The 243,793-nt window shown below is 43.4% G+C and overlaps 2 protein-coding genes across 6 annotated transcripts; both read right to left on the bottom strand.

Moving 5' to 3' along the window:
- Positions 1–214: 214 nt before the first annotated feature.
- Lrrk1 (leucine rich repeat kinase 1) lies at positions 215–154,420 on the bottom strand. 5 transcript variants are annotated; one of them, XM_078051265.1, is made up of 35 exons: positions 153,993–154,420; positions 150,878–150,997; positions 148,964–149,179; positions 96,752–96,915; positions 86,362–86,533; positions 83,219–83,398; positions 82,623–82,771; positions 54,166–54,392; positions 53,069–53,196; positions 52,810–52,973; positions 51,810–51,947; positions 50,557–50,669; positions 49,183–49,259; positions 43,851–43,980; positions 43,140–43,252; positions 42,467–42,681; positions 40,258–40,422; positions 39,650–39,822; positions 38,436–38,556; positions 38,050–38,209; positions 36,603–36,879; positions 28,993–29,164; positions 26,119–26,282; positions 25,094–25,233; positions 23,006–23,255; positions 19,994–20,160; positions 17,284–17,481; positions 15,638–15,915; positions 13,695–13,889; positions 12,732–12,883; positions 8,655–8,772; positions 7,480–7,596; positions 4,081–4,931; positions 3,528–3,629; positions 215–1,580 (listed from the first exon to the last, which is right to left on the bottom strand). In XM_078051265.1, the coding sequence occupies exons 3-35, from the start codon at positions 149,058–149,060 to the stop codon at positions 1,403–1,405; spliced, it is 6,045 nt and encodes a 2,014-aa protein (XP_077907391.1). In that variant the 5' UTR covers positions 149,061–149,179; positions 150,878–150,997; positions 153,993–154,420; the 3' UTR covers positions 215–1,402. The 5 variants fall into 5 exon arrangements, with proteins under 5 accessions (XP_077907391.1, XP_077907392.1, XP_077907390.1 ...); XM_078051266.1 differs by lacking the exon at positions 150,878–150,997 and having other exon boundaries at positions 215–1,597; XM_078051264.1 differs by lacking the exon at positions 150,878–150,997.
- Positions 154,421–157,298: 2,878 nt separating this feature from the next.
- Positions 157,299–193,982, bottom strand: Aldh1a3 (aldehyde dehydrogenase 1 family member A3). Its single transcript, XM_005320083.5, has 13 exons — positions 193,740–193,982; positions 188,859–188,963; positions 186,243–186,383; positions 181,390–181,519; positions 181,002–181,063; positions 179,910–180,038; positions 178,216–178,329; positions 175,585–175,687; positions 172,973–173,157; positions 167,710–167,874; positions 166,134–166,291; positions 164,941–165,015; positions 157,299–159,357 (listed from the first exon to the last, which is right to left on the bottom strand). The coding sequence occupies exons 1-13, from the start codon at positions 193,836–193,838 to the stop codon at positions 159,285–159,287; spliced, it is 1,539 nt and encodes a 512-aa protein (XP_005320140.1). The 5' UTR covers positions 193,839–193,982; the 3' UTR covers positions 157,299–159,284.
- Positions 193,983–243,793: the final 49,811 nt, after the last annotated feature.

Here is a 243,793-nt window from a genome sequence, read left to right as displayed (position 1 = left end):
TGGCCCAGGCTTGTAAAGGGAAGTGGGGGATTTGTTTTCCCAGGCCTGTGACTGACCGTCTTTGTCTCTGCTCATGGACACCGGTATGAGGCAGCCGGCAAGCTGGTAGCAGAGGACTGAAAACGGGCTGTCCGTTCCCACCCTCGACAGTGAGTGAGCTGGAAGGACCCAGCTGTGTAGCTGTCCCAAGCACTCAACAGACAAGAGACCGCGGTTTCATTCTTGAAGGTCTGTTTATTTTCAGATAAAAGGACTCACATCTGCCTGCACACTCCACAAATCATAAGTTGGACTTTTCTAATTTAATTTTAGAGAAAGGTTCATCACCTTGAGCTGGAATGGGATCTCACATTCGGACGTCCACTCTGGTCAAGCAGTCTCACATGGCAAGTCTTGGCAAAGATGGGGATACGGGTGCGTACGATTTACAAAACTGCTCCCTGTCGTGCCCATACATCCCCGGTTAACAATTTCACTTTTCATAGTCTGCTGTCCACGTGTGCAGTAAATGTTGAGCAAATACATAATTTGGTAGAAGCCCCATACCATGTGATTTCACAACCAGAGGCCTGACCACCGAGATATTACTTAATTTGCTAAAGTGATAATAAACATGTGCAAACAAACAGGGCTTGTGCTCAGCTGTGTCCAAGTTTATCTTACTAAGCATAAACACAGGGCCCTTTGCAAATCCTGCTGACTAGGTTTCTCCTTCCTTTTGTTGGTGGGAGAAGAATGTAAAGGCCAGCGGGTGCCCTCGCATGGGGTTTTCCGGCCGTGCCACTTAAGGGAGCTCATTCATTCCCCAGTTTGGGCGACTCTCTGTGCCCAGGGTCCTTCTGGGGGTTTCTCACACAGAGACTTTGCCCAGATAAAGATACCTGATCTCAGCTCGCTCAAGCAGGGCCCCATGCTCTGGGGACTTGAGCTTGGGAAATGGGCCGAGTGACTGGGGTCTCTACGGGGGAAGGGCCAGGGGTCACAGCCCTCCTCCCATCCTGCCCCCGAACGGCTCCTCAACAGGGAGGCTCTAGTGTAACTCCATCTGAGACAGGGAGGGCCCATTATGCCAGGAAGGCCTGGCCCCCCTTTGTGGGACCCAGCCTAGAATGGGGTCCCCCCCACTCCTGGAAGCTGATGGAGGAGGCCCCTCCTGACCAGACCCCACTGTCTTCCCTTGGGCTCTGAAACCAGCAATAGGGGGACAGGGTAGTCAGTAACTGCCCCGCAGAACCTGAGAACTCCCAAACCACAGCCAGGCAGGTAGCTTCTCAGCACTTAGCAGCACAGGGTTCAGGGCAGAACTCCATCCGTCCTCTGGATCCTGGGAGGGCTGCAGACAGGGGGCTCAGGCGGCACCCCTGGGGCCAGCTGGCTCCACGCTTGGGTCCTTCCACGGGAATTACCTTCTCTTGCGTGTGCAAGCCTCTAGCCGGCCCAGCTCCTCGTAGGACTGGTAGAAAATGTCGAACTCCCTGGCGCCCCAGCCCCTCCAGACAGCCAGGCACCACTCTGTGTTCTCGTTTTCAAAGCCGCACACCACAGTGTCCTTTGCCACCACAGCTGCGTCCACCAGCACTCTGCAGAGAAAGAGGGTCTGAGAAAACCCATAGGGGTCCCCACTTAGTGGGGGACAATACAATCACCCTGCACACCTTGGAGTGGACAGAGCTGGCTAAGGGGGTTGTGTGTGTCCCCGTCTGGCTTTGGGATGTGCTTGGATGCTTCCACATGGTTGCAGCCTGGAGACTGAGCTTTATATGAAGAGTCCCGAGGGGCTGAGGGCAGCAGTTCATGCTAATGGAAATTATCTGTAAGGGACCAAGACCCTGGAAGGCCACTGATGCAACCAGAGAAAGCACCTTTCATGCCTTCTTCGACCTTGAAGTGTTCAGAAAATACCACTGACCCAAACTCCTGCTGGTGAACGGCCCACTATGGAGTCTGGGCTTGTCAATTCCCTTGCCAAAAGCTCAGTGGGATTCTTCCTTCTCTCACTGCACTTCCACGTACTTGGAGGACACAGGGTAATACATTAGGTAGAAAGCCTGCTGCCCCACAGTCATAACTGTATATAATTTTTTGGTTTTGTGCATGATCTGTGTGTGCACAAGTTTCCTTTTGGGCCACAGTGGGCAGCTCCCCCATGGACTTCCTCTGCTGGTGGTCTCTCTGTGGGCTGGTGGCCTACCTCCAGGCACGTACTATCTGTGTCTCCTCTTTCTGTGACCAGTACATGGGCCTTGCTGGGCACTGAGTCCATTCTGTAAATCAGGATGTCCAGAAGCCTTCCACTTCCTAGTGGCCTTGCCAGGTCCTGACTTTGAGCTGCTGACCAGGGTCTTTCTCCCTATAACCTGGCTTTTAAGAAAAACCTCGCTTTGGGGGATGAATATGAAAAAGAATACCAGGTAAAACTTAAGGGACACTAATGACAGGAATTCCAAGGTTCACTGAGCTGGGCTCTGCAGACCCACTTGATCCCAGAAGTCCAACCTGCAAGCTGGGAACTGGTTCAGCTCAAGGCTTCTGTCCAAATCTCAGCCAGGGCTGGGGATCAAACCCCAATATCACTTCTATAAGCACTCACTGACCAAGGGTCACTGGCTCTAGCACTCGCCGAGAAAGCTCAATGGTGGTGGGCAAGGGAGTAGAATTGCCATGGATGTCTCTTTGGTCATAGTCATGCTCTGGGGGAAACAGACTGAAAGGGATTTCTCTAGCCCCTTATGCTCCAGATGCAATAAAACCCTTGCCTGTGGATCTCTGCTCTCACTGCATCGAAACGGGACCAATGTGACGTGGAAGTGTTCCAGTGTGTGCATGTGTGTGTGTGTATGCACAAACACACCCACATGTGTCCACACAAATACGTTTGAACGGAGGGGCTTTTCACAAGGGAGATTTACCATGTGGGGCCTCAGAGTCAAAGTGAGGAAGCAGACATCACTAGAAACTGTAGTCCTGCGCCAGTCTTGCTGTGGAGACCATGTTCTGGACAGGCCTTCCCGCCCTGACAGCCTCATGGTGGACACAGACATGCCTGTTTAGAGTCTTGCCCCCAGGCTTGAGATGCAAAGAGCAGAGTGTGCCTGTGTCATCTGGCCCTGCCTGGTGCTGAATGGGTAGGAAGGTCACCTCTGGCAGGGCTCTCCTCCTTGGCAGGAAGGATACTTTGAATCGCCTGGAGAGATCCCTATTTCAATTGCAGTTGGACCCTGGCCCTGGAGATGCCCCCCACCCCAACAGCCAGGTGCCTGATCTACAGGTACACTGGGTACTCCAGAAGAAGATGGCCCTGGCCAGTGGCTAATGCTCCATGTACTGGTTTTGCTGAGCTCCTGGGAGCTGCCTGGAGGACCCCATCTTGTTCCTGTTTTACCTGTGGCTCTGTTGGTGGGTGGTGTTTACTTGTGGGGACAGAAGGGCAGGAGGGACATCAGGCTGTCCTACAGGACCTGGGGTGGGGCCTCAGGTTCCCTACACTGCTCCCCTGGATCCCACAGAAGCCCCTCCCTCAGCCTTACCCATGAGAAGTCAGCTCTCGGGCTTTTAAGACAGCCATGACACGTCCCCGCTGGGCACCTGAATCCTTCTCCAGGCCAATGACAATAACATCTCCGCCACGCCTAAGAAACCAAAACCAAGAGGGGCAAGTGTTTGTGCATGGCTGGCCGTGCTCTCTGGGGGGATGGCGCTGTGTTGTGCTGAAAGGCATGGCCGCCAAGTAACAAATGTGCAGTTTCTGCTAAGGTTTTAAGTTACGCAGAAGGTACAGCCTGTGAAGCAGATAAAGAACGATCCCAGCGGGAAACCCCATCACAGTTGACTGTGGCTCTCCTTTCAGGGCACCATAAACTCCAGTGGGCAGATGAGCTTTTTCTCTGTGGCCATTCTAAGATTTGCTAAGGAGATCACTCCAGATTCCAAAACCGAGGGAGCAAATCCTTGGAAGAATAGGCCCTGGTGGGTCTGGACATTATCTTTAAAGGAAGCCACAGGGTTCTGCTCGCCTCATCCCCAAAGCGAGAGCCGTGGCAGCACAGGATGGCGACCCTCCGCCCCCACCAGGAAACTTACCTGGGGACCCAGATGAGGTCTTTGACAGCGAGGACCTTCACAGCCTGCAGGTGCTGGCTGAACGTCTCCCCGTCCATGGGGGTCAGCTCGTGCTCAGACCTGTCGGAGGCAGCACTGGGCTCCTGCAGCCTGTCGGAGTCCTCGTAGTCAGTGGAGAAAGGCACACTGGAACAGCTGGCTGGGGAGCTGGGCAGGCTGGAGAGGGACCTGGTGGCCCTGTGGGGTGGGGAAGAGGAGTAGGAGGACATGGAGCAGTAGTCGGTCAGCGAGTCCTGGTGGGTCAGGATCTGCGTGCCCAGCTCCTCGCTGTACATTATGCTCACGTCTGCGATGCAGTCCCCATCGGGCCCCTTCAGGCTGGTTGTGTGGCTGCACGGGGGTTCCGGGCCTGAGGGTCGCACGGGAAACATGTCCCTGAGGGGGCTGGGGTCCCCGCAGAAGTATCGGGCACACAGCTGGTAGGTGGCCGAATGGTACATAACCAAGGAGTTGGCCTTGTCGTCCAGGCACCAGACGACCTCCTCCCCCCTGCAATCTGAGCTGCACACGACTGACATGACAACCGAGGGGGCCGCATAGGGCTCCAGCCGCCTGCTGATGTCCAGGGCTATGCAGTCGATGACAAGGAGGCCCGGCCCGTTGCTGTACCAGACCTCGGACCCACTGTTGACCACCTCCATGGCCTTCACTGGGTAGGGGTTCTGCCGTGTGTCTTCGTCAGGGATGCCAAACTTGGACCTGTTGGCTGTGTGGGAGCACAGGTAGCAACAGCTGTCGTTCGGGGTGCCCCGCACCACGGGAAATACAGCCACAAGGCCATCAGCCAGGCCAGCCAGCACCAGGAAGGAATTCTGTGGGGAGGAGACAGGGACGCATGAGGCCTTTTGGTCCCCCCATTCCAGGAAAGAGAATGCAAACCAGACTCATTTTATATTTGCCCCAGGAGGGGACATTATTTCCACTAATGCACCCAGAGAAGCAAAGCTCTTAGAAAGGCTGGGGTTGCTAGCAGAAGCTTTAGGCTAGGGTCCAGAGAAGGTGCAGCCTTAGCCCAGCAGAGCCACCCCCACACTCCTTCCTATGGCAAAGGATGTGCCGCAGAGGAGCAGGGCCTACATGACCAAGTGCGGGTGGATGTCAGCTGGACCATGTACCCACCCCTGCTGGGGCTAGCTTCCTGCAGCATGAGCAGCAGGGAGCTGACTCTTCTTTGAGGCCACCAAGACCTCCCTGAGAGGCAGAGCATGGTGCCCTCTTCCTAGGAACACTGCTTAATAACATGACAGAGCTGTAGGCATCCTGGGGGTCTACCTACGCTAGGCAGCATGCTCCATGAAAGCAGAGACGACATCCCTGTGCCCACCACTGTCCCCTGGGCACTGGCCTGGCACAGAGAAGAGCTGTCTCATCCGTCTCTGTGGCCCTGGGACTCCACAGAGTTTTCTCTTCAAGTGGATAATACATGTTTGCTGAACTCATTCTGGAAGAAATCCGTCCCAACTCAACTCTCTCCTAAAAGTATGTCCTGGCCTGATTTCCAGCTTGACTCCTCCTCTGAAATGCCCACGGGACTGCTGACATCGATGGGGTCTCTAGGGTTCCCCCAGGCCTGCCGTGGAGCATGACCTCTTCTGCAGTCACCCAGCAGAGGTCTCTGGGCAGAGGTCGATGTTGCAGGGATGGTGCTGAATGATGGGCCCACCCCAGGCTTCCCCAGGGCAGCAGGGGTGAGCAGAGCTCCACAGAACAAAGGCAGAGTCAGGACGCAGCAGGATCCAGGCCTCCTGCCAGGGAGGGTGAGTGGCAGAAAGCAGCTTTGTTGGGAGTCAGGGCAAGTCAGGGGGTTGGGCTGACCAAGGTAACCGAGTGACTGGCCTGGGACTCAACATCCAGGGAAAGAAGCTTGAAGAAAGTTTATCAAAATCCACCTTCGGGATTTTGGGAAGGATTTTAGAAAGCGGCCAAGGCAAACAGGCTTGCAGTTCTATCTGCAGTCCTGGTTCAGCCTGGTCCGTGTGGTGAATGCCATGTCCTGGCTGGGTGAGAACGTGCACGTGCAAGAATGCAGGGGTCTGCCCTGCGTGGCCGCGGGCAGGACGGCCTCCGAGAGGGCGGGCACCCCTCACAGGAGGCTCTGCACAGAGCCGGCTTTATTCCCCCTGGTCGTGTGGGAGGTGGTACCCTGGCTTGGGGCTCTGGCCAGCGATGGCCTTCAATAACGCTTTGTGTCCTGCTCTCCTGTGCTCTGGTACAGGCCAAGCTGCCCAGCCCTAGGCACGGGGCCACAGTCATAAATGATCCTGAGGTTCATTTCATACCTGTTTCTTCTTCTTCTTCATTTTTAAAAAAATGAAACGGGAGCAGGGTGGAAAGAACTCATATATTTTGCAACTGTCAGGGGGTCATAATAACACAATTTCCAAGTGCACCCGCCTAGAGCTCTGGGAACATTAAGCCCAGAGATCCATTTCACTATCTCTTAATATCCCCATTTTACAGATGAGGACACTGGAATGGAATGATGACAGTCAACACGTTTTAATAAGTGACACCAGGAAATGCATGCATTGGCAAGTGTGTCTGTGAATCAAACAGGTCCCTGGGGAGGAGTCAGAATTGCCTGAGCAGTGCCTGGATCCCAGGAGGGCCACAGAACCTGGGAAAGCCAGGCAGCTGCCTCTCACACAGCACAGCTTCTGTCGGAGGGTCATGGCCCCTGCGATCTTGAGAACTGAATAGGAGGGAGTATAGAAGAGGTGTGTGTGGAAGACTGTTCCTGGCAGAGGCTGGAGGGAGAGGTCCCAGCACAGTGTGCTGCAGTGTGGGCAGTGTCACGGAAGCCAGCGGGGTGGGGGGTCTCTAGATAGCTCAAGGTGTGGCATAGCTGGCTGAGCCTGGGTCGAAGAGAGCACCACTTGGTCAGGCCTGGGAGCTTGAGGAGATGAGTCTGCCAGGCCACCCTGGGCAAAAGAAGAACTGAGGTCTGGGGTGGACAGTGAGAGGCTGAGAGGAGGCAGACAGAGGGGAGCAGAACTGGCTGCCCTACAGGTGAGAAGCTGGACCTGCCGGGACATGGTCACTGGTACTGGCCAGTGCTGCTGGAGAAGAGACTCCTGATGTCACTGCCATCACAAGGGCCTATGTGCATCTGGGGTTTGCACCATTTGCTCCAAAAGCACTTCCCCTGAGTCAGGGTTTGTGGCATTTGCTTGGGGACAGTAGGCTTTCTATGCTAATGATAGCCAGCCACCAGTATCTCTAAGGTGGACTAAGCCCATGTGCCCGGGGCTAGGTGATCCAAGAGGGTGTGGCTCTACTACTCCCCAGTCCAGCACAGGTGGGAGGCAGACCTGAACAGGGAGGGGAAGTCAGAGGCTGGCACACCGCCCCCCAACTCACCTTTTTAATAATAGGTACGGCCAAGAAGCAGGTGACAATAGCTGGAGTGTCCAAGGCCCGCTGGGGTGTGTTCAAGGGGCACATGCCCTTGAGGCTGTAGATGTAGATTTTCTGGTCCTGCAGAGACAGACGAGCCCACTGTGAGACCCCGGGCAGAAGGGGCTGCCATTTCCTACCAGGGTTGCGCTTGGCCTCAGGGATCTCCTTTGTTCCTTAAAAACTAACTTGGGTTTCTGGTTGGTTGTTTATATATTTCTGCTCTTTGTAGAAACTTTGAAAAATACAGAATAGTCGAGAAGATAATAAAATTGCCCCAAACCCATTATTTAGAGGAAATTACTCTTGGGGTTGTAGGACACAGCACCTGTGTGGGTCTTCCGTGGATGTTTGTGTATGTATGTGGTACTGACAAAAGTGGCATCACAATACAATGACAATACGCCAAGGCAGAGCCCCCTTTCTCACTTCCTGTGTGAAGGATGATGTTGGAGCGCCTCTTGATGGCCTGTCACTCGGGTGTACTGTAATTTGGAAAATCTGTTGTCAGATAAACTCTTAAGTTTTCACTACTATGACTTATATGAGCATGAGTATTCTTATAGATTTCTCCGTGTGTGGGTGTGTCTTGTTTATTTTCTTAGGATAAATTCTTAAAGTTGAAATGAACAAGGCTTAAGTGACATGACTATTTTGGAAATCTCTGGTCTGTATTTGAAACATATTGTCAAACATCACATAGAAAGATGGTAGCAACCTATCCCTTACCATAACTTCAGAGCATTTGTTTTGGGGCATTTCTCCCCAGAGTTTTTTAGAAGACAGCTCCTTGGCCTTCCAGGGGTTCCCCTGACGTGAAGCAAAGGTCTTAGAGCTTAGAGGATGTGCCATGTAGAACCAGCACATGTCACCAACCTTCTGGGTTTCTCCTCCTGCTGAGTCTACACCTGACTCTCCACCTGAGCTTGGCTGCCAGCAGCAGGTGGGGCTGAGCTCCTTGCTCACTTGCTGCTGCCTTGGGGCTGATGGCGCTGCTCTGAGGACGGCATGCGGATGACCTGGGGTTCCCTGAAAGTCACCTTGATGTGGGCATCCTCTATTTTTATGTATCTAGTCCCCCTGAAGGCTGCACCCTGGTAGAACCTGCTCTGGGGGGGGGCCTGTAGGTAGGCGGTTACCTCCGTGGCGGTCCACAGAGAGCTCTGGACCTTGAGCTGGCAGCTCATCTTCATCCCGGCACAGGTCATCCTCTGCACTTCCAGAAGGCCTTTCTCAGTGTTTACCACCGTGTAGTTCCTGCGATCAGCAACAACATGTGATCAATTCCCCGTGGCCCACGGGCCGCCTCCCTCACCCATGCCTGGTATATTCTTCCAAGTAATATAACGACCTTGGAGGAGGACATCACCTTTGGGCCTCGTTTGCCTCTGGAAACTAGGGCACATCTGAGAAGTCAAGGTCCCCCCTTTATGCCATTGGGTGGGCCTGGGTTCTGCCTGCTCGGTAGCGATGCCTGAACATTGCAGGGAAAGGACATTCCCAAAGGAAGAAAGACTTTTTAAAAAATATATATATATGTATTTCTTAGTTGAGATGGACACAATACCTTTTATTTATTTATTTATATGTGGTGCTGAGGATTGAACCTGGTGCCTCACACATGCTAGGTGAGTGCTCTATTGCTGAGCCACAACCCTAGCCTGATTTTTTTTTTTATGACTTTTGAGTGTTAAGAAAGTTGTTCCCAGCATGAAGAAAAGGCACTTCCACCCAGACCACTCACTATCTAGCTATCTTTCAATGGCTAGACTGTGCCCACAAGGGTGGTCTCTTGAGCCGAGTAACAAGGCCAAAGCTAAAGACAAGATGGGTGAATTCCACAGTAGCCTGGTGCAGAGTCTCCAAACGTGTCCCCGTCATGAGTGCTCTGAGAGTAGTGAGCAGTCATTTATGAGAGCTGGACCTTGGCTGAAGAGGCCTGACAGTCCCAGCACCACTGCCTCCCTGACATCTTGGGTGGACGTCCCCTGTGTCCTCTGTACAGAAGAGGAGGTGAAGTCGGGGAGGCAGTTAGTTATGCGTCCCAGATCACACAGCTTTTCTCCCCAATCCGAGAGAGCAAGTTAAGCTAGTGGTCAGGAATCCACACTGTAAGATGTTTCCTGCTGCCATGTTTTGGGAACCTCGCCATCTTTGACCGATAACACCTGATTTGCAGATGATAAGAATGGGCGAACAAAACAGCAAACCAAACTTTCTTCAGGGTAATATTTGTCCACATTTTCTCCAGTCTTTTCCCTCACATTGTAAACAGCTTTTACTTAGGAAAAAAAAAATTGAAATATGGAAAACAATAAATGTTATACCCCTATTCCTTCTAGTCAGAGTTTTGTCACAGGTGGATTGTGTTTATCAGCTTGCCCTTTCTTTCCTCCGGCCTCCTTTCCTTCTGTAATTCAGGCATAAATCACAAGTTCTGCTCTACCCTGACTCTCCAGGCTCCCTGCCCTGTGCATCTGGCCAGAAGCCCTCCTCCCTTCCTGTGAGCTTGTCCTTCTTCAGGCTGGTGGGGAGCTTTCAATAACCTTCACAGGTCAACAAAGAGGCCTCTCTCTTCCCTCTGGGAATGAGCTTTCTGTGTCCTGAGCAGAGCTATCTCCAATACCCCATGGTGTGTACAAGATGAGAAGATAAAGAAAGCATCCCCAGGTGTGTGGAGCGGGGCCCATCCAGCACCAGCAGGACAGGTTGGCTCCGGAATCCCTTTGAATATCTCAGAAGTCTCTGAGGACATTTTGCTTCTCATGTGTCAAATGTCCCAGGTTCATGTCCCACTCCAGACCTGGAATTGGCCACTTCTCCTCTGAGGTCTGCTTCTCTTCATTACTTAGAGACCACCACCTGGTCCTCGGGGTTCATGGGTATTTGGTTGCTTATTGTTTCTAGGTCTCTTCAGTGGGCACCAAACCCAAAACATTTCCTAAGTCCATGCAATTTCAATTCAGAACTATAAGGTTTCTACTTACCTTAACATCCCATTCCCATTTTAGCTCATGTTGAAAATCACGGTTTCCAATGACAACAACATAATTACTCATTAACTTTACCCCACAACCACAACGATATGTTAGAATAACAATAACATCACCACCAAAAAATGTCATTACTGAAGACAGTGTAATGCATAGTCATCTCCTGTATCCACAGGGAATTGGTTCCGAGATCCACTGTCTCCATACACTCAGGTCTCTTATTAAAAAAATGGCAAAATATTTTCATACTATCTTCCCACAGAGTTTAATCCTCTAGATGACTTACAATACTACAGTGCCAATGCTATGTAAATAATGCTCATACTCTATTGTTTAGGGAATAATGACACAAAGAAGTTTATACATGTTCAGTGCAGATACAATTAAAAAAATATTTTCCCTCAGTAGTTGGTTGAATCAGTGGATAAGGAGGGCTGGAGGGCAGCTGTGCAAAACTGCTTTTTTTTTTTTTTTTAATTGTTTTGGTACCAGAGATCAAACCCAGGGGCACTTTACCACTAAGGCACATCCCTGGTCCTTTTTAAAATTAATTTTTAAAAAAAATTTTTTTTAAAGAGAGAGTGAGAGAGGAGAGAGAGAATTTTTTTTTAATATTTATTTTTTAGTTCTCGGTGGACACAACATCTTTGTTGGTATGTGGTGCTGAGGATCGAACCCGGGCCACACGCATGCCAGGCAAGCGCGCTACCAATTGAGCCACATCCCCAGCCCTTTTTTTTTAAATTTTGAGACAGAATTTCACTAAGTTGCTTAGGACCTTGCTAAGTTGCTGAGGCTGGCCTCAAACTTGTAATTCTCCTGCCTCAGCCTCCCAAGGTGCTGGAATTACAGACATGTATGTGCCACTATGCCTGGCTGAAAAATTGCTTTTTATTTTATCCTTAGAATGTATCTCAACAGGATGGTATAGTCACCATCCTTTTTAGAATGACTTCATTAAGGCACCATTTTTTAGTGTGTGTCTATGTCACAACCCTCTGTCCCAGAGACATAGAATCTGATGCACATGGCACCCAGACTGACCAGAGAGAATGGCAAAGTCCATTCCGTGGGTCTCATTACCACCCAGGCTTCACTTTGTCTGGCCTTCCCTGACTTTGGCACCTGAATATGTTTGCCACAGGGCTCGTCAGAAGGCTGCTGTCACTGTGAAGATGTCGCAACACACACTGGCTGAGACTGAAGGTTCTCGCACAAGATGGTGACTTCTCGGAGATTTGTCTTTGACACTTCCTTTCTCATGCCCTGGCCTCTGTGTCCTGGGACCTTCTGCTTGCTCTTCAGTGGTCTCTTCCCCCTCTATCCCAGCCACCCTTGCCCAAGGCTGCACTCCTGATCCTGCTGCTGCTACTGTGTCCCTCCTGCCCATGCCCTGCCAAGCACCTGCTGTCTGACCACCTCCTCCAGGCTTGTCGGCTCACACCATTACTCCCTGCAAGTCTCTCTTACTCTACCTCGCCCCTTGGCCTTCCCTGGTGTATGGCCTCACTTAGGTCCCAAGTCCTTCTCTGTAATATAATCACTTCCTTGAAGGCACCCTGCTCCTGTGCCTGACAAAACCCTGACTGCTGAAAGCCACCCCGTCGCCCCTTCTGCAATCTGAGAAGCGGAACAAGCTGGGGAAGGTCACATGACCAGGCTGGTGGGTCACATTTCAAACCCAGGACCTCCAGCCTGAAGTAGGCCTCAGCACCACCCTGCGGCACCCTGGACTTCCCCAGGCCCGTCGCATGCTCTCTCCTTCCTTCTGGAGTATCCACAACCTCCCCCCCTGCTTCTCTTCTTCCTGCCACTTCATTGAGTAAAGGAGCTGCAACTGGACTTCCTATTGCAAGGTGACCCTCCTGCCTGGCTCTGGGTCCCCTCCTCTCACTCTGCAGTGACTTCACTGTCCACTGCAGCATCACTTAATGTCCTGCATCACCGGGCTGCAAACGGCTTCCTCTCAAAGCAAACTCTCCCTGACTTGTGTTCCCAACACACCATCCTTTTTTTTTCCTTTTCTGCCTCTCTTAACCCTAAAACTGTACCGTGTGTCTGCACATATTCAGTTTTCTCCCTTCCTGCTCTCTTGAATGGACTCTCACCAAGTCTTGTTACCCACTGTCCATTAAATAACGCTCACTGTGGTCATCACTGATTTTCTGTTCTCCAATCACACCCCCAATACCAGTAGGACAGGACAGGCATCCGGGGGGTTACCTGGATTCTTCTTTTCCATCCCAAAACACCACGGTGTACTCCTGGGCCTGGGATGAGAAGAAGGCCGTCTGCTTCCCACAGGGCAGCATGTACATGAAGGTGGCGAAGGTCGGGTCCTTCATCTGGCTCACCACGGACAAGGCCAGCGGGCGCTGAGGGACAGAGGTCATGAGCATGTCCATGCCGGTTCTGCCCATGAGATCTGCTGTCTCAAGTCAGGTGGGCATGAGGGAATTTGTCGTTCAGGACCAGATCCTAACAAGAGGCTCAGAGGATTTCGGGCACCAGAAACATACCCAGTTAGGCTTCCGGGTCATCATTGGCCAAGCATCTTGAGCTCAGCTGGTGAGGTCAGCCTAACCCCAACTATTTCATGCCATTCCTGAGGATGTACACTCTTGTGAAGGGTTTTTCTCAGACCCTGTTTATTCTCAGTACATTAAACTAGCTCTGTCTGATTTGATAAATGCATTTAACCTTGAAACGTGGGGCATCTCCCTAAGAATAATAAAATGGCTTCACGGCTATCCTGTGAACCTTGCTTCTCACAAGCAAGGTTCCCCCCATTACTTTACAAAGAGACTTAGATTCCCTCTGCTCTTGCATTAGAGGTTATGTTACTATAAAGGAATTGATACACATGTTGAATGGTGCTCAAAAGTTATAGATTTCAGAGCATTTTGGGTTTGGAGATTAGGTATACTTAACCAATAAAGTCTATGCAAATATCCCCAAATCTGAGAAATTCAAAAGAAAGCTCATTTTTCCTGAGAATAATACACAAAATGATACTGGGTATGTTAGGGGCAGTAAATATCTCTCTATAGAAGAGGTGATCAGAGAAGTTTGCCTGTTGTTCTTAGTAAAGGGTGGTGGGCAGCCACTCACACATTTGCCATTGTCTCTGCCACAAGGACAGGAGGTCCCAGGCCCCAGGCACTGTGCCCACCTTCCCCTTTGTACCTTTTCTGGTTTTGTGTCCCAGCACTCCATCATGAGGGCCTGGAGTCGATGGAACTGCACTTCCTCTGGCTGCCCCAGAATGGGGCGGATGCCCTTGGACAGCTTCTTGGCAATCTGAAGCTGGTGGTGGCCCAGTGCAGGACGCTGTCCTGACAGCAACTCGTAGAGCACCATCCCATAGGAGAACATATCTACCTGGGCAGAGAGGGAAGCCAAGTCAGGTCTCCTGCCTGAGCCCAGTGGCTTTTAGCAAGCTGGCCCTGAGGTGGAGGAGCAGGGAGACAGACACAATTAAAAAAGGAAAACGTGGGTCCTGCTAAAGGGAGACCACCAGTGATCCCTCCACCATTCATCCATCTATCTCCATCTGTCCATCCAATCAACCATTGGCCTTTCTGTCCATTTATTTACACATTCTCCCATCTACCTATTCATGTATCTTTCCAACCACTTTTTCTTTTATTTATCTACCCATTTTCTATCCATCCATCTACCCATCCACACATCTATCTGACTACCTGTCCTCCTGTGAATTTATCCATTCATCTTCCCATATTTTGTTCTTTCCATTCACCTATCTATCTGACTTCCTGTCCTACTGCCCATTAATTCATCATCCCACCCATCCACCCACCCACCCACCCACCCATCCATCCATCCATCCATCCATCCATCCATTCATCCTTCTAACCAATAAACTCACAGTGAGAGTTTGCTAACCTCTAGGTATTGATTAAGGGCCATTATGATGGCAAGACCCTTGGCTTAACAGGTTTTGCAGAGGGGCTATGTATGTAACTTGCAGACTGGGAGTAACTCCTAGATTACAACCTGTGTCTCTCATTTTAATTTTCATAAAAAGGCCCACCAAGGAAAGAATTATACAGGCACCTGCATAACTTATAAGGGTCAAGAAATAACTTTCAGGAGAACGGCTGAGAAAAGACTGGAAAAGTTTTAATGTGACTGTTTCTAATTAAAATCCAAGTTTTAGGGTGAACGCTTTATCTGTGTTATGTGCTATGAAGAAGCTCTGATTTCTGTTGCTCTGATTTGACTTTTCTATCTTGAGCAACTAACACAGGTGCCAAGTTGATACGCTTAGGTCATTCTCAAAGCAACTAGTCAATGGTCCATCTAAGAATCACCCAATAATCAGAAATTGCATATGAGGGGAATTTCTATGCTGGGTGATTAATTAACAAGGCCAGTACTAGATGCAGCACAGTGTGGCGGAGATGATTTTAAGTTGTCTGAGTATTTGCATATACCAGTTATCAGGGAAGAAGATAAACATTAGCTATTGTCTGAATTAAGACTGGCTATTCTGGGGCTGGAGTTGTGGCTCAGTGGTAGAGCGCTTGCCTAGCCCATGCAAGGCCCTGGGTTCGATCCTCAGCACCACATAAAAAAATAAATAAATAAATAAAACAAAGATATTGTGTCTATCTACAACTAAAAAATATTTTTTTTTTTTTAAAAAAAGACTGGCTATGCAATTGCCTGGGGAAGCCATAATTGTCCTGCTAGAATTTTCTGTCCTCTGGTTTGGCATTTGATTTGGCCAGCACCTTGTAGCCAGCCCCTATGGGCTAGTAGCCTTTATCACATTTACTCCATCTGCTTCTCAAGAGCACCCTGCAAGGCTGGTCCTCTGCCCTCATTTTGTACATCAAATATCATAGTTGAGTCCCCAATCCAGAGCCAGTTCTGTCTCAGACTCTTTACAGCCTGTACAATGTTCATGGATTGAGGTTTGACAATTCTGAGCCTAAGGAAAAGTCAACCTTGTCACTTAAGTCAGATCGGAGCAAGGTCAGAGAGAGAGAAAAGTGCTGAGGGGCTGCTGAGCTGGGAAGCTCCAGAGGCCGTCAGGGCTGTTTGGCTGGCCTCAGAAGGGACTGTGGGGCGGAGCCAGGGACAGCAGAGGGTTGGGCAGGTACCTTCTCATCATACACGATGCGAGGCCTGATCTCTGGGGCCTGGTAGCCAGGGGTGCCCTCCACACCCAGGGCTCCCTCATGAAAGGACTGCCGTGAGATCCCGTAGTCAGACAGCTTGATGTTGATGTGCTCCTTGACATCCAGGGACCACACCAGGATGTTGTCCGACTTCAAGTCGCAGAAGATGATGTTCTTTTTGTGCAGGTAGGCCAGGCCTGAGGCAATCTGGTAGGCTATTTTTTGGGTGAGCATGTGTCCCAGGGGCATAAAGGAAGAATCTTGCAAGAAGAAAAAATATGACAACTTTGATATCCATCAAAATTTCAATTTTTTTTGGAATAAAATGAACATTGTGGTAATTGTCTCCCCTTCTTCCATTCTCTCTCCTGCTATCATTTGTTCCCAAAGGCCCATGTGTTAAAGTCTTGATTCCTAGCCTGTGGCACTACTGGGAGGTGGTGGCACCTTCGAGAGGTGGGACCTAGTGGAAGGAAGTTAGGTCACTGGGAGCATGACCTTGAAGGGCCTAAGGGGACCCTGGTCCCTCCCCTCTCCCTTTCTGCTCCCTGGCCGCCAGGAGGTGGGCTGCCTTCTCTCCCACCATGATGTACTGCCACCACCGGCCCAAGGCAACAGGGCCAAGCAACCAGGGATTGGAACTATGAGCCAAAATAAATCTAGCCTTCTTTTAAGTGGCTTTTGTCAGCTATTTTGTCTCAGTGGTGGAAAGTTGGCTAATCCATCTCCCAATACTCTAAGTCCCACTGGTGCGGGCTCACTATTTTTCAAGATGGACAGAGAATGTTCTTTTTAAATGAAATGGTATTTCGGATAGAAATGCTCCTGTGAGAGCTCCTTTCATGCCATCTCATGCTTGGAATTGCTGGTGTTTTCACTACCAGGGCCAGGATTCAAAATCCCATTAGTTCATGTCAGGTCAGGGTGGTCTCGCTCTCGAGAACAGAGCTGCAGATACAAGAAGTTCATTTAAAATCTTCCCTTTTCACGGAGGGAGAAGAAACTGATTTTAATACCATTTCTTCTTGAGTCCAAAGTTACCAACTTTCATTCTTTTGGCAGCTCTTGGGAGTTTGGAAAGCATTTCTCAAGGTAAATTCCTTTTAAATTTCTTAAAAGATTTAGATATAATACCAGAGAACCCGGGGTCTCAGACTTGACAATGGTGGGCAGCACAGTGTCTTCGTCAGAGAAGGGATTTAGTTTCGTAGCTGGTGGGCTTGGGGTGCCAGCTGCTATAATTTGGGCCCACCCAGGGCTGCCTCATTTAAGCTTGAGGCCCTCTCTGGGGGGCTATTATTATCTCTCTTATAGGAAAGTAAAATAAGCAAGTTATGGCAACCAGGATTTGGAACCTGGTTCTGTGACTCTCGAGTGGGAGGTCCTCAGGCCCTACCAACGTCATCATCAAGGGTTTAGGCCTGGTGAGGAGCCTTGCCATGGGACTGGGTCATTGAGACCATCTGTGGCTCTCTACTTTTGTACCCAGACAACTGGGTCAGGCTGGGGGGGAGGCCTGGGGCCCACGGCCTCCCTGAGGCCTGCCCCGCCAGCCCGACTGCCCTGGTGGCCTCCTGGAGGCAGGGCCCAGGCAACCCCCTGGAGGCTGACCTCTGAGTGGCCCGTACCTTTGGCGTTCTCAGACAGCACCGTGTTGAGGCTGCTGAGCGGGGCGAGCTCCAGGGCAAAGCAGAGCGGGTGGATGCTGATGCCGATGAGCGACACGATGCAGGGGTGCTGCAGGGCGTGCAGCATGCTGGCCTCCTGCCGGAACTCCGAGAAGTTCTTCATGGCATCTGTGGCCCGCAGGTGCCTCAGCATGGTGTCTGTTGGGGGACAGCACGGCCTTCAGCCACCCAGGGAGGACAAAGGGCTTGGGCATGGGTGAGGCAGCCTCCCAAGGGCCACATGACATGGGGGGGCCTCGCAGGATGGGAGGGGTCAGGTGGGGCAGGGATTTACATCTTAAGGCACACAATAAGGGATTGCAATGTCATGGCCCAGAATTTGGCACCAAGGGGTGGTACCGTGGGCTGATGCTAAGCCCCCTCCTTTTCAAGCACTAAATGTGGCCCTGTAACTTCTGGCAGTCGCCGAGTACCCACGAAGGCCCACCTGGCCCTCTTGATGGAGGACTGCCACATGTGCCCACCCTTGTCACCCAGAGAGGGCTCCCACCCCAGACCCATGGTGAGAGCTACCTAGGAGTCCCAATTATGTCTTCTTTCTTTTGCATCCGTGCCATCTCACTCAGCAGCTGAGTCAGGTAATGTCTACAAGTCCCCTTAACAAGGCCCCTTCCTCTGTCCCCTTAAGGATGCTGAGGCTTAGGTCGATGCTAGTAGCCAGGATCCCTGAAGGTGGAAACCATCAGTGCCCAGGGCCACTGGCCTGTGACAGTCATCTCAGGCCAGAGGAGACAGGTCTGGGAGGTGGTGGGTGATTTCCAACCCTACACTGTAAACTTCTTCCATTACCCTTAAAATTCATGACAGCCTGTATGAGACCCTGGAGGGGTCAGGATACTGCCCACCGGGTGTGACCTGCATACAAAGAATCAGCTGGGCCCGAGGCCACCAGGCAGGGTGCATGCAGGCCCTGTTTGTCCTCTTGTGTTCTGTCTGTCTTGTCCTCTTGATTCTGTCTCTCCTCTATGTTTATAAGTTATAGTAGGTGACTGTTGGGGGTGAGAGTTCAAACAGCATGAAAATCTTTGGTGATCGAAGGCACTGGCTGTGCCAGATCTATGTGTGTGCAGCCACTTGGTTCTTAAGTATAAAGGTTTTGTTTTCCACATTGGGTCCTTAACCCATTAGAAATTTATGGTGTGCAATAAGATTCAAATCTGCACTCCATTTGGTGTGTCCTTCTCCCCTGACCTGCTACATCATCTCTGCAGTCCGCCAGCTCCCTGCCTGTGCAGGCCTAGGCCTGCCCCAGAAGGAAATGGCCTTAATGTCTGCAGATTCATGTCATGACATTTTCAGAGCAGTCCTCTGCGCTTTGTCTTCTGTTGTCAATGTTCTCAGTTCTAGGATTTTCTCATTACACGTGCATTTTACAGTTAATCAAATTACATGTAGATACGCCCTGTTGGGATTCAGATGAGAACTAAATGGAATGATACGCTGGTTATTCCTTGATACCACATGGTTTTTATTTTATGGTTTTTATCATGGAGCATGTTGCTAATGGGTCCTTGTTGTATATAGGGACACTGCTGAATTTGGATGCTCTTCTCATGTCTAGCAATTTCAGGAAGCCCTGATTGGCTCTGATATTTGTCAACCAAGTCTGTTAGATCTTCTATGCAGAAAGTCACAGTCTCTTCAGACAATTATAAGTTTGACTCTTCCTTTCTATGATCTGTATATTTGTCTGTGATTCTAATTTTTGCTACCAGGAGTATAAATTAGCTTTATGACCACACAGTTGACCTATTCTGAGCCAGGGGCAGTGGAAAAATGTGATTTTCAACAGGCTGGATGGAGGACTGGCTGGGCATTACATGGTACCGTGGTTAGAATGTGTCCCCTGAAGTTCACATGTTGAGAGCTTCATTCCCAATGCAACAGTGTGGGAGCTGGAGCCTCATAAGAGGTGACAAAGTCAAGAGGGCTCTGTCTTCACAAGTGGATTCCTGTGGCTGTCTCAGGAGTGGATTATTATCACAGAAATAGGCTCATTATAAAATAAAGTTCGGCTCCCTTTTTGCTGTCTGGCTCTCAGACTTTCTTAACCTTCAAAGGCCCTCACCTGATGCCAGAGCCACCCTCTTGGGCCTCCCAACCTCTAGGACCACAAGCTGAGTACGTTTCTATTGCTTAGTAATCCCCAGCATGTGGTTTCGTTACAGCAGCAGAACAGGACTAAGACAAATGGTGATGGGTTCTTCATCATCCCATCCATGATGCTTGGGGCTGAGTATGCTGCCTCTAAGGTGGGCAAGAGGAAGCTCCTTTCTTTGTGGTTGGGCAGTAGGGGAGAAGCATTCCAATCCATCCACTGGGAGTGCCCACCTTCCTATGCTCTGTGCCTGTGCCCGGATCAGAGTACACAGATAGGAAGGTGGTCTCTGTTCTAGGGGGCTCTTGGCTAGACAGGAGGCTCATCTCTAAGAGTGACCCCTAGGCCTCACCCCTTGGCCTTCCAGCCAGTCCCTCAAACTGTCAAGCATGAAACAGAGCTGCCTTGGGACTCACACTGGCCTTGCCCACCCTCCTTGCCTCCTATACCATATGTGTGTCACCTCAGGTCCCCCTTGAGGTGGCATGGAGTTTGACCAGAGAAAGCAAATATCTGGGGGAAAAGAAAGTGTTAAGGTAGGGCCCCTGTTACCTGCTGGAACATTAGCAAAATTCTTAAATTTCTTGATGTGGAATCGCTTCACAGCCACAGGCTGGCCCTGGTACCGGGCTCGGTAGATGACAGTGCCACTGCCACCTTGGCCCAGGATGCTGCTCTCGTCCTCATTGTGCTCCAGCTTGCTGTTCTCCAGGAAGAGCCTGCAGCATACACAGCTCAGGGTCAACCCAATGACCACACCCTGGGTCCTGGGCCAGGTCATTTGTTCCCCACGTGAGAGTCACAGTTCAAGCTATCTGTGAGGATGGACCAATCTGGGTTAACCCTGGACCTGCCACATGCCAGTGGGCAAACCATACCTTGCCAAACCTCAGTACCTTCCTCTGTGAAGTGGGCTCATAATAGGAGATGACCAGGACATTTCAATGACACCAGGCTGAGGGTACCAAAAATGGTGGGTACGGAACAAGGATCCCTTTGGATGTTTTACTCCGAAAGATTTTGCGCTTGACCAGTTAGCATCCCTCAGACTTACTCACACTGAGGTTGTCTCTCTACTTTTTGTTATGCCAAGACTGTATATGCTGCCATGCGCTGCCTGGCCAGGGTCCCCACTGTCCCGATTTCACTCAAGGGCAGGGAGCGTCAGCTACCTCACTGGTCTCTGTGTTCTCATCCTAGTGAAGAAAGATTTCTACCAGGCTTTGGACAATACTATCAGTTGCTCCTGGACTTGGCCTTCTCTGCAGATTCCTGGGGATTCTGGAGGGTCTTGACTTAGAAGGCCAGGGCTGCATGGACCAGTGGCCTAGAGCCTTCCCGGCAGCCCAGATGGAGGCCAGGACAGAAGGGGCAGGATGTCAGGTCCTCTGTGGACTTTGATGCTCAGAGGCTCTAGGGCTGGCATGCAAGGCCTGGGCCTTCATGGGTGCCCTTTGTTACCCCAGGTCTGAGCCATGGCCAGGATTCTCAGAGGCTGCTTCTCATTCCGTGGGACTCCTCTTTATCTTCAGAAACATTACAGCGAAAAGGCAAAGCAGGGAGCCAAGAAGGGAGGAGAAGACAGCCAACCTGCTGAAGTTCACCTGAGTTCCCCAGCACCCTGGCAGGTGCCCCGTCCAGGTGCCCCATCCAGGCAGAGGTGAAGCCCGCACCTGAGCCTTCCTGGCCCCACTGGCCTGGCCTGCAGATGGGGTTGTTTTCCCTGACTTTAGGAACAGGTTTGTGGTTGTTCAGACTGCACAGCTCAATCACATCACCATCTACACCCACTGCAGCCCTTAGGGGCGTCACAAAAGATGGGCTGGAGTTGTTCTCCAAGCACCCAACAAAACCACCTCTCACCTAGGATGGGCATGGGGAGCTGTGGGAACACTGGGGATCCCTCGGGGGCTTTCTGTTAGGACTTGCACAGACTCAGGGACTACATGCTTTTGTAGGAGCCACAGGGCAGAGTTCTCTGCCTGCCAAACTCCAAATTTGGGGTGTGTGATGGTTTGGGGCTGTAGTTGGGCCCCAGATGAAGTCTGGAGCACCCCTGTTGAACTGTGAATCCTATTCAGATTGTCAAGGTTTTCAACTTCCTGTCAAATAACTTCATTTCAGAATTCTGCTACAGCCTGATTTGATTCAAACCAACAGGAACAGTACAGTCTGGCTTTTCAAATTCCACACAGTGAATTCCACATTCAGTTGGGGTCTCTAAGCTAAGATGTAAACATAGCAAAGTACAACAAATGAAAATTCTAAAATTTGAGGGGGTCTCTAATTGGGCACCTCCCTAAAAATATCAACCTGATATTTTTATCAGATTGTATTATGCATATACATACATATATATACATACATGTATACACACACACAATGTATATGTATATATTGCATGTATATACTAAACTTCCCATGATCTCTGAGAACGGAGAATCCTCCTCATGTTAAAGATCTAGGAATGAAGGGAAGTCATTTTGCAAGAGTGGCATCTGTCACATACATTCATTTGTGAGATTATTGGGGATAATGAAAAGAACTGCAGGAATCATCTAACGTAGGATGCATTTCCTTTGTTTATTTACTATTATACTTTTGGTGCTGGGATGGAACCTGGGCCTCATGCAGGCTAAGCACGTGCTCTATCACTGAACTCTACCCCCACTCCTCCTTAATTTAAGTCATCCAGATGCATGCTTTGGAACCCAATTCTGCAAATTCACAGAGTATTCCACATCTGCCTGAAGTGATGTAGAAAATATGAGAATACAAATATTCTTGTGGGAAAAAAAGGGGGAGAGTTTAATGTTCTTTAAAAAAAACCAGATACAGCATGCATGCCTTTCAGTGAGAAATCAATAGGACTTTAGAACTCCAAAAATGCTGGGAGCCGCTTGATATCTAATCATCTCCAGGGAGACCAAATCACAGATTTGGTTTTCTATCCACCAAAGAAGATGCCATGTTTTACTGAGGACCTGGATTTTGTTGCCATTACCAATTGGGTGGGACAATAGAATACTTCCTCCAGCATCTTCTCCCAGTTATCAGTCATGAGCATGGGTAGAATCAACTGTAGAGCAGTTAGGGGACCAAATGCTCAGCCTTGAGGCTGCAGTTGGGAATAAGCATTTGCCCAAAGACTAAAATGAGTCTAGGTTTGGGAGCATTTTCCTTCCTAAGGGGCTGGAGCACATCTCTTTACCTTCCATTCTTCTAGCTCGCAGAGAGATAGGAACTAGAAGAAATGAGGACTAGTTCAGCAGAAAGGAACTCTAGCTCATGAGAGGGGAAGAAAGGGCAGTGGTCCCAGATAGCTTCACCTGCGAGGTGCCCAGCTGGGCATGTTTAGGCTAGTTCCCTTTTAGGTTCCCTCCTGGTTCCCTTTTAACATGGAGACCTGAGATCTGATGGGAAGCAATGGCTGCCACCTCAAGTTGGCCACCATGGAGTGACCCAGTGGAAGAGGTCTGCCCTGGGATTGATGGGCACCTGCATGGCTAGAAGCATAGCCCTGTGACCTGCACCTGTGTCCTGGGAGGGGCCCTGGAAGCATACCTGGCTGGGAAGTCTGTCATGAACAACTCGGGCACCAGTTCCTGGAGTGGCACAGGGAGGTCTGGGTGTCTAGGGCAGGTGATGAAGTCCCGCTCGATGGCCGTCAGCACACAGTCTTCCATGTCGAAGTACTGCACGCCTTCTGATTTTTCACTGGGATCCTTGTGCTGGGCCCAGGAGGTCTCACAGACAGGGCAGGGCACATATTGCTCCATGAGAGGCGTCCCATCACTTTCTGTGGCTGTCAGGGCTAAATGGGGACAGAGAAGGAGAGCTCACACAAGATAAGGTGGCTGAAGGTGAGTCTCCTGAGCAAAAAGCACCTTGCAAACCTGGGCCAGGTGGACCTTCACAGCAGGGGTCTGGCCACCCTTGCCTGGATCCCAGGGAGAGTCCCAAACTGAGTGCCGTTGTTCATTGTGAACATCCATGTTCATCATGAGTCCAAAACTCAGTGCCTTTTTAGACAGTGCTATTGTTCATCTTGGAAGATGTTCCCTAGGAGTAGGTGAGGATGCACCTAAGAGCTGCCTGGTGGTCTTGATCCTGAGCAGGGGCCTTGAAACCATGCACCCATGGAGAGGATGGTGGAGCAGGGTGAGAAGGAGAGCGGGAATCCCACCTTCATGGCTGGGGCTGGATCTGAGCTCTACTCCAGCCATTCAAACACAGCTGGCATAAGGAACCATTCTTAATATTAGACACAGAAGACTTGAAACTACTATGATGCTTTCTAGAAGAGCAATACAGGGAGGGAGAATCATGAGTACAAAGGATAGTAGACAAATCTAGTCATCTGACATGGGTTTCCCTGAGCAGAGGACATAACTTTTCTGTGTGCCTCTGATGGGTGCAAAGAAACATTGGCACCCTTGGGGCTGGCCAATGACCTGCTCTGTGCAGGGTTAGAGGGAAATGCCTACAATTTCCTGTGTACATTTGACTTCCACAGGCATCCTGCTAGGAGTGGCTCTTGGCCACTGGCTGGTGGCACTGGGTCAAATTTCCCAGCATCTGAAGGTGGGGGGCACTATTGGATGGGGAGCTTCAAAGTGCCAGAGGGCTGATGTGGGCCAAGGGGCCCCCCTTGGATGGCCAAGAGCCCCCAAATTCTCACAGATCACACACTGGACAGGCTTCTTTGAAAGCCCCTCTCTAAGCCATTGCTCCTTGTAGGTCACCCTCCTGCCAGTACCCAAGGGGCCCCAGCCGCAAAGGAAACCAGAGCCTAGTGGCTGGAATGTGTATTCAGCAACCCCCTGCCACTTCTGTAAGCACTTTTCCTGATGCTGTCTTTTGGATGCAGGGATCTTAGGCAGGTGAGGAGGTGGCTCAGAGAGGCCGAGGGACTTGTTTGAGCAGGTAGTTGGTTCAATGGGATCCCAACCTACTTTGCACTGGCTTGGCCTCCAGTTTTCAGAGCCTGAGGGAGAGCTCAGCGGTCTCTCCTCTCCTCCCCATCACCCCTGACAACCTCTTCCCTGCGGGCCCCTCTGGGTGTTTGTCTCCACTCCAGTAACAAAACAAACAGAGGACCTCAACAGCACTTCAAAAAGTATTTTCTTTGGTTGAACTGTCCATGACAAAGCTGATCCAGCGGGTCTGAGAAGGGCCATGTGGGAGGTTGCTTACCTCTGACGAGTCGGGGAGGCAGGGAAGGACAGGTGCCCTCAGCTCTGCTGCTCCCTTCCCTCCCTGCCAGGGGTAGACCTCCATCTGCCGGCTCCCTCAAATGTCAGCCCCTCTGTCTTCACTGTGTGGAGTAGCCACACTTGACTCACCCAGAGCATGTCCTTGGGCCACGCGTGGGATCCAGAGTCACCTCTCTTCCCAGGGGCCCGAGTGCTGGCACATTCTCCGAGGGGCCCAGTCCACACCTTCTCACAGCATTCCCTGCCCAAGCCCAGAGCTGGAGTCCCCTGGGGTTAGGTCTCTTACCAAAGGGCCACCTCCCACCTCCCCTAACACACACTGGTTTTCTTGGTCTGAATCCTAGTGGAATTTCAATTTCCCCAAAGGCACAGCCCCATCTGGTTTATAAAGAAATAAAAGGATGGTCAAAGGCTTGGTTCAAGAAAGTTCTCTTACCAGGAAACCACTGATCGATCAGGGAATTGACATGATCCGTGATAAAAGCCATTGCTGAGAAGTCCCTCATTTCCGACTGGCAAATGATTTTAATCCCTCCACTTTTCTTCTTTTTCCAGTTCACATCGGAGGATTCCACGCTGCAGCCCAGAGAGGAAAAGGAGACCACTGTGAGTCTGCTGAGGTGACTTGGGTGATCTCCAAGGTGGATCCCGCCCTAGGGACCCGGAGGGGCCCCGTGCCCTGCAGGACTGCTAGGAGACCCCTCTGCTGGGCACTTGTGTTTGTGGGTCTGTCTTGTCCTTGTCTCCTTCCCCATGCCATCCCCACCACAGTGAAGTGGCCATAAGGAGGAGGACTTTGCTGTCAGGATGCTCAGGGTGGGCTCTGACTCTCAGATGTGACCCTGACGGAGTCCCTTCTCTCTCTCTGAGCCACCGTGGTCTCATCCGCAGTGGTCATGGTGAGCTTTAAAGCAAGAACATCTTCACGGGATCTTCTCACACAGCTAAGGATTCTTTTGAAAAATTCATTGTAAATATTAAATAATCATGTGCGTTGATCATTCATTAAGTCTGTTGAGCTAACTTCATGTGTGTGTCTCTAAATAAATTAATGAATAAATAAGAAAGAAGAGAAAGGGCATCTTGTCATCTTGTTAGGCCCCAGTGTGGGATTGAAGCTGAGGATCCCTCGCACCCACTGGTCTGGTTTCTCTCAGAACAAGGGGGTGGGCTGGTGGTCCCACCACAGTGACTGTGGGAGGTACCCACTGTTCTTATTGCTAGCTCAGTGGCTGCCACATCTGCTCTGACCATTCCAGTCCTGCAAAAGGAGCGTGGAAAGGGTGAGAAGATGGGGACCTTGGGGACATTCACAGAGAGGCTCTTGCATTTGTAGCAAGCTGCCGTGAGGAACCCCTCTCGGGGGAGCACTCTGGTGAGGCATTGCCCAGGGGGCTGTTATGGGGATCCTTGTCCCAGCACCTTGCTGAGCTGGGCTGGTGGGCTTCCAGATGTTCCTACCTGAGGTAGCCCCCATCAAAAGTGACCAGAAGCCCCTCCTGCCAATAGATGGTCTGATTTCTTTTCACTCTGAATGTGCTACAGCGATTTCTCTGGTTTCCCGTGAAACTGTAAATGGTGACTTTTCTGTTCCTGCTTTTAGTATTCTTCTTGTTTTCAAAAAGCTGAAAGATAGACAGAAAAGACCCTGCTTAAGCATTCTGTGCTCGCCGCTGGCCCTGTGCAGAGCTCTAACGAGGCCTGGGCGGCCTCATCTTGATAAATCACCACCGGCTTCCCACCCTCTCCTCCCACGCCGGCCGCTCATCCCTGCTGCCAAATTAAACGCTGCATGATCTGTAGGGGTCTCCTGGGTACCCTGGGAACAGATTTTCCAAACGATTGAAAGTAGACTTTTCTTTTTAAAAAAGTCTTTTCCCTCTCTGGCTTCACAAGTAAAAATTTATGTTAGAAATGTGGGCAAGGCAGAAAAACACGAGAGACAATAAAACAACAATTTGACACCCAGAAGACAAGTCATTAATATTTAGTTACCTAGGATCCCAGGATTTTTAAAAATTTACATAGACAGTTAAAAAACAGCCTACGTTGTATTTCTTTTCTTTTTTAAGATTACCTTTATTTTATTTATTTTTATATGTTGCTGAGGATCAAAGTAAAATTTATTTATTTTTATATGTGCCTCATGCATGCGAGGCAAGTACTCGACTACTGAGCTACAACCCCAGCCCTGTGTTTCTAATTCTAGTATAATTTTGGGCTGAGGATGTGGCTCAGAGGTAGAGTGCTTGTCTGTCTGTCCACCGCGTGTGAGGTCCTGGGTTCAATTTCCAGTACTGAAAAAAAAAAAAAAGTCTACTTTTAAAAAACATCACTTTTCCCATGTCATTAAAAACTCACTCGGGACTAGGGTTGTGGCTCAGTGGTAGAGCGCTTGCCTGGCATGTGTGAGGCCCTGGGTTCAATCCTTAGCACCACATATAAATAAAGAAAAAGTAAAAAATTCCACTGGCAACTAAAAAATATTAAAAAAAACTTAACATTCATTTTGCTAAAGCTGTGAAGTATAGTAATTTCTCAAATCATTCCCTTCTTTTGGACATTTCGATCAATGCCAATCTTTTGCTTCCTCAAATATGGTATGCTGACATGAAAAAAGCACAAAGATTTATCTGGTTCACAATGATTTCCTCAATTCAGGTATTTAGCTGTGGGGTTATTGATTGAAGGGGCTGAAGGTTTTAAGGCTCTGGTTGCTACAGAGGAACTGGCTTTGGAACCTTGAGACCATCATACACACTAATTTCCAGTGTTCTGCCTCTGGGTATTGAGGTTCACTCTTTGCTAATTTGATAGGTGAAAAGTGGCATCCTCTGCTGCATGAATTTGCATGCCTTTGATTAGAGATGCAACTGAACTCTTTTTTCCCCTGTCACTCATCTGAATTTCAATAGGACTTCTTTCCAAAGTTTGGGTGGGGGATGCTGTTGGGAAGGATGCTTGCCTCTGCACCCAGCTGTGCCCTGCTTGTGAGCTCAACCTCCCAGGATGATGGTGCTGGTGACCTCCCACTTAGATGCAGCAGGATGTAGAGTTCAAAGGGAGGGCAGAGGGAAGGATGAAACCTTGGAGAGACAGTGCCTGCACCCCACTGCACCTTCCAGGCGTTATAAACAAATCTCCTTTCTGCTAACACAGGCTGCCACAGTTCCTATTGATTTTCGGGTGCCTGCATTTATTTTTCCTCCACTTTAATAAAAAGGGAAGATCAAAGAACAGCTTTATGGAGCCAAGAATTTATAATTCAGTAAGCGTGTTCTAATTAGAACGTAGCAAAAGAAAGCTCACACAGAGATCAATGTCAAAAGGATTTGAAAGGCCAGATTTATGCCAGGGGTTCACAAACTGTAGAGTGCATCAGAATTCTTTGTCCAAATCAGATAGCTGGGCTCCATCCTGGAGTTTCTGAGGCAGTGGGTTTAGGTTGGTGTGCAAGAATTAGCATTCCTTGTATGTTACTATGCAAAGCTAATTCTGCTGATTTGGAACCCCAATTTGAGAACCACTGCTGGGGCAAATATTATCTCCATAGTATTTATGTTGAATGACAGCAGGCCACTGCTCCATACCCCTAGCTGAACGCACAGGACAAAATTCCTTAGGTTAGGTCTTTTTTGGTAACTAGACCAAGTGTTCAAGGTCGGCTGCAGAGTGGAATCACCAGAAGATCTTAAAAGATACCAATACCTGGGTGCCCACCACCAAAAATGCTGATTTTTTTTTTGTACTAGGAATTTTATTTATTTATTTATTTATTTATTTATTTTTGAGATAGGGTCTTGCTACGTTGTTGAGGCTGGCCTTGAACTTACGATCCTCGATCCTCTTATCTCGGCCTTTCGAGTTGCTGCGATTACAGGTGTGTGCCACCACACCTGTTCCCATAGATTCTGATTTGGATGGTCTGGGGAATGGTCTGTGTTTGTTAGAGCCCCTCTGGGGGAGTCTAGTGTACAGCCAGGATGGCAAGACCATGCGTCTGAAGTCATGGACCAGTGGCATCACTTGGGGAATAATGAGAAATGCCAATTTTTGGTCCTGGGCCACATCACTGGGGATGGGGCCCAGAAACTTGTATTTTCATTAAAACAAGCTTTCTGGATGATTTGGAGGTGGGCTGACATGAGGAACCCCTGATCTAAAGTCTGGTGGACACTGATGGTATTCACAGGATGGTTCAAATGGTTTGTGCCTCCTGGTTCTAGCTCAGTGGCATCTCTGAAGGAGAAGTCTTCAATCTGGTCCCACTGGGAAATGGGACATCTTCCCTCCCTCCAGGGTGCACTGCAGGTGACCCCCAGAACCCACAGCTACCTGCAGGTCCATCTCGGCCAAGCTGATCAGCATCCGTGCTATAAATCTTTGCCAGAAGCCAACAGGAACGAAGCTCATCTTAAACACCCGCTGGATTGTGTTGGCTGTGGGGTGCCGCATGCCATGGGTGTCCAGGCCAGGTTTGGATGGAAGAAGATGTGGCAGGAGGTAGCTGAAATACATCAAGGGGACCGGTGACCAGCATGGACCAAGCTTTGCTGCAGGCCCCTGACCCCCCTGGCAGAGAGCCTGGCCTGGGAGTCTGCTTCTCCAAGTGACTCAGGCTGTCCAAGTGCCTTCCACACATGGCCTTTGGAATTCTATTTTTAGAAAGACAGGGTGGTTTACATGCTGAGAAGAACTGCTCCAGAGGCAAATGAAGATGGCCATAGTGAAGGTATTTACCAAAGATTCTAAGAGAGAGACTAGAATGATGTTGAGGGGAGATGTGAAAACATCTGTGGTCATAAAAATGTCAGACACAGCAAACTGAGGTCGATTCTCGGCAAACTGGGTTGCGGTCGGGAAATTACTTGACATTGACTTTGGTTGGTGGAGGAAAAACAAATACAGCTGCACAGTTCTAAGGACAATGCAGATATCGGGGTCAGGGTAACGTCTTTTTGGTCTTCGAAGCTATTTATTGTTCTTGGCCAATGGAAACAACACAATTGCCTTAAAAGTTCGAAGGTGGTTGTTTTGCGCAAAAGAGGGATGTTTTATGAGAACACTTATGGCCATCGTAAAAATGCTGCATCACTGTGTGACTGAGGCGCTCATGTCTGTTGTCATTTTAAAACAGCTGAAACCTGGGAGGTCCTCCCAAAAGCGTGCCTGAAAACTAGCATCCTCTGTGTGCTGTGGGGGTGGAAGCAGGACAGGCACAGGGTGACCGCAGGCAGGGGCGTCGCGGGCCACCCTCTGGGTGTGCAGAAGCTACAATCTTCTCAACAAACCTATGCCTTCGGTTTCAATCTCCTAAAAATAAATCCACTGCATTCCAACAAACGTCTTTAGAACAGTTGGGAAAAGGCTCTCTCCTAAAATTTTATGCAGCTGTCCCTTCGTGGTTATAGGTTCCATATTTATAGATTCAACCAACTCAGATTGAAAATGGTAATAAAAAAGTCTACACATGTACAGACTTTTCTTGTCATTATTCCCTAAACAATATAGTATAGCAACCATTTACATAGCTTTTACATGATATTAGGTATTATAAGTCATCTAGAGATGATTTATATTCTATGGGAGAATGTGCATAAGTTCTATGCAAAAACCAGGCTATTCTCTATGATGGCTCTTGAGTATCCATGGATTTTGGTATCCTCAGGAGGTCCTGGTACCCCATGGGTACTGAGGGATGACCATTTTAAGAAAAATTCTGTGACAGCCTGGTGGCCCAAGCACACCGGTGCAAATTCCCACCCTGACTTGTCTGCTCTGTGTTATGAGCCCCATGGGAAGGACAGGGTTCCCACCTGGCAGGCTGGTGAGGATTGACAGGGCTGTGAAGGTGACCCAGTGGACACAGATGATGAGGTATTAGGTCCTTTTCAGTCACCACAGGTCTTAGGTGAAAGGACATTCTCAACCACTGGGCTTGTGCCTCTGTCCCCACTTTGGCCTACTCTATCTTAGCATCCTGTCTTATTTCCTCAAGTTTTGGAAATTTCATATTTTTTTATATGCTCATAATTCTTCCCCTACACAGGAGGACCTCACCAGAACCTACTGCTGCCTTTTTTTTCTGTTTCATCTACCCATATCATGCTCAGCCTGTGTCTCACGTGACTGCTTACAAGGGCTGGCTGTGCTCTGGGAAAGGGCTTCCTGCTTTCCTCTCTCTTTGTGGCTATGTGCCTGGAGAAGGGAAGGAGCATCAGGTATCCCAGGGGTTCCAGTACACAGCTCAGTGCACAAACAGAATCGGTGCTTTGTGAAGGCAGGGATCGATATTTCTGAAGGCAGGTATGACTTAGAAGTCAGTCAGGCCAAAGTCTCCAGACTCTGATCACAGAAGCCAGATCTCAAGGGGAGCAGAGTCCCTGGAGAGAATAGTATACCTGGTTGAAGAGCAATTAGGAGCCGGGAAGGCTGTCCCAGGGGGTGAGCAGACAGTGAGCAAGATGGAACTAAAGAGGCGAACTATCTATGTATTTGATGAACACAAACAAGTGAAACCGGGGCAAGAAGTGGCGCCTGCAATGAAAAACTGGGCTGGCTAGCAGTATACCACTGAGATGGCCAGATGGTGGGGTTAGGGCCCTTGCCAGTGTCTGCTGAGAGCTCAGGAGTTTCCACCTGCAAGAAGTACATATGTTCCAAGAGGTTCATGAATCCCCAGAAGGTTTTCCAAGGGACTAGAGGGGTTCACGGGCTGCAGGTGGAAGACCTGCCAATACATCTGTTTGCATTGATCCAGAAACTGTAGCAAAGTCACTGACCTTACAAAAGCTTATGATGCAAGGAGCTGGAACTCGCCTAGGACACAAGGGAACCATTATGGCTGTGCTAAGATGGAAAATGTTCTGCTATTCACGGCACTGTGCAGAACCAGACACCCCAGCTGTGAGTACTTAACACAAAGAACTAGCAACAACAGTACTGCTAATACCTGATGTCTTGAGAGTTCTTAGGTGTAAGAGTCACTGTTCTAAGTATTTTACATGTATTATCTAATTTAATGATCATGACAGCTATGAGTAGGTAACAGTGATTATCCCCATTTTACAGAAAAATAGTTGAGATTCTTGGACAGGCTGGTTTTATGTTCTCACTCCCTGTACAGTAAGCTTCCCTGGAGACCCTGGTGATGATCTGACTGATTTTTTAAAAAATATTTATTTTTTTAGGTGTAGATGGACACAACACAATGCCTTCATTTTTATGTGGTGTTGAGAATCGAACCCGGGTCCTACTAGGCGAGCGCTCTACCCCTGAGCCACAATCCCAGCCCCCATCTGATTGATTTTTGTGTGTGTATGTTGTGCTGGGAATAAAACATAAGACCTCACGTATGCTAGGCAAGTACTCTACCACTAAGTTACATTGCCAATTGATTTTACTGTTCAACCAAATAGAAAGATCTATATCTATACATATACCTAGATTGATATATCTGCTCTATATACTGTACACAAATAACTGGCTCATATTTATTAAGCACTAATATTTCTTCAGTCCTCTAACCCATTGATAAAATAAGTAGAAAGTTATGTAAACTCATTGAGTACTTAACCTTGAGTTTTTTGTGTACCAACCTTAACCTTGGTATTTTTTGTGTACCCTGAATTGTTCTTGAATTTAAGGACAACTTGAATTCCTCTTTGGGATTTCTCTTTTTAGGTCTTTGAACATGACCTCCATGAAACTGAAGCAGCAAGAATTTGAGTCTCCCTCCCACAATAAGGCCAAGTTGAAAAAGCTGGGTGGGGCCTCAGGACAAAGGGGCCCAGTTTGGCCCCCAGGAACCTGCGTCTATGCCAACAGAATTTCTGATCTGGCCTCATAACAGCTGGGCCAGCTTCCCAGGGGCTTCTAGTGGGCATCCCATTGGGCTCTAGAGTTGGGGGAGCAGGGGGTGATATATTCTATGGCAGGTGTCTAACAAAGGTCTGTGGATTAGGGATACCAGCTGCTGCCTTGTGACCAACACCAGAATCAAACCCTGGAAGTGGATGAATCAGACTAGAACAAGAGCCCTTGAGCACCAAGTTGGTTTAGGTCCAAGCATCACCTGTAGACTGGGAAGCCACCGGAGGTCTGATCCCCATGTGGTCCCTCCAGGCCTGGACTGCTTGGGGTTCCACCTCAGGATAGGGGGCTTTGTAGTTAGCTGTTCAGAAAGATGCATCCTGACATGAAGTAGCCCAGGTGATACATGATCCCCAGCATAACCACTAAACACAATACCAAGAAGAGTAGCTAAATAGCCATCAGAGGGAATGAAAATACTAAAAACAATTTTATTATCTAAAAAAAGGTAGAAGAAAGTGAACAAAATAACAAAAACAGATGGAATAAATAAAAATAAATGGAAAGATAGTAGACTTAAACACAACCATATAATTAATTACATTAAATGTAAATGAACTAAATATTCCTATTAAAAGTCAGAGACTATCTGATAATGTGCTGTTAGCAAGAGACTCATTTTTAATATAAATAACCAGAAAAGCAGCTAATAAAGGGATGAAGGAAAAAAATCCATTTAAAATAAAAAGAAAGAAAAAACTGGCCATTTTAGATTCGGAAAAAAATAGACTTCAAGAAAAGGATGTTACCAGAGATAGAGAAGCTTTATAATGATAAAGGGTTAATTCATTACAAAGACATGACAATTACAAATATGCCTGGAAGAAGGGGCCTTGAGCAAAAGAATGCAGCTTTAGAAGCTGGAAAAGACAAGGAAATGGACTTTCTCCTAGAGCCTGCAGAGGGAGCACTGGCCTTGGGACACCTTGTTTTGGACCAGTGGAACTGATAATGGACTTCTGACCTCCAGAACTGTAAGAGAATACATGTATGATTATTTTATGTCACCAAGTTCACGTTACTTGTTATAGAAATATGTAACAGAAAGTTAACACAGAGGGTGTACATTACCTGATTTCAAGGCTTACCCTGAAGCCACCATAATCAGTGTAGTTTGTTACCAGTACAAGGATAGGAACATGAATTAGTAGAACAAAATAGAGTCTGGAACTAAACCTGCAAGGCCGAGTTTTGATAAATGAACCAAGGTAATTCAATGAGGGGAAAATGGAAATCTTTTCAATAAACGATTCCAGAACAATTAGATAAACATATAGAAAAAAGTGAATCTTGGTCCTTGCTTCACACCATAAACAAAAATCCATTTGATATGGATTATAGGTCCTAAAGTAAAAGCTAAGCTACAAAGCTTCTAGAAGAAAAATATAATAAGATTGTCAAGATCTTGTTATAAGCAAGTATAAAAACAAGTCACAGATAGGGAGAAAGAATTTGCAGATCATGTATTAGGGAAAGAACTTGTATCTGGGATATATAAAGAACTACAAGTAAGCAAGAAAAAGGCTAACATTCTAATTATAAAATAGACAAAACTTGAATAGACACCTCACACAAAAATATACTATATGAAGGGCCAACAAATTTGTAAAAGGTGTTAAATTTCATTAGTTATGAAGAAAATCCAAAGTGAAACTACAGGGAAATACAATTTCATATCCATCAGGTAAAATTAGAAAGACTGATAGCAAATGTTAGAGAGATAATAAAGTGACTAAAAAATACAACCTCTTGAGGGAATTATTGGGCAGTTTCTTATAAAATTAAGCTTAACTCATTCACTTTATGACCCAATAATTCCACTCCTCCTATTTACCTAAGAGAAATGAAAATACATGTCTCCAAAAAGACTTAGGGCTACACACAGCAGCTCTATTTATAGTAGCCCAAACCTGGTACAAGCCCAACATCCACCAACATGTGAACGCAATAAATACACTGTAGTAAAGCTGCAACGGAATACTACTCAGCAACAAAGAACAAAACTTTTGATATACACAACAGCCTGGACGCATCTCAGCACATGATGTTTAGCAGGAGGTACCACTTGGAGAACATATTGCATGATTTCTTTCAGTTATGAAGTTCAAGAAAAAGGAAGGTGTTGGTGAGGGAATTAGAGCAATGGTGATAGCTAATAAGGAGAGGAGAGTATGTGGGGGAAATTTCTGTGGTGATGGAATTGTCTATATCTTAATTTGGGAGTTGGTTACCTACTGTATGCATTTGTAAAAACTGGTTGTTTCAGATGTTGGTGATCTGTGCATTTCACTGTAAGCACAGTTGTCCCCCCTCTTTTCTGCAGGGGATAAGACCTGCAGTGAAGCCTGGAACTGATACTAGTACCAAATTCTATATATGCTATATTTTTTCCTATATATATACATACCTACCATAAAATGTAATCAAAAAAATTGGTAGAGCAAGAGACTGACATTAGCAATTAATGATAAAACAGACACATAAAAATGTCACAAAAATGGTCATATGGTTGCTGGCATCACTACTTAAATGCATTGGGGCCATTTTTAAATAAAATAAGGGTTACGTGAACACAAGCAAGGTTCCATCACCATAGTCAATCTGATAACTGAGATGGCTATTAAGAGATTAGCAGGGGGGTAGCTTATATAGAATGGATACAGTAGACATAAGTGATTAGCAGGGGGATAGCTTATACAGAATGGATACAGTAGACAAAGGAATGATTCATGTTCCTGGTGAATTGGAACAGGATGGCACAAAGTTTCATCATATCACTGAAATGGTGTGCAATTTAAAACTAAGGAATTGCTTATTTCTGAAATTTTCCATTTCATATTTTCAGACTGCAGTGGAAAGTAAAACCTTGGATAAGAGGAGACTACTGTAAGTTTTACCTCAAATTAAAAAGAGAAATAGATGAGTGGCACAATGAGGAAAAGTCCAGTCAACAGACTTGCTTCCTTGATGGGTGGCAGGGCCATGTAATAGAAGGGTAGAGTAAGGAGTGGGTGTCAGGGATACAGAGAGAAATCTTGAGCGTATAAGTTCCACTTTCCAAGAAGTGCAGTGTGGAGGATGTTTTCAGTGGGACCAGACAGCAGAGGAGAGAAAGCTGAGCTGAGTGCCATGTAACCTTCCAGGTGGCAGCATTTGGAAGCTCAGGCATTAGGCTCTGGAGGGAGGTCCTTGCAGGAAATCTGGGATTCTTTTTGCAAAGTGCAAGAAGAGCAGGGCAGCTGACTTGATGGCTCAGGCTAAGTGCAGAGGAGGATCCTACTCAGGAAGAGGTTGGTGGCAGTAGAGGAAATTGTCTGGGTCACTGAGTCAAGAAGGCTGACCAGAGGTCAAGGTTCTGATTACTTTTAGTGGAAGACAGGGAGGGGCAGCTAAGGCACCCACTGGCTTTCTTGGCAACCAGCACCAAGTCAGGAGGTTAATGGGTGGTCCTTGAGGAAGAGCAGGATGCTCCTGAGAAGGAGGAAAAGGAAAAGGAGGAGGAGACTTGGTTTTGTTTTGCTTGTGGTTTAGGACTGGGAGACCTATTCATGTCACAGACCTCGGAAGAGTCCACAAAAAGAGGCATTTCACAGAATATCTCTACTTGGCAAAGGGATGCCCTGTGATGATGGAACCCTCAGAGTAGGTGACAATGTTGCTCCCATAAGTTCATCAAACTAGATTGCATTTTGAAGCCAGGCTGTTTAATTAGGAAATACATCCTCATTGGTTATTTTTACTCACCATATAACCAAGCCACCAAACCCCCTGCCAAACTAAGCCCTCTTCCAAGTCATTTTTAATGCCATTCTTGTATGCTTTCCTAAATCTTTTCAATGAATCGATTTCTTTCAACTTCCCTACACAGGAGGGAAGCACCAGCTGGGGGGCTAGCTGTACCTACTGCCTCAATACCCTACATAAGGCAGCAGGTCATCACCAGGTGCTGGCCTGTCCCTGGGAGTGATGGTAGTGGCACCAATCCATGGAGGTCTTGTTCAGGCCCTCAGTGGCTCCAGACCCCAACTCCTTCCTCCAGGAAGCGACCTGCACAGGGTGGTCTGTGGCCTCACCTGTCATTGGCGACGGGCAAGGCGATCTCAAACTTGGCCAGAAACTGGAAGTACTGCTCCTCGGTTTGCTGCGTGAAGCCTGTCCCCACCAGCAGCATCCTGAGGTCCTCTGCACGGATCACCCCGTTCTTGGCCACCGACCTGGAGCCCTTAATGTTGAAGATCCTCTGCAGACACTCAGATAACCAAATGGGATCCAGGAAGTAGAGGTTCCTCAGGCCGTGGCTGGTGTCCGGGAAGTGCAGCAGCGTGCCGGTTTCTATGAGGAAGCTGATGGCTGCGGGAGGAGAGCAGGAAGCAGTGTGAGTGATGGGGTGAAAGGGAAGCTAGGCACTAAGTTTTCCTGGGAAGAATCCAACACTCCTGACATGCTGAGCCCCTCAGGTGGGACAGGAAACCTGAGCTCCATTCCCTGGTGGCACCTTGTAACTCTCGCCAGTATCCTGAGCTGACGGCCAACTGGGCTTCTACAGCAAGTTGTTATTTTCAGATCCAGCCTTTGTAAATTGCCCTACTTGCTAAAATTTGTATCCCCAAAATACAATACTTGAGGTACTTTTTCAGACATGGATAGACATGGGCTGAGCTGGGGGAAGTTTGAGTCGCCCGCCCAGGTGAGCATGTTCCCAGCTGAGGTTGAACAAATGATGTTCTGCCTTGTGGCCGCAGCTCTGGTAATGTAAAGGAGTGTCTATCTAGTGGGCTATTTAGTGCCATGCTTTCTGAATTTTGAACTTTCTGCTAGTGATTTTGTTGCTTACAAAGGCCCCCAATTCCAGTGTTGAAATGCTGTGTAGTGTTCCTGGGCACCAGAAAGCTGCAATGTACTTTACGTAGAAAATACATAGTTAGATGAGCTTTGCTCAGGCATGAATTTTAGTGCCGTGGACCATGAGTTCCACGTGAATGATTCAACAGTATATATCAAATAAGACATCTTAAACAGGAGCACACATAAAGCAAGCTTATGCATTGATAGGTTGATGATAATGTGGCCAGAGACTCAAGGGAACCTAATTCTATCTTTCCACAGGAGCGATGGTTCAGGATTCACTAATTCAGTGGTTGAGGTGAATTTATAGACCATAACTACCGTGAATGATGAGAACTGGTTGTAACTATTTAACCTCTGCCTCCCTACTAAACTTCAGCCCCGGGGGCTATGACCAGAGCTATGTTCTCAATGGCCAACAAAATGCTGTTATAGAGCAGTCATGTGCGTTCTCTCTGTCCAAGGAAAGAAGGTGGGAAGGGGGGATGATGGGAAGGAGAACACCAGGCAGAGTATTGGAATCTCTCATTCAAAATTGGTTTCCCTGCTGTGCTGAGGTTCAAGCTAGAACTATCAAGTACAGGTGGTTGTGTTTCTCACACACTCCATGGAGACCCTGGCCCTCTGCCCAGCCTCCCAGCGTCTCCCATGCTGGTGCCCACCCCCTAGGCCCACCAGACTGCAGGTCCTCATAGTCTTTGATGTCGTTGCCAGGTGTCTGCTCCACCAGCTGCTCCAGCTGCCTGTCCGTCAGGTATTGCACGTCGTCGCCAAGGCTGCGGCGCTGCTGCTCTGCCAGCACGGCCTCCTGCAGGCTGAGGTAGCTCCTAGGGACCTGGAGGACAAGTGGACGAGGCTGGTCCCAGGGTGTGCCACAGCTTCTCCCTCTCAGTCCTAAGGATTCAGGACCCTCCGTCCCTCCACCTCCCACCTCCCCTGTCCCACTTGGAACCATGGATCCTTAAACTCAAATACATGTTTTACAACACAGAGAGAGGAGTGTCCCTATCCCCAACAGCAGGAAGCAACCCTGTGGTTTAACTGAGTGAGGGGGTACCCACCAGCCTCCCTGCTAGTCGCTGGCAGCCGATGGTGCTGCCCACGTCCTTCATGTTGCACGTGACATGGAAAATCAGCTGCCGCAGCCCTTCCTGGCCTTCCAGACTCTTACAGGAAATCTCACTGTGTGTGCAAAAATAATCCCAGCTTAATCACCATGCTACCCTTCTCTGCAAAGCACTTAGCATCTTTGTTTTCCCAAAAGATTTATTCTGAACACTGGCAAGGGTGGAAAACTCATTAACGGTGACACAGGAAGTTTAAGGAGGCTTTACTCTGTGTGAAGCACCATGCTGGGTATCCCTCAATACATCACTTTGGTTTGTCTTCCCAGCATGCCCTCCTTTACAGAGGAGGAAAGTGGGGTACAGAGATATGATGTGAGCCCCTGGACACAGCTGGGAAGGAGCAGACTCAGGCTGGACCCAGGGCTTTTACCCAGAGCCAGCGCTCCTATTATTGCAGACCCTCCAGGGCTATCTCAAGGCCATCCCAGAAGTCCCCAAAAGCCTGATCCTGAGAGCCAGGCTCTCAGGTCTGCAGACTGACTGACTCACATACCAGCATCCATGGTACTTCACCCAGAGGGAACCCAAGAACCACCAGCGCAGTTACACCAATGCATGTTTTATTCTTATCAGGGGGCCCCCAATTCATTCATTAAGCCTCAGTTACATGTCTTCAAAGTTACAGGACCCAACAGCCCCTGTAACCTGCAGGCTGCATTGAGAGTCCAACGACAGGATGTTAGTGAAAAGCCCAGAGCAATGGATCCAACCTATACGGCCCACCCCTCCTCACACTCAGCAGCTCCTTCCTTCTCCCACCCCCAAATGTGCAGCTGTCAGAACCACTAAGACTCAACAGGAGAACTGGGACCTCGCTCTCCCAGGGTCTGTCTTTGATTAATGATCTGCAAATGGGAGGGGTGGTATCCAAGTTCACTTCTCTTAGTGACATGGGAACCATGCACTCTCGATACTGGCCATAGTGGGGAGGTGGGGACACAGAAAGGAAGTACAGAGAGGCATCTCCAGGACCTTCCCTCTAGATATCTAGAGGATGCCCAGGGCTGGTCTGCTGAGCTGCCACCCGCTACCCGAGGAGCCCATCCAAGCATCAGGAGCCTTCTGCAGGCAGGTCCCAAGGAAGATGGACACATCGGCCACCAGAGCACACAGAAGCAGGAGCAAGCACGAGGATGAGGGACACTCACTGTAAGTGTTTGAAAGTGATGTCTGGGAAGCCCGTGGCTCTGGACCCGGAGGGCGAGCGGCACAGCGCCAGCACGTAGGCACGCAGCGTTGCGATTCTCTCCACTCGGAACTTGGCTTCAATTAAGTCCAGGTGTGTTCCAACCACCAGCACCACAGCATTTGGGGCCTTGGCCTGTGACAGAGGACCCCACGGTTGAGAGCCATCTCCATTCATGAACAAGGATGGGAAACAGCTCCCCAGGTGTGTAGAGGGTGCTGAGTTAGTTCAGCCTGTGGGGAGGATTTCTGATCCTCCAGATATTCCCCGACTACCTAAGGCTATGAACTGGCATCAGGCCTGCCTCACCTTTAGGGCTGGGGAGAAGCTCAACTCCTCTTTCACACACTGGGATGGGGGCTCTTGAATTAAAGGTTAACAAGAAAATTACAATAGCACCCCACCCCTCAGGAGCATGATGCTGGGGCCTTCTGTGAAAGCAAGGTGGTTTTCCTAACACCATCCCCCCCCTTTTTATTTCTCAATACAGGGGATGCTTCAGAGGAGTGGCAGGACCCCAGTAATGCTCTGAGAACTGGGAATCAGAGAGAAGACCTGGCATCTCCTCACCTCGATGTTAAGCAGCCAGAACTGGAGATTGGCCACGGCTTCCTCTCCCAGCGCCAGATTCCAGACCACCACATATAGGGCCTTGTCCGTGAAGAAGCACTGGTTGACGGTAGCCATGCTAGCGGGGCCCCCGATGTCCCAGACGTTGAATTCCACGGACTCAACCTACTTGAGCAACAAGCCACCGCAGGGAGGCATTTTAGAGACCATGGTCTTAGGAAACCACATGGAGAAAACTGAACTTTGAATTCTGTGTTTGGGGTCATGTCTGAAGAAGACATAACCATGGGAAAGTTCTAGACCTCCTATCATGTCTCTTTGAATCAGTAATCCAGGCGAGGGAAAGAGGCACAGTTGCGACAGGGTGGGCTCTTGGGGGTTTCTGCCTCTTGCTAACAGAGCAGGGCCAGACAGGCCCCCATGGCTGGGGTGTCTGGGAAACACTACAGGGCATTACGTGGGCTCTGTCACAGCTGCAGACTTAGGAGACATTTGGTGGGAGGATGCCCCCGCTCTGACCTCCTGGTCCTCACCAAGGTTTAAGCTTCCTCTGTTTACCAAACTGTGTAGGTCAGAGGGTGGCGCCCACCTAGGAGCATGGGAAACTCCCCTGATGTGGGAACCCAACACCAGAGGGGCTGTTGGCTGCTGGGAAAGGCTGTGTAAGCGTGGTTTCTCTATTGTCGAATGAGGTCACAGCTGGCTTGAGAAGCTAAGGCAGCAGCAGGCTGTAGCAAGGAGTCTCTGCGAGGCAGTGCTTTGGCCTCGAAGACAGACAGCACGCTGACCTGATTTTGCATAACAATGAAAACGGACAGCTGTTCTCCACCAGCTGAAGGTCAGCCACACACAGAGTGACTGAGCTCAGCACTCACAGAGCCAGAGGCTGTCCTTCAGTTAAAGGAGGGGGAGTCTCATGATGGCAGGAAGGATGTGCACAGGAAAAATAATATAAATTCACCCCTTAGGCCTTGGACGGCCATTTGCTAAAGAACAGCTGGATGGAAATGAGACTGAGTCATGGTTAAAAAGTCAAAGCCAAAGAATGTGGAAGATCCTGGTTATTTTGGAGACCCTTTGGATGGGTATTAACTAGATTCCTTGCTGGGGTGTACTGGGTGGGCCTAATATTAATTATCTGATTGTTCTGATCATAACAGATAGGACTCTAGTCTTTGTTTTTCCAAGCTGGGGGCTGAACTCAGGGTCTCACACACCTTACACACACTCTCTACCACTGAACGACGGCCCAGCCCATTCTCAAGTGGGCTGGTTTCTGAGTCTGTGTTTGAAGGTACATTCACCTTAAATGCCTCATTTCTTGAACTGGGTTTCCTTTATCAGGAAAGATGTTTACAGTGAGACCCATCTTCAGCTGGCTCTGTGCTTGGGGACTCTGGATGAAATCATGCCACATCTGGTCATGGCCCTTCAGTTTTTCATAGGGAAAACTCCTTGCACCTTGGATTCCTGGTCACCACGGGATAGCAGAAAAACGCAGGCAGCAGCTGAGGCTGACACTGTTCCTAACCTGAGCACAGAGAAGAGCCAACTGCCTGGTGCTATGTCCCGGGAGGGAGAGCCCCCCATCCACCCACCCCCACCATATCCAACAAGTTCTTTTTTCTCTTTCAAGAGCAAGAAAATGTTCATTTCCATTTGCCTGGTACTAAATGGAAAAAAGGGATGATGAATAGGTTCAGTGAGGGCTTTATTTTAAATAGAACTTTTCAGATCTTGGGGTGAAAGGCAGAGATCATGAGGGATAGAGCATGCATTTTAGGTGTGCTTTATCAGCTTCCCCGTTAGAGAAAAGACAAATGCTGGGGTGTTTCACTGCCTGCAGGGGTACTTTGTTCTCAGCCCTGGGAGAACCCCAACCAGATAATCTAATCTCTGGGGCCAGGAAGTAGCAAAGCTTGAGTACTGGTGTCTTTACACGTCCCCCAAGGGAATCTAATGGACAGCCAAGGTTAAGACTCACTGGCCCAGAGCCTCAGCTTAATTAGAGGAGAGAAACTACAAGTTCCCATCAAGAAGTGACTTGCTGCTGCCTTTGACAGAGCTGGTTTGGAACATCACATAATGGCCCCTGCAAACATCCTGGGCCTTGGACAGCTGAGAAACCCTGGGCTCTTTGGGAAGAAAGAAGGGCCTTCATGAATGTTCCTCCCACCCACACGGATACTGCACGCCGACCATCCTTGACCTTGGCTTTGGAGCCTGCTGGCCTCTGGAGCTCCCACTTGGTGGTCCGGATGGTGGCCTCACTGTACGCCACCTGGGGGGCCCTGCCCGTCTGTAAGATCTCCAGGAGGGTGGACTTGCCCTGGCGCGGTGGACCCACGATGATCATCTTCATCAGCTTGCATTTCTCTGCTTTCCGCAGCTGAGCACGCAGGAAAGACAGCATTGCTTTGGGACCTGTGCAACATCATGAAAGGAGAGTGGACATCACTGCTAACATATTAAGGGAACATGCTCACATCTCTTAGGAAGAAACTAAGTCCTTTGGGAGGGGACGTTTCTCATGTGTTCTAGGGGGATGGTTAAAGAAGATGATTGGATCTGGTGGAAACAGGGTGCCATTCCATTCACCCCACTGATGATGAGTCAATGTTAAGAATCTAGGGACAATGTCCTTGCTGCCTAAAAGGTCACAGCTTTACTGCCTGGCCACTCTCGATATAATGACCCATGCTAACTATTGCTCTAGGGACAGTTCCATAGCATCTTCTAAATCCTGAAGCTGGAGCTGGACCCTGTGAGTCATCCACTGTTTCCACCTCTAGAACCTGAGTTCTAGGTGGACCTGAGTTATTTTTTTTTCCCCAAGGGCGACAAGGAAGTGATGCTCTGGGGACAGGACATGGAAGTCCTACCTTCCTTTCTGATCTCTGCAGGCACATTGCTGATGCTCAGGTCTTCTGTGTCCAGTTGCCATAGGTTGCCCAGCTGTCCCAGTTCAGGAGGGAGCTCTCGGAGGCCAGGGTTGCTGAGGAAAGAATACTACATATGTGTGCACACACGCATACACGCATGCACATGCAGCTCCCATCAGCCTCTGTAGCCTGAGGAGACAACCACTGGCCTCCACTCAAGCCCTGTAAATCAGGCCTTGATTTCAGGTAACCCATTTGAGTACCAAGTCCAAAGCCTTTCTTCCCGGATGCTCAGTGGTAGAAAGGGCAGTGCTGTCTTCTGAAAATCCAAGTCCCTGTGGCTTAGAGCTGGGTGCCCTCCTCCAATTCCCCTCTCTTGTCTTCCAATTACATTGCCATCAAGAGAATTACTGCCTCCTCTAGGAAAGCCAACACACCTTCAATATTAATATAGTATTTAATATTTTCATCAAATTTTACACACTGCCTAAAAGCTCTAGCAGTGTCCAGCACACAGTGGGTGCTGCGGAAGAACAAGGATGCAGGATGGAGTGGTCCTCGTGATAGCCCAAGTAAAGCAGCAGAAGCACATATCCTTGTCACTCTCTGCCCCACCTCTGGCCCATGCTCACTTCTGAAAACCCCACTACTGCCTCTACTGACAGCTTCCCTAGAGGCAGAGCCAGCAGACTTCTCTCACCACGCACTTACTTTCCCAAGTAGAGCTCTGACAAGCTCTTCAGCAGGCAAACAGATGGAGGGACTGCGTCAAGGTGGTTGTCATTCAGACAAAGGACTTCCAAAGACTCACTCAGGAAGGCCGGGAATTCCAGCACACACGCTGTGAAGACAAGACAAAGCAGACCTTTGGGTATTTTTAAAACAACTCTGGACCATGACAGCATGGAGGCCAGGTGGGTATGTAAACCAATACAAGCTGCAGAGGGGGCTTTGTGGCAAACCCTTCAGAGTACAATGCTCGTCTCTCCAGTAGGCAATTCTCATTCCACAGACATCCTTGCATGCATATGTGGCGAAGATGTGGCAACAACAATGCTTGGTGGCATGCTGCTTGCAACAACAGAGAGAGGACAACCTATGTGCCCTTTATTGCAACTCCATGTCCACAGGGAGTTAGTTTAGTGAATAATGGAATAATATGCAACTATTACAAAGCACGGGGCAGGTCACGTGTGTAGGTATGAAGTGATACTCAAGAGCCAGTAATGAATTGAAAAAGCAAGATGCAGAACCAGGTTTCTAGAAGGCTTATTAGTGTGTCAGAAAACATCTGCAGACATGCACACACACATACACTCACAGTGTGTGTTATATGTATGTACATATACCACACATGCACAAATGCATATGCATGAATGTTACAGATGAAAACACAGTTGTTAGCAACAAAAAAATTCCACAATTGTCTCTGGAGGAAGGGTCTTTTAGAGGATTGACTGTTCAACCCATGCCCTTTGGTGTTGTTTGAAAATTCTGTTTTCAAATATACATGTATTATTTCTTCAATTAAAAAAAAACCTAGTTAACTAAAAAATAATACTGTGGGCTAAGTCTTTATGTTGCCTAAGATGGCACTGAAAAGCGGGCCAACCCTTTAGTATTCAAGAGACTTCATTAATTAGGCTAATTATGAGATTACCATTAAAATCACGTTTCCAAGGTACCGGAGTGTTTGCATTGAGCAAAAACGTGCGGTGGGGGAAGGGAGAGAGCTTGGAAAAGGACACTAATGGGAATCAGAGGTTTAGATTTCTGCAAAATCTCTGAAGTGTCTTCATCCTCTTTGGGAGCTTAGGGAATTCAAGATAAAAGGAGTGCCTCAAAGTCCCCTCCCTGGGTTCCCAGCCAGATGCAGAAGATGAAGAAGCTAGAATTCTTTTGTTGGGCTGAAGCCATGTTTGGTTGCCTTTGATTCCCCCCACCCCCAACCCCAAGCTCTGGCTTTTCTCCACTTGTGGAGCTCTAGTATCAATAGTAATGGGGCAACCTGACCGTAGAGAACATTATGGAAGAGAGGACTGTGGCATACCAAGCTCGAGGTCTGGGAAATGTACCCAGCTGGCTATAATGCCAATGAGACTCACTGCAGGGGCCCTATGGAAACACAATTGCAACAGACATTTAAAGATGACTTTGTAATAGACCTCGTTCCATAGGAAGATGTTCAAAAAGGTTGCTGCTTCTTTTTTTTTTTTTTTCTCTTCCAGGAAACGGGATGATCAATGTCAGCCTGCATTAATTCACATTTTTCATGAAAGAACATCCATCAAGAGAAAGATTTGCTTTCTTCCCAGAGAAAGGGAACATTCTGAACACCTGGCCCTTGGGCTTTCCAATTCTGAAGGTTCCCCTGGTGTTTATGAAGCCTTTTTAAGGAATGGATGGGTGGAGTGAGGAGCTGCTGCCCCAGATGGAGCAGCACCTGCCACACACCTCCTGGCCCAGCGTGGAGAACTATGGAAACTGGGCTTGCAAGAGCATAGCTCGAGGTATTTATGAACTGTAATTATTTATTCATAAGTTATTTATGACTCTGCTGGTCTGAATTTTACCGTAAAAACGGCCATCCAAATTATTTTTGGACAAGGCTACTGCAAAAATATGACCACTTGAATGTACGTAAATCTCTCTGGAATTTCACTATCCATCTGCAAACAAGTTGTCTTTTATAGATAATTCTTTACCCCAGGGTCAACATCCCTGAGACAATAGCCCTACTGAGAAAAAGGGTTCACAAGCCACCACCACCACCGCCCCCCCCTTCTTTTCACTCAAGTTCAATCTTTTAGAAGAAATTGAAAAAATCAAGAGGCCTTTGTCATTTGCCAAAGCCATGACCTACCTCGGCCAGGGAACATCCTGGGGGTGTGGCCTCTTCGCCCCGGGCCTCAGACAAGCTCTTATGGGTCACTGGCAAAGCCAATTTCATCAGAATGGGTGCATGTTCCTATAGAACTTGCCATGTGTACTGGGAACTTCCTGTCTGGCATTTTCCCAAGGGAGTAGATGGTTCCACTGAGTCAAAGTCCCCTAGAAGGGATGCTGCACTTTCTAACACACAGGGCTCAACCCACATGTGGCTTGCGGGATCAAGATCCACCCCAGATCCTCTTTTCATGCCCATCACCCCACTTGGCATCAACGAGAAGACGATGTTTGTTTTCTTTTCTTCCCCGCCTGCACTCAATTTCTGACGTCCTAAGGCCCTTCATTTAAAAGGGACCAGTTATGAAATTCATAATTGCAATCCTCTATTAGTGTGGTGAAGGATCTTTTCATCTGTCTCCTGGCAGTTGTGCAAACTGCTTCTATCTGTTGCTTCATTTTTTTTCCTCCATTTTTTTTCTTTTTCTTATTGGGATTTTTTTTTTAATCAATTGGTAAGCATTCTTTCTGTATTAGGGACATATGCCAATTTGTGTTGCAATAATTTCTGTTGTAAATGTTTCTTTTCATCCTGTTTGAAAGATGACTTTGTTTATAATACCTTTTACTTTTCAATTTTTACAAAGTCAAATATTTAAAAAAAAAATTTCTGACTTCCCAGCTAGCTTTTGAAGGTCTTCTGATATCACCCCTGTATCATACATATGTTCTCTTTAATGTCATTTTGTTTTTTTCTTTTTCACTTAGATCTGCTATCCACATGCACATGATTTTGGTTAATGTAAGGTAGGGAATCTAGTGTGGATTTTCTTCTTCCAATTAGGCAGTTATACCAACACTACTTATTAAAACAACAAATATTCTTTTCCATTAAATTGAAATACTACCTTTATCATATATTACTATCCTTTACAGTTGTCCCTCAGTATCTGTAGGGTATTGATTCAGGACTTGTCTTCTGATGCCAACATCTGCAGATGTTCAAGTCTCTTCTATAAATGGTGTTGGTGTGGCATCTGCATAGGGCCCACATACATCCTCCTGTTGACTTTGTCACCTTTAGACTACTGGTAATTTCTAATGCAATGCAAATGTGAGGTAAATAATTTTTATATCGCATTGTTTATGGGATAATGACAAGGAAAAGATCTGTATGTTTTCAGGACAGATGTGATTTTTTTTTCCTAATATTTTCAACCCATGACTGGCTTGAACCTGTAGATGTGGAACCTACAGACACAATCAGCTGACTGGATTTAAGTAATTTAAGTAAATCTATTTTGGACTCTTATCTTTTCCGATGAGAACATGTTTCTTTTTTGATCATACATAAACACACATACTTATGTGTGACTGACCTGTTTTCATACCATGTGTACATACACACACACCAGCCCACCAAAAAGTGCAACAGAGCAACAGACCATTTAGTTCACCTCCTGCAAATGTGTCCTGGTCTTTCTGGCCAATTCCACCTCACACCATTTGTACTTGTGAATACCAATCTATGAAACTGAAGGAGAAATTTACATTTCATTTTAAAATTACCTAAAAATTGGTTCTTGTTTTAGGAGATAGCACCCTGAGGGATATTTCTGAATGTAACTGGCTTTAGAAGGCTTAGCTTTGATTAAAAAAAAAAACAGTTGATCTTATTGAAGTAGAGAATAGAAAAGTGATTACCAGAGTCTGGGAAGGGTGTGGAGAAGGAAGGATTGACATAGGATGGTTAGTAGTTATGGGGTACACACAGGAGGAATGACATATAATGTTCTACAGCACAGTAGGATAGCTATAGTTGACAACAATTAATCGTACAGTTTGAATTGCTAGTAGAGAGGATTCTGAATGTTTCCATCACAGAGAAATGATAAATGTTGGTGGTATGGATATACCAATTACCCTGATCCAATCATTACCCATTATAAACAAGTACTGAAATGGCATACTGAGCCTTGTATGTATTCAGTTATTATGTTGATTCAAAAGAAAAATATAATTAAAAAGAGTAAGTGTAGAAAACATAAAAAGTCTTGGCTTTGAGGTTAAAAAGGAAGGACGACTGTTTACCCCAAGTCCACACCTTCCCCCTGCACCGTATGGAAGAGAACAGACAAGAAATTTCCCTACAAATAATTTGTGCTAACCTGGCCTTGTTGGGTGACCAGCACAAAAACTCCAGGCAAAGTTCTGTTTCCGATGTGTTGGGGAAGACCACATGCTCTTCCACAATCTCAGACTAGCCTCTGCCTGAGGGGCCAAAGGTGGCTGTGGGCCCCAGTGGACATTGCAAGATACTACAGTATGGAAGGAAGGACTTAATAGCACTGGTCTCCCAGCTCCAGGACTGGACTTTCACCATCCTGGGCTGAAATCTCTCTCTGCCACTTGAGCTGGGAAATCAGTCAACACTTGTGCTACAGACTGGAGCATGTCCTCCAAAGGCATATGTGGAAGCTCCGACCCACAATGGGATGGAATTTGGAGATGGAATTGGGGAAGCAATTAGGTTTAGATAAGGTCATAAGGATCCTATGATGGAATTAAAATTTTTTATAAAAGTAGGAAGACAGTCCAGAGTCTCTGTCTTTCTCCCCTCACCCTCTTCACCATATGAGTACACAGTGGGGAGGTGGCTGTTTACAAGTCAAGAAGAGAGACCTAATTCACCAGAACCTGCCACACTGGAACCCCAACCTCAGATGTCCAGCCTCCAGAATGGTGAGAAAATAAATGTGTGTGGTGTAAGTGATCCAGGCTATGGTATTTTGTTATGGTAGCCTGAGCTACTAAGACACCCTGAGAGGCTTGGTTTCCTCATGCACAGAAAGGAGAACTGCAGCCCATATCTTATCTTTGTAACCTATCTAGGGCACGCTCAGTGTGCAGTAGATAGCTACCAGCATCCCTGGATTTTAAACAGGAAACCAGGGCGTCAGGACACTAGCATGGCACACACATGAAATGAGAAACAGGCACTGTTCACCTGCGGATTTTTCAGTCATGGTCATCTCTGGCATTCCAACAGGGCACTGAAGGGTAAGGCCCATGATGAGGCGATTCCTCCACTTGGTGGAGCAGGGACCCCGCCTACCCCTCTGGTCTCAGTACACCATCTCTCTCTGCCAGCACCCACCTGCCTCAGTTCCTGAACGCTGGCGGCCTCTGGTGGTGAAAAAGGAAATACGCTTTGTTTTAAGTCCATCTTCATTTCTGTGGGAGGAGGGTACAAGAAGAATCAAAATTTAAGGATGGCGAAACAAACCCATTATTATCTTGGTTGAAACTATACACTGGTCCATGGAGAAGGCAGGAAATTCCGGCAGCAGGTGTCTAGGCTCCTTGCAGCTAATGTACAGCCGTGAAGCTCAAGGGCTTTTGGGAAAGGTGTTTAGAAAGGATGATCTAACCCCAGCATGACTAGCGGTTTCCATTCTCGGGCTTTTCCACGGAGGCAGGTGTGAGTGTTTGTGTGCTGAGCCTGGCATATTCCAGGGGCTGTACATTACGTGCCCCACTCCCTGCCCGGGGTCTATGTTCTGTTGAGAAGCTGAAGAAGTGATCTTCAGCAAGTGACCCAGAAGGCTGCTCTCCAGGGCCCAAAGGGCAAGCCAAGTTCACCTCCCACTTTTTACTTTTTACTGGAAAGTGTTGGGGTGGTTCCATTTCTTCACCCAGTAAACACAGTGGTCAGCAAAGGCCTTTGTCTTCTGGATTACAATTGAGGTTGAAGTGAGAGACATGCTTGTCTAGGAAATGGAGTCGCTGTTACGAGCTGAATTGTGTCCCCTGAAATTCATATGTTGAAGTCCTAACCCTAAAAACCTTACAACGTGACTGGATTTGGAGATGAAGGTTGAACATCCCTTATCCCAAAGTCTGAAATCCAAATTGCTCCAAAATTCTAACTCGGTGAGCGCTAACATGCTGTCCCAAGTGGAAAATTCCATACCTGACTTCATATGATGGGTTGAAGTCAAAACAGGCATGCTAAAGACTTTGGAAAGATTGCCCTCAGAGGATGTGTATAAGAAACATAAATGAATTTTGTAATTCAACTTGGGTTACCCCTCAGGCATCTCATTATGTAAATGCAAATATTCCAAGTCTGAAAAACATCCAGAATCTGAAAGACCCAATGATTTTGAATAAAGGATATTCAAAATGTAGGATCTTTAAAGAGGCAAGAATGCTAAAACGAGTTTATTAGGGTGGTGCCCTATGATCCAAAATGGTTCATAGATTTGGATACTGACACACAGAAGGAAGACCATCTGCAGACCCAGGGACAAGATGGCATCTATAAGCCAAGGAGAGAAACACAGGGAGAAACAAACCCTGGCACCTTGAGCTTGGACTTCCATGCTCCAGCACCGGAAGCAACTCACTGTGTGGTTTAAGGCCCAGGCCTGTGGTATGGCAGCCCTAGCGGATGGACACAGGCGCCATCCCTGGGTTTGCTTAATGGTAGCCACATACACCTTTAGGGGTGTAGAGAGCCCCTGCTTACTTGCCAAGTTGGTTTCTGGAGAGGTCTAGAGTTTTGAGTTGTCTGCAAGTCCACTTCTCTTGAGGTGGCAGTGCTACCAGCTGGTTTCCCTGCAACCTCAGGAACATGAGGGTCTGAGAGAGAATGGGGGAGAGATAAGCAAAGATGGGGGTCAAATACAAAAAGGGAGGATAGACCAAGGAGAAAAGCCAGTCATTCCCCCCCACAAAACGCAGCCAAATGGCTGTAGCCACTTTTACAAGGATCCCAACTATACAGGGCTGGAGAGTCTCTGAAAACTCATGAGATTATATCAAACAGAGAAGATGCATGGAAGAGCTTCCCTGGAAATCAGTGGGATCAACTGTCACAGAATGAAAGGAGTCCAAGCACCTCCCAGGGTTAAGGATTTCTAAGAGTCACCATAAGTGGTGGACCTCTCCTTGGAGGTGTGCCCAGCCTGGAGCACATAGGATCACCTCTGGGGGAAGCAGCATGGTGCTGTAGGTTGGATCTGGAATGACTCCCACAGGTTTACGTGTTAAAGGATCAGACTCAAGTCCATGTGCCACTGGGAGGCAGTGGAGCTCTTACAGGGAAGGACCTGGGCTGGGATTGCAGCTCAGTGGTAAAGCACTTGCCTAGCACATGTGAGGCATGGGGTTCGATCCTCAGCACCACATAAAAATAAATAAAATAATGGCACTGTGTCCATCTATAACTAAAAATATTAAAAAAAAACAGAGGTAGGGCCTACATGGAGGTCTTCTGGTCACTGAGGGTGTGTCCTTGGAGAGGAGAGTGGGACCCTATCTCCTTCTTCTTTTTCTTCCTTTTGAGTATCAACCACGAGGAGAGTGGCTTTGCCCCACCACAAGCTCCCTCATGCAATGTGCCACGTCACTACAGGCTCCAAAGCACAAGGGCCAACCAATTATGCACTGAAACCTCCAAAAACTGTGAGTCCAAAGAAACCTTTTTTCATTATAAGTCGGTTATCTCCAATATTTGTTCCAGTAACGGAAAGCTAACACAGGGAAACAGCCCCATCCTCCTGCACCCTAGCACAGCTAGCTGTACCCATGGACACGTTCTCCCCACCTTCCCATCTTTGCTCCTGACCATGTGTATTTCTGATAGCTAAACTTTTCCTTCACTCCCTTCCCTCCCCACCTCCCACCCGATTTGTCTCAGGAAAATCACATAGATTTCACTGTAAGCTGGCGTGATTTTTCTCACCAAAGCTGAAAACGAGAAAGTGCTATTAGACTTACATCAAGCTGAAAAAGTCCCAGGGGAACTTCTTTCAGTGCATTTTCTGAAAAATCCACATCCTTGAGGTGATTTTTCCAAAAGATAGCCATTTTGTCTGGCAGGGATTCCAGGGCATTTTTGGATGCTTTACAACATTTCTAGGAGTTTGATGAGAAAGAAAACGAATATTAATTAGCTTTCTCAATGCAATGGGGCCTATAAGACGGCTTCCAAATTTGATGTTTAAAAACAAGACCATTATAATAGGGCTCTGTAATAAATGCGGAGCAGTGCGGGGAAGGAGGCTATGAACTCTCCTTGCCCTCACTGTCCTGCCCTTGCTCCAAGGAAGGGATGGGAACGGCAGCGTTTCCTGGGGAGACGAAGGTGGCTCACAGTCCTTCTCCTTCATTTCAGAACATCCGGCCCATTGTCCGCGGAAATAATGGAACAATTCAGAACCGTGCTCTCGAGAGAAGCTGGTTTCCCACACACATATGGTCAGACTAGAAATGTTAATGCGAGTGATGGAGAATTTCCTGGTTTAAAACCAATAGTACCAAAGCACAAATATTCTTTATGCCACTCCACGTTCCATTTGTTTTAACAAGAAAAATTCCCCAGAAACAAAAACACCATTCAGTTGGCAGTGTGGTGAATGCAGATTGTTTCTCGGTCTTATTTTATAGTGGTTGCAAGAGAACTGAACCTCCCTTTGTGGGCGGAACTATCCTCCTGTGCCAGGGTGCAAGCTGCTGCTCTGGAAAGCTCTGGGGGTGTCACAGTGCAGCTTTGACACCCAGAGCCAAGCGGGCTGGCTTGCAGGTGAGCTGCTGGCCTCAGACACTTTGGCTTGCTGCAATGCTGAGTGACAGCATCACTCAGCTATAACATGCTAGCGATAGTCCTCATACCCACGGTGGCCACCAAGAAGATGAAGTGAGAGAACGAACTCTCTGTGAGGCTCCCAGGACAGGCAGAGTTGACTGTGGCTTTCACGATTTTCTCTGGGATACTAACCAAAGGGCAGGCCCAGGGCTCTGGAAATGCCTTCAGGTTGTTTCTGGAGACATTCAGACAACTGAGTGACTTGAAAGAGTGCAGGAAAAGGGCGGGGAGTTCTGTCAATTTATTGTCAGACAGATCGAGGTCCTGTAGCTTCCGAAGACCGATCCAGTTAGTGGCTAGAGGGGAAGAAAAAGCATGAATTGGTTAAAAATATCCCTGTCAGGAAAAAAAAATGACTTCATTATATCAGGTCACTGATGATAAAACATACCACTTTCTTCTTCAAACAATTTCTCTAAGTAATTTTTGGAAGCTGTCAGTTTTTGAAGTCTCGAGAGGTGCAAGAACCCCGGTGGGAGGTGGGACAACTTGTTGCTGGAAATGTCAATTTCAAGCAGCCTGTGGTTGGGGAAGAAAAAGTCAAGGCAGAAGAAGAAAGAACAAAACACCACTTTACCTATTTCTCCAGAAACAAGGTGTACTGTTTTCTTTTTCTCCTTGCACATGGTTAGAGAGCATGCTGGAAAGGTAGTGCAGATGATTAACTGTTACCAGCCTTGGCATAAAGGGAAATCAAGTCTTTCCTTTATGAACCTTGGTCCTACTGACTAACAGGGATTCAAACCTTTCTCAGGCATTGACAGCAAAGTGAGCTGGTGTCCTGACAGCTGAAGACCACGGAGCAGGGCTTTTAATCTTTTGGACCCTTGCAGAGCCATCCATCTGCCCATCTTAAGGACTTTGCTGCATGGCCCTGGCTCTTTAAGTGTGAGATGTTCAGAGCTCACTTGTGAGGTCCATATGTTGACCCCAAGCTCTTTCCAACATCCTTTTCTCCTACTTTAGAGACTCAGCTTTCGCAACCAGCTCAAATCTGAGGCCTTGCAGGTAGGGATCCTAAAGGAATTAATGAAGTGTGAATCTTCCCCTTTCCATGCCACCTCAGGAGAAAGGCTCAGCCTTCTCCAAGGCCTCCAGACAGTGACCCACACTGTCCACTTGATGCTAGTGTTTTGACTTTTTCTCTGAGGTCCTTTCCACTTTCTCTGGGAGGAGTGAAATCATCCACTAGTTCAGGAAGCTTCTGCCCATCATCCTCTGATTCCTGTGCAGGATCGAGATGCCTGTCTCGGTCAAGCAGTTCTGTGCGGCCGGGAGTGAGCTGTGTACCTAGGGCCAGATCACCTCTCTAGACCTTTCTGTGTTCACCTGCACAGGGGCCAGGAACTTGTTCCCTTGTGCCCTACAGCTTGTATAACCATAGCTACAACTTCCTGCTCCCATTTTAGACAGAGTTTCTGTTTTCAAAACTACAAAATACAACCAGGAGGCCCCTGCAGGAGGACAGTGGTGACAGCCAGCGCGCACCTGGAGCAGATGATTTCATCTGAGGACTGCACGCCCGGCAGCTCCCCCAGGTGGTTGTCGGAGAGATTCAGCTTCCGGAGGTTGATGAGTCCCCAGGGAATGACTGAGGGGAGGGAAACCAGGCAGTTGGCAGAAAGATCGAGCTCCGTGATCTGGCAAGAGATGTCTATGAGCCAGTCGAGGTCCACCCAGGGCAACCTAAGATGGGACCACTTCACACGAAGGGCCTGGTATTGGAGAAAAAGGAAGAGCACAGTCAAGTGGTGAGTCCAGGACCAATGCAGGTGTGGAATACAGCAGGATTCCTTCAAGGGCGAGTCTGTGTGCCCGCCCCAGACACAGTCCTGAGATGCTGGGACTATGTCCGTCTTGTCTCCCAGTACCTGCCACGGTGGCCAGCACCAGAGGCATATCTGTTCTGATCCGCACCTGCAACCTACAGGTAGTTGCATGGTTACATCAACTCACTCTCCAGCCTCCAGGGGGCGCCAGTGGACTCAGAGCCAACCCTTAAGGGGCTGGTCCCAGTCGGGGCAGAAGCACGGCAGGAATGGTGTGCAAGGGAGGCCACCGAGGCATCGAGGAGCCTCTCCCAGACTGGAGATGCAGGTTAAGGATCCCAACCTGGCTTTCTGAGTCCTTTCAGTGCTCTCTTTCCCATGATTAGGGCAGCTGTCTTCTGCAGCCACCCTCACTGTGCCAGACCACATTGCATGCTTTGTGGACTGGCTGCTTCCAAAGTGAGAGACTGAATATACAAATGATCCGTGGTGACACCATATATGAAAACAGAACTCTGACCCAAATCCACAGGAACCTGCCCAGGAAACCAACCTCTGTAGCTATAATAAAGAGCCCAGAAAGCTAGCCGGCTGCAAGACAGATATGCAGATATGCCAGTCCAGTGAACTAAACAATAATTTCTATGATAATTAGTCCAGAATGGCTAAGACTTTATCAATAAATGATAACTTCCCTAAATTTTTTTTTATCCTGCTTTGGACTTAGGACCAATCAGAAAAACTAAAATATGCTCTCTAACCCATACTACAGTGTGTCCTGCTTCTTGTGAGCAGCCTCAGCCTTCCCAGGAACAGCTCCCACCCCCACCCGCCAGCCACATGGGAGAGACCTGCTCTTTGTTGCTTTCCTATTCCTCTCCTACTTTAAGACTGCCAAATGCAAGGGACAGAGACAGATACCCTGAATGTGGTCAGCCCAGAGTGAAGGCTTTCCTCATTTGGTTGGTCTTCGTTTATTTCCATAAGAGGAAGTCAGGAAGTCCAGTGGTTTGCTGGTGTGGGGTGGCAAAAGGGATCTGGTTAAACACAGATGAGCAGACTTTTCCTTTTTGATTATCAAAGAATTTGGGGCTCAATTAGTCTCTGAGGAGAGGAAATCTGCTTTTTGGCTTGTTTCTCCAAAGCAACTGGAAATCCGTAACGGAAAATTAAAGGAGCAGAAATATAAACAAAAATTAGTGCTTCGCAAATGGGAAATTTAAGAACCCGCAGGGACTGTGGGAAAAGTACCAATGATGTGGGATAAATTGGCTTTCAAAATTTGGCAGCAGCAGAGGTGTTCTTAGATGGCCACTAGATGGCAGTGTGTACTTGTCTTTATCGTAGCCAAATCCGGAAAGGCTGGATCCATACATACTCCTTCAAGCTCTGGTCTGAACCAAAGGAATGATCAGGCTCCAGTCCCAGCCCCCCAACCCCGTCCCCCGGTATTTCTTCCCTTTTATCTTAAGTTTGAAAAAAAAATTTAAAAACCATATTCACGAATTGTTAATATATTGTCACATTTGCTGTTTCTCTTCTCTACAAACACATCCACACCCACACACCCACCTTACTGCTTGCTGAATCATTTGTAAGAAAACAATATACCATAACACTTCACCCCTAAATCTTCAGCCCGTATTTATGAACAATGATATTTTAGTATATTAGCATATAATTTTCAAGAAACATCACACCAATATTATCAAGTCCATAGTTTATGTTCAATTAATCTCAGTTATCCAAGAAATGTTTTCTATAACTACTTGTGTCCTGATCCTGGGTCCCATCAAGAACCACACACTGTATTTAGTTGTCATGTCCCATTACTTTTCTTCAATCTGGAAGAGTTCTCATGCCTTTTTGACATTGGTATTGCCATTTTCCAAGCCATTCCAGTTGTCTTTATAGAATAATGGCCTAATCTGAATTTACTCATTGTTTTCTTAAAGTTTAGATGAAGCACTTTGGAGACAGTGTCGAGTCCTTCTCACTGACTCCCACCAGGGGGCAGTAGATGTCATGTGATCTTACTATTGCTGCCAAGTTGGATTTCCTGGTTAAGATGGCATCTGTTCATTCTTTCATTTTACCTTTTGTGATTAACATACAATCTGTGATTCTCTGACACTATGTGAATACTCTTGCTCCTACATCATTGCACCCAGTGGATTTAATATTGTCACTCTTGCTCTGAATCAATTAATACAACGGTGGTTGCAAAGCTGTGATTTTTTTCCCCTAAATGATGTCTGTTTCTACCTTTATTGCTTGGCATTCTTCTGTGCCCAGGAATACTTCCCCATCACATTTAAATGTCATTCTGGACTCATAGATCCCTTTAAAAAAATTCAAAGCATCATGATCATTATTTCTTTTGATGTCTAAGTTGTCCCCAATTTTCCAGAGGGAGTCCCATCTAGGTGGCTTTTGTGTTCCTTTAACATAGCCCTATCAGTTTCTGGGTGCTTCCTTACTCCTGAGCAAAATGACTTGTTCTAGTTTCTTATGCTGTCCAAGTCCAATCCCTGGAACCAGTCCTGATTCCCTTTAGTGGAAAATGGAATTGAGAAACCAAGATCGGGGTGTTAGGTGTGCTTGTCACTGCTGGAGTGACACTGCTTCTCAGCCCATTGATCTGACACAGCTCTACATTTACCATGAGTGCGTTCTGATGCCCCTAATTCAAACTCAGCACATTGTGTTCTTCTTAACCTTTCATTAATCCCTAACTGCACCACCCTTTACTCTGGTATTGTTGGTTTTAATCTATTAAATAAGTGGTTTGGGTCAGTTGATGTCCAAGTCACTTTTGGACCCAGGGTATTCTCTGGCTGCTGGTCTGCAAAGCACTGTGGGCTCCCCTCACTAGGGAGTCTTGGGGTAACCCTGCGATCAACTCAGCAACAGGCTGAGAGGAAGGTCACCAGGCAGTCTTTGCAAAGCCAAGTCAAAGACAGCCTTCTGCGGGGCCTCGCTGTCTCCATCCTGAGCTCACAGAGACATACCTAGGTCCTGGGAGTTGGGGCCGGACAGCTGGACGCCAAGCCAACGTGTCCAGATTGCATTCCAGCTTCTTCCACTCCCTCTGTATGGCCATGGTGGTTGTTACACATCAAACGATTTGGACACAAACTTAAAACAGCAACCAAATGCAAGATGAAAAGGAGGTTTCAAAACCAACCAGGAGACTGGTTTTTGTTTTAAACTTTGACAACAGATTTTAGGTGTCTGTGGAAAGTCTTACAAATAAAAATTTGCAAGACTATGAGAATAAACAAAACAACAGGAAAGAATTTGATTGTTACTGTGACATGAACTAAATATGACACAGATGAACTAGACATCCTTGGGAGACAAGTACCAAGGTTGCTCTGTGTACCATGATACAGTGGTAGCCTCCTTATATCTCCATGTCTCCTAGCCAATCAGAACCTGGATGAACACACCTCTCATGCCCTGGACTTCCTTTATGGCTCCATGTGACGTACACCATGCAGCAGACACTAAAATGTTTGGGTACAGAGAGAGCACACAGCCCCCAAGACCTGCAGGCCCTCCTTTCTATATAGCTCTAATAAGATCAATCATCTTAAAATATCATCTATATCATCTTAAGATGTCTGCTAAAATTCCTCCAACCACTCTCCCACCCCAGCTTTGCCAGAAGATCTTCACGCCTCCAGGATCTTCCCCTAACCCATGTTTCCAACTTCCATTCTCACCCTCTTACTCTACAACCTCTCTCTGCCTGCCAAGAGCAGTAGTTGTCCTACATTCCTGCTGTTTGCGGGACTAATTTGTTCTAGGTGAAAGAAGTTGAGCGGGGGAATCAAGGCTGAAGAGATAAGACAATCAAAGTGCAGACACTGGTTGCCTGTAAATGAACCACAGGGCTCAGAAAGTGGGTCCAACCCTGGCATTCACAGGATGGGGGTGAGGGGTAAGAGGACGTGCACTCACTATGGGTAACTGTCCCAGGGTGTCCAAGGGCTGCCAGGTCCTCTGGGGCTCCAGGTGTTCCCCCTGGGATAGCGTTGTCATGGTGACAGAAAGTGTGGAGATGAGAAGACTGCATGGGAAATAAGGTTGGCTGGGCCTGGAGCCAAGAAAAACCTTGAAAACACTCCTAAGAGCTTGCCTCCTTTAGATGGTGGGTGTCCTAAACTCAGCAAGGGCTCCAAGATTCCATGGGCAGGGTTGATCTATTAACTGTTAAGTGTTAACTGTCCTGCTAGGCAGTGGGGTGGGATAAAGCTGCAGCACTGCAGACAGAACCAAACCCAGAGAGGTTAGGGTCCAGAGGGAAAGAGGTATGAGCATGCACACCTGTGCATGGTGTGCCTCTCGGGCTGCCCTACTCAAGGGTTCCTTGATCTTCATGGACTCATATGAGTACACAGTAGGTGGTCGACCGTCTCGCTAAAGAAGAACTCTTCATGGAAACCTTCCATGCTTCTTTTGGGGTGACCATCCTATCAAAAGAAAATCACCAAGAAGAATGAATGGCCATGTGTACTACTGACTTCCTTAGACACTGGGGAGAGGAGGAAGCAGAGGCTGCTGCCAGGTTCTAGAGTTCCTTTTAGGTCCTACACCAGCTGGGTTTCTTCATGACCGACATCTGATAAACTCAAGTGCAGAGAGAGGTGGGAAAAGGCAGAACAGATTTGAAAACATGACAGCACTCTTGGGAGAGTCACGTGGCAAAATGGTATCTGGGTTAGACAGAGGTGGACAGACACGTAAGGCTTCCACCGGGTCTTGGGTTGGTTTGGGAACTCTGGATTACACAATGCATTGTCTATCTGGTGCACAGGCATTCCAGGGTGCTTAAGTGTTCACAAATTGCCACAAAGAAAGGAGAGAGAATGTCCAATTAAAATGATGTCCACGCACTTGACACAGAAACAGGCCAAGCAAGCCCTGAAGTGCTCATTGCTTATTTGTGTTTAGTCCAGGCATAACAACAATAAACAAGGGTCTGGGGAAGCACGGCCAGCCATTGCATAATCCAGTCCATGAAGGCTGAACTGCAAAATCAAAGACAGCTGGCTGCAGACTCCCACCAACTCAATGGTCAGCCACACCCACCCCTGCGTACACAGATGGAAAATGTGTTCTTGTTTGTCTTCCAGCTTGAGCCCTTTAAATGGCAGGCTAAGTAAGAGGAAGTACCACTCTCTCCAGAAGGCCCAGAATCATGACTTAGAAAGCTTGTCTTCTTAGGCCTTGGTAGTGATTGGGATGGTTTCAAGAGGATTAGATGTGTTTAAGGGCCATGAGTTCCCTACCCAGAGTGATGCACAAGGATGGTCTCCATGGAGCCTGCTGTCCAGGGAAGCAATTATCTCTCCTGACACAATACTTCTGGAAGTCACTGGACACACATGGTACTGGCCACCATGACATCTTTTAAGTTTCGATGCCAGTTAAACCCTACTGGTGAAAGAAAAAAAGGGCTAATCAAGAGGCTGGAGTCCACAATGCTTTTTAGCCTGGTTTTTGAAGCTCTGGAGATTCAGGCTGACACAGGAAAAAGATTCTTGGCTCCTGGCACAGGCAGGTGTGCCTCTGCCTGATTTTGTGTTGACGTTCACGCCTTAGCAGGTCTCTGCCGACCCCATAAGCGAGAACTCATAGCTCTTCTTGCTCTGTTCCCAGCTCATTGTTCCTGTTGGCTGGTCTGTGCTAGACATCTGTAGGTAATTGGGTCAGGTCGTCCCCACTGGAGACTGAAAGTCCCTCGGAAAAGATGTCCATTCAATTAGGACACACATGTTAAAATGGCAGGAATACACGGAATGTTCTATGATTTATTTTTCAATCCTTGGTCCACACAAACTCAAGTTTTGGAGGTAAGCAAAGATTCCTGCCATGATGGTGGAAGACACTTTCTCCTTGTTGAGCCAGCCCAGGAAGACAAGAGCCATTTTTATAGAACTAGCGAGCAGCTGGAAAAGGTGCTCAATCTACTGGTCTAATTTAAAAGGAATCAACTCTCTCAAAGGCCTGAGGAACAAATCAAAGATAATATCCCCAAAATAAAGAAGCTCAGAGCAGCAGACCCAGTGACTCTGGGTCCCAGAAACTCACACAGATGGTGACATGTGAAGACTTATGCCAAGTCAACTGAGCAAGGTCAATGACAGAAGAGAAGAAATGATGGCTAAAGAAGGGGGTCGGTTGGGGTAAATTTCAAGCCTGAAAGCAGGGAACCCAGACCATCAGGAGTGGCTCTGAGTGAGAGGGATCCAGCTGGACAGAGAATGAGCCATGCTGGGACAGCAGCTCTGTCCCCACCTCCTTGTGTATGCCAAGGCTCCAACAGAACCAAAATAGGCTGTGCCTTGACCTTGACCACAGACAAAATCCTCAGTGAAGTCTTCTAAATACCTACTTCTCAAGTCTCTGTGTCTGGTGGAAACAGGCTGTTAAGGTGAGGCAGGACACTGACAAAGATGGAAAGGACATGGAAACTTCACTGCTGATGACCTAGCACATGTGGCTCCCCTTGGAGGGTGAATCCAGGCTACATGCAATGGTTGCAAGGTTAGGGCAATGGGTTGAACGTGTCCCTCCAAAAAGATATGCTGAAGTCCTCCCACGCCTCATACCTCAGAGAGTTATTAATTAGAATTAGGGTCTTTACAGAGGCAATCAAGTTAAAATGAGGTTTTAGGGTGAGCCCTCCTTCAGTACGACTGGTGTCCTTATGAGAAGATGACGTGAAGACACACAGAATGTGGCCATGTGACAGGAACGATGCACCTACTAGCCAAGGAACTCGAGCATTGCTGGCCAACGCCAGAAGATGGGAAGTGCGGCAGGACTCCCCCCTTAGAGTCCTGGAAGGAGCCAACCCTGCCCAGACCTTGATTTTGAATTCCAGCCTTCAGAACTGCGAGAGAAACAATTTCTGCTGCTTCCAGCCACACAGGTTTTGGCCTTTGGTTATGGCAGCTCTGGGAAACTCACACAGATGGTGACACATGAAAGGAGGTGGGGAGGAGGATTCAAGACCTGAGGGCCCAGGACATTCCACCAACAGAGCCCGCGGATAGAGACGGGAAAAGAAAGTACCAGATTCTTGAAAATCTGCAGGGCTGCCTGCTGGGAGAGTAGGTTAGAAACATACCACTGAAAGGCAGAGAAAATGACAGTAAAATCAGCCACCCAATTAGAGGGAACCTGTGAGGACCCTGTGGTGTAAAAGCAGAAGTGCAGAAAGGTCCTGAGAAGAAGAACCACAGAGAAGAGGGAAGGGAGAGATGAGGAAAGGGAGCAGAGATCCTTCTAATCTCAGAAGGGTTTCAGTTAATTAAATGACCGTAGGAGAGACAAAAATGAAACCAGTCCTGGCCCAAGAGCATGTTTGCTAAAAATGTTGTGAATATCAGAATTAGCACTGGTTAGCTGCCAACATACCGTAAGACAAACAAACAAAGGAAACATTGCCACAGAACCTCAATAAATGAGAAATGTTAAATTCAAAAACAACTTACAAGACTAACTTCTGATTATAGATTAAGTAATAAACACAGCAATCTATGCCTATAAGCATTCTGTGATGGATAATTTTAGGTGTTAAGAAATATTTTAAAAAATCCATATAGCTGGAAAAGCATTATTACTGGTGTTCCACCTCCTGTCCCTCACCCTGTGGCTCTGGGGACTAAACTCAGGGCCTCACACATGCTAGTCAAGTGTTCTACCACTGAGTTACATCCCAACTCTTTCTAAATTTTATTTTGAGGCAGGGTCTTGCTTTTGATCCTCCTGCTTCAGCCTCCTCCATAGTTGGAATTGCAAGTGTGTACCACTTACTATGTGCAGCTGCATTCTTTCTTGATGGGTCTGTAAGTTGGTGGACTAACTGGTGGAAGATCCCATCTCAGCGCGGGAAGGTACAATCCCATCAGCAAGGGGCCCAGATAGAACATGAAAGTAGGGAAAAGTGACTTTCTTCCTCTCTCCTGGAGCTGGGATGCTCTTCTCCTACCCTTGGATACCAGAACTCTATCTTCTCTAGCCATCGGACTCTAGAACTTATAGCAATAGTCCCTGGTTTCTTAGGCCATCAGATTTGACCTGAGCCAATTTATCAGCATCCCATGGTCTCCAGCTTGCAGATGGCCTGTAGTGGGAATTCTCATCATCCACAATTGCATGACTCAGTTCCTCTAACAAGTCCCCTCTCATGCATCCATCCTACTGGTTCTCTCTCTCTCTCTCTGAAGAACCCTGTTTAAACCAGGTACATTTGAGACCAGACTCTGTGGGTGAGCAGTTTGGAAGCTGAGCTAGGATCAGATGGTAACACCCTCTTGGTAACTCCTTTAGGTGTGTGCAAAGCACATTTTCACCCTAACTCTAAGCTTGACAGTAACCCTTTAAAGTTGGTGTACTTTTTCACAAAAAACCTCAGAGAGGTGACCTGTTCAAAGGCCATAGGATCAGGATGGCAATTTGGATGCCTGGTGCTTGATCTATTTCCCTTCTACTGTGCCTCTATGTTCACCAATCATGGGAAAGCTGACGAAGCAATTCAAAGGCACTAGGAGAGAAAAACCAAGGCAGGGCAATCATGATAAAAGACAAAGGACTGCGACGCCCGGATGCCATGATGATGAATCTTTATGTTATGACACAGGACAAAACGGGTAAAAGAAACATGGAAATGCAAGAAAGGCATTAGCAGAATGTAAGAGACGAAATACACACAAAAATAGAGAAATTATGGAATATATATTAAGATAGCAATGGGAGATCCACAAAGGATTGGGGCAAGAGAAAGAATTCTGTTTTTACATACACAAGAAGCTTTCTTATCGATTAATTAGATTCTGAAATATAAAGGAAAAGCAAATTTAAAAGGCAGGCTTCCTAGGCACCTTATTCCTTGTCATATGTATCTTTTGCCCAGAAGACAAGGTAAAGGAAGAAACCAATGAAGAAAGGAAAACAAACATGCCCGATTGTTTGGACATTAAATATACTCTTTTAAAAAATGCTGGAGCGGATGAGTAAAAACCAGCACCCAAGAGAGACACTATCAGAATAATGAAAGCTTCACAATTAATGGAGAAGAGAAGGTACAACTCAGATCACAGTAAAAAAAAAAAACAAAAACAAAAACAAAAAACTTATAAAAGTGAAACAGAGAACTTGCCTCACTCCACTTTGAACAGAAAGTTAAAAGACAGCAGGAAAATGAAAATAATTAGACTAAGAAAAGAAAGACCAAAATTAAGTTAAAACAATGAGGTCAACACATAAAATCAATTCTAGGGTGTTTGAAAAAATAATGAAACTGTCAAAACTCACTTCATAATAAATAAAGTATCATTAATTGTATGCTGTCTCTCTCTCGATACACACACACACACACACACACACATGTATATATTATATGAAAGTGATACACACAGTTTTAAGGACTATAACATGTAGAATTGATGGAAAAAATAATAAAATAAGTGAAAATGACACTAAAACAAGTGGTGTAAAAAATCAGTGTTTACGTTAAGGGAGATTTTGTCCACCCCCCCCCCCAGAGATAACAAACTAGCTGGCTACACTGATATGCAAATTTTACTCACAAACATAAAGATCCTTTAGAAGAAAAAATACTGTCTGAGATAAACAAGGAAAATAACTAAGGAATCACCCCCAAAGGCTGTTCATCCAATATAAATTGTTTTCAATCAAATCTTTCAAAGAACAAATAGTCCCCATGTTACATAAATGGTTCCTTAATGCAGGACTCACTTCGTTTTATGGGTCAACCCTAGTAATTTTGCAAGGGCCATTAAAATTCCAGCACAGTTACATGTATGTACATGGATGCAAAAAATGTAATAAAAGCTTTTAAAATAGAAAACAACTAGACCAAACTCAAATATTTCAGTGTGGAGGACAAATAGGGTCTCAACAAGACAGCATGGTGGCCACTTAGGGAAACCCAAAGCACCCTCCAGCACAGGAAGGGAAACACAGTATTCCTCCTTTAATCATTGGAATGTCAAAAGTTATTTAGGAAAATTTGTTACTTTGTCTTCACTAAAATTCTTAAAAGCAGGTAAAGAGGGGGGGTTTTATCCCTAAAATCAACATTGTACTTGTTTTTCCTGTAGCATTTCAGTTATTCCTTTTAAAAAATAGGAAACTTTACAAGAAATTGCTTGTCATCTGTTCCAACTTAGGAATTTTGCCAAGAGCTATTTGAGAGAGAAAAGCAAGAAATAAAAATTACTGGGTGCAGTTAACTAAGCCATAGAATTTACTAGAAATTACTCAGTTTGCTCAACTTTTAAATAAGGACAACAATTTTACCTCGAAGGAACGAATAAGAGATTAAGATAGATTATTTGGCAAAGTGCTACTGAAGCTGTGATGGTCCATGTAGATAGAAAGGAGGCCAATGCACATATAAAATTTCAGTCATCCATCCATCCTGCTATCCACCCACCCATCCATCCATCCATCCATCCATCCATCCATCCATCCATCCATCCATCCCCCTATTCATTCATGCAATTACCCATCTACCTACTCACATGCAACCATCCATCAATGCAATACCCAACTCCCATCCATTCATGCCACCATCTATTAATCTTGTCTCAAGCCCTACACTGTGGGGACACATGGTGAGCAAGAGTAGCCAAGGTCCCTGTTTTCAAGAAGCAGTCCAGTCCAGTTGAAGAATTGACATTTAACAAGAATGCCACCCAAACACACAACCCCAAACTTTGGTAAGTGCTATGAAAAACCAAAACCAAAACTAAAACCAAAACCAACCAACCAACCAACTAACCAAAAAAACGGATGGGAAACTCTGAGAGACGTAAGAGTGTGTGACCAGGTTGTGGGTTAAGGAAGATTTTCCTGAGGGTGTTGTGCGAGGCTAAGGCTAGGATTCATAGGGTGTCCCTGGGTTAAAGAACAATGTAGAGTGCTGAAGAGGCAGGCACACTTATTTCCTGGTTGGGAAGGGTCCACCTGCTGGTATAGCATTGGACAGTATTGTCTCTCCAGTGCTATTGGATATTTTGGGTAGCCCCCAATTCTTATAAATGCAGGCTTTCATCGTGTTTGTGATGATGTCCTAGAGATAACTTTCAGAAAAGAAATATCAAACTCAGAGCAGCTCACTGGGGGAGAAAAAATTTGTATAGGTTTTATCATGTGATGCCAATTACTTTTACACACATGGAATCAATTTATAGTGGCAGGATCGTGATACTGGTGTGCCTATTGCTCCACGGGCCCTGCCAAATGTCTTACTCAGTGTTTCTATTTATTTTTGCTAGTTTAATAGGAGTGACAGTATTTTTAAGTTGTTTTAATCTGAATTTCTGTAATTGCCAGTAAGGTTGTATATGCCATGACATGGTTTGCTGTCTGTGTCTTCTGATGTGTAAATTAACTGCTATGTTGCTTAACTTCTTAGCCAAAGGAATCTGTGAGCAATGCAACTGCCAAGGTGTAGATACGGCCTGGCTGCTTCTGAGTTCTAGGCATTTGGTGATAGTATTATGATATTCATCTAGTGTTAGGACAAGATGAATGTCTACTTGAAAGATGCCTACTTAAAAGATCCATTATTTGGAAACTAGAGAAAACAGACACAATACAGTTGTCTCTCCTTATCCATGGCAGATGTGTTTCAAGACCCCCAGTGGATGTCTAAAAACTATTAAGAGTCTCAAACCCTGTATATAAATGTGTTTTTTTCCTACAACTTTTGATACAATTTTAATTTATAACTTAGACATAGTCAGAGATTATCAATACAAACTCATAATAAAATGGAAGAATTATATCAAAATACTATGATAAACATTGTGTGAATGCTCTCGCTCTCTCTCAAAATATCTGAATTGCCAGCATCACTACTCTTGTGCTTTAGAATCACTATGAAGTAAAATAAGCTTTACTTGAACACAAGCACTATGATACCCTGATAATTAATCTAATTACTGAGCCAGTTACTAAGTAATTAATAGTCAGGTATCATATATAGCACGGATACACTGGTCAAGGGGTTGATTCACATCTCAAGTGGGATGGAGTGGGACAGTGTGAGACTTTATCACAATGCTCAGAATAATATACAATTTAAAGTGTATAAATTTATTTCTGGAATTTTCCTTTTAATGTTTTTGAACCAAAGTTGACTACTGGCAACTAAAACTGTGGAAAGAGAAAAGCACAGATAACAAGGGACTACTGTAATGGGCTGAATTTCTCACAAGGCAAAAGAGAATTGATGGAAAGATGCCTGGAACAGTCCTGAATTTGCTTTCATGACTTTCAGAGGGCAGCTGAGGGCTTTCTCTTCCTCATAAAAGTTGATGGTGAAAAGACCAAGACATGGGGATTCAGAATCTGCTTCCCGGCATTGCCTCTTACCCCTGGGAATCTTGCTGGTTCACAGATTTAAATCTGGGGGTGCCAATTCCCATCTCTTCCACATGAAACAGTACCACTAGCTGTGAGTGGGATATAAGAAACCAAGATGGTGGCACTGGGTGTGGAAATACTCTTGAAAGCACAAAACTCGTGAATAATACCCTTTGTACCAAATATGAGGCCTTACTTAAGACGAGAGTGCCCCCCAGAGGCCTTAAGTGTCTCAGGAAAGGCTGGCAGCCCATGGCCATCAGACACATTCATGAGCGTGCGCTCAGCTGACACTATTAGCAGCTTCCACAGGCTCCAGCAAAGGCAGAGAGGCCTCCTTTGCTGCTTCCCACCCCTTTATGAGCATCCTGCAAATACAAATTCCAGATCTACTGGATCACTCAGATGAAGGGCCTTCTTCAGCATAGAAAGTGTGGCTGTGCTCGGGCACTGACACAGGGACACGAGTGGTGGCTTATCCAGAACTTTTCAGCTACATAAGCCAGAGCAAATCCAAAAACGTAATAATAACAATGACTGTTATTATAAATTCCCCTTTAACTTCAAGTTATTTGCCAGATTTGAAAGAGGAAATTAACAATTTCCCCACTGGGTTGTTTCAAAATTAATTTTGGCTCTCATTTATTTCCAACACTTAAGACCGCCCCAGCAAACCCTGCAGCGTGGACCTCTAACTGCTGAATGGGGATGGACACTGTGGTTATTCTAGGACCTGGTTAAGCCTTTCCTAGCATTTCTGCGCTTTCCTGCTCCTCTCTGGGTGTAAAGCAATAAGCTATTTTTCATGGCAACAGAGAGAAACACTGACAGAATGTTCTCCACGAACCCAGGCCGTCTTATTAGACATGCAGGCAAGAGTTGGCAGCTCTAAGAGGACCACTAGGCAGCCAGGGAAATGGCTTTGCCAGATCCAGCTTGGCTTTACTTTTGTTCTTTCAAAAGTATGTTGGAGCAGACCGTGCAGTCTGGCTCCTGGAACCTGGTTACCCAAACACCAACAAAACCCAAGGAGCCAGACACTGGCCATGGGAAACCCTCTGTTGCCAACGGAGGCGGATTCTGGAAGCTTGAGAACCAGGCAGTGCCGGGCCTAAACCAGGCAGTGGAGGGTCACTGTCACCAGACTAGCTGTGGCTTCCATAAAGGCAGCAACGATATTAAAAAATCCCCACTAGCCAGTGGGGGAGGCAGAGCACAAACACACAAAAAACAAAATGGCACAGAAGACGATCACCCTAAAATGTCACTGCATGGCACCCAATGACCTACTCACCAGCCGTGGAGGTAACCCACGTCACGAGCGCCCTGGTGGGATTATTACTTCAACAAGGTCACTGCCGTGGATGCCGGTAAAGTCAAGGGAACTTTCAGGCCACGGATCATGTCAACAGAGCACTCTTCTTCTGCCTACCATTAGTAATTAAATATTCCAAACCCCAATTGTCAGTTCAATCCCAGGGGATATCTGGAAAGGCAGGAGAGCTTACCTCTGGCTCCTGAGTCATTGTTCCCTTCCAGGCCTCTCCGGGCAACCAGCTCCCTCCTCTCCCCGGCCAGCAGCCCAGAGGGAATGTGCTATATTGCAGGGTAGAGGTTGAGAGGCAGCCAGACACATCCACTCTAAGGCACTGGCCTTTGAAATTCACTCGAATCATAAAAATAACACCTGCTTTAGGGAAGCCCAAGGAATCCTTATGACTCAGGCTGTGCTGAAATTTCATTTCCTCTTCTGACTCGACCCAGAAAAGCCAAGGAGAAGAAAAGCAACATTGTCTTTTCTTTGTCTCTTCACTGGCAAATGCAAGCATCACTTCCGTGCTCTTTGCCACCCTTGACACACACGGTGGGAGTCACCCTGCAGGACAGATCACAGGCTGAGATGCCGACTGTTTCTGCTTTTAACCTCGGGCCAAGAAAACCAAAACCACTGCTCTCAACCCTGGTGCATGTGGGAATCACCTGGGGAATTTTTTTAAACTTCTGATGCTGGGTCCCATCTTCAATATATGGATTTAATCAGTGAAGGGTGTGGCCTGACCATTGAGCATTTAAAAACTCCTAGGTATTCTGATGTGCAGAAAAGTAAGAGTCACTGGTCTCCATGAAATCTGGGAAGTACATTTCAGAAATTGGAAAAGGGGGAACAGCTCTGGCTTCAGGAGATACAGGCTTTGGTCTAGGCATCAACCTTGTCTAGTATTTGTTATCCGTGAACAAGTCATGTAAATCTTAATACTTCAATATTTTCATATGCAAAATACACTATATTCCCTGTGATTCTTACTGAGGTACAGAGAGGACCAAATATGATGATAAAGCGTTGTGAAAAATATCTGTTATAAAATAAAGGCAAAGATTAGATGATCATTATTTCTTTTTGCATCATGAGGCTAATAATAATAGTAACCAGTGAACACTGATTAATATCGAGCATTTACTGTGTGCCAGGCCCTGTGCTCAATGCAGAGCTGCCCTCCACAGTGGGTAGAATTCTCTCTGCTTTATAGCTTGAGAAAACCAACCAAGACACAAAGGGATAACAAGGTGCAGAAAGTAGAATGCCAGTATTTTTAGAAACAAGGAAATTAGCAGGAATAAAGGAAGGGTGAAAAAGAAATAATAATAAATATATACAAAAAAGATGAGTGCTAGGTTATAGATCAATGGTAGAATGCTTGCCTAGTATGTGTAAGGTCCTGGGTTCCATTCTTGGCACCATTTTTTAAAAAAAGGTGGGAAGAATAAACCAACATGGCAGATCCTATACAAATGTGAAGCGAGTAGGGCCTTCTTTCAAAAGACACACAATCAGGGTAAAAACTGAACACAAAGAAAAAAAAAGAATATAAAAGTCAGAGAAAGCTTCTTCGTTGACACAAAGAGAAAGAGGACAATATGGCCACGGGAAGAGTAGATTAACTTAGTTTGTAGGACAGAGGCACCAAGAGGACTAAAGTGTTATTTGATAAAATGAAAATAAATATCTGTAGGTAAAAAGTCACAAACCAGGCATGTGAAACAGGCCTTATAGAAACACAGAAGAATGAGAAAAAATTTAGTAGAAGTGATGGAAAATATACATATAAGTAGATGTATATGTATGTTTGTATACATATACATATACAATTATGCATCTCAATATAAGTGTAGATCACTATAACTGTATTTTAGATTCCAATAAAGCACAAATAAGGGCTTGAATAATAATATGACCTATGAGTTACATTTAGAGAAAAAAATAGAAACAAAGAAATATTCAACTCAAGAAATCTGAAAAAGGAACTATAGCCAGGTTCCATATCCATGGTTTCTACATGTAGATTTAACTAACCATGGATCAAAATCATTTTAAAAAGACTGCCTCTGTGCCAAACATGTACAGACTTTTCTTCTTGTTATTATTCCTTAAATAATTAGAAATAACAGCTAGTTGTATAGCATTTGCATTGTGTTATTATTCATACAGAGATGATTTAATGCATTCAGGAAGATGTGCATAGGCTGTGCAGAAATACTATGCCACTTCATAAAAGGGACTTGATCATATGTGGATCTGGGTATTGTGGGGGCTCCTGGAACTCAACTGTACAACAGTAATAGGTGACGTCTGTCTATTAGGTAGGTCCTTGCCGTGTGCTAGACATTGCTATTAGAATGCAACAAATAGTACCACATTGAATTGTCAAGAATCCTCTGAGACAGGTGCTTTTTCCCTTTTCCAGATGAAGAAAGCAAGACACACAGAGGGAGGAAGTACCAGACACAGCCAGAGTAGCAAAGCCTGGAGCCCATAATAGAAGCGGGAAGTCTGGTGCCGGGGTTTTGCTGTGACTTCACCATCAACAACCAAATACCCAAAGAGGACATATGAAGGGAGTTAGTCCAAAATACCAACAAAATACCAGATAAAACAAATCACGAACATCAGTAAAAATTTTCAAGTTCCTCAATAGGGCCACTAAAATACATAATCATTGGCTGTTTAGATTAAGTTTTGTAGAAAAAAAGTAAAGCAAAACAAAACAAAACAAAAACAAAAACCAAACTTTAGCATCATAAATGAAAAGAGAAATGGAATCGCAAATCCAGAAAAAGATACAGGGAAAATAAAAGCAGCGCCACGAGGGCAAATAAAAAATCTAAAGGAAATAAACGATTTTCTACCAAAATTCCATCTCCTTAACTACATGTAAGGGAACTGACCAATGACTTTAAAAGAAGTCAGCAAACAAAGACTTGCTTTATCTAATTAACTTTAACATCAATATTTCCTACAAAACATTTCCAGATCGTAACAAAATAGAAAGTTCCCCAAATCATGTGAAATAAGCATAATCTTATATCAAATCGCATTAAACAATAACAAAAAAAAAACTATTGATCAAGTCATCTTCAAATATGGATATAAAAACTGTCAATAAAATGTCAGTAGCTGAAATCCAGCAGTTAAAAACAAAACAACTAGTGTTTATTACAGGAAATCAAGGTTAGGTAAAAACTATCATATCATTTTATTAAATCAATAAAATAGAAAAACTATATGAATATATCAATAGTGATGAAAAGGGCATTTGACAAAACTCAACAACCTTTCTGCTACGGTTTGAATTTTAAAGGTCTCACAGGCTCATGCGTTATAGGCTTGGTGCCTGAGCCTTCTCGGAGCAGCCTAGTAGGAGGAAGTGAGGTCCCTGGGGGCTTGCCCTTCCTTGAATGGGTATTGGGTCCCTTGCCCCTTTCTCTAGGTTTCCTGGCCACCATGACATAAGCAGCTTTGCTCCACTAGGTACTCCCAGCCACAATGCTTTGCCTCATTATAGGCCAAAATGACAGGACTAGGTGAGTATGGACTAAAATCTCTGAAACCAGGAGCCAAAATAAACTTTTTCCTTCTTTTAAGTTATTTATCTCAGGTATTTTGACACAATGACAGAAATCTGAGTAATACACTTTCCTAATAAAAACTCTAATCAAAAATGAAAGCACAGGAACTATCTAAACACGAGAATACACTTACCAAAAGCCTATGGAAGTTGTTTGTAAATTGCTGACACCAAGACCTTTAAGATTAGAAACAAGATAGATGCACCTGCTATCATCATGATTATCCAACTTTCTAAATTTCTAGTGATACACAGTAAGACAGAGAATACAATAAGTTACACAGCTATTTAAAAAGAACAGACAAACTTGTTTTCAATTTGCAGATGACTTAATCATATACCTAAAAAATCTCAAGAAACTCTACTAAAAACCACCTGAATTAATGAGAAGATGGTGACTGTCTAAAACATAAACAAACAACAACAACAAAAAAAACCCTTTCTCCATCTGAACACCAGTAATATCAGGATGGAAAAGGAAATGGGAAATATATATCTCCCACTGAAATTGTGGAAAAAAAACAATAAAAAAAGAGAGTTCCAAGATCTTTAGGAAGACAAAATAAAATCTCATTAAATGATGTAAAATCTGCATAAGCAGAGTGACCATGGGAATTGTACAAAATTGAACAAGTGTCTAGTCTAATAAGAAACTTAGAAAAAAAAGTGGAAAACTTGCATGAACAGATTGTAAGACTTAAATAAAAATGTCTATAATCAAAGTAGTGTGGTATTCGCCAGAAAGAGAGGAAGCAGCCAGTGTACCACTACTTGGAAACCCAGAATGTATACAAATATATGTAGCAATGCTGATGATGACATTTCAGTTCAAAGGGAAAGGAAAACCTGAGTTAAAAATATGCTAGACTTCTTAACAGCAAAAGAAATAATCAAGAATGTGGAGAGAGAGCCTACAGAATGGGAGAAAATCTTTGCCACCTGTACCTCAGATACAAGATTCATCTCCAGGATATATAAAGAACTCAAAAAACTCAACATAAAAAAACAAATAACCTACTCAATAAATGGGCTAAGGATCTGAATAGGTACTTCACAGAAGAAGAAGAAATACAAATGGTCAATAAATATATGAAAAAAAGTTTAACATTACTGATAAATAGAGAAATGCAATTAAAACTACTCTAAGATTTCATCTCACTCCAGTCAGAAGGCAATTATCAAGAATACAAGCAACAATAAATGTTGGCAAAGATGTGGGGGGAAAGGTACACTCATATGTTGCTGGTGAGACTGCAAATTGGTGTAACCACTCTGCAAAGCAATATAGAGATTCCTCAGAAAACTTGGAATGGAACAACCATTTGACCCAGTTATCCTACTTCTTGGCATATACCGAGTGACAGTGATGCAGCCGCATCAATGTTCATAGCAGCTCAATCCATAATAGCCAAGCTATGGAACCAACGTAGGTGCCCCTCAACAGATGAATGGATAAAGAAAATGTAGTTCATATATACAGCCATAAAGAAGAACAAAATTTGCAGGTAAATGGATGGAATTGAACTGGAAATTATCAAGCTAAGTGAAGTAAGCCAATCCCAAAAAACCAAAGGCCAAAAGTTCTCTCTGATATGCAGATGCTGACTCACAATAGGCAGTGAAGGGGAGTAAGGAGTGGAGGTTCACTGGATTGGACAGGGGAAGAGAGGGGAGATGGGAATGGAAAAGTAGAATAAATCAGACATAACTCTTCCTGTGTTCATATATAAATACATGACCAATGTAACTCCACATCATGTACAACCATAAAAATGGGAAGTTATCCTCCATGTATGCATAATCTGACAAAATACATTCTACTGTCATGTATAACTAAAAAGAATAAAAAAAATATGACGGAGGGCAACACTTATAGAGTCCCCTCTCGCCTTGTGGGAGTTCTGTGTCTTTTCCTCTCATTTGAAAAAATCCTACTCTTTTATGTTCAAAATTAAATAATTAAATTAATTAAAAAATTAAAACTATGTTGGAATAACTGGCCATTCATCTCAAGAGAAAGACAAATGTGACAGCCCCTTCCCTCATACAACACACAATGATAAGAAACAGAAAAATAAAGTTTAAAATATAAAAAAAACTGGGGGGATCCAAGACGGTGGGCCAGAGGGAGGTAGCATTCTGAGTGCTCCTTGACCTGGGACTTAAAAAGTGAGAATACTGCTTTTCTGTGAATGATATTCCTGCTCCCACGCAGGAATCCCAGCCACCATACAGTGCAGGGCTCCAGGCCTCAGCATCAGACTGGGTCTTCCAACCACTCCTAAACGCGGGACTAAGGTCCTGAGGAGGACCATCGGCATTGCACCCATGCAACTTTCGGCCACCCCTGAGCAGAAATCCAGGATGCTGCTCAAATGCAGGACCCCAGGCAACTACCCACACACAGGATCTCCCGCGGCCACTTCCATGTGGATCCCCATGGACAATTGAAGGGCTCCCTGTCGCCTCCATCTTGGGATTCTGCAGCAGCGGAGATAATCCCCTACATGTGGTAACCTGCATGCACCTGGGAACATCACACAGGCTCTGAAGAAAGCCGACAGCCACGCATTGTACGCTTCAGAGCTAGTCTCTGAACTCAGAGTCCACATCCAACACCATCACCCCACTCCCCCAACCCAATACAACACCCCATCACTGAAAACAACTGTCTCCATCTCAGGTCACCTTCATCAGCATAGTTAGTGGGGGCAGCTCCCAGTTTGGAACTCGGGCTGGCCAGGTACACAGTGTCTAGTTCCTGCCTCTCCCCAGCAGCACTAACCCGGCACAGTGACTGCCTAATACCAAGCAGCTCTCAGCGGGCAGGTGCACAGTGCGCCCAAAGTGCCACATACAAGAGCCCTGGAGAGAAAGGCCCCTTATTAGGAAGCCGTAAGGGAGAGAGTGAGTGTGATACAGTTTAGAGACTCACACAGAGACCAGGAGCTGGGAGGTCTTCAGGTGAGATAAGGAGATAAGATGAGGCACTCACATCACGTGAGTGGGCACAAAAAGAGATCCTTGAGGTGCAGTCTCCCTCAGGAACCAGCAAGTGCGTCGCCCCACTTCCAGGTGCCCCCCACCCAGGACTAACCCTCCACCCTGGTTACTATCACTATCCTGAGGGCAGAGATAACTATAGTGGCACCCCTTTTCTCCACAGAAAATTTTAACTGGGCTTCTCCAGAAATCTTCACCATGGCTGATTTTGAGGCTATCAGCCTCCAAAAACTCTTTTGTGGAGACTCCACAAAAGAATTAATGTAGATACGCTTCCTATTTTTATGTTACCCTATTTTACTTGACTGCTAGCCTGGAAGAAATCAGCACTCCAGGTGCTGGACACCCGCTTACTAGTTTTTCACAAACATTGATTCAGTATAGTAGTTTGTAGAAATGTGCAAATAAGGCCTCTGGCCTTGAGCTGGGGCTTCACAGAGATGTCTAGGTTTTTAAGATAAGTTACCAATTGGGCTCCATGGTAACAGCTGGCAGGGGGAGGAAAGAAAGGGAGAAGAAGCTCTCCCCTTCTCAGGTGTTGTCCTTGAAGGGTTAACTTGCCCAAAACAGTGAAAGAAAAAGATGCTTTTATGTGAACTTCTGAAGACTGGGAACTTCTGAGCCCCTCCCCTTACATGCTGGGTATAAAATTCTGAAACTCCCTGAACTCGGGGTTCAGGGGATTGATTACAGCAAAAGCTGTGCCCTCTGAACCTGGCTGCAGCCAAATAAAACTGTTTCCTGCTATCTTTGGTGCCCTGTTTGTCTGTCCCTATGACAATACCAACTAACAACAGATGACCCCATCTATTGGATAAGAGGAGAAGCAGGAAAGAGACTGATCTCCACCTAAAACAATTCTTGTCTCTTCCTTTGAGATTTTTTTCTTCTATTCCCTCTCTATTTTCCCGCCCTCATATCCCCAACATATGGGAAACCAAGTACTTTGCATGAATTAGGATATTGACGACTGGGATGACTGAATAGTATATTACAGTTGTGTTATATATTATTTTTTAATATTCATTTTTTTTGTTGTAGTTGGACACAATACCTTTATTTATTTATTTTTATGTGGTGCTGAGGATCGAACACAGGGCCTCGTGTATGCTAAGGAGCATTCTACCACTGAGCCATATATATTAAAATATATATATGTATATATATATTTTAATATATAAAAATATATATTATTTTCTTTTTCTTTTTTTCTTCAATTTTTACTATTGGAACATTTTTCATTTTTTAAATATATATGTGTGTGTTTTTTTAATGTACTCTACTGTCTTCCCACTTACATGTCTACCCAAAATTACTTCCTCTCTATTCTCCTGCTACTAACCTTTTTCTTTAGATTTCTCTTTCACAATTCCTAAGGTATAATAACTCTACATCCACACCTCCTACCTCCTCAGAATATCTTCCTACATTTCACCTCAAGTTCTTTGTCCACCATCAGAAACTATAAGTCCTTTTACAAATCTACTGATTATATTGTAGATAATAATTGAATTCACCATTGGTCACCATTGTAAACGTAAACTGTAAACGTCTTAATAGCAACAATTTGTTTTTAGGTGATATTTTGTTTATATTGGGATCTGATAACATTGTCCTTCCCCTCAAAGGAGAGGTATTGGCACTATAAGGCACTATAAGCCTATAGGGTAAAAACCTCAGATCCACAGAGCTAGAAAGGCAGACACACGATCAACATGAAAAGACAAGGGAAGAAAGTGCCCCAAACATATCAAGATACCACATTATTGTAATCCATGGCAAGCACAGCAGAAGAAATTACAGAGAAGGAGTTCAGGATGTACATAATTAAAATATTCTATGAATTAAAGGATGATATATGAGAGCAAATATAGACAGCAAAAGATCATTACAACAAAGAGCTACATAAACAAATAAGGAAGCAAAAGATTATTTCAGTAGGGAGATAGAGGTTCTAGAGAAAAACCAAACAGAATTCCTTGAAATGAGACAAACAATAAATCAAATTAAAAGTTCAATTGAAAGCATCACCAACAGAGTAGACCAATTGGAAGACAGGACCTCAGACAATGAAGACAAAATATATAATCTTGAAAAGAATGCAGACCACACAGTGAAAATGTGAGCAGAACATTCAAAAAATATGGGATAGCATAAAAAGACCAAATTTAAGAGTTACTGGGATAGAGGAAACATGGAGTTCCAAACCAAAGGAATGAGAAATCTATTTAATGAAATAATATCAGAAAAATTTCCAAACATGAAGAATGAATTGGAAAACCAAATTCAAGAGGCTTACAGGACACCAAATGTACAAAATCACAACAGATCCACACCAAGGTGCATTATAATGAAAATGCCTAACATACAGAATAATGAGAGAATATCAAAAGCCACAAAAGAAAGGAATCAGATTACATATAAAGGAAACCAATTAGGTTATGTGCAGATTTTTCAACCCAGACCCTAGAAAGCTAGAAGATCCTAAAACAACATATATTGAGTGCTGAAAGAAAATGCATGCCGACCATGAATCTTGTATGCAGCAAAATTAAGCTTTAGAGTTGATGATGAAATAAAAACCCTCCATGATAAACAAAAGTTAAAAGAATTTATAGCTAGAAAACCTGCACCACAGAACATCCTTGGCAAAACATTCCATAAAGAGGAAATGACAAACAACAATGAAAATCAGCAGAGGGAGGTATTATCCTAAAGGAAAAAACTAATCAAAGGAAAAAACCAAGTCAAGTTAAATAGCAAAAATAAACAAAAATGGCTGGGAATACAAATCATGTCTCAATAATAACTCTGAATGTTAATGGCCTAAACTCACCATTCAAAAGACATAGGCTAGCTGATTGAATAATAAAAAAAAAAAGACCCAACAATATGCTGTCTTCAAGAGACTCATCTCATAGGAAATGATATACGCAGAATGAAGGGGAAAGATTGGGAAAAATAATACCACTCATATAGACTGTGGAAGCAAGCAGGAGTTTCCATCTTCATAGCAAATAAAGTAGACTTTAAGCTAAAGTTAATCAAAAGAGCTAAAGAAGGACATTTAATACTGCACAAGGGAACCATACACCAATAAGACATAAAAATTATCAATATATATGCCCCAAACAATGGAGCATCTATGTTCATCAAATAAACTCTTCTCAAGTTCAAGAGTCAAATTGACAACAAGACAATAATTCTGGGTGACTTTAACCTACTTCTTTAACCACTAGATAGATCTTCCAAACAAAAGCTGAACAAAGAAACTATAGAACTCAATAATACAATCAATAACTTAGGCGTAACTGACATGTATAGAATATTTCATCCTTTAATGAGCAAATACACATTCTTTTCAGCAGCACGTGGATCCTTCTCTAAAAGAGATCATATATTATGCCACAGGCAACTCTTAACAATTTAAAAATGTAGAGATACTACCCTGCATTCTATCAGATCATAATTGAATGAAATTAGAAATCAATGATAAAATTTAAAAAACTACTCCAACACCTAGAGATTAAATAATATGCTTCTGGATAAACAATGGGCTGCAAAAGACATCAAGGAGGAAATTAAAAAATTCTTAGAAGTAAATGAGAACACTGATACTATATATCAAAATCTCTGGGACACTATGAAGGCAGTACTAAGAAGAAAGTTCATTGCATGGAGTTCATTCCTTAAAAAAAGAAAAAGTCAACAAATAAATGACCTAACACTACATCTCAAAGCTCTAGAAAAAGAAGAACAAACCACCTACAAAAGCGGTAGAAGACAGAAAATAATTAAAATCAGAGCTGAAATAAACAAAATTGAAACAAAAGAAACAATTGAAAAAACTGACAAAGCAAAAAGTTGGTTCTTCGAAAAAATAAATAAAATTGACAAACCCATGCTAACAAAGGGAAGGAGAGAGAAAACTCAATTTCTAGAGTCACATGATTTGCCCAAATTGAATCAGGGTGATATACACAATTTAAACATATCAATTTCAAGTGATAAAATAGAAGATGCCATCAGAAGCCTACCAACCAAGAAAAGCCCAGGACCAGGTGAACACACAGCCGAGTGCTACAAGATCTTTAAAGAAGAACTAATACCAATACTCTTAAATTTATTTCAGAAAATAGAAAAAGAGGGAGCACTTCCAAACTCTTTCTATAAGGCCAATATCACCATGATTCTAAAACCAGGCAAAGACATATCAAAAAAAAAAAAAAAAAGAGAGAGAGAGAAAACTTCAGACCAATATCCTTAATGAACATAGATGTAAAAATTCTCAATAAAATACAAAAAACATATCAAAAAGATAGTGCATCATGATCAAATGGGGTTCATCCCAGGGATTCAAGGGTGGTTCAAAATAGAGAAAGCAATAAATATAATTCATCACATCAATAGACTTAAAGATAAGAATCATTTGATCATCTCAATAGATGCAGAAAAATCATTTGACAAAATACAGCACCCATACATGTTCAAAAACTAGAAAAACTATAGATAACAGGAACATATCTCAACATTGTAAAAGCTATCTATGCTAAGCCCCAGGCCAACATCATTCTAAATATAAAGAAATTGAAAGAATTCCCTCTAAATACCAGAACAAGACAGGGATGCCCTCTTTCACCACTTCTATTTAAATTAGTTCTTGAAACACTGGCCAGAGCAATTAGATAGATGAAAGAAATTAAAAGATATATATAGGAAAACAAGAACTCAAATTGGCACTATTTGCCGATGATATGATTCTATACTTAGAATACCCTAAAAGTTCCACCAGAAAACTTCTAGAACTAGTAAATGAATTCAGCAAAGTAGCAGGATATATCAACACCCATGTATCAAAGGGATTTCCGTATATCAGTGATAAATACTCAGAAATGGAAATCAGGAAAACTACCCCATTTACAATAGTTTCAAAAAAAAAATAAAATACTTGGGAAACAACCTAAAAAAAGAGATGAAGGACCTCTACAATGAAAACTATAGAATGCAAAAGAAAGAAATTTAAAAAGACCTTAGAAGATGGAAAGATCTCCTTTGTTCTTAGATAGGTAGAATTAATATTGTAAAAATAACCATACTACCAAAAGCACTATTCAGATTTAATGCAATTCCAATCAAAAGACATTCCTCATAGAAATAGAAAAATCAGTCATGAAATCCATCTGTAGAAATAAGAAAATCAGAATAGCTAAAGCAATCCTTAGCAAGAAGAGTGAAGCAGGTAGCATCACTATACCAGACCTTAAACTATACTACAGAGCAATAGTAACAAAATGGCATGATATTGGCACCAAAACAGACTGGTACAGAATAGAGGACACAGAGACTAACCCACGTAATTACAATTATTTTATATTAGACAAAGGCACCAAACACATATAGTGGAGAAAAAATAGCCTCTTCAACAAAGGAAACTGGGAAAATTGGAAATCCATATGTAACAAAATGAAAATAAAGCCCTATCTCTCATCCTGCACAAAACTCAACTTGAAGTGGATCAAGGACCTGGGAATTAAACCAGAGACCCTCTGTCTAATAGAAGAAAAAATAGTCCAAATTTCCATCACGTTGGATTAGGCCCCGACTTCCTTAATAAGACTCCTGTAGCCCAAGAATTAAAATCAAGAGTCAATAAATGGGATGGATTCAAACTAAAAAGCTTCTTTTCAGCAAAAGAAACAATTAGTGGGGTGAATAGAGAGCCTACAGCTTGGGAGCAAATTTTTACCACTCGCACTTCAGATAGAGCACTAATCTCTAGGGTATATAAAGAACTCAAAAACCTAAACACCAAAAACCAAATAATCCAATCAATAAATGGGCCAAGGAACTGAACAGACACTTCTCAGAAGATGATATACAATCAATAAATAAATATATGAAAAAATGTTCAACATCTCTAGCAATTAGAGAAATGCAAATCAAAATTACTCAGATTTCATCTCACTCCAGTCAGAATGGCAGCTATTATGAATACAAACAACAATAAGTGTTGGCAAGGATGTGGGGAAAAAGGCACATTCATACATTGCTGGTGAGGCTGCAAATTGGTGCAGTCAATATGAAAAGCAGTATGGAGATTCCTTGGAAAACTGGGAATGGAACCACGATTTGATCCAGCTGTCCCTCTCTTCAGTCTATACACAAAGGACTTAAAAACATCATAATACAGGAACACAGCAACATCAATGTTTATAGCAGTACAATAAATTCACAATAGCTAAACTGTGGAGCCAACCTAGATGCCCTTAAGTAGATGAATGGATAAAGAAAATGTGGTATATATATACAATGGAATATTACTCATCAATAAAAGAGGACAAGATCATGACATTTGCAGGTAAATGGATGGAATTGGAGAATATAATGCTAAGTGAAGTTAGCCAATCCCCCCAAAAACCAAATGATGAATGTTTTCTCTGATATAAGGAGGCTGATTCATAGTGGGATAGGGAGGGGGAGCATGGGAGGAATAGACAAACTCTAGATAGGGCAGAGGGGTGGGAGGGGAGTGGAGGAGGCATGGGGGTAAAAAAAAATTGTGGAATGAGATGGACAACATTACCCTAAGTACATGTATGAAGACACAAATTGGTGTGAATATACTTTGTACACAACCAGAGATATGAAAAATTGTGCTCTATATGTGTAATATGAATCGTAATGCATTCTGCTGTCATATACAACAAATTAGAATAAAAAATTTAAAAATGTAAAAAACATCAGTGAATAAAAGTATCATAAATTCTTTAGGAAATTATTTATATAAAAGTGGCAGGGATAAACCCTTTCTATCCAATCTGGATGCTATAAAGAACAGAAATATATTTCATCATATATTCTTAAATCTTTGTTATCAAAAAAGATAACAGACAAAAGAAAAATAATAGTAGGGGAAAAATATTGGCAACAAATAGGATCTACAAGGGCTTAGAATCCCTAATATGTGAAAGACTTTCCAAAGTGGAATGAAAGAGATAAAGATATTTGGAAAAATAATCCACAAACTTTAATGGGCAGCCCACAAAATTAGAAAGGACTATGGATATTTAAAAAAATATTAAACAAGTATTAATAATTGAAACACTTAATAGTTATCATTTTACCTATCAGGTTGATAGGAACGAAAAGGCTCTGGGATATCAAATGCTGGCCAAGGAATGGAGATAGAGAGTCCCAGATGTTGCTGGTCAAAGTGTGACTGACCACCATGTGTTTGAGGCTGTGGTTCCAAAGCAGTCCATTTTTAGAACTCTGATCATATGCAAATATACCCTAGTAAATCAGGCTACATACTACAAGGCCCAAACCAGGAATACTCCAAATGTAAACCCACAGATGAAGGGCTGAGGCCACTAAGCTACACTGACTCTACAAATCTAAGGCACGTGTTTAAAAGAACAGGTTTGCAGCCACCTTGACTGATCCGGAATGAGTCTGTGAAAGAAGTAGTAAATTTTAAGGAGTCAAGTTGAAGATACATAATGCAATGTCATTTTTAGTTTTAACACAGAAAACTAACGACGCCCTAGAGAGGTTTATAAATGCTTTTATGACTTTGCAAAGGGAAAGACGTGACGAGATCCTTACCAGGTTGCTAAATTATTTACTTCACAGAGGGAAGGATTGTAATTTTTATGACTTCTCTCCTCCGTTTTCACTTGTTACAACACGTGTAACTTAATTTAATTCAAAAATTTAATAAAGGAAATTTAAAAACCAGTAAAAAAAAATTATGGCCCATGTAACCAATTTTGGGAAAATGCCCAAAGAAGGCCTTGAGAAAACAGTACATGAAACCCCGATTTGGGATCCCCCTGCACAGGCAGTGAGTACTCACAGGTTTTCCTGGACGACCGCTGGGCAAGTCACTGGCTTCGATGAAATACTTCCTGAGGAGATGTTTGCTGGGGTCAGGGCTGTCCAGTAGGATGTAGGAACAGAAGAAAGCCCCGTGTCTAAGCAGGAATATGGCAATGTCTTCATTCCCTAAGGGGACAAAGCAGAAGGCAAAGGGCATTCCCACGTGGACTGCATCACTGTTGTCCAAGATGGCCAATCCCACCAGGCGGGGTGGGAGCCCAGCAGCTCTCATCCTGGGTGAGCTTCTCTATGACGTCCCCGGATGCACTGAGAGGATTCCTGGCACTGAGAGGATTTCTGTGAGACTCTGCCCTCTGGAGAGTCGTACAAGTCATACAATGTCACCCTCATACAAGGGTGACATCTGGCACAGTTGGTCCCCATCACTGAAATCCCCTGACCAGGGAGAGTGAAGGTAGGAGGAGGGAGGGAGGGAGGGAGGGAGGGTTCAGACAGTTTGGAAAAGAAACAGAACAGGGAGTTGTCTCCACAGAGGTGCTGGCAGAGTCAGGGATGGGGGTGAAGCCATAGTCCCACATCTGGAAAAGGGACAGTTTTCAGGGCGGGACCCACCTGACTTGATGGCTGCGTAGAGGGGCAAGCGGACGATGACAGGGAACTCGTTCTTCCTCACCGCGTAGCTCTCTGGGTCGGCCCCGTGGGTCAGCACCAGGAGCTTCACCACCCCCAGGTGCCCCCGCTGGCAAGCCAGGGCCAGCATCCAGTTCAGTAGCCGCTGGTGGCTGCAGGGACCTGGTGAGAGGTGACAGGACAGAGGGAAAGTGGCACTGGAGGGTACTGGTTGCTCACACTTGACTGCTAATATAATTGAGCTGTTCTGTTTCTAGTTGAAAATTGCTTCTGTTGGGTGGACAGTGTTTTCTAGAATTGTCCATCTGAGTGTATATGATGTTTCCCCACATCATTCATTATAAATCCACCTGCTGGTCAAATAATGCCAAATGAAGAAAAGCAGGATTCACAATGACACTTATAGTGTGGGATCTGAACTGCATTAAAAAAAAGTACTTTTGGAAATTAAGAATAGAATAAACTTCTCCAGCATGGTGGTATTCTCTCTGGGTAGCAGGATTCTGAACTTTACCTGGAACCTTGACTTCATCCCCATCTTGACTTTGCTCCTACAGTAGCATAACAAACAGGAATCAAGCTCTGGAGACAGGCAGTTTAGGGTTAAACTATTTTAGGCATGTCATTTTGAACAAATTCCTTAACCTCTCTGCCTCAGTTCACCCAGAAGTAAAATGGGTATAATAACACTCATTGTCGAAAGCTTAATATGAGAATTATATAGCATATCGTACACAGAGTGCCTGAATCAGTAAATCTAATTCACTATGTTACGTTATCACATTATTAGAGTACTAACAATGCTCTGCTCTTTCAAATTTTCTGCAGTGAGTAATAATTTTCTTAAAAAAGCTTTGACAAAAGAAGTTAGATCTAATTCTGCAGGCTAAATGATTTAGAGTTACTCCCTGAAAGAACCGCCTACTTAATTCCAGGATGAAATAACTGTAGCACATTGAAGAACAGGGGTAGTGTGGGATGAAGAATGACAACATCTTCATGTTCAAAATAGCACAGTATCTTCTGGACCAAGTTGCCATGGAGAAATGACCTCATCTTCTGAAACTCCCCAGCAGCATCATGACATTTTCTCTTTTAGAGGTGTAAGGTTCTTAAAGATCAAAGTGTCCCCAGGCATGGAGAGGGCAACCTTCCCCTCCATGATAGGACATTGAACAGCCAATGGAGAGGAGGATGGCAAGAATTGGAATTCACCCTATAAGGCATCTGGCATAGTGCTTGGGCTGTTGCTGGTGCTAACTGAATGTCCCTTCTTCTGTTGCTAACGAGGATAAATGATTCAAGGCATATTATCAGAAAACAAGTGCTCCTTAATCCATTTACTGCAGGGATATCTAAGTAAGACAAATATAGCAAGTGTGATGCTAACGTCTTTTGAGATGTAGGTGTGTCAATCTCAGGTGGCAGGTGCTATATTTCAAAACTACCATTTTAAGATGAGGAAACCAAAGCTCAGAGAGGTTGGGAATTTGTTGAAGGTCTGGAGTTGGTAAAAGGGCAGAGTCGAGACTTCAATTCTGCTTTGTTAAAAAAAAAAAAAAGAGTGTTCTATTAACGGCACAAACCCCCTACCTGTATTCTCTGAGTCCTAAATTCCACACTCAGGGAGCACCCCATTTTGGTCTCCACCCTTCCTCCTCCCTGATGGCCAGCAACCAGAAACTACATTATGATATGCTTCAAAGGACACTCTCATCACCCCTCCCCTCCAACTCCTTTGCCTCTAGCTACCTCTTATCTTGGGTCCTACTTAACTCCTGACCATGACTGCCTTCCTCCTTCCTCCCACAAAGACACAGAGCCTACTTCCTTTCTATCTCAATATCCTCTGCTTGGCCAGGAGCTTTTAAAAGACTACAATAACTTAAAAAAAAAAAATCTCCATGGCTCTGAAGTTCAAAGGGTGCTCAGTACTTGGCAAATATTCAATAAATATGAGCTGTATGATTAAGTGGTAGAGTCAGTTGGTATAGATTCTTTGGGGCTAGAACAAGGCCCATCCTGGGAATTCCTTAAGAGAGAGCCATCTTTTGGCTCCTACAGGGTGCCAAGGCTCCTGTTTCAACCTATAGCCATAGTGATGCCAGCCCGAACTTGTCCATAATTAGTAAGCCAATGTCACCATAAGAAATTATAGGAGATCAGGACACCCTGAGTTTACCAGAGGGAGAATCACAAATGCAAAACAGCATGGTACATCCATATAATGGAATATTATTCAGTCACTGAAGGAACTATGAGGTTATGAAAAGACACAGAGGAAAACTTAGGTGCCTATCACTAGGTCAAAGAAACCCATCTGAAAAGGCTGTCTACTGATGATTCCAATCACATGACTCTCTAGAAAAGGCAAAACTATGGGGACAGTAAAAAGATGAGTGGTAGATGCCCATAATCCCAGTAGTTTGGGAGGCTGAGGCAGGAGGACTGCAAGTTCAAAGCCAGCCTCAATAACTTAGTGAGGTCCTAAGCAACTTAATGAGACTCTGTCTCAATAAAATATAAAAGAAGGGCTGGGGATGTGGCTCAGTGGTTAAATGCCCCTGGGTTCAATCCCTGGTACCAAAAAATAAAAATAAAAAATAAAATAAAATAAAATAAACCAGTGGTTTTCAAGGGGGAGAAAGGAACAAATGAAGAACAGGATATTTGGGGCTGTGAAACTATTCTATATGATAAAGTAATGGTGGAGAGATGTCATTATTACATGTTTGTAAAAACTCATATAGTCTATGAATAAACCCTAGTGTTAGCTATGGACTTTAATAATATTTTTTTTCATTTTTTTAAAATTTTAATTTGTTATATATGATAGCAAAATGCATTATAACTCATATTACACATATAGATTACAATTTTTCATATCTGGTTGTACACAAAGTAGAGTCACACCATTCGTGTTTTTATTATTTCCCCATGAGTCAATGGGAGTGAGACACGGGATTGGTGCTGTGGTTACCAGGCAGTTTCACTTAGATTGTAAGTCGGATGCACCAGATTTACTCATCTCCTTATTGGTGAAAGCATGAAGAGATGAGAATTTCTGGTTGAAATGAAAGAGGGTCCCCTGAGAGGTGGTAAGAAGCTCACGTGCTGTGATTTACCTGCTAAGGACTCAAGCAATTCATGTACAACTTCAGTGTGCCCAAAATGTGCCGCCACCACAGCTGGGTTGTCATCGGTGGGTTCCGTTGGCAGCTCCACCTGTTTCTCGGAGAGTAGATACCGGACCATCTCCAGATCCCCATGGGCTGCTGAGATGCTCAGAAGTTGACCCTGGTCAAAACAGAGTAGTGCTTCAGTGAGACCAGCTGTGTTTGGGATTGCCAAGTGAATCAGCTTGAAGTGTTTTACCAAGCCTGTGGGCAAGAGTGGGGCCTCTTTGCCCAGGATGACAATGCCTGCCATGAGCAGCCGTGCAGACTGGAAATATGGCTGTTGGAAGTGAGAGGAGGACAGTGGAAGTTCACCTGGGACTTCAAAAACCTAGTGCAAAAGGGTAAACCAGCTCATTAATAATTTTATGTTGATTACATATTGAAATAATGATTATTTTTTTTAGTTATAGATGGACACACTATCTTTATTTGTTTATTTATTTTTATGTGGTGCTGAGGATTGAACCCAGGGCCTTGCACCTGCAAGGCAAGCACTCTACCACTGAGCTACAGCCCCAACCCTGAAAGAATGATTTTTAATCTATGTATAGATGTTCATTGACTTATGATGAGCTTATGTTCCCAATAAACTTATTGTAAACTGAAAATGCACTGAACCCACTTGACTTACCAAGCACCCTAGCTTAGCAATGCAACACACTGTCCAGTACCAGCTGTTTCCCCCTGCCTGACCCTGCAGCTAACTGAGAGCTGTAGCTCACCACTGCTGCCCAAATCATGAGAGAGGATGGAACCGCATATCACTAGCCTGAGAAAAGAGAAAAATTCAAAATTCAAGTACAACTTTCACAGAATACAAATGATCTTCACACTATTGCAAACTCCAAAACTCACTGTCAGTCTTTGAAAATTAGAGACTGCCTCTATTCAGGTTAAATGAAATAATGTTATTACCATTTCTTCTGTTTCCCTTTACTTCCTCATTGTGCCTTAGGAAATTTGTTAATGCATATGTGGTTCACATTCTATTTCTACTGGACAGCACTGCTCTCAACCATCTGCTTCATAAACTCAGGTATAAGAGTGTCCCCTCTCAGCACAGACCTAGGGCTCAACTGCCAACTGATTCAGGTTGATTGTACCTTACAAAAAGACAAGCTCTGTGAAGGACCATTTTGCAAGGTATTCGTAAAAGAAATGTGACAGGTGAGGGCAAGCCACAGATCTGATCCAAAGGACAAAGATCATTTGGGAATACACAGTGGGATTCTTTTTTAAAAAAATATTTATTTTTTAGGTGTAGTTGGACACAATGCCTTTATTTTATTTATTTATTTTTATGTGGTGCTGAGGATCGAACCCAGGGCCTCGCACAGGCTAGGCGAGCGCTCTACCGCTGAGCTACAACCCCAGCCCCCCACACAGTGGGATTCTTGGTTGGTAGTCCAGAGGGAAAGGGGATAGGGTGGAAACTGGACACGAGCCTAAGTTCCCACTTCATCCCAGCCATTGTGAAAGGTAAAAATGTATTGAGGCAGGAAGAAGGTTAATACATGGACAGGGAATAGAGGTCCCCAGAGGTTTCATACCTCGCTCAAGTTCACAGAGCCCAGAAGTGGCTGTCATGGACTAATGTAAACATGGCCCTGACTTTTCACAGGCTCCCTGGGTGGGCAGAAAGGCTGCTCAGGTGCGGGCTGGAAACGTATGTGAAGTGTGTGACTGCATTACTGAACCTTTACATCCTACTGGAATGTGGCTGCTTCTGGACTTGACCATTAGCATCGTCAAGGAGGCATGTAGGGAACCCAAGGTGGGATGAGACAACCAGAGGCATCAGAACAATTATGGAGGACCTACTGTGGGTAAGAGGCACTTCTGAGCAGAGAGGATGGCAGGGGTGACTTCTGGCTTCCAAGAATTTAAAGTTAAGTTCAAGGCAGGAATGTGCATAAAAGAACCACCAACGAGCACATGTTATTTGCTGAACAGTTTAGAAAGTAAGTGTCTTGGGGTAGGGGATGTAGCTCAGTGGTAGAGCACATGCCTTGCAGGCGGGAGACTCAGTTTGATCTCCAGCACTGCGGAAAAAAAAAGAAAAAAAGAAAAAAGAAAACCAGGGGTCTAGAGTTCACGTTAGGGTGAAATGGGCAGAAATGGGAAAATGGAAGCCAGGGAAGGGAATTGATATTTGTCAAGCTCTGACCACATTCCAGATGCAGCACAGAGTACTTCATATGATCACTCTGATCTACATACCAGTCACGCAACGTTGTTACCTGTATTTTCATCTTGTAGATGAAATGAAAACTTGTCCATGGTCAGGTTTTATGATCAGATCCCCCCACCCCTACCTCAAGTTGACTTGCTGTCTGTGCAGCTCCAAAACCCATGCTCCCTTCATTCCATCCAAGAAAAAGAGGGATTTGGAGGACAGTTCAGTTTCAGTTAATGGAATGAATGGGTTGCAATGAGTGATGACAAGTGGGACAAGGGACATTTTCAGGGATGGAATGATTTGGAGGACAGTAGAGAGTTGTGTATTTAATATGACCAGAAAAGAAAAACCTACTGCCTGCTGCTCTGCCCAGGGTGGGGCCCATTAGCCCTGCCATTCCAGGAAAGCACTTGCATTATGGAGAAAAACCACGGTGATTGATTAAACGACTAATACAACTAACAGCCGTCTAGACTCCAGTCGGTTATAGGCTTAAAAGCTCCATTCTCAAGAGTTGGTAGGAGATCTCACTAAGCCAGCCTAAGGTCAAGAGGGATCCAGAAGGCGGGAGGAGCTGGAGCTGATTCTCTGGCTGAAGACAGCCCAGAGGCTCTGGAGTATGTATTTAATTTAATTTAGTAAAAAAAAAAAAAATAGATGACTTTCTATAGCTCCATCAACTAACGCGCCTCTGCAAAGGAAAGCTCTCTCACAAGCCTCCCAGGACACGTTTATCCATACACACTCACAGGTAGTCTGCGCAAAACCAAATGTTCTTTTTACCTAACTCATTATAACTTTTTATCAGTTTATTACATAACCTAGAAGAGTGAAAAAAGTTAGAAGTGCTCAGTTTCATGAACTCCCACTTGATTGCACCTGTGTGACTGGTCCCAGACCAAAGAGCAGAATAGTGCCCTGAGCCCAGAAGGACAACTGTGTCTGTTTCCTGTCACTGCCCTAACAGGAGGAACCACCATCCTGACTTCCCACACCAAGCATTCGTTTTTGTGAGTTTTTAAACTCTATGAAAGTGGAATTATATTTCACTTGTTTTTTTACTTTTTCTTTTTACTGTTAAATAACTAGAAATTCATGGGATGTTGCAAAAAATAGTACATGAAGGTCTGATTAGCCTTCATTTGGTTTTCCCCAATGGTAACATCTTACCATCACCAAAACTGGTAAGACCATTTTAGTAAGACCTGTGTATATAACTCTGACACTATGTCGTCACATGTGTCACCACCACAATCCAGACACGGAACTTTCCTTTACCACGGGAATCTCCCTCCCGCTACTCCTTTTGAGTCTCAACCACAGTCCTCTCCATACCCTGATCTCCCAGGCAACCACCAATCTCTCTTCCATCTCTGTCATTTTGTGGAATTAAAAGTGGAATCGTATAGAACATGACCTTGGGAGGCTGGCTTACCTTCCACTCTGCATAATGTCTGGAGACCAACTGAGTTGCTGTACATTTCCATAAGTATCTTTATATTGCTTAGTAGGACTCTGGTATGTTTAACCCCTTGTCAACTGAGAGTTTTTGATTACATCTAGTTTGTGACTATTACAAATAAAGCTGGGACAAACAACTGTGCACTCATTTTTGTGGGTACTGAAGTTTCACTTCTCCAGAATAAATGTTCAGTTCAATTGCTGGCTCATAATGTAAGTATGCTTCTAGTTTTTTTAATGTACTACTAAACCACTACCGGAGTGTCTTCATCACTTGACATTCTCATCAGCAATGTATGAGAGACAGTTTCTTTGTATTCCCACCAGATTTTTTTTTCACTATTTAGTTATTACAATGGGTTCACAGTGATTTCTCATCATGGTCTTAATTTGCATTTCCCTAATGATTAAGGATACTGAACAGCTTTTCATGTGCTTATTTGCTCCCTATATATCCTGTTAAGACAAACATTTCTTCACGAATTCATTCATTTCCGAACTGGATTTTTTTTTTTTTTTTTGCTTTTCAATGTTAAAGTTTTAAAAATTCTTTATATTTTCTAGATATGAGAACTTTGTCAGGTGTATAGTTAGCAAATATTTTCTCCCCATCTACAGTTTGTCTTTTTATCCTCATAACAGAGAATTTCTCACAGCAAAAGTTTCTAATTTTGAATCATCTGATTTACCAACTTTTTCTTCTATGGATTGCTTCATTCACACATTTTCTATATAGGTCATCCTCTGCAAACAGAGGACAGTTTTAGTTTTTTCCCTGTCAGATATATTTCATTTCCTTGCCTTATTGTACTGGCTAGGACTTCCAGTAGTACACTGAATAGTATCTTATTGAATATAATTATAACTATTCTTGAATGGAACTTGGGGTACTGTATTGAGAGTGGACATCCTTGCCTTGTTCCTGATCTTAGGGGGAAAGAGGTCCTTCACCATTGCTATGGTTCAAATATGGTTTATCCCCTCCAAAACTCCTATAGAATCTTGCTTACCATTGTGGTGGTGTTGGGAGGTTGTGCCTTTAAGAGGTGATTAGGTCACTGAGAGAGATTGATGCCTTTATCAAGGGAGTGTGTATCTGAGAAGACCAAGTTGTTATTGGGTGAACTTGCCTCTTGTGTTTCAATCTCCTCCACATGCATCTGCCTGTTCTTTGCTTTTCTTTCATGTTATGATGCAGCAAGAGAATCTTGCGAGACTCCAGAACCATGAGATCAAAACCTCTCTTCCTTATAAATTACCCAATGGTGGGTATTTTGTTAATAGTAATAGCACACAGACTACCACCATCAGGTATGGTATTAGTTGTAGGTATTTTGTAGATTTTAGATGAAGGAAGTTCCCCTTTATTTCTAATTTTCTGAGAATTCTTAAGTCATGAATGGGAATTGAATTTTTCAAATGGCTTTTCTGCATAAATTGATGTAGTAAAGCAAATATTCGTCTTTGGTCTATTAATATGGAGGATTATGCTGATTATTAAATATAGAATCAGTCTTATATCCCTGGAATAAGCCTCTTTGATCATGGTGTGTGTAATTCTTTTCATTTACTGCTGAGTTTTTGCGTCTGTATTCATGATGGAGACTAGAGATTGCTATTTTTCTTTCTTTTTTTTTTTTTTTTGGAGGGGGGTTACTTTTATGCTGTCTTTGTCTAGTTTGGGGATTCTGGAAATATTGGCTTTATAGAAATGTTGGAATGTATTCCCTCCTATTTTCTGGAAGAGACTATGGAGGATTCTTACAGTGAAATCTTCTGAGCTATAGATTTATGTTTTTAGAAGGTTTAAAATTACAAATTGAATTTCCTTAATGGTTAAAGAATTCTTAATTCAAATTATGTGTTTCATATTAATTAAGTTGTGGTAGTGTCTACTTTTGAAAGATTTGTCCATTTTATCTAAGTTGCTAAATTTATGTGCATAGAGTTGTTCACAGTGTTCCTCTAGTATCCTTCCGACGCCTCCAGGATCTGTAGTCATATTTCCTGTTTCCTTCTTTATTATTGGTGATTGTCTCTTTTCTCTTGTATTTTCATTTTCATTCAGCTATTTTGTTTTAAGTTTCCTTTGAAACTTTCTCTTCGACCCATAGATTCTTTTAAAGTATGGGGTTAGTTTCCAGTCCTTGGAGATCATCCCATTGTCTTTTTGTTATTGATTTCTATTTTGATTCCACTGAAGTTGGAGAACACATTCTGTATGATTTCAATTATTTAAAATTTGTTGAGGTTTGTTTCATAGCCAAGGTTATTGGTTTATCTTGATATATGATATGTGGACATTTGAAAAGAATGTATCTACTGCTATTGAATGGAATGTTTTATAAATGTCAGATTCTGTTGGTTGATAGTGTTGTTCTGTATTCTGGATGATTTCCCATTTAATTGTTCTATCAATTGTTCAGAGAGAGAGCGTCAAAACTTCTAGCCCCTAACTACAATTGTGAACTTATTTAGTTCTCCTTTCAGTTATATCAGCTTTTGTTTCATAATTTTGGTAGCTCTGTCATTTGGTACATATGCATTTAAGACTGCTATGTTTTCTTGGTGGATAAGTCCTTTATCATTATAACCCTATGTGTCCATGGTAATTTTTCTTGCTCTAATACCTACTTTTCTGGTATCACTATAGCCAGAAAATCAATGTTTTCATAGTATATCTTTTACCATCCATTTTCTCTCAACCTACATATATCATTGTATTTTAAATGAGGTTTTTTTTTTCTTTACAGATAGTATACAATTGCATATGCTTTTTAAAATCCACTCTGGTAAACTCTGTCTTTAAGTTCATGTATTTTGACCATTTGTGTTTAATATAATATTTAGATGTTAAGGTTTAAGTGTACCATGTTATTTTGCTTGATTGTTTGTTTTCTGTTTGCTCTCTGCTTCATTTTTCTGTTTTCATTTCCTGTCTTCCTCGGAGTCCCTTAAAAATTTTTGAATTTCATTTAATATATAGTATTTTGAGCATTATCTCCCTGCATAGTTTTTTTTAGTATTTGTACACATTACATGTTATATTATACATATAATACATAGATACACATTATATCATAGATACATAACTTATCAAAATCTCCTGTTTTCAACATTTTACCATTTTGAATGGAGCATAAAAGCCTTACCTCTTTGTATCACTTGACCCTTCTTCATTTATAAAATAATTCTCATCTTAAACATTTTCTTTCTATATATTAAGAACTATGATAGGCAATGTTATGGTTTCTGCTTCAATTTTCAAATTGAAAATTTATTTCATTTACCTATATTTTTGCTGTTTCCATATTCCTCCTTCTCTCTGGGTGTTCTAAGCTTCCTCTTTTTGTCATTGTCTCTGGGTCTAGAAAATTTCCTTTAGACATTCATTTAGGGTAGAGCGTCTGGAAATTAATCCTCTTAGTTTTCCATTATTCCAGAATGTCTGTATTTTCCCTTCATTCCTGAAGGCTGTGTTCTCCAATATATGCCATTCCGAGTTGACTTTTTTTTTTTTTCCTTTCAGCACTTGAAAAAATGTGCCACTTTCTTCTTGTCTTTTGGTCTCTGATCAAGAATTCACTGTCATCTGAAATGTTTTTTTCCTGCGGTCAATATATCTCTCTGGCTGCTTCTTGATTTTTGCTTGCTTTGTTTTCTTTTGTTTTCATAAGTTTGACTATGCTATGTTAGGAATGGATTTCATTAGATTTATTCTGTTGGGATTCATTCAGCCTCTTATATCTGTTTTTAAAATTTACCTTCTTTTGGCCATTTTTCGGAAGTTTTCAGTAGTCTTTTAGTCCTGCCTTCTTTATACTCTCCTTCTTGGACTTTAATGACATGAATATTAGCTATCGGATCTACTCATTTATTTACAGCCTATTTTTCTCTTTCCCTTTCTGTTTTTTTTTTCTATTTGGGTAATTTCCATTGTTCTACCTTCAAAGTTTACTATTTCTTTCCTTTATCTTCTCTGTTCTAGAATTGAGACCATCCATTTTTTTTTAAACTTCAGCCATAATATTTTTAAGTTCTAAAATTTCCATTTCGTTCTTCTGGTATCTTCATTTTTTTTTGCCAAAATGTCCCTTTTCTGTGATTTTCTGTTTTTTCATTTATGTGTGCTCATAATTTGGAAGACCTTTTTATGATGTTTGCTTTAGAATCCTTGTCAGATATTTCTAACTTCTGAGTCATCTTGCTGTTAGGGTATATTTGTGTCTTTTTTCATTGAGTTTGAAATTGTTATGGTTCCTCATATGAATTTTTCTGTCTTTTTTTTTTATTAGAACCAGAGAATTTGGGGAGATATATTTTAAGACTCTGAATCTTATTTAAGACTTGAATATAGACTCTACTAACTGCTCTGGTGTGTCAACAAGGGTGCCACCTCTTTACTATACTAGAATTGGTTAACACCCAGGGGGAGGGACTCCATATTATTGCTGGGCACAGGTTGGACTTTGGGTTCATCATGAGGCTTGCTGTAATTCCTCGCTGGCTTGGAGGAGGAGGAGTGTCTCCTTACTGCCAGATAAGTCAGGAGAAGATGGAAGTTCAGGTTTCCCACATGGTCTCTTTGTTACCACCTTGAAGGGATCAATATCCCAGTTCCTTCCCAGATACCCTGGAGGTAAGGAAGATTGGGAAAGGTTGTTGCATACTGGCAAAGATGAAAGTCTAGGCTGTCCACCTGGCCTTGGCAGGTGAGAGGTGGGGCTGGGGTTGAAAGTATTCCTGTGGTATGTAGGTTGGCTATTGCCTGTAAATTTTCTGCTTGCCCCTTGCCTGTTTTTTTGGCTCAAGACAGTAGTAGGTTTTCCTTGGGCATTGCCTGTATGATTTTGTGTTTCTGGGTTCCAGCTTCTGTATGTGTAAGGTAAAAAGAAAAACCTCAACATTCTTATTTCGTTTGTTGGAGTGCCACATGGTTTTCTATGGCCGGGGCACAGACATGTTTATGTAGCCATCTCCTCCTGTGGATGAAGCAGTTAGGCCATGGGCCCATACAGAATGGGGGCCCTTCCCAAACACACTGTGAATTCACAGTCAGAGGGATTACAAATGCACTCCCCTTAATTCTCAAGCATGTTGTACCCTGAGACTTTAAATCATGTAAGAAATGCTTCTCCCATGGGAAAGCCCTGTGCCTCTGTACTCATTAATAGTTACCTAGCGTAGCATACTTGGCAACAAAAAACAGCAATTCTTATACAATGTAAAATTGTTATCTTTGGTTTCCATTTTTCTTCGTTAATGTACCTTGTCAGAGATTGATTGTCTAGCTCTTTGTAACCATTCTCTAACTTGTACTGAACTAGGGTTATTTTGACCCATTTCCCTCCTACTTATGCCAATCTGGAAAGTCCTGTGGGAAATACCAATGTACCCATTGCATAGTCTCATTACCTGTCCAATTCAGCTTCTGTACCTGTTTGCTTGCAGCAATGTCAACCTGGATGTGGCTTTTGTCTTTAAATATCCTAAAATGCTCAGGCTCAGGGCTGTTCCTAGCAGACAGTTATGGGTCCTGCAAGGGGCAGTCACAGTCTGGCCGGCTAAATAAAGACTCTTCAATTTGGACAAAACTGGGACTTGGTGTGTTTTCTGAGTGACCTGCCCCACAACAATACATTCTCAATTCCTACAAATCTACGCTAAGAAAATAACTTTACAATAAGAAAAGAATTATGCAAAAACATTCAACACAGTATTGTTTTGTAGTAGTAAAAAATTAGAAATAATCCAAATATCTAAACAAGAGAAGCAGCTGGGTAAATTATGGTCCCTCTACCAGATGGAATATCACACAGCCATCAAAGGTGACATAAGGAATTTATAGTCACGCAGAAAAATTTTGACATATTATCTAAGAATAAGAAGTACATGCAAAACCATATTTATAATATAACTATATTAGAAATAACAACATATGCTCAGATCAGCAAGCTGGAAGAAAAATACACAAAAACTGTTAAGTGGGATTGTTTGTACTAAGAAGCATGGTTACATTTTTATTCTTTTCCCCTTATTTTTACAGCTTTTCTAAATTTTCTTCTTTAAGCTTGTGCTATTTTTATAATGAAAAAAAGTGTAAAAGAATATAGTTGGTTAAATTCACAGATGGTATTTTATTCTTTACATGTAAGTTACCCCACCCGTGTCTCTTATAGGTCTGACACTGAAAGAACATCAGTATCCAAAGTGCATGTGTGAAGCCATGAATTGGTGTGAATACACTTTGTATACAACCCGAGGTATGAAAAAAATGTGCTCTATATATGTAATATGAATTGTAATGCATTCCACTGTCTTATATTAAAAAAAAAAACATTTACAACCAAAAAAGAAAGGTGGCAAGGGGTCTGCTTCTGTGATGACAGTCCCTGAAGAAGTTGACTTAGAAGGAATGGTACCCACAAGCAAAATGAAGTATTTTCAGGACACAATAAAAAAAAAAATTCCCATTTCGATCCTGCCAATTATGGGCTGGGGATGTAGCTCAGTTGGTAGAGCACTAGCCTAGCATGCCCAAAGCCCTAGGTTCAATTCACAGCACCACACACACACACACACACACACACACACACACACACACACACAGATGTCAATGAGGAATCAATCTTAGCAGTAACCCTCATCCAACCCAGGACTGCGGTGGTGGCCCTGGGGGGTGCAAATCCCTCCTACCTTTTCCAGCTGGGATGTGCTCTCCTCATAAGCCTCCTTGAGCAGGTGGCGGGCCCTGCTGAGGTCTCCCTTCTTGTATGCGGTGTGAATGTCTTCTGTCCTGGGGGACCGTGCTGTGGAGTCCCCGCCTGTTGCAGACAGCTTGCTGCCCATATCCTCGGCACCTGCATGGGAGGAAGCACACACACTGTGTCACTGTCACTGCCAGTACGCTCAAGAGTGACTGGAGATGACAGCAGAGGGATGTGCTGTCCGTGTGACATAATTCTGGGGGCTGCAGGAAGAGAAAGGATTGCCCTGAAGTGCTGTCGTCACCAAACTTCGTCACACTAGGGACCTGCCGCCCTTCAGGAAGAGGCTTTCTGGAGCTGGTGCCGAAGCCAGGCTGTCTGCTCACCAGGCAGTTGAGCACAGCTCTGGGGATTCTGAGTCTGCCACCTGGAGCCACTCCAGAGCCCGGGGGAAGCTGCCTGGTGTGGGGCTGCTGGCTGACTTCACAGATAGCAGGGGACCAGCAGGGGCTTTGGGGGGAGAGCAGGTGGCCCAGACAAACTGCCCCACTGCTGTGTCATTCTGAGGGTGTGGAAATCTATAGGCTTTCCCCAGCCCCTCCTCCCTGGCTAGAAAACCTCACAGAGGCACAGGACTTAGGATCTGCAGCACTCACTTCACTCCTGCCCCTGAACAAATAGGGCACGCTATGATCTCGGAAACTCAGAGCCTCCGAATGTGATCAGACCATGGGTATGACTGGCCCAGGATGTCCCCAAGATGCCACCTGGTTCTGTCACTCTGAACTGAACTGTGGCTCTTCAGTGAAGCATTCCTGTTTTCTAACAGTGGACCCCGAGAGAGGAAGGTACTGGGCTGTTCCAGGCCAACTGAGCACCTGCTGCTGCTTGGGAGGAGAGACCAGTCTCCAAGAAAGCTTCAGTGCCGTAGGGACATTTGGTGAACGTGGACACTAACTGAGCAGCCGGGACACTGTTAAAACCCTGCTGGGTACTGAAGACAGAGAAAGTACGGCCCCTCCCCTGATCAATGTCCCACTCTAGGAAAGAGGTTCATAATTAGGTGTCTATGGGACCACAAAGGATGACAATTAAGCTTCAGAAATTCCCCAGATATCTTACAATGTACACAAAATTCTTCCCCCCCCCCCGTGTGTGTGTGTGTATGTGTGTGCAGTTTCCTCTCATGAAAAAATTCAAGGCTTTTACCAGATTTCTCAACAGGTCAGTGAACCAGGTCAGGGAACCAGAGTTAAAGCTTTCTCTCTATAGATGTTACAGGAAAAACTCTACAGAATGAGGACTCAAATTCTGATTGTGTTGAGTGGGAGCAGAAATAGGAAGAGAGTTGTATTCTATTAATTTTTGGCCAAGTTTGCAAAGCCAGGAAGAGACAAACTGGGCTGGGGGTAATCAGTTCCATCGTAGTGCTGTCTCGCTGAGGAGATGAATAAAACAGGCTTTATCTTGTCTTTTTCTTTCTAATGTAAATACTGAGTTAAGTTGATTTCCAAACACATGCATCACAAAAGTAAATCACATAGTAGCAGCTAGCATTTGGAAAATTAGAAAAAAATTAATTTATTTAGAGAAGAATATGCTAAACTAGGATTTTAAATGTCTCCCAAAGCCCTTTGTTAAAGGCTTGGTTCAGATACTGGTGTCACGTGGAGTGGTGGAGCCTTTAGCAGGGGGGACCTAGTGGGAGCTCTTAGGTAATCAGAAACATGCTCTTTTAGGGGATTTGGGGAAACATCTCTTCCTTGCTCTCTCTTGGCTTTTTGGCTATAAGGTAAGGTTTTGCTTCACCATGTGCTCCCTCCATGATATGCTGCCTTGCTATAGGCCCCAAACAATAGGCCATTCAATTATGGACTGACAACTCCAAAACTTTGAAACAAAATAATGCTTTTCTCTTTATGAATTTTTTGTCTTGGGTATTTTATTATAGTGATGGAAAACTGCTTAATGCACCAGAAAAATGACAAGCTTAGAAATAAATTTAGCAAAAGTCAGGAAATATCTATACACTGTAAAGTATTGCTGAGAAGAATTAAGCAAGACTTATATAAACGGGAAGACTTCCAATGTTAGTGGATTAGAAGAATGTTAAGATGTCAATTCTCCATGATTTCATCTATAGCCTTAATTTATACCTAACATTAATCCCATTAGGCTTTTTTTTTGGTGCAAAATTGACAACCTGATTCTCAAATTCATATGGAAATTTGAATAACCCAGAATATTCAAAGCAGTCTTGAAAAAGAAGAAAGATTGGAGAATTTACAGTACCTGGTTTCAAGGCTTACTGTAAAGCTATGGTAATCAAGACAGTGTGGTACTAGTATAAACTAATAGCTTCATGGATAGAAAAGAGAGTTAAGAAATAGACCCATCCTTGAACATACAATTGATTTTCAACTGGGGTACCAAAACAGTACAATGGGAAGAGCACCATCTTTTCAACAGATGGTGCTGGTATAACTGGACATCCTCATTGAACAAAAAGATCACCATACATAAAAATTAGTTTGAGATGGATAGTGGCTACATCTAATGGCTAAAGTTACAAAGCTCCTAGAAAAGCACATAGGAGAACATGATTTGAGAGGAAATAGTTTCTTGGGTACGTGCTTTGGTTTGGGTGTGGTTTGGGTGTCCCCCAAGGATCCACTTCGATTAAAGGTTTGTTCCCCAGGATGTCACCATTGCAAGGTGGTGGAGGCTTTAAAGGTTTGGGACACTTGGGAGCTCCTCAGGTCATTGAGGATGTGAAGAGGGTCATTCATATGCGACCCCTGGTAGTTCTCATAGTCCAAGATGTGATTGCTTGTCTGATTCTGTATGCACTCCACCATCTGCCATTCACCAGGAGTCCTTAACATACCTGACCTGATGCAGGGACTTACAACTCTAAAACTGTGAGCAAAACCTTTTTTCATCAATTGCCTGTGTCAGTTACTTTACTATAGTGAAGAAAAGATGACTAACACAACGGATCACAGAAAACCAACACCATGAAAGGAAAATTGCTGAATTATTCTTCATCAAAATTAAAACATCAGCTGATCTAAAGGTACCACTTAAAGAAGAATAGGTGAATTACAGACTGGAATAAAATACCTATAAAATGTATGTCTGAAAAGGAATGGTATCTACCGTATAAAAACTCCTACAACTCAATAATGAGAAAAACAAGCCAATTAAAAATGGGCAAAGATATGAATGGTGGAAGATATTCAAAGAGCTCAATATTGTTAGTCATCAGGGAAACACAAATTAAAACCATAATGTGATACCATGATACTCCCACCAGAATGGTTAAATTTTTAAAAAGACTGACAGTATTGATAAGGATATGGAACAACCAGAATGCTCATGTTTTATTGATTAGAATGTAAAACGTTACCACCACTTTGGAAACAGGTTTGTTGGTAAACTAAATATATACTGACCCACTGAGCCATCAATGCCATCCTTAGATATTTATAAATATACACAAAAAGTTATACAAGAATGTTCACAGCAAGTTCAGCCATTATATTTCCAAATTGTAAAGAGCCCACGTGTCCATGTATAGGAGAATGGACTCAACAAAGGTGGTACAGTAACTATTCCACAATAAGGAGGAAATGACCGACAGGATCTCGAAACCATACTGCTGAGTGAAAAACCATGCATGAAAGTGATGCCATTTAGATTCTGTTCTAATCGAGTTTGGGGGAAAAAAACCCAGAAGAGTGGTTCTTGTGGGCAGGGTAGGCAGTGACATTTATTAGGGAGAAGGGATAAGTACATCTTCTGGGTCGATGGCTCCAAGTCTTGGTGGAGTTTGCATCTCACGCACAGGTGCTTTTCTTGTCAAAACTTGTCAAAAAGTCCATTTAAGTTTGGTGCATTTCACTTCACATACGTCTTACCCCAAAACAACTACAAAAGCATCAAACATTAGTCAATAATATGCCTACTCAAGTATATAAGGTTGAATTACACAGACACTTGAACCTGCTTTGAAATGCACTAAAAATGAGATGGCAAACATGTGGGACAGCAGCTGTAGAACATGCTTATGGTGCGCCAGGTGGGGCAGATATGTGTACTCTGGAATTCCATTCTTTTTTTTTTTCTTTTTCAGTTTTCAACTTTATTCTTTTAATATGTTTTGGTCTCCAGAATGTCCTAATTTTAATTAAGTTCAATTTTTTACTTTTCCTATATCATGAGTCTCTTTTATGTCTTATTGAAGAAATATTTACCTACTCTGATGCTATAAATATCCCTCTGATTTTTCACTTAAAAGCATTATTATTAACAATTTACATTTAGGAAATGTAAGTACTTGGGAATGAATTTGGTGGAGTGATCGAGGTTAGTTTTTTCATTATGTAGATATTCAGTAAACCAACCACCATTTTTTAAAAAGAACTCCCCCGTTGATCCACTGTAATGCAGTGGCAGCTAAATTAATGTACAAATGACGATGTTCCTGTGGCTGTTTCTTGATTCTTTATTCAGTTCTAATTTGTCCAGTCTTTGGTCAAGGACCATATTAACTCTTTAGCTTACCTCATTGTTTCCCTTCTTTCTGTATTTTTGGTTCCTCAAATTCTTATTCCTGTGATCCCTCTGATGTCTTCATGAACTTGCCTCCCTCCCCATTCTCGAGTTTTTATGTATTGTTCTTAGCAGGAAGGTTGGTCTCTCGATTTTCTCCATCAAAACTTACAGTGGAATCCTAGAGCCATTGTTTTAAAACACATCAGATTGTATCAGTCCTCCAGTTAAAATCCTGGGAAGTCGGTCATTACCCATAGAGTAATATCCAAACTCATACCAAGTCCCCAAAGAAGTCCCCTGCCTACCTTCCTTCCATCTGGTCCCATTCTGTGTCTTGTTCACTATTTTGCTCAGTTGGTGTTACCTCTCTCTGGGGGTACTTTCCTCAGGAACTTTTGGTTATTCAGATCTCAGCTCAAGTGTTATTTCTTCCCAGAGATTTTCTCTGATCTATCATCGTAGTATAATCCTTCCTTGCCCACACCTTTAGTGTCACATCACCTGACTTTCTTTTCTTTTTTTAATTATTTATATATAACAGTGGAATGCTACACCTCTTATTACATATGTAACTGGTTCCATTCTTTACTATGTTTTTGAAATTTTTCACAATACCATATTTGGAGGAAAGGTGAGTCACAATATCATATCCTAAATAAGGCCTGCCATATGACATACAGAATGAGCTCCACTATGGACCCAGAAATCCTGCTCTGGAGGAAGGCAGAGCCATGCTGCTTAGAGAGGGAAAAGTCCTTCTTGCCAGGATCTTAACAATTCCCAAAGCCGTGGTTTGCACAAGTTCCCAGGGAATTGTTCTGAAAATCCATGAAAATGGATGGTCACCAGACAACTGGTGTTACTCCTCAAATGCCAGTGGAGGGTTACAGGGTCTGTGTGCAGATTACCAGTTTCTTTGGCTGGGTATTTTTGGAAAGAGGAACCAGGAGAAGGCTTAGTGTGAAGCGGTAATACATGTGCATGAAGCAGTTTTGCTTTCCAACATGCTTGGACAATCCCCATAAATTATTTATGGTCAGAGACCCTGAGACATCTGAGAGCAGACCAGAGGGAGAGAGGCCATTAGCAGAGGCGAGAAGGAGGTAGAATCACTACAGCATCCTCCATCAGAAGCGGGTACTTAATTATGTCATGACTCATCTTTCGGAATTAAACAAATATTCTCCTTATTTAGTAAAAAGCAAGTGTATGTGCGTGTGTGTGCACGTACATGGGAGAGTAGGTACAAACTAATCTCTTCTGTTTGTGTTAAGAAAATAAATACAACTGAAGCTCAAGTGAAGGGACATTGTGAAGGTGAGACTCAGGTCACATGCAGGTCACACGGTGCATGTGAAGTTACAAGAGTGATTTAAAAATATTGCCCGTGTATGTGGAGTAAATGACATAATAAGAATCTGCAACTTGCTCAATTCTCTTTACGTTGTTCAATTTTGTGGTTTTTTTTTTTTGTTTCAAATCTGTCTTTCTTAAATTGTTTGGACACCACAAGGCCACCCTCACTGATCCTGTGAGCTGGGGCTCTAGTCTAATCAAAATGTTGGAAGGACACAATAGGGCTGGGAAAATACCAGTTGATGTGCATGCATTTAATCTGTGCGGCCAACCTCATTTAATTTTAAGAAATTGTAAAGAGAATGGTTAGCAAACCAAACCAAACCAAACAAAACCCCCCAAAATTCTAACAATAAGCATTAAGGATGGCTGTGGGGAATTAGGAATAGGATTAGGAAAGACTTTTCGTCTTAATTTTCCAAATTATTTACAATGGAATCATAGTACTGCTCTATTGAAAACTAATAAATCACACAGGTAAAAACAAATACATCCTCATTGATAAAGCTAAATAATGAATAAATATATCACAAAAAAAGCAGAAACTGCTCCTTACCAATGTTATATGTCTTCTTTCCTTGGAGGAAAATAATTTCTTAGAATTTTTCCCCAAAATACTAGTTTTGCATCTGAGAATTGGTTATCTTTGATTTAAACTTTAAACCCTGGGGAATGGATTTATACTACTTGAGATTATTCAGGTTTTTACACTTATTTAAATTTAGTTATTTGTACTTATTCATCAGTTTGTCCAAATAAATTCTTTTATGCCATAGCACATCACAGTTCTAAATATATTTCTCATGCAGATTTAAAATTCATATTAAAGCATATAAACCTCCCAGACTGATTCTATTTCAATGAGACATTAATGTTCCAAATAAGTAGCAAAAACCACAAGGAATAAACATTAGAATAGTTTTGTTTCAAATTTTTTAGAAATTACCTTTTTTGTTTTATTATAATTCGTGTCATTGTTTTCCTATGTAGCACTTAAATTTTCACACGTACACACAGAGAGCTACAAATGGGATTGCCACTTGCTTTTAATGCAAATTGATATATTTAACCAAGTACTTACTTAAGAAAGAGAAGGATGAACCAAGAGCATGGTTCATTTTTTAGTGGTGCTCCTTGTTTGATTTTAGTAGAGTCAGAAGTATGAACCAGTGAGAGAAAAATCTATATGTAGATTTTAATGTAGCAAATGGCTAGAGTTATGGACATAGTACACAGAGTTATTCGAGAATACAAGAAACATTTACAATACACTCTGGGTGAATAAGTGCACTATTCTTGGTTGATAATAAAGGCTTGCCTTGGCTATATCCTGATACTTCAATGTGCTGGATGTGAAGTAAATTAAAGTTCATTATGTGAAGAAGTATTTTAAAACCTGTACAACCAGATTATCATTTTGTCCTTGATAATCACTTTCAATTTAGCATCCCATTTATAAATAAATACTTTCCATATTTATGTTCCATTTAGTCAGCCATTTCAAATAGAGATGAGTGTAGTTGCCAATAACTCAGTCTCTAAATACCATTTCCTTAATTCTTGTTTTAGGAGAACAAATTATTCTGACTATAGAATCACTCTTTAATCTTTCATGATTTTGAGGGCAATAAGGAAACAGAATTCTCCAAATATAATAGAATAACTCTTTACTACAGGAACCATGTCTCTTATTGCAATAGCTCAGTGTGCTATTCAAGCAGACCTTGAAAGACACCTCCTTTGTCTGTCAGTCTCTGAGAATGTTCTGTCCTGATGTCATCCTCACCTTTTCTTCCAGAACAGAATTTACTAAATTATCTCTCCTAATACAATGATTGGAATAAACTTCTCTATCAACTATTTTACTCTACAAATGCACACCAATGGAGAGGTGATAGGAAAGTGGCTTTAATTCTGTTAAGTCCCGACTTAGGCGGTGTGTGTGTGTGTGTGTGTGTGTGCGCGCGCGCGCGTGTGTTTTCTCTCTTCCCCATCAAAAAAAGTATGTACAATGGAAGACAAATGCTGTTTATCAGTTCAAAACGGGTGGCATTCTCACATTTGAGAGGAGCATTTGTGTCTCTTTGAAAGGACACTGCCATTTCATTTGCACATCTGTGACATTTTAAAAAATTGCATTCCCCTCCATCAATAGAGTAACAAGAAGTAAAATTGCTCCATTGATCCAGAGCTCACTGCAGAACACACACAAGTAAGCTTTAGGATGCTACCAACCTGATCATACTTGTTTAATGATCTTCCTGTGCCATCCTCCACCGAATCCCCAGTGACCACAGTGCCGGGGACAGCAGGATGGCCTGCCTTGGAACTGATGCCCTCCCAGCCTCTGTGGCCCTGGGTTTACAGTCCTACGGCGGGCAGCGTGCTTCTCTCTTCCCCCGATATCGCCCGAAGGTTTCAGCCTCAGCAGCAGTTTTCATCTCTGGGTCGCGTTACTGTGAAATCCAACCCTCTATTTCTTCGGGGAAGATGCAGAGGTTGCAGGGTGTGTGTGTAGGGGGAGGATGACACAGCCCCCAGGGTGACCCTCCGCGGTAATTCCTCCCTGGCTCCAGATGGCTGATCCTCAGCACCATCCTACCAGTCACTCCACCAGATCAGAAAAGAAAGCAAAGAGCAAGGGCCGGCTGGGAGCTGACACCGACCAGCTGTAGCTCGGAGGCAAGCATATCTCAGTCCAGCAAAGCTTCCCTGCACAAACTTAACAACTTCTCTGTGCCTATTTCCCCAAACCAATGGAAATTTTTTTGTTAATAAAAAGGAGACTGGTGGTTACATATACAGAGAGCCCATGGGAGAGAGAGAAGTGGTGTCAAAATCCTATTTTTCTTTAGCAACAAAAAATACAATTATTCCTAAAATAATTGTTATATTCACTTGACAGTGAAATTTTTACAACATGCACCACCAGCTCGAGGGTGGTGCAACTGGCCCATTGTATGGTATGACAGCCGTTGTGGGAGACTTTGTAAATGACATGACTATTTCAGAACGCAAGAAGAAAATTCTCTATGAGAATCCCCGAAAAAGGTTGTGCTGGTTCACTCAGTGGTTTTATCTCCTCAGTATTAACCTGAAGAATCATGTAGCACTCAACTCTGAAACTGCTCTCTTTAGCTAACTGTTGAGGGAAGAACCAGCCAATCAGGAAACTGGTCAATGCCAGGGAAGCAGGGAGTGGCTTAAAGTGATGCCCAGGGCTTGCAGGAATGGGACTGATTTACGTGATTTAATTGAATGTTCATGGCAAAACTATGAAGCAAGTGTCCGGGCAACCATTTCACAAATGATACAGGCCAAGATGAGACATTGGCCTACAAAGTTATAGAACTAGAGAGAGGCTGGGGCAAGAGTAGAAGCAGCACTTTCTGACTCCAGAGCCCATGCAGTTTCTATTCATCTGCTTTCCAGTGTAGGATCTCCTATAATTTCAAACGAGGGACTATTATGCAGCCATTGAAACTGATAATAATGAAGATCAAGGAGTAGTATAAAGGTACTTAGCATATTAAGTTTAGGCATAGGATACGGGACATGCACTAGAAAACATCATAGAAAAATACTTAACAAAGAACACCGATTGACACTCTTAAAAAATCTACAGAATGAAAGCATTAATTTCAGGTTTGCAGACTATGTGTGATTAAAAGATTTTTGGGAAAAAAGCAAGTTCCTTATGAGAATAGACAATATATACAGTCTTTTTGTTTGTACCAATGGAGTCTCTCTCTCTAGAACACCTGAAAGGTACACATAAAATGATAGTGATGTTTACCTTTAGTAAAGGAAATGGCTAGAGTCTTTTTCTCTTTGTGTTTTCCTGTGTTTTCAACCTTTTTCTCTTTTTTGCACCAAGCTTATACTGCTTTTTAAATTAAGGGAAAAATATATTAAGAGACAATATATCCAGCAAAAAATGAACTACTTTCAACCTGGCTTAATGAACTAGTTCTGTGATGGAATTATCTACACAGAAGCATCTTGTTTGCACTTAGATACACCCGTATGTTGTGCTTGAAAAAAAAGAAAGAGCAAGAAAATCTCAGGGAATAGTAATTGATGCAGATGACCCAGATTCTAAAAGATAAAATAAAATGGTCTATAATAATACTTCATGTTTCAGCAATGCTGCTATTTATTGAGCCCTGCCAGATGCTCTGGGAAACACCCTGCTTACATCTGTCTTCCTCTCAACACCCGTGCAAGGCTGGGCTTCTCAGCACCACTTAACATGAAGTGACCACTGCTCTAGGTGGTTAGGGAAGCTGCCCACTCAGTTCCCAACAGCAGAACTTAGACTTGGACCCTTGCCATCAAAGCCCACACTTCTGCATTCTAGGCTGCACATTCCCAAGCAAACATGAGATCCTTATTCTGCATATAATGTACGAATTAATCCTGCATGGTAAGGACATGGTAAATAAAAGGTGAGATGAGCCTATCTCTTTGGATGGAAAAACCAGAGAGGAAATAGGAAACAATTCCTCCATGATTTTTTCATGGTAAAAGAGAAACACAGCAATCCAGAGCTACAAAGACTAATTCTTTCCTAAATTTCGATCCTCTTCCAAAAATTCAGTTACTTAGTGCTTATTCATTCTACAGATATTTAATATCTCCTATGTGCTGAGCTAGACCCTGGGGACACATCTTGCTGAGACAGGCAGGAACAGTTCAACTGCAAGCTGTATTTTCCCCAGAGTTTGCTTTTAAACATCTACAGCAGAATCCATGCCCTTTACCCAGCTAGGATGCTTGAAGGGACTTGGGGTGGTCAACAGATTAAAAACTAAGCTGGTAAAGAAGGAAAAATCATTTGAGAAATGAAAATCACAAAAACAGGACAGTTCCTTTACATCATACCCCATGACTACAATATAAAATGGTATAATCTGAAGACATGAAAAATTAAAAAAACCATTCGTAGTCTAATATTCAAGGAAATGATTGTGGTTATAAATACTGGATACTCTCTGACACACCAATCCTGCTTCCAGAGAACTGACTCCAAGGGAATAATTCTACACATTTAAAATGCAGTCTGAAAAAAACTAAACAAAAGCTATATGCATAAATACCATTAATCAAAAAATGGAGGCTATAACAATTATGAAATGCATTAAAGTAGAGAGATACAAGTCAGGTGTAATGGTGCAGTTACTTGGGAGCTACTTGGGAGGCTGAGGCAGGAGGATCTCAAGTCCGAGGCCAGACTAGGCAACATAGCAAACCTTGTCTCAAAATAAAAAATTGTAAAGGCTGGGAATGCACCTTAGTGTCAGAGCACCCCTGGGTTCAATCCCTAGCACAGAAAAAAATAAATAAATGAAAGTAGACATATAGCAACTACACACAAGGAAAACCAAACCAATAAAGAAAATCCCCAAATCACTGTATTTTTTTCTTATGCAGTGAAATTTGAGGTTATTTTTTGAAAATGTTTTTCACTATTTTTTTTCTGATCATTTTTCTGTTACTACTATAATGATAAAATTTTTTAAAATATGCTTTTCAGGTTAACGAAAAAAAAATTTCCTAATTGAACCCAACTTCCTTTTGGCAAAGATAGGCACAAAAGAAGAAAGAAAATATCTCAAAGGAAACCTTTAAGATGAGGCACCAAGCCAGGAGTAGTGGTGTATGCCTGTAACCCCAGCAACAACACGGGAGGCCAAGCCAGGCGGATTGCAAGTTCGAGGCCAGCCTGGGCAACTTATCGAGATCCTGTCTCAAAATAAAAATTACAATGGGCTGGGGATGTGGTTCAGTGGCAAAGCACCCCCGGGTTCAATTCCCAGTACCGCAAAAACAAAACCAAACCAATGAGATGAGGCACCAAGATTTTCCCAGTAGTGTCTCCTACTGAGAACTGTGCTAAATAAAACATGTGGCGGACAGAAAGAACTGTCTTCAAATAGTGAAAGTTGGGTTTAAGCCCCAGCTTGACTCTTGAACAGCTTCCTGGTCTTTGGCAAGCATTTAAAATATCTGGATATCACCATTTCTTGTAAAAGGAGAATGGCACATATAAAAGATTGCACAACGTATGCCAAATAAATAAATAAAAGAACAGCCAGCACAAGAATGGGCCCTGCCCCTTGATCCCCACTCCAGGTGCCTATGAATCGACTAATTGTTCTCTCATTTCCTCCATGGCCCTCAGGTTTCTCCTCCCTTTTCTGGAAAGAGCTCCTGCTCCTTCCCCACTTATTAAAATACTCCTGGTCCCTCGGGACCTCACACAGATAATGCTCCCCAGGGAGGACTTGGGGAATTTCCCATTGGGCTTCCTTCTTGTCCTTCCATCTGTATGTGGTCAGACTTGGATTGTGGACCGCCTGTCTTGTGAGGGTGCCTGTCAGCCTCCTGCTCTGCCCATGCGCTGGGGCCCCATTGCTCATTTCCATGGGTGCCTTGTTCATTCGAATTGACATGACTGATCTCAAAGGCTTGAGGAGTGAGAACACCAGACATCATAGTTTTTAGACCATGGGCCAAATATCTAACAATTTCAAATAATGGTAATAGTAGGGAGCATGTATCTAGAGAGCACTAGGGGTAGGGCTGAGTTCTGATCACTTGCCATACTCTCATTCAGGTGATCCGGACCACAAGCCCTCTGAGCTGGGTGCTGTCATCGTCTCTAGCTGGCCATGTGCCCTGCGCACAGCAGGTACTCACTGCAAATATTCTGACTTCAAATTATTAGATTCCCCCCTCCCAGAGCTCTCTGCATGTCACTATGGGTTCAGCTGTAATCCTGCCCTCTGAGTATTGCATATTATGGCCCCCGAAGCACAGAATTATCCTGGTAAAAGAGATACTTGCTGAATTTTTCTTGCCAGGAAAGGCTTCACTGTGGCCTGTGCCCCTGGCTTGCCCGAGAGTCAGGCTGTTTCTATACAACACGTGTTGGGCTCATATTAGGTCAACAGTTCACACTGTTTCATGATAATATTCTGGGACTTTCCAATTCATAAAAGGATCTGAGACCTTAGATACACAAACTGCACAGGACTATATGGTTGTAAAGTATTCACAGAGAAAGAGGCCCCAAAGCACAGAGAACTCCAGAGAGGGATAAGGACGGAACATGTCACAACTAATCTCACCCCCTACTGTTTGCACCCAGTTCTGGGGCCCTCCATTGCCTCCTTTTCCCTCCTTCCCTCTACCATCAAACAGGAGATGACAAGAGCACCTAGCTAAGAGGGTGTGTGGTCAGGATCAAACGAAAGCGAGTACGGCAAGTGATCAGAACTCGGCCGAACCCTTAGTGGACTCTAGGTAGGTGTCTCTTACTATTACCTTTATTTGAAATTAAGCCAGACATTTGGCCAGTGTCTACAAACTATGAAGTCTGGGGTTCTCATCTTACTCCTTAGGCATCTGGGATCAATCATGTCAATTCAAATGGACAAGTTGGTGGTTTTCAGAATCTTATTTACTTAGCTCTGGGTCAAATATGAGTGAGGCCAAAAAGTGGAAGACAAAAGGCTTCAGTGCTAGGGAGCAGAGGTCTGAATGCACCCAAAGTGCCCAAGCCTCAATTCCAGACAGGACAGCATTTGTCAGTGGGCAAGTGAGAATCCTACCTGCTGCCCTGCATATGGCTGAGCCTCAATGAACATTCAGTACGAACATGATATGTTGAATGTTGAAATATTGAACCCTAATTGTTTACTTTGGCAGCACTCTTATCTAAAAATGCTGCTTCATACCACTACCAAAAAACCAACAAACACAAGGGAAGACAGCATAAGAGGAGGAAAGGAAGAACAGAACTACAGAACAGTCAAAAAATAAAAAAACCCAAGAAAATAGCAAGAGTAATTCTTTACATAACAATAAGTATTTTAAATGTAAATGGATTAAAAGTTCTAATCAGATAGGCTGAATAGATTAAAAATAACACAGGAATCAACAATATGCTTGCCTACAAAACACTCACTTTACCTTTAGGGACACACACACTCTAAAAGTGAGGGAAAGAAAAAAATATTCTATACAAATGGTAACTAAAAAAGTTCAGGGGCCAGGCATGGTGGTGCATGCCCATAATCCCAGTGGCTCTGGAGGCTGAGGAGGAGGATCATGAGTTCAAAGCCAGCTTCAGCAAAAATGAGGCACTAAGCAACTCAGTGAGACTCTGTCTCTAAATAAAATATAAAATAGGACTGGGGATGTGGCTCACTGGTTGAGTGGCCCTAAGTACACCCCAAAAAAGTTCAGAGATGGTTACCCTACATCAGACAAAATAGATGTTCAGTCAAAATCTGTCACAAGAGATAAAGAAGGCCACTATATAATGATAAAGGAGTCAATTCATCAAGAAGGTCTAACAATTTTAAGTATATACACACCCAACATTGCAGCACCTAAATATATAATGCAAATATTAACAGAACTGAAGGAAGAATAGATGGCAATATAATAATAGTAGGGGCTTTTAATACTCTACTTTCAAGAATCAATGGATCATCCAGACAGAAAATCAATAAGGAAGCAATGAACTTGAATAATGCTGTAGACCAAATGGATCTACTAGAGTTATACTGAACATTCCATCCAACAAGAGAATACATATTCTTCTCAAGTGAACATAGAACATTACTCAGAAAAATCATATATTAGGAGGTTGGGATGCAAAAGAAGTTTTAACAAAGTTAAAAAGACTGAAATTATATCAAATATTATTTCTAACCACGTGGTATAACTAGAAATGTGATCATAGGAGGAAAACTAGAAAATCCACAAATATGTAAAAATTAAACAATATGCTCTTGAGAAATCAATGGACCAAGGAAGAAGTCAAAAAAGAAATGAATACGTACCTTTAGAAAAATGAAAATGGACACATAAAATACCAAAACTTAAGGGATTAAAAAAAAAAGGAGTCCTAAAAGGGCAGGTAACAGCATTAAGTATCCTCACTGTAAAAAGATCTCAAACAATAAATTTACACCTCAAGGAAATACACAAAGAGCAAACAAAGCTCAAAGTTAGCAGAAGGAAGGAAAGAAAAAAATTGGGCAAAAATAAATGAAATAGACTAGAAAGACAATAGAAAAAGATCAGTCAAACTAAGAGTTGTTTTTTTGCAAAGAAAAGCAAAATTGACAAACTTTTGGCTAGACCAACCGAGAAAAAAAAAGAGAAATCATTAAAATAATTATAAGTGAAAGCGGAAACATTACAACTGATAATATAGAAATACAAAGGATTATAGGAGACTATTATGAACAATTATAGATAAAAAATTGGTTACCTAAAAGAAATGGGAAAATTTCTAGATATATGCATCCCACCAGGAATGAATAATGTAGAAATAGATAATGTGTCTCCATCAATAATGAGTAAGAAGACTGAAACAGTAAAAATTCCTCCAATAAAGAAAAGCCCAGGGCCAGATGCCTTCAAGGGTGAATTCTACCAACATTTAAAGAAGAATGCCAATCCTTTCTAAACTGTTCCCCAAACCGAAGAGAGTGGAACACTTCCAAACTCACTTTATGGGACCAGCATCATCCTCTGACTGACACCAGATAAAAACACTACGAGAAAAAAGAATTATAGGTTAATATTTCTGATGAGCACAGGTGGAAAAATCCTCAACAAAGTACTGGTAAACTGAATTCAATAACCACATGAACACCATGATCAAGTGAGGTTTGTCCCTGGAATGTTGGAATGATTATTCATAGGAGATCAATAAAGGTGATACACCACATCAACAGAATGAAGTATGAAAACCATATGGTCATCTCAATGGATGCAGAAAAGGAACTAGGTAATATTCAATATCCTTTCACAGTAAAAATTCTCAACAAGTCAGGTACAGAAGTAATGCACCTCAATGTAATAAAGGTCATATTTAATAGATCCAAACTATCATCATACTCAAAAGTGAAAACCTGGAAGCTCTTTCTCTAAGATTAGGAACAAGAAAAGGTTGCCGACTCTCGTTACTTCTATTCAAAATAGGCTGAGTCCGAGCAAGTAGGCAAGAAAAGGAAATAACAGGCATAAAAATCAGAAATGAGGCATTCAAATAATCTCTGCAGATATATGAAGACTCCACCAAAACACCTGCTAGAACAGTAAAGTTCCAGGACACAAAATCAACATAAAAAATAAGCTTCATTTTTAGACACCAACAACAAACTATCAGAAAAAGAATTTTAAAAAAAATCTCATTTATAGTAGCTAAAAAATACTTAAAAGTATATTTAACCAAGGAAGTGAAAATTCTGCAGGCTAAAAACTATGACACTGATGAAAGAAATTGAAGAAGACACAAATAAAAATACCCCGTTTTTATGGATTGGAAGAATCGATATTGTTAAAATCTCCATATTTCCTAAGTTGATCTTCAGATTTCATGCAATTCCAATCAAAGACCAATGGCATTTTCAACACAAAATAGGGGAAAAAAAATCCTAAAACCTGGATGGAATCACAAACAAAACAACCCCACAAGTGGTCAAATCAATCTTGATAAAGAAGGAAAAACCTGAAGACACCACACTTCCTGATTTCAAACTGTATTACAAAGATGGAGTGAGCAAAACAGTGGGTTTCTTGCAAAGCAACAGACAGATGGGCCAATGGAATAGAATAGCAATCTCAGAAATAAATTCACTTGTAATAATCAATTAATTTTTGAGAAGGGGACCTGGAATATACAATAAGAAAAGATTATCTCTTCAATAAACAGTATTGGGAAAATTAAGTCTTCAAGTAGAAAAGAATAAACGTGGACCCTTATCTTATATCATGACAAAAATTGAACTTGAAATGGATTAAAGACTTAGATCGAAGACCTGAAACTCCTATAAGTAAACACAGTGCAAGAGCTCCTTGACATTTTTCTTGGCAGTGATTTTTGGGATATGACACCAAAAAGCATGAATAAACAGGCAGGAGTACGTCAAAACTAAACAGCTTTTGCCCATCAAGGAGTCAATCACACAATGAAAAGGCAATCTACAAAACGGGAGAAAATATTTGCAAGCATGTATCTGATGAGGGGTGAGCGTTCAAACTACATACGAAACTCATATGATTCAGTAGCAATAATGATACCACTGCTACTACTACTACTACTATGAATAATAATAATAATAAATTTTTTAAATGGGCAAAGGATCTGACTAGACATTTTTCCAAAGAAGATACAAAAGCACAAACATACATGAAAATGTACTCAACAACACTAATTTGGGAACATATAAATCAACACTATGAGGTGTCTTATGGCTTAGATCTGAATGTCCCCCTAAAGGGACATGTATCAAAGTCTTGGTTCCCCTCCAGCAATGTTCAGAGGTGTGGCCTTTGGGAAGTGACTGGATATGGGGCTGCTAACTTCTCACTGGATTAATACATCAGTGGGTTCATAGCTGAAGAGACCATCGGGAGATGGTAGAAACTGTAGGAGGTGGGACCTACTTGAAGGGAGTGGTCCTTGGGGTACCTTCACCTCTGACCCTTCCTCTTTGTTTCCTGGCTGCCATAAGGTGAGCATCTTTGCTCTACCGTGATGTTCTCAGACCTCACCACAGGCCCCGAAACAATGGAACCCTGGACTGAAAGCTCTGAAACTATGAGCCAAAATAAATCTTCCCTCCTCTAAGTTGATTTTCTTAGGTATTTTGTGTCAGCAAATGAAAATCTAACACAAGATGGCACCTCACCTGTTAGGAATGGCTATTATCCAGAGACACAAAGTGTGACAATGGTGTGGGAAAAGGTGGACCCTGTCCACTGTTGCTAAGAACGTAACTTAGATATGTAACTAAGTTACATACCCAAAGGAGAAAAAATAAGTAGAGACATCTGCTTCCCACATTCTGTTCACCACAGAGTTCTTCACAATAACCAAGATACAGAAACACAATAACCAAGATACAGTAAGTATCTGTTGATGAATAAATGAACAAAGAAAATGTGTGAAACAACAACACACTGAAGTAGTATTCATCCTTTAAAAAAGAAGGAAATTTATTGTTATCTGTGATGACATGGATGAATCTGGAGGACATTATGTTAAGTGAAATAGAGCAGGTACAGGAAGACAAATATCCCATAATATTGCTTGTATGTGGAATCTTAGAGCCCAACTCAGAACCAGAGTAGAAGGGTGGCTTCCAGGGGCTGAAGGGCAGGGGAATGGAGAGGAGTTGCCCAAAGGGTGCAAACTTTCAGTTGAGAAGTTCTGGGGATCTAATGTATCGTATGGTGACTATAGTCAATAATCCTGAATTGTATACTTGGAATTGCCTAGAGTGTAGATCTTAGGTATTCTCACCCCCACATATATGTGAACATGCACACAACACACACACACACACACACACACACACACAGATAACTAGTGATGTGATACATGTGTTAATTAACTTGATTGTGGCAATTATTTGACAATGTAGACATACATCAAATTATCATGTTGTATACTATAAATATATATTTTTTATTTGTCGATTATACCTCAATAAATGAGAAAAATAAATAAAAATGCTGTTTTGAGAGATCAGCTAAGGTTCAAATGAGTGACCTTAGAATTCATGAATTTTGCCAGGTGTGGTGACACATATCTATAATCCCAGCAGCTCAGGAAGCTGAGGCAGGAAGATTGCAAGTTTCAAAGCCAGCCTCAGCAAAAGTGAGGCACTAAGTAACTCAGTGACATACTGTCTCTAAATAAAACACAAAATTGGGCTGCAGATATGGCTCAGTGGTTAAGTGTCCCTGAGTTCAATACCTGGTACCATCACCCCCCCCAAAAAAAGGAAAATTCACAAATTTTTGTTCAAAGATCTTGCTTTAAGCTCAATACACAATAGCCAAACTACAGAAATGATCTAAATGCCCTTTAACAGATGAATGGATAAAGAAAATGTGGTAAATATACACAATGAAATATTACTCTGCCTTAAAGAAGAATGAAATTATGGCATTTTCAGGTAAATGGATGGAAATAGAGAATACCATGCTCAGTGAAATAAGCCAATTGCAAAAAAAAAAAAGCCAAATTTTTCTCTGATAAGTGGATGCTGATCCATAGTGGGGCAGGGGGATAGGAAAGAATGAAAGAACTTTGATTTGTGTACGGGGGAGTGTGGGGAGGGGTGGGGCTGTGGGGATGGGAAAGACGGTAGAAAGAGACAGACACTATTACCCTGTATACATATATGATTATACTACTGGAGTGACTCTGTACCATGTACAGCCAGAGGAATGAGAAGTTTGCTCATTTTGTGAGCATCTGTGTACAATATGTCAAAATGCATTCTACTATAAAATAAATAAATTAATTATAAAAAGATCTTGCTTTAAAATATGGGAAATTTCCAATAACATTCCCAGGTAAGAGGTAAGCGTTATAGTTAACATCATTGTAAATCTTAGAGGCAATGTCCATAGTTAATTTTTTGGTTACTCACTATAAAAATCCTTGATGAAGGGATTTTGTGATAAAAACTGGATGTTGCCAAAAGCCAGACGATGATCTGATAGCATCTCCAGGGAGAAGTGCTAGTGTGGAAAGCTGATCCTCTCTTCTGAAGGAGAGTGGCCCGGGGCTGCTGTCAAGTCTGGAGAGCCACGTCTTCAAGTGAAGAGTGGGCTAACTCATGGTGTTTATATGAGTGCATGGACATGTGGAAAGAGACAGTATCAGATCCACTCCTCACATGATACACTAGTACAATTCCAAACGGATCAGAGATAGGATGTAAAAAATGAAACTTTGTTAAGTATTAAAAGAAAACACAATGGGCTGGGGTTTGACTCGGTGGCAGAGCACTCGCCTAGGACGTGCGAGGCCCTGGGTTGGATCCTTAGCACCACATAAAAATAAAATAAAGGTATTGTGTCCCACTACAACTCAAAAGTAAAATATTTTTTAAAAAAGAAGACATGATTGAATTCCCTTTTAACCTGGGAGTGTATAAACCTCTTAACTTACTTAAAATCCATTCACTTTTTCTATTTCTATGAAACATGTCATTGGGATTTTCATAGGTGTAGTGGCACCCCCTTTCTCCACAGAAGTGTCTTAACTGGGCTTCTCCAGAAATCTTCACCATGGCTGATTTTGGGAATGTCAACAAAGAGTCTCTACAAAAGAGTTCAGTGTAGATAAACTTCCTATTTTTTGTGTTGCCTTATTTTACTTGACTGCTAGCCTGGAAGAAATCAGCACTCCAGGTGCTGGACACCCGCTTACTAGTTTTTCACAAATGTATCCAGTATAGTAGTTTGTAGAAATGTGCAAACAAGGCCTCTGGCCTTGAGCTGGGCTTCACAGAGATGTCTACATTTTTAAGATAAGTTACCAATTGGGCTCCATGGTAACAGCTGGCAGGGGGAGGAAAGAGAGGGGAGAAGAAGCTCTCCCCTTCTCAGGTGTTGTCCTTGAAGGGTTAACTTGCCCAAAACAGTGAAAGGAAAAGCTGCTTTTATGTGAACTTCTGCAGACTGGGAACTTCTGAGCCCCTCCCCTTACACGCTGGGTATAAAACTCTGAAACTCCCTGAACTCGGGGTTCAGGGGATTGATTGATTACAGCAAAAGCTGTGTCCTCTGAACCTGGCTGCAGCCAAATAAGACTGTTTCTTGCTATCTTGGTGCCCTGCCTCGTCTGTCCCTACAACATAGGAATTGTATTAAATCTGTATAGCACTTTTGGTAGTATGGCCATTTTGACAATATTAATTCTGCCTTTCTAAGAGCATAGGAAAGATTTTCACCTTCTAAGGTCTTCTTCAATTTCTTTCTTTAGTGTTCTGTAGTTTTCATTGTAGAGGTCTTTATTTCAGTTGATTCATCACTGATGTATAGGAGTGCATTTGATTTATGGGTGTTGATTTTATATTCTGCTTCTTTGCTGAATTAATTTGTGAGTTCTATAAATATCCTGGTGAAATTTTTTGGGTCTTCTAAATATAGAATCATGTTGTTGGTAAAGAGTGATAGTTTTGAGTTGTTCTTTTTCCTATTCACATCCCTTTAATTTCTTTCTTCTGTCTAACTGCTCTGGCTAGAGTTTCCAGGACTATGTTGAATAGAAGTGGCAAAAGAGGGCATCCCTGTCTTATTTCAGTTTGTAGAGGAAATGCTTTCATTTTTTTCTCCATTTAGAATGATGTTGGCCTTGTGGTTAAGTGCCCCTGAGTTAAGTGCCTTGAGTTTAGCACATATAACTTTTATAATGTTGAGGTATGTTCCTCCCATCCCTAGTTTTTCTATTGTTTTAAATATGAAGAGATGCTTTATTTTGTCAAATGCTTTTTCTGCATCTATTGAGATGATCATATAATTCTTATCTTTAATTCCATTGATGTGATGAATTATGTTTATTGATTTCTATATGAATCCCACTTGATTGTGGCGGACTATCTTTTTAATATGTTTTTGTATGTGATTTGCCAGAATTTTATTGAGAATTTTTGCAACTGTGTTTTTCAATAGGAATATTGGTCCGAAGTTTTCTTTCCTTGATGTGTCTTTGTCTGGTTTTGCTATCAGGGTGATACTACTCTCATAGAATGAGTTTGGAAGGGTTCCAACCTTTTCTATTTCATGGAATAATTTGAGGAATATTGGTGTTAGTTCTAAAATCCCAATGACATTCTTCATAGAAATAGAAAAATCAATCATGAAATTCATTTGAAAAAATAGGACACCCAGAATAGCCAATGCAATCCTTAGCAGGAAGAGTGAAGCAGGTGGATCACTATACCAGACCTTAAACTATACTTCAGAGCAATAGTAACAAAACAGTATGGTATTGACACCAAAACAGACATGTAGACCAATGGTACAGAAGAGAGGACACAGAGACTAACCCACATAAATACAGTTATCTCATACTAGACAAAGGCGTCAAAAGTATTCATTGGAGAAAAGACAGTCTCTTCAACAAATGGTGCTGGGAAAACTGGAAATCCATATATAACAAAATGAAATTAAACCCCTATCTTTCACCCTGCACAAAACTCAACTGAAAGTAGATCAAAAAGTTAGGAACTAGAACAGAGACCCTGAGCCTAGTAGAAGAAAAAGTAGGTCCAAATATTTACCATGTTGACTTATGACCTGACTTATTTAACAAGATTCCTAAAGAGCAAGAAGTAAAGTCAAGAATCAATAAAGGGGATGTATTCAAACTAAAAACCTTCTTCTCAGCAAAGTAAACAATCAACAATGTGAAGAGAGAGCCTACAGAATGGGAGGAAATCTTTACCAAATGCACCTCAGATAAAGCATTAATCTACAGGATAAGATAAAGAACTCAAAAGACTCAACACACACACACACACACACACAAAAAAAAAAAATCAAATAGCCCAATCAATAAATGGGCAAAGGAATTGAACAGACACTTCACAGAAGAAGAAATATAGTCGATCAATAAATAGATGAAAAAATGTTCAACATCTCTAGCAATCAGAGAAATACAAATCAAAACTACTCTAAGATTTCATTTCACTCCAGTCAGAAAGGCAATTACCAAGAATATAAGCAACAATAAATGTTGGTGAGTATGTGGGGAAAAAGGTACATTGATACATTGTTATATGGAACTGCATATTAGTGCAACCATTATGGAAAGCAGTATGGAGATTCCTTAGAAAACTTGGAATGGAACCATAATTTGACCCAGCTATCCCACTCCTCAGTTTATACACAAAGGACTTAAAACCAGCATACTGGGGGATGGGGTTTGGCTCAGTGGTAGAGCACTTGCTTCGCATGTGTGAGGCACTGGGTTCAAACCTCAGCACCACATTAAAAAAATAAAACAAAGGTATTGGTGTTATCTACAACTAAAAAATATCTTTTTTAAAATCAGCATACTACAGTGAGACAACCACATTAATATTTATAGCACCTCAATTCACAATAGCCAAACTAAGGAACCAACCTAGATGCCCTTCAACAGATGAATGGAAAAAGAAAATGTGGTATATATACACAATGGAATATTACTCAGATTTAAAGAAGAATGAAATTATGGCATTTGGAAGTAAATGGATGGAACTGGAGAATATCACGCTAAGCGAAATAAGTCAATCCCCCAAAACCAAAAGCCAAATGTTTTCTCTGATATTCAGATGCTGATTCACAATAAGGTGGGGGGAGGGAAGAATAGAGTTTCTCCGGATTATACAGAAGGGACTGAAGGAAGGGTGGGGGACGGGAGTAGGAAGGATGGTAAAATGAATTGGACATTATTGCCCTATGTGCATATACGACTACACAACTGGCATGAGTGTACATCACGTACAACCAGAAGAATAAGTTATACTCCATTTATATATGATGTGTCAAAGTGCATTCTACTATCATGTATAACCAATTAGAGCACATTAAAAATCATGTAAAAAAATAAAAAACCCATTTGCAAGAAGAGATTGGTCAATTTTTAATGTGGTCAGATTAAAAGCATATACTTAAAAAACACTTTAAATTAAAGTGTACGATTTGGTAAGTTCTAATGTATTTACAGAGTTCTGTGATAATCACACTCTGATATTAAAACACCCTGCAAAGATACCCTAGACCCATTTGCAATTACTCCCCACTTGCCTGGCCCCGGCCCGACATTCACTCACCTACTTTCTGTCTCTATGGATTGGCCTATTCCACAGAGTTCATGTGAACAGAATCGTATAGTATATAGTATGTGGCTTTTATGACTGGTTTCTTTCACTTGCATGTTGACCCAGGTTTCGGTATTTCATTCCTTGTTTTATTGATTGATTGCTGGGGATGGAACCCAGGGCCTTGCCCATGCTATCATTGAACTACACTCCCAGCCCCATTCCTTATTATTGCTGCATACTATTCCATTGTATGGGTATACTAGACTTGTTTATCCATCAATCAGTTGATGGATGCTTGTTTTTCTCCCACCTTTTGACCATTATGAATAATGCTTCTAAGATAATTTGTGTATGAGTTTTTCTGTGAGCATGAGTTCAGTTCTCTAGGGTATATACCTAGAAGTGGAATTGCTGGGTCATATGGTAACTCTATGTTTAAATTTTTGAGGAACTAACTGCCAAACCATTTGCTAAACCAGCCTCGCCATATTACACTTCCATCTGCTGCCATGACCTGCAAGGATGTTAATTCAGAAACCAGGGAGGGGCAATGGAAGAAGAAAAAAAACCACACAAACATTGAGAGAGAAAAGTGGTGGGAAACTGGACTGTGATTCAGAACAGTGACCCAGAGCCGGCTCCCCATGTTTATTATATAGGTTTTATCATTGAAAGTTTCTTTGTGTTAAAGTTTCAGGAAAGCAGGCAGGCTTGAAGGTCACAGTGCAATGAGACATTATGGGTACCTTGCTATGTTCAGAATCCTCTCTCCCTAGGAGTCAGTGTCTGTGATTCAAGGTTAAAACGGATCTCTCTGGATGTTTTCCCAGAAAGACCAAGGGCTGACGTCACCATAGCAACTGGGAAATGTTAACCCTGTACTTTTTCACAGAGGAATATTAACCCTATACCTTTGTACGGGGAAATCTCAGCACAAGCACACCACAACCATGAGGTAATCAGACACCTTGATTCACATCTCTGTGCTCCACAATCTGTGATGTACAAGGGTTCCAATTTCACCACGTTGTCACCACCACTTGTTACCATTTTTTTTAATGTCATCCATTCTAGTGGGTGTGAAGTAAATGGTTTTGATTTGCATATCTCTGATGACTTATGATGTTGAGCATCTTTTTGTGTACTTATTGGACATTTAAATTTCTTATTTAGACAAATTTAGGTCCTCGGTTTATTTTTAAGTTGGGTTGGTTTTTTTACAACAATGTGAATACGAGACCTTTGTAAGATATATTTGCAAATTCTTTTTTCCTATTGTATTAGCTGTCATTTCACTTTGCTGATGATATCTTTTCAAACATAAAAAAGTTTTAATTGATGACGTCCAATTTACCTATTTTTCTTTTTATCATTTGTGTTTTGGGAATCATGTCTAAGAAACTATTGCCTAATTCAAGGTCATGAGATTTAGTTTTGTTTTCTTCTAAGAGTTTTATAGTTTTCTCCTTTACATTTAGTTCTATGGTCCATTTTGAGTTAATCTTTGTACATTGTACTGGTGGGATACTACGGTTTGGCTGACTTGTGTCACTGCAGGCTTGGTCCAGAGGGTGGTGATCCTGGGAGATAGTGGAATCTTGGGAGGTGGGAGGTCCCTCGGTCATTAGAAGTGTGTTCTTAGAAGGCTGTTCTCTGTGCAACCCCTTGGTAGTTCTTGAAGAGAATTGCTGTCACAATCTGACTGGCCCCACCCAGCTCTCTCAGCTCCTGGCTCCACAATTCATTGCTGGTTCCCTCATGTGCTTTGACTAATGCCATCCCTCATGATAGGATGCAGCCAAGAATGAGCTGACGCCAGCTAAATAAACCTCTTCTACATAAGTAGCCTGTGTCAGGTATCTCAAATAGTGACTCAAAGCTGACTGATACCTGGGAGTCTAACTTCATTCTTTGGCATGTGGCTCTTCCATTGTCTCAGTACCATAGGTTGAAAAGATGAATACGTCCTCATCAAACTGCCTCGACATCCTTGTTAGAAATCATTAGACCAAAGATATGTGGGTTCCTTTCTGAACTTTTAATTTAATTCTATTGATCTATATGTCTATCTTTATGCTGCTTCCTGGTTCCACCTAGTCTTGATTACATCGCAGGGTAGTACATTTTGAAATCCAGCAGTGTGAATCCCAACTTTGTTCTTTTTCAAGATTCTTTTGGCTACTCTGGGTCTCTGGCATTTCCTATGATTTTTAGGATCAGCTTGACAATTTCTGTAGAGATTTCCACTAGGATTTTGATAGGAAGGAACTACATTGGATCTATAGGTCAAATTGTTATCATAACATTAACTAAGTCTTCCGATCCATGAAAATGGATTATTTTTCCATTTATTTATGTCTTCTTTATCTTCTTCCAATAATGTTAGTTTTCAGTGTATGAACCTTATACTTTGTTATATTTCCAATTGTTTTATTCTTTTTGATGTTATTATAATTATTTTCCAATTTCATTCACAGATGATTCTTTGATAGCGCATATAACTCAAACTGATTTTTACATTTTGATCTTGTTTGCTGCGAACTTGCTGAACGAATTTATTAGTTCTAGTTGAAGTGTGTGTGCATGTGTATGTGTGTGTGCATTGTTTAGGGTATCCTATATACAATATCATGCATCTGCAAATAGAGACAATTTTACTTCTTTCATTCCAATCTAGATGTACTTTCTTTCTTTTACTTGACTATTGCTCTGGCTAGAATATCCAGTGTAATGTTGAATAGGAGTAGTGAGGATGGACATCCCCATTCTAGCTCCTGATATTAGGTAGAAAGAATTAAATCTTTCACCATTAAGTTTGATGTTCATTGGTCATTTTTAATAGATGCAGTTTGCCAGGTTGAGGAAATTCCAGTCCATCATTAGTTACTCATTGTTTTTTTTATCATTGAAGGGTGTTAAATATTATCAAGTGCTTTTCCTAACTCTGCTGAGATAATAGCATCAAAAAGAATAAAACAATTGGAAATATAACAAAGTATAAGTTTTATACTTTCTAAGTCTGCTGAGATGTTCTGAGTTAATATCACAGAACAGACATGCTCTCACATAGTATTGCGTTGTTTTTCTCCTTTATTAATATGATGTATTATGTTGATTGATGTTAAACTAAGCTTGTAATCCTGGGACAAATCCTATTTGATTATGGTGCATAATCCTTTTTTATGTTATTAGATTTGGTTTGTTAGTATTTTGTTGAGATTTCTGCATCTATAATTGTAAGAGATATGGTTCTACCATTTTCTTGTGAGGTCTTTCTCTGGCTTTGGTTTCAGGGCACTGTTAGCCTCATAGACTGAGTTAGGAAGTATTCCCTCCTATGTTGAGGAGTATTGGTGAAGTTGATATTAATTCTTTTTTTAAGCATATGATAGAATTCACAAGTCAAGGCTTTTGGACCTAGCCTTTCTTTGTGGGGAGGGTTTTGATTACTGATTCAATCTCTACTTGTTAAAGTCTATTTCAGTCCTTTCTCAAGTCAGCCTGCTAGCTCATGTCTTGCTAGGAATTTATCCATTTCTTCTAGGCTACTGAATTTGTTGGTATACAGTTGTCCATGATAGTCTCCTATCATCTTTTTTGAAATTCCTGTAATGTTCATAGTAATGTTCCTCTTACATTCCAGCTCTTGTTATTTAAACCTTCCACTTTATTTTTCTAACTGAAGATTTGTTAGTATTGCTGATTTTTTTCAAAGGACCAGCTTGTGGTTTCACCAATTGTTTCTGTTGTTTTTCTATTCTATATTTTATTCCTTCTACTTGCTTGGAGGTAGTGTGTTATTTTTAGAGTTTCTTAAGGTGGATGATCAGGTTATTGATTTGAGCTTCCTTTTTTTTTTTTTTTAAACACAGGCAGTTATAGCTATTATGCCTTAGCTGCATAATCCAATTTTGGGCATATTATGTTTTTTGTTTTAACTAACCTCAAAATATACTCTAATTTGTGATTTGTTAACCCACTGGTTATTTAATAGTAAGTTATCAATTTCTGCATATTTGTGAATTTCTCAATTTTCCTTCTGTTATTGGTTTCTAATTTCATTCCATTGTGGTTACAGAACGTGTTTTTGTATTATTTCAATCCTCTTAAAATTATTAAGGTTTGTTTTGTGGTCAAACATAAAATATGAACATGAGGGGAAAAAACCCCAAAACATTACACCTCAAAACATACAAAGAAGGTAAAAAAGGACAAATGACAGATGGGAAAAAATTGCAACTTGTATTACAAAGAGTTAATATCACAGAACAGATATGCTCTCGCATTGCTGGAGGAAATGCAAAACGGTGAGACCTGTACAGAGGGGAATTTACCAACACCTAGCAAAATTGTGTCTGCCTTTTCACCTCTTTGCCAACACTCTTCAAGAAATTTATACAAACAGACACAAAAGCAAAATGCAAAATGATCTCTACACAAGGCTATTGACTGCAGAGTTATGCAGGGAAAACAATCAGGATGTCCATCTGTAGAGAAGTGGCTAAACATACTCTAGGATGTCCTTAGGGCAGGTACTGTGCAGCGGTAAGAAGGAATGGAAAGAGTTCCAGCCTCTAGGGAGTCCCGTCCAGGATGTGATTCTCAGTGCAGATCCCATCACCTCCACTGCAGGGCACACATCCCAGCCCTGCCTGGCCCTGGGGGTGGAACCTGCGCACACAGCCTGAGGTTGGGAAGACTGAGGCTCAGCAGAAACTAAATGTGGAACCTGAACCCACCTCTCAAGTTGCAGCTGGGCACAGTGCTGGGGTGCAGTCCCATCACAGTTCTTTGTGCTTTACTTGGTTCTGACCGTGAGGGGACACTTGTTGGTCCTATAGAAAGGCAAGAGCCATCCCAGAGAGAGGCCTACTCCCTCCTCCCTACCATACATGCCCAGGGAACATGCTGCCAACAACTTCCAGAAGCCCTTTGAAATCTCAGTACATCTATAAGTCATGTTTGAAAGGTGGGATCAAGCCCCACAGGGGGATGTTCCCTGACTCTACCTCCCAGGCCAGGACAAGCAGGGTGGGGTGCTGGGGCTCAGAGGTCTGCACTGGAAAGGGAAGAAGCAGGGGCAGACAGACAGATGGACACACACACACACACAGAGACAGCATAGGCTGGATTTAGAGACAGCACTTAGGTCCTTTCTTGAGAGAATGAGATTCAAAATTGGGGACAGACAGTATTTTGTGAACTTCTAGGGGAGAAAAAGCTAGGCAACAGAGTTTAGGACCTTGACTGAGTGCTTTAAAGAGAACTCCCTGTGGACACCTTTTATAAAGGGTTAGTTGCTTGATTTTAAGATTCCAGGCCGGAATTCCCTTTGCATGCATCACCGTGCTCATGATGTCATAGGGCAGCTCATGTTTTCCTGGATCTCACATAAATATTCATTTCTCCTCCTCTCCTTTTTAAAGAAGTGGATTATAATGTGATTTCTGCAACTTGTTTTTTTTTTTTTTTTAAATTGGCACTCGGGGCTCTAGTAGGTTCCTTTCTATGGTAGCTACAGACCTCACTAATGGACCCTCCAGACATTTCCAGATCTCTGTCATTCCCTGCTATGCTGCCTCAGCAGCCCTGTGAACTGCATTTGTATTTCTGCTCACCAGTGGAAGAAGCAGAGGAGGTATTTTTTTTTTAAATATTGTCAATTTTCTTTCAAAATGATGCACCAGTTAGAGCTTTACTTCTTAACTCTATTAGTTAAAAAAAAAAGATTTATGAAAAATGATACATTAGATAATATCAAACTTTCTTGTTTTTTTCCTCCCCCCAACCTGTATAGCAAAATAACATCTCACGGTGGGTATTTTTGGTACTAGGAATTGAACTCAAGGACCCTAACCACACAGTTACATTCCCAGCCCTTTTTAAAAATATTTTCTTTTAAGACAAGGTCTCGCTAAGTTGCTTAGGGCCTCACTAAGTTGCTGAGGTTGGCTTTGAACTCGCAATCCTCCTGCCTCAGCCTCCCAAGCTGCTAGAATTATAGGTGTGCATCTTGGCCTCCAGCTTCAACAAGGTTTTGATTAGCCTTTCTTCCACAAAAATGGCATGAATCATATTTTCACGTTTATTGATCATTTCTATTTTTTTTCTAGGAACTACTTCTGGTTTTCCTTTTATTTAAAAATTAGAATGCTTTTTTTTTTCTCAATGATTTGTCAGTGCTCTCTGCAGATGGAGGGAGTCAGCTCTTCATGGTGTATGTAGAAAATAGCTTTTGCCTGGTTTCTGCTTGGCACTGAGAGGGGCTTTGCTTCAAAAACAAACAAAAAAAGACTTCTAGTTGGTATGTTGTCACATTCATTAATCTTCTCCTTTATGATATTTTATACTCAGGGGAGAAAAAAGACCTTCCTTATTCCAAAATTGTCTTAATTTAATCACTTTCCTAAATTTTTATTAGTGGTAATTTTGATTTTTAAATATTTGGTTAGTCTGAAATTTATTTTGGCGTGGAAGTGGAAAAAAAAACATGCTATTCTAGGTTATTATCAAAGTTACTAAGAAAAATTGATGTGAATTTTGACCTATTTTTCAGTTACTCTTCTATTCTTTTATTTTCTCTGTGCTTTCCTGTCTAGTCTCCAACTCTATTCATTACTGTAGTGTTGCAGTAAATTTCATCCCTCCTCTCAGCTCAACCTCTCCCACTTGAATTTTCCAGGCTATTACCAGGGGTTTATTTTTCTTGGTAAAATAAATGTTTTTCATGTTCCCGCAAGAAATCCTGTTTGCATTTTAATTGCTACTACCTTGCATTTTAGAACTAATTTGTGCAGAACTGACAATACTCAGCATTGACAATATTAAGAGCATCTCTGATTATAAGTCTTCTTATGCAAGAAGGCATATCATTGTGTTTACTTAAAGGTTCTTCACATCCAGAGCTTAGCGTTTCTTCAAGTAGATCTTAATATGTTTACCTAGATAAATTTACCTAGATAAATTTTATTGGGCATATTCATTTAGTAAATAAGGGGGGAAAACAGACCATTTTCTCTTATAGCCCCTTGAACATTGAAAGTTTTCATTTCAGTTGTCTTTGTTCTTAAGTGTATCTTGGTCAGGCATTTGATCACGTATTAGCAAGGTACAGTGCCAGTGCTGATCCCCAGAAATTGATAAGAAAGGATGTGAAGAATGGTTTTATTAAAAGGTAACTGTACTGAGTTCCTACACAGCTAAAGCAAGCTCGAGCCTCACTCACCGGCACAGCAAAGCACATGGAAACTACACTGAAGGCTGATGGGCAGCTCAGTGGCTGAGCACCTGCTAAGCACGCCCATGGCCCCCAGCTGATTCCTAGCACCAAAGGAAACAAACAAAACAAAAAGCAACCCCCCCCAAAAAAAGTAAAAGAACCCCCCCCAAATTGGTAACCAATGCTATTGTCAGGCCTATAGAGAAACAGGCCAAGCATACACATTGTCCGGCTAAAGTTAAACAAGAAAAACCCTCACAGAGGGCAATTTGATAATATCTGTCATATTTTTAGAAGCATATACCCTTTGACCCACTCATTGCTTTGGGAATTTATTGTGCAGATATGCTTACAAACATGTGAAAATATAGCTAGGATTTTCATAGCAAATATTAGGAGTAGTCCAATTCTCATTAAGAGAAGAGTGTGGGGCTGGGGTTGTGGCTCAATGGTAGAGTGCTTACTTGGCATGTGTGAGGCACTGGGTTTGAAGAAAAAAAAACACCTTCAGCCCCACATAAAAATAAATAAATAAAATACAGGTATTGTGTCCATCTGCAACTCAGAGAGAGAGAGAGAGAGAGAGAGAGAGAGAGAGAGAGAGAGAGAGAGAGAGGAGAGAGTGTCTATACTAAATGCAGCCATCTACCATAGAATATTATGTACTTGTCAAAAAGAACACTGAAAATACCTGTTTGGTACAAATGTGTGAAAGAAATAGGAGGTCCAGAATAGTGCTCATGATCGGCTACCTTTTGTGTAAAGATGGGAAAAACAAGAATCTATGTTTGTTTTGCTTGTGTACATATGCAGAAATTCTGGAAGGAAAAAAATGATCTAAGAATTGTAGATTGATACTCATGGTTTTTGAATCATGTAACTGTATTGCACAGTCAAACAACTAAGGTTTTAAAATGTAGCCAGGAGCCGCAGAAGGATGTTTCAGTCTACAATGGTGGCCCTGTGAGATTATAATGGAGCTGAAACATTGCTACCACCTAGTGACACTGTAGCCACTACAAGCATCCTAGTGCAAGGTTTTGCTCCTGCCTGTGGTGACGCTGGTGTAAGCCCTCTGCTGCACTGCCAGCCAGGTAAGAGTACAGCTCTCACCATTAGATACAGCAATACTTGATAGTAATAAAGAAAGATCATGTTACTGGTTTATGGGTTTATTACATTACACTTTCATCATTATTTTAGAGTATACTCCTATTTCTAAAAAAAAGTTGACTATAGAACAGTGTGCCGTGTTATGCTGGGAACAATTCATACATCTCATGTTTACTGCATCTTTTGATTGTACTGTTTCCTCTTGTGGTTGTTTTAATCTTGTGTTATTTTGCTTATTGTGGTCCTAGGAGCCATAGGGGACACACACACACACCACACACACACACACACACACACACACACACACACACACATCCCATATACCTAGGTGTGTAGCAGGCTCTGCCATGTAGGTTTGTGTAAGTGTACTCTATGATGTTTGCACAACAGCGAAGTCACCTAACACGCATTTCTCAGAACACGTCCTAATTGTGCCTGAGTTGGCGAGGAACACATGAGGCCATTCACCCTTCCTTCTCCTCGGCCTGTCTTTAGGGAGAGATACACACCCTTACGTTCAAACAACAAAGACTGACTCCAGCTGATTTATTTCAATGCTGGGACTGTCATTTACCTTCTGAAGCCAAAAGCAAATGTGCTACATAGATGAAAGTCAAGATCAGGGGTCTCCTGTACCTGTCCGAATTCCAGGTTGATGAATTTCATGTTCAGATTTGAGATGAACGCAATGGGTGATTACAATGTGGCCTCTGAAAGGTTCGATCCAACGCCAAAAGCCATTCTCGTAAAAGATAGTGCTTAGTAGACATGACCGCCTGCCTCACAAAGCCCAAGGAGATCTGCAGTCTGTAGCGGTCAACACTGCTGCTTGGGGGCCCGGGTTTTACTGTGTGGCCAGCTGAACTGAACCAACACTGCCCTGTGGTGGTCACATCGCAGCGATTTTTCCTGCATGGGAAAGCCCACTGGTATAGTGCAAATTTGCAGGCTAGACAATAGGCCTCTCTCTTTTTTACATGACTGATATTCTGGTTATTAAAGCTAAGCACTCCAAGATTCCTCCCTAACCACAAAAATCCCAAGAATGCTTGGGTTCCACTACCAAGACCCTGCACTGCCAAATCCTGACTCATCGCCTCCCTTCATGATTTTTCTATGACTTGTGTTCAAGGCACTATGAATGGCTTGAGGCTGAATATTTAAAAGATACCAGCCCTTCCAAACAAAATGATCAAAAAAGGCCACGACTGAGGGAGGAACTGAGCTTATTTTTAGTTAGAATTGAAAAAAAAAAAAAAAAGGAACAAGAGAAAAGGGACATTGTCTAAGGATGAATTTAGAAAAAGAAATTTCTGATAGCTTATTTTGGCAACTTCCTAACGCTACCGCTTGTTTATTTAAATTTGTAGAAATCTTTATGCCATTAACAACAAAGAAAGAACTTTTTTGTTTTGTAGAAATTTTAGGGAGAGAAAATGGAAATATTACTTTGTAAAGGTGGTTAGCAAATGTTCAAAGGAAACTGATTACTTAATCCTTTCGATACTAGTATTGTCCCCATTTATGGGTAGAGAAATGAGGTCCCCAGAGATTAAGTGGCTTGACCAATGGTAAGATTTGCACGCCTTTGGCTTGACTGCAGAATTCTTGGCTCCAAAGCACTAAACTTTACTGCCTCCCTAAATTGGTTTTTATAAACAAGGATGGAAAACAATCACTTAGCAAGCTATTGCAACCAACTGAAGTAAAACAAACAAATTACCCATGCACTTAAAGAAACAGTGACCATCTTGTCCTTATCTTAACCGACGTGATTCTGCAATCTGCATTTGGGGTCAAATTGGGAGTTCATAACCCACTTCAATCTAATGTATGAAATATGATATGTCAAGAGCTTTGTAATGTTGTGAACAACCAATAAAAAAAATAAAAAATTAAAAAAATAAAAAAAAAAGAAGGGTGAATTAATTTATTTTGCAGTGACAATTTAGGACCAGAAATCTCTCTCTATAAAGTCCCAATTTAGAACATACTAGGGAAGTGTGTGCATATTTTCATTGTCATTTCTGAGTTATTTTGTGAACACCCCAGGAAGAAATACTTTCCTGACTTTCTCAAAAAGGATTGACTGCACAAACTGATTGATGGATGGAGACTCTAAGGAGCTGAGCTCTAGAAGGAACAGAGGGGCTTCTCTGGCCAGTGCTCCTTCTTGACCTGCTCGCTGAAAGCAGAGGGCCCTACCACCCTCCAAGATTGCTGCCAATAACCAGAGGGGCTCCCTGCATACCATCAGCCTTGTTTACTCCACGAACTTTAGAACCTCACGCTGTATCAGGTGTCTTAAACTTCCATAAGACATACAAGTTTTAAAGTTTGCAGGGGAAACATTCTAAAAATAAGCAAGGAAAGTTTTACTGTATTGAAAACACTTTGATTTAATGTTAGCAAAACAACTTTAATTAAAACAGTTGATTTTGATGATTCCATTTGAGGGATGTCAACTTTCAGCTGTATACATATTTGGAAAAATGAGGACTGACCATGTTTTAAATTCTATGCCAATGACGACTTAGAGCCAAAATCAAAGACATTTTTTTGAAGATCTCCCCCTTTTATCATTGTAATACTACTATCATTTTTGTTAATAGAAATAAAGTCCAGGTGAGGCTACAAAACCCGTCCACCAGAGAAAAAGAAAAAAAAAATACGTCAATCATTGAGGGTCCACAAGCACACACTGTGGTATTGGCACTTAGCATCCCAACTATAAGAGATTCCAACTATATGTGTTATAGATAAGGACAAGATTGTAGAAGAATCAGGATTAGAACCCAGCTCCTCTGATTGCAAAGCCCACGTTCTGAACATCATTACTCAATGTTTCCTGTAATCTTCTTACTTCAAAGGTGCCTGAGACACTGGATGACGGAATCAAAACAACAAACTGAGCCTGGGATGCTGTAGCCATTGCTTCTGCCCAAATATTAGAAACTATTAAAAATGTCCAAAAATACCAATACTATTAGTAGAGGAAAAGACAGAGACCTACAAGAACCAGAAACCAAAATGCATGAGGTGGAGGAGGCTGGGGGACTTCTGAGGTTGCCTGCAATACACACAGGAAGCAGGAGGCTCCCACAGCCCCGCAGGGATGCCCGCAGAAGGGCTTCAGCGAGGGACCACCCTAGTGTGCAGGCTCCTGTGTTTATCCCCTCTCCAGCCTGTGCCAGGCAGCAGAAGGCCAGTGGGTCCACCATGTGGGCTAAAGAGGAGGTGTGTGGGCAAGTCCCAGAAGGTACCTGTCCACTCCCCACCTGCATCTCTGCCCAGGAAATATGCTCTCGGTGCACCTCCAAGAAGCCTGCCACAGTCTTCTTGCCTCCTTCCTGCAGGCTACGGTGACAGAGTGACCGTTGCTGGATTCACAGAAAGCTCTGGGGAATCCCGAACAGGAAGATCAACATCCAACCAGGCACCCACAAACATTTGAGGAAGGGCAACCCCATAAAGGAGAAGAATCAAACTTGACCAATAAAGCCAGAACTCAGAGCAGGCTACAGAAGGGCAGGAAGAGACCCTCCCCACCCTCACACAGGGTAAAGACAAATTAAGTTCCCTGTTTATGTGGCCAAAGCCACAGGCGCATCAGAAACCAGGCAGAAGATGTACCTATCACAGCTGCAGCTCTCAGGCTGAGTTCCCATGGGAAAATGAGCAGCTGATGGTGACAGTGTCTATACAAGGCAGGGTCTTGTGAGATCTAAAAGCCTGAGTTACTTGCTGTGCCCTTACTTTATGATGGGGGAACCTACAGATATGCTAGTCACTGAGATGGGGAAGACTTGGGCTCTCTTGTTTCACAATGAAATTTGCAAGTGTCCTCCTTTACCTGGAGGAAAAGACTGAGCCAGCCCCCAAACTTCCTTAAGCAGCATTTTGGACTCCAGCTTTCTACCATCTCTACCCACAGCCAGTGTTAGTAGAGCAAGAACAACCTCAGAATAAGCACCACTGGCAACCTGCAGAGACACAGGAGAAAGTGGAATCCATAAGCAAGAATCAACTAAAAATCTTGGAAATCAAAACTAGAAGAGTTGAGCTATAAAATGCATCAGATGGGCTGCCAAGCACAAAGAACAGGGCCGAAGGACAAGTCAGTAATTTGGAAGACCAAGCAAAGGATGCAGCAACCAAAAATAGAGGTTAGAAGTAGAAATTTAAAAAAAAGAGAGAGAATGGAAGATACAGTTGTTCCTAAGAATCGCAGGGGTGCTGGAACCCCTGTAAGATACCCAAATCTGCAGGTGATCAGGTGCCTTATGTAAAATGGAATAATATTTGCACATAATGTAATGCACATCCATCCTTATACTTAAATTATCTCTAGAGGGGCTGGGGCTATAGCTCAGTGGCAGAGTTCTTGCCTAGCATGTGCGAGGCACTGGGTTTAATTCTCAGCATTGCATATACATAAATGAATAAAATAAAGGCCCATCAACATCTAAAAGGAAAAAAAAGAGTATTTTAAAAATTATCTCTATATTACTAAAAATATCTAATACAATGTAAGTGCTATGCAAATAGTTGTTCTACTGCATTGTTTAGGGAATAATGATATATATAAAAAAAGTCTGCATATGTTCAGTACAGACACCATGTTTTTTCCCATATAATTTGATTGGCAGTTGGTAGAATCCATCCACACGGAGCCCATGGATATGGAACTCACAGATATCAAGGGCTGACAGTACCTACTGAAGTTTTTCAAAACACATCTGAAAAGAATTCTGGAAGCATATACTCTAATAAATAAGCACAATTGTCAAGTTTAAAAAAGATGAGTTCTCAGAAGTGACAGGATACTACTAGTCATGAAGTTGCAAAGGGGGAGGAGTCAATGTAGACAAAAAAGATGATAGTAGACATTAAAGATAAACCAAGGAAATTAAAAAAAAAACACAGAACAAAATCTAAAGCTGGTTTTCTCAAAGAACTAATGAAATCAGCAATTTTATGGAAAGACTGACCAACAGAAAAATAAGAGAGACATGGAGACGGGGTACAAGAGTAGGCTCAAGGGGGTGCACACGAGATTTCACAAGAAATATCTGGAACAAGAGAGGAGACCGAAATGTACATTAGAGAACTGAAAATCATGAGGCCACCAGAGGAAACAGGGGTCCTTGGAGAAATGGCACATTGTCCGTCTAGGACAGAAAACGGGCCACCTTGGCCTGTAGCTCTTCATGTCAGAAATCAAGGAAGTCATCAAAGATGCCTGGGGTCATGCCAAAAGACAGAGGAACCAACCTGAAGGACCTATTCACCAAAGAGCAACAACAAATAAGCTAAAATCCATGAGTTCATAATGATAGCCCTTACTGGTCACCTCCGAGAGGTGCAAGTGAATAGACTCATTTTCAGAAGAATGAAAGGGAAGGAACCGAGTCTTAACCCTGATGTTCTCATACAAACTATAACTCAAGGACTGTAGTTGACAGGACAGTGCTCTTCTTTAGAGATAGCTTTCTGCTAATAAGTGAAGAAGGAAAGACGGACTTAAAGTCTCACTCCTCTACCACCCCAAGTAAAAAAAGTTTATCTGAGCCACAATGGGTGACCCATAAAACTATTCAGTGAAAAGCCAAAAATCCATTAGGAGTTTTAATGATCAAGCTGACAACTAAAATCATTGGCAAAAATCTAAACATCAAAGAGAAACCTTGGACATTCCTTAACTCCTGAGGTGAGGCAATAGGAAGCACACACACACACACACACACACACCATGATTGAGTGTTCTTGCCAAAACATCTTCCTGAATCTAATCAAGCCTCTGGATCTAAGAAAACCACAGGGAAGAGACAATTTGCTAGGCCACACACAAGGATGCCATTGTTAAAACCCAGACTGTGGGAAACTGCAAAGGATAATGTGGCTTTACCAACAATGAAATCTCACAGAAAAAGAGAGTGAGTGAGAAAGACAGAAATTAGGAGACTTCCTTATACTGACCCAATAAAATAAAAGGATGTTGATCCAACAAGTCTGTTGGGGGAAAACAAAAACAGTCATAAAAATGAAGTAAGAGAGAATCACGGATATTTGAAAATTGACTAGATAGTATTAATGAAACTTTTTAAAGTATGTTAAGTGTATTATAATTTTTAAAAAAAGACTTCTGAGGCTATAAACTCTGTAATTGGGCTCCAAATCATCTGGAGAGAGGGAGAAGGGAAATATATGTAGATCAAGATTGACCATGTGTGAAAATAGCTTAAGTTAGATGATGACTACAAAGAGGTCCATGAAATTATTCTCTTTAATTTGTAATGTGCTCAGACTTTTCCATAACATAAAATGTTTAAAAACTAAGATAAAACATAATATTTCAAACTTCTGCAGAGGCTCAAGACTTATAGGAATTTTAAAAAATGCTGTTATGAGTCTAGGCCTAAGAAACTGTGGTTTCTGAGGTTAAAAAAAAGCACAGGGGTTGGGGGTTGGGGGGGTGGATCCGTATTTGTCAATTCTTTGGAAGAGAGGGCAACTGGAAGACAGGACAGGGTTGGAGAGAATATTTTGTACTTTTGAATTTTATATCACGTTTATGATTCACATATTAAAATCAATAACATAATTAAAATATATCTTTTAAAATACTGATGTCACTATGAACTTCATGCTAAAAACATTGGAAAGTCCAAATGAAATAGATGACTATCCAGAAAATTGTATAGTCGAAATTAACTCAAGATTAATTTTAATTAATTAATTAATTAACCTTGAAAGAAAGAGAATCAATGGTCAAATTAACTACCCAGAAAAAAGGACAATGCCTAAATGGTTTTATAGGCAAATGTTGAATCCAACTTCTTGGAAAATACAGTACATACATTCATCCCTTGGTATTTGCAGGTAATTTGTTCTTCACCTACTTGGGGAAAAAAAAAATCTATAGATACTTAAGTCACTTGTATAAATGATATAGTACTTGGCGTAGAACCTACATACATCCTTCCATGTAATTTAAATGATCTCTAGATGGCTTATAATATCCAATACAATGTAAATGATATATCAATTATTGTTATACTGTATCTTTAGGGATAATGACAAAATGCCTGTACATGTTTAGGGTGAACACAATTTAAAAAGAAATTGCAGGGGCGGGTGTACTGGTGATTGACAACTGAGCCACTTCCATAGCCCTATTTTGTATTTTATTAGAGACAGGGTCTCACTGAATTGCTTAGCGCCTCGCTAAATTGCTGAGGCTGGCTTTAAACTTGCAATCCTCCTCCCTCTGCCTCCCGAGCTGCTGGGATTACAGGTGTGTACCACGGTTTCCGGCCTAAAAAAATTATTTTTGATCCTCAGTTGATTGAGTTGGATACAGAACCCAGGGAAATGCTGGTCCAACTTATTTATATTCTATAAACTTCATCTTGACTGAAAAAGCAAGCTGCAAAAAGACTGGCATGGTATGAAAATATTTACTCAAAAATTTTAAATATGGAAATTGTTCTGAATGCAGCTGTCATTACCAAACCATGACATTAGCTTCTGCCCTCTTCACCCTTGGCCAATGAGCCAGCTTAGGGGTGTCCCCATCTCCCAGGTGAAGGGAGAGCACCCAAGCTCAGTTTCCCAGAGGTCTAGGGCCTCCCACCCTCCATCATGGAGAACTTCACATCCCAAAGTCTCAAGTCGTCACTTATAAGCAGCAGCCACCGCAGCTTGCATGTCACTGATGCCTTCTGAGAGGGGAGAGCCAGGCTGGGCTCTTTGCTGAACTGAACCCACCTCTGTCTAGAAGACATGCTGGCACACCTCCCTGTGTGAAGGGGACTACATGCAACTTTATCTCACAGACCCAGGCCTTGTAGTTTGTTTCCTCCGTGAAGCCTGTTTCCTAACCCATGGGTGGTATTGTGGGATTCAACGCTCAATCTTGCCCAACAGGTGGCACCCAGAGAGGACCCACTTAGGAAGAAACAGTCTCATGTATCTATGGACATACACATACTTGGCATGGTATACAATATGGTAACGATGTCACACTAACTTCCCAACAGTGGCCACCTCTGGAGTTGGAGAAAGCAGGGAGAGACCCAAAGGGCTCTAGCTGTACATGTAAGACATTGAGATTTCTTGCCATAATTTTTTGAAAGAAAAATGACAGAACATTGGTTAAATCCAAGTGGTAACTACATGATCCCTCTTTCACTCACTTCACATAGCCAGTCCACCAGCAAGTCCATGGTGTATTAAAAAAAAGGGCCACTAACGGTGTGCTGTTCTTCCCATTAGAAGGTGGGACCTATTTCCTTCCCTGGGCTTTATCTGAACTGGACTTCGGATTAGTGTTGACCCCCAGGATGTGGCAGAAGTGGTACTGTGCCAGCTCTGGGTCTAAGCATTTTGAAGGCCTAGATATTTGTGTTGCTGGACTCTGAAAATTCCACTGCAGGCTGTAAAGAAGCCCAGGCCAAACACTGGATGGTGAGAAAGCATGTGGAAGAGAGAGCAGTCAAGTGGAGGAGGACTGAGGAGCCAGACAGGTGGGGGAGGCATGCACCGCCCAGCTGACCCTGCCAGGTCTTGACCCAGAGGAACCTGGGAAATAAGAGTGCCATGTCAGGCTGGTAGGTTCTGGGGTGGTTTGTTACACAACATAAACACTTGGAGCTTTCTTTGGAAACATAGTCCAGGTCCGTATTCTTCTCCCCTTTCTACTCCCTGTCTTGGACTCTGCCTGGTGCCTTGTCCCCAGGGCTCAGGAAACAGCCTCTGGACTCCCTTATTAAGAACACACTGCTGCTCTGATGCTTCGATAGCTATTGGAACAAAACCTGAGCCCATACCATGAAGGCTCGCCTCTCTAGTCCCACTCAGTGTTCTTCTCACTCTGTCCAATCACATGGGTTCAGTCTGCTATTTCTCAAACATGCCAAGATCATTCCCACTTCTCAGCATTTACGTTTTCTGGTGTCTTGCCAGAAATGCCATTTCCTTTGATTTTTATGAGACTGTCTTTCTCATTCTAATCGCTTGGTTCTAATTAAATGACTTCTCTCTATAGACTCCTTCCCAGTGCTCTGCTAGGTCTGGATGTGGTTCGTCCCCTAAGAGTTCATGTGTTGGAAACCTGGTTCTAGCATGGTGATGTTTTGGAGGTGGTGGGACTGTTAAGAGGTAGAAACTAGTAGGAGTTGATAAAGTATTTGGGGGTGCAAACCCAGAAGGGATTATTGTGGTTCTTTTGACTACAGTTAATTCTTGAAAGAGAGGGTTGTTATAGATGTGCAAGATTGGCTTCTTCATGCTCTCTGGCTTCCTGTCTTGCAATGTGATCTTCCCTTTTTTCATCCACTCATGCCACTGTGAAGCCACTCACTGTGAGGCCTCATCAGAGCCAAACAGAAGCTGATGTCATGCTCTTGAGTCTTTAAAATTGTGAGCTAATTAAATCTCTTTTCTTCATAAAGTATATAGCCTTGGTTATTTTGTTACAGTAATAGAAAACTGTCTAACACATGCCCTAAGCATGTGTCCCTCCATTCTTGCACCCTGGTTAATTTTCTTTATATCCCTTTCTGCTCATAGAGGTGGAGCAAGTTTCTAAGAGCCACAGCCAAGTAATATGATGCATGGCATTTTTGGTTGAATGGTGATGCCAGCTAGCCATTGAGATGATATGATTATGTTAAGATTTGCATTCATATGGATATTGGACTCCTGCTGTTCACCTCGGCCTGCTACAGGGACTCCTGGAGAGTTCCCATTGGTTGGGGAAGTGCAGTAGGAGGGAATTCCGGGGGAGGAACTTCCTCTGGGGTTCTGGGAGAACGCTGCGGGGAGTGGATCGGCAATCTTCCCCGGGCATTGGCGGCAGTTTCAAAAAATAAAGTGTGTTCCTGCTTGAGTGGCTCGTGATTTTGTGCCCAGCCAGACTGTGGCAGCAAGTTTATTTATTGTTTTTTCCCTGGAATACAAGCATTATGAAAATATTTTCCTGGTTTCTTAAGTTCTCCAGAGAAAGCTTGGACATAGTGTTAAGTAAATGAATGTGTACCTGAAGGCTGGGCATATCCTTCTTTGTTGTTTTCAGTATATTTAAAAATCATTCTTCCCACCCTCCCATGATGCCTTCCTTTTGGTTAATCCAGCAGATGTGATCACTTGCCCAGGAATCTCAGATTCAATGTCAACATTTCATCCAATGCTACAGTTTTAATGTGGTTTACCACCACCAAAACTCATGTTGAAGCAAGGTGATGAGACCTAGAAGGAGAGGAGACAGGGTTGCCCTTGTGAAGGGATGAATTCTGGTCTTGAGGACTGGGTTGGGACTCACAGGAGCAGATTAGTTCCTGAGAGAGTGGGCTGTTATAACAGAGCCCAAGATCTCTTCCACATGCAGGCACTCCTACTACATGAGGCCATCCAGCACAAGGCCCTCATTTGAGCCAAGCAGACACCATGATATTTGAACTTTACAGCCACCAGAATGATAAAACAAACAAACCTCTTTTCTTTATTAATGACCCAGTGCCAAGTATTCTGTCATAGCAACACAAAACAGACTAAAACAGCCAATAACAATGAAAAATGGCCTCATGGGCTTTTTTTAGCATGATCCTGCTCAATGCTACCCACATCAAGCAGCACTCTCTGGTTTTCCTCCTGTTCTTAGCTGTCTCTCTTTTTTTTTTTCTGCTATAATTAGAAGCACATGAAAGCAGAGGCCACATTCCTATGGTGTTCTCAGCATCTAGAGCACTGTCTACTGCAAATCGATATGTAATCATTGAAATAATAGTGCTGACTTAATAAAGAGAAACAAAAATCCAGGCCTCGGATGATGCAAATCATTTACAAAAGCCAAAAACAAAACAAACAACAACAAACTTAAAAAACAAGTACCAATGAAGAAATACCCTTTGCCAGCATTGCATGACTTAGCAAGGCAGGAACCTGCTCTCCATGTAATTTACACTCTTTTCCTACAAAATAAACTGTTTGCAAATTTCCCTCCTAATGTTTTGAATCATGTAATTATTAGTTTGTCTGGAATTCATTGTAAAAATGTTGACTCTAACAAACATGTTTAACATTCGAAAAATGAACAGAAATAAAAATTAGCTAAGATGATAGGATTCACCTTAATATAAAATAAAACCCAATTAGGATTCCCTGGGAAACTCGAGAACATTCTGTACACATAACACAGGAGCAGAATGCTATGAAAAGAAACAACTAAGTGCAGGAGAAAGCCTTTAGAAAATAAAAACAAATACCAAAATGAATGTTCCATAGAGATGCTGGAAGATAAAGTCAAGGAAATCCTTCCAACTTTAAGAAAGAGAACAAGAGTTGGAAAATCTGAAAGAAAAGATAATATATATCTTAACTAGTAGGAATCCCATAAAAGCAAGAAAAAAACAAAAAAAAAAAAAAAGAGAGAGAAAAAGCAGAGGGGAAAATTTATCAAAAAAAAAAAAAATACAAAGGGATCTCCGGGCCTGGAAGGAATATATGTGTGATCTACCCAGAGCCAAGCAGCATGGGTGAAAAAGACTCTTGCTCAGGTTGTTGGTTATGAAATCCCAGAAGACCAAGCCTGATGGGAAGATCCTAAAAGCTCCCGGAGAGGAAAAGACAGGTTGCCCACAGAACCATGACCTTCAGACCACCCTGGAGGACAAGAGAGCGGGCTTCTTCAAGTTCTGAGGACTGGAGTTGTCCAACCAAGAGAGCCCGGTGGAGGGCAAGATGAAGATGACCTCGGGGGGCAGTCTCTCGCCTGTGCCTCCCACGAGCCCTTTTCTAGGAGTTCTCTCACTGAGACTTTCCAGTTAAACAAGGTCGGGAAGCAAGAGCTCCTGGTGGGAGGGGGAAGGTGGATAGAGGTCCAAGGGATGAAGGGAAAGGTGCTCACTCTGGAGAATGGTACTGAGTCTCTCCAGGCAGAGGCATGAAGATGGGAACACATCATTTGGTTATGAAGACTCATCTCATAGAGATAGGTCAACACCAATATAACAAGCCGTGCAGGGAGCTTGGAGTAGGAACATGAAGGAAATATTCATCCAACATGGCAGGAGGGCAGCAGACCCTGCTCCAGTGGGTCAGCCAGAGAGTGTAGGCACGTTCTCTACATGGAGAAGCGAGAGTTACCTAAAGAACTAAATCTAGCAACAGCATATAAAGACACTGACGCGGGGACAGGGCCCTGCTAGTCTTCTTATGTTATGATTTTTGTTTTGTACTGACTTGTTGAACCAGGGGTGAGTAGCATTTTGAAAAATGTTAACATGCTTACTCTGTTACATCTGCTGGGGCTTATGCAGTAGTATGCAACCCTTACAATAATAGGCAACATTGAGAAAGACTCTCAAGTGACTTTACTAGGGGATGGGTAAAAATCGACCTAGTTGTTTTCACACTCAACTAACGTGGTGCACACAGAGAGAGCTCCAACGTACCAATCATGAAAAAGTTGCACAACGACCACGTAGGACTGAATTTAACCCACGGAAAATCAAGAACACATACCAAAAGAATGATCCTGTCTGTGTGTGTGTGTGTGTGTGTGTGTGAGATAGCGCATGTGCAGGAGCACCCGGATCTCACTGGTATCATTTCAATCTACAAGAGAATGTGTGGAATTTCATACAAATAACTTTTTCCCTTAACCTTCAGGGAGGAGTCAGGACTAGGGAGAATGCTCCTGCCCTATGCTAAGCAAAGGCTCTTTGTTCACCTTTTATTTTTGAGCCCAGAGGTGCTGGGGTGTCGGCACAGAGACAAGCCACTGCCCACAGAGCTGTTTAGGCCTGGCGGCTGGAACAGGGGCAGGAAAGCCTCTGGCCTCTGCCCTGGCCTCCTCCCACCCAGCACCACCAACCTCTGAGTCCTCCATCTCTTAACCTCCACAGGTGTGGGCCACCTGTGACCACCCACTTGTCTCTGAGTGCTCTTACCCCTGTCTCAAGTCCAAAATGAGCTACTAACAGAAACTTCAGTGTCATTATTGCCACTTTGTATTTAAATTCCAGCCTGAAATTCACATGATCACATGGTTCTGTTTTTAAAATAATAGACTATTTTTGAATGCCTTTAAATATCTCTAAGTCTGTAAAAAGTTCACAGTGCCACAGAAATTAAGCTATTTTTTTCTCCTTGATTCTTGTGAGACAGACACCCCGGCAGGTGATTTTAAGACAACACTTGGCAACAAGCCCTTGGGTGCTGGATGACAGGTGGGGCTGGAAAGAAAAGTTGCTGGGCACAACCTGAGCCAGGATCAGTAAACTCAATTGCAATCCTGAAAAATTCCTTACAGCTGAAAATAACAATTCTGACTCATGTGTGTGGTTCCTTCTAGCACAACAAGGTTATGAGCTCAGGAAGATTTTTCTTGCATGTTTCTGGGTGTTCTCTTTGGTTTTGTTTTTTTTTCTTCTCTGGACAAATGTCATGAAGAAACAGCAAGATGGCTAAGTGGAATCAGGACAAACTGAAGACAAGGGTGGCCTGCATGGTGAAGAGACCAAGAATTGGGACTTCCAAGAAACACACGTATAACCTTCGGGGTTACATCCTGATAATCCCCTTGTAAATTGAAAATGCCCTAAGTTAAAAACGCATTTAACACACCCCACCTCCCAGACATCACAGCTCAACAAGGAGCTCACTATCAAGCATCCCTTGCTCCCCTTGGGCCAGCATGGCTGACCGGGAGCCACAATTCACTGCTGCTGCCCAGCATCGCATGACAGCACAGGGCTACAAACCTTTGCTTGGGAAAAAAAGATTGTAATTCTGAAATATGGGTTGAAGTGGATGCATACCATTTTCACACCACCATAAAGTAGAAAAATCACAAGTCAAAGACCATTGTGAGGGGGAACAGTCTGTCTTGGTAGCTCCCTATAGTCATTCATCAGGAGTCCCTACACTAGAGTTTAGATTTAAATGTTATGGGTGGGGGGTGTCCATTCCCAGAGAACTGAAGAATTCATAACACTTCCTAATTATGGCTTCTTTGAGGTCTGACTCATGTGGACTAGGAATCCAGACTGATGGGTAACAATCCTCTCCCTGTACACAGGGACCTGGTCCTTGTAGGCATCTCCTTGCTCACAGGCCATTGACTTCTTCATTGGAACCCAGAAAGAGAACTGGAAAGAAAATCTTTCCTGGATGCCGAAGGCATACTGCGTAGGCCTGGGCCATCAGGCAGGGCTGCCTGGGCCAACTCACGTAAAAGGAGGCAGGCAGGGGTGGGGGCTGAGCCTTGAGGCTTCTGGCCCCTGGGAGAGGGATGAGAGGGTGAGGGTGCACCCTGGAGCCCACCCACAGCACAGTGGAGGAAGGGGAGATGGAAGGCAGCTCTTCCCCTGGTCCCAGGCAGCCATGGCCTAAAGATTCGTTGGAGTGATAGCCAAGTGGAAGGTGTTAAGTTGGAAGAGCTGTTAGCTATGAAAGGCAGGGAGATCAATTGGCCTAAAACTGAACCCTCAGCAAGAGCAAGGCATCTGCTTTTAGTTATGCCAAGAAAGGGGTAAAGAGGTTCTGATCAACCTCATCAAGTGGCACTGAGACAAGTGAGAGCAGGGCACAGACCTACAGCATCAACTTCCCAGTAGAAAGGCTGGCATCGTTTGACAGGCAGCCAGCTGCCCATTGCTAAAAGTAAGTAAATGACGAAGCCGAGATCTAAGCCTCAAATTCAAGTTCATATTAAAAGCCTCATCAAGCCCAGAGCTGGTGTAGCTGGGCTCTGCTTTGTGGCATGAAGCGCAGCTGTGCTAACTGCCACCTGCATGGATGGATGCTCACAACCATGGCTCCTACCAGCTGGGCCACCACTCAGTCCTCTTTTCTTCCTCTCATTCAGTAAGGGCTTTGTTACTGGATGCTGGCCGCCCTCCCTGGAGAGGCCCAGGGTGCTCCTGCCACCAGGTTGGAGAAGGGTGCCCCATTGACCATGGTCAAAGCCCCTTCCAACCACTCTTCCATGGCCCAGCAGGTATAAGCAGGACACCAACAAGAGGGACATTTAAACATGTGGGCTGGCTCGTCAGTGTAGATCTGTCCTTGGCCCATAAAGAAGGCAAGCTACGACCCTATGGGCACTTCCTACTTCAGTATATTTCTTGCTATTTCTAGAAGGCAAGAAAAGGCTCCACCTAAGCAAACCACTTGGCACTTAGATTAAAAGGTTAGAATTTTAATACTGATCTGAAGAATGCCAAAGCGGGTGGGGGGAAGGATATTGCAAGTAGCAATGTAACAACCTGGGATTTGAAGACCCTCTGGAATGTTCCTCCTCCTCCTCTGGTCCATGCTGGGTCCGGCAGCGCGCAGTGCTCTGAGAGGCAGGCAGCTGTGTCAGGGCTTTCAGAGAAGAAGCTAGGACCACTGGCAGAGAGGTGGGGTGTGGGCTGCCTCCAGGATGGGGTCCGCCCAAGCACCCCCACCTTCCACCATCCAGGAGAGTCTCGGCTGAAATTATCTGGAAGTTTCCTCACTTCTCTACTTTCCCGGGTGCCCCACCTCGGCTGGCAGAACAGGTTTTTCCACTCTGGCTGGTGTCAGATAGAGAAGGGACATGCTCAAGAATGTCTAATGACATGTTTGTCAAAGCAGTTGGTCAGCAGCCCTGTCCAGTAAGGAACTTGCTGACCTCTCTTCTGCGGCCTGGCCCCCTGGGAACCCATCAGAGCTTTCGAACATTCCTCTTGCACTAAGTGGGAGCTCACTGCTGATGGTGCTCATGAGTTTAAGGTTGTGGCCTGCTTTGCTGAGACACAGTCGTGCTGTGTAGACATGGTAGGCCACACAGTGGACACACTCACACACCTATGGGCTTTTTTTTCCTCACTGTGTTGCTGAGGCTGGCCTTGAAGCCCTGGGCTCAAGCGATCCTCCTGCCTTTACTTACCCTATGGGGAAGCTGGACAACCACGTGCCACCACACCCAGCTTCATTCATGGGCTTTGAAAGAGTGAACCACTCCACAAACACAGGAGGTGAGGTTATCCAAGTCAGAACAGGTGCGTGTGAAATACAAAATGCCATTACTAACAAGCTCAAGAGTAAAGCAGGTTTTTAATTAAAAGTTTGGTCTTTTTCTAAATTATTCTTGCAAATGTAAGAACTTTTGTCATTTTCAGACATATCATCTTCTAAGGATTTTTAAAAGCGGAGAGATCTGCCCCTACATAATTTGAGAATCAGTTGTCTCCCTGTTGGCAGCCATGTTTTCTTCACCAGGATTGGGAATTAGGTCTGGAACAGTCTTCCCTGAGGAGAGATGGGTGGATCTCGGAAGGCAAAGTGGGTCTGAGAAGCAGAGGTCCTCCTGATCCAGGAGATCCACAGAGAGGGTTAGAAGGAACCATCCACCTCTGGGGACACACTGAGAAAGTGGATCCTGCAGAGGACTCAACTGTAGGTGTATCGAGTCAAACACTCCCCCATTTATTCAAAAAAGACATTAAGGGGAAAGAGGCCCATGAAACAATTTGACCTTGGATGTGAACCCACAAGGCATGCTGGTTAGGTTCTAATGACAAAGCTATTGACACTTACAAAAAATAGCAATTGAAAAATAACCTGCAATATCAGTCTTCTGATTACAAAAGTAATGTAACAACAACAGATGATGCATGTTCACTTTAGAAAACAGAAAGACTACAGATAAACAAAGCACACTGACCCCACCCTTTGAGCATCATTTGCACCTGTGCTGTGTGTGGCCTTGGTGTTCATATAGATGGTTTCTGACTAATATGGTTCCACTTACGATTTTTTTTAAACTTTACCATGGTATGAAAGTGTACCCACACAACCATTCTGTTTTATAATTTCAGTATAATATTCAACAGATTACATGAGATAGTCAATACTTTATTATAAATAGGCTTTGTGTTACACGATCTTGCCCAACTGTAGGTTATCATTAGTGTTCCAAGCACGTTCAAGGTAGGCTAGGCTAAGCTATGGTGTTGGGTGGGTGAAGAGCATTAAATGCATCTTCGACTTACCATGGCTTTATCGAGACATAACCCTATCATGATTTTTTATTTATATATGACAGAAGAATGCATGACAATTCTTATTACACATATAGAGCACAATTTTTCATATCTCTGGTTGGATACATAGTATATTCACACCAATTCGTGTCTTCATACCTGTACTTTGGATAATAGTGATCATCACATTCAACCATCATTAATTAGTCCATGGCCCCTTCCTTCCCCTCCCACCCCTCTGCCCTGTCTAGAGTTCATCTATTCCTCCCATGCTTCCCCTCCTTATCCCACTATGAATCAGCCTCCTTATACTCCATCATAATTTAAGGAGCATTTGGTATTTATACTCTGTAAAAATGAAATCCAACATGTGAAGTATTAAAATTGGACTCTACAATGGAGGTGACATAGGGTTCAGTCTCTGAAATTAATAAATTTCTGCTAGTTAGTTAGCTCCAGGGCTAGGGCTCCCAGGCTCAGTCTTTAAAATCTGAGGATGGAGTATGAGCATAAATCTTTATAAGCTTCCTTAAGGGGATTCAGTTACTATCATAATTCTTTAATATACAATTTCCTTAATGCTGAGCCACTGGAACGAATTTTCTGATGTATTGCAGGCCACTTTCTTCTCTTTTTCTTTGATTTTATGGTTTGTGTGTTAGGTCCCTGATAAACACCTCCCTCACCCACAAGGGTTTCAGGGGTGTCCCTTCTCTGCCCTGTTTCCAACCCCAAGCAGCTAGCACAGTACCCAGTCCCATCATGCCCCCTGTGTGTGCTCTTAGATTTATTCCCCACAGGGATGATGAGGAGACCTGAGATTCCATGGTAGAAAATGGCATGTGAGGGCAGAAAAGTCTTCAGAAGCTGCTATGGGATCACAGCTGTCAGGGAGAGGGGATGAACCAAGGAACAGTAGAAAATTCAGACACAGATCTTTAAAGGAAATAAATGAAGGACTGGGGATAATCAGTGCTTTCACCTCTAGGTTCACATTAAACATTTTCTGGTTATCTGTTCTACCCCAAGTCTGGAAGGTGGGTTTGGTTCCAGTTTTGTCCAGGGCCCATCATACCCAGGTCCCTGGGACATGTAAGAACCAAAGGAAGATCCCTGGGGACTTAGAGGGCATCATCTTAGTCTTGCCACTCATGAGCCTGAGTGAGAGGAGCCAGTTAGAAAGGTAGATCTCCATGCCCAGACTTACTCAATGAGACTTCACATTTTACAAGATCCCCAGGGGACATATGTGTACTTTAATATCCCAGAATTCTTGCTCTATGGGACTCAAACCATTTAGACTAGTTGATCTCAACTTTGGCTGCATTAAAATTATAGAGGAACTTTTTTAAAATGCCCAGACCACCAAGATACTGTTCCAGTGGGTCTGGATGGGGTCTGGGAATCGGCAGTCACAACACAGTGACTCTGTGGGCCAGGGTTGCCTTTAGATCACCAGATCTTGACCAGGAAGGGGATGGGGCAGAGGCCTCTGCAGATGATACAATCACCTACCCTACAAACCCCAAATGGTCCCAGCATCCCTGCCCCGACTCTCATCTCTCAGGACGGCTAAGAGAAGCAGCAGGTGGGAAAGTAAAGCGGCAAATGCTCTGGAAAGACAGAGGTTCTGCTCCAAAGTCAGGGATAGCATTCTATTGTCCACATCGCCTTATCTCATGCTAAGAAAGCAAGATACAAATCAACACTCTGGCAACATTTGTGCTGGGAAATGTCAAAGAGAAAATACTTCTCCCATTTCATAATTTGACTTATGTGCATAGAAACCTCACCCTTATTAGCTTCTAAACATTTGAGATGGAGAAAAATTACTTACACTGAACAAAACATTTGCTGGACCAGTGCCCATTTGTTAATACAGTTACAAACACACAGGACCTTTTGAACCCAATGTGTTTAAACCCAACATGTGGGCCTCTCAAATCCAGCTTGTGGGCCTCTCAAATCCAGCATGATGGCCTCTCACACCCAACATGGGGGCCTCTCAAACCCAACATGGGGGCCTCTCAAATCCAACATGTGGTCCCTACCAAACCTCAAAGGACAGACTATTAGAATGAAAGTTCTAGAAGTCAGGCTGGGTTCAGATGTCAGTTTTTTGATTTATGAGTTGTTGACCATGAACAAATTTCTAGACCTCTCTCACCCTCAAGTTAATCAGCTATAAAACAGGGATAAAAGTACCATATTCACAGGTTGCTCTGAGGATTAAATGAGATTATTTGGTAAAACATTGAACCCAGAACCTGGTATGTACTAAGATATTAACACATATTTATTGTTAACAATGTCAATGATATTGTGTTAGTGTTAAAAATGGCACAACTTGGGGAAGGGAGGGGGCATGAGGGTAGGAAAGATGGTGGAATGAGATGGACATCATTACCCTAAGCACATGTATGAAGATACAAATGGTGTGACTCTACTTTATGTACAACCAGAGATATGAAAAATTGTGCTCTATATGTGTACGATGAATCATAATGCATTCTGCTGTCATACATAATGAATTAGAATTAAGAAAATGGCAAAACTTTAGTGGAAAAATCTTTAAAATGTTCAAGCCCAATAATCTGACTTTCGTAAATCTATTTTATGGAAATAACCTGAAACTCATGTATAAAAAAGATAGAATGGAATGCTTTTGCAAAGTGTGAACAATTAGAAGCAACTCCAGTGTCTAATAGAAGAATAAGGATTAGGTCAATAATTTTATGTAGAAGTCTCATATAAAATGATATTTCATTTAATCACATGAGCTAGGTGGTACCTTGGGTAAATGTAAAAATAATAAAAAGATTAGGAGGAGAAAGTAGCATACATTATATCCACTTTATAAATACCATAAAGTTAAAACAAAGTCTCTTAATGACAGAGAAGCAGATGAGAAGAGAATATGCCTATATGTTAACTATTTTTGAATGTGGAACAGTAGGACTCTAGGTAATTTTTTCTTTGCTTTTTTCAATTTTGCTTTAATGAAAACACATTATTTTATAATGCAAAAACAAAACCCCCATTTTAAAAAGTCCTTTAACCAACATAAAATAATACCCTAATATTTAAGCCCACAATATTGAGCCCACAATAAATTTTATTCATGGCCCTTCAATTTTTAGAATTTAAGTGAAAATCCCAAGATATATTTTGTGATAAAAAAGCACCAACTAATTGTCATTTTCTTTCCTTTGGTTGAAAACCCCTTGTCCTTATACAGCCTGAACTCCCTACAGGACAAGCATGGCAGCTCACACCCAGGCCAGCATGGCTAGCTCCACCCTTACCATTATGGGTCTCCATGGCGCGTTCTGGACACACGGTTGATCCCTCCGGCCCCACACACCAGTACATGCTGGGTGGTCCCCGCGACATGCCAGCCATCAACCCTCAAGGCAGCCAATCTCCAAAGGCAGGTCCTGCTGTTGTCACCGCCACCGCAGCTGCCCAGGTGGGTTAAGGCACGGACACACAGTCATGGTTGAGTGGAGTTTTCTCCCCTTCTAGTGGAGAAAAACATCATAAAATAAGAGATTTTGTAACTCAAGTCATTTCTGGCACCCCCTACAAATAATTACTTTATATTGGTCCACTGGTATTTCTTTTCCTTTGCAATATTCTTCTTCACAGTCTATCTATCTGGCCAAATTCATCAGGTTAGAACTGCGAAAGGACAGAGCTCCCTACATTCCACTTCAGCACTGGGTTTAAATCTTGTCTCCCTGAGAAGAAACCCTAAGCAATCTCAGAGCATTTGCTGGTAAAGGGCTCAGTCATCATTCAATGAACACATATCTTATGTCTCTTGTCAGATAGCCAGGCCCTGTGCAGGGCCCAGTGACATCAATACGGCTCAATGAAGCTTCTGCCCTCAGGGTCTCCTGCTCCAGTTGGTATGGGGCAGATACATGTACAGATGGACACAATACAAGTCCCTGCCCTTGCCCAGGATAGATTCTTCTGGAAGTCAAGAGGTGGGCATGTAATCCCAAAAGGGCAGTCGGGCAACAATCCCAGAAAGAAGGGGTCTGGAAGGAATTGTTGCTGGTTATGAAGTCAAGTTGGGTTGAGTTTTGGAGGCTAACAGAAATGATCCCCAGAAATGTGCTTCTCTACCTCTGGACATGTGGCAATGCCTGGAGACATTTTTTTGATGGTCACAACAGGAGGAGAGGGGTGCTGACAGGCATGCAGTGGGTAGAGGTCCAGGATACTACTAACCCTCCTATAAGGTACAGGACAGCCTCCTGTAACAGAGAATTATCTGGACCCAAATGGTTCCATGGTGGAAAACCTCAGTTAGATGAAGACCAAACTCTTAAAACAAACTGTGACAAACTCCTGAGGCCACGTGCTGCTCTTCCATGCTAGGATCCCACCAAGTTTGGAAGTCCCCTGAACATGAATGCCCATTTTGCTCTGCTGGTTAAGGGACCAGAAATGTCTGAGGGCACAACTCAGGCCTGGTACAGGGATAACTGCATGACAGGACCGTATTACTATATCAAGTAGGTGTTCCAATCCATGGTCCTATATTGTATACATAAAGTACAAAGTCATTGACACTGAGACAGACAAGTTCAAAATGGGGAGCGATGGCGCAACCAAAAAAATTGGTAAAAAATTAGAGTCATGTAAATAAAGCCTAATACTCTATGTAAAAGCACAGTATGACTGTCCAAGGTGTGGACTCCCTCTGTCTCATGTTATCAGTGTGATCTCCAGCTGAAATTTACACTTCTCAGTTTTCTTATCTGTTAAAAATAAACATGCATGGGTGGGAATGTGGCTCAAGCGGTAGCACGCTCGCCTGCCATGCGTGCGGCCTGGGTTCGATCCTCAGCACCACATACAAAACAAAGATGGTGTGTCTGTCGAAAACTAAAAAATAAATATTAAAAAAAATTCTCTCTCTCTCTCTCTCTCTTAAAAAAAATAGACACGCATCCTGATTCCCCCACTACCTCTCAGTTTGCTGAAAATTTACTAGGGCAAAGTATCTACATTCACATTCTACAACAGGGCTGGTGTGGTCTTTATCTGCAAAGTCAGCATGAGGGCTTGGGTACCAGCAGGGCTGAATAAGCTCAGGGTGTCAACACTAGAGGGCAGAGGCTCTGTCTCCCCAGAAAGCAGGTTTTGGAAGATACTCTGTACCATGTGGGCACCAAGCAAGCTACAGAGGAGGGCTGTAAGAGCACCTGGAATTTCTGTCTAAGAGCCTGGGAGTCAGGCACCTGGCCCAGATGGGCTGAACTCTTCAAGGCAGAAGGTAGGACCAGGAGACTCTGACCAGGTAGTCTTGCTTCTTTTGAACCTTGCTGAAGCAAAAAAAGGAATGGTTTAGAGAAACACATGTTCTTGAACTTGGGGAGCCTGAAAAAAATCCAAGGAGAAAAAGACAAATGACAGATTTGGATAAAATTCAGGACATGATTACTCTTATAAATTGTGAAACCCATTTTGGAAAATCAACTTGAGAACAGGAATAGGGAAAACCAGCAAGACAGAATCTGTTATAAAATAAAGGCTCCAAGTCACATGTTGATTTTCAAAATCAGAGAAGCACTGTTGCCATCTGCTTCCAAACACCTCTCTGAAACAGCTACCAAACATACGTAACAACATCTCAAAGATCCCCAAAGTAGATGCTCCTTCTCAAAACAGAAGTCTTATCATGTAGTGTTTACTCCCCTAAAAAAAATCTTAAAAATATTCTACTCTAACCTTCACCCAGAACATTTGGTTCCCCTTTCAGTTTCTTTTTTCAAATCACTGCACTAGTGGAGAACTTTGTCACTGGAGCAGTTTTTATAATTATAATTAGTATTTTGGCTTAGACCCTAAGGTAGAAACTTTAAGATGAAGTAACTCAAGTTTTGCTCAACCTTTGCCCTCAAACAGATCTTTGCTTCCCCCTGCTTCTTTTGGATTCAGACCAACACAACAAGTCATGGTCATAAATTATATCTTTTCTTTCATTCAATGTCCTAAAGGAGGCTTCAAGAAGTTTCCTGTAGTAATGATTATTTTAATATTTTTTAAACATATCCTCAGTTTTCTTTTGCCAACCCTTTATATCTGCTCAAGAGCAAAGAAAACAAGGAAGCTTGTATTGAGCCCTTTTGGTGAGGAGTGAACTTCATGGAACTGGAAGGGAGGCCAGACAGTAAAGCAAGTAACTGCTTTAAAGTCTTTTTTTTTTTCAGGAAGTTTAGGAAAAACTGTGGGTACAAATGTGTTAGAAGGCCTTTGCAAGTGAGGCATGTTAGAAATGCTCATATTCTCTAGCTTTTGGAATCAAAAGCCTGGTCAAGATCAATGGCTCATGTTCTAGACATCTCTTCAGTGCTTTGGGCATCCCCTAATATTAGCTTGTCTACAGAATGTGTGTAATGAGTTTATGGACGTCAAAATATCATGGAGCTGCAGGCTAGAGAAATATATTGTTCTCAATCCCAGATGAGCACAGAAAGGTTCGGGAACAAAAGTGCTCCATGAGTTTGAAAGTATAAGTGAGTTAAGCCTCTCCATTCGCCAGCTAGTCTCCATGTGCATCACCATGCCTGGGGCTGCTCAGTTTTGAGCATAAGGATGTGGCAGTGAGCAGAACAGATATCATTTTTGATCCCAGGAGCTCTGGTGAAGACTGTGAGGTAATTAAAGAGAAATTAAGCAAATTAAGGAATACATGAATTGTGGAGAATGCTCAAATGATGCAGAACAAGGGATGTGTTGGAGACAGTGGGTTTAGAGAGCGTGGCTAGGAAAGACCTTCAAAGGCCATGTGAAGAGACCTAGAGCAGCAATGCAGAGGGCCAGAGCTGGAGAGTGAGCTTGGCCACAGTGACTGGGTGGCAATGGCTTGGTGATCTGAGATGGCAGATGTCAGACCATCTGGGGGTTGGGAGGGGAAGGAATTTCCTTGGATTTCATGCCAATTGCAAGGGAAAGGTATTAAAGGGTTCCATGAAGATGACTGATATGATCCCATTTACCCATGGGGGATACACACACAGACAGCATCATCTGGCTGCAAGACAGAGAAAAGAGAGGGAGACTAATCATACAAGAAAGAGATGGTGGTAGGTTGGACAGGGTGGATGGCATGAGAAAGAAGATAGACCCGGACATATTTTGGGAGACCCAACAAGATTTGGCAACACACTGGATTTAGGGAAGAGGGAATAGGATGAGGATAACTTCTAAGTTTTGATTTAAGAAATGGTGTTGGCGGTGGGGACATTCCCAGAAATGTGAAAGCTCAGGGAAAAGAAGTCAGGCTGACTCTAAAACTAGGTGTTGGTATGTAATCAACTTATTTTTTTTCCTTTTAAAACCTTAGTAAAGATAATAAAAAACCAAACCCTAAAAGGCATTGTGTAGGTTTTCCAAAATCCCTTTAGTGCCCAGATACTTTGCTACCATGTAAGTGACAAACTTAAAAATAGTGGATTTGGTGATAGGATTGCTAAGAATATAACTATATGTCCCTGTTTCTCTACTTTTTCAACTGTTTCAGGGAGATGTGTTTGTAAGATAAAAATTTTGTGGTCTCAAACTATAAACGGCCATATTGAGATGCCCACAGGGGTTCCCAAATTCTCCATCACAGTTTTTCCACTGACCTCCAGCCTTCCTCTGTGTCCCTACCAAGGAAGATCACCTGCTGAGGCAAGAGCCATGGCAGTTTTTATTTGGACCAAAGGTGTTACTCCTTGGCAAGGAGCTCTCCGCAGACCTGAGCAGGGGAAAGACGCCCTCAGCCAAACACCAGACTACTGGCCAAAAGAGAGACACACATTCATCTGCACTCTTCCCCATGCTCCATGCTCGCTCCGAGGTCTCCCCAAGTTAAAGAACGGTTTTCTCCAAAGGCCGAAGAAAACCTGCTGACGCCCTGATGTTTCCTACTTTTGTCTCTTGCATTGCCTCCCTCCCACCCGCGCCCTATTCCGCGCGGAGTTGCGGGGTTCCCTGCCTGGGCCCCGCACACTCCCTAACCTGCCCGCTGGTTGGAGTCTGGGCGCGGCCGGAGGCTGCGGGGCTGTGAGGCAGGGGTCGCCCCGCGCTCTCCAGGCCCCGCGAGCTGTGGTCCTTGCCCCCTGGGTAAAGGCTACCCATGCCCAAGCATGCGGCCGCCTGGAGCGCGGGCCTGGGTCACAGGGCACGCGGACGGGTGGGCAGGCGGAGGCCAGGGCTGCACGCGGATCCAGGGGCGCGGGCCGGGTCAGTGGGGGCGCAGGGTTCCCGGGCCCGCTGCAGGAGGCGGCCAGGCCCCCACCGCGGCAGGGTGCGGGTCGGAGGAGCACTTACCTGCGGCGGCGGGGCAGGGGCACGGACGCTATGGGACTGCGAGGCCGGACCGCGCGATCGGACACCAGCGGGCGGGCGGGGGCCTGGCGGTCCCACCGCCCTCTGCCCACCGCGACTCGGGCCGAGCGCGCCAGGGCCGGGCCGGGCCCAGATGCACTTCCTCAATCCTGCGGCCGGCGGGCGGGCGGGGAGGGCGGGAAGCGGGCGGCGCAAAGAGCGCGCAGGGCAAGGCCGCGGCACTCGAGGGTCGAGGGTCGGCAGCTGATGACTTTCTCCAGAATGGGCAAGAGGAGTCCCCTCAGTGGCCCGCCGCACTTTTCCTAGCTCTAAGGAGTAGGTGATTTAGTTCACTGCTTGCCCCTGGAAGACGCCAGGACCGCAGGGCTCTTGCAGGGCCAGGTCCTCTTCGGGTTTGGTTTCCCAGCTCTCTCCCCTAGGGTCAGGCACAGTTATAAGATTTGCCGTTTTTTTTTTTTTTTTTTTTTTTTGCTCAGCACAACTTTCACACTGCACTCTAGGAGCAGTAAAATTGGCAGGTTAATTCAAACTTGTATGTTGGTCATCTATTCTGATTGTAAATATTAAAAAAAGGCAGTGAATATTCATTTCTGTGGATCCGTAAGAGAACAATATAGAAGTATTTTTAAAACGTTAATATTTTGTAAAGTGCTCTGGTTTTGCTAATTTAATTTCAGGTGTATGCAAAGATGTAGCTGTTTGGTGAATCTTTTAATTTTTAAATTTAGTTTTATTTATTTATTTATTTTTTTGAGTGAGAGTTCTCACTGTTGGCCAGACTGGTCTTGAATTTGTGTGCTCAAGCCATACTCCTGCTTCCACCTCTCAAGTAGCTGGGAGTAAAAGCGTGAGCCACCACACCTGATTGGCAAATCATTTTTTTTAATTTATTTTTTTTATTGGTTGTTCAAAACATTACAAAGCTCTTGACATATCATATTTCATACATTAGAATCAAGTTGGTTATGAATTCCCAATTTTACCCCAAATACAGATTGCAGAATGACATCGGTTACACATCCACATTTTTACATAATGCCCTATTAGTAACTGTTGTATTCTGCTACCTTTCCTATCCTCTACTATCCCCCCTCCCCTCCCCTCCCATCTTCTCTCTCTACCCCACTTACTGTAATTCATTTCTCTCCTTGTTTATTTTCCCATTCTCCTCACAACCTCTTATATGTAATTTTGTATAACAATGAGGGTCTCCCTCCATTACCATGCAATTTCCCTTTTCTCTCCCTTTCCCTCCCACCTCATGTATCTGTTTAATGTTAATCTTTTCTTCCTGCTCTTCCTCCCTGCTCTGGCGAATCATTTTAATGATCTGCTTGGGGCGGTGGCGGAGGCAAATAAAACATGGTGGAATAATGGCAGTTCATCAGAATTGGACCTGTCATAAGGGTCTTCATCAAACCGTTGAGGCAAATAACCAAAAGCAAAGCTAAACACTGAAGCCCATGTTGCAGGTAGAATTCAGATTCGACTTCACCTGTCCATCCAGAAAAGAATTCTGCTCAGAAAAAGCAGAAGGTTCTACAACCTGGCAGGACCAGTACCTTAGACTATTATGTAATGGCTCTCCTCAAATATTCCCAGGACTTTGCACAAAGCACAGAGACAAATTGCAAAAAGCCCTCACTACCATTTCACAGAATCCGGGTCCCAGTACGACCTCAAGGACACCCCAGGCTGCGGTTACTTGGTGTCACTCCTAGATTTGGAGTCTAGTTGGCAAGGGGACCACCTGACAGCTCTGCTCTGCTCCCAAGAAGCTTCCTCTCAGGCTGTCCAGTAACAAAACGCCTTTCCAAAAGGGTGGGCACAATTTTGCAATCCCGTTCTCACCACTGAGGTCCTCTTACCAGTTTGCAAGAGAAGCAGTATGATTGCTACCAAAAAGTCCCTAGTAATTTGCCGGGCGGGGCAGCCACAGTGTTGCGTGAGCCCCCACGACCGCCTAGTGGCGCCTCCAGGGCGCACCGCATCGCCATCTACCGCCACCGGGAGGAAGTGCACGTCCAGGGCCAGGGCTGACACAAGGGGATGTGTGGCCAATGCAGATAGGGACAATTTAACTTCCCTTTTAAAAGAGTTTGGGACTAGGCTAGTAACTGTGACTAGTGTAGAAAAACATCTGGTATATTCGACAGGAGGATGACATGTTTGGAGTAAAATGACCAGCATTTAACTCTATCCATTAGGCATGCAATGTAACTAGTTTGTATAGGAAATTTGGTACCAGGCAGTTAATTTCTTTCCACTTTTTGACATTTGCTGATCCATGGACTTTCCTTTTGCTCAAATTCCACCCAGAGTTTCAGCATCTTCTAGTTGGAATGACCCCTTTTACATCACCTGGAAGCCACCTACTTCCCTGAACTAACATTCTGCCTTTTGAAGGTACAGTAACTACCTGTTCTTTCTGTGTCTTCTAACTATTTTTCTTCAATTGGATGCTCAGCTTCCTCAGACATTCCTCATTGAACAATTTTAAAACACCTCTCATTATCTTGAGGCACTCCACATGGCTTGGGGCAAGGGAAAAAGACTCTAGAAAGTCTCCATCCACTAACAGGAGAACCTATGGCACTCCAAAGTGTTCACTGTAAGAGAATATACCCACGCCCACTGGCATACAAGCACACATGTATAATACATGTGTGGTACGCATGCTCATCCACACACACTCTACGTTCTTCCTTATCTTCAGGAAGATAGATACCGGTAAACCAAATGAAGGGAAATGTCATTTTTTATAATTTTCTGCTTACACTTGGATTGAAAAATGACTTGTTGCTAAATACATAGATAAATGCACACTGAGAGAGATTTGATCCAACCTCCTTTAAGGTGTTTCTCAAAGGAGTGGTGCTTTGCAACTATGTGCTCAGTGACCTGGGCTCTATACATTAAATGTATGGGTTGAGCTTGGTGGTCCTACCCAAGTACAATGATCCAATCTCAGTGTTAGCTCACAATTTGGTAATTGAGGCTTCTTGGTTAGAAGTCTTAGGAACTTTGCTAAATTAATCCCAATCACCTAGGTCATTACAGAGAAAAGTGACAAAACAGACACACGTGTTCATGTTGGGAATGCAATGTTTTCCACCAATCCCCATTTTCTACACTCACACCACCATCACTTTGTGAGACTCAGGCAAGTTAGATGATGCCTTAAACTTAGTCAACCAAGACATAGGACCTCTGAGGCTTAGTTCCCTGTCTGGTCAATCCCAAGAGCCACAGAAAGGGGTTTTACACTCAGGTAAACATTGGACCTGATCAATTGAGTAATGTAATTTTATTCATGTCATTGATCCTGTTTTACTATAAGCCACATGGTACAGGAGTTCTCAGGCTTACCACAGAATTAAAGTGGGTTTGGTCCATCAATTAAAAAAAGCTAACATTTCTCAAATATACGATTTTATTTTATCATTGTTAAACACAATCTGAAGTTAGGATCAGAATTCCCAGTCTGATAGACTTATAAGCCATACCATAGGGGTAAACATTAAAAGAAGTGAATTCTAATATTATATAGATTTCCATTTCTAAATACAGTATATTACAGAAGGTTAAATACACCACCTCTGTGCACTTACAGCTATAAAAAGATACATTAACTATATCAATTATAAATAAGGTAGCATTTCATATTAAAGGCATTATTATACAATGAAAGGATAGGAACCCTCTAATGTACTACTAAGAAGGTTAGTGTCTATAGTTACTGGAGATACTGCAAATTCAGTGTACGAAGTCAAATCCTGATTTAACAAGTTATTGGTAGTACAAGTGATGAGTGTTAACTGCTGGAGAAGAGAAGGTGAATTGCATATTGCATTTCTCTGACAAGGATGAAGAAACCCTAATTCAGACATGATTGTCTTTATACACACTGGTTCTGACAGAGTTTCATTTTACAATTGCCCACTCCAACTTAATCCTCAAACATAAGCACCATTTTTTTTTCCAATGAGAGAAGTACTAGTTAGTAACAAGAAAAGTACCCAAATAACACAACTTAGGTTTGGTTTGGTTTTTAAAGCTATGTGGGAATGCTTTCAGTTTTCCAAGTTAAAACATAGAATTGCACATCATTTGGATACACAAAGGAAGAAATTGAAAGTTTTGTAACCTGTTAGTGAACTACTCAGGTCACTTGGATGAAGACCCAGTTCTTCTATGGAATTCAAGTGTTGTTTGTTAATTAATCAGAAATTTATACCAAAATAGGACTTTAGAAAAACAGGGCTGGATTATAACAGCAGTCTTTGCAGTTGTGTACATTTTTACTAACTTAAAATGGGTAATGGAACTAGAGAAAAGGAAAAGTGTATACACTTATCAGAAACCATTACTGAATGTGGTGTCAATGCATAATTTGTAAAAGGGAGTCATTGCTCTGATTTGTCAAACTTGGGATGTAATTGTCTTAGGATTTGTTATGTTGTTGTGGTGATAGAAATTGGAATCTTCAGCAGCAAAGGTGACACTAATACTGTTTTTAGCCAAGAAAGTTGCCTTGGTTAAAGTAGCCTATCACATAGTTTTAGAGTAAGCTCCTTGGGAGGTTGATATGGTCATATTCCTAAAGCAGTATTGATTTCAAGGTGAATCCCATGGTCAATGTCAATATGCAGTCCTCCAAGACCCATACCTGTGCATGCCCAAGGCCTCTGGCACCCTTCCGTGGTATGTGCTTCCTAAAAGCTCCCCACATCAGATCCTCAAAATTTTCCTTTTTAACTTAGTGCTAATCCTTCCCTTCTGTATGATCTCTCCCCTTCCTCAGAATGGGCGGTGGGTATTGTCCTGTGCACAGGAAACCCTGAGAAGACCACAGGTGTGGGACCCTGCTTGCAGAACATGCAGGGAGCTCTTTCCCAATTCCTACTGGAGTCAGATTCAGCAAAGCATTTTGAAGCAACTGCTGGATACTTCGAGTCCTGTTTCTTGTTAGCAGAGCCCTGAGTGTCTTCACTATCTCTCACATCTGGTCTAAAGGCAAAATTAGAAATGGCCAACAGCTCCCTCCCTAGACAGGACTGAATTTCACACACGACATCTGGGCATCCACATTGTTAGGTCAATAAAATGTGAGTGTGAGAGGAGAAGAAAAAGCATTCATTCAATCTCCCGTAGATTGAAAGCGTCCAGAAGAAAGTGTCCCGGGAAGGTCAAGCATTGTACTTTTTTTCCTTTGGCGAGTTTGAAGTGCCACATTCAGCTGTCCAGAGTTTGAGGAAGGAGCCCTTCTTTCCTTCAAGGGTTCTTGTCGTCAAGTTTGATGGTGACAGTTTTCACTTCTGTATATTCAGCCAGGGCATATTCACCTCTGTGATGACCGAAGAGAAGAAAAGTCAAACTGAGAATGTCCATTCACAGTTCTGTGGAAACTGTTCTAATGCCGGATTACTCTACTGAGCAGTTTGGGGTTTGGGGTTCTACAAAAGTTTGAGATTGGGAGGAAAACTCTGAAACCTGAAGAAAGTAATAGCTAGGATGATGATGAGTTTAAGTAACTGGAAATATAAGTTTAAATATAAAGGTTTTTGTATGCGATATTTTTGAAATAGAAGAATTAAAGGTTCACCTTCAAAAAAATGAAGGGAATTTAAAAAAAAAAAACCCAACACTAGGGGAATTCTCTTGTTCAGGGAATTAAGAATCAAAGGACAGGGCTTGGGTAGGTGAACAAAGAGAAGTCAGGGATCAGAAAGGACAAGGGATTGCTCATGCCTATAATCCCAGCAGCTCAGGAAGGAGGCTGAGGTAGGAGGGTGTGAGTCCAAAGTCATCCTCAGCAACTTAGCAAGATCTTGTCTCTAAAGTACATAAGAAAGGGCTGGGAATGTGGCTCAGTGGTTAAGCATTCCTGGGTTCAATACCTGGAAGGAAGGAAGGAAGGAAGGAAGGAAGGAAGGAAGGAAGGAAGGAAGGAAGGAAGGAAGAAAGAAAGAAAGAAAGAAAAGAAAAGAAAGAAAGGACAATGGATTTATAAGTTTTAGGTGGTGATTTGGAGCTGCATGAAGAGACAGAAGAGAATGAGGTCCAAGGCTACTGGTAGATGATGTGGCCAGGGAATCACAGGGACGGAACACCGAGAGCCTAGACTGGCCTGGGAGGGCACAGCTGGGGACCAGCGTAAGAGGAATGATGCCACCTGGTGGGGTGAGGGGCAGATGCGAGCACAGGCTGGACACACAGCCTTTGAGTTGGCGCCCTTGGTGCAGTTCCTTTCTTTAAGTCATACAGGAGTCAGGCGCCCCTTCCCAGCACATGCGCCAGACTAGTGGCAACTCCACTTCCCAGAAACAAGCAGCAGCTTTGGCTGGGTTTAAATTCCTCTATAGCACCTGCTCTGCTGTTAAGTAAAGAAAAGTTGTGTGCTTATTTAGGAAAAGAGGTGGAAGTCGAAGTGGCCCCTGGAGGCTCTGTACTAGAAAGACCTGAGACAGTCTCATCCCATCTTTGAGACCAGAAGTCCTCAGAGTGTGGTCCCCAGGCCAGTGCCGTCAGCTGCATCTTGGAACTTGCTAGAAATGCCTATGCTTAGGCCTTATGGAGTCCTGCTGTGGCCAGTAGAAGGAAGGCCCTCCCCAAAGGGCCCATGTCTCACTGCCCTAAACCTGAGAAGACTTAGGTTACATGGCCAAGGGGAATTAATATTGTTGATGGAATTCAAGTGACTAATCAGTTGATTTTAAAATAGGGAGTCATCTGGGTGGGTCATATGATCCTTAAAAGTGGAAGAAGAAGGCAGATAAAGAGAGAGTAAAATGAGACACAGGTGCAGAGAGATGCCACCGTGCTGGCTTTGAAGGTGAAGGAAGGGCCATCATCCAAGGAGGAAGGACAGCCTCTAGGAGCTGGACGGGGCATGGATACACACTCCCCCAATGGCCTCTAGAGGGAAATGCAGTCTACTGACACTTTTATCTCAGCTCAGAGAGACCTGTGTCAGATTTTTATCCTACAGAACTGTAAGACAATACATTTGTGTTGTTTAAACTAAACTAATTTTATGGTAAATTGTTATAGCAATAATAGAAAATGAATATACCTACTGAATTAGAAATTCCAAGGACGTGGCCAAGAAGTCTGTTTTAACCAGGGCATTAAATCCCCCAGTGGATTCTGATGCAGGCTCAAGTTTGAGAACCACTAGCTTAGAACTATGAAGGTCAGTCAAGTGCTTTGTCCCTCTTGAGCCTCAGATTCATCATCTGAGAAATGGGAATACTATAACCTCTTTGCAGTTATAACAATTAGGAATAATTCATGTGCTAGATAAAATGTGAATGGTGAAAAGTAATATTGTTATTTTATTAATAATGTGTCACTGAGATTTTTACTTAGTTTCTTTAAATGTTCTTTCATCATCAAGAACCCATGATAATGAGTGAATTATTTCATAATATTTTTTAAACATACAAACAGAATGCTAAATTCAACTTCTTTACCACTGATACTCTACTTAAAAAGTCCCTAAAAGTAGATGGAAAACTAATATGAATATATGATGTGTATAAATTATATAATATTCATTATATAATTTACAAACCTGTGTGAGAACAGGTCCTGTTTTCCTTAATATATAAAAAGTTCTTACAAACCAATTGGGAAAACAAAAATGACCAAACAGAAAAATCCAAAAGGACATAGTTTGCAAATCAGAAATGCAAATTCTGAAAAGTGTGAAAAGGATACTCAACCTCTCACAATTAAAGAAATACACACCAAAACAGTGGTGAGCCTATTTGTCACGTGGCAGAGCAGTCAATTTTTAGAAACTTATTCTGAAAACAATCTTCTATAAGTGCAAAAAGATTCACACATGAGGAAACATAGGCATGGTTTATAATAACAAAAGACCTTGGAAATAACACAAAAGTCCACTGAAGGAGACCATTACCAAGAAGAATGGAAAGATAACCAATACCCATTCTTAAGAGGAAAGGGTAGTTTGCTCTCATTTCATCTAAAACCAGAAGAGACTTGATTGCTTTCATAGAAAACCTACAATACACTTTAAAAACAAGCACAAAAATGTTGCATTGTAAAAATTCAAGGTTGTTAATGACTTGTCAGATTTCTAAATAAAAGTAAAGAAAGTGATGAAATCCTATTGTATTAGTATATAACTAATGAAATCCTATTGTATTAGTATATAACTAATAAATACAGAATTAAAATGAAAGTATATAACTAATGAAATCCTATTGTATTAGTATATAACTAATAAATACAGAATTAAAATCATTCTTGTAGGAATAAGTACATTGATACCCCCATTTTTTTTTTCTGTTTATGCAGTTGTTCTGGTTCAAGTTCTCGCTGCTCTTATTCAACCCATTGTGGCTCATCCACCTGGGCAATCAATGTCACTCATGAGCCCAGACTTTCTCCCAATAAACCTCACCAGAGCACCAGGGGGAAGGGACTGGTGACTGTGTTGTTCACTGCCACATGCTCAGAACTTAATGTCATACCTGAGCATCAGAAATGCTCAATAAACACTTGCAAAGTGAATTAATAAGTGAACAAAATGAACGAATGACCAGCAGTTACCTCGAACAAATGAGGTTGAGGATCAGGGGAAGAAGAATTTGATCTTCCCCATGTCTTACTATGTGAAGTTTTTATTACTGTCTCAACTGTATTACAAAGCAAAACATAGAAATTAGAGGGGGGAAAAAAGAAAACAGTGACAAAGAAGGAAAAAAATGCAACAGGCTCCATCCCAAGACTGGACTAGAAACAGATCCCAGAGGGGCTCATGGGTGGGCAGCCAGTAACCAGCCCAGCTCAGGAGGCCAGGTTTGGGGAAAACCGTGGAATCTACCGCATGGTGCTCCAGCATGAAAATAAAGGGGGAACTTCTTGCAACATGAAGACATTAATTAGAGATGATTAAAAATAGAAATAAGTTTTGAAGGCAGTTTCCAGGCTCCTTGTAAATATTTTTTAAATATTTTATCAAAAATCTTGGGAAAATATATGTCAAGGATCCAAAAAACTGTGGCTAACCAGAGGGACAGGGCACGGGGGTGCTAGGGGACAAGGACACCATCCGAGTGGTGGGAAGGGAGATGAGGAAACCGTGCAGGGAATCAGTTTGGGCCATACAAACTCGGCATCAGGTGACTCCATGTGCCTTTCTGTAGCTTCTACAAATAAGGACAGTTGCTTTGGGGACTGGAGTTCTTGCTGCCACATCTGGCCTCCCAGGGGAGCACTGTGTGGGATCTGAGTTCCCTAGCCCTCATGACCTGACTGGGTGAAGACAAAAGATCAGAGGAGGCAAATGAACACATGAGCCCTGCTGGCTTCATTCCAGGTGGCTTCCAGAGGTGACCCTTGCCCAGCCAGGATCTCTACTGTGGGGGGTCCAGGGACCAAGCTGCCAGCATTGATTCCCTGCTCTGCTACTCACTAGCTCTCTGGGCCATTTGCTCATCTGAAAGCAGTTGTACCCTGTCACAGATTGTCATAGGACATGAACTAACATGCAGGGCTTTCACAGAGCCTCCTAAAGTCTGCTCAGCAAATGCCGGTTGCCATCAGCACTATGGAGGATCCTGGAGGGAACCCAGTGACCTCAGTCTGGGCCTCCTGTCTCAGGTGGGCAGGCAGTTTTAAGAGTTAATGAAATAGAGGCTCAGAGAATGCAAAGAGACACCAGCCGGCCACCAGGGGGAGGAAAGAGGCTGCTGCAAAGGGACTTCATGATCAAGAATTGACTAATGTTCCTTGAAGGGGAAACCAGTTATAGAAATAAAGAGGATGCTCTCCACTCAGACATGCAGATGACTCTGGGGCATGTGCCATCAGTTAGATTAGAAAGAAGGACTGATGTGATACGAGGTCCCTGATTCCATGCAGACTGGTCAAGAGCAATTGCTTGACCAGGGGTGGAAGCCAGCTCTGTTCCTTTATAACAGGATCTTTAAAACAGTTCCTTTATAACACTATCTTCAAGTATCTACAAGTAGAGCCCTTAAAGGCCCCACCAAGACCCAAGGCAAGGGGAAGTGTTTGAGTGTGTTCCCACTGGAAGATGTGCAAACAAGTATAAGGTAATGCATTTGTATATAAATGACCCAAACTGTTTAAATAAAAGGAAGAACTCAAGCTCTTAGAAATGTCCCAGGAACAGCCCTGGGGTGTTGTCACAGATGGTTCCCTAGGAACATTGAGCCTACAAGATGTTTGTCCACAAGGCTAATAAAACCCTGAGCAGCACCAAGAAGGAGATGGGGAAAGCAGCCAGAGCCAGCTAGAAACCACAGCGTCTCCACTCCTGGGGATACTCCATCCAGCTCTGGACCTGGGCCAGATGCAAGAAGGCCTGTCCATGAATCTCAACCTACAGAGCTCATTTTCCCAGCAGGCCAGAAAGAAAGGAGAGGTTGGAGGGGTAGGTGGTGGGTTGGAACACACTGATGGGATCTGGAGGCCCAGCAGGACTCCCAAAGAAGTATCAAGAAGGAACCAGATTGACCCATGGTGTGTCTCCTGGGGCCTCTGCTGGGCTCCAAGATTCCAAGCCTGACTTGGGTTTGAGTCTATCTTCCTTGCAGAAAGTGGAGATTGTGCATAATGACAGCCTATGCTTGGCAAAAAGTGCACTTTTCCAGAGCTCTGTGGCCTCCTCTGGCAAGCCTAGATCAAGGATTTAGGGAACATTCCCTGTAGGATGAGGGCTGGCAGGAAAGCTGAGGCTGGAGGTTGGTCTTGTGGCCTGGAGGAAGTCAGGTTAAGGATGAGGGTGGGGAATGGACCGCCAGCCTTTGTGACAGGGCTGCCCCAGACAGAGCAGGTTAGGGGATCAGGTGAGAGCTCAAGTTGCTGCACTGCAATTCTAGTGTATCTTTCATTCCCAGGTGGGCAGGTTTAGGATGCCAGAAACACTTACAGTTCTCTGCCATTCCCCGACATTTTGAAGCCACCAAATGGAGCCTGTGCATAGAGTGCATTGTAGCAGTTGATCCTAGAGAAAGGATGAAAAGATACTGAGAGTTACCTGGAGAAGCACCCCACCTGCACCTTGGGTGCTCCAGTAATCAGACACTTAATTGCCTAACACATGGCCTTTGGCAAAATTCCAATATTAAAACACAGTGAGTTCTTAACTTCTGCTTTCTTCTTACCACCAGAAGCTAAAATTTGAATATAATTCAGCCCAGAGCTTTTCATTGGAATAGGAATCAAATGAAAAGACAAGCACAAAGAAGAAAAATATTATGGCCTAAGGGAATAAGAATTAGCTTTGAAATAACACAGACCTGATTCCAAGTTCTGCTTCCTGAACTACGAGACTCTAAGTTTGTTTCTCAAACTTGCTAAGCCTCAATTCATTCATCTTTAAAATGGGAATCACAATACATAATCTTTAGAATTACTGGCAAGGCAGGAACTAGTATCCAGACTTTGCAGATGAGCATGCACTGATTTTAAAATCAGAACCAGAGTCAGATAGTCAGCAGAGTTGTTCTAAGGCATAGGCCCCGAAGCTTGCTCTGCCTGGTACAGCTGTTCCCTTTCATATATAGATTCTGCAGCTTCAGATTCAACCAACCTTAATTGAAAATTTTGAAAATAAGATTGCATCTGTACTGAACATATACAGATTTATCCCTTTGTCATTATTCCTAAGAAATACAATATAACAACTATTTACATAGCATTGATAAAAGTATTAGGTATTATAAATCATCCAGAATTCAGTTAAAGTATACTACTGGATGATGTGCCTAGGTTATTTGCCCAAACTGCCATTTTATATAAGGGACTTGAGTACCTTATACATTCAAGTATATAAAGGTCCAGGAACCAATCTCCTAAAGTTACTGAGAGATGACTTTACAGTATGTGACCCTGGAAAAGTCACTCAACCTCTCTGTGTCTTGATTTCCTTATCTGTAAAATGTGGTACCTAACACCATAAGGGAACCCATTTCAGAAGGTGGTCATGAGGATCTAGCAAAGTGCCCACACAGTGGGTACCACATAATATACAATTAGATGCTCTCTGCTAAAAGAGAAATAGCCAAGGACCCAGCCAGCAACTGAGGGGAGCCGACACACACACACAAGCACTCAACTCACCAAACTGTTCCAGACTCCAATGCAGAAGCCAATTTCAGGGCTTTGTCCAGGTTTTTGGTGAATATGGCTGCTGTGAGTCCATAGTCAGTGCTGTTTGCTCTTTTTATCACTTCTTCAATATTTTTGAACTTCAGTATTGGCTGCACTGGTCCAAAAATCTATGATTAAATGCAAGAAGAGCAGTGAGAGGCATGTTTGGGTGGATATGTATGCTCCGAGCAGGTGTTTCCCTGGTTGTATGCCTTTTTCACAAGCTCATGGTTAGGCAACATTCTACATTAAGTGTCTAATAACTGGGGCACCTAAGATGCAGGTGGGGTCTTCTTCATGGAGAAGAAGGAACACTAGTCATCTTTCTAGCTGCATGATGGTTGAGCTCTGAAGGAAAGGATTAAAATGAAATAAAAATAAAAAAATAACAACCCCCCATATGTTGTATTTGCGATCTGTCTTTATGATCAGGGTTTCTGAGAACCCCCTGCCTTGTGGGCAGGTGGGGGTGCACAGAAGACAAACTTCCAGGTGCCTTTTTGGAAAGTTATCTCTAAGGGTGTCCCTAAGCAGGGCTGTAGGACTGTGTGGCCCAGCCTCCTGGTGCTGCTTTTCTACCCAATGAGGACACCCTAACATGTTTCCATGATAACTCCGAGGGGAGGAAATGGGACAGTGCTCACCCAGTCTACAACCCAGCAAAGAAAAGGCAGGGAAGAACTGAGAGCTTGCACATTTAAGGGGTGTTCTGAAGGGAGCCTGCAGTGGATTTAATGTTAGGCATGAGTCTATCTCCGCAGGACGGTGCCCAGTCTCTGGAAACACATTCCCAGGTTCCCCAGGACCTCTCATCATGGGGACGTTTAAGGAGCTAAGCTTCGTGTCATTGTGGCAGTGTTAGTAACCCCTCAAAATCTCAAGAAGAAACACCTGTCCAGGAAGCCCTGCAGCAGTGCTCATTCTTTCACGGGCCCCAAAAGATCACTGGGGATCAGGTCTTGTGCTACAAGCCCTGTGCAGGAACACGCTTCCATCTGCCTACCAGCAGGACTGGAGGACAAAGGTAGGTTTACACTCTTATGGGGTCTCCTTAATTTCCATTATTCCCAGGAATGGCCCTGATGGAAAATTTCAATGAGAATTCTTGCTGGGTCACATTCCTCGAATGAGCACTTGTAATTTACGCTTTATCTGGAGGAACTCAAGACAACTTTGAGCCCTGAATTTACAGCTGGATTCCTGGCAAGACCCACAGGTGGAGGCTGCTTTCCACACGTGGGCTTCGTGATGAACTTAGGGACGTGCTAGAAGACAGGGGAGGGTTGCTACTTCTCAGAGACCCAGAGCAATGAGTGGAGACTGAGGCTAGCACCAGGTCTGTGGCTGGCATCCTATCCTCAGGGTGTGCCAGAGACCCGGGAACAGGGGACAGGAAGTATCTCCTTAGAGGCCCTAAGGAAGAGAGGAAAGGCCACACGGAAAAGACAAATGTTCACCCCACAAAGACTTCTGATATTTCCAGGCCTTAGAGGAGAATGGTTTGAAGGACCCCTGGGGCTACAGCTTTGGCTGCAGCCACACATACCTCCTCTTTGGCAATCCGCATGTTGTCGGTCACTTCTGAGAAGACCGTGGGTTTGATGAAGAGCCCCCTGTCTTCCATGGCCGAGCCCCCACATTCCAGTTTGGCCCCTTCATTCTTCCCACTCTCAATTAGCTCCAGGATTTTGTCAAACTGTTTTTGATCAATCTGCAAAACCCAGAAGGGAATTAAGGCTCCTCCCCGTGGGGCAGTAGCACCATCTTACACTGTCAATGGCCTTTGATGCTGGCCTCCCCCACGTGCCTTAACCAAGCCCTAAGTCATCTAACAACCATGCCTTGCAGGCAAATATGCCTCCAATGCACAAACCTGCACCCTTTGGACCAGGGGAGACCTGGCAATAGGCTGCTCTCACCCTCCCCAGGTTTGGGGTTCATTCACCTGATTCCCTTCTCCATGCTGTGAGGTCAGCCAGGAGGTGAAATTGGTTTGAAGTTCTCATGTTCTTTGCTTTCTCAACACTTTGCACCCTGTTAAAGTGGCTGAACTTTAATAAATAAAAAAATATAAATCAGCTAAATTTGAATCTCAGAAAAACAACATATGATTTTTTTTTAGTATAAGTATGTCCCAAACAATATTTGCTTGAGACATTTATTAAAAATATAAAAACATTTATATAAATATCGTTTGGGACATACTTGTGCTAAAAAGGCCTTTGTTGTTTAGATGGAATTCACATCTCATGGGTATCATGTATTTAACCAGGCAATCCTGCTCCCTGCTCACTAAACACCATGGATCAGGGGAACTGTTCTGAAATTCTCCTTTCATGGTGAGGAGATGTGGGCAGGAAAGCCGATGGCCCTACCCGGCAACTCTGGAAGCAGAGTAGAGTGAACTTCAAGGTGGAGCGGAGGGGCTGCTCCTTGGTGGGTGTGGAACCAGCTCATCAGAAAGGCTTCACCTTTTTCTACACATACATTTTTTAATTTAAATATCTTTTCTTTTTTTATTGGTTCTTTTCAGTTAAACATAACATTAGATTCATTTTTATATAATTATAAAAGCGAATATAATTTGTTCTAATTCAGTCCCTGGTATATCCCCTTTTCCTCCCCACCTCCCTCCCCTGGTTCCATTCCCTCTCCTTTACTGACCTTTCTGCTGTTTACTTTTAGTTTTTTTTTGTTGTTGTTGTTAGTGTCTTGTGGATGTACACAATGGTGAGATTCACTGTGGTATGTTCATTTCTGTACATAGTAAAGTTAGGTCAGATTCATTCCTTTCCTATGTACAAATATGAATTTGCCACCTTTTGCTATCTTGTCTAGAGGTCTCCTTGGCTGGAATGCGCCCTGTACTATAACCTAATACCCGATTTGTGAACATGTTACTAACTGTCTGTGAAAATGGTCCCTCTGTTCTATGGGGAACAGCTCAACTGTAAAAGTGCTCTTCATATTCCCCTCCACTGGCTTTCTTCCTGAAATCCATGGGATCCCTATTCTCCATCATGACTCTGTTTACAGTGCCCTTCCTTGTGGACCAGAGGAGACAGAGCTTTAATAGGTTTACGGTAGCTGAGATTTTTAGATAGGAGAGCTGGTTTCAGTCTAACGATGTTAAATAGAGAAATAAGAAATAAACCTAATGGTACATCTCGGTGACTATCTCCGAGGAACAGGCTGGCTTTCTTAGAAGGGGAGGGTGTAAAATGTGCATGTCATTTGACTGACAGACTCATGAAATATGGATCCAGTTTTAAAATATTGAATCTGATCCATACCTTGTACCTTATACACCAGGAAAATTCCAAATAGATCAAAGATGGAACCACAACCAATGAAAACATAAAAGTTTTTCAGTTCTCTCCCATGGGAGACTGTCCTTGAAAACTCCAAGTGTTGATGACCAACGACTTGAGATATAGAAGCCAAAAGAGAAAAGATTCATAAATTTGAATATGAAAGAATGAAGGAAAGGAGAAGAGGAAGCAAAATCATAAGCAAAGTAAAAGGCTTTGAAAAAACATTGACAAGTCCTAAAGAAAACGAATCTCTCTAGTGTATCTATAAGGAGGTCTTAGAAGTGATAAGAAAAATGACCAACATACGGGAGAAAAATATGTAAAGCATTTTCATATTTGATAGAAAATAAAACACAAACGGCTTTTAAGCATATGATAAAATATTTTCCCTTACTATTTGAGAGTAGAATGTACATTAAAACTAAATAAGGGCTGGGGTTGTGGGTCAGTGGTAGAGAGTTTGCCTAGTACCTGGGAGGCACTGGTTTAATCCTCAGCACCACGTAAAAGTAAATAAATAAGTAAAATAAGGCATTATGTCCATCTACAACTAAAACTTAAAAAAAAAAAACTAAATAATAATCCATTTTTAACTCTCAGGTGGGCAAGAATCCATATTCTGTTGGTAATGTTGGGGAAAAAAGCTTATACAAATGTGGGTAGGCACATAAATTGGTTTAATGTGCTGTGGAATGTAATTCAGCAATTACAAATGTGTTCTCACTTAGCAACACTACTTTGGGGAATCTGTCCCATGGATTTCCTTGTGCTTGTATGAAATCACACTGAGGCATTGTGTGTGACTGCACACAGCCACATGTCCATGGGAATGTTATTTAAATTTCAGTGGCTTCATACAGCAGAATTTTATGTGCACGTATAAAAGAACAAAGCAGGTGCCCGTTGACAGATATAGAAAGATCTTCAAAGATACAACACAGTGCCAAATGGTAGAGCTATCATGGTATATTTTGCATAAAAATGAGGGAGGAAATCAGAATACATGTTCATATTTGCTTGTATGCACATAAAGAAATTCTACAGGTATACACCAAAAATTAAGAACATGGGATACTCATAGTGAGGAAGAGCAAGAACCAGGGGTGTTAAATAGGGAGGATAGGAAACAGCACTTTCACTACAGACCTTTTCACAAATCTAGGGTTTAGACCACATGCATGTATTCCCACTTGAGAAAATGATGAGAACAACTACAATGGATCCAGTAATAGCTCAACTTCTCTCTGTGTGAACCAAATCTTGGCTTAAAAGTTCCAGGTGCTGCTGTCTCCCTCCTCCTCCCCGGGGACCAACAGGACTCACTTAAGGGGCTTCATCAGACCACAGATTCTCACTGGCTGTTGACCATGTTCCGCCCGGAAGACCCCGTCTGTCTTGCAGGCAGCACTGAATCCCAGTGAAAACCCTACACATCTGAACACTCTCCCTGGTGAGTCCATATGGACACATTGTTTAAATCTAATAATCATCCCATGAAACATCAGCTGGTGCCTTACAGTACAGGAAGAAGGACCTGCCAGGAAGTGAGATGACGGGGCAGGGCACATCACCAGAAACATGGAAATACAGCTCTCAGAGGACTGGCCCAAGGCTTGGCTCTACTCTCTCTCTGCCTGGGAGGATGCCTCTGGATCCTGCCCTGGCCAGGTGGCCTGCGTAAGGTTTATGCGCCTGGTTGCTCAGTTGCCAAATAAACCTGAATGAGTTTGGAGTGCTCCAGCAAGTGGCTCTCCAACAGTGGACACTGATCTAGGTCAGCTAGCTCTTTTACAGGCATGAGGCAGACGGGACTATTTAGACAGCTGTAAGTCCTCTCAGAATAAAATCTTATTACGGTGGATGAAAAAGCACTTGGGGAGGAAAAAAAAAAAAAACAAACCCAACAACATCCTAAAATAATAAGCTGAGGTTAGATGGCTTAAGTGAGCTTTCAAAAGGACTTTGAACAGCAGCATGAAAGCACAGATGAAATCAACACCCACCGCCCTTGCATCCACACTCTGGGAAGAGCTTGGTATATTTGGCTTCACGAGTCAGGACCGGAGCCCTTGGGAAAAAACTAACAAACAATGACAGGGTAAAAAAGGGTCCTTAGTCTGGGTGGGGGTCAGCTCACATATTTCCCACTGATTCTGGATTACCTCAAAAAATCACAGTGGATTTGATAATGACTTTGTGGTAATGTTTGCATTGAGAGCTGAAATCCAACCAAGGCCATTGACTGCCCCATATTGCTGACTGCTGGGGACAAGGGATGTTGGCCATGAGTGGAGCTGCTTCTCCACCACAGCATGAGGTACAGAGCAGCAAACTCATGAGCTGGAGCCAGGGGAGGGTAGGCACTAAGGCCATAAAAGCACCCCTTGTTCCTATTTCCCCAGTTAGACTCTCTCCATAGGATAGATAATAAGATTGAAGTCACACATAGACCTTCATGCCACCTAGATTGGAGGACTGTCATTTCATATTTCTTCCTTTTAAATATATATGGAAAAACACCCTATCTCTCACTGAATAGCTCCTAGGTGCCATGAAATTCTTATGATATTCATCTGTTACTCTCATTTCCCAGATAAGGAAACTGAGGGGTGGAAGGATCTTATGACTTTCACAAGGCCACAGAGACAAATTTGAGCTCAGATCCACAACTTCCTGTGTAAACACGGGGTGCTGATGCAGTGGGTAAGCAGTGAGCTTGCAGGATAGATGCCAGGGGTAAGTCACAGACACTGGATTTGAAACGTCAGGGCTAGAGCAAGGATTTGGCTAAAAGCAGTGGGTTGCTGCCGAGCTCCATTTCAATAATACATGGGATGGTCAGGCTGTCCTCTTTTAAATATTTATCCATCTGCTTCACTTCATAATTAGTAAGAAAGCGATACAGGATGTGCCCTTTTAAAGAGGTTATTAAATCTCATGGTTACCGTCATTTTCATCCTGTCCTTGGCTTTCCAAACCAAGCCTCCAGAGACTTGTTCCTACTGCTCGGAATGCATCCCCATCCCCAGAGCCCTCTCTATCCGGGATTCTTTGGTTTCTGATGGTCATCTTGTGCTACAGCACATGTGAGCTCAAGGGCCCCCAGCCAAGACTGCTGGCTCCGCTGCTGCCCTGGCTGCACTGTGCTGCAGGGATCCAGCCTTCCTCTGCAGGGAGACCACGCTTGGCCTGACGCTCTGGTCTGGCAGAGGAGAAGGACAGTACACTGACAGGACTGGTTGCTGCAGGCAGATGGCCTTTTGTCTTGGGAACTTCTCCTTCCTCCGGAGGCCCTGTGCCTCTGTGTGTCCACCCCCATGTCATAGCCCTGCTGAAACCTGATGGGATCATATTGTTGATGGGTTTCTACACAAAAGCCTGTAGTGGCAGCTGGAGTCAGCATTCCTTCCTTTGGAAGGGTCTGTGTGGGGCCACATGTCTGTGCTGTTCGGTCCCCAGAGGAGCACCACGTACGCAGACACCTCAGCGGGTTACCTGGGGCCCCTGCTCAGTTTTGGCATCGAAAGGGTCTCCCACGGGCCGTTTCTTGGCGTACTCCACGCTCCGCCGGACAAACTCCGAGTAGACCTGCTCCTCCACGAAAACCCTGGAGGCGGCTGTGCAGCACTGGCCTTGGTTGAAGAACACTCCCTGATGGGCACACTCCACTGCCAAGTCCACTGGAGGGGGCGGGCGGGCAAGGCAAGAGGAAGCGATTAAGTTGTTAAAGAGGCCTGGCGACAGCTGCAACTCTAATTGCCCACACAAGAAAACAGGCCCCAGGATGGCTGCAATTCAGAAATTAATTTTGTTCTCAGCATTTCCCAGAGAGGATGGGAAACAAGGATTTTCAGGTCTGGGGTTAAGTAAGTCCCCTGCCTGCAGGACCTCTCAGGACCTCAAATATGCTAATGGGCACAGAGAGGTGTAGCACCTTCCATGCCCCTTGCCCATGGAACTTTCTTCAGCCCTTTTTCTGAAAGACTAACTAATGTTCCATGGAAAAAAACTCGGGCAAGTTTTGATGTGGGCCAATTGTAGGAATTTTTAAAGGACTCAAACTTTTCCACCTTGAGTGAAAGAAGGGTCTTGTAAGTAACCTGATGCCATCTATGACTCAGAAGTTTTAAAAAAGCAGGGCTTTAACCTCAGGCCTGGATCTGAATCGTAGAGCCAGTGCTGAATCACTTGCTAAAGCCTAGCTAGAAGGCTATACAGACAGATTTTTTTTGGGGGGGACATGCTTGCTGGGTAAAGATGACAGTCAGATGTCATTTGCATTTACAAATTTACAGAAGGGCTTTTAGTGCTCAATGGTTGGCTGTTTTTCCAGCATCCCATACTATTGCTTGTTTAAGAAATGAAGCTTCCCTTTACACTGGGCAAAGGCACAGGGCACCAGGAGGCATTGGAAGGTGATTCATTCCAAGTCCATCCGAACAGCTCTGAGGGATTCTGCCCTTGGACTTGAGTAGGAGGCCATTGCCATTGGCGGGTTTGTCTGTAAGCTGTGGTAGCAGGACAGAGCGTCATAAAGCTGTTGACCCTCCCTACCACCACCACCCCCGCAGCTGGGCTGGGTGCCAGTTTACGCAACCCCTCCCCCAAGACAACTAATTCATTCCTGCACCGTGACAGGAGCTGGGGGTGAGGGCTGAAGTGTCAGGGAAGGGTGGCCTGTTACCCCTGATATTATGTCAGGATTTAATTTCATGGACTGGCACTGCCCAGATTAGGAATAGGACATGGCTCCACGGTGTGGGTTTTCTTTCTTTCTTTTTTGAGCCTTATGAAACCAACTCCCAAACAGAATGTGTCCTGTGACTTTTTGGTTATGGTTGTGACTTTTGTGCCACAAAAGAACAAGAAGGTGAGCTGGAGTGCAGATGAGGCTCCCAGACACAGTGGCCCAAGAATGCACAACAGGAGTCCTGGCTCTTTTGGATGAGAGTTTAGGACTCCAATTGAGCTGCAATGGGGCAGCACCCAACGGCTCCATGTGACTCTAGAGACCATGAGCAACACTAATGATGCCTCCACAAGGGAGCACCAACCCAGGCAAGAAATAGGCAGTCCATCGGGAGCTTGTTTCCTTACCCTGCTTCTCTCCCATTGAAAACCAGCTTCAGGAAAAGGAACTGATGTCAGTCATTCACACCATAGCAAGAAATTGTGCCAGGACCATTTTTCCCCCCTCAGGGATATTTGCCATTCCGGCCTTATTTGTGTGAGGAATGGAAAGGTTTTGTTCTTTACGACGGGAATTTCTGGCAGTAGTGAACACACAGGGGAGGCCGTTCTTTAAGGCAAAGGTCCTCAAGGTATTGGGAAGTCATACTTTTTGATAGTTGACCCTGTAGGTAAATGTAGGCCCAGTATAGTCCCTTCTATCCTCTTCTAGACATGGCAGCCAAGAATAGCATATATTTTAATATTATGTCATGCAGCTCGAGCAAGACTCCAGCTACTCCCTAACTGCTGTGCAGGTGGCTTTCCCAGGGAAGAGACAGTACCCAGACAGACCACGGGCTTTTTTTTTTTTTTTTTTTTTTTTTTTAAGAGTCAGTTGCCACCATCTTTCTCGGATTTATCAATCAGGCAGGAGACAAAGAAGGAAGATACAACTCTTCAGAGAGCCTGGGAACACTGCAGGAGATTCTGACTCAAGGGTAGAATAACAGCTGCTGAAGAGTGGAGAGCACCTGTCTCCCCACTTTCCCTCATTCTCTTGCCCCTTTTTTACCCTACAGGGGGTCTGGGGGGAAAACTAGGCCTGTCTGCTCCTCAGGGCCCCCACTGCAGCCTGGCAGAGTCAGGAACATGAACTTAATCGTGAGGGGCAGCTTCAGGCAGCTCCTCCAGCTTCTGCCCTGGCCATGTCCTTCTCCAGTGTAGCTTTCTATTAGCAATAGAGCAGACGGTGTGATCTCCATCTGCCTGGTCGTGGCTGGCAGACGGCAGGCAGGCTGGCCCAAGGAGGGAAATACCCCCACTGACTGTGATCATGTCTCTCTCAGCTGGTCTTGAATGCAGGCCAGGAAGTGGGGCAGGATTTACAGATGTTTGAAGTTCCAGGAAAAAAAAACCCAGAAGGGACAGAGACTCACAGTCAGCATCGGCACACACGATACAGGGGTTCTTGCCCCCAAGCTCCAATGTCACCCTCTTCAGATTGCTCCGGGAGGCGGCTTCTTTAACCAGCTTTCCAACCTTCAGGACAAAAAACAAGCCAGATTAAACCTTGGACATAACTTAGTGTAGCTGAAATGTACATGCTAGCTAGAGTCATGGACCAGCCTGCCAGGCAGCACTGCAGGGCCCGGGCACTTGCCTCTCAGTGGGGCCCTAGGCCTTGATGGAGCTCCCCTGGCCTTGGCCAGCATCTCCCCTTAGACTGATCTGACATCCTGGAGCCACTCCACTCACAGGTGTGGATGGGAATCTCTGGATGGCCCTGAGATTTGCCCACGGGCATAGCCATCTACTTGCCTTCCCAGAACCTGCCCCTCTGGGCCCAGCAGTCTGACCCAGTGCATCTGAAAAGGGCTCAAGATACTGAGATATTGAGGGGTGACTCCTCCACCTCTCCACCTCTCAGTAGTAGTGGTAGTAATAGCTGAAATTCCGACAGCCCAGGAGGGAAGGTGTGGCTCTTTGGCATAATTTGAAGGATGTTTTGAGAATTAGGACTGAAGCTAGTGTGGGCAGGTGGGCACAGAATTGAGGCATGATGAAGAAACAGGAGAACAATCCATCAGACGGCAAACAGTAACACTCAGCCTCCCTCCCATGTCCAGTGGGGTCTCTCCCATGGCCCAATGCGTGCCTGCCCTGGAGTGGAGGGTTATCCAGCATGCCTCCATGACTTAATTTGAGAAAGAAGTAAAGCCAGCCACTAAGGATGGTAGAGCCGGGAAGACGCTTAGAGACCAATGCTGATGCTGAGGCCCAAGAGCTGGACAGCTAGCAAAGGCAGGGCTGAGGCTTTTCTCCCAACGCTGGGGGAGGAACACATTTTAAAAACCAGCAAGCTCAGACTGGGCATGTAGCTCATGGCAGAGGGCTTGTGGAGTATGCATAAGGCTTTGGGCTTCATTCCCAGCCCTATGAAAATAAGATAAAATAGACTAAAATAAAATCTTCGAGCTCATGGGTGATGGCCTGGATGAGATCTGGAATCCATAATGATAATACTTGTCTCCAAGGGAAGTACAAAAGCAAAACCAGCCTGTCCCAGGATGGCAATTTATGGCGAGGTGGGGTGGGGTGTTGAGGGCAGCGGGGCTGGTGGAGCAGTTTAAAAGCACCTGGTTTTGGAGGTGTCCTCTGGCTGAGCAATCCCTGGGACCACAGAGGCCGTTTGCTTGGCATTGGCTTTTGAGTGAAGCAGGCATCTCCTAGCTGGACTTACGGTGACCCAGAGAGGACACAGGACATCTGCACAGAGGCGTGGGAGGGGCGGGGACAACTTTGCTGCTGGGTGAGAAGGCAGGGGAGCCCCTGGAGGGCAGGAGCCACGGCTCTGCCCTGATGACTGGACCAGCTATTCAGTTCAGTGTCCTGAGCACCCACTGCCCATCGTGGCTGTAGGTTAGAGCCCAATTTAATTCTGACTACATTCCTACATGATGCCCACCATGGCTGTCAAAGCAGAGGACACCAGCACCCTCCTTCAGGGTTCTAGAAGGGGAGGCAGGTTCCTTATTGGATTAAATTAGAATGGAGGTAGGAGTGTTTGTGACATGGGAAGCACTTATTCGTTTCTTTTTTAAGTACAGAAGATTATTCTCATTAAAAAAAATTCCAAATACAGATGCATATAAATTAAAGGGGACATCTGTGTCTTTTCTCATCTCACGTTCCAGGATCTGCCCCAGAGATGGCCATTGTCATTTCTTGGGAATCCTCCCAGATGGTTTCCATTTCCATACACACATAGGTTTACTAATGGGACCATGTTGTAGTTAATTTCCTACAGTTCAGTTTTTCGTACCTCCTAATGGGTCATAGACAGTTGCTCTGGTTATAATGACCGTATGACATTTTAAGAGCAGATGTATTGGGGAAATATGTCCTTGAAGGTTATGAGCATATCTCTCTAAAGCACAGTGATTCCCTTAGCGTGGAATCTCTGAATCAAAAGTTTTCACTTTGAAATTTTTTCATCAATACTGCTAAATCTCACCTTCCACCTTAGGGATAGTATTGACGAGTGTCTGTTTTCCTATATTCTCAACAACATCATTTCAGTTTTTACCAAATGGACAGACAAAAGAAGAGTGTGAATTTCATTTGAACAAGCATTTCTCTGATCACCAGTTAACTAGGTTAAATTATTAGGCACTCAGTATTTCTCTGTGTTGCCCATTTTCCCATCATTCTTTTTTTTTCCTTTTCATTGATTTATAGGAATACTTCACATATGAAGATACAAATTCTTGGGAATTGCATACATTCCAACGGGCTTTCTCCCAGTTTGTTAGTTATCCCTTAATTATTATGTTATTGTGTGCGACATGGATGTCTTACATTTTTAATTTATCTTCTCTTTCAATCTTTTATTCTAAGACTTCTGAGTTCTATTAAATATTTATTCAGATTGGAAACTGATTGTTATGAACTAAAACATTATCAAATTTAGAAGTAAAAAAATATTATATTTGAATTTTTAAAGGAAATAGTTGCAGGTCTCAAGTAATATAGCTGCTGCCACTTGTGCCAGCAGTGAGGACGGGTACCTCTGTGGAGCCGGTGAAGGCTATCTTGTTGATCTGAGGGTGAGAAGAAATTGCTGCTCCCACTGTGGGCCCAAATCCTGGCACGATGTTCACCACACCTGGAGGGAACCCGACCTGGAAGAAATCGAGATGGCATCAGAGGAAGAGAGCAGACCAGTGTCAGTCACAGATGATGCATGGGGGGAAAGCTGTGGCTGTGTGATGTTCCCACGCAGAGCAGCATCCCCATAGCAAGCCTGGTCCTGGGTCATACACACACCAGGACCTGGACAGGTTCAGCTCCTGGGAACTGACCTGGATTTCTCAACTCCTGCTGCCAGCCCAGGGAGCAGGCTGGGCTCCTCCAAGGGCTTCCCACCTGAGAGGGCTCATGATCAAATAAATGCACAATGATGCCACAAGGTGGCACTGGCCCCCTTGTAGAAAAGTACCATTCAGCGTGTATGTGTGCATGCAATAGTGTGTGTGTGTGCGCGCGCCAGCGCGTGCATGTGTGAGTACACATGTGCATGTGTATGTCAGTGTGTAGGAGTGTGAACGTGTGTATATGTGTGTGCACGTGCATTGAGGGGACGAGAGGCACTTTGTCACAAACTCCCAGGCTCAGAGGCACCTGCAAAACATCCTTCCCAAGCAACGCTGTTCACATTTAAATTAATGTTGCAAATAGAACAAGAGATCACTCCTTCCATGTCCTTTGCTTATTCAGCCTGGCTCACACAGGAGCTGGCAGGGGCTGTCACTGCTTTCACACTCACACCCTGTTTTTGCACATTTAAGGGCTCCTCATTAACTAAGAACACTCTACGATGAACAAGACGGAGGGTGCTACCCCTGACTTGTCCCATGTCTTACTGAAAACATGTTATTTTAAAAAGTGAAGAGTTTGGGACACAGTGCTCAAATCTCTACTTTCCCATTTTTTTTCAGTCGTTATTTTAGAATCCATAAGTGCGGTCAATGTCATGCTCATGACCTACATCACTGGTCAAAAGAAAGGGAAAGACGGATTTATTATCCAAGTTCCAACCTTGATCACAGGAATGCAGGACATGCATCCCAGTCCCATGGATCCAGCAGAGAAGTGAAAGGAAAGGACCTTTTCTCCCACCCCTCTTTTCTTCCTGTTTTCTTTTTCTAAGTCTTTGCTATATACAAGTTGATGATGGAATGAATAAAATAGGTTGCCAGGTGTGTCTGGGAGACAGCGTCCCTGTGGGGAAGATGGTTGCGGGCAGAGCAGAGGGCACTGTTGGAGAGGCCCCTGGGAAAGCCTGCACTGGCTGTGCTACTTCAGCTAGCATGGGTGGGGTCACTCCCCCAAGAGAGAAGAGGACCATTTTAACACCCCACAACTCCACAGCCCAAAGAACCCCCTGGATATTTGACTCCCTCTCGGGTGACCCTCCTGCAAATCCTCTAGACAAAAACATTGAGTTTTAAACCATAGGGTTTGAGCCTGTAATAAAAGTGGCACGCTCTCACTGGGACCCCTGGGAGGGATGGCATTTCTTCCAGCTCAGTGACCACAAGCAGGAGAAAGAAAGCACAGTTGCCAAGCCAAACACAGGGAACTGTTCCTTTCCCACTCCATCGTGAGCTAGCTGCCACTGTCACGTCCTGTGACAGGGAGCGGTTCCTAGGAGTGGGAATGCGATCAAGAACACATACTATTTTCTTTTTGGATGTCTTACCTCTTTGATTAGAGAGCCGAGATAGAGGGCGGTGAGGGGGGTCTGCTCGGCCGGCTTCAGGACCACAGTGTTCCCACAGCAGAGAGCGGGCGCCAGTTTCCACACCAGCATCAGCAGAGGGAAGTTCCACTGGGACAGAGCACAGGGAAGGCCTTGGGGGCCCAGGTTCGTCCTGCCCCCACCCAGATGCCCAACGATACCTCTGGGGAGGACACTACTTTTTGCTTTTCACCGTCTAGGTTTCAGGTTGAAGGGGTGACACAGGAGGTGCCATGGTCAGAGCTACATGGTTACCCCCAGTGCTTCCTAAACTGTACCTGTGATCCTGATGGCTAGGTAGCCCAGGAGGAGTGAATTCAGCTAGATCTACATGGCATTCCCCTCCAAAATGTTTGCTGCGGGGGCGACATCCTCCCTGCCTCCTGAGCACTTTTTCAGTCCTCAATTCAGTCCGCTGTTTGCTGCGGGGGCGACATCCTCCCTGCTTCCTGAGCACTTTTTCAATCCTCAATTCAGTCCGCTGACTGCCTCCCTATCCCCGAGCCTGACTGCCACCTTGGGCACCTCGGCTTCCCAAACAGATGGGCAGCATCACTGCATGCCTGGGGCACCTACCAGCATTGGCACGGCCCAGTGGAAGGCCCAGCCCCTCAGAAGCCAAGGCTACCAGAGCGGGCCTCTGCCACCTGACACAAGTACTCATCTCCACCTGACCTCTGGCTCCCACCTGCTCTTTCCTTCCAAGCAGCCCCACTTTGTCCAGGTCAATCCTGTTTGGAACCCCTTTTTCCTGTTGAACTTGTCTTTTTTTAAGGCCCAGCTAAAAACCACCTCCTAGGGATACTGGTCATTCCTAACCACTGGCTGGAATCTACCATGCCTTCTGCCAACACCTAGAGCTGGCCTCTTGAGAGAGAAATGGGGTCTAACCTATCTCAAGAGCCCTAGCCTCGGAGTACCAGGCCACCAAACACAGGCTCAGTCAGTACTGGCACAACGCACAAAACACACACCCGAAATTGGCTCCAGAGGACACAGACAAGCAGGGCGGGGTCTATATAAGGGTCTATCAGGAAAAGCTGTCAGACTTACTGGCGTGATGGCCCCACACACACCGATGGGCTCGTGCCTGGTGAAGCACACAACATTGTCATCTGGAAGAAAGGTGACCCAGTGGGCAAGAGTACTCTCACTTCATCAAGGTTAAGCATTTCAAACAGTGAAGACAGGAAGGAAACCCAGAAGCCCACGAGGGTGCCAGCTCCAAGCCTTGTCTGTTATACAAGGAGGGATTGGAACTTAACTTCAAAAATGAAGTAGGTTCCTTACGAGAGGAATCAGCACAGTATCATTTTGCAGGGGTGGGGGGTGGATGGGAAAATGACTTGGAGGGGCTCTGAAAGGGCCGCCTGGAGGAAGGAGAAGACAGAGCCCCAAAGAGACTCCCCCATGAGGCCAGAGTCTGTCCTGCTTGACTCACCTGTGGGGATGGTCCTGCCCTGGATTTTGTCTGCCCACCCTGCAAAATATCTGAAGGTCTTAATACAGCCCTCCAGGTCAATGAAAAAGGCGTGGAGGAATGGCTTCCCCGTGTCCATCGTCTCCAGGGTCTGCAATAACAAGATGACATCCATTGTAGAGGCAGCTTCCTTTTATCTGTCAGGTTGGTAAAGATGGAGGAGAAGACACAGTTCCAGGACATTGATCTCTGGACCTCAGTCCCCCCTGTCACTTCAGAAAGCTTGACAATAAATCGAAATTGACCTAAGACCAGCCAGGGCTGCTTTTATTGCCAAATGCCTAAGGCTGGGGGCTCAGCTAGGGCTCTGGGCACATGCTGCCCTTGAAGGTTCACCGGAAGCCTCATTAAAGGTCCTCCGCGCCATTTGGTCTTCATCTAGACCGCAGGGGCCTTGGCTCTCTGATCTGGACACGTGAGCTTGGATACGACAAGTGCTTTCTGAGGAAGCTCTGGGACATTTGGTTAGTGAGAAAGTGGCTTCTCTAACAAAAGAGAAGGGGAAGGCATGAGTTCTCCCCTCTCAGCAGGGCTGGCCAGTGTGGCCCTGGAAAGGGTGATGGGGCCCAGAAGGCTGCTATGCGTCCTAACTTCGCTGATGCAGCCGGAAACAGAGCCGGGAGGGAGCAGCTAGCTCGTGGACTGGGAGGTGGTTACGCAGGGCGAGCGAGTGTGCAGCAGCTCAATGCAGGGATTCTTTTCTATTTCCAGCCTGGGGTAAAGAGAACCCCTTTGTTTCTTAGACAAGCAACCCCAGTGGAGTCCAACACTGAAACTGCCAGTCATCCATCTCTGCAGGAAGTGGCCACCCTGACACATAGCCCAGGGCTGGATTCCTGCGGAAGCATCAATGGAGTGAGATGATGATGTAAAAAGGAAGGCAGGCAGGCAGGCAGGAAGGAAGGCCTCTGCTCCTATGCAGGGCTTTGACCCTAATGCACGGGCATGGATCCCATCCCAAGTGCGGCATCTCCATTCCCACTTAAAGGTGCGGATGGTGAAGCTGACAGAGACCAATGACTCAGCCATGGGCACCCACACAGCCAGCACTGAACGTGGGGTGTCCACCAGCACAATGACTACCATTTGGGTGGCTGCCCGGGGGGCATTTGCATCTTGGAAGGCTTCAGAAGCTTGGGTCTCCTCTATAATACCTTTGCTTTAGGGATGAGCCAACTCCCCTCTAAATTGGGGGTTACCCTGATTAATGCTAGCTGAGAGGCCTTGGGTAAGACCTGAATCTCTCCCTGCCTCAGTTTCTTCACCTGTAAATTGAGAATAACAACAGTGTCTCCTTTCTAGGTTGGTGTGAGAGTGAGGAGACAGGTACCTAGACCACTGCGTGTGCCTTGCAAGTAGTCCAAAGGAGACCCATGACTTTGATTTCCCTTTAGATACTATGCAGGTGCTTGGTGACCCTCCCCTGGGGGCTGGAGAAGACAGGGTATGTGTCCCATCCCTAGCAGCCGCCTCTTAGGGACCAAATCAGGCCAGTGTGACATCTAGTAAACTGTTCCTTTGGCTCCTATTGATTCACATTCCAAGGTGGAACTTTTAATTTTCCAGGAAAAAAACTTAGCAATTGCAAATAATACCAAAAAGGTCTCTAGGACACAGCTACTCCAGACAGAATCTGCCTGTTGATGGAACCAGGAGTTTATTCTTGACTCTTTTCTGGAATAAGACAAGGGAGAAGACTTTGACTTTGTGGGTAAATTTGCAGCGTAACTGTTAACTGCCTCTGATCCTGGCTTTCCACCTTTTGCTGGGTGACCTTGGACAAGTTACTTACCCTCTTTGGTCCTCAGTTTTCTCATCTCTTAAATGGGATAATAAATATTGAGGTCAAGGACTTACAAGCCAGCTACATGGAGAGCATTCAGTAAGCATTGGGTGTGTTTGTATGTGTGTTTTTTTTTTTTAAATCATTAGCTTCACCATGAACTTCCTGGAGTGATAATATGAATTTTCCAGGTTAGTTTTATGGAATCCAGGTCACAATAGGTTCAGACAGAAAATTCTTAAAAAACAAAAAAAAAAAATTCCCAGGTGAAGGAGTGGACAGGAACCTGAGAAACCAAGTGCTAGCTACTGAATGGAACAGTTGCCTCTTAAGCTACTTAACAAAAGAGAAGGGGAAGGCATCGGCTCCTCCCTCTCAGCAGGGCTGGCCAGTGTGGCCCTGGAAAGAGCATCAGAGCCCAGAAGGCTGCACCACCAGTACAAGGAGGCTATGCTTCTTTATGGTGGTGTCTCAACCAAAGGAAACCACAGCTACTCCTAAGTCAATTCACATTTCTGGAAAAAGAAAATGCCTTCTGAATAATTAAGACATAGCAACCATGAGATACTGAAGAAGGACAGAAAGGTGTGGCAGGTGGGAACTGCCCTGAATGGCCTGTATGTCCAGGCTTTTAAGCGACAGAACCCAGAAATGGCACACAGGTTGACAGGGAAAAGCTGCAGGAGAGCCCCTGTTTGGATGCTGCCAAAAGGAGCACCCAAAGAGCCAGAGCCTGCGCCTGGGGTGCTTCTGCAAGAGAGAAAAAGTCAGGGGCCACTGGATTCCCCCACATCTGTTTCCAAACACTGACCACAATAAACACCCAGCTCTGTCAAGCCACTAAGCCGGCCAGAGAATAAGAAGGAGAGAAGCACTTTCTACTTGGGAACGCAGGAAACCATATCAAGGTGGAGAGTGAGGAGCCCGCCTGTGATGTGGCTGGAGTTTCAAAAACCATATTTGCCTGTAATTCCCTTGTCCCTTTCATGTCGTGGCAAAGAGCTGGATCTTATTTCTTGTGGACAGCGAGGTTCTGATGGCAGGGGAGATTTGCTGGGCGGCGCCCGGAGTTCCTCCAACGCTCCTCCGCTGCTATCAAAACACAGCCACGCTGGGACAATGGGGCGGATGAAGAGGAAGGTGGCCTTGCAGCCGCTGCTGCTCCCAGGATGATGCTGACACTGAGGACAGGGTGGGGAGGGGTGCCCAGGGCACATCCTCTCCAGCCTGCTATTAGTCCACACGACATTGCAGACCGATGAGCTCATGCAGGGTGAAAACAGAAATGTTTTTGAAAAAGCCAGTTTGGCAACTTGAGAGTCGAGGCTGGCTTTCAGTGCAGGAAGAAACCAGAGGCTCTGTGGAGAGAAGAGCTCGCTCGCTCAGGAGGAAGCTATCCTCACCCGGATTCAGATTCAGCCAACAAACCACTAGCCACTGGGAGGAAAGGAGGGAGGGAAGGAAGGAAGGAAGGAAGGAAGGAAGGAAGGAAGGAAGGAAGGAAGGAAGGAAGGAAGGAAGGAAGGAAGGAAGGAAGGAGGAAGGAAGGAAGGAAGGAAGGAAGGAAGGAAGGAAGGAAGGAAGGAAGGAAGGAAGGAAGGAAGGAAGGAAGGAAGGGGGAAGGAAAGGGACTCTGGTTTCTCTGCAGAGGTGCCCTCAGGGACATGCACCCAAGAGTTCCTCTGCCTCCAACAAACATATTCAGAGACAAAAGCAACTCTATGTCCTGGCTAACACCAGCCTTTAAACAGGTGCTTCTTGTTCTCAACATCAGAAAAGCTGTTTTTTTTTTTTTCCCCAAATCAAAGGCCCCAAAGAAAATTCCTCTCCTACAAACTGAGCCTCAAGGTTTAGAACAAGTTTTAAAAACAGGAGTCTGAGCATACAAAGGATGGATGTGTAGGTTGCAAGCCAGTGGCCCTGAAGTGTCCTCTTGTCACCCACCTCAACACAAAGAAAGTTCTGAGGATCCTGTTAAAGAACACATTTACAACATATGAAGGCCTTCCCAGCCCCGTCTCATGGGACATTCCAACCTCATGGGCTGGGCAGCAGATGTCCCCATTTTACAGCTGAGGAACTAAGGTATCTAAAAATTAGTGGCCAGTGGGCATGTACCTGGGTCTTCACATAGCACTATTACAACCACTAATATTATAACTATTATAACCACAGAACGATCATGTAGTTAGTGCTTGCTAAATGCCATGAACTCTGTTGAGGATTTTAAATGGGAACATTCTTACAATGCTTAGACATCATTATTAGTGAAATTTCACATGAAGAAATAAATCTCAGAGATGTTAAGAAACTTGTCCAAGGTCACATAGCTAGTAAGTGGCAGCGCTAAGATTTAAGCCCAGATCTTTCATTCTCTGAGGTTTCCTATAACCAGGCTATCCTGCCTTGACCACCACTCCACACAGGCTCACCCCTGCTCAATTCAGGAGTAATACAGAAATGATTTTAGTTTATTTTTTTTCTATAAGTGATTCAATAAGTATAAGAGCTCCCTCCCACAACCAGCATATTAAATCTGTAGTTACATGCATATTATTACAGCAACCACCTCCCGTATCCATGGAGGACATATTTTAAGTCCCTTCGATACCTGAAACTGCAGAGAGTAACTAACCCCATAATACTATGTTTTTCGTATACACACATATGCCTATGATACAGATGTAGTTTATAAGTCAGACACAATGAGAGATTAACAATAATAACTAAAAGTAAAATAGAACAATTATAACAATACACTATAGTAAGTTATTTAAATCTTATAAATTGCTTCTTTTTTTCTGGAATTTTCCACTTAATATTTTTGAGCCAGGATTGACCCTGGGTGAGTGAAGTCATGTAATGGGAAAGGTTAGAGAAAGGGGGACTACTGTATTCAGGATGAGGTTAGATTGAAGTTTAAAGGAAGTCAATGTGAAAAAGAAAAAATATTGAGTACATAAACATGTAGGTGGGACCAGGATATCACCCAGTCACGGTCCCCATGTGAAAATGCCCCAAGTCTACTCACGGCTAGGATGGCGCGGTCCCTCTCCATCAGGTCAGCCAGCTGGTGCAGCAGCCGGCCACGACTCAGGGCATCCAGGCGGCGCCACGGGGAGCCCCTCTGGAAGGCGGCTTGTGCGGCCTCCACGGCCTTGTCCACATCAGGCTGAGTGGCCAAAATGACAGAGTGTCATTTTTGATGCATCTACAGTTTGGGACCACTCTGCTGTCAGCGACAGAGAGCAGCAGCGTAGAGCCACTGTAGCACCGAGGGGGAGGGGGGTCCAGCCCAGAAGCTAAACTTAAGTCACCCGAATATAGGAATGGGGGTGGGGATGAGGGTGGGATTGCACCAAGGATCTGTCTCCAAAGTTTGCATGGATGTGAGGGAGTGGGGGGGATGTTCTTCTCTTTTTCCTTTGCATCTTAAGTCTTTTTCAAAATTTCTACCATGGCCAAGTATTAACCTCCTTTCTGATTCAAAGAGCATTTTAATAAAGTCACCAACCTTGACTCATTTTTCTTGGTGACTCAACTATGAAAAGATTTTCCACTGTGGCCCAAGAGGGCTGATGGTGGGGGGTGGATTTATGCTTCTGTAGATTGAAGAGCTGATCACATTTTAAGAGTCCGCGGTCATCTGAAGTCAGGCAGCGGCTGTGACAGCCATGAAGGCCTTCTGATTTCAGCCTCATTGTACCCCATGGGTACAGAATTGTTGCATCATTTTAGAGACAAGGAGCTCTCTTTTGTACACTGAGAATAATTACAAAGGAACTATTCTTTGTTGCGGTGGTGGTGGTGGGAGGGGCTGGGGATTGAACCTGGAGCCTTTTGAGCACTAGGCAAGGGCTCTGCCGTGGAGCCACACCTCCAGCCCTGAATCGCCTTCTTAAAACAAAAAAAAAGCCAGAGTTATCTAGAAGAGCATCACCTAGCCTCATTTTCAGGAAAATGGGCCTCAAGCTTCTGGTTGCTGATGGCTAATGATCCACCCTGAAGGTCGCTCTGAATCCCTACCCCTGGAGAGGTGCATCAGGCAGTGAACACAGGACATCAGTCAGATGGGGACTGCACCAAGGATTGGGACTGTCTCCAAAGTTTGCATGGGGGTGAGCAAAAGCTTTGGCATGGGAGATACTGGGTCACTCTATTCCTTGTTTTGGGCTCTGGGGTGGAGGCCAGGACCTCTCCAGCTGCAGGGGATGTGGGGGGGGCAAGAGTCTCAGTTTCTTCCCTGATGCCCATGTGGGACACTTGGGAATCATCAAGTGGGAATCCCATTTAATATCATGCCCTCCCTGCAGGGATCCTGTGCTACTTTCTTAGAAAACAGAGCTTAGGATAAGAAGTCACATGGAGGGGTATCTATGTGGGTGACCCACTGTGCATTGCATATGTATCACAAGACTTTCCCTGGTGGGAGAAAATTCAAGCCTACCTCACCTACACAACCAATACCCAACCATTTCAACATCACTAATACACTGATTAAGAATATCTATTCAGCCAGGTGCAGTGGTTTAGGAAGCTGAGGCAGGAGGTTCTTGAGTTCAAAGCCAGCCTCAGTTTGGCAACTTAGTGAGACCCTGCCCCTAAATAAAATAAAATATAGGGCTGGGAATGTGGCTCAGTGGTTAAGTACCCATTGGTTCAATCTCTAGTACCCCCCCAAAAAAAATGTATCCAAGCTGGGCATGATGGTGCCTACCTCTAATGCCAGTGCCAGCTACTCCAGAGGCTAGGTCGGGAGGATCATAAGTTCCAGGCTAGCCTTAGTAATTTAGCAACGCTGTGTCTCACAATAAAAAACAAAAAAGGGAAGGGGATATAGCTCAGTGATACATGGCCTTGGGTTCAATACCCAAGGGTGGGAGGAGAAGAAGAAGAATATAGACAAAAGGATTGGTTGAACCCAAGAATGCAGGACCAGCCTGGATGATATAGTGAGACCCCCATCTCAAAAAAAAGAGTGTCTGTTCAGTATTCTAGTGGTTGAAGAAAGGGTCATGTTTCCCCTTTTTCTGTACAAGACCTTTAATCTTTCAGTTCAAAATACACTTTATGGCCTTGAAATATTCGTTAGCTTCTATAGGATAATATAGACCCTGCCTAGCCAACAAGGTTACATAGACTTCAGCTTTACACAATCATGGAAGTTTCTAGTACAAAAGAAATCTGATGGTTACATGATATTATTACTACCTCCACATCACTTGGATTGCAACTCTTTTTTCCTGCAAGTGTATTTGTTTTTTTTTTAAGTGTCTCCTGCCAGAATGCTGCGTTTGGTGAAACACCCCAGCCGGAAATGCTTTCTGGAAAGAGTCTTTAATGACTCCAGGTTCAAATAATTGATAAAAACCTTTCCTTTAGCCACGTGATGAGGATAGCTGAGGTCATCCTCATAGATGGGGAAACATCTATCAAAGGAGAGTGACTCTTTGCAAAGACCGTCTGTAATTGATCCCATTCAAGAACATGTGTCTGAGTTGCACATACCAATGGGCCAGTGCGATTACCCAGGCCCTACCCCCAGGGTGGGCCCAATCTGTTTTACAGCTAAACCACACCGCTTCCTTATCCTTCATTTATCTATAATTGAATTACTGAGGAGTGGGGGTGGGGGTGGGGGACCTACCTTATCTCCTTCTTCTACTTCACATATTTTCTCTAGAGTTGAAGGGTTATATGTGGCAAATTTTTTTCCACTCTTGGATTCGTGCCAGTCATTGTTGATAAATATCTAACCAGGAAAGGAAGTGTAACGAATTAGGTTTAAATCAAAATCATATAATTTCAACATGCTAAGGACCTTAGGTAACGTCTTATCCACCCTCTCTCCCACCTCCCCCTGGATGTGTTACAGATGAGACCCGGAGAAGACGGAACACCCCGTCACATGACCAAGTCACCAACTTGGAGCAAACTCAGAATTAGAACCCAAGTTGTCACAGTAGAACTAAAATTGATTGGAGTTTTTCTAAATTATTGTTTTTATAACAATAACCTGGATTCACAAAGGAAAAAGCTGGGTTAAATTGTTAAATAGAGAGTGTAGACTGAATCCTACACCCTCATAGACTTTGGGGGAAGATGAAGCAGGTTTGGGTATAGAAAGTGGCGAGCAATCTGCCTGCCCCCGAAGAGTGTATAAGCAGTGAGTGTCCCTGTCCTTCTTCCTTCTGCAACCCCAGCAGGACTGACAGAACCTTGACTTATAGGAGGATTGTGCCATAATCCTCTAGTCTTCATAAACGCACATCAGCACATCCTTCCCTTGCATACCCCTTTTAAAGATCTATTTTCCTGTTCAGCTTGGTAAAAACCAGTGTTGGAATACAAAGTTAAAAATATGGGATAGAAAATTTTCAGGTTATATTAAGTCATGTAGCAAAACACTGTTGATATCCAAAACCCAAGAAATAATGCACAAAAATCACTTCACTGGAAGCCTCGATTATCCAAAATTACAGCTAAAAAATAAGAATGCAAAAAAAAAAAAAAACAAAACCCGACATCATGAGCAAACTAAAAAGAATTTGCAAAGCCTATGCATGCACTGAGATGTATGTACTATTTACTCTTAGTTTCCTCTAAGTTTTAACCACATTAAAAGAAAGGGCTTTTGGGAAAGAATTAGGAACAGAGATGATGGATAACGTACTAAGCACCTTCTGACAGCACTGAGGTCCTGGCTGCCCTGAGAGAGGACAGATAAGGTCCTGCTGCATCTCTGGGAGGGCCTTGTCAGCACAGCCTGTCACGGGGAAAGACCCCAGTCGCAGAAATCACACACAATGCCTTCCGTCATTCCTAAGGACAGAACTAGCACATTGGGATTTCATTCTCGTATCTAGATGATATCATACACATATACTTGTATTCTGCTTCTCTTTGAGTTGTTTAAAAGAAGAGTTGTATCACTATGGGGCCGATTTCAATGACTGTGAATTTGATTCATTGGGAACACTTGACTCTCCAATGACGACAGACGAGAGAAGGGAGCCATCTCCTCCAGTGTGCGGCTTGGTTACTTCTCTGGAGTAGGCCCTGTCGTATCAACTCCGCTGCTCATCGGGAAGGGAACCCAGGCTGCCTCTGGTGGGGACCATGAGCAGAAGAGAGGCTCTGCCTGGGCAGGTGGGGAGAGACCACCTGCCCTCTCTTTTGGAAGAGAGCTGAGAGCATCTGGTTCCAGAGGAACTCGCCCATTCGACTTCTAGAAGCTCAGCGCCTTCCCTGTGAGGCCAGGCCCCCAGGGAAGCATGTGAGGAAAAGGCCAGGCTTCAATTACAGGTTTATTCTTCCAGCTGAAACCAAATCCAAGAGTCCACTTTTGCCATGCAGCAAGTAATCAGTCGGTAACAGTGAGAAATTAATAAGCGGAGAAGAGGAGTTAGGTTAGTGTGGGGAGGAGAGTGTGGCTGGGAAGAGAGGCCCATTTATAGCAAGATGAAATTTCGTGGGTTAGATAATAGAGACGGTCAGCGAAAATTGCTGATTCCAGGCCTTCCTGGTATCAATTCCAAGGGGGAGGGAAAGTGAGAAGGTGGCAAGAAAGAATATAAATAGGGGGGATGGAAACAGATTGCAACGATCAGATGTCTGCTATACCTCATCTCCAAGCATGCGCCTCCAAAAAAAAAAAAAAAAATTTTTAACTTGGTTGCTTGTGACATTGATCCATAGTCTTTGCTAACTGACAACTTAAAAAAAAAATTCAAACCGCTTGACTCTAACCATATCTCCTCATCACAATGTTTTTAATTTAGCAAAGTTATTTTCTTTATCCTACCCTACGAAGCAATCCTGTAAGTGGTTTCTACTGTTGGTTTTTCTCTCCACTAAAACAAAACAAAAACGCAAATAAGGAAAGGGCCCATGAATGTAGTCTACTGACAACGCTGGCCGTATTGTTTTGAACCCCAAATCAGGATAAAGGGTCTGGAAGGGGATTGTTTTTCTTGATTTGTGAACTGGTATGAAATAAACTTTATCGGGTATAAAATTAAGCAACGTTGAATTGTAGACAGAATTCACATTTTACAGAAGGATCAGCACAAAGCTGGAAGGTGCCCTGAACAGAGGTCGAGATGGTGGTCACATAAGTGAATCCTACTGGCATCATTTTCAGTAATTTCCACTGGGTGTCAGGACACTCAGATAAGCTCAAAAGGAATATGTTTTTCAGGAGATTTGGGGGAATTTTATTTTCCATAAAAGAGATAATATAAACTGGCATTTGAACGAAGCACAAAACTTAAAAGAGAATCTCTGATGTTGGAGGAAACTTTATAAAGCAAGAGTCTCGTAAAATGAAAGGGGCTGGTATCCTCTGAGGTCTGTGGGGGTTTCTAGAGGGACCTTACCTTCCCCTCACCAAAATCACATTGCATGACCCTACTCTCAATGTTAAAATCTGAGAACAAGTGAAAGGCTTTGACAAAGGCCTCCTTCTGGAAGCTGGTTCACCTTGGAAATCACACCATCAAGGCCAGGGCTCAAACTGATCCTCCAAGAGCCAGACGCACCAGTTTTGAAAAATAGCAGACCATTGCGGGCTCACATGTTCCACCCAGCCAACTGTTTGCCCTGGGCCTCCATGCTGGACTTCAGCCTCTCTTCCTCCTCCCCTCTACTTATTCCCTGGGCAGGCAGTCCCACTGTCTCTCAGCCTGAGTCTTCCTGACCAAGGAAGGAGTGCTCACCCACAGCCACTCAGGCTGCTAAGGAGAAGCCTCTATGGACAAGAGCAGAAAAAAATTAAGCTAGTGGCAGAGACAGAGCAGACAGCAACATTGTCCCCCATGAGTGTGAAAGGCACACATGGCGTCAGGCAGTTGAAGCCCTCTAAGACTCCCAGCTCAATTCCTGCATCTCACTACCTTTCCTTCGTATATGGTAAATCATACATCTTCTTTTTAATGGGCAAAGGGGACACCCACTAGGACAACAGTCACTCATTGCTCTGTGAAACTCCTAAATTCCTCCTCCAAAAGGGCTACAATTTACACACCGAAATGGTCCTAAGGAATCACAGAGAAAAGGGGAAACTTTTCATATGTGGCTAGATTACTCGGACAAGACTAGTAAGGTACAAAGCTAAAGGACGGTCATACCTTCACTTTCTGTTTCTATAGTTTTACAAAACTCTTTAAAAAGCAAAACGCCACCACCCAAAAATGACAGCAGACAAACACAGCAGAGTTAGGATCTGAAAAAATGAAGGCACTATTCTAACCGTTCCCAGAATTTGGGTTGGAATTTTCCCTTCGAGGCTGATACTATTAAGGAAACTACATTAAAAACAATTTTCAGTCTTTGCTGTAGATTACAGAGACGTCTGAAAACAGTCAATCTAAATGTCAAGTAATTTAAATGTCTACACAGCCCACTTTGGGAATTAAGTGCCAAGAGACCAAAACCTGAAGGCCACACATAATGGCCTGCCACTTTCTTTGCTTGATTAAAATTATTTGAGATAATTGCTACTTTTGAAAGTAAAATCGATGAGGGAATTTTCTAAGCATTGTGTTAGCTGAAATTGGTAACTACGGACAAGAGGAGACAAAATTGGGAGAAGTAAAGCCATAGGTGCCTTGGGCCTGAGCCCCTAAAGTGCCCCCTCCCAGTCAGATCAGAGGAAAGAATCCCAGACAGCCCTGGGGTTGTCCTCTCTCAGGACACGCTGCTGTCTGCTGCTCCCTAGTTCTCCTTGGCCCCTGCTCCCAGCATCGCCATGTTCCTCTGCCCCAGGCAGGTGATCTCACTGCTTTGCCAGAGTTCCAGAGTCCTAGGAAACAGCGTAAAGAAGCAGAGAGCCCAGCACGGCAGGGTTGTGACAGAGCCTGAGAGCTTCGACCTTGCCACACACAGCATCCCCAGACCCAGATCTGGAACTCTGGGGAACATGTTCTTGGTCTGTAAATACCAGGACAGTTTCATCAGTGAACTCCTTTCTTCTTTCCCAAGTTCGGCTGGTAAGCGGGATACAGCTAAGCATAGAAGTTGCCATTGCGCTCTCATTTCTCCTGAGGTTCTGCTGCCCAGTTTAGGCTTCCCATGTGGTCCTTCCTCTCAGACTCCTGGGAATTCCCAGGCACCTCAGACCCTCCCAAAGCCCAACTCTTTCAACCCAGGAAGCCATCCTCAGGGTTTGCAAAGAAACTACAGTGCAGCGAGTCATCTCAGGGCTCACCTCCACTCGCTTTCAAAGAGGGCCCTTCAAGGGCACGTCGGGGCTGCCCTGGGTTACAACCCTGCACTGTCTTCTCACCCTGCTTTGAGGCTTAGAGCCCCGAGCCCCGAGCCCCGCCGCCTTCGAGCCTGCTTGGGGCGCGGGTTTCCACCCGGGATGCCCCCTGAAGGGTGCGGTTTCGGGAGGCGCTGGCCCAGGCAAAGGAACTTGGGTCTAGGAAGAGTCCAGAGAACCTCCCGCCTGCTGACTCCTCGCCCCGCATCCCCGGCCCAGCTCAGCCCCGAGTCGACAGCCGTCGGGTGGGAGGCGCCTCCACCTCACCTTGGTGAACTTGACCTCCAAGTTGTGGATGGGGCGCGGCAGGGCAGGCGGCTTTCTGTCCAGCTGCCCGTTCTCCAAGGCCCCGTTGGTGGTGGCCATGGCTCCTCCGCGCTCGGCGGCCCGAGGCGCCTGAGTCTGCGGCGTGCCGGCTCAGCTTGGGCGGTGCGCAGCTTGCTCGTGGGGTGACAGCTCCGCGCTGCTTTATGGAGCGCCCCACGCCTCCCGCCCGAGGGGGCCGTCTAATTGGCTGCAGGACCGTAGGACCGGAGGGCGGGCGGGCGGGCGGGCGTGCGGAAGGGAGGGGAGGGGGCCGGCCCGCCTCACCCCACCCCGCCCGCCGCCCCAGAGGGAGCCCGGCCATCCCCCGCCCGGCCCGGTGTCGGCTCCGCGGCCGCGTGCGGAGCGCTCAGGCCGCTGCGCCTCGCGTTCTCGCCGGGTTGTTGCCCTTGGACAATCTTTGCGAAGCGCCGCCGGGCTCCGGAAGTCCCAGAGCTGGGACACCGAGCCGGGGCCGGCAGCTGGGTGCAGGGACCACAGCAGCTCTCAGCTATCTCCCCGCAGCCGGGCGGGTTTGCACCTGCCGCGCCCCCTGCCCCCTGCGGATCCGCACTTTCCCAACTTTGGCCCTCGTGCTCAGCGGAGGTCGGTAGCTGTGGGTTCTGGTAGCGCCAGAGAGAATGGGCGTCTGGCGGGGCACCCCCAGCGTCGCTGCCTAGGAGCCTACGCTTTGGGTCCAGCTGCCAGGCCAGCGCTGGCAAGACTGATGCCTGCTGCACTCCAGCCCTCCAGAGCCAGGACGCCGGTGTCCACCCTGGGCCGGCTGGCCCGGAATTTCCCAGCGGCCTTGAGGCATCACAAACCAAGCAAAGAAGGAGAAAGAGAAGTGTGAGGCCCTTTCTGCATATGCGCTGAGCTTTGGTGCCTGTTGGGCCTCTTACCTTCGCAGGCGCATACCACCATCCAGTCCAGTCCCTGGGATGAAATCATTTTGATTTTTAAAATGCATAAATTTTACCTCGATTAAAATGATTTAAATTCAAAAATGATTAAAATAAAAAGCACATTAGATCTTTGCAGCTAATTGTTTTCAGAGTTGAAGCTTTTGCTAATAACTGCCAGGGAGAGCGAGCCACATCCAACTTTTTATTTTGCCATTTTGGAAATGCACCATCAAACCTAAGGACTTGCCCCAGGTCCCATGTGAGACATGGAAATGGTTTCTCATGCCTGCCATTCCTCAGGTGGCTGGAACAATGATTCAAGGTATGAATTCCCCATAAAATCAGTGATTTTATAGGCTCAGCCCCTTCAGTCCATCTCCTTGTGTTAGTAATCTCAAGCGATTGACAGTTGCGTGGTGGGGCTCTCCTATTTTCCTGAGGCTTCTTCTGTTTTTCAGTGTCCATCTGTCCCCTTTCTGGCCGCAGTATCATTGGGTGTCTTCTGGATAGCGGGATAAGTTTTTAAGCTTTTGGAAAGTCACCATCTGACCACCGGCCACCTGATGGTAGAAAGGGCTTGAGCAATTATAGGTTGAAATACGCAGGTGAGGCTGGCAAAGGGGGATAATGGGACTGCCGAGTGGGCCACGGCAGACCAACATCTGTGAATCTGTCTTTGATGTTAGGCACATGAACACTAGTGAATCCTAGAGGGAAGCCACCTCTTTTCACAGGTATTCTTGCCAATTCTTGAGCTCCCTGACCTCCTGACTGGCCCTGTGGCTCCCACTTAGGTCTCCTGAAAATTCTGGGCAGATGTCTTGCACCAGCACATCTGACTGGATGCTAAACTACAGTATCTGAGGACCTGTAGGAGCTATTGATAGACCCTCCCTGCACAATGGTCAGGGACTCTAGGCGGCTGGGTGAACTAAGCTTCAGGGGGTGGCACCTAGAGAAATTTTGAAACTGAATTCCCATTCCAGGAATGTATCTGGGATCTTTGATGTATTGCACTTGTCCAGGGCTTAACAATAACAAGAACAACAAATCAGAAAATTTATAGAGGAATTGTGCTCATTAATTGCTGGATAAATGGTGGGGGGAGGGCAGATGGGATTGCGACTTTGAACTCTGCTCCTTTAGTGTTAAGAGCTTGTTTGCTCAAAGCTGCCACTTTACCAGCTGTGATGTCAAGAATAGAAACCGCCTCAGCTCACACCCAGAGCCACCCTCGTGACCTGAGGCATCTAGCCTTGGGAGCCAATTGCAATGGCATCCATTGGCTCACCTGCAGCTCCCCATGTGATACTAGGAGCTTGAGATCAGAGCAAACACTTAGCAGACAGCCCTGAGAGGGCAGGTCAGTGGGGGTGGGCCTGTCTCTAGGCTTGTCTAGACCAGTAGGCTTTACCTCTGCTCCCCTCAGCTTGCCTCTCAGTAGCAGGCATGAAGGTAAATGCTCTTCTTCCCATTTTACAGATGAGTAAACCGAGGCATGTGGATACTTGCTCCAGACAATATTGTCATGGAAGAGCCAAGGGTAGACTGTGTGTGTGGGGGGGGCAGGATGTGAAGGAAGGGTTTCTCTTACTTTCCTCTGTCCCATTCATTCATCCTTTGGCCTCAGGTGCCTCCATGTCACTGAGGCCACATAAGACATAGTGAAGGTACAAAGTTGCTTTACAGGTGCAAAAGCAGTGGCAGCATCCCTCCTGGTTGTGTCTGTCCTAGAAATCAAATCCTATGGTCTTGGCCTCAAAAGTGGTGACCACATAAGGTTGGAGGAGGAGGGAGGACTTGCTTCTTCTTGCAGAGGAGTTGCCTGAGGCTTGTGGTGGTGGATGAAGCCCCTTCTGACCACATCCCTGTCCTGATTCTAGCTGTGTGCCTCTGGTTTGGACATGGGGTTTCTCTGAAGTTTGGATTCCTTTTCTGTGATCTCCTTCCCACTTCACAGCATTTGGGGAGGTTCAAGCAAGATAACATGGTGAAAGAGGGCTTTATAAACTCTAAAGTGCTATGTGTTTGCCAAGTCTCAGTTTTCCTATTCTTGGGGACTGGTTCCTCCCAGCAAGCTTTTATTCTTAGAAATCAGCCAGCTACCCTCACTTCTCTTTGACTTGCATGAACTTCCCCAGTCAAGGACTGGGGGGAAAAATATTTTTATTTTTGCCTTCAGCTCTGCATAGCTGCTTCTGTCTGCTCCTTGGCTTCTTGGCATGTCAAGGGATCTAAGTCTAAGACATTGCACATTGAAGGGTCAGGTCTGTTTGATACACACTTAATAAGAGTCAGCAGGAGGGCTGGAGGCTCATGGTAGAGTGTTTGCTTAGCTTGTATGAGGCCTTAGGGTTGATCCCCAGCACTGTAAACAAATAAGTAAATTTAAAGAGCATGCAAAGCTACATAAGAGAAGTCAGATAACCTTCCTCACAGTTCAACAATCTTTAGACCATAAGCATTTTTGAGATATGTTAAGGTATGCAGCAAATGTAATTCATAGGAATGATGAGGACAGCAATGGAGCCCACTCCTTATTCTACTTTATTTCAAATCTGGTGTTTGACTGTTGCTGAAGGATACCCAGGATGCCCAGCATCCCAGAGCTACCTTTTCCCACTGAGGTCAATCACTTCATTCAGTGACTAGGAGTCAAGGTCAGGTCTTGGGACCTGTAATATGCACTCTGAATTCTTTCCTGGCTCCTGAGTTAAGGGTGATTTGTTGATATAGGGGCACCACTTATAGCTCTGAAGTGGCTTGTGGTGACTTGAGGGAGGTGAACTAACCTCAGTTTTCTTGAGATGACATGTGCCCTTGAGGGAAGATCAACTTCATTGTGAGCACCTCCCTGCTGCTATCAATGAGGGTAGGTTCCACATTTAGTGTGAATGTCCAACATTGCCTAAATTGGACTTGAATGAGCAATTACTTACTGTTCAAACTCATTATAAATCAGGATCCACAAACTTCCCCCACCGTGTTATAACACCATTCTGTCCTCAGAGAACAGGCAAACAATCTGTTTTCCTGCTGAGTTTTTATCCGTATGTTAGTCAGTTTTCTATTACGGTAACAAAACACCTGAGATAACCAACTTAAAAGGAAGAAAGATTTATTTTGGCTCATGGTTTCAGAGGTTTCGGTTCATAGTCACTTGGCCATGTTGCTTTGGGCCTGTGATGACTCAGGATATCATGGCAGAGGTGTGCAGCAGAGGAAGCCTGTTCACCTTATGGTGGCTGGGAAAAGAAAGAAAAAGGAAGACAGAAAAGAGTCAGGGTCCCATTATCTCCTTCAAAAGCACACCCGCAATGACCTAACTTCCTCCCACTAAAGGTTCCACTTCCTCCCGATAGCCCAACAACCAAGGACCTAGCCATTAATCTGTGGGTCTTCAGGGGACATTTAAGATCCAAACTCTAGCAATCAGTGGTCATACCAGAGGAAGGAACAAGGGCTCCCCCACTGCCCTTTCAGCTGCTTTCTCTTCAGCCCTGTGGCTCCCTTCTGGCCCAAGGGAAAATCTTGCACGTATGTATTAATCGGAGGTAAATTAGACTTAGACTAGAAAAAAAGCAAACAGAGAACTAATTATACAGAAACAAAGAGAATACATCATAATATTTGTGGGCCTGACCTCACACACACAGAGCCTGGTAGTTCATGGCTTCTCCAACTTTCCCCTAGGTCTACCTTCCAGTGGTTGAGAGTTGTGACAAGGGCAGGAAAGTGCATTGTGGGTAAGGGTGATGGATGCTTGGCCACCCATTTTTTTTTCTTCTTTCTTTGCAGAGGAATCCTAATTGCTGAGGTCTAGCAATGAACATTATTTACCAGCCTCTTTTGCAGAAAGGTGATGAAAGAAACATAAGCTAAAGTCTTGGCTTGGTTTTCCATGGGCAGTGTCAGCTGGTGGACTCTTTTTCATTTCTGCTGCATGGAACAGACAAGAGAGCTGGGGCTCCAGCAGCTATCTTGTGATGAGAAAGTGATTCTGAAATGCAATCAGAAGTCAGAGCAGATACAGAGGGAAGAGCCTAGGTCCCTGATGACTCTGGGATCAGCCCTTTAGCCTTGGAATTCCTTCCCTGGATTTCTTTCACATGAACAAAAGGTAAATTCTTGTTTTATTAAAGCCTGCTATTTGGATTTTCTGTTATATATGAGAGAACTTAATCCTGAGCAACGGAGCTGGAATTTTGGTGATCCCACAATATCCACCCCACTGCCCTATCACTATGATAAGAAAAATAAACTGGGCACAGTGGTACACACCTGTAATTCCATGCATGACTTGGGAGACTGAGGCAGGAGAACTACAAGTTTGAGACCAGCCTGCAAGAGTTAGTGAGACTCTGTCTCAAAATGAAAAAAAATTAAAAGGATTGGGAGCATAGCTCAGTGATAGAATGCTCTGGGTTCCATCCCCAGTACAGAGAGAGAAAAGTGAAAAAAGAAAATGAAACTTGAGTGGAATAATTATTTCACCTTTGTATAAAAAGAGCAGCATGTTAAAAGAAATCTTGTCACTATCTCTGCCATTCTGACCTCAATCAAATTGTCTAGAGGTACCATCTTTACACCAATATGGAATAAATGAACTGGTTCATTAATTCACTCACAGTTTTAATTGCCTACACCTGATGGTGAGGTCCTACCTAGGGAAGAGAATCTTTGGTACAAGGGAACCGGGCAGGGAGCCACTGTCCTATGGTGGCCTGGGTGTTGGGTGTGCTGTGGAGTGTTAGCTACTGAGGAAAGTACCAACGCTGAGAACTAATGTGGCTGCACAAGTCCCTGGGCCACCCAGTCCCAGAAGTGCTTGGCCAGGGCAGCACTAGATTTACGTAGCAAGAAGTCAGACTTTCAGTTTTAAAGTGTACAAAAATATTACTCCACAGAATCACTCTTCTCAATACCACCACAAGATGTTCTCCATGACTCAAGGAGTGGTTTGCAAACTTTCTGACTTTCTTCAGAATTCAAAGGCTCTGAATTTTGAACCTTAAACTTAAATATTTTGGGGGTTTGAGTTCAATTTATTCTGGACAAAACATGCTTCCTGGGTAGAAAGAAAATTGTTTAAGGGGGCTTACAAAAGAAAGGGTTCAGGAAGATTCTTGGACACAAAGTGATTCTCACTGAACAATTGTGCTGACTTAAGCCGAAGTGAATCAGAAACATACATATTAAATTTCCTTTGAAATCCACATGGGTATAAAAATGTCGGGAAAGGGGTCTTAACAGTGTGCATTTGCCAAACCCAAAATGTTTGAAAAATAATTTGAGTGTGTTAAGGTTTGGCAAGTCACTCTTGGGTGCATCTCTCTTGGCCCCACAGTGACAGCACTTTCCTTGCCCTTCAGCAGAGACCCCCCTGTAAAGAAGCATCAATTACCCAAGAATCTTCCCTTGGAATTTTGCCATTATTTGAATCCTGCAGTGGAGACCATGACGGGTGGGGGTGGGGTGGGTGAGAAGAGATGGTTAAAGTCTGTTCTCATAAGATTTCCTGGGGAACCCCTTGTACTTACCTCTCTATAGTATAAAAATTAATTGGGCAGAGCTTAAGTTCCCTGTAACCATAAGTTTCTATAAAGCATGTCATATCTTATCATATGTGTAGGTGTACTAATCAGGGAGCATATTCATGTATATTTTCCTCTAGATTTTCATATGGAATGTTAGTGATCCCACAACATCCACCCCACTTCCAGGGGATTGAATTAATGAGTGTCGGCATTTTCCAAATTATGTTTTTCATTATTGAGCATGTCCACAAGCATTGAGTTTTTATTATATTACATTACATTATGTTATTTTGTATATTAGATTATGCTCTACATGAGTGCAAACATAGTTTATCCATTAAGCAACAATGGGTTGGATGCAGTGTATTTTCCGTTGGTGATATTAAACAAGCATACATATTAGGAATGAAACACAGAATTATAGAAATTACATGGCTTAAAACTTCATCTTAGGAATTCCATAGATACTTCAGTTATTATGAATTTCGCCCCCCCCTTTTTTTATCCCGTTAAGTACCAGATTTTGCACCTGTTCATAATGTCCAAGGGGCCTGCTGCACTTCTCCTGTTGGCCACTAGATGTCATGAGACCAAGTTGAGTAGGAAGTTAGGATCTAAGTTTGTTCTACTGCAACACATAGGCACTTCCCAACTTCCAAACAAGTGGCAGTGCAAAGGCTTATTGACAGTAGAGTGTCCAAAACTTCAGCTGTACCATAGACACAATCAGAATTGATGATTAGCGTCCAGACTAGCCCACAAAATCCCACTTTTAATAAGCCATAAAATAGGTTCCTAGCTTTGAGATCAGACAGATGTGAGAGCCGTTGTTGGTTTGGGGTGAACTTGGGCCCAGCACCTGGTCTTTATGAGCCTCCTCTTTATCTTCTGAAAATGGGATTAATGGTTCTTTCTTAGGAGGTCGTGGGGATCCACCAGAGAGCAGGTGTGATGTACCATACAAGAAGACATCACTGTGGCCCAGCTCTTGACTGATTCCTCAGGAAGCCCAGAATGGTGTCCTGCCTGTGCTTGGCCCTTAGGACCACCCCCACCTGGCTGCTCTGTTGGGTCCTCAATACCCACCCTAGTCTCATCCCGTCCAGTACTCTCCACAGGCAAGACCCTCTAATGGAAATTTGTTAAGAGATGGCGAAACAATAAATACTACCAAAAGATAAATATGTTTGAACCCAGGAGGTCAGCCTAGCAGGCAGACAATGGGGAGGACTTTTGCTAGGGTATTTATCAGGCTAATTATTTAAATGTCTTTGGCCACAGATTCCTTGTGTTAAGAGAAAGATGGTGGGCATCCTTCATAGGATGAGAAACTAGGGCCAGTTCTTACAGGGTGTATGGTGGATGCTCCATTAAATCTTCTGAGACTTCTTACCAGGGAGACAGACTACAGTCCCTTTCTTCAGCCTTAGCCATGAAACCTCCAGCTGGGTGGAGAGATTCTCAGCCTTTCTAGAACCTTCTTTCTGATCCTGTTTCTGAGTAATGCTACAGGTTGCTTTTAGTAGCTCCAGAACCCTGGGGACAGAGACCTTTAGGGTGCTAACTCCAGGCCCTTACTTATATCTTCCTGGCTTTTGGCTTCTAAAAGCCCAGATTTGCCCTGCTGTGTTTCTCTCTCTCCTCTTTTATCAGCCATCTATCTGGGCTGATTCTTGGTTATAGGGTTTCTTTCCTAGGCTGCCTCTCAGGCATTGCTTGGAACGGCAGCATTGTGTAGAGAAGGACCATTAGAGTGTCTGCTTCATTAGCTCATGTCTGCTGTGAGCACAGGCAAGCCCCAAGAAACCAACTTTCTCATACTATAAAGGGCACAAGAACTGTCTGAGATCTTGTTACCAGGCATGTTCAATTCATGGATCTAAAGTGGGGCTCAGGATTTTGCATTTCTAACCAGCTACTAACACATGTCTACAAAGTGTTCTCTCTCCTTTGGCAGTTTTGACATCTCCCAGGAGCTTGTTAGCAATGCACTCTCAGTCCTGGCCCTAGACCCTGAGATAGAATCGTCAGTTTGACAGGAGCCCCAGGAGCTTCACATGCACATTATGGTGTGAGAAGGACTGCCAGGCTGAAGTCTGGCTAATTCAGGAAAAACATTTCCTGCCCCCTCAAAATCCATCTTCTCAGGATGCCCCAGATGACTCCTTCTCTTTCCAGTTCTTGGTTTATTTTCAGAGTGGAAATTTGATGACCCACCAAGAACCCAAGGAAAGTTCAGTACCCATCCCAGTCAAGATCCCATCCCATCTCCAAGAGATGGCTTTGCAGAATTTTAATTAATGTAGTTTTATATGATCAAGGTCTAGAAACACCAGGACAATGCTATTAAGAAGAAATGATATTTTTCATTGCACTGAATAAAAATTGTTCTTTTAGTTACATTACGGTTTGGATTTGAGGTGTCCCCCAAAAGCTCATGTGTGAGACAATGTAAGAAGGTTTAGAGGAGAAAGGATTGGATTATGAGAGCCTTAGCCTGATAAGTGAATTAATCCCCAGACAGGGATTAAATGAGTGGTAACTGAAGGCAGGTGGGTGTGGCTGGAGGAGATGGGCATTGGGGGCACGGCTTTGGGGTACATATTTTCTATCTGTTGAGTACAGTCTCTGCTGCTTCTGATCATCATGTGAGCTACTTCTCTCTGACACACTCTTCTGCCATATTGTTCTGTCCTCACCTGAAGCCCAGGACAATGAAGCTGGCTGTCTATAGATGGAGACCTCTGAAACCATGAGTCTCCAAATAAACATTTTCTCCTCTAAAATTGTTCTTGTTTTTTTTTTTTTAAGCATAGTAGTGAAGAAGATGATTAAACTATCTTGAATTCTGGGGCTTGAGTAAGGCAGGCTCCCTGTGCCCACTGGAGAGGCTGAATTTTACCAAGACAGGATCTCCACTTTGGAACATGAGGACCCCAAGGGAAACAGGGCATGACAAAGAATTTCCCCAGAATGTCAGAATGGAACACCAAAGGTTCAACTATAGCCACTGGATGGTCAAGCAGTCAAGAGGTGGCAGAATAAGGAGATAGACAGAAATATCAGGCCCAGGGGGTAACATAAGGGCAGAGACCTCTGAGTGAGGTCAGAGCAATTGCCTTGATTCAGGTGTGTGGTTTAGATGAGGGCTGCAGATGGGCCAGTGGCTGGCAAGCTGTCTCGTGTCTGCAGCCCCGCCCCACAGCAGACCAGGATACTTTGTGAGAGCATCAACTCTAGGCATTGTGTATATGCCAACTTATGGGGGAGCTACATTATAATGCACATGTGACTTTGTATATGCAAAAATAGAATTACACATTTATCTGTGTAGTTACTCACTTAGCCTTGGTCATCTTTACTAGATCAAGTTCCTGTTTTATGTTATGGACTTGAGAGATTAAGTATCTGATTCTGGTTCTCAGCTCTAGTATTTGCTCTCTCTTATACCTGAAGTACCTGGCAACCTGGCAGAGGTTGCTAATCCTCAGCTTCCTCCTCTGTAAAAGGAGATGGTTAGCAGTAGACAGTTATGAGATAGCTTGGTGCTGTGGTGCTGGACTATTATGGAAATGGACACTTCCAGAAAAAGATGCCAGGGGAGGTTGGGTGTGTGGTCATTCTCTACCTGCTCAAGAAAAGCATCTCCAAGGCCACAGCACATTCACTGGCCAGCATCAGGATTATTTTTGCTCCCAGTTAAATGGAATTGAAGGTTGATTAAGGAGGAGAAATTCTCTGGACACCTGAGCAAAGACTGGAATAGTAATAAATATAGCTGTCCCTCTATCCCTGTGGGTTTTCCATTCATGGCTTTAACCAACCACAAATAAAAAACATTTGGAAAAAATATTACATCTGCACTGGATCTGTGGATTTAGGTATCCACAGGGGGTCCTGGAGCCAAGCCCCCATGGGTGCTGTGGGACAATTGTACTGTCTAAAGCAAAACCACCTGAAGCTTGAAGGATCGTGAAGGAAATAGAGGAATACAATGTAGCACCATCAGCAGAACTTATTTTACAGTCAGTAAAAAAGTATTGTGTGAACTCAACTGCAAAAAAGTGGGGGGAAAAAAGTGAACAACTTCCAAAGAATTACCAAATGGCCTCAAACTACGAAAGTGCTAAAAATAAGCCTAATTTTGGTTGTGACTAGGTAGTTTCTTGCCTACTTTTTGGATGCAAGACAAAGACCCTAACCTTTTAGAGATGACATTTTCCCTTCCAGAAGCAGATTAGAGAGCCATAAACATCTCCTCCGCCCTGACAGAGTACCCCATCTCCAGGCTGTGTGGCATCCCCATGTGGGCATACTGCATTTGGGGTGTTGATCTCCAGAGGGAAGCCACATTTTAGTGATTGCTGTTCTTAAACAGAGCATGGAACCACGGGCTATTATACAGAGCTATTTCGGCTCTCCCCTGTATGTAAGGATTAATAGAACTTTTTTTTTTTCCAAGTTGTGCAGGATCTATTGTTTGGGCTATATGTGTTATATATTTTTAAAAGGCTTGGGTTAATAGCTGGGCATATCATTATTTGTAACAGCCATTACTTACCTATATCGCTTTCTCATCTTTTAAGCCATCCAATAACTTCCTTTCTGCTAACCTTTGTGATTGAGGGAACTTATTTTTGGTAACTTTCCCAATCCACAAAACCAATCCCATCTTAAGGTGGAAAAGTACAGTGTTTAACAATGGCATCACTGTTTTTTCTTTTTTTGTTGTTGGTGACACGAAAATGTTTAAGCTTGACCCTGACACCGGTTGCTTTTGAAAGGTACTGCCTTGTACAAAATAACAAACCAAATCCCAAACTGTCTGTTTACGGTTATCATGGTTCACTTCATTAAGCCATAACTCTGATTGCATTCTTTCTCCTGCCCTACCCTGAAGGCTGAGTTCTGAGGCCAGGGGGCTGGGCCAGCTGGGAACTGTGTGTCTAAAAACACTTTTAGGCAAAGGGAACTCTTGGGCTTTGAGGGACCTTCCCTCTGGGGCTCTGCTTCCCCACCCTGAGTACCTCATTTCCTGAGGCTACTGATACCTACTGCACCTGCAGAAATTCAGCTGAGAAAGCCCTGGTGGAAGAAGGTGAGGTGCCTGTGCGGATGTGGTATCACCCAGGATAATAATAAACAGGCAGAAATTTTAAAGAATGTGCTGGAGTGAACAGAGGAGCCCAGGGTACTGGGTGACACAGTATGGATGTCCCTAACCCTCCTTCTGGCAGCCCCTCTATCAAATCACCCTTCATCTTGTTGACAGTTTTCCCAGACCCCGTCGTTCCTGGCTACCAAGGACAGATATAAAACATTCGGATGAGAGACCCTCCTCAACCTTGAGTGTGCAGCTCCTAACAATGTGCATTTTGGCAGAGTTCTAGCCTCAAATGCATCTTCAGGGGTGCTGTGGTTTGAATGTTCCCACCAAAACAGGTTGGCACTTAATCCCTAACATCAAACATCAACGGCATTTGTAGGCGGAGCCTCTGGGGGGGTAATTAGGATTTGATTAAGTCATGAGGGTGGGGCCCCATGATGAAATTAGTGGCTTTATAAGAAGAAGAGAGACCTGGCAGGCACACTCGATCTGTGCCACCAGGTGATTGTCCTTAGGTCTCTGCAGAGAGCCCCCACCAGTAAGGACTTCCCCAGGTACAGCCCCTGGGGGATTTGGCCTTTCCAGCCTCTAAAATGGTAAGAAATAATTTTCTTTTCTTTCTGAATTAGTCAGCCTGTGGTCTTTAGTCATAGCAGCAGGAAACAGACGAAGACAAGGGATATCTGCTATGGTTTGGATGTGTTCATGTGTTGAGAGCGTGGTCCTCTATATGGCAGGGTAAGTGGTGGGGAGGCCTTAAGAGGTGAAGCCTAGTGGGGCGTCCTGCCATGTGATCTTTCCTGCGTGAGCTACTGCATGATGCTATCTGCCACGAGGCCCTCACCAGAGCTGGCACCATAGTCTTTGGACTTTTAACCTCCAACACTGTAAACTAAAAAAAAAAAAAAAAAAAATCACCTGTTTTCTTTACATAATACCCAGCAGGTATTTTGTCATACCAATATAAAACAAACTCAGACAGCATCCCTGTTTAAAGAAACTGAGTGAGGAAGATGAGTGAGGGCGGGTCATGGAGGTGGCTGTGCCAGGCTCCATTCTTACCCTTCACTAGCGTGGGACTTTGGGAAAGGCCCTTTGTCTCACTCAGCCTTGGCTTCTTCACCTATAAAATTCTGAGAGCTGCACCTACTCAGGGGTGCAACAGCTAGTCCTTAAAAATGGCCTCCTGGTGTCCACACGCCCATGGTGTCCCTTCCTGTGCTAACTCTGGGCTGACCTTGCTACTGTCTTATCTAAGAACTTACTGAGTGATTCTGGTCTCTCTGGGTCTGTCTCTTAAGGTCTTCTAGCTTCTGCTTCTGCACTTTGGGGGTCCCAAGCCTCCTTGTCAGAGGTCCAGATGTTCTTCAGGAGTCACATGTGGAAAGGTCAGGTGGAGAAGGGGAGGCCTGAAGATCCTAGAGAGAGACAGTCACGATGTCCTGGCTGAGCTTGGCCCCTCGCCACCTCTACCCAGCTCTATGAAGACATGGGAGAGAGCAAGGTTTGGAGAAACCAGGCCAGCAGAAGTGCTTCCCTCTCATCCCCAACCAACCTTTATAAGCACGAGATGATTTTAAAATGCCTGTTGTTTCCAGCCCCGGGTGTTGGGGTTGTTGGTTATGCAGCAGGTCAGGAGCTATGGAGCTACCTGAAGGTCAGGGACGACAACTTGCCTACACAATTCCATGCACACACGGGGAAGAGTTTATGTGAAGTTCCACTATAGTGTGTGGCACGCAGCAGGTGCTCAAAAATGACTGGTTTTGTTATAAATAAATTAACAGGGGTTTCCTGTCTGTGTGTTCTAATTATTCTAAACACTGACATCTCGTGGGTCCACACTAGATATCCTGGATTCTTGTGTCACTCCATGGAAAAGGGACTCCCAGTGAGCACACCCACTGGCAGGACCACACTTCAGGGGCTTCTTGTTCAGCATTTACAGGGCTGCCAGGTACTGGTATCCTAGATCTTACAGAGCTCAGAGGAGCTAACACACAGGGTGAGCAATTGCAAGTGTGAGCAGTGCTGTGGAGAAGCACAGAAGGGGGAGGTTTTGAAGAAGTTTAGTGCAGTTAAGCTGCTGGTGACGAAGACTGGAAACCACGGTGACTTAGGATAGAAGTTTACTTTCATAGAACTGCAGAGATGGGCAGTGTAGGCTTGGCCAGCCAGCTCCATAGTCATTCTTCAGAGGGCCTGATCTCTTTTGTCTTTGATTCCACTCAACCATTTTAGCTTCTAACACCCATCCTCAAGTTGAATCCAAAATGACTGCTAGAGTTCCAACCATCATGACCACATTCCAAGAAGGAAAGACAAAGAAGTGAGTCTGCCTACTGGCTTGATTCTTTCTCTTTTGAAGAGCTTTCTCAGAAGCATCCTCCCACCCCCAACATCTTTTGCTTGACTACATATATGTGCAAATTTGGGAAATGTAGCGTTTTTGCTAGAACAATTGCTGTCCCAACAATTGTTGGGATATGTTAGTCAAAAACAAAGGGAAATAGGTATTAGTAGGTAAGTCACAGTCTTTTTTATCACAGGGAATACCTCCCCACCCCCACCGCAGAAGCTTATGTCAGGGAAATGACTTTTTTTTTTTTTTAAAGCAGAAAGTATGAGTCAATTAAGCAAAGAGTGCTGTGGATGGAAAAAATCCAGTCTCCACATAAAACCTAGAGGTAAGGTAAGTTATGGTCCTTCAAGGAACTGATAGAACCCCCTCTATCTGTATGCAAGGTCTGACTTTAGCTTAAGACTGTGGAACCGCGAGCCTCAGGCTAGGTGCAGCTTAGTGGCAGAGCCCTGGGCCAGCTTCTCAGTTCCACCCCAGTCCTGAAGGAGGTACATCAAGAATCTCCCCGTCCACCCTGCACCCGAGAACAGACTTGGAGGATGAGGGAAGTCCAGGATCCGAGTCTCTGTAACACCAATGGGGAAAGAAGAACTCTCAAAACTAGGAAACATAGACCCTGGTTTTCTGTTTTGAGCAGAAGTGGCCTTTGATGGGGGACAGGTGACCCTCTACAGCAACAGCCAGAGAGACCACGGCTGTGAGACTTCTGGTAACTTCCAAAAGGACCCAGCAAGCCCTACCTGTTTGTCAGCTTATTATAATAAATGCATGAAACAATATTTAAAGATGACCTCCCCTTTCATTCTGTGTTCTTTAGCAATGATTACCCTAAATTCCTTCTGTTCTGACCCTGTACCTCAGTTCAGCACATGAGGGGGTCTGAAAGGAACTCAGCTAGATATGCAGGCCAGACAAATGTAAAACATGTTCATTTTATTTCTCCTTTTTTTTTTCTTTTTGCTTTTCAACAACTGGGCCTGCCAAGCCCACTTCAAGGAAAGGAACTGCATTTTAAGTTCACCCCTTTTTCTGGGACAGTGGGAAGATCTTCATTTTTCAGGTTTCCGCCTGTGGTTACCTTGTAAGGCGTCTCAGGCCCTCCATGTCCCTTTGCCGGCTGCATCCCAGCTCTTCCTGGCTCCATTCCCCAGCACATCTGCTGTGGGCTGAGGGCCCAATAATTGTCCATTAATGGCTCTGTCCAGAGAGGCCTCCGTAGCTGCACAGCTGGAGACTCAATGTACCCAACACATACACTTCCGCTGGTCTCCCACCAACCGTGGCCAGAGAGCCATCGGAAATGGGTTTACTGGGAAACCATTTGCCTTTGTAATACCATAACCATGTAGCCCCACTCCACCAGCTGACACAGCCCCAAATATTTCCTTCTCTCATGAGCTTCCCATCCTGCACACAGTGGCTGTTTGGAAAAGTGTGGTTTGGGAAGAGGAGGAGAAAATGGGAGCCTTATAACCTGGGAACAAAAGAGTGTTGACACAGTCATTAGAGGTCCTGGTTACTGTATATATTGGGCAAAATGTTTATGGTTGCTCCCTTAAAAAGAGCAATTTTAAATTTGCCCCAGGCATTGGTATCAGGATCTGACTCTGGTTTCTTAGAAGGCACAACATTGCTTTACTATGCAATAGTCTAACATAACATTTAATCATTTTTTAAAGTTTCATCTATTTGAGACTGAGCCAGGGTATTCTTTGCACATCAACCTTTAGCACGAGTGCACACACACACACATACACAAGGAAACACACAACAAAACATCCAGTAAGTGATTTCACTCTTGCCAGTGTCCAAGAGTGAGTCCATTTGGTTTTTAGGGAACTCCGAAGAATGGCTTTGTCTTCAGGATCAGTAAGTGTTGTCTGATGCCCATCCGTTCCACTAGACTGTGACATGTCAGGGTGGGAGGAGGTGGCTGGGCTGGTGCAGATGGAAAAGTCACAGCTGTACATCCAGAGTTGCCAAAGACTCAGAGACACATGCTAACCCCGGGCTGGGACGAGAGCAAGTGCTTTTGGCCTTTTCATAAATGATGCTTAGCAAAACCTTCCCCTCACTATCCTCATCACCTCTCTGCAAAATCCTGTGGAACCACTGAAGCCTGGAGCAAGGGCCACTTTCTCAGGAATCTTTTTCCCTTCCATACAGAATCTTCTACTTGACCCCCCTCTTAATGCCATCTCGGGAAACTTCTGGAGCCCTCTGTCACCTCTGCCTATGGTAATGCTTGGTTGTTCACATGTGAGTCTCCCACTGGTGGAAAGTGAGGGAACATGTCTTGGTCACCCAAGAATTCTGGTGGTTTAGAATTTCCTAGAGCCCTTTGGTGCCTCAGTGAATGCAAGTGAACCCTCAAATGCACAACTAGGGAGGGTGGGGGAAATGTGGCTTCCAGCTCAATTCCCCATCTTCTACCCAGTTTCAGTTCAGACTTGGACCTTACCCTTAAGTCACCTCCTATTTCTTGCTTCTTCCTGAATCTGCTCTGGTGCCAGATCCTACATTGCCACTTTTGGAATCCCTCAGCCCACTTAGGTTCTTCAGAGCACATAGTAGGTTTAGAGAGATAAATATGAGGATATCCTTCTGGTCACAGTTCTGGGAAGCTGGCTGAGCATTTGGGACTGGAGCAATGCTTATGAAGAGGTAAAGAAGTGGTTATGTAAGTGGAGACTCAGAGCATTGCCCAGAGTGCTGGGCAAAACACAAGATACGGCTGGGGTGCAGATCAGAGGTAGAGGGGTTGCCTGGCATGCACGAGGCCCTGGGTTCCATCCCTCATGCCACACACACACACACAAAAACAACAACAACAACAACAACAACAAAAAAAAAACAATAAAATTCCAGGGTCTGGGAGTAGTTTTCTAGGGACGTTCTGAGGGCTTGTTGGATAACCCAGGCTTGGCCCTGGTCCTTGAGGACCCTCTTCCTGGGGCCTGCCATGGTAGGCCACGTACAGACTGTGTGCCCCTCCCCGACAGCCTCTGCCCAGACACAGGGCATGTCTAATAGGGCCATCATTGGCTGTGTCCCAACTACCTGTGAGACACCACCAGTCTCTGGTGGCCTGTGTTGTAAGTTGCTACCAGATCTTCCTGGGCCTGGCCTCTCCTCCCCAGCTGGCTTGACCAGTCTGAAAGAAAGTATTGCAGAGAGAAACTGCTTCTCACCGGGTTTTGGAAACCGCGGCTGGGCATCAGCAAACAGCGTTTGCACAGGGCTGTGTCTCCCAAGTAGAGGGTTAATCTCTGGGAGGGTGAAGGGGAAGTGACAGAGACAATAGGAGGCATTGTGTCTTCTCCCAGGAAGGAAGCTCTGCTTTGTGTTACTTCCAGGGAAGTTGACTCTGGGGCAGTCCAGGTCTGTTCCAAAGCAACAGCTTTATGTGATTAGTTAGGCCCAGGCCAGGACCATCCCGCCAGCCAGCCTTACCTCATTAACAACACCGCAGGGCCCAGCGTGCCATGGGGGGCTCTGTGCCCTAATTCATCAGGCTGAGACTAAGCGCAGGAAGTCGTAACAACAATGCATCGGAGAGCCAAAGCTGTCGGTGGAGGGAATGCAGCTTTGATGTGGGACCCGGCCCTGATGAGGGTCGACAGCTGGGGACCATCAGTGCTAAGGAAGGTGGCATAAACAGGGATGGCATTTGGGATGTGGGCTTTTGCACCTGGGTCTGATGAAGTTTGATGGGGTTTAACACATGCAAACAGTAGCTTTTGTTCTGCAGGACAATGGCCTCCCCCGACCTGAGCCCAGGCAGGACCTCTGATGGTGGCAGAGTTTCCTCCCCGTCGCCTCTTGTCACTCTCCTTGTCGAAGTTTAATTAGGACAACGAGCTTTCACAGGCTCATTTCTCACTTCACCAACTTTCTAACACTTCATAACGAGGAGGCTGGAGCCTGAGGCTGGGAGAAAGAGAGGGGGCTGTGGGCAAGGGGAGTAGGACCGTTGAGAGGGCCAGGAGGGGCCAGGCAGGGGTGTCGAGTGGAGAAGATCAGAGCAGGCACAGAGGAAGCTCCAAACCACAGAAGATCCTTGGGGAACTGTGGACTGATCTGGGAAGAAAAGAAAATAAAACAAATCCTAACCGGCCTTTGTTTTCTGGGTGGCCAGACAGTAATTTCCCTAAATTCTCTATGGTTCTGGAAAATAAAGCAAAGGATCAATCATTGTTGACTTTGTGACTTTCAGAACTGGATTGTAGGGGTGGGGCCAGTACTTAACACCTTAAAGTCCTCTTCAGCCCTTGCAACCTCTCCCTTGAATGGCTCCCATGGTGATCTGGTGGTGCTGAGCCCCTAACCCTCTCTTGAACTAGGTTCCACAGTCTTCACCTGGACTCCCTGGTTCCTTGTGTAGACAATGACATCCCACATTAAGGAGGCTATTCTGCTGACCTCGAAGGAGATGCTGACTTTGTTGGGCCCAAAGAGTATGAAGAGCTCAGGGTAAAGGAAGAGAGAATCCCTGGGTCTCCTTGTCTACATTGTCAGTACAGGTCATGTCATGCTGCTGTAACAAACACCCACATGGTTTATTTCTTTTGCTGCTACACATCTACAATGGGTCAGCTAAAGGCTCTACGTCATACCACCTCCACTTCTGGCCACAAGTTAGTGGAGTAGTATTCCTTTATTCACAACACTGATCACTGGTCTAGTAGAGGAATAAAAACAGTGGATGACAGCACTCTGATGCTTGAAGTGTCTCCACAGAGGTGACAAACATCTGTCTTACTCAATGTCGTTAGCCAGAGAAGTTACATGTGTATATATCCAAATTCCAGAGAAAGGAGGTAGGTCATGCTGCCATGTTTCTGGAAGATAGAACCAGGAATATTTGGTTAGTAGTACTAATAACCTACTGTTTTTAGTATCTATTGCTGTGTAACACATTTGCCCCAAATTTAAAAGCTTCAAATGATAACCATTTATTTTCTTATTCAGGGATTTGGGAGCAGCTTAGCTGGATGAAACTGGCTCAGGGTCTCTTATGAAGGTGATTAGAGAGCTGCAGACACCTGATGGCTTAACTGGGGCTGCAGGGTCTGTTTCCAAGATGGTGCATCCACAGGGCTGTTGGCAGGACACCTCAGTTCCTTCCCATGTGGGTCTGTCTTTTGGGAATCCTAAGTGTACCCATGATGTAGCAACTGGTTTTCTCAGGAGCTAGTGAAGAGAAAGAGAGAGAGAGAGAGAGAGAGAGAGAGAGAGAGAGAGAGAGAGAGAGAGAGAGAGAACGAACAAGCAGGAAGCCACAGTGCCATTTATAACCTGGTTTCAGAGTCACATAACATTTATTCTATGATTGAGAGAAGCAAGGTAGTAAGTCCAGCCCACACTTAAGCAGAAGGGTATTGTGCTCTAATGATACAAATATATTGAATTTTAAAAAATGATGTTGCTCTGGTTGTTAGAAAAGTCGTTTGTGGCTAGGGTATAGGTCATTGTTATATATGTGGTCAGCAGGGGTTTCATCTCCAGCCCCAGAAAGAAAGAAAAGAAAGTTGTCAGTAGAGATAACAGAATCCTTTCAACCCCTGTCTCCTCTAGAACTCTTAAAATGGATGTCACTTTTCCTGGAATTCAGCCTAGTTAGAGCCCAAAGCCCAAAGACTCCTTCTGGGGCCCTCCGAGAGTCTGCATGTCAGTGAGAAGGCTAGAGCAGGGCTGTCACAGAGGAGGGCAGGGCACCTTAAGGACAGCAGATCTTTTTAAATGGTCTTAGTCTTCACATTTTGGTCAAAAATTAGAAAAAAATATCAGAAAAAGAGAACATATAGAATTTGACCCAAAGGAAAAGGCTCAGATGACCAATAGGCAAGTACTATAAGTGATGCTCAACTGAGAACAGGATGCAGGGTGCTAGAGGCACCCTGATCCCCCAAAAGTCTTCCTGTCCCTTGGCTGTGCACATGTGGCTGAAAGCCCCAAGGGAGTGAGCTGCCAGCCAGGCCCCTTGCCCTGACCAGTGTGGGTGGAAAATGGTTCACCCCAAAAGGCTCCAGCACCTTGTCCGGCACCTGTTTAGCCTGGACCAATAGAAGGTCTAATAACCCCAGTTCCTCCTCTGGAAGGTCAAATGCCCCCTACACCCTTCCCCCATTTCTCTCTCTCAAACTGTTTTTCTCCTACTTCTCCTGTTGCTCAGTCTTAGAGTCTTTTCTTGTGGGGACAGTTTGCACTCTGACTTCAGTGATGAGACTAATCCCTGGTTGCCACTCAAAAAGTGGTGACTAGACTCCTGGTACAACTCCTTGGAACGTGTTTGGCACAATTTATCCAAGCTGCACATACTCAATGCCCCAGGAATTCCTCTGCTGAGTAGACATCCATGGAAAACAAATGCACATGTTCTGTTATGGATTACATCTGGAATGCCCCCCAAAAGCTCGTGTGTGGAAGACTCAGTACCCCGTGCAGCGTGTCTAGGGTGGGACTTTTGGGAAATGATGGGTTCATGAGGCCTCTAACCTCATGAATGGTTTAATCCATTTGATGGGTGAATCATTTGAATGGACCAATGGGAGGAGACGGAAACCATAGACAGGTGGGGCATAGTTGGAGGAAGGAGGTCAGTGGGGGTGTGCCCTTGGGGACTATATCTTGGCCCCTCTTCCTCTCTCTGTTTCTCTCTCTGTTTCCTGGTGTCACACCCTTCCGCTATGATGTTCTGCCTCACCTCATGCCCACAGCAATGAAGCTGGCTGACCATGGACTGAAACCTCTGAAACCATGAGCCAAAATAAACCTTTCCTCCTCCAAGTTGTTTGTGTCAGGTATTTTGGTCACAGTGATGAGAGGCTGACTAACACATGCTCAAAGATGTGGACAAGAATGTTCACAGCAGCTTTATTCTTAAGAGCCCTATGTTAGTCAGCTCCCTGTTGCTTTGACAAAATGCCTGAGATAAACAACTTGAAAAGGAGGAAAGGTTTATTTTGGCTCACAATTTCAGAGGTTTCAGTGCAGGGTTGCTTGGCTCTGTTGCTTTGGGCCTGTGGCAAGGTAGAACATCATAGTGGGAAGCAAGGGGTGGAGAAAACCTGCTCACTTCATGGTAACTGAGAAGCAGAGAGAGAGAAGGGTCTGAGGTTCCAATATCCCCTTCAAGGATACACCCTCAATGACCTAACATCCTTCCACTAGGTCCAACTCTTAATCATTCTATTGCTTCCCAATAGTGCAACAGGCTGGCAACCAAAACTCTGACACATGGCCTTTGGTGGACATTTAAGATCCAAGTCATAATATTCTACCCCCAGCTCCCAAAGGCTCTTATGTTGAAGGTTTGGTTCCCAGCCAATGATGCTGTTGGGAGATGGTGGAACTTTTAGGAAATGGGACTTAGTGGGAAGAAGTTGGGTTATTGGGGGCTCTGCCCTTGAAGGGGATACTGGGTTACTGGTCTCTACCTCTCTTCTTTGAGCAACCATGAACTGAAACCTCTGAAACCATGATCCAAAATAAACCTTTCTTCCTTCTAAATTTTTAATCTCAGATACTTTGTGACAGTAACAGCAAGCTGACTAACACAAGTATCAGCCAGAATATATCCAAATGTCTATAAAAGGTAGAACAGACAAATAAATTGTAGCATATCTACTGAAAGGAACAGGATACAGCAGTGAAGATACAAAAGCCAACATGGATGGATTACAGACATTGAAAGAAAGAAGCCAGTGTTTAAATATCACAGCCCCATTGTGTGAAATGCAAGGATGGGGGAAACCATTCTGGGACATATAAATCAGGTGACTTCCTTGGGGGAGGTGCTGATAAGAAGGGGTCTGAGAGTCTGCAAGGGCTGGGTATGTTTTGTTTCTTTATCTTGGTGGTGGTTACACAGGTGTCTATATAGGTGTCTATGCAGGTGAGAAAGGCACCCTTTAAGATGTGCAAGGGAAGGGGATGTGACTTAGTGGTGGAGCCCCTACCTAGCATGTGCCAGGCCCTGCATTCCATCCCCAGCACCCTTCCCTCACCAATGAGGGCTAAAAGAGGTTCCCTTAACAGTAAAGAATTATTAAAATAAATAAATAAAATAAAATAAACAAAGAGAAAGGCGGGGGGTGGGGGAAGAACAAATGTCACTTTGCCTCCTGGACTTTGAACTTCGGAGTCTTTCCAAGAAGAAATAATTTTCAGAGAAATGGCATTTCAGCAGTAGAACTTTCTGCCTTTCAGGAGGGGGTCCTGTCCCTTTGCCTCATGTTGAAGTTTGTGCAGCAGCAAACAGTTTCAACTTTCAGATGTCATCTTCCAAGCAATGAGTTCTCATTATGGTCTAATTACCCTGGCTATTGGAGACAGGAAATGAAAAGCTAAGCTATTGAATTTGGTGGAAAAAGATGAGAACAGCTTCCCACTGATATTTTTAAACTTTCGAAAAAGATCACCATTCAGTCTCCTCAGGGCTATTAGGTACATATGAAATTTGCCTAATTAAATATTTAAACAAGAAACCCAAGAAAGAACTAATCCAAGAAAGTGTAGTTTCCCTCTTTTGGACAAATAAAAATAAATGTGTGGGATGTAAGCTATAAATACATTTTATATTTTAAAATGCCTAAGTACATATTTGCTTAAGGAATTTTTGCCCTTCATGGTAAAAAATAATATATGGAGTATATTTCCCTCTGAAAGATATAAATATACAAATAAATATAAACCACTCAATTTTTCTAATTGTGTAATGAGTTCTGTTCAATAGGATTCCTTTTGCTTCTAAAATATAGTTTTCACGAACATTCTAGTTAAAAAAAAATTTAAAAAGTTGTGAAAGAGATCACAGGGACAGAAATGTCCAAGAAATAGATGTGTTTGCTTTTTCTGTCCAGAACTTTCTATAATAGTCATCTGCCAGCCATCCCCACTTCTACCCCAGAGAGCATTTCTTCTAAGGGGACAGCAAAAAAAGTAGATCCCTAACTGATTTCTCATTGTTCTTGTAAAATATATGTTATGCCTACAGGCCCAGAGAATGGGCCCCCATGAGAAGCATTTCCATGTCTTTCTGCTGCCAATCTCTGTGATATTGGATACTACATGAAAACTAAGAAAGCAAGGAAGATAGACGTGGAAACACTGGGAAACAAAATCTGTATATTTTATTTCAAAGAGAAACTCTTCATTAATGTCCCTTCCTGGTCCTTGTGAGACGTGCCGAACATGGGCGTACTTTTAATCAAGTAAATTAAACTTGCTTTAAAGCAGGATAAAGCAGCTGAATTGTATTTTGCTAGAGAGATCAGCTTAAATGAGAAAGGGCACACTAGATTCCCTGAAACATGACACTGGGCAGGAAATAATTAATGGGACCTCGACCATTTTAGGGGAATATTCTGCAAACAGAGCCCCTTATCCCTGGTTCAGAAGTAAAGGAACATGTTTTTAAAGAGTCAACCAGGCATGGACTCTAGGCCACATTTTGTATAAAAGATGAAACCTCAAGAGCGACTTTAGCAGGGTTTCTGTCCCTTTCTAAACACACCTGTATATTTAGCAAAAGTTGACGGTTTTGTTAGAATTATTAAAAATAGCCATAGCTCAACAGGTATGCATTGCCTAACTTTCTAACACTTTTTAGCTTTGTTTTCCCAAATAAACATGATAGATGCTATGAGAACCAGTTGGCCAATAATTTACTTAGAGTTATTCTTTTTTAAAAAAATTTGTCATAGCCTAGCGTAAGTGATGAGATGAATGACACAAGAATTAGCCCAGACACAATTATACTTTGTTATTTGGCAAAGGGGAAACGTTAGGTTCTTACAACTGTCTTAGATCATAAAAATGAGCATTTTATAGGATGTGGAAAATCACTCATTCTGTAGCCAAATAACTGACATTAAGACATCTTTTTTTAAACTCAGTTGTCCTGGCATCTCTTTTGGAATTTGCTGGAAATGTGCTTTCTCAAAATCTGCATCTCCCCAGCCCTAGGACACTGCCATGCAAATATAAGGTCTGAGTGATTTCAGCTCACAAGGGTGGAACGCTCCACTCCCCCATTTCAGTGTCTTACCATGAGGCCCAAGGTGACTAAAAACTGCCTCTTTTCATTCTGCAAGTTAAGATAGGCCTAAATGATGAGAACAGAAATGGGATATTGTTTGGAAAGTTATATTGGTGTTTGGTTCTGCATTTTTCTTAGGATGCACCCTGGTTCTCCATGCTGAAGAGGGCTCTTGTTCTCTTTCCTCAATGTCGGTCACGGTCCCGGCTGGTTCTCCAGCATCCTGAGTTTGGCAACACCCAACCTTGACTCTCATCTCCAGACTGGTGTTGGATTCCGGGAGCCTTCCCTTTCTGTAACTGCTGCGTGTGACTGCTGCATAAAGATAAAAGAAGCAAAGTTTTCTTCTGGAATGTGAATGTTTTGAAGCAAAGGTGGAAACACAGGGTTTCTCTGGTTTCCAAGGGAAGCCATCCACATGTGCGTGCTGACTGATCCCATGCCAAGAGTCGGCCTCTCTCACACGCACACACAGCCAGCATTCTTATTTGGTGTTTGCTTTGGGAGGGTGCAGGCCTGGGGGCAGGGAGGGCAGATCTTGGGACTGCTATCTCTCTGCATCCTTCACCTCTTCTCTTCTGTCTCTGAAACCTTGCCTTGGAGTTCTGTAGTCTTTTCCAATATGGCTTTTCTACACAGAAGCAAGGCACCCTCTGCTATTTGCCCACAACTAACTGCAGAGACTGGGCCAAATGGAGTCACAAGTCAGCTTTGGACAGACTGGCCCTCGGAAGGCAGGGGTGTGATTGGGTCCTTGGAGCCCCTTTTCCACCGTGGCCGCCCCGGATAACATGTTCCAGGTGTTCAATCTCAAAACAAAGAAGCTTTTCTCTGTTGCCTGAGAATGAAGAGTCCTCACTAGTTGCATAAGGTTTTTCCGAGATGGTAATATTTGGTTACAGTAAGGTCTGTTATTTCACAGGAAACCTAGCAGAGGTGCCCGTAATTTGATTCATGTAGTAACTGGGAAAACTCAAAGCAGGGAGCTGGGGTGGGGGTTTGGAGGGTGGGGATCCCAGCTTGCCAATACAGTGTTCAGTGGAATCCACATTCAACCCTCTGAGCAGAGCCTGCCAGGTTGCTGGCCACATCCCAAGGTCACAGTCACCATGGAAGTTCTGTGGCTTTACTCAAAGTATAGTCCTTCAAACAGTGTCCAAGATCCAAGTTATTTCATCTGCTTTATCCTTCTAGCTATTGCTAATGTGTAACTCTAAAGCCTGAACAAATAGCATTACCTAATAGAATTAAACCCAGCATTTGAGAAGATCAGAACTCAATTGCTACAACATTGCTGGTGGACGCTATTGTATTTGGTACCCCAAAAAACATAATTCTATAAAGGATCACGATCACTCAAGAAGTGATCTATAGATTTTCCTAAATTTATAAATTCATATCTTTCCAAGAATTTTTATGTATATATCACCACTCTATTCATTAAGTAAATTGATAAATTAATAAAGATTCAGAGCAGTTAACATGAATGAAATTACTGTAATTAGGTACTCAACTTAGGATGTGTATGAATGTCATAAAATTTAATTTATTGAAATACATTTTATCTTACATCAAGAGCATTAAGAAACACATGCATGTGAGTGTGATTAGATAAGGTTTTTATCAGATTCCCTATCTGATGACGTATTTATTTAAGCACTTTTGAAAAGTCGGTTCTTGCTGTCCAGAGCCAGCCAGCAAAATGCTGAAGCAGTCAGAACCCTTTGAGCAGCTTCACAAAGCCCCAGACTCACTCCCACTCCTAATTCCAGGAGGTTTCTGTGACCAGTTTCTCAGACCCAGAACGGGGACAATATCTAGCAAATCAAAAAATATCTGGGTTACATGTATCTTGGGAAATCAGAGTTCCAGTGGTGATGTCTTCGGTTAATGAGAAATGGGGCATACAGATGACTAGCAGCCACTGACTTGGGTCCTGGAGAGAGGGTCGGGGATGGGAATGGCAGACATGGGGTTCTGGTGGAGGATGGAAACCATGAATGTGAGGACTTTGAGTTACTGATAACTTCCAGATCCATGTTTCCAAACTTCCACTTTCACCCAGTCTTCCACGTGGACATACTCCTTGCTGGATGCTGATACTTCCCTTGCTGGGTGAGCCAGGAACACATTTCTCAAGTCACCAAAGTTGTCATTGGGAAATGCCCAGTTAATGACTGTTGAGACTGGCTTTGTCTGTTCCTGTTGGGTCTTGCTTCCCAAAGCTAATTGCTGCCACAGGAAGTAGTTGATATAAGTTCAGTAGAGGGAGTTGCTCAACTGATACCTCTTCTCTCCTTTTCCTAGCATATAAAATGCTTTGTCTTTCTACCACTAGAGTCGTAAAGAACTAAGTTCTTGCACGAGTCAAATACTGCCTGTTTTACTTACTCTTCCGATGAAGCTCTGGATCTTTGCGTTCTTTACTTTCCTTTATACGTGGGTCAAATATGTTAAGAATTTATGTTTATGTGCATGATTATTATATTATTATATATTATGCTGCTTTTTGGGTTGTTATTATACTATATGTTATGCTACATAAATATCGGTCAGTATTATAACCTTAAAATTCTAAATGCTTTAAAAATAATTAGTAAATGATTTATAGGAACTTAATTTTTTCAACTTATTCAAAATTATGAAGACCATTAAAATAATAAACTATTTTTATGTTGATTTTTAAAAAACTGACACAATGCATGTGTATATCAAGTACAATATGATGTTTTGAAATATATATACACACACACACACACACACACACACACACATTAGAATGGCTGAATCTACCTAATTAACATATGTATTACCTCACAATATTATCATTTTTCTAGTGAGAACATTTAAAATCTAGACCCTTAGCACTTTCTAAGAATGTTGTTGTTATCTATAGTCACAGTATTGTACAATGGATCTCTTGAACTTATTCCTTCTGTCCAATCTGAACTTTTGTGTCCCCCATACTGGGAGCTGAACCCAGGGCCGCATGCATGCAGAGACAGTGTCCTACCACTGTCTGAGCCCCAGCCTCAGCCCCAGCCCCAGCCTAGCTCTTTTGTTTCATTTTGAGATAGAACCTCACTAAATTGTTGAGCCTGGCTTTGAACTTGCAATCCTCTTGCCTCACCCTCCTGAGTTATTGGGATTACAGGTATGTGCCACTGTACCCAGCTCCATTGGGTCTTTTGATAATATTGTTCTAATTCTTTTCCCCATCAACCAAGCCCTCAATAACTGCCACTCCATTCTCTACTTCCACAGCATCAAATTTTTAAAAATTTCACCCATAACGTAAGTGAGATTATTTGGTATTTATCTTTCTGTGTCTGGTATAAACAAACTCTTAATGGAAACATTTAGAACACCTATTTTAAATAGCTTTTAACTGTTAAATATGTTCACTCTCCTTTTTAAAATGAAGAGGAGTTGAGCTGTAAGATTTCTCAGTTTCTGTCTTCCTCTAAAATTTTACATCCTAAAACTTTGGTTGTAAATCTCTTTTGAGTGAACATATTAAAAAATAAGTATAGTCAGATCAAATTTTTCCCTACTTAAATTTTGAAATTTTTTAACCTAGATTTAACACATTCGTATTTTGCACATGCGCTTCATCTCTGTGTTACAGAAGTCTTTGTCAAGTCATCCAAAAGTAAGATGTAGATGTTGTAAGCCTTTACTGCTTCAGACTTCAGTGTGCACACCTAGAAAAGAGATATCCTTCTACACAGATGACACAGAGATCACACCTAAGAAAACAAGACATCCTGCATGATCCTGGGACTGTAGTGCCTGAGACACTGTAGCATCATCCTGAAGACTTACAATGTCTCTTCAGTCTCTTGTCATCTAGCAGTCTTCCTTACCTCCACCCCAGCACTCTCCCCTGATACTGGCATTCTTATGAGATCAAGCCTAATATCTCATAGACTGTCCTGTGTCTTTGTGGAATTCTTTAACTTGTACAGATGCTACTCAGCGTACTATGGGATTACATCCTGTTAAACCCATTGCAAGTTGAAATAGCTAAGTAAAGGTTGCATTTAATACACTTACTCCACTGAGTATCATCACTTTGCCTAGTCTACTTTGGAAATAGTTTAAAGAAGGACACTAAAGTAATTGCCTAGTTAACCTTAAATGTGCCCTGAACACTTACAGAGGAGCAAAATCATCTAAGGAAAGACAAATTTTATAATAAAGTGCTAAGTATTTCCTTGGATTTACTGAACAGTGTCCTAAAAGGGAGAACAATTTTTGTGTGGGCACATTTTCACACCATTGTAAACTCAAAGAATGGTCAGACCACTGTGCACCATACTGGGCTGTGTACATTAGATCATTTGCACATTGACAGTTCAGTCTGCAGGCTGGCTTGGGATCAGGTTCAAAGTCACTGCCAGTGAGCAAGGGTGTATTTCTGTCCCCCAGCTCTCTGAAGCGGTTCTCAGAACTGCCTGAGAGACTGAACTGCCATGCCCCTTGGGTCCCTTAAAAAGACAGAGGGTTTAGCCTTGGGAGCCCAATGGCCTGGTCCCAAACCTTAGCTCTATTATACTGATTTTGACTGGGTTACCTACATGTTTATGCCTCAGTTTCCTCACATGGGGAAAGTAGCCAAGTCTTTCTCATAGTTTTCTGGAGAGAATTCACTCCATAATCTCAGTGAAGTACTTAGAAGGGCACCTGGAACACAGCTAGCATGGGGGATGCAGGTTTGGGGACACACGTTTAGTCAGGGAACTCAGTCATCAGGAGATGCAGGTCCCTTTCAACAGCCTCAGTGAAGAGACCCAACGCTACACAGAGGGGTTGGCTGGAAGCTCTGTGTTGAGTGGATGTCATGTGTTGGTTCAATACATTCAGCAAGTCATCAGGGTGAGTAGCTCTAGGGCCCTGAGGTGATCATGGGAACACGTTGCTCCTTCTGTCACGTGCAAACGATGCACACACCTGCTTGTTGCGTGAACAACACAGCCACAAATTTTAAATATGCATTATTCCCAAGTTACATCACCTAAAAACATGCAGGTCCATATGATACTGGGAACCTGTTGAATATGGTTAATTATGTTTCATTACCCCATCCGCCTGCTGCTCGGTTTACTGTACTTTCTCTTGGATGGCAAATAAGAAAGCTTTTTATTTTAAATGTCAGCCGAGAAGAATCAGGTTGCTAATTTCCCTGAGATGCATGAGAGTGTAATGACAGATAGAGATTGAAAACCCAGAGTCATTTTCTTTAAAAGATTCAACTTGAAAGTCATTCTTTAAAATGATTTGGATCTGAACTAGTGAGCTCTAAAGTTCTAATTAAAAACAGAAAGCTGGAGAGTGGAAGAGGGAGGAGGAACGTGAGATGTAAGTGGATAGTGATGCAGGATATCATTCTTGGTGGAGCTCAGGGACTGTCTGCAGCTTCTTGTGAAATGCTCTTTAGCCCTGCAACTCGAGTCACCCAGTCACTGTGTTCGAATGTCCCTAAGAGGTGGTGGATAGTAGTGTCTGGCTCACTCCAGGGCTGTCACCTGAAAAGGAAATGGACGCTGGCCCTCCTCTTAGTTGATTAGCTCATCCTGCTTTCTCACTGACCTGATTTAGGAGCTGAGATAAGTGAGTCTTGGATTCATCATGTGTTTAAATAAGGCATGAGAGTACCTCCTCCTTAGGTCTTTTTTAAGCTTTAATATTCTATGACTAAAATCATATTAAAATTCACTCTATTTTTTTGCTGTTTTATCATTTTCTACTCTGAACATCAGAAAATATATGACATTTTGAATAGTTAACAACCAAGTGCCTCTATGAGTGTCATTTGGAGGATTTTCCCACATATCTTGGCAAGATTGTGGTTAAAGTGGTACTGCAGTAGGGAGCTGCTGATGGCATTCTAAATTGGTTCTATGACATTGAGAAAGTAACTTAGTGATTTGTATCAGGAAAATATTTCATAATATCCAAATAATACCCCCTTGTGAATTTATCCTAAGATAACTAAAAAAAAATACCATCTGTATGAAGGGGTTCAGTATATGATCATTATAGAGAATCAATTAACAGTGGAAAAGCATAAAATACATATGCCAGTAGGTCAAATTTATATAGAAGGATATCCAACCATTATGAATTTCATAAATGCTAGAATTGGGGAAAATGCTTGTTGCATAACATCTTTTGAAAGGTAAAATAATAAATATATTTATAATCACAATTAAGCAAGGATATGTTGGGGAGTATACAAAAATAGAAAGCAGGGTAAAATAGTGGAATTATGGTACAGTTTCTATTCAGGTTTGGTACATAATTGTCCCAGGTTTGGTACATAATTCTGCTTAGTTTAAAACATACAGTAGATGAGTTATATTTCTTTAAAATATTTAGCACAAGGAGCATAAAAACAAAAGTAAGCAAAGTTGGTCATGACTACATATCACTAAAAACCTGCAATATTCTCCCCATACATGGTTTGGGCAAAGTGAACACATTCAAAAGGTACCAGAAGCAGCTGTGGGTCAGCCTAAGATGAGCCCCAGTACAGACTGGATTTTCTCAGCTATGCAGCTCTTTGTCGTGAGCCTGTCTTGTCATCTGTGTAATGGGAAGATGGCACCTGCCTGTGCAGGTGGGATTGGACAATCCTGTGGGATTGGACATCATGTGTCTGGTGAGTGTGGACTCTTAGTGACTCTTATTTTTTCTTTTAGAGATATCACAGGAAAGCAGGGAGGTAGAATTCCAAACCTGGGTTCTTATGTTCCGAGGAAAGAGAATTTAAAGTCAGACACCAAAAGCCATGTAAGAGGACTTGATTATAAGTGAAAGTGAGGTGAAAATAAAGTAAAGGAAAAGTGAGGTTTAAGAAGAGAGCACCCGAGAGAAGGAGAGGGGGCTGTCTCTGTGTAGTGAAAGACAAAAGAGATAATGCTGTCCCCAAATTTTATTAGTGTTTGATGCTTACCAGGAGCACTGGGAACGACAGTCTCTGCTCTTTGCCAGTCAAGTGTTCAAATCTTCCTTCGCATTGGGCAGTGGAGTTTTTGACCTTCGTTGGTCATCTCTGGAACTGTCATGGTGGCCATTGAGGGGGGCTTCATCTACAAGTCAATCCCCTGTTAATGTGGGCACTGGGGTCAATAGCTGCTCAGAAGTTACCTTAGTGCACCTGAGCTACTGAAGGAATCTTCCTTTCCAGACAAATGGAGACACTAATAGCCATCATTCCTAGCTTCATATCAACCTCAGTGGATCCTGTCAAGAGTTAGTCCCATGAATCCTTTTCTCTTGACTGGTTTTCCCAATGAGATTGTTTTGTTTCTATTTATTTTCTACAAATTAATTACCACCCTTTGCTTTCTATTCTACTTTGGAAATAATTTAAAGAAGGACCCTAAAGTAATTTAAAGAACACCTTATGACCTCATCATAAAGAAGGACCTTGAAGTAATTTGAAGAACACTTTATGACCTTACCATTTATTTCACCGATCATTGCTAGCTACTACCTAACAGAGGGATTGAGGATGTATGTTTTCCCTCTTTGGAAAGCATATTAATATGCACACCAGAAGGTGGGAAACTCCAGTTAGCTCTTAAGCATCATGTTCATGAGCGCTCATGGAGTGCGCCAATCATTTGTTGTGTTCTTGCCTGCTTGCCCTGCCCCTGTGGACCAGCTCTCTTCCCAATTTTAAAATATCAAATGTATATATACCCAAATCACATTGGAAGACATTGATAAAAAACATTCTGAGATGTCCATTCCTGAAACCTAAATGATTTGGAGGCAGTGGTTCGAAAAAAGCTATTTCCAAAAGAGACAACTTCTTTTAAGGAAAGTGGATGGTTCCTGAGATAAAAAGTAGGTGATTTTGTCCTTGAATTGTTGGGTTGAGAGCTTAAATACTTAAACATCAATTATTCTGGTCAGGGCATTGAATCAAACGTGAACCCCAAACAACTTTCTGGTCATTTCTGAGGCTTTGATGTCTCCCTGAACTAGTAAATCAGAGGGTGTGACAATGTCCTAGCTTCAGCTCCTGAGAAGGTCATGAAGCAGAAGGCCCTGTTCAGTCGTCCTCTGGCTTCGTAGCTAAGTCTTGATCAGCAGCCCTCTTAAGTCACTGGGTCCCTAGGACTTTGGGGCACTGGCCCACAGTGACCGCAGGACAATGGGTAAGGGTGGCTGAGGCAAGGCCTGCAGTGTACCCAGGCCTCTTTCTCAGATTTGAAGGCTACTTGGCCCCTCACCAGATCAGATTGCAGCGATCAGGGCACATGCGGTTTGTGGTGTGGACCGCATACTGTCCAGGGTCAACTGAAGTCATCAGGCTGGTGCTCAGAAACCACTCACATGAGCGACCAATGTTGTTTTGTTAGGAGTGGGACTAGGTTTAACCAGCAACCCAGCCCTGACTAAAACATAATTGGACAGCTCAGGACTGCGGGGGCATGATTTGGACTTTCCTCAGGAGTGACAAATCTTTTTCTCTGAGGGCAGGCTCCATGTTTGAAAACAGATCAAAATCATTCAGATTTAGTTTATTAAAAAAAAAAAGATCAGAGTTAAGTAACACCATGTTGTTTTTTTATTTTTTAAGAATCTTATAACCTTGAGAAAAGTAATGAGAACACTTTTGGGGTGAGGTTTACCGGTTAGCAATTCAAAGAATATTCCAAAGCTGCATCACAGAAGTTGGTGTGCAGCATCCTGAAGAAGCAGCTTTCAAGGCAGGGCCCAATGGGACTTGGATTTGGCTGTTGGGGAATCATTCTGTTTTACTCATTGTGTCTTATGTTTTTCTAATACAGCATAACAGTGTTCCGAAAGAGACGCCTGTTAACCTGATGACCATCCTACTTTAGGGCACTTGCCCATAAACTGATCTACATGCATTTTATTTGCTCCCAGGCTCAAGAAGCATTTAACTAATAAATTATACAGATTATTAAATTTTCTCAACCAGAGGTCAGAGTATGGGAATTAAATTATTTGAATTATTTTCTACTTTTGTTAACAATACCATTTAGGCCGATTGTGAGTCACTGATGCTTACAAATTATCAAATTATGCTCATATCAAGATTACTGTGAATTCAACTGAAAAAACAAATCTTTTTTTTCCCTCTTACTTCTGACTTTTTCCAGATAGGTTTTATAATATCAAGGTCCTCTACTACCATGTCCATATTAACCAACCTCTTTCTTTTTAGTTTCTCATAATCTACCTTAAGGAAACAAAATCATGTCCCAATTCAGTGACTCATGCTTGTTTATATGAATACAATTATTTATTTATTTATTTTTGGTACCTGGCAAAATATTTCATTTCCAGAAAGACAGAGCTTAGTGACCAAGCAGGAGTATTAAGCAATTTCTCTGGGAGTTGTAAGAGCCCTCATTCTCCTCTGAGAAGACAGTTATGCCTCAACTCTCGTTGCTTATTTCAAGTTGGAAGTATATATGTTAAGGGGGAATGTGTGCATGCTGCCTCCAGCTTGGCTGTATATCTGGGTGACATTTATGTTGGGCAAGCACAGTGGTAAGTTTGCCAAAGCCGGTCCTTAAAAAATGTAGGCAAGGCTGCAATTGATCGTGAAAGTACAATGTTGATGGTAGAAAGGGAAAGAGACTCACATCATAAAGTTAGGATCAAAGAATTTCGCCAAAATGTGGAAAGTATGTGCACATAATGCAGAACTATCCAGGCCAGAGTTAAACAAACCCGGCAGGAGAAAGAAAGGCTTTAAGGTTGGCAGAGGGCTTAAAGCTTCCTTCTCTGATTGTTATCTGCTGCTGATTACCTGGTTTTGAAGGTAAAAGCAAAATGTGCTCACACCTCCGAGGATAACATTAATCCCCTCTGCAGAAATCCTAGCACCAAATCCAACGTGGGCCGCAACCGCTCCAGCTAGAGAATTTCACTTTTTGCTTTATCTCTGCTGTCCATCTGGGCTGTCAGGCCTGTCGCATACCTGCAACCTACAGCCTGGAAACCAAGGACTTTGATGTTCTAAAAGACGCTTTATCTTGGGTAATTTTCTCCAATTCTTACGTTATTGTGTAGGATACTCAGAGATTCAGGGAATGAGCGATGGCTTTGTCTGCTTAGATCAGAGCAATTTGCAAGCTTTACTGAGGGACAAGGTCTCATAAAGGGACTTTTGAGCTGGAGTCTGTCAACACCACTGGGAACTGGCACGACATCAAGCTCTGTGATTATTGATAGCTTAAGCATCAGTGGGCAGAGAGAAAGGCCGTGGGCATGTGGAATTCCTCCTAGCCAGAGCAGGAACGCTTTTAGCTTATTACCGGCTTAATACTAGATTTATTTTTTAATTAAAAGGATAATTCATATGCTTAGGGGAATAAAAAAAAAGTCAAATTGTACAGTGAGAAGCAAGTCTTCCTCCATCTTGAATTCCCAGTTGAGTTCCCCTCAGAAGTCCTGGTTGCCCTGTTTCCGTGGGTGTAAATATTTTAGGAGTTTACAAAGGCTGGTCCTCCCTGCCTTCTACACGGAAGGGAGTGGCCACACACCATCTCTGCCTCCTGCTCTTTTCACTTAGCCGTGTGTATGTTTGTAGGCCATTCCTTGACTGTGACAATGGACCGCTCTCACGTGTTCTTATTGTGCACAGGACACACTGTTCGTGGTATTTGGATGTAAGCTTTTAATTCTCTCAGTCATCCTATGAAGTGGGCACCCTGATTGAGCCCCTTTTACAGATATGCAAACATGACTTGCCTCAAGCCACCAGTCCCAAGGAGCCAACCCATGATTCTGACCGGAGTTGCTGTCGGTGACCGCCACTATTGTTGCCCTACAGTCACCTCGCTCCTAACATGTCATATTACACACTCACAGGTACAACAAAACATACAAGAAGTATGTCATTTAAGCACCATAATAAAATCTAGGCCTTTGAGCTCACCAGGCTGGCTCGGAACCAGATCATGGCAAAAAGCTGCTGGAGTTCTGTACACTCTGGCTTTAAAAAAAATCACTTTATTCTGTAAGCAATGATCTCTAAACAATTTGCCATGTGTTTTCTTTCTTCCCCTTTTCCCCTTTACAAAGTGGGTGTCGGATTCTGTCGTTCATTTTCACCACTGTGTTGGAGTCGATCTGTCTGGATCTACCCGTGACCCTACTCATGGACAGCCAAGTTGTTTGGATCATTTTGCTGTTACGAATATTGCCGCTGCCAATCTCTTCTGTGTATGTCCTTATGTACCTCTGTGAGGGTCCCGAGGGCTAGAATCTCAGGGCAACTCAGTGGAAGGACAGACAAGGTCAAATTTACCTCCCACGTTACGCCAACCCTATTTTTCATGGCTGGTGAGTGAGAGTCCTGCTTTTTTCACAGTAAGGCGCAGGGTTAAACTTTTACTTACCATTGCCAAACAAAAGGTCCAAATGTCATACTTCTGAGTTGAGTAAAATTTATGTAATTATGATTGAGGTTGGGTAGCCATTTCTACTCCTTTTTGCAGGAAAATAGCTTTACTTATTTCTTTGTTACTTATTTTTCTTACTGAATCTCAATAGATCATTACACAGTATGGAAATCAGCGCTTACTCTGTCTCATCTGTGATGAATGTTTTCACCAGATTGTGACTTATTTTTTTTTTAATGTTTTTATTTATTTTTCTTAAAAGGAGTTGTAAGATTCATAACTCTTACTATGTCAGGAAATTATTATTTCTTGTGTAGAAAGGCCTTCCAAAAATATTCAAGGATATTTTTAAATGTTTCAAAGTTTTATTGTCACATTTTGATGACTTGATTTCTTGTATTTAAATATTACAACCATGTAGAAGTTTTTGATTAAATGGAGTGGGAAAAGGATTAGCATATTCTTTTTTTTTCACATTGCTACTCCTATGCCCCAACTCTACTTTTGAATAATCTACCTTGATTTGAAATGCAGTTTTGATCATATACCAAAATCCTATATGCACTTTTTTGAAGTGTTGGAAATTGAACCCTGGGCCTGGCGCATGCTAGGCAAGTGCTTTACCACCAAGCTACACCTACAGCCCTTCCTGTGCACGTTTTGCCTGTTTCTGTACTCACTAAATGATTCCATTGATCTTTTTGTCTATTTGTTCATGAAAATCAGATTATAACATCATATTTTAAATGTGGTAAGGCTAATCTCTCATTGATCTTGAGTTTTCATGGTTTTCCTGGAAATTATCAAATGTTTATTTCTTTCTATGTGAATTTAGCATGAGCTCACAGTTTAAAAAGGGAGAGCCTGTTGTTATTTTTATGAAAAATCACAAAATTAGAAAAATTTATCATCTTTACAACACTGAATTATTCTATCCAATAATAAAGTAGTTTCACCCATTTTTAGTCTTCTTTTATGTTTATAAATATCATTTACAAGTGCATTTATACAGGACTTGTATGTTTCCTATCAAGTATGGTCACAGATTTTTTTCCCTCTTTTCTTCCATCATTATTTTCTACTCAATTGTTACTTGCACATGAGAAAGGCAGTGTATAATTTTGTCACCGGCCATCTTACTGAAATCCTTATTGTTCATAATAATTTTGTAGTTGAATCTCCTATGTGCTTATGTATGTGTGTGCACGTGCATGTACGTATGTGGTGAATGTTTGAGGCATACTGTTCTAACATGTGCAAATAATGAAAAATTTTCTTCCTAGTTTTTGTGCATTTTATTTCTCTTGTAATTACATAGGCTACCAATTCCAATGCAATTTTAAATAATTGTGGTAGGTATCACTTTTCTGACTTCAATAGCAATACTTCCAACACCTTGTCATTAAGCCAAATGCTGGCGTGCACTTGTATGTGTAAAATCATAGTAAATGAGTGTGTTTCTATTTCACTAAGAAAAGTTTTTTTAATCGATGAATAAACTAAGTTTTTTTCTTTGATCTACTCCATGCTGTATTTTTTTCCTATAATCTTTTTCTTTTTTTATAATTTAAAATTTATGGTCATATTTTAAACAGTTGTTCTAATTAGTTATACAAGACAGAAGAATGCATTTTTGACACATTATAAATAAATGGAGTATAACTTCTCATTCTTCTGGTTGCACATTGTGTTATCATATATGCACATAGGGCAATAATGTTAGATTCATTCTACTATCCTTCCTACCCTACACTCCTCCCCTTCCTTCACTTCCCTATGCCTAATCCAAAGTACCTCTATTTTCCCCTAGCCACCCCCTTATTGTAAATTATCATCCCCATATCAGAGAAAACATTTGGCCTTTGGTTTTTTTGGGGATTGGCTTATTTCACTTAGCACAATATTCCCCAGCTCTATCCATTTACATGCAAATGCCATAATTTCATTCTTCTTTAAGGCTGAGTAATATTCCATTGTGTATATATACCACAATTTCTTTATCCATTCATCTGTTGACGGGCAACTAGATTGGTTTCATAGTTTGGCTATTGTGAATTGAGTTGCTATAAACATTGATGTGGCTGTGTCACAGTAGTAATCTGATTTTAAGTCCTTTGGGTACAAACTGAGGAGTAGGATAGCTGGGTCAAATGGTGGCTCCTATTAGTATTAATCTAATGTAATAGTAGTTCCTATTAGTATTAATATTCAAATAACAATTTTAATAGTAGCCTATTAGACTATGTTTAGAACATTTTCAAATCTTGGATTAAACTTTCCTGGCTGGGGTATATTTTTCTTTTAAGCATAGTTGAATTTGTTAAACTCATTTGGAGCTATGTTCATGATTGAGATTGATCTATAGTTTTCTTTTGGGAGGTCTTGTCAAATTTTGTTATCAATACAGTTTTTTTTGCCTCATAAAAATAATTTACTAAATACAGCAAGGAATCTTGGATTGAATCCTAGAATTTTTAAAAAAAGATATTAGTGAAAAAAAACTAGTGAAATCCAAATACAGTTTGTAGCTTAGGTAATAGTTTTGCAACAGTGTTAACTTAATAGTTTTGACACCTGTGTTCTGATTATACAAGATGTTACCATCAAGGGCAGGATACGAGGGAATTCTGTTATTGACTTTGAGGCTCTTCTGTAAATTCAAAATTATTCAAAGATAAAAACTTTGTAAGAAAAAAGCATGTTGAAATCATTCCTTCTTTCTTTAGGATCCACAGCAGTTTAAAAACACTGAAGGATGCCAGGCACGGTGGTACATGCTTGTAATCCCAGTGGTGGGAGGATTGTGAATTCAAACCCAGCCTCAGCAACAGTGAGGTCCTAAGCACTCAGTGAGACCCTGTCTCTAAATAAAATACACAATAGGGCTGGGGATGTGGCTCAGTGGTTGAGTGCCTCTGAGTTCAATCTCTGGACAGTGTCTGTATTTTGGATGGTTGATGTAATTAATCTACAAAACCAGTTGAATTGATGGCTTTCCAGAAAATATTGTTTTGATAACTTTAAAATCACCACTTGAAAATTATTTTGCTTGTACCTTTATCTCTTCTGTTTTCTATTTTCAGTGACTTATACTTTCTTACAAAATTATGTGCTTTTCACATTTCTTTTTGGGGTATTAAGTAAGGGAATCATTTATTATTTTAAAAATTTTCCTTGTAGCTGAGAATTTTTTAATTTCCTATTTTTCTTTCTTTTTTATGCTTTCTCTCTTTTTCTCTTTGATTTGGTTAATATTTTACTTAATAATCTAATTATTTGCTCTTTATTTAAGTATCATTTAACCTACCTCTTTTCCTGGTGGGGGGGAGTAACTCTTGAACTTATTTGGCAATTCTTCCATTTTTTTTCTACTTTTCTCCTTTTTATTATCTCTCTGCAGTTTCCTCAAATTTATTTTATTGCTCTCTCCTTAATTTCTGTCATTGACTCTGTATACTAATAAGCACTTAATGCTATGAGACTTCCTCAGGGTATCCCTTTAGCTGTGTCATATACTTTCTGATACCTATTTTAAAAATTATTTTTATTTCATAATATTCTGTGGTTCTCTTTTTATATTTCATTTGGAAGCTGAGGTCTGCATAAGAGAAAGTTATACAATTTTCAAAAGCCTGTTGCTTGTAAAAATGATGCTTGCTAGATTTATTTATTCCATAAAAGCCCTTATGGGTAAAGTAAAATCTCTACTATTTATTTTTTGTTGATGAATATTCTTATTTGATCATGAATATCAAAAACAGATAGAATAAAACTTTTCTTCCTTTCTGCTGAAGCTCCTCATGCCTTGAAAAACTCAGTTTCTTGGCCTAGCATATTTAATTTCACTTTCCTAGTTTACAAGGGGTAGCATTGGGCTTTCCGTTAAATAAAGGCATTAGCAATTAACTCGTCATTTTGAGCTCATATCATTTTTTCATGTTCAATGAGACTTTAGTCGGGAGGGGAAATACAATGATAGAGAGACATTGCCTACAAGGGGAAGGAAGAAATGTAAATTTCATATCCTAGGAAGCCTAGTGCCTCCAGCTTCACCACCCACCTAGGATGCTTTTGGAGTTTTCATCAAAAATAATACTGGCCCTTTGGTACAATACAGGAGGGTCTAGTTATATTGTCAAGGGTGGAGGGGTGGGTAAAATTTGCAGCCCCATTTTCCAGCCAATTGTGAATCTAGCCAACAATTTCGGAACAGATGTGCTTGGTTCCCCCCAAGGGGCATCACCTCTGCCAGACAGGAAATGCTTCCCGTACACTTGGTCTTCCTAGTGGCCAGGCTCTCTCCCTTTCCTTTCCAGTATGGCCACCGTAGAGGTCAGGCGCCTCCTCTCCCTCAGTTCCCCAATCCGAGACCCTTCCGTGCTTTGCCCAGTGTCTCAAAGGTAAGGCATTCCTGGAGGTCATTTAGAAACGTGGCATAACAAACCCAGTGTGGGTTTTATGAATATTCACCCATAACTTATAAAACTGTGACTATAACCCGAATGCTTCCTGAAGTAATAGATTTTGACTTGTTCTCCCAAATTGTCTCACAATGACTCAGTCTCATGAAAATGATATAATTCTTGAGGGATTCGTTCAATTCCGTTGCCCATACCATTTGCCATTTTCCGCCCTGTCCCAATGTGGTGGGTCTTCTCTACTCGTTGCACTTGGCTGATAGCTTTCCGCATCTTACTTGCCAGCTCTGGGGTGTGCATTCTTTCTTGAGACACATCACCAAATCAGATTACTCTAGTGAGCTTCCCCTTTCCCCTGGGTATTTATTTATTTAGGTATAAGGAAAAATGACAAATGTGTTTTGCATTACACGCTATCTAAACTACAGTGGGCTGCATCTCCACGGGGCTAAGGGATGTTTTCCATTAAGTTGCCCCTTTGGGTTGCTTTCCTTCTGCTGCTAGGTGGAGGGAATAGCCTGGATCCCTTCAACCGGTTGGCTCAAAGTACAAGATGCTTTCTTTTTTATTTCTACCCTTGGCCTTCCCTTTTTGTTATATTTCTGTATTTCTTTCCACAGCTTCTTTTCTTTTGAGCAGACATAGCCCCAAATAGATTTCAGGACAAGATGCTAGGGGTCCTTACAAATTTCTTTAGTACTGGACTTCAGTCTCATCTAGTAATAGTAATAATAATATATCATTATATATTATTATTAATATACTACAATAATATATAATTATTATATATTATCATACCATATTATAATAATATATAATTATTATTAATATATTGTATTCTTATTATTATGAGCTAAAAAGGAAGTAAGGTATTCTAATGCTTAATAGTTTATAATAATTAAATTCAGTTCTATAGTTGTGTGTGTGTGTGTGTGTGTGTGTGTGTGTATGTGCATATGTGTGTGCTTAAGGAAGAGAGAGTGGTTTGGCACCGATTGACCAGCCATCAGCTCATGAAATAATGCACTATTTCCCAATTTGAACGGCTTCCAGGAATTGTCAGATTATAATCATGACAATAGTAATATTAGCTAAATTAGCTAAATATTCACACTTTGTGTGCCAACACTCCCTTTCAAAGTGCCTTATGTAGGAGACATTAAGGAGTCCAACAGCTCTGGAACTGATACTCCTGTTTTACACAGGGGGAAACTGAGGCTCTGAGAGAGACTAATTTATCAAGGCTGAGGGTGAGATAAAAGCCTAGGCTTTGCAGCCCAGGATGGTCATGGTGCCATGTGGAAAGTGTGAGCCTCTTTCCTATCAGCCTTTCCACAGATTCCCGAGTCTTTCCCCCAAGGGGACAGTGTGTTCTTTTTAGAGCCAGGTGAAGAGATGGAGGATTCAAATGGAATTGAGCAATGTTTGGAGCAGAAAATACAAATGCAAATATTGCTGGGACCCACCTACCCTTCCTCTTTCTCCAGAGGGTTCTCCTTCCCACCTGATCTACTTTTAGCAAATCAAATCGATATAATTATAGGATGGTAAGCTATTTTTTCTTGTTAAGAATGCTAATTTTTTATAACCTGTCATTCCCTATTTTGTCTCATTAAAACGGGTTTTATTGCCCATGTTTATAAAGTGGGATCCAAGTTTAAGAATGTGGCCTTATTTTTAAAAGTGAAATTTCATTCCATAGACAATTTGGGTTTTCAACTGTGTAGTTCACTCCTACGTTGTTACTTACTGAGTGAATAGTAGACCTAAGCTAAGAAACAGTGTCGGCCGTGAGTTGCTGCCAGATTTCTTGGGTGTAGGCCCTTGAGTGTGGGCTCTGGGCATCAGCATTTCACCTTAATATTATCCTTATGGCTGGTGCAAGGGTTATAAAAATCTTCTATATCCATGAGACAGAATTTTGGTCAGGCCCTAAACATGCCTAATCACAGCCAGGCTGTGTTTAGAAATAAGTTTTGGGACTTCTGTTTATGAACTTCTTACCATAACTACTTCCCTCCCAAGGGCCATATGGAAAATGATCTTTCCTAGCAGAGAAGTTTTAGAGTACGCCATCAAGACAGATTTTTTTTTTTCTTTATCACTCAACCAAGGAACACTGACTGCATTTTGGTAATTGCCTGTGCAGTTATATATGCAGAATAGTATTTCCTGCGGCTGAGACTCTCAGAGCACAGGGATCTGGAGCAACAGCGTAGTACAATGACCTGAAAGACAGCCAAGGTGCACAGCATCTGAGGGTCTGAAAGCCTTCCCCTGGCTGCTGCCACTCACCCATGGGAGGACAGCTCTGATGACCTGAATGTGACAGATCTTGGTAGAGGTGCAGTCTGAAATCCTGCAGTATAATTGCCTGAGTTGCCCTATAATTTGGGGTGCTGAGTGTGATATAAGAGGACCATTCAATCAGGACGTTTACCATGTCAGAAAATAAATGAGCTCTTTTGTTGGATGAGTCTCTGTGGTCCCGAAGTCACTGGAGTGAGTTGTTCACATGAACAGGGCTTCCATGAAGGGTCTGCACAAAGACCAGAGAGGTGGGTTTGGTGCACACCTAGGGTGCACCCATGTCTGCACACATCCTGGTATACCAGCCACACTCTACCATGTAGAGGGTCAGGATTCATTGTAACAGTGCACTCATATGAGCATTCACTGGACTGGATGAGGGACTGGCCTTGGTCTTAGAGAAAGGCAGAGGTATTTATTATTCTTCAGCAGAGTTTAGAGAGGGGTCACCTTGGAGCTAGTGGTTACTACTCTTTAGTATTTTAAGTTGACATTGCAAACTTTATCTGATGATTCTAAAGTTTAGCTTTGAGTGATGGATGTTCCTCTTTAGCTGCATTTTGTAATTCATTTTCCTGCATGTTTTTAAATCTCTGTGTGTAATTTCCCACAAATCACATGCTATAGGCACTTTTCACATATGTCTTTTCACTGAAGGAAAATGAATCTTCAACCTGCAGAGAGAAAATCTGATAGAAAGAGAGGAGTAAAAGAACTCATGTTAAAATCATTGAATATATATAAACAAAACCCCAAAACATCCCTGACCCAAGGCCCACACTTTACTGAGAAGTTAACTTTCTCCTGTCATATATACCTAATTAAAATAAATTAATTGATTAATTAACAAAATTAACTTTAAAAATGGAAAACTATAAAACTCTTAGGGGAAAACGAGAACATCTTCAAGGCCTTGATTTAGGCTTTTGATATTAAAAGCAAGACTGATAAAAGAAAAACTTCAAAAAATCAGATCTTATAAAATTAAAATGTTTTGCTGTACAAAAAGCCCTAGTAATAAAATGAGAACTGGAGATATAGCTCAATGGTAAAATCCTTACTTAGCATCATGTATAAGGCCCGACATTTGATCCCCAGCGCTACCATAAATAAATAAATAAATAAAATAAAGGAAAATTTAAAGATGAGCCATACTCTAAGAGTAAAATATTTCCAATCAGCTATTAGATTAAGGACTTATATCCAGAACATATAAAGAACTCCTAAAAACGCAGTGATAAGAAAATAACTCAATTTTTAAAAATGGTCAAAAGATTTGAATAATTGCTTCACCAAGAAGATGTAAGAATAGTTAATAAACACAGCAAAAGATCTTCAACATTATTCACTTAGGGAAATGTCAATTAAACCCACCAGGAGACACTACTCCTGCTTATTAGAATGGCTGAAATAACATATTACCGATAATACCAAGTGAAGCAGGAAGGTGGCCACTGGTATTTTCATACATACTGATGACAATGCAAAACGGTACAGTTACTCTGGAAAAGAGTTTGTTAGTTTCTTGTAAATTTAACCACATACCTTATGACCCAATGATCCCACTGTTAGGTATTTGCTGCACAGAAATGAAAACATGTTTACATGAACCTGTTCATGACTATTTATAGAAACAGTATTCATAATTGCCATAAACTGAAATAACCTTGGTGTCTTTGGATGGGTGACTCACCGGACTATTAACAGTATACCGTGAGACACTACTCATCAAGGAAAAGGAATGAACTATTGATATGCACAATGACGTAAATGAATTTCAAAGACATTATGAGGAATGAAGGAAACCACTGCTGTATGAATGAGTGCATTTATATGACATTCTGGAAGAGGCAAAGGGAATGTTTAGGGAAGGGAAACAGACCAGTGGTTCCACAGGTTGGGGCAGGGGAAATTTGGCAGTGAAAGGGTAGCAGGTGGGTGTGGTTAGGGTTGATGGAACTCATAGTTCTATAACTCTTGTGGAGGAGATTACACAAATCTATATGTGTCTTAAAACTCAGAAAACTGTATACTAAATAAATGTCCATTTTACTGTCTATGAATTTAAATGTGAATCATAAAATCAAATAAAAAAAATATTGCCTAACATCTATTCAGCACTTAGTATGTACCAAGCCCTATTCTAAGTGTCCCAAGTCATGGGCAGAAACACAATCATTTTAATCTTGGTATCTCTCCAGTTTTCCACCACAACTTGGCTACCTGTCTTTTCAGCTAAACTGGTATGAAGCCCAAATCCCAACACAGCTTTAATGTTATTACTAGTGACTGTTCTTAAAATGAATTTTCCTCTTGGTTTCATCAGTTGGTGATTTATCTTCTACTACAAGGAACTGAAGGCTGGCCGAGATCTGCCAATGGCACTGAGGTGGGACTCAGGCTTGCGAAAGGGGACTGAGCAGATGGTGGCCCATTCCCAGAAGTCAACCCTCTGGTTGCACAGGAAGTATTAAAATCTGATTCTTGACACTGATGGAGATAGGATGCAAAAGGGCCACCCTGGTCACTAGAGAGTGTTCCTGGAATTGGACTACCCCAGGGAGTCTTGAAAATAGTCCTTCTACACATCAGGGCTCAGAAAGATGAGTGTTACTCTGATATTGATAAAATTAAACACATTCCACACAATACCTGTAATTCTTCCTGCAAACACTCCAGGAGAAGGGCTTTATCTGGCTAGAGTCAGAAGTTGGCTTCAGAGCTTCGTGGCTGTTGGCAACTCTGCCACTACTTGGAAGAGGCCAGGTGAGGTGTGTTGGGGATACCTAGCCCCTCCAGTCCAGAGTGCAGTGGAATGTCCGGGAAACCACTTTGTCTGCCTCTACTCCAGGGCATTGCTGTGTGTCAGGTTGATGTTGCTAATTGTAAACCCATTTTCTGCAAGTTTCCTCCATCTCTGTGTAGTCAGTAGGGCTCTGACAAGGTGTGTGGGGACATCTCAGGTTAGCTCCCAGGAAAGGACTGAGTGGAGTGAGATATATGATATAAAGCATATTTTCTATATCAAATGAAATTTCAAAGAAATTTCAGAAATAACCACAGAGAGGCAGATAAATGCTTGAAGGGTCTTAAGAGTTGGGGACTGTTTGTTAAACAAAGACTATGAAAGCAGGACAATTAAGTGGGTCTGGGAGTACCCAGATGTACTTGTTTTAATTTATTTTTCTCAGTGAAAGCACAGGATAGATAGGATTACCAAGATCACACAGACCAGAGGTGATGTCATTATGTGATGGGAGAGGCTGCTGGTGGGGGTGAGCTCCCCAGCCCTCCACTATGCTCATAGCCTCCAGCCGGTGGGCCATGGACCCCCCACCCCCCGCCCCCAGACAAGCCTGCGCTGTGAGACTGTAGGTCCGCAGGATCCACTGGGAGTCTCAGTTCCCATGTCTGTCAATGAGGAATAATGAGAATCAGACCTGCTCTAGCGTGAACATTCTATAAAGGAAGGTATAGCCATGAATTCAAAGAGTGCACCTGCAAACATACTTGCTACTGCTCCAGGTTCATTCTCATGGTAGCATAGCACGGCAATTTGTTCATCTTAGGCAAACTGCATCCAAATTGGAAATCTGATGCGAACGTGGGCATGTAACTACTCTCCTGCAGCCTGAGTTGGATTTACAGAGGGCAGGAGCTTGTTGGTCTGCAGGTCCCTGACATAGGGTTATGGGTGGATCTAACTCTTGGGTTTGGATTTGGGCTTCATGTTTTTGGTGGTATCAGCATAGAAGAACAGTGATGTCTCATAGGCTCTGTGAGTCCCCAAACAGGGGCTCCTGAGTGAACCCATGAAGCACAGAGCTTCTTTTGGCATCCAGACAATAATACATCCAACAGTGTTGGTCAGTGGAGCTTATTTATCAAATCTATCAGGCTCCAGCCCTGCCCAAGAGGTATTTGGGAGCAGTGAGGGTTAGGAATGATTTTCATCTAATGTTGATGTTAAGACAATACTTAACTTGCAAAGTTAACATTTATTGCTTAATGGAAACATTGAAAACAACTAGTACTCTCAAGTTTGGATGAAGACATCAGTCCTTTGTTAGGTATTTTCTTACTATTTTAAAATTTAAATATAAAAAAATTTACAGCTTTAGTTTTAAACATCATCTAATGATTTTCTAGCTCTCTTATCCCTCTGTCTTGCACATTTGCTTCCTTTCTTGTCTTTCTGATTCCAAGCCATGCACATTTTTTTTCATATTCTAAAATGTCTGAAAATGGGATGTGACAACAAATGGCATTTCATTGCTTAACTGGCAGTATTTTTTTTTCTTTGTGGTGCATCAAACACTGAGCAGCATATAGTACTTACATCTCAAATTTTGGTTAAATCAATATTCTTTAGTCTAACTTTTAAAAAACTTAAGACTGAGCTGTTTAGTATATGGGGTTACATTTCTTGTCTTGTGCAATCTTCCTTTGTTCCTTGAGTTAAAATTATTTTGGTTTTATCATTTGCTTAGTTTTTATATGCTTAAACTAATTCTTCTGCAAACATTCCAAAAGAAACTTTATTTATTTCAACTTATTTTAGGGCAAAAACATTGAGAAAGTTACCAGCTTCATCTCCACCCCTCCCATCATCAGGGCCAGTGGTAAATGTTTAACTGTTTAAGTTCTCTCTAAGTATCAGTGATATCAAGGACATAATGCCACTATTTATAGTTAATAATAAACATATGAAACTCTTTATTGTAACTTACATAGAGCTAAAAGTTTTCCACAGAATGCTTTTACTGGTTTTTGCCAAACTCTTGTATCCATAACAAGTGTAATTCTTACATGGTTATTAGTTGATATTTTCATTTATTGAATGAGTCAGACAAAAGTGTGAAACATCAAGAGTTTGTTGTTTATTCCTTAACTTTGTTTATTCATCAGTGGTGTGAACAAATTCTCTGCTGAGTCAAATATTAGTTTTTGAATACTGGAAGAATATTACCTTATTTCCTGCTGTTAATAATCTAATGACTTCAGACTTAAAGTTTATGCTACATTATTAACAATGTCTTCATTGTTTTCTTAAGCATAGACAATCCAAATAACAAACCAAGCCTTAATTTGTAGGTTTTTTTTTCTGATTTCTGTAGTGTAAATGCTTTTGCCTTGGCCAATATTGAGCTACCAGTGTGACAGTACAGAGCATGGAGATAGCCAGAAGTATGAGGTGTACTTCTGCCCTACAAATATGGTGGTTTCTCAACCTCAGGGTGTATGTTCTGGACTGATATCCCCCCAGTGGAGGCCTGAAACTGAGAATAGCACCAAACACTAAAATACTATGCTCTTTCCTATATGTGGTAGAGTTTAATTTATAAGTTAGGCACAATGAGAGTTTAAATACTTTAAGAAAAGTTATTTTAAAGTTAGGAATTTTTTATTCCTGGAATTTTCCATTTAATGTTTTCAGACTGTGGCTGATGGGGGTAATTAAAACTGTGGAAATGAAACCTTGGATTGAAGGAGACCACTGAACAATAAATATAAATATCCTCAAGAACATAGAAATTAGAAAAATGTAGCATAATAATTAGGAAGAAGTGAGCTTTGAATATTTATTACTTTTGTTTCTAACATACTTAATTGTAAGTTTATATAATTTAATTATTAAATGGTTGAGTTTAATAACTGGCTTGCAAAATTCTTAGATATTGAGCAACCGTTTCCCCCGTCTACAACTAAGTCCCTAGCACCACTACATGACAGAGCCCTCCCACCCAGGGCCCCTGTCTTCCATGCCAATCTCCACAGAGAGTTCTCTGGGCTTCTGCACAGCTTCTGACCTCAGGTTTCTCTTTGTCACAGTCTACGAGATGCCCTTTACCTTCCTCTGCACTAGGTCCCGTTTCCTGGAACTCACATCTTTCTCTTCCCTGGCTTGCTTCCTCATTTTTGTGGAACACATCTTCTTCTGGTAGCTCCTTGAGAAAAGGGAAATGGGATTGTTTGTGTGTGTGTGAGACTTTCCAGGCACATGCAAAATGAGATGTCCCTTGTCACAGGTAATAACCATTGGTTGAGATTCATCTTGTCATTATAATTAGTGAGAAATCATCATTCACTCTTTCTTGTGTTTCTGATCATTGTTCAACGAACATGGAGAATCCATTCTGCTATGTTTTTCTTACCTTCTTGATTACAGTAATGAACATTCTTTTACTACTTAAAGCCTGTCATGTGGAACATTATGCTTTTCAAGTCTGTGGCTTTGATATTTTCTACCTTGCAAATTCCACCACGGAACAGCAGTCATTGGAGGTTTGTCCCATTTCGTGTTCTTTCCTGCCCCTGTCGCAAATGCTCCACCCTGCACTTCACTTACTATAATTGGTCATCAGTGATAACATCTTTAAAGACAGTGCTCAAGTTTGACTTTGCATGTGGCTTGTGTGGTGCTTTCTAAAATGTGTGTAGGTAAGATAGAACACTATTTATTTATCCTGTATTCCTGAGTTGTGCCCTATTTCTTCAAACCTGACGGTGAACAGTCAGATTCAGTGACAGTCCAGAGACTTCTAATTGTAAACGTCAATCATTCTGTTTTATGAATAATCTTTGGATGACTTTATGGATAGAAATCTTTGAAGATGATGGAAAGGTGGCAATGAAGTTGAGGGTGGGTGAGAGAGAGAGAAAAAAGCAGCAGAGAGTAGAGCACAGAGGAACCATCAGAAACCAATTGCTTGTCATGGATATCTGAAATGAAAAGATTTACTGTTGCTAGTATATTCTGAAGCCAGTTAAGGAAATTTTAATGGATTTCCAAAATAAGAATAAAAAGGAAATAGGGAGGAAGGAAGGAAGGAAGGGAGGAAGGAAGGAAGGAATGAATCTGTGTTTCAGAAAATTGATCCTGGTCGGTTTCTATGGTTTGTTCTCCATTTACTGGGTGATATCAGAGATTATGGAGTCAATGAGAAGCCTTTAAAATAAATGTCAGCCTAGTTGGAGATGCTTAGGGAATATTTTAGAAGTGTAAAAATTGCCCAGGAACTTTGTACTGTATCCTGCACTTCTAAGGGTTGGGAAGAAAGTCAGGAAAGATGGACAAATTCTTGAAGTCATTCTCCTCTGTGCCCATGAGGCTTATGCTCCAGTGGGGATGACCTAAAAAGACCTGAAGATTGGAAGTTCTCTCATCCTTCACCATCTGCCAATCCCTTCCTATTGAACTGACCATCCACCAGCATGGTACCCCCCATGTGCCATGGGGCAGCTTGTTGCCTGCCTGATTCCCATTTGACCCCCATTCCTGTGGGTGTTTGAGCTTCCTTATCCACCCCAGGATGGTAGCACATGGATTTTGATTTTCCTGCTGTCCTTCTTGGCCTTTGGGGTTCTCCTGGCTCTGCATTCATAATTCCTGCTGCATGTCCTGTTTTAAACTATCTTGGGTCTCAGACCAGCTCCCATGATTGGAACTGAGTTCAGGGCAGTCTTGGATTTGACAACAACTGGGCATTGGTGTGAGGGTGGTTGCACTACCACAGAGGGGAAGGTCCACATGTCTCCTCTTCCTCTGCTGCACTCCCATGCAGTTAGGGATTGGTTGTAGGTTATGCCCCCTTCTTTCTACCACTCTAAGACCCAATCCTAAGAACCAGAGGCTGTGGGTACAACAGGAAACTCATGTCAGAGGGAGCTGGGGATTCCCAGGTGGTCAGGAGTGGACAAAGCCAAAAGGTAAGGGAAGAGGGCTCAAAGCTGTCCTTGGGCCCATACTATAAGCACAATCATGACTGGCAGAGGAATGAGACAGATCGGAGGAAGGTGGGAACAGGTGCCCTGTAGGTTCTGTGATGGCAGCACCCATGATGTCTTCCAAGGGCCTAGGGGAGATACCTGGATGAATGGCCCAGGGTTGGAACAGACAGATGAGAGCATGTCTTCCAAGAGCACCCATGATCAAGGTAC

This window comes from Ictidomys tridecemlineatus, chromosome 5, assembly GCF_052094955.1.
Source record: "Ictidomys tridecemlineatus isolate mIctTri1 chromosome 5, mIctTri1.hap1, whole genome shotgun sequence".
NCBI lineage: Eukaryota > Metazoa > Chordata > Mammalia > Rodentia > Sciuridae > Ictidomys > Ictidomys tridecemlineatus.
This window is presented reverse-complemented; position numbering and strand designations above follow the sequence as displayed.

Coding starts and splice junctions, on each gene's coding strand:
- Lrrk1 (XM_078051265.1), bottom strand. CDS start 149,060: ATGGCTGGCATGTCGCGGGGACCACCCAGCATGTACTGGTGTGTGGGG. Junction 43,253..43,850: donor TCAGAGCTCTACTTGGGAAA/GTAAGTGCGTGG, acceptor TTCTTTCCTCAG/CAACCCTGGCCTCCGAGAGC. Junction 39,823..40,257: donor TCTGGCTGCTTAACATCGAG/GTGAGGAGATGC, acceptor CCTCTGTCACAG/GCCAAGGCCCCAAATGCTGT.
- Aldh1a3 (XM_005320083.5), bottom strand. CDS start 193,838: ATGGCCACCACCAACGGGGCCTTGGAGAACGGGCAGCTGGACAGAAAG. Junction 181,064..181,389: donor GGGCAGGACCATCCCCACAG/GTGAGTCAAGCA, acceptor CCTTTCTTCCAG/ATGACAATGTTGTGTGCTTC. Junction 159,358..164,940: donor TCGGGGAATGGCAGAGAACT/GTAAGTGTTTCT, acceptor CGGTCATCACAG/AGGTGAATATGCCCTGGCTG.